The sequence below is a fragment of the Bos javanicus genome, chromosome 5, assembly GCF_032452875.1.
Source record: "Bos javanicus breed banteng chromosome 5, ARS-OSU_banteng_1.0, whole genome shotgun sequence".
Lineage (NCBI taxonomy): Eukaryota > Metazoa > Chordata > Mammalia > Artiodactyla > Bovidae > Bos > Bos javanicus.
This window is the reverse complement of record NC_083872.1, coordinates 95,168,284-95,436,434: the sequence shown is the minus strand read 5'-3', so window position 1 is coordinate 95,436,434 and position 268,151 is coordinate 95,168,284. Positions and strand designations below refer to the sequence as shown.

General features: G+C 40.0%; 2 protein-coding genes across 2 annotated transcripts; one reads left to right on the top strand and one right to left on the bottom strand.

Annotated features, from left to right (window-relative positions):
* The first annotated feature begins 7,208 nt into the window (after positions 1–7,208).
* PDE6H (phosphodiesterase 6H) lies at positions 7,209–18,717 on the top strand. The gene is made up of 4 exons (XM_061419203.1): positions 7,209–7,575; positions 13,297–13,470; positions 14,478–14,518; positions 17,327–18,717. The coding sequence occupies exons 2-4, from the start codon at positions 13,337–13,339 to the stop codon at positions 17,401–17,403; spliced, it is 252 nt and encodes an 83-aa protein (XP_061275187.1). The 5' UTR covers positions 7,209–7,575; positions 13,297–13,336; the 3' UTR covers positions 17,404–18,717.
* Positions 18,718–135,406: 116,689 nt separating this feature from the next.
* Positions 135,407–267,751, bottom strand: RERG (RAS like estrogen regulated growth inhibitor). Its single transcript, XM_061417747.1, has 5 exons — positions 267,663–267,751; positions 263,729–263,892; positions 152,116–152,172; positions 142,404–142,477; positions 135,407–140,657 (listed from the first exon to the last, which is right to left on the bottom strand). Exons 2-5 carry the CDS (start codon positions 263,787–263,789, stop codon positions 140,250–140,252), a joined length of 600 nt encoding a protein of 199 aa, XP_061273731.1. The 5' UTR covers positions 263,790–263,892; positions 267,663–267,751; the 3' UTR covers positions 135,407–140,249.
* Positions 267,752–268,151: the final 400 nt, after the last annotated feature.

Genomic DNA, 268,151 nt, shown 5'->3' with positions numbered 1-268,151 from the left:
AGGTGGGCAGGTGCAGGTACAGATCACAGTAGATGACTTATGTTGGTAAACAAGGAGCTTGGTTTTGATCCTGTCCATGGTTCAGAGCCATTGAAAGTGAAGAAAGAATATGTTTTCCTCTGTAGTTTACTCTGGTAGCTGTGTGGATAAATTTGACGGGAACAAAAACTGTTTGGTGACAGTTTGCTGCTAAGTCACTTCAGTCATGTCCGACTCTGTGTGACCCCATAGACGGCAGCCCACCAGGCTCCCCCGTCCCTGGGATTCTCCAGGCAAGAACACTGGAGTGGGTTGCCATTTCCTTCTCCAATGCATGAAAGTGAAAAGTGAAAGGGAAGTCGCTCAGTCATGTCCAACTCTTAGCAACCCCATGGACTGCAGCCCTCCAGGCTCCTCCATCCATGGAATTTTCCAGGCAAGAGTACTGGAGTGGGGTGCCATCGCCTTCTCCGTGACAGTTTAGGCCTGAACTACAGCGCTCATAGTAGAGACAGAGGCAGATTTGAGAAATATATAAGTGAAATTGGCCTGGCTTGTTGGTTAATGAGACGTGAAGGATGAGGGTGAAGAGGAGTGAGGAATCAAAGATGACTTATGGATTTCTTGCTAGAATGAATGGGTCCTTGGTAGGTGTAGTAGGTAAGGGAGTTAGAGAAGGCGAGGTGCGGAAAAAGAATGAGACCGGCACTTTACAGGAACTGATCAGCTTTAATGAGGCGAGAAGGGGCAGTAGTCAGATTAGTGAGCTGCTGCACTAACCCAAGAAAAGAGTGAGTATATTTAGGCATATATGTGGAAATCTACTGTATTAAGGGGACCTGTTCTTCTCCAGGGTTGTTTGGAGTAGGTATCTCTTAAATGGCTGGGGCAAGGAATTCTGGAGATCGGCCAGAGGCTGACTGGCTGGGAACTGGGCATAATCAAGGAGAGAGTTCTTTGTTTTGCATAGAATGGTGGGGGGAACCCAAAGGGGAGTTTTAACTCCAGGCTATTTGAGCCATGTAACTATCCTTCAGTAGGAAAACAAGTTGAGATAGAGAACACAGACGAAGGAACAGAGGTGTTGGGGGAGATAAAGACTTGAGTTTGAAGATGTTGAGCATCAGGTCTGAAAGACACTGGGTCATTTCTAGGAAGTGATTTCAGACTGTAAGTGAGATATAGAAAACTGAATTTCAACCCTAAATTGATGATTTATACTTCATCAAGTTATACTGCTATTGCCAAGTCACTTCAGTCGTGTCCGACTCTGTGTGACCCCATAGACGGCAGCCCACCAGGCTCCCCCATCCCTGGGATTCTCTAGGCAAGAACACTGGAGTGGGTTGCCATTTCCTTCTCCAATGCATGGAAAGTGAAAGTGAAGTTGCTCAGTCGTGTCCGACCCTCAGTTTCCCCATGGACTTCTATGACCCCTGCAGCCTTCCAGGCTCCTCCATCCATGGGATTTTCCAAGCAGGAGTACTGCAGTGGGGTGCCATTATATGCAGTAACTTAAACCAGGTTATCCAAAGTATGGTTTGAGGATCAGCAGATCAGCACCCAGGAATTTGTTAGAAATGGAAATCCTTAGGCCTGATTTCAGGCCTACTGTATCAGAATCTCAAGGGTTGGTGCCAGGAAGCTGTTAAAAAAAAAAAAAAAACCAAAAACTCTGAGGTAAATTGTAAAGTTTGAGAAACACTGGTTTAAACCATGAAAACGGATGAGATATTCCATTGCTGAACTCACTTATAAGCTTTAGGAGATTTTAAAATATAGATTTCTTAGGATTTTCTAATCATGTCATCTGTGACTAGAAACAGGCGCTTTTTTTTTTTTTTCCTCTTTGTCTCCAATCTTTGTGGTTTCTGTTATTTTATGCCTGGTTGCACTGGCCAGAGCTTTCAGTTCCATGTTGGTAAGAGTGATGAGAGCAGACATTCTTGACTTGTTCCTTATCTTAGAGAGACAGCATTCGGGCTTTCACAATTAAATGTGCTGTTTCTGTAGATGCTTTTTATTAGTTTCTCTCTATTTCTAGTTTGTTGAGAGTTTTTATCATTAATAGATGCTGGATTTTGTGAAATGCTTCCTGCATCAGTTAATATGATCATACAATTTTTCTTCTTTAGTTTGTTGATGTAGAGCCTTATGTTGACTGAGTTTTGGATATTGAACAAATCTTGCATATATAGAATAAACTCCACTAGGTCTTGATGTATTAGCATTTTTATATATTACTATATTAGATAACGGAGAAGGCAATGGCACCCCACTCCAGTACTCTTGCCTGGAAAATCCCATGGGCAGAGGAACCTGGTAGGCTGCAGTCCATGCGGTGGCTAAGAGGTGGACACGACTGAGCGACTTCACTTTCACTTTTCACTTTCATGCATTGGAGAAGGAAATGGCAACCCACTCCAGTGTTCTTGCCTGGAGAATCCCAGGGACGGGGGAGCCTGGTGGGCTGCCGTCTATGGGGTCACATAGAGTCGGACATGACTGAAGTGACTTAGCAGCAGTAGCAGTATTAGATAAAGTAATATTTTAAGGGTTTTTACATCTGAATTCACAGGAGATACTGGTCTGCATTTTTCCTTTTTGCTGTTTTTGTTTGATTTTGGTGTCAAAATGTTTCATGAAGATACGGGTAAAGGGGTCAACTATATGGTGATATATGATAACTGGACCTGTGGTGGTGATCACTTTGTAGTGTATACAGATGTTAAACTATAATTCTTCCACCTGAATCTTACATAAAAATAATTTTAAAAATCCATGAGGGTAAAACTGGTCTCATAAAATGAGTTGAGAAGTGTACTCTTCTATTTTCTGAAAGGGAATATTGTATTTTTAATGAGGTTATTTTTTCAAGATTAAGAGTGTTATTTTGCATGGATAGACCTACAGAGTGTCATACTGAGTGACGTAAGTCAGACAGAGAAGGAGAAATATTGTATGATATCCCTTACACGTGGAATATGAAAAGAAATAATGCAAATGAACTAAAGGGACTCATAGACTTAGAGAACGAACTTACGGTTGCCAGGGGGAAGGATGCAGGGAAGGGATTGTTAGGGAGTTTGGGAGGGACATGTACACACTGCTGTACTTGAAATGGATAACCAACAAGGACCTACTGTGTAGCACAGGGAACTCTGCTCAATGTTATGTGGCAGCCTGGATTGGAGAGGAGTTTGGGGGAGAATGACTACATGTATATGTATGACAGAATCCCTTCACTGTTCACCGGAAACTGTCACAACATTGTTTGTTAATTGGCTATACCCCATACAAAATAAAAAGTAAAAAAAAAAAAAAAAAGAATGTTGTTCTGAAGAATTCCTAAACATGGAAAGTGTTAAGAGAAGGAGGGACCAGCCTTGTACATTCCTCCTTCACATTTAGAATGTTCCTCTCTAGAGTCCACTGTGCATTAATAGAGGGGGAAGTTCAGTCTAGGAGGTTCAAAATGTGGAAGAGATGTGACTTTGATATGTGTCTTCCGACTCCCTGGTATTTTAAGAAACACTAAAGAAAGATTAGAGATTAGCATTCGTGTAAGCAGCTTATAGGATAGCTAAAATTTTAATCACATTCTAATGACTTAGTACCTGCCCTTTAACTTTTTTCCTGTATATAATTAATAACACTTCCCCATCCACTGGAAAAGATCAAGAACCAAGGATTATAGCACTAGGGAGCAAAGATTTTTTTTAAATAGGTATTTTATGATATTTAGGTTTAAACTGGCTTTAGGGAAACTCATGTGGTATACAATTCTATAGGTTTTGACAAGTGCACAGAGTTGTATATCTACCTCTAATATCATTTCATCACCCTCGAAAAATTCCTTTCATTTCCCTTTATAGTCAGCTCCTCCTCTCAGCTCCTGGGAATCACTGATTTGTTTGCCCATGCCATAGCTTTACCTTTCCAAGAATATCATAAATAAAATCAGACAGCATAGAGCCTTTGACTTTGATTCTTTCACTTGGAAAAATGTGCTTAATATTTATCTATTAAATAATGTCATGACATCTATGTCACTTCATCTATCCATAAGTTCTCTCTTTTTCTTCTCACTCAACAAGTTTCCTGCTGGCTTTGCTTCTTCTTTCTCTCTCTCTTTTAAACATTTTTAGTGTTTTTGCACTGGCTTTTTTCCTTTATTTCTTGGCTACAACGTGTTGCATGTAGAATCTTAGTTCCCCGACCAGGGATCGAACCAACATCTCCTTCACTTGAAGCAGGTTGTCTTAATCACTAGAGCACCAGGGAAGCCGCTGGCTTTGTTTCTTTTGCCTATGAAATCAAGACACACTCAAACTTCTTCCAGGAAATTACTTGGCCATTGATCATCTTAAACAAGATGAAACAGCTTTAAACAAGGCTGTGTGACCCTATTACCTGATAGGTAGGATCAGAGACAGATAACTGACCAAAAGTATGCCACACTAGGCAAGGCAATGACCGGTGAAGTGACATGGTAGGAGAACTCTGTCCAACAAAGGCAGAGCATGTTGACCGACTGACCAGTCTATTCCCATCCTCTAAGACTCAGCGGTAGCAGGAGTCATAGAGATAGTGGCAGGAAGAGCATCCACTTGGAGCAGGAAAACATGGGTGCACTTCCTGAAAGTACAAGGTGACCAGATCTTTAGAATGGCAGTGTTTTTCTTTTAATTAAACTTTTTTTTTTTTTTTGGTTGCACCATGCAGCACAGGGAACTTCCCTGACCAGGGATGGAACTTATGCCCTCTGCAGTAAAAGTGCAGAGTTTTAACCAGGGAAATCTAGAATGTCAGTGTTTTGAACAATGTTTCATTCTCCATATAACCTTCCTGACAGTGACTGAATTCCCTGTCTTTCACACTCCACCTCAAATCCCATAATTTTTTCATTGCTGTTTCTTTTTAGATGTTCAACATTTCCTTCTGTCATTTTTTTTTTTTCTGTTTCAATAGCTTCCTTTATTATTCTTATGGGGTATTTGGGTGACAGATTCTTCTAATCTTCCTTTTTCTGAGGATGTCTTTATTTCTCCTTCATTCCTGAAGGATCAGTTCACTTGATAATAGAATTCAAAAGTTGACATTTTTTTTTCTTTTGAGATGTGAAAAATGTGCCACTTCCTTCCAGCCCCCACTGTTTTTGATGAGAAATCCTCTGTCCTTCACCAAAAAATAAAAAAATAAAAAAAATGGAGATGGTGGGAGGGTTCAGCAGAGAAGTATCAAAACATCCATGGGTCTGATGGAGAGAAAGATGGGAGTAATAATGGAGACAGGGAAGGATGGGGAAGCCTGGTGTGCTGCAGTCCATGGGGTCCTGAAGAGTCGGACACAACTGAGCGACTGAACAATGATGGAGACAAAGAAGGGAGTGGAAGGACCCATCCAGAGACAAAACACCCTGCCACCTTTGTGAGGTGCTTGCTGCCGTCAAAACTCCTCTAATGTTGGGAGCTACCAAGGGAAAGCTTACTGAAAAGAACCCTTAAGCTGGTTAGCTGCCCATGTAATCTGCTTGGGTGGGCAGGTTAAGAATCTTTTCTTGCCTAGAAAGGATAAATTGACCTTCTTTCTGTATAATCTTACAGAGTACACGTTTCTTAAAAGTGACAATTTAGAGAAGCACATTGCAATTTTCCAGCAATGTGTAAGAGTGACCAGAACAAGGAATCTTGGTCCAGGTTCACTTTGTATTCATATAGTAGAAAGGTAGCTGAATATGCAAGATACTTGCAGGGTTGGGTCTTACTACTGGCTCCTTCTAACTTTATATGCAGCCTTTTAAAAATATTTTATTTTTTATTGATGTATAATTGACTTAAAATACCATATTGGTTTCAAGTATAGATCATCATTATTGTTCAGGTGCTCAGTCATGTCTGACTCTTTGCGACCCCATGGTCTTTACTGGTGGCTAAGTAGGTAAAGAATCTGCCTGCAATGCTGGAGACCTGGGTTCAATCCCTGGTTGGGAAGACCTCCTGAAGAAGGAAATGGCAACCCACTTCAGTATTTTTGCTTGGAGAATCCATGGACAGAGGATCCTAGTGGGCTACAGTCCATGGGTCACAAAGAGTCAGACTGCAGCACGCCAGCCTTCCCTATCCATCACTATCTCCCAGAGTTTGCACAAACTCATGTCACCCACTCCAGTACTCTTGCCTGGAAAATCCCATGGACAGAGGACTCTGATGGGCCACAGTCCATGGGGTCGCACAGAGTCGGACACTACTGAAACGACTTAGCAGCAGCAGCAGTGTGTCTATTAAGTCGGTGGTGCCATCCAACCATCTTGTCCTATGTTGTCCCCTTCTCCTCCTTCCTTCAATCTTTCCCAGCATCAGGGTCACTGGCCAAAGTATTGGAGCTTCAGCTTCAACAGCAGTCCTTCCAACGAATATTCAGAGTTAATTTCCTTTAGGATTGATTGGTTTGATCTTCTTGCAGTCCAAGAGACTCTCAAGAGTGTTCTTCAGCACCATAGTTTGGAAGCATTAATTCTTTGGTGCTCAGCCTTCTTTATGGTCCAGTTTTCAATATTTTTATTTTTTATATGTGCAGTCTTGAATAAATCTTTTGATTTCTGTATGATGAATTTGTCAAGAGAGCTTAATGGTACTGACATATGAGTTACTGTGTGTGTTAGTCACTCAGTTGTGTCCAACTCTTTGTGACCACATGGACTGGGACCTGCCGGTTTTCTCCATCCATGGGATTTTCCAGGCAAGAAGACTGGAGTGGGTTGCCATTTCCTTCTCCAGACCTTGGAGTTAAGATCCTTTCAAAACTGTATAAAGTGAGTATAAATTCATACTAGTGGCTCAATGCAATTGGAAGACTGAAGTCAAGTGTTACACTGAGTGGGATTATAGCCTGGACCCTTTGGGTGTAAAAGATCCAGTAATCAATTCTCAAATATAGAGTTATCTGTTAAGAGTCTCCAGCTATAGCTTGGGCTCCTTCTCAGTTACATATCCCTGGACCTTAGGTTATTCCTGATTTGTGGTTTCATCTTTCAGAGAAAAATTAATATAACATGATTTAGGGAGAGATGCTGGTATTTTTCATTGTCATGGTTCACACAATCAGTTCTCAGTGAGGCAGTTTGCAGCGTAAGAATTACGTGACAATGATGTGTGTGTGTATGTGTGTGAGAGAGAGGGAGAAGAGAGAGAGAAACAGTATGTGTGAGTGTGTGTGTTTGTCAAAGAAAGGGAAGGGTGGGGGGTAAAAACTAAAGGTAACAATGGAGAAGGGAAAAAGGTATTGAATTATAATCTGCAAATCTCCCCCTTGGAAATCAACACTTTGTGTATGTTTATGAATTCAATACCTGTTTGTGGATAGGAGAGAGCCCAGGTCAGTTTGTAAGAGCATCCGATTATCAGCAAAGCCTGCCCCAGTCTCACCCCACACTCTTCCAACTTCTTTGCACCTAGGCCGATGCTCTTAAGCCTATGACGATGCGATTAGGTAGCATGAGGGTATTACAGAGAGATAAATCAGGATGCAAAGATCCTTTATTCATCTACTGTGAAGAAGGCAGCTGGACAGCTTATAAGAGAAACATTTAACTCTGTGAGTATTTCTCAACTTCTGGACAGTTTAAACAGGATGTAATCAAAGGGGTTTTGTGGGAGTTTGGGGGTTCAATCTGGCTCTAAAACCAAGAAATAGAAGAAAATAACACACTGAACCTGTGGGTCTGGACCAGGGTTGGGGATGGAAATGGGCAAAAACATGGAGAAAACACATCAAAACTTCCTTATGTGACAAGCTAGTAAGTGAAACTTCATTTTTACAAGGTCACTGCAAACCTTGATTACTAACCCCAAACTGACCCTCCCTTTTTGGCGGCTCTGTAGCAAACAGCTTTCTGGAAAAGGAGGGATCTGGGGCACTCGATGACCACAGAACAAACAGTCCTTTACTCCCAGGATGTGCTTGGAAACTTGGTCCAGCCATCAAGAGGATGACAGGGGAGAGGGAGGATGAGGGTAAGGAGCCCAGAGTCAGCCGGGGAATGACCACAGTGCAAGGAGGGTGTGCCCAACCATCTCCCTCCAAGGTCAAAGTGTCTGTTTGTTCCTAGCTGAAGCAACGTACTTGCTGGACTTTTGTTTTTGTTTTTTAATGGCTTTGGTTTGGGTCTTGTTTGACTCTCTGAATTATTTGATTCTCTTTGCCTCAGCAGGACTCTGGGTGACATCTCTGGGTCCAAGGGCATCAGTGGAGGAGACAGGTCCTCTGCCTGTCTTCTCCCCATCCTTGGCCATCAACAACAGAATTGGTTATCTGCTCATATCTTTGCTAAGAAAGAGGGAAAAGAAATCTAGGATGATAATCATAGCATCCAAGAGCCTGACTCAAGAATCTTCAGAAACTGCCCTTATTTAGCTGGAGTTTATGAAGCATACCCTCTTGCTTCCTACAACTGAGCTCTGCTGCCTTGGGTCTAAGGCAATGCCAAGCTCAGTTCCCTGCAAAACTATGCCTTGAAATCTTACATTGCTGCATCCACTTCTCTCATCAGGAGAACACTTTGTAATCTTCAAAAGGGGAAGGGCTAACATTGTTTTAAAAACAGGAAAACATTCTGCCTCCCAAAGGAATGAATTACTTGACCCTTTGGAGGCAAAAATATGAAATGTCAGCTTGTAGCTAAAATCATGTCTGATACTGTATTCAGGTTTATTCAGCTCCATGGAGGTCCTTGGAGTTCCCAGGAAAACATGGTCAGGATAAGTTCAGCCATAGGTGATACCTGTGGCTGACAGGACTGACTTCCAAGGCAGGACAGGGTCATATTTGTTCTGCTCCTCCCAAGGGTTTTACAGGGAAAATTGGAGGGTAAATCTATGACAGAAACACCCTAGCAATTGGTGGACAGTCCTACACACTCAGAAATGAAATACTGTACCTGAAATGCGCAATGAATATGAAAGAGTTATTCATAGGGCAAATCTTGAGTGCCATGAGGATCCAGAGATTAGCCAGGCAACTGTTACATAACTTTCCGAGGAGAATTCTTTTACAGAATGCATTGCACTTAAAATTAGACATGAACTCGGTCCTGGCCTAGAGTTGTAACTTCAGAATTAGATAAACATACAAAAGAAACTTGCCAGAGAAAGGGGGAAGTGTAATCTGGGGGACACAGAAATCAATTTCAAATTCTTTGGGGTTACTGTTACAGGTATCAAAGAAATCCAAGGATAGCTTAAGAGGGAATTTTGAGACCAGAAGTGGGGAATAGTTGGAGTGTTAGAATGATGCAGAGGATTACCCAAGAAGTGGAGATAGCAATTACTTCTCTGGTGTTTGTCAAGGACTCTTCATGGTCCCAGGGGAATGGGTGTGGATCCAGATGAACCTGTGCTGCAACCATAAATTTGTTTTCAGGGTTCCCTTGACTGTCAGAAGGTCTACTACATAGTTACTACGTTTTGAGTACTTTTCACCAAAAGCTGTACATAGTTTCCTCTTATTTTCCCCATTACCCTAAAAAGAAAAAAATATTTGATTCATTTTTAGATAGAATGAGATCCAGAGAGGTTATACAACCTATCCAAGTTCATATTAAACAGTTTGGTGGAACAGGAATTTGAAATTATTTCTGTTTGATCCGAAGGCATCTACTCTTGACACTGTTTTGCCCCCAAAGGGTGATTTGGCTGATGAAGCAAATTTACCTTTGCTATTGTCGTTTAGTTGATAAACCCTGTCCGACTCTTACGCAACCTCATGGATGCAGCCCACCAGGCTCCTCTGTCCATGGGATTTCTGAGGAAGGAATACTGGAGTGGATTGCCGTTTCCTTCTCCAGGAGATCTTCCTGACCCAGGGACTGAACCTGTGTCCTCTGCATTGGCAGGCAGGTTCTTTACCACCGAGCCACATTATAGATTTGGGGTCTTACTTGGTTGGACCCCAGTTACAGTTGCCAGATATTATAGAAGATGCCCAGTTACATGTGAATTTCAGAAAAACAACAACAACAGTTTCTAAGTTGCTGCTGCTGCTGCTAAGTTGCTTCAGTCGTGTCCGACTCTGTGTGATCCCATAGATGGCAGCCCACCAGGCTCCTCTAGCCCTGGAATTCTCCAGGCAAGAACACTGGAGTGGGTTGCCATTTCCTTCTCCTAGTTTCTATGTATGTACCATGAAATCCATGAAATATTTAGGATATACTTATCCCAAATAAAATCGTTTGTTGTTTATCTGAAATTCAAACTTAACTGGATGTCTTGTATCTTGATTTGCTAAATCTGGCAATCCTAAGCTTAGTAGGCTCTCCAGATTGGAGAAAAGTTTGTAGTCTCTCATTGCTTTGAAAGAATCGGGAAGTATAGAAAGGTTGATCTGAGAGTAACTCTCCAGTTTTCCTTTGTGGCTTTGGCAGAGTTGGGGTGTATCAGTCACTGATGGCACAGGGTGAGAGTAATGTTGCCCTTGGCTGCCCTCCAGCCAGTCCCATGGTCCCAACCACACTTGGGAGAGGCACAGACTAGGCCTGTTTACCAGGGCAGGAGAGGACCTGCAGCACAGAACTGGATTCAGTGGGCAGAGGAGCTGGCAGAACATTTCCCCAAACCACTGAGGGCTTTATGAGGTGAGGGTCGGCTGATGTCTCCCCTATGGCTTGATGGAGAAGATCACACGGTTGGGATCTCAAGACCCAGGGTTCAAGGCATTTGTTCAGTCTCTTCGTTTATGTATTCACTCATTGGACAAATATATGTGGCACACCTACTCTGTACTGGGTACTCCTGTAGGTTCTGAGGGTACAGGAATTAATAAATACTGAAAAAAACAGTTTCATGGGGCATATTCCAGTGAAGGATTAAGACAAGATCCACTGGTGACTTCCCTTGCACTCCAGTGCTCAAGATATCACCCTCCAATGCAGAGGTGTGGGTTTAATCAGTGGTCAGGGAGCTAAGAATCCCTCGTGCCTCATGGCCAAAAAAGCCAAAACTTAAAAAAAAAGCAGCAATATTGTAACAAACTCCATAAAGACTTTAAAAATGGTCCACATCAAAAAAAATAAATAAATAAAAATAAATAAAGAAAAAAGACAAGATCAACTGCACGCACAGGTGATCCAGGGCCTTGGCCAGCTTCACCATCCTTCCTGGTTCTAGCTCACAGCGTCATCAGTGTGTTTCTATCAGACAAGTTGAGGAGTGGCAGGAGAGAATGAAAATAGTAATTGAGGAAAAGAAAATAGGAAAAACATCTTAGAGGCAAGGATTTATTAATAATTTAACCTGATTTTGAGAGTCATAAGAAAAAGTTGATAAATTTTACAATATAAGATTTGAGGGGTGTGACCTCAAACACCAAAACCTGTAAGATAAGACAGAGGAGCTGGCGTAAGAGAGCCAGTGTGCGTGTACTGACCCACAACAGGTGCCAGACATGGCCTGGGGCAGGCAGGAGGGTCTCCGACCTAGAGAACAGGAGGAGGGTCTCCCCAGGCCGGCCTCAGTGTCCGCACTTGCAGGGATGAGCACAGAGGTGATGGGGAGCGTGGGAAGCAGCTGGCCAGAAAGGCCAAGGCTTGGAGGCCATAGCCCACCAGCTGGAACTGCCACCAAATAAAAGTGCTAAGAGGCCAGCACGGTGTCCATCTGTTCAGACACAAGGAGGGCAGTCAGGCCCTCTCTGCTGAGGCCCCGACCCTGATGGAGGGACAAGGCTGGGGCTCCCACTCCGTCTCCTTGAGCAAGATTTGAGGGATGTATTCTGGGTTCCCCTTGTGGCTCAGCTGGTAAAGAATCTGCCTGCAATGCAGGAGACCTGGGTTCAATCCCTGGGTTGGGAAGATCCCCTGGAGAAGGGAAAGGCTACGCACTCCAGTATTCTGGCCTGGAGAATTTCAAGGACTGTGTAGTCTACGGGGTCACAAAGAGTCAGACACAACTGAGAGACTTTCGCTCGTCTTGAATATTAAATGCGTTGGCATGTTTATATTTAGAATATTACCTGAAATCTAGTAGCTATGTAAATGTTAGCATGTGTAAGGTAACACTGACAGCTACCATCCCAATAGACCATGGGATTGCAAAGAGTTGGACATGACTGAGTGATTTTCACTTTCACTGTTGTAGCAGAGAGAGAGAGAGAGAGACAGAGAGAGAGAGAACATGGTTACATGAGCCTAGCATCGTCAGGGAGAAGGAAGTTAAGGATACTAGCATAAATTTATAATGGATGAAATATGGAATTCTATGAAGACAGGCAGTAGGTCATGGAAGAGGTTGGTTCAAGGTAGGAGTTTAAGGTTTTGGAGCTTTTTCAGTGTCTCCCTTCCCAGATTAAGCACTATCAACCTTTGTGATAGAAAAGGAAGAAGAAAAAAAATCTTTTAGTTTAGCCTGTCATATTAATTTGTTATCACATGGTATTGTAACATGTAATAACAGTAACTTGTTACGTTCTTTGCACTTAAAGAATGACAATGTATCTTTTTGTAGCTAAAATGTGAGTCTGGGAAAACCATATTGGATAAGTTCTTGATTTGGATAGGAGAAAAAGTTGAAGATCCCCGAGAAATAAGTGGCTAAAGAATTTATCTGGTAGGGGATTTAAAGTACAAACTTATGACTTAATCATCTATTGTCTTCCGTGTGTGTGTGTGAGTGTGTGTGTGTGTTTGTGAGTGTGTATTGGGAATGTACTGAATGCTTTCGTAGTGTCAGTATACCTGGTTCAGAGTTACCCCTATCCAGACAGCTACACTGCCACCTCCCATAACTAGGAAAGAAGTCTTTGGATCACATGAGGATTAAATTAAATATGGACCATAAAGAACACAGGCCATAAGAATGGGTCAATAAACATTTAGAATCAGAATACTTTACAGTTAGATGGAAAAATATGTAAAGCTTACGGAACATTTCAGTGCTGCCAAGGCTAGATAGTCTTCAGCACATTTCTCTCCCTTTACAGATGGTGGAACTGGTGGTCAATGAAAAGGACATAATTATTATACATTCACACAGAAAGCTGGTGGCAGACTTACTGGAACAACAAATCTACCTAGATTTATCAGTTTTTGGCTTATAGCCCACTCTGCTGGCTGCCTCCATTGACGTATACCTTATTTTCTTAGATAGTAACTTCTTTAAAAGATGGTAACTTCTCCCTTTTGCTGTCAATAAAAAATGCCAAACTTCTTTATCAAGATGCTTTTCTCCCCGTCCCCCTGCCCCTGAAGATTATTGTAAAGGTCTAGTAAACAATGGTCTTCAAATATTGAATAATCTTTCTTTCTCTCTCTCCCACTGTCCAAAGAGCCGGAAAGAAAACCATCAGCCGTCGAAACATTAGCAGAATGAGCGACAATACTGTGTTGGCTCCTCCAACTTCAAACCAGGGTCCCACCACCCCACGCAAAGGGCCCCCCAAGTTCAAGCAGAGGCAGACTCGTCAGTTCAAGAGCAAGCCTCCTAAGAAAGGTGTGAAAGGGTAAGACCAAAATGAAAAAGGTTTCTTAGTTTTTTCAGAGATTAATGCTCACCATATTAAATAGATATAAACTTTTCCACCTCACCCTCTGTTTCCTAACACAATCTTTGCTGAATCATATTTTTTCAGTCCTGGAATCCTTTCTCTCTCAGCTCCCACATATACAGCCAAATTTAACGTGGAAAATGGACCCTTTCACAGTGACCTTTGGCTTGACCTTCCAGACTCTTCTTGACCACTCTCCTTTGCTGATGTAAACTGTGCTTTAATTGGAGCACAGAATCACTGGCTGCTTCTAGAACACAGTTTATTTTTCTGCCTTCAGATTTTCTCTCTTCAGTTCTTTGTTTTTCTCTTTTTCTCCCTGGCAAAATCTGACTTATTTTTCAACACACACTCATGTTAATTTCTTTTGGAAACCATTACGGACTCTCTTAGACAAACATTATCATTCCTTCCATGTTTGCATTTTGTACATTCAGCTATTGTAACTTGCACTTTTTTATAGTGCATCTATTTCTTTCATCTGTTGCCTAAGACTGAGGTCCCTGAGAGAAAATTTGTGTGTTTGTTTTTTCCTTAACTCTCAGTACCTAATACAATTTCAGGAACAAAGCAGATGCTTAATATGCACTCTTGGATAAACTAAACAAATGGATAAATTAATCATTTTAATGACTTTTCATATTGCTTTCTCATTCCAATTTTTAGTTTAAAAAGTAGAGCTTGACCACGTTGCCCCACTGATCTTTTTTTTTTTTTTCTTTCTGGGTCTCAATTGTCTTAGGTTACATTTTTACAGAGGGAAACTCTCTTCTGGGACACATTGTTTAAAACCTGCTTGAGTGACACTTCCTTTCCCCTAGTTCAATGCAAACAAAAGGGTTTTCTCAAATACAAGAACTGAAGCCTCTTCTTTCCCCTTGAATCAGGAAACTCTTCACATGACTCATTCCAGGATCTTTTGGCCCCGGTATCAGCTAACTTCTCTTGTGTTTTTTCCCTAGATTTGGAGATGACATTCCAGGCATGGAGGGACTAGGAACAGGTGAGCAATCTGAATATTTAATCTTACCCCTGGACTTTGACCATTTTTTCTGCTTCAGGCCTCAAGGAGCAGTTCAACGTTATTGGAAATACATAAAGCAGCAGATTTTTTTGAAGACCTAGGAATGTAGGGTTTTAATTTAACTTCCTAAATAAGTATGTGTGTGCCCAGAGGCAAAAACTCAGAGAAATCAGACTAGTCCCAAAGTTCAGTGAATCCTTGTGTTTCATTATATACTCTAGAAGGTGTAGGCTTCCTTGGTGGCACAGTGGTAAAGATCCGCCTGCTAATGCAGGAGATGGACGGGTAGTGGGAAGATCCCCTGGAGGAGGAAATGGCAATCCACTCCAGTGTTCTTGCCTGAGAACCCCATGGACAGGGAAGACTGGCAGGCTACAGTCTATGGGATCACAAAGGAATCAGACACAACTGAGTGTACACACACACACACACACACACACACACACACACACACTCTCTCTCTCTCTCTCTTTCTCAGGCATACAATGGTGAATTGTAGACATTCACAGTAGAACAACTCTCAGAATGAGTCTAGCCCAACTCCTTTATTTTTCAGGAGAGAAATCTGAAACATAGAGGAATTAAATGACAATCTTAGGCCACAGAGTGAGCTATTGGAAACAAGGGTGGGGCCTGGAGAGCCTTTCCTCTGCACTGGGCCAGCCACTTCCTCACAAGCTTCCTCTTTTTTACACATCCTCTGGCGCTCAGAACAGGGCCCTAGACACTAAAGTATCTGGAGTAATAAGTTTTAATTGGCTAGAATTTTTATTTGTTGGATGATGCATGCAAACTACTTCACATTCTCTTTAAAAAATTAATAGACTTTAAATTTTAAAGAAATTTTAGGTTTGTGGAAAAATTAGGCAGAATTTTTAAGGGATTCCTACAGATCCCTTCTGCCACCTTCTTCCCCCGTACATCAGTCATACCCCCTATTATTAACCTCTTGCATTAGTGTGGTACATTTGTTATACTTTATAAACCAATATTAACACATTTTTATTAGCTGAAATTGCTTGTTCATTCTTTGTGTTGTCCAGTTCTTAGGTATCCACCATTACAGGTTCATATGGAATCACTAGCCCCCACATTTCCTGTGCTCTATCTGTTCATTCCTTTCTCTCCATAAACTCCTGACAACCAGAAATCTTTCTACTGTCTCTATTGTTGCTGTTGTTCAGTCACTCAGTCATGTCTGACTCTTTGTGACCCCATGGGCTGCTACACTCCAGGCTTCCCTGTCCTTCTCTCTCTCCCAGAGCTTGCTCAAACTCATGTCCATTGAGTCAGTGATGCCATCCAACCATCTCATCCTCTATCACCCCCTTCTCCTCCTGCTCTATAGTTTTGCCTTTTCCAGATAGTCCTACAGTTAGAATCCTATAGTAAGAGCTCTTTCACTTAGTGATATTTATCTAAACTTCCTCCATGTCTTGACATGATTTGATAGCTCATTTCTTTTTTATCACTGGATATTTTATTGTATGGTTGTATCACAGTTTATTTATCCTGTTGATAGGCATCTTGATTGCTTCAGGTTTTGGCAATTATGAATAAAGCTACTATAAACTTCTTTGTGCAGATTTTGTGTGTGGACACAAGTTTTCAATCATCCAATACACTTTTGACAAATGATGGCATTCATAGCAATCAGTTTCCTTTCTGGGAAACTCTCAGTATATTTACTTTTTTAATTTATTTTTAATTGGAGGATAATTGCTTTACAATATTGTGTCTGTTTCTGCCATACATCCACATGGATCAGTCGTAAGCATACATATGATTTACTTTTTATTGTCTGATGCCACTCCTCAGATCTCAAATAGAATTTCTAGTTACTTTGATAAAGCTCATCTGCTATTCTTCTAAATCAAATGCTTCTCTATTTTGACCATGTGTATCTAAGACCGGCAAATTCACTTTGGACTTTGGAATATATTCTTAACTCTGCCAAACTATTTGGAATAGTGACAAGAGGTTTATTCTGAGGGAAATTCTGAAGTCTTTGACCTGGTTCTAGTTCAGTCTCTACAACCATGAGATTTTTTTTTTCTCCAGGTATTTAACCTCTTTGGGTATCAGCTAGCTTCTCTGTAACTTGGGAACAATATTATAACTTTTAACAATACATAAAGGAGCTTGAGAGCAGTCAGAGAAACCCAAGGAATGCATCTGGTTGGTAGGTAGTAGGGAAACCAGATTTCCAGACCATGCGAATTTAAAGCACTCCAAGATACAGGTTTGATCCCTGGATTGGGAAGATCTACTGGAGAAGGGAATGGCAACCCACTCCAGTATTCTGGCCTGGGAAATCCCATGGACAGGGCAGCCTGGAGGGCTACAGTCCATGGAGTCACAGACAGTTTTAAACATGACTTAGCGACTAAACAACCACAGCAACAACTTCTCACTGTAACCCATGGCCTAACTAGAATTCCACCTCTGTCCCCTCCTTAGTGTTTTGGTGAGTCTTCGAATGATCAGAGAACTACACTCCCACAGAATAGTCCCAGTCCAAAATCTTGGAGCATCTCCCCAGAAAGGATGCCAAATAAAACTAACACAGATCCTGGGGGAGCCTGGTTGAGGGGAATCAGAGCCCTGAGGAGGATTAATGAAACAATTGTTCTGATCCTTCCTGGGATGAGGGCCCATTCTTCCCCATCATCTGGGCAACAGATGGGAAACAGGGGCGAGGTGTCTCTGCCTGAACCATGTCCTTTTGTGCAGAAGAGGCTCTTCTGGGGGGTGAGGTTGGCTTATCAGTTCTTCTGTCTCTTGCAGATATAACTGTGATCTGTCCTTGGGAGGCATTCAGCCACTTGGAGTTGCATGAGCTGGCTCAGTTTGGGATCATCTGAGCCACTGGAGGTTCTGCCGCTCTCATTAGCATCTGCTGCAACTTTAATTACTTCTGCCCTATGGATCTGCCGGAATTTTGACATGCAGGTGTCGGAAGTGGTTTCACCACAAACTCACTTCCTTTAAGTGACTACTAAGAGTTGTCTTAGTGCCAGACTCTTTCATGCAGTATAGTTTAACTCAGAATAGTGAGTGAAATCAACTTGCAATGAGGCATTTCCAACATCACCCCTTTTTCCTATCAGCTGGTTAGAAGTCATCCATATTTCTCTAAAGTCCTTCATATCTGTTTTTGCTTAGGCACTCATTACTTTTGGTAGAAGGCTTTTAAGATATCATTTATGTCCCCCCTCTCCCCTTTTCTTTAATAAAGGATATATTTACCTTGAATATCATGATGAAGTTGTATTAAATGCTATAAGCAAATATCTGTGGCCTTGTTCTGAGACCCAATTAAACAAAGAAGGCACATTTACACAGGAAGTAAGCCCTGTGCGTGCAAAAAAGCGTGGGATTAATAGGCAAGTTCTGATTTGACTTTGTCATGATCTCTCAGGGTCTAAATTTTATTGTACCAGGTTATCCCTGAGACCTGATGCAGCTTTAAACTGTACAGTTTTGAGCTGGTGGCAAACTGGAGATGTAAACTCAAGACCCTGACAATGAGTCTTCTTTTCAGTACCTTGGTTCCATTGATTGAAAAGCTGTTTATCCTTTAAAGTTTAGACTTACATACAAAAGCTAGGTTATGGAATCCAAAAGATAAAATGATGGTTTGCTTCACCCCAGGCTTCCCTGTGGCTCAGATGGTAAAGCATCTGCCTGCAATGCCGGATACCCAGGTTCGATCCCTGGGTCAGGAAGATCCCCTGGAGAAGGAAATGGCAACCCACTTCAGTACTCTTGCCTGAAAAACTCCGTGGACTGTCGCCTGAGGAGCCTGGTAGGTGACAGTCCATGGAGTCCCAAAGAGTCGGACATGACTGAGCGACTTCACTTTGCTTCACTCCAAAGTTGTGTCAAATGTAATATGTGCACACAGCTATGTTTCCCCAATACTTTCAAGGCAGTTGTGCAATTCAGGGGCTTTCTATCTGACCTGGATGCTTTAGGGTACTAGCAGTATTCATTTCTTCATGTCAGTTTTGTAATTTGTGGTAAAAGAATGAAGTAAATTAACTGAAAAGAGAGGCAGAATGATAGAGGGGAAAGAGTTTTGGGTTCAAGGAGCAAGCGTCTTTTAATTTCATGGCTGCAGTCACCATCTGCAGTGATTTTGTCGCTCCCCAAAATAAAGTCTGTCACTCTTTCCATTGTTTCATCATCTATTTGCCATGAAGTGATGGGACCAGATGCCATGATCTTAGTTTTATGAATGTTGAGCTTTAAGCCAACTTTTTCATTCTCCTCTTTCACTCTCATCAAGAGGCTTTTTAGTTCTTCTTCACTTTCTGCCATAAGGATGGTGTCATCTGCATATCTGAGGGTATTGATTTTTCTTCCTGCAATTTTGATCCCAGTTTGTGCTTCATCCAGTTTGGCATTTTGCATGATGTATTCTGCATATAAGTTAAATAAGAGGGTGACAATATACAGCCTTGATGTACTCCTTTCCCAATTTGGAACCAGGCCATTGTTTCATGTCCGGTTCTAACTGTTGCTTCTTGACCTACATACAGATTTCTCAGGAGGCTGGTAAGGTGGTCTGGTATTTCCAAGTGTTTGAGAATTTTCCACAGTTTGTTGTGATCCACAAAATCAAAGGCTTTAGCATAGTCAACGGAATAGAAGTAGATGTTTTTCTGGGCTTCTCTTGCTTTTTCATGCAATGAATGTTGGCAATTTGTTCTCTGGTTTCTCTGCCTTTTCTAAATCCAGCTTGAACATCTGGAAGTTCTCAGTTCAAGTACTGTTGAAGTCTAGCTTGCCCAGATAGAATTCCATTTGTCTCTTCTTTATGTTGCTGAGACCAAGCTCATACTGCTTACTGCATGACAGGCCAATAAATCAAGAGATGAGTCATTTGGGAAAGAATGGTGACTTTGTTTGGAAAGCCAGCAGACCTAGAAGATGGTGGACTAGAGTCCTGAAGAACTGTGTTGCCTAGGTTTGGATGCTACTTTATTTTATAGAACAAAGTAGGAGAGATGTCAGGAGATAACGGAGAAGGCAATGACAACCTACTCCAGTACTCTTGCCTGGAAAATCCCATTTACAGAGGAGCCTGGTAGGCTGTAATCCATGGGGTTGAGAAGAGTCGGACACAACTGAGTGACTTCACTTTCACTTTTCACTTTCATGCGGAGAAGGAAATGGCTTGCCTGGAGAATCCCAGGGATGGGGGAGCCTGGTGGGCTGCCGTCTATGGGGTCCCACAGAGTTGGACACGACTGAAGTGACTTAGCAGCAGCAGCAGCAGGAGGTAAAATTTTAAAAGGTGATAAATTTTTTCAAGTATTTTCTGATTTTAGCCATAATCCAAAGGAAACTGTTAATTTCTTCTTTCCTGCATCCATTTATAAGTGGGCCTGGTCAGGATGTTTCCAGTGAGCTTAAACAAAGATATTTTGGCCCAACATTCAGACATGGGAGCCAGGGTTCCCAGAGATGGGCTGTCATGTATACTTTGCATGTGTGCGTGCTCTGGTGTGTCTGATTCTTTGTGACCCCATGGACTACAGCCCACCAGGCTCCTCTGTCCATGGAATTTTCTAGGCAAGAATACTGGAGTGGGTTGCCACTTCCTTTTCCAGGGGATCGTCCCCACCCAAGGAGAGAACCCAAGTCTCCTGCATGTCTTGCTTTGGCAGGTGGATTCTTTACCACTGAGCCACCTGGGAAGCCCTATGTATACTTCAAGTTATAGGTAACATCCCTTTAGTGATTAACTTATAGCAAAAGAACTAGAATAGAAAGGTTAAAGTAAAAGAAGCAGATTCAATATGGAGTCACATTTGTTCTTCCCTATGGCACCCCACCCCAGTACTCTTGCCTGGAAAATCCCATGGATGGAGGAGCCTGGTAGGTTACAGTCCATGGGGTCGCTAAGAGTCAGACACGACTGAGCGACTTCACTTTCACTTTTCCCTTTCATGCATTGGAGAAGGAAATGGCAGCTCACTCCAGTGTTCTTGCCTGGAGAATCCCAGGGACGGGGAGCCTAGTGGGCTGACGTCTATGGGGTCGCACAGAGTCGGACACGACTGAAGCGACTTAGCAGCAGCAGCAGTACACTTAGTGAAAGAAAGTGAAGTTGCTCAGTTGTGTCCAACTCTTTGCAACCCCATGGACTGTAACCTACCAGGCTCCCCTGTCCATGGGATTTTCCAGACAAGGGTACTGGAGTGCGTTGCCATTTCCTTCTCCAGGAGATCTTCCCAACCCAGGGATCAAACCCAGGTCTCCTCCATTGCAGGCAGACACTTTACCATAGGTCTAAATTTAAAAGTGAAACTATGACATGCAAGGTGACTAGTGGTAAGGATGCCTTACCACCCTCAGGAACTCCTGCCTCCACTAGTGTGCCTGTTTTCGAGGAGTTGCTTTGTTGGCAGCCAGAACCTTTGATCTGCACTTGCTCTTCCCAGTGGAATGGTGTGCCTTTCATTTAGGGATGCCTGTGCTCTTCTCCAGCTGGAAGCTTGTCCACATTCATCTTACTTTGCAAATGTTTTCTAAATGTGAAGCACTAACTTTGACACAACACAATTCACCCAAAGGAACACAGCCAAGGGCCCCGATGGAGAAGGATCTAGAAACCACCCTACATGAAGACCTGTTGAAGAATGTGTAACAGTTAGGCTGAAATAGAAAATGATCATTGCCAGCAAATTTTTTAAAAAGTTGTAGTGAACAGGATTTCCTGTAAAATTCTAGTAATTAATGGTAAGTTAGAATAGATATAATTTATTTAGTATTTCCAGTTTTATTGAGATATAATTGACATACAGCACTATATAAATTTAGGTGTAGTACATAATGATTTTGACTTAAGTTTGTCATGAAACAATTATCACAATAAGTTTAGTGAACATCCATCATCTTCTATAGATACAAAATTAAAGAAATAGGAAAAAATGTTTTTCATATGACAGAACTTTTAGAATTTACTCTCAACAGTTTTTACATATAACATATAACAGTATTAACTATATTTATCATCTTTCTGGGGCCTGTTATACAATTTTTGGACTTCCTTTTTAGCTCAGTGGGTAAAGAATCCACCTGCAATGCAGGAGATGCAGGAGGCCCGGGTTCTATCCCCAAGTTGGGAAGCTCCCCTGGGGCTTGGCAACCCACTCCAGTATTCTTTCCCGGAGAATCCCATGGACAGAGGGTCCTAGCAGACTATAGTCCATGGGGTCACAAAGAGTCAGAAATGACCAAAGCGACTGAGCACACAGCATGCAGGTTACACCAATAGTACTAATTTATCTTATAACTGTTAGTTTGTATCTTTTGACTGTCTTCATCTAATTCCCTCTCCTCCCAACACCCCACCCCTTGGTAACCACAAATCTGTTCTCTTTTTCTATGAATTTGTTTGCTTGTTTGTTTGACTTTGAAGTATATTTTACCTACAACACTACATTAGTTCCTGTTACAAAACATGGTGTGGAATAGACATAAAGCTCTTTCAAAGTCTAAAGTTTCATTCTTTCTATTCTTAAATTCTAAATCTATCTTTTCTAGTATTTTAATAAGAAACAAGAAAATCCTGATTGCACAAACAGCACATATGAAACAGATAAAGCTAAATTATTGTCCCTATCAAAGTCCCAGGAGTGGAGATGCCATATTAAGACAAAGTGAGGAGATTTTTAACAAAGGGACTTGCGGGGAGCGAGCTCCGCCCCTGGCAAAGGTCATGAGGAAGGAGGCTTGGCATACGCAAAGGCGGGATCAAGCCTCAGGAGTCTCCCTGGAAATTCTCCAGCAATCTACCCCCAGAACCAGAGTCTGCCTACTTTCTGCTTTGTGCTTTCACCTACACCTCTGACTTTACGGGGGGCTGTCCCCCACTACCTCTCTCTGAAAAAAGAGTTAGCTTAGAGCTCCGGTTAATAATTCCTGGGTGTGACAGGGTTTCAACCTACAAACTCCTTTGGAAATCCTCTAGCCTGCCTGAATAGGTTTTTCCAGCCACATGTGATTGCTCAGAGCCTCCCAACTGTGAGAGGCATGAGATGTTCTAAACTGTCTAAACACAGATTCCTTTGAGCAGTTAAAAGATTGATTAGAAATTGTATTGGTGAAGGATTTTCACTTTTTGGGCCAATGTTTGCTGCTAAGTTTCCATATCCCTTACCTGCTGTGTCCCTGGCAGTGTATTGATTAATATAATTGGTGTAAATAGTAGCTTTAATGTTTGTAACCTGGGACCCTTGAGTTAATTCTTTTTCTTGTTATAGCCCACCACACCTTTGCTCTGTAGGAATGCAACTTTATCTAATGCTTTTGGAGGGTGGCGCTTGACTTATCACCTTTAGAGAAAAATAAGTTTTCTGAAGAAAGTGTCTTAAAATGTTAACAGGCCTCTGGGCCAGAAGATGATGCAAATCACCTAAGCTTTTGCATATGATAAGTTTGCAGGAAGAAAGCCTGGCTTGCTGCATGACTCTACCCCTTCCCCCATTATCCTCTATGCATAACTTAAGGTATAAAAACTACTTTGGAAAATAAAGTGCGGGCCTTGTTCACCGAAACTTGGTCTCACCATGTCGTTCTTTCTCTTACCTTCTGGCTGAATTATTCAGCCTCTTTTCTCCACTGAATTTCCTCACTGAGCTATCCTTATTTCAGCCTCTTTTCTCCACTGAATTTCCTCACTGAGCTATCCTCATTCTATTAGTCTTTATATCCTTAATTAATGTTTAATTAAGCAATTGTTTCCTGATCTTCGCCTACGCCGTCTCTCCTTCGAATACCCTGGATCAGCCGGGGCTGGTCCCGGGCAGGGACTATTTGCAAAATTTGGGAAGTGTTAAGCAGAATCTACAAAAGGTAGTAGAGTACCTGGGGCTACATGACCAAATTAGACCTAGAGGAACCCTAAGGTCAGCTCTAATCATAAGAAACCACCACCATCCACCACCCACCTGGTGAAAGGGAGGTGGTCTTTAGTAGTGAGATACTGCCAACCCACCCTGATCACATGGGCAGTCAGGAGGGGAGGGAGGAGGCTAATTAATACCCCAACGTTGTTCTCCTGTGCTCTACTCTTGCCCTGATGCCTCCCGTTGGATAAATCTAACTTTGAAGCAAAGGAGCTTATCAATGTGATCAGTAGGGTCCACTTTCAACACCAAAGATCAGGTGGAGAAGGGTGGAAAGTGCAGACACTTTGTCAGCCAGTGATGTTCACTTCGAAGTGGGAGATAGCAGGGGTACTTGAAACCTCCAAATGTGATTCTAAAGATAAACCTCGGAAGTGGAGGAAGCACGGTGTCAAATATGAAGAACACAACAGATGAAAGAGAACAACTGCAGAAATTCTCATCAATTTTTAGGATTTGGAGGATTAATGAAAAATCTTTTATGTTTTGTTCATAAATAAGAGCTGTTGAGAATCTCTTGTTAAAATGCACAAAATTTGAGCCCCACTCCAGGTTTTCTGAATAAGAATCTTTAAGGAAGATATCTTAGAATCTGTATTTTTAATGAGTCCCCAATAATTCTTTTTTAAAACACCTTTATTTTATTTTGTATTTTTCACCATGGAGGATCTTAATTCCCCCATCAGTGATCAAACTTATGCCTCCTGCAGTGGGTGGGCAGAGTCTTAAACACTGGACCACCAGAGAAGTCCCTCCCCAATGATTCTTATATTTGTACCAGTTTGCACCCTGATGTGGTCCAAGACTACATTTTAAACATTAGGAATTAGCTAATGCCAAACATGTTGCCACCCAGTGACTGATTTAAGTGGTTCTCTGTGTTAGTCACTCAGTCGTGTCTGATGCTTTGAGACCCCATGACTGTATGTAGTCTGCCAGGCTTCACGGTCCATAGAATTCTCCAAGAATACTGGAGCGGGGAGCCATTCCCTTCTTCAGAGGATCTTCCCAACCCAGGGAATCAAACCTGTGTCTCCTGCATTGCAGGCAGATTCTTTACTGTCTGAGCCACCAGCTGCTGCTGCTGCTGCTGCTGCTGCCAAGTCGCTTCAGTCGTGTCCGACTCTGTGCAACCCCATAGATGGCCTCCCACCAGGCTCCCCCGTCCCTGGGATTCTCCAGGCAAGAACACTGGAGTGGGTTGCCATTTCCTTCTGGGAAGCCCTTATTTGTCTCTAGTAACATACGTAATGTGTGAGAATAGGGCCTAATAGCGTGAGTTCTGACTCAGACTGTTGTGTTGACTAATAGAATAGACAATGCCTCCCTCCTCCACACCTAACCCAGTTAAGTGCTTCTCCAGTTGCAGAGAATGTCAGAGAGTTCAGAATCTAAGTGTTGGACAAATTCCAAGAAGCTAGAGCCAAATAGGCACCATTATTCCTAGGGCTGACCTCTTGCCGTGGCCTTGAGTGGCCACTCTCCCTCTGTAGCCTCAGTCACTCCCTGTCCTTGTCTGCCTCCTCTGGCAGGAGTAGGTGGACCAGGGGCATAAAGAGCTTTTTCTGGACAGGTGGTGGCAGTGAACCCCACTTATCCTCCACCTCTTTCCTGTTTGTTGGTATCCTTGGGTAGAAGTTGGGGGTGATGGGGCTGGTGAGGTAGGCACCAACCCCCATTCCAGAGTTCCAAGAATCACAGTTAGAGCAGAAAATAGTATATAAGGAAAAAAAAATGCTCCTCTGGTATACATACCTGAGGCAGATAGACACAGCTGCTATTAAACAATTGCTATGGTGCTGTTGACCTTGATTGTGAAAAAAAATCAAGAAGCACTGTAAACTGAGGAAAGGAGAGCATTTTCTCAACAACTAGAGATGTGAAGGGAAAAGACACACAGACAAGAATAATCAGTAAGCCCAATATTCAGTGCAAGAAGGAAAATGATCACACAAGACTGAACAACATCAAAACAAATATTATGAGAACTAAGCAAATATGACACTGAATTATTTAAAACAGAGACACAGAGGAGGGCTTATGTTTTATAGAAGACTAGAGGGGAAGGGTTACACAGGCCACAAAAATAGCATGTTTGTGTAAACTCGCTTGTGCTTTTTGCAACTGGAAATGAGCTGCTTGATTTCTAACATCACTATGGCAGAGTCAGACTGCTGAAAACTGAAATTTACAAGTGAGAATCATGGGGAAGATTCTCCACATCAGTCACACCATCTCCTTGGGGCAAAACAGACAGGAAGCCAGGCCTCTGCCTGGCTGTGCTGCACAGAGCCTGCTAAGTAATCAGGAATTCACTCATCTTCTCTGGGCTCAGTGTGTGAGAATTAAAGCAAGGTTATTGCATTAAATAATTGACAAGTATAAAATGCTAAAAACCAGGTAATAAATCTAGACATATTTCAAACATGAACAAACCGTTTCTCTTTATGGCCAGAAGTCCTAAGGCACTGAGCCTGTTTCCAGCTTATTGCATTGAATGGTTAACTACTTTCACATTTCTCCAGGGTCCCCTAAACTAAATCATATGTAGTGCTGCCACCTGCTGTCATGAATGAGCACTTCATGAACACTGTGAAGACCTTATCTAACAGACTTTTGAATCCATTGGGCTGATTCTGAATTTGTTCCTTTCTATTGACCAGTTTGAACTGTTATGCCACTTGGCTATTCATATTTGAAGTGCAGTGAAGTGAAATCGCTCAGTTGTGTCCGACTCTTTGCGACCCCATCGACTGTAGCCTACCAGGCTCCTCTGTCCATGGGATTTTCCAGGCAAGAATACTGGAGTGGGTTGCCATTTCCTTCTCCAGGAGATCTTCCCGACCCCAGGATTGAACCCGGGTCTCCTGCATTGTAGGCAGACACGTTACCGTCTGAGCCACCAGGGAAGTCTTATTCATATTTATCATGTACATATTTGTCTACCCACAACATTAAAAGAGTATACAAGTGAACATAAACATTCAAAGAGTATACAAGTGAACATAAATTCAATGTAAGTCTTGTTTCCACTCAGTGCCCTATGTTCATATCCAATGTGACCGTTACCTTTAAGGAAAGGGGAATTTATGAATGAGTAATATTCCATTGTATATATGTACCACATCTTCTTTACCCATTTTTCTGTTGATGGATATTTAGGTTGCTTCCATGTTTTTGTTATTGTCCTGCAGCTAACATTGGGGTGCATGTATCTTTTTGAATTATAGTTTTCTCTGAATATGTGCCCAGGAGTGGCATTATAGGAATCATCTATTAACTCTATTTTTACTTTTTAAAGGAACCTCCACACTGTCCTCCATAGTGGCTGTACCAATTTACATTTCCACCGACAGTGTAGGAGGTTTCCTTTTTCTCCACTGCCCCTCAGTATTTATTAATATTATTTGTAGACTTTCTCATGATGGCCATTATGACCAGTGTGAGGTGATACTTCATTGTAGTTTTTTGTGCCTGGAAAATTCCATGTATGGAGGAGTCTGGTGGGCGACAGTCCATGGGATTGCAAAGAGTTGGACATGGCTGAGCGACTTCACAAAAATTAGCGATTTGGGCATCTTTTCCTGTGCCTGTTGGCCATCTGTATGTCTTCTTCTTCTAGAAATGTCTATTAGATCTTTTCATTTTTTGAATATTCCTCAGCCATAAAAAAGAATGAAATAATGCAATTTGCAGCAACATGGGGACCTACAGATTATCATACTAAGTGAAGTAAGCCAGACAAAGACAAATATCATATGATCTTGCTTATATGTGGACTCTAAAAAAAGATACAAATGAACTTATTTACAAAACAGAAAGAGACTTGCAGACATAGAAAACAAATTTATGATTATCAAAGGAGAAAGGGGAAGGGGAGGGATAAATTAGGTGGTTGAGATTAATAGATACTACTACTATATATAAAATAGATAATCAATAAGGACCTGTATAGCACATACATATATATATATATTCTTTTTGAATCTTTACCCATATGAGTTATTATAAAACATTGACTATATACACTATATTAATATTTCATTATGTATTATATTTATATTATATACATAATGTATACATTATATATTAATATGCATCAAAATTTTTACCCTTAGTATTAGAAAATATTGACTATTATATATTAGTATATCAATTAGCATTATATATTACTACATATCATTTTTTACTTTTATAAGTTATTACAAAATGTTGACTATATAATAATTAATTAACATATATTAAGATATTATATTGTGCTTCCCAGGTGGAGCTAATGGTAAAGAACTCACCTGCCAATGCAGGAGACATAAGAGACATGGGTTCAGTCCCTGGATCAGGAATATCCCCTGGAGGAGAGCATAGCAATCCACTCCAGTATTCTTGCCTGGAGAATCCCACGCACAGAGGAGCCTGGAAGGCTACAGTCCATGGAGTCTCACAGAGTTGGACATTACTGAAGTGACTTAGTACCCACACACAATATATTATACTAATCTTATTATATTAATATATATTATATACACATATACATATTATATTAATATATATTCAATAATTAATATATTACTATATATTCAATATTTTGTAATAACTTTTAAGGGTAAAAAATTCAAAAAAGAATATATATATATATATGAATCAATGTGCTATACATTTGAAACTAATGTCATACTGTAAATCAACTGTACTTTGATAAATAAGTAGATAAATAACAATAGAAAAGGAAAAAAGAGAAAGAGAATTTGGACACAGACACAGACATGAAGAGGGAAGATGGCCATGTGACAATAAAGGCCAAGATAGGAGTTGTGCTGTGACAGCCAAGAAACACCTGTACTCTCAGAAGCCGGGTGAAGCAGGGAAAGATGCTTCCTTAGAGACTTGAGGCTGACACAGAAGTGAAGGTGTAATAGGTTTGGCTGATAAAGCACCTGTCAGGCATCTCAGAAATACCTGGGTGGCTTGGGGGAATGGGCAGCAGACTCAACTTCCTTCAGTGATGGTGAGGTCCAAACCAGAGAATTTGGTTTTGTGATTGTTTCTTGGCCATGCTGCATGGCTCGCAGGATCTTAATTCCCTGACTAAGGACTGAGCCTGCTCCCTCAGCAGTGAAAGTGCTGAGTCCTAACCACTGGACCACCAGGGAATTCCCTATGATTATTATTTTGAAACCACGTTTACACTCAAGCTGTTACAACTTGTGTGTGTTTGTGTGGGTGTGTGTTGCTCAATTGAGTCTCTTTGTGACCCCATGGACTGTAGACAGCCAGGCCTCTCTGTCCATGGGATTCTCCAGGCAAGAATACGGGAGTGGGTTGCCATTTCCTTTTCCAGGGGATCTTCCCAACCCAGGGATTGAACCTGCGTCTTCAGGATCGGCAGGTGGATTCTTTACCATGGAACCACCTGGAAAGCACAACAACACAATTCACAAGCTGTTGGAGAGCGTTTATTTATCATAAATACTTGAAAGTTAGGGGAAGTAAGCCTGGTCTGTGGGTGGTGTTGATGGCTACAATGATTTTTCCTCAAAATATTTCTTAGTTCTTTATGGTGTGTAGTCCTACCAGCAAGACTAAGAGAGCTATAAAGCAAAACAAAGGCAGAATCTTCATAGAACTGGACTTAGACTGCCATCTTGTGGATGTTTGGATTTGCAATCTAGTGCTGACAAAACAAATACCTAAACAAATGTACACATTCATTTTTAAGGTATGTGAAAACTATTGGAAGAGATTCGATTATTCACTGAAGGCCCTCATATTGCAGAAGAAAAGCTTGAGGCCCAGAGGATGAAATGACCTCGTGACATTTTCATTTGGTCAGTCTGAAGGGCAATTTTGATATATCAACTATGCACTCCCAGCTCAGTAATGAAGACTAAGTCCCAGGTTGGACAGATACGAGATTTGGGGTGAGATTAAAGAACTGGACATCAAACAACAGACTGGTTCCAATAGGAAAAGGAGTACGTCAAGGCTGTATATTGTCACCCTGCTTAGTTAACTTATACGCAGAGTACATCATGAGAAATGCTGGGCTGGATGAAGCACAGGCTGGAATCAAGATTGCCGGGAGAAATGTCAATAACCTCAGATATGCAGATGACACCACCCTTATGGCAGAAAGTGAAGAGGAACTAAAGAGCCTCTTGATGAAAGTGAAAGAGGAGAGTGAAAAAGTTGGCTTAAAGCTCAACATTCAGAAAACCAAGATCATGGCATCTGGTCTCATCACTTCATGGCAAATAGACAGGGAAACAGTGGAAACAGTGGCTGATTTTATTTTTGGGGGGCTCCAAAATCACTGTAGATGGTGATTGCAGCCATGGAATTAAAAAACACTTGCTCCTTGGAAGGAAAGTTATGACCAACCTAGACAGCATATTAAAAAGCAGAGACATTACTTTGCCAACAAAATTCCGTCTAGTCAAAGCTATGGTTTTTCCAGTAGTCATGTATGGATGTGAGAGTTGGACTATAAAGAAAGCTGAGGGCTGAAGAATTGATGCTTTTGAACTGTGGTGTTGGAGAAGACTCTTGAGGGTCCCTTGGACTGCAAGGAGATCCAACCAGTCCATCCTAAAGGAGATCGGTCCTGGGAGTTCATTGGAAGGTTCAATTGGGTGTTCAGTCGGAGTTGAAGCTGAAACTCCAATACTTTGGCCACCTGGTGAGAAGAGCTGACTCATTTGAAAAGACCTTGATGCTGGGAAAGATTGAGGGCAGGGGGAGAAGGGGACAACAGAGGATGAAATGATTGGATGGCATCACTGACTCAATGGACATGAGTTTGGATAGGCTCTGGGAGTTGGTGATGGACAGGGAGGCCTGGCGTGCTGCAAATCATGGGGTTGCAAAGAGTCGGACACGACTGAGTGACTGAACAAAACTAAAAGATAGGATGAGGTTCAAGAATGAGAATGAGGCGAGAGATTGTTCTTAATATATTATTTTATCACAATCTTAGTGTTATAAAAACAGTATAAAAACATGTTTTGTAAAGCTAAAGAGCTTGTTCCACCAGCAAAGTACTCATTATATGTTTTCACTTCTCCGCTTCTTAGAGGTGACTCTTTCTATGCTTTTGCTTCTATTTTTTATCTTCTTGTAGTTACCACAACTTTAAGTAATAGGCTTATATCTTTATTTAATCACCATTTAGAGACTTCTTGCTATAAAAGATGAAATATTATCTTATACCATTGACTACTTGCCCCATCTATTCTTATTCCCTAAATTCAGTCCCTACCAGAGCCTCTGTCTTACTGGACCACTCTGGACTCGTTATCTTCCAACCTCATAGAATTACTGTGTCATCCCAGACACCCTCGTTTTTTAGATCACACTTGTGTTTTCCTTTCTAGAAATGTTTATGATTATCTTTTATCCTTGGTGATCTAAAAATGACAAAGATTTTTCACACATCCTTCTCAGCTATCAGGGAATCCTTCTCTGTTGAAAAGTTCTGTCTTTCCAAGTTTGAGGATTCTTTCTATTAAAACTGTCTTTGATAATATCCTCTCCACCATTTTCTCTGTCCCCTTTTCTCTGGAATTCTAAATCAAAAGATAGGTTCTCTTTTTTCTCTTGTATTATATTTCTTTCTCTTTATTGTTTTGCTTCCATTTTTTGACATTTCTCTTTTTTATTTTTCTATTATTTATTGGGTTTGTTGGCAATTCTATTTTTAACCTCTTTACTGTCCTTTGCTTGCTCCTTTTTCTTTGCATAGATTCATGGACACAAAGTCTTTTCGAATATCTTGAATTCTCATTTTTTTCCTTGTGATTTCATTTTTGTTTTTCTCTTCTTTTCTTCTCTTTTTGGTGCTCTCATGTCTGGCTATCTTTGATTATCTTCATATTTAAGAATGAGAGATGGCATCTGGTACAGGCATCCCCTCTGCTAAATTGATTTCCAATTGCTTTCCTGATAGGCTGCTCCATGGAGTGGAAATTCTGAGATGGAGTTGTTTACACAGATGGGAGCTTATGGAATGGCAGGTTTAGCTGTAAAATGAAATGATGCGGGGATGGCTGTCAGGTGGGGTTCCTTCAAAAGTGAGAGTGAGAAAACTTTACTGTGGGCACCAGCTAGAAGCCTCAGCTCCCCAGATGAAGGAGGTGTAGAGAGGAGAAATGAACTGTCATACCTCTTCTCTGTTTATATGTTCAATAAAGCCATCTTTTTCTAGGACTCAGACCAATCTTTCCTCCTGAGTCCAGAGCCCCACTGAGATTCTAGTTGGCAGATCATGGCAACCCCTCCCCATATTGGCCCCCTTATGGAACATTTCAGGCTTTGACTTCCTTTAGAGTGGTCCATCAATATAATCCCAATTGTTTTCTGTTTTCCAGGAATTTATTGAAACCTCTCATCTATTGGTTATTTTCGTCCCTTATACCTGCTGTTTTCTGGATTGTGTGTGTGTGTGTGTTTTGGAACTATTTCAGTGTGTTCTGGGAGGTACAGCATATAAATACACTTACCCAGTTCAGCAACTTGAACAATTTGTTAGAATCCTTTTGATGTTAAATTGTTGTATTTTATTAGTGCTAGTGTGGCTTTCTGATTCTCAATAAAATATTCTGCCTCTTATTTGTGTATTTGTGTTTTTAGGATGCTGGTTTAATGATATGGAAGTTGTTTCATACCTACTTTTTAGAGTAGGAATTCACAAAGGAACTTGGAGGCAGTTTCTGTCTCTTCCGGACTGAAGACCTTCATGTACTCCGGAACAAGATGTGCACTTTGGCACATAGAAAACATAGCATATTATTCCTGCCTTCTGGGAGTTTAGATACAGCAGGGACACGATTATTCAAGAAAAAGAGAAATCAATAAAAGACATTACATCATGAAATACTAAATTGTATAAAACAGGCTGATTGCCCTTTGAGCTTTTTTAGCTGGGTGAGAAACATAAGGCCTGGAGATTGCATGGATGACTTCTTAGGGGAGCTAGAATCTGAGCTGAAGAGGGGACCACAGTCAGAGAGAAGATGGGTGGGTGAGAATGATCAAGGTACATTCAGAGGTCCATTGAGGCCCATGAGGACTAGATGGAGGCCAGCCTTCTATTGTCTGATGAATGAAACAAAACCTAATCAAATGTGTGGAATCATGTCCTCAGTTAGTAAACATGAATTGAGCATCTTCTATGTGCAAAGTACTATGTCAGGCACTGGATGAATAAAACAGGAAAAAGGATGTGAGAAAGCAATCTTTGTCCCTCACTGAAAGTGAAGGTAAAAGGGTTAGTCATTCAGTCCTGTCCAACTCTGCAACCCCATGGTATGTAGCCTGCCAGGCTCCTCTGTCCATGGGATTCTCCAGGCAAGAATACTGGAGTAGGTTGCCATTCCCTTCTCCTGGGGATCTTCCCCACACAGGAATCAAACCCAGGTCTCCTGCATTGCCCGCTCACTCTTTACCATCTGAGCCACTTTCAAATGTCTCTCACCTTCAAATTGTCCTGATTAGATTACATAAATAAACACAGCTGATGGAAACACGAAAATATACATAAAGATGACTCCCATTTTAGGTCACTCAGTTTCCTCACTTGTAAAATCAGGTGATAGAATCTCCAAGTCTCCTTTTAAAGATTATTCAATAAATTTTTAGCCTATTTCATTTTTAATCCAGAAGCTATCAAGCTGCTGGAAATGAATGTCATGGACAGGCAGAGTTGAATTAATCAATATTCACTGGTTTTTCAATGATAAATATTAATGGTAGCAATATGATTAATCTTTTAACTATTGTAATTGGTTTTATAACATTGTAGTAGGGTACTTCCCTGGTGGCTCAGATGGTAAAGAATCTGTCTACAATGTGGAGATCTGGGTTCAGTCCCTGGGTTGGGAAGATCCTCTGGAGAAGGGAATAGCTACCCACTCCAGTATTCTTGCCTGGAGAATCCCATGGACAGAGAAGCCTGAAGAGCTACAGTCCATGTGATCACAAAGAGCTGGACATGACCGAGTGACTAACACACAGTAGGGCAATAAAGCACTTCTTATAAGAGTCTTATTGTGAAAATGTAGAAGGACTACAGTTTGGGCCAGGGCTAAACTTATTATTCTTAGTCAATAAAACAGGTGCAAAGGCCACTGGGGAAATGGGAAAGGAGAGAAATAATTATACCCAGAAGTTTAGGAACATTCTCAATGTGAGAATGAGCTTAACTAGAGGCTTGAGTGTCTCATTTCAGAAAAATGGAGTAATAAATTTTTAAGTTTATTTATTTTTTTCATTTTTCAGCAAGGTAGATTCATTCTTAGTGTGTGTAGGAAGGAAATTGTCTAAAGACTGTAGAGAAAATTCAGGAAACACACCTTGGCTTCCAACTTTTTTCCCACTCTTTCAAACCCTTCGATCTAAATGCATTTACATTCCCCACAGTGTGCTCACCAGAGACTATATTCCAGAACTGTATAACAACTGTCACTAGAATCTACATATGTCCACTCTACATTTTATGATTAAAGAAAGTGGAGGTTAAAAAATAAACACATGTCCTATTACTTGCAACTGGAAACAATACTAATTAACAAATTGCAAGTGTTAAAGTTATACAGTTAAAAGACTGTGGGTTTACATCCCAATGTGAGTTACATGGCTTCAAGAGAATATTGTTTCTGAGGCCCTGAACTTTGAGCTCTAACAGATGCTAGGAAACAACTAAGAGACTCCTGTCTTAAAATGAATAAGAAAAGCAGTGATTCCCTGGGCCTGCAGGCCTCATAATGGAAAAACTCGGGCAACAAGACCTCTATTAGATCCCTTATTCCACTTATCTTTCCCTTTCCACTGGACTGAGAATTTCTTTGGACTTTGTATTTTCCATACATAAGACAGAGCCTGGCACATGGTATATTTCTGCCCATACCCTTCCAATTTCAGCCTCCAAAAAGCACTGGACAAAGCTGCATTCCTATAGGGCAAAGGTGAGGTGGGCTCAATCAAGAAAAGAATTAACTCAAGGGTGCAAGGTTACAAACATTGAGGCTACTACTTACATTTCTATACACCCATTATATCAATCAATACACTGTCAAGGACACAGTAGGTAAGGGGTATGGAGACTTAGCAGCAAACATTGGCCCAATAAGTGAAAAACCCTTCACCAATACAATTTCTAATCAATCTTTTAACTACTCAAAGGAATCTGTGTTTAGACAGTTTAGAACATCTCCTGCCTCTCACAGTTGGGAGGCTTTGAACAATCACATGTGGCCGGAAAAACCTATTCAGGCAGGCTAGAGGATTTCCAAAGGAGTTTGTAGGTTGAAACACTGTCACACCGAGGAATTATTAACTGGAGCTGTAAGCTAACTCTTTTTTCAGAGAGAGGTAGTCTGGGACAGCCCCCGTAAAGTCAGAGGTGTAGGTGAAAGCACAAAGCAGAAAGTAGGCAGACTCTGGTTTTGGGGGTAGATGCTCGAGAATTTCCAGGGGGACTCCTGAGGCTCGATCCCACCTTTGCATATGCTGAGCCTCCTTCCTCATGACCTTTGCCATGGGCGGAGTTCCTCACACTGGCTCCAGGCAGTGATAGAATTCCAATTGAGCTATTCCAGATCCTGAAAGATGATGCTGTGGAAAGTGCTGCACTCAATATGCAATATGCACTCAATATGCAATATGCCGGTTCCCAGCACTAATGAGTAGGAGTATTCCAGCTATTTTGGGGAAGGGGTGGAGATTTCCAGGAATTGGGTCACTGCCTACTTTTTGACCTTTATAGTCAGCCTTGGAACTGTCTGTCATGGAGCCTGTGGGTGTGTGATTTAGCTTGCTGATAAGTTACAATGAGCATATACTGAGGCTCAAGGTCTCATGGAAGATGACTCATCTGTCATCTTGGACCTATTTGGTACTAATCAGTTTTTGTCATGCATGTCTTATGCTTATTTCATTCTCTTAAAGGTTGTGAGAAATCTGTATGCAGGTCAGGAAGCAACAGTTAGAACTGGACATGGAACAACAGACTGGTTCCAAATAGGAAAAGGAGTATGTCAAGACTGTATATTATCACCCTGCTTATTTAACTTATATGCAGAGTACATCATGAGAAATACTGGACTGGAAGAAGCACAAGCTGGAATCAAGATTGCTGGGAGAAATATCAATAACCTCAGATATGCAGATGGCATCACCCTTATGGCAGAAAGTGAAGAGGAACTCAAAAGCCTCTTGATGAAAGTGAAAGTGGAGAGTGAAAAAGTTGGCTTAAAGCTCAACATTCAGAAAACGAAGATATGGCATCCGGTCCCATCACTTCATGGCAAATAGATGGGGAAACAGTGGAAACAGGGTCAGACTTTAATTTTTTGGGCTCCAAAATCACTGCAGATGGTGACTGCAGCCATGAAATTAAAAAATGCTTACTCCTTGGAAGGAAAGTTATGACCAACCTAGATAGCATATTCAAAAATAGAGACATTACTTTGCCAACAAAGGTGTGTCTAGTCAAGTCTATAGTTTTTCCTGTGGTCATGTATGGATGTGAGAGTTGGACTGTGAAGAAAGCTGAGCGCCAAAGAATTGATGCCTTTGAACTGTGGTGTTGGAGAAGACTCTTGAGAGTCCCTTGGACTGCAAGGAGATCCAACCAGTCCATTCTGAAGGAGATCAGCCCTAGGATTTCTTTGGAGGGAATGATGCTGAAGCTGAAACTCCAGTATTTTGGCCACCTCATGAGAAGAGTTGACTCATTGGAAAAGACTCTGATGCTGGGAGGGATTGGGGGCAAGAGGAGAAGGGGACGACAGAGGATGAGATGGCTGGATGGCATCACTGACTCGATGGACGTGAGTCTGAGTGAACTCCGGGAGTTGGTGATGGACAGGGAGACCTGGCGTGCTGCGATTCATGGGGTCACAAAGAGTCGGACACGACTGAGCGACTGAACTGAACTGAACTGAAAGGTTGTGCCCTGCCCCCTTTTCTCCTGTTTCACTTTCTACTCTCTACAGGCTTTCCTTAGTTAGATTTTCTGGTATACACACACACATCCTCTTCTTTTATTCTCTAGATTTATTCAACTGAAGATCCCATATCTTCTTTCTTTACCCCATCTTTTCTTTCACTTCTATATCTTCTTTTCTCTCAATAGTCATCTTAAACTCGTGAAGAAGTTTCATAAGTCCTTTGCCTAAAGTGTTCACCTAGATCTGACATTCAATCAATATGATCATGTGGGTTGTTCAGATATTGATATTTTCACAACATAGGCAAGTAACTACCACCCTGAGCCCCCTAAGTTTTCCCTGCACCCCCACAACCTAGCCTCTTCTCCTCAGAATCAGAAACCAAGAGGTTAATACCTAACATTGCCTAAGACCTTTAGAATTTGGCCCTATTGCCCATGCCTTATTGGTTATTAAATATTGTTAATATCTCTTCTGAGCTGTTCAGTAGAATACAGAGTCTGAAAAGCTCAAATACCTCCAGGGCCAGTAGGTGACAGAACTGGGTAAAGCTGACTGAGCAGAACCAGAGATTGTGCTACATTTTAGATGACATCTACAAGCAGTAGCCACTAGGAATTTGGAGTAAGCTACAAATAGGTGATTTGTCACTGAAGCTTTAAAAGAAGCATCAGTCCCTGAAACATCTTCTCTAGGTTTTAATTTCTCCTACAAAATCTGCACCTGCAGCTCATCAGAAAAACTCTTTGAGATGGATCATTTCAGACACCCATGGAATATGTCTGGGACACTAGAACATCGTCAAAGAAAGTATGCAGCCCACCCAACTCAATGAGCTGGCCTTGAGCTGATGTGTCTGTCTTAAGGCTCTTCCCAGAAAGCAACAAATCTTAGGTGTTCTTTTATCAGGTACATGCTGTCAATCGGGCTGCTTATCCTGAGCCACTGACAGTTGAAACAATGGCTTATGGCAGAGAGAAAGTTAATGTAAAATGTCAATTCAGGTAAATTGGGGAAATTAATTATTTTTGTAAAATTTTCGTTCATCACATTAGGGAAAGGATGTGGATTGAATATACCATTTTTTCCCATGGACCTAACACTACTGGCCATTAAAAGCTATTGATCACTCAAAATTTCTCTTCTATTTAATTTTAGTATCATATTGGTCTTTGGAACTTCAGGTTTCACATTTCCTCCATAATCAGCTTTCCATTGGAAGATGAGGGCTTCCTATACTGTTTTTCTAAAATTATGTAATTTGGGGGTATTTTGGTTAGCCAACATTGATAGGACATTTATTATATGTTTGATGCATGCATGCTAAGCCACTTCAGTCATGTCTGACTCTGTGTGACCCTAAGGACTGTAGCCCCCGCTGGCTTCTCTGTCCATGGGGATTCTCCAGGCAAGAATACTGGAATCGGTTTCCATGCCCTCCTCCAGGGGATCTTCCCTACCCAGGGATTGAACCCAAGTTTCTTATGTTTCCTGCATTGGCAGGCAGGTTATTTACCACTAGCGCCACCTGGGAAGCCCATATATTTAGTACTGGTATGCAGCATTTACTGAAATATTAGCCTAAAATAAGTAAAAATAGCTTGATTTATAAATAAGAGAAATTGAGGCTTTCCAGTTACATTATGTGCCCTACATAGAAACCTTCAAGTTGCAAACTTCCAGGGATGTGAAGGTGCATTCACCTATCCAATCACGTACGTTATTAGGAGTTCACGTGTCTGGTGTACACTCTCATGTGCGTTCATCCTCTAAAGTGGCTGTGCGTTTGTGTGCTTCACTGCACAGGGCATAGAATACAGAAGTACAGTATCTTTATCTCAAGCCCAGGACATCCAGAAGCATTAAAGTAGCAGTGATGTAGCAGGTTGTTGCTGTTTAGTCACAAAGCTGTGGTGAACTCTTTTGCAACCCTGTGGACTATAGCCTGCCAGGCTCTTCTGTCCATAGGCTTTCCCAGGCAAAAATACTGCAGCAGGTTGCCATTTCCTTCTTCAGGAGATCTTTTTGACCTAGTGATGGAACGAACCCCCGTTTCCTGTGTCTCCTGCATTGGTGCGTTATTTACCACTACGCCACCTGGGCAGCCCGATGTAGCTGGTACTACTGTACTTTTCAAGGTACTGGGCTGCAAGATTAAAAATGTTTTATTTTTTTGTGTTTGTGTATTATTTGTATGAAGAGTATTATAAACCGATATCAGTACAGTGCTCTATATCCAATTGTGCTAGTTGGGTACCTAGGCTAACTTTGTAGGACTTACAAACAAATTAGACTTATGAATGCACTATCAGAATGGACACTTGTTCATATGGAAGGGACTTTCTGTAATTGCTAGATAAGAGGACAGCGGAGCCATGCCTCCAACCTATATCTATTCAAAGCCATAAATTTGTCCCCCCAAACACAAAAATCCATGTGTCTGTCACATCCACCGTGCTCTCACCTTCACCCAGAACTTATCTAAAAGCAATGGTTCACAGAACACATCCCTGGCTCCCTGGTGCTTTTGCTCACTCCAGAGCCAACGGTACTGTGTTGATGCTTGCAGAACACGGATCTAACTCTATCGGTAAAGGACTGCTTACTTCTGTCACCCCAACTTGACAGGAAGGGCTTTTTTCATTGTTTTCTTCCAGCAATTGGCCTAATGAAGAGCATGTAGCTGGGATTTAACAAATATTCATTGAATAAATGGATGAAAGATTCCAGGCTCACCAAACATATGCTCAACGTTGCCTTCAGTGCTTGATCTACCTTGGGGGAGTTTCCATCTGCTTCGACTACTGTCAGATTTCCATCATTAAACATGTGGTGGTTGTCACATTGATAACAGATATTTGTTGGTGACGAATCTGATAAACTGATGCAGAGAAATAACTTCTATGATTACTTTCAGGAGCAGTGAGAAATGCCTTTGAGTGGACATGGTAATAACTGTACATTTTACTGAGATTATACTGGCTGTGCTTCTTTCGCTGCATGTGGCATAAACCCAATTCACAATCACTTAGCAAAAAGGATATTGATAACTTTTAACCTATAACTGGGAAGCAGAGTATTGAAGTCGCCTTTAGACCCTCGTGGGTCCCAGAGCTGCACAATTTTGTTTCTGTTTCTATCTCTGTGCCTGCTTCCTTTCTCTTGATTTTCTGCTTCTCACTCTGGCTTCATTCTGCAGAAAAGCTCTTTCTATTTGAGCAAAACGGAAGGGCCAGGATAGGAAGAGCATAGGTCAATGGTTCTCAGAGTGCTCCCAGCAGAGTTAGCATTATCTGGATTCTGGCTGGAAATGCAAATTCTCGGGGCTTTTCCCAGACTTACTGCATGAGAAACTCTGAGAGTGGAGACCAGTAATCTGTGCTTTTTCAAGCCCTCCAGATGACCGCGATACACACTACAAGTTGAAAACCACTGGATTAAGGATGAGAATGAGGTGAAACGAATGGACTTCCCTCAGTGACCTTTCACGTACAGAAGTGCGGGAGCACGAATGTGGCCCCAAACGAGAGCTGTATGTCTGGAATTCATCTGAAGTACACAGCACTCATTTGAGGAGAGCCTAGTTCATTCATCTTGTTGTTGTTGTTTGTTGTTCAGTCACTCAGTAGTGTCCATCTCTTTGCCACCCCATGGGCTGCAGCACGCCAGGCCTCCCAGTTCCTCACCACTTTCAGAGTTTGCCCAAGTTCATGTCCATTGGGTTGGTGATGCCATCCATCATTCACCTTAATGATATATTTATGCTTATTTTATAGAGTCTTTAAAAAGTAAAGGATTTGAGAAAATTTAGCTCCACCTTTTAAGAGTGACAGAAAAATGGGAGGACACTGGGGTCTGTGTTCCATGCAAGAAAGGCATTCAGGGTCAAAATCCCAAAGTTTCCTAAGAATTTGGAGAGCTCTGCAGCTTCCCAAATTTTTTGAGAATTTTTTTTTAAATTTTTTAAAAATTTTAGTACTTTTTTTTTTTTGCTCTATAGTAATAGAATTCTTGGAATGAAAAGTGTTGTTTGGGGAGACAGCACAAAGGAAGAAAGTTAGGGGAGAATTGTGATCCACTCTGTAACCAGTCTTGAGGAAATAGATATCCCAGTAAAGGGACTTCCCTGGTGGTCCAGTGCTTAAGAATTCACCTTCCAAGGTAGGATGTGTGAGTTCAATCCCTGGTCAGGGAACTAAAATTCCACATGCCTCTGGACAACTAAGACCCAATACAGCCAAACAAATATTAAAAAAAAGAAAAAGAAAAAGAAATCCCAGTAGATGAAAACAGAAGTCACAGCTCAGAGGAGGGGAAAACTGCCTAAATTCCTTGTATTTCCTGAAATAGAGTCTCCCTCTCCACCCCCAGTCCCCCTCCTCCACCGGGGGTGACAAAAGCTCCTGAGGGACCTCAGTTCCCTTAGCAGTGGTAAAAAGTCACTTTGGAAGGCTGTGTTCTTCATTACCTTTCTTTTCAGATTTAACTGTTTTTGTTCTTGTTTGGTCTTTTAATTTAAAAAAAATGAGAGACTTTCAGGATAGTCAAGATGGTGGCAGCAGCTTGGCAGTAGCTTAGCTGAAATAAAAGTGGCAAGAACTAAGAGAGAACTCAATAATAACTATAAATAATAGAACTATTCAGAATGAAATAACCCTAAGAAGTTATTCTAAATAAAAATAACTCTAAATAATAATAATATGATAATAGCAAACACTCATTGATCTTTTATTATGTGTTAGGCCCTTTGGTGTCTAACTCAATGAAACTAAGAGCCATGCCATGTAGGGCCATCCAAGATGGACGGGTCAAGGTGGAGAGTTCTGACAAAATGTGGTCCACTGGAGAAGGGAATGGCAAACCACTTCAGTATTCTTGCCTTGAGAACCCCACGAACAGTATGAAAAGGCAAAAAGATAGGACACTGAAAGATGAACTCCCCAGGTCGGTAGGTGCCAAATATGCTACTGGAGATCAGTGGAGAAATAACTCCAGAAAGAATGAAGGGATGGAGCCAAAGCAAAAACAACACCCAGTTGTGGATGTGCCTGGTGATAGAAGCAAAGTCTGATGCCGTAAAGAGCAATATTGCATAGGAACCTGGAATGTTAGGTCCATGAATCAAGGCAAATTAGAAGTGATCAAACAGGAGATGGCAAGAGTGAACATTTTAGGAATCAGCGAACTAAGATGGACTGGAATGGGTGAATTTAACTCAGATGACCATTATATCTACTACTGTGGGCAGGAATCCCTTAGAAGAAATGGAGCAGCCATCATAGTCAACAAAGGGTCTGAAATGCAGTAGTTGGATGCAATCTCAAAAATGAAAGAATGATCTCTGTTCATTTCCAAGGCAAACCATTCCACATCATGGTAATCCAAGTCTATGCCCCGACCAGTACTGCTGAAAAAGATGAAGTTGAACGGTTCTATGAAGACCTACAAGATGTTATAGAACTAACACCCAAAAAAGATGTACTTTTCATTATAGGGGACTGGAATGCAAAAGTAGGAAGTCAAGAAACACTTGGAGTAACAGGCAAATTTGGCCTTGGAATATGGAATGAAGCAGGGCAAAGGCTAGTAGAGATTTGCCAAAAGAATGCACAGGTCATAGCAAACACCCTCTTCCAACAACACAAGAGAAGACTCTACACATGGACATCACCAGATGGTCAATACTGAAATCAGATTGATGATATTCTTTGCAGCCAAAGATGGAGAAGCTCTATACAGTCAGCAAAAACTAGACCAGGAGCTGACTATGGCTCAGATCATGGACTCCTTATTGCCAAATTCAGACTGAAATTGAAGAAAGTAGGGAAAACCACTAGACCATTCAGGTATGACCTAAATCAAATCCCTTACGATTATACAGTGGAGGTGAGAAATAGATTCAAGGGATTGGGTCTGATAGAGTGCTTGAAGAACTATGGATGGAGGTTCATGACACTGTACAGGAGACAGGGATCAAGACCATCCCCAAGGAAAAGAAATGCAAAAAGGCAAAATGGTTGTCTGAGGAGGGCTTACAAATAGCTGAGAGAAGAAGAGAAAGGCAAAGGAGAAAAGGGAAGATATACCCATTTGAATTCAGAGTTCCAAAGAATAGCAAGGAGCAATAAGAAAGCCTTCCTCAGCAATCAATGCAAAGAAATAGAGGAAAACAATAGAATGGGAAAGACTAGAGATCTCTTCAAGAAAATTAGAGATACCAAGGGAACATTTCTTGCAAAGATGGACACAAATAAAGGACAGAAATGGTATGGACCTAACACAAATAAAGGACAGAAATGGTATGAACCTAACAGAGGCAGAAGATATTAAGAAGTGGCAAGAATACACAGAAGAATTATACAGAAAAGCTCTTCATGACCCAGATAATCACAATGGTATGATCACTCACCTAAAGCCAGGCATCCTAGAATGTGAAGTCAAGTGGGCCTTAGGAAGTATAAATATTTACAAAGCTAGTGGAGGTGATGGAATTTCAGTTGAGCTATTTCAAATCCTAAAAGATGATGCTATGAAAGTGCTGCACTCAATATGCCAGCAAATTTGGAAAACTCAGCAGTGGCCACAAGACTGGAAAAGATCAGTCTTCATTGCAATACCAAAGAAAGGCAATGCCAAAGAATGCTCAAACTACTGCACAGTTGCACTCATCTCACAGACTAGTAAAGTAATGCTCAAAATTCTCCAAGCCAGGCTTCAACAGTACATTAACCATGAACTTCCATATGTTCAAGCTGGTTTTAGGAAAGGCAGAGGAACCAGAGGTCAAATTGCCAACATCTGCTGGATCATCGAAAAAGCAAGAGAGTTCCAGGAAAACATCTACTTCTTTTTTATTGACTATGCCAAAGCCTTTGACTGCGTGGATCACAATAAACTGTGGAAAATTCTTCAAGAGATGGGACTACCAGACCACCTGACCTGTCTCCTGAGAAACGTTTATGCAGGTCAGGAAGCAACAGTTAGAACTGTCCATGGAACAGCAGACTGGTTCCAAAGCGGGAAAGGAGTACGTCAAGGCTGTATATTGTCACCCTGCTTTTTTAACTTTTATGCAGAGTACATCATGAGAAACGCTGGGCTGCATGAAGCATAAGCTGGAATCAAGATTGCTGGGAGAAATATCAATAATCTCAGATATGCAGATGACACCACCCTTAGGGCAGAAAGAGAAGAACTAAAGAGCCTCTTGATGAAAGTGAAAGAGGAGAGTGAAAAAGTTGGCTTAAAACTCAACATTCAGAAAACTAAGATCATGGCATCCGGTCTCATCACTTCATGGCAAGTAGATGGGGAAACAGTGACAGATTTTATATTTTGGGGCTCCAAAATCACTGCAGATGGTGACTGCATCCATGAAATTAAAAGACATTTACTCCTTGGAAGAAAAGTTATGACCAGCCTAGACAGCATATTAAAAAGCAGAGACATTACTTTGCCAACAAAGGTTGGTCTAGTCAAAGCTATGGTTTTTCCAGTAGTCATGTATGGATGTGAGAGTTGGACTGTAAAGAAAGCTTAGGACTGAAGAATTGATGCTTTTGAGCTGTGGTGTTGGAGAAGACTCTTGAGAGTCCCTTGGACTACAAGGACATCCAACCAGTCCATCCTAAAGGAAATCACTCCTGAATATTCATTGGAAGGACTGGTGTTGAAGCTGAAACTCCAATACTTTGGACACCTGATGAGAAGAGCTGACTCATTTGAAAAGGCCCTGATGCTGGGAAAGATTGAAGGTGGGAGGAGAAGGAGACAACAGAGGATTAGATGGTTCGATGGCATCACCGACTCAATGGACATGAGTTTGAGTAAACTCTGGGAGTTGGTGATGGACAGGGAAGCCTGGCGTGCTGTAGTCCATGAGGTCACAAAGAGTCGGATATGACTGAGAGACTGAACTGAACTGAACTGAGGCCCTTCAGTTGTATTGACACATTTAGTGTTTGCAACTACTACCTATTTTACAAATGGAGAAAACCAACACAGCTTATCCAATTCACACAGTATTTTGATTATAAATCTGTTAAGCTTTGTCCTTAGTTCTTATGCAGTTTATCATCCCGTAAGGTTACCTCTTGAGAGAAAGTGAACCTTATCAAAGTATGCAGATGTTTGTTAACATTTAATACACCTTAGTGTTGGGAAGCCACGGCATGTAGTTTTCCTTAGGAGTCCCTCCGGACAAAAATGGAATCTAATCACCATCCTATCCTCATCCTGACCCTGTCATTACAGCTAAGACATCAGAGAGGACGTTAACTTCTTACTGAGAAGCATTTCCGTCTGCTGACCTTCCACAGGGGTCAGTAGCATTACCTGTGACTTAGATTCTTCTTCACAATTCCATGAAATTCTTTGCTGTGAAGGTTAAAGGCACTTTCTATCAGTATCTTTTTTTTTTTTTTTTTTAATGGGAAAAGCTAACTTGAACCTAACTTGTGAAAAAACACATGAACCTTTGAAGGCAAAGTAACCTGTAACCTGACTTCACAGAACAACTGACATTCACATGCTGAGTTTCACTGTTAATTCATCCTGATTCTTCAAGAGTGCTCAGAATGTTCATTGCATTTTTAATTTCACTGCTGGCTTAGCTGATGTGCTCTGTTTTTCTCATCTGAGCCATATTAAGAGTCAAGTAAAATCTTAAATCATTCTACAGGAATAAATTTATAAACTCTGTTTACTTCAAGTTTCTGGTTGACACATAAATTTAGCAGCTACAAATTTACAGATAGCATTACCAAAAAGCTATTAAGCTATTCTCTTAGAGATAATATTTATAAATGAAATATAATTACCACCTAAAGCATGCTCTTTCCAGAGCTAAAAGCAATAAAGCTAAAGTAATAAAGAATTTACAATTAGTTCTCCTGGGAGAAGGAGGCCTCCAGCAGAGTGAGAAGAAGCTGGGGTGATTCATGGCCCTGGGATGGGGAAAGTAGAAAGAAGAGAGGGGGATAAAGAGAGGAGCTTGGCTTTTCCAGACAGTGGGCATATCCCAGGCTGCGCTAAGAGAGCAGACTTTGGCGCCCAGAGAGACCAAAAGTTTCTTGCCCTCACTGGGGGAAGAATTTTTAAAGTACTTTTCCAACCTGATAGAAACTTTCTCATGGGAATACTTTGTTCACAGATGTTTTCCCCAAAGAGTTCTCTTATTTTCCCAGATAGCTGCATCTTGAAAAAAAATTAAATGAATACAACCCCAATAACCTACATAGTATGTGGCCATTGTCCTTGATGTTTAAATTCAGGTCAGTAAATAATTATCGAGCAGCTACTATATACAAGATACATTGTAGGTATTTTGAGAGTATCAAGATGGAGTAAGATATGATCCCTGTACTCAGGAAGTTTAACATTTTAAAGAGGAGGGACTTTCCTGGTGGTCCAGTGCTTGAGACACCATGCTTCCATTGCAGAGGATGCAGGTTCGATTCCTGGTTAGGGAACTAAGGTCCCACATGCCATATGGTACGGCCAAAAAACAGGAGGAAAAAAAAAAAAAAAAGCAAGATAATGAGATAGCTATTTAAAAAAAATTCAGTTATTTTTTTAAAAAAAATTTCAAAGGGGAGAGAAGACATGTGATTGCAATCACTAATATTAGCTATTCTGTGCCAGGCTTTGTTCTCAATGCTTTACACATGTTAACTCATTTAATCCTCATAGTAACCCTATAAGAGGATGGCGTTATTTAACTTAATAGATGAGGAAACTGAGTTTGAGCCTTATTATAGAACTTGTCAAACATTACACAGCAAAGCTGTGAAACTCGAGACAGCAAGAGGTGAAATATTTGCCTTTAATTCTTACACTAAATCATTATCCGAGCCTGGGCTATAATTCATTTGGAGCCCCCTGATTCTCTGCACAAGGCTCCTTTTATTAAAGTATGAAGTCTTTTTGTTTTCTCCTTAATAATGAATGGGGCTAGAAAGGATTTCCATGCTCCATCTGAGACTCCTGCTTGCTTATTCTGAGAAAGTAATTAACTTTAACTCAAACTTTGTTTTTCTAAAGAGCCCCCAAAAGTATTTACTAAGGGTTTTATGAAACCTTAAGCAAAGAACTGTTTGTACAAATACTGTCTTGAAAGAGTGTTCTGGCTAGAACTAATATAAACGTACATTTACTGTTGACTTTAGGAAGGCCTTCATATGAATATCAGTTTTTGAAGTTTATTTATTTAAAAAAAATCTCTCATTTATCTAAAAATGTATGTTTTGGTTCAGCATATTGGAATCAAAGTTTGTTAGATAATGTTTTTATTGGGAAAACTGGTTTTATTTACATAAAATATCTAAGGCACAACTTAAAAGAAATACAGTGATTTTAAAAATATCCTCTAAGAGATTTTTATGCTTAGTGAAATGTCAGACAAAAACAAATATTTTATGTTATCACTTAATGAGTATAACAACACAGAAATGGACTTAAAGAAATAGAGAACAAACTAGTGATTACCAGGCTGGTGGGTGGGGGTGAAATAGAGGTATGGGATTAAAAGACACAAATTGCCATGTATAGAATGAATAAGCAACAAGTATAAATTGTACAGAACAGAGAAGTTTAGTTATTTTTTAATAACTTTAAATAAAATATAATCTACAAAAAATATTGAATCACTATGCTGTGTACCTGAAATGAATGTATTGTAAATCAGCTATGCAAGCATGCATGCTCAGTGGCTTCAGTCATGTTCAACTCTTTGAGACCTATGGACTGTAGCCTGCCAGGCTCCTCTGTCCATGGGATTCTTCTGGCAAGAATACTGGAGTGGGTTGCCATTTCCTTCTCTAGTGTATCTTCCTAACCCTGGGATCAAACGCACCTCTCTTCTGTCTCCCACATTGGCAGGCGGGTTCTTTACCACTAGCACCACACGGGAAGCCCGAAAACCTATCATGGTGCAGTACTATATAATCGATCGCAGTATTACATATGGTACCCGGGCTAGCTTCTTCAGACCTACAAAAAAATTGACTTCTGAAAGCACTCTTGGAATGGAGTAGAACTCGTTCATATGTCGGGGGCTTACTGTACTGTTTTGTCACAATTTTAGTCTCTTTTTATGTCTGAATGGAAATATCCAACTATCTCCTTTAGTCCGCTGCTGCTGCTGCTGCTAAGTCGCTTCAGTCGTGTCTGACTCTGTGCGACTCCACTGACGGCAGCCCACCAGGCTCCCCCGACCCTGGGATTCTCCAGGCAAGAACACTGGAGTGGGTTGCCATTTCCTTCTCCAATGCATGAAAGTGAAGAGTGAAAGTGAAGACGCTCAGTCGTGTCCAACTCTTCGCAACCCCATGGACTGCAGCCCACCAGGCTCCTCCATCCATGGGATTTTCCAGGCAAGAGTAGTCGTGGTGACAAATGTCCTTATAACTCAGGAGAAGAGGGAGGGTTACTTTGTTCAGATTAATTCATTAGCTTTGCTAATTACCTTTCTGAAGAGCAAATAGAATTTTGTATGTCTTGAAAAGAAATGATTGTTAAAAAGGAGAGACGGCCGCTTGAGTATGGTGGAAAGACTTGAATTTTTAGTGTTAGACTAACAGTTTGAGTTTCAGTACTGCCGTGTACTAGCTTCCTAATCATGAGAAACTCTCTTGGCAGCAATCTTTGGGAAATTAAATTTACATCCAGGTTTGATTATTTTCAGGATTAAAGAAAGACACAGTAAGTATTCATAAATAATGGCTAGTATGTTTCCTACATTAGTAGTAGTAATAGTAGCAATAATAATTAATAATAATACAATATTAATAATGTTACCCCAAAGAGATAGAAATGGCATCTAAAATGCATTTCATCTTTTCACAATTTTGAGGAAGTTAATCCTATATTCCATACCCAAGAAGGGAAGAGTAGGCTATCTTAGAATGCTGAAACAAAAGATTCAGTATTTATTGTCGTGGTCAGACCTCCAAACTCCTCATCCTTTGTAAGCTGTGTTCAGCTCACCCATGTCTCACCTCTGGCAGAGTAGCTGTGTTGGACCTGCGAACTCCCAGGCCCAGACCTGCTCTTCACAATGTGGCAAAAATTCCACTCTGTAACCCTCCCTTGCTCACAATAATTTTGCTGTGCAAAGAGGGTAATGCATGGAAGTTGAAGAATTTCTGAAGAGCTGGCCATGTCTTTCAGATAGCATCTTTCAGGATTCTGACTATATGTGAATTTCAGATGGGTTAGTTTGAAACCACCTGAGAGATCAGCTTCTTGCTCACTGCCTCTCGACCCCTCCCGTTAGTCCCTGGTTTCCAAAATAGAGTGCTGGCTATATCACTGGAACTTGCTTAAATCTGGCTGGCTTAGTCCACACAGTCTTTTAATGCATCAGAGAAACTTCTGTAGTCATTCCACACCAGTTTTGGTCTCTGTAGTTCTGTCTCAGGCTCTTTGGTGGCTTTCCTGCCTCTCCTGATCTGCTCCCTGTATCAGCACTACAATCAGCACCAACCTGGCCCCACAGTCTGTGGCTCCTCTTCTGGCTCGTGGAATAAAACATTCAGGCAGAGATGTCTTTCTATAAAGTGCTCACTAGGGAGCAGCACACTGAAAGTTGTAAAGCCTTTGTGTATGCTTCCACTGGGTGGATCCGTTTAACCTTCTATACAGTATTTTTTTATGAAGGTAAAATGTATACTTTCACAAGAAGTTCTTTGACTATTTTAAAATTAGACTTTCAGAACAAAAACAAACTGGTGATAATACTGACCTGACACTGACTTGTTAGAGAAACTAGGTTTTGTGGGGTGGTAAAATAGGTCCGATGCTGGGAAAGATTGAAGGCAGGAGAAGAAGGGGATGACAGAGGATGAGATGATTGGATGGCATCACTGACTCAATGGACCTGAGTTTGAGCAAGTTCCAGGAAATGGTGAAGGACAGGGAAGCCTAGCGTGCTGCACATCGTGGGGTTGCAAGGACTCAGACACGAATGAGATACTGAATAACAGCAAGAAAAATAGATTCAGGGTTTACTTTGCAAAGGTCAGAGGACACCTTATTTTTCTTATCCTAAATGACCCCTATCCTTCCATTTTGAGGGGAAAAAATCAAGAAAAATGTTGTCACATAGTTCTCTCCACTTCCTTCATTCTATCTTTTTTTTGAAATATGTGCTACTGCCAACAGCAAAGAACTTTCTAAACAAAGCAAAAACTTGTCTTTGCCAAAGGATAAAAAACAGTCAAGCATTGGGATAGACTCCAATAGTGAATAGAAACTAATGCAGTCCTAAATCCCTCTTCTCAGCATGATCCTTAAGCTTGGAACCTTGACATGGAAGAGCAAAGGGTCATTGTATTATGTTGGATGTACTACAGCAGCCAGGCACACAGGTAGAAACTTATTTAAGAGAAATAATTTCTGTGACCTTTGTGTGAAAGTGTTAGTTGATCAGTTGTGTCTGACTCTTTGTGACCCCATGGACTGTAACCCACCAGACTCCTCTGTCCATGGAATTCTCCAGGCAGGAATACTGGAGTGGGTTGTTTTTCCCTTCCCCAGGGGATCTTCCCAACCCAGGGGTCCAACCTGGGTCTCCTGCATTGCAGGCAGATTCTTTATAGCTTGAGTCACCAGGGAAGCCCCATTCTATGACCTTTAAATATCTGAAAATAATATCCTTTTCTCTCTCTTTTTTATGATGGTCTCCTTTTCTCTCTCTCATACACATACAGTCACTTACACACACCCCATAGGTGTTAATTTTGCTAATTTTGTTAATTTTGCTCAAAACTGATCGTGGAAAAGAAAAATGTTAGGAGAGCTCAAGCCCCCTTATCTCAGTAGATGAATCAGACTGTGACAGGTGGGTTGTAGTTAGATGAGACGAAAGCGCAAAATAAACGCTGTTTTTCATGAGCAGCGACAAGTAGAACTTAAATACCCATACAGTTTCAATCCTATTGTACCAAGGGAAAAGAACTGATGTGTGCACATGTGATGTTCTGGTAACAGAAAGCTGCAGTAAGAGAGGGAAGATTAAAAACTAAATGCCTCTGCAGTTGAAACTGGAAAAATGTCAAGTAGAGAGCGTGGAAAAGTGTCAAATGTGAAACAAGGGTCCAGAGGGCAGATAACAAAGATTGGTCCCTGGATTTAAGCTATGTGGGAAGGGAGAAATTGCACTGGATTGGGTGAACTGGAATGGGAAAGAAAGAGGTTTAAGGAAAATGTTTTTGAATGCTTTTTGAACATCCATTTATTTTTGAACAAAAAATGTTTTTTGAAAAAAACATTAGACTTAAGTAATGATAGCACATTTATTATTTATTTATTTAAATTTATTTATTCTTAATTGGAAGATCATTGCTCACAATATTGTGTTGGTTTCTGTCATACATCAACATGAATTAGCCATAGGTATGCATATGTCCACTCCCTCTTGAACCTCCCACGTCCCACCCCTCTAGGTTGTCCCAGAGCACCTGATTTGAGCTCCCTGCTTCATACAGCAAATTTCCACTGGCAGTGATAATGCATTTAAAATACTGTGATACATGTCATGAATGCAAAAATGGAGGGACAGTGGTGTGAAAAGACATCCTTGTCCTTTGAGCTGGTCCCACGTGAGGGTAGACAGGAGGAACTCAGAACAGAATTGACAATGCCAGAGAGGGAAGAAAGGAAGCTTGTAACTCAGAGCAAATTGTTGTTTTGTCCTTGAGATGAAATGGAATTTTGCTCTGCTGTTTAGAAATTTACATGACATAGGTCTCAGAATGTTTTTATAAATATTTAATTCTCTAGATGGAATGGAATTAGGTGACCTCCAGCTCTGAAAGATTGAGCAAAGGCAGACCACGAATTTCACATTCAGGTTCTCACGTCTGCACTGTGCTCCTCACCATGGGATACTATTTTTTTTGTCTTTTAATTCTGAAGGCATAATCATTTCCTGTAGTTGCCTGGGACTCATTTTGCCCAGAACTCACCCCTGGAAGCAGGAGATCCATTGTGGAGCTCACACAACAAACCTTGAGTATGTCTGAGATGGAGAACCTCATGGTCACATTCACTTCTCTGTTTTCCTCACTTGGCTAGTCTGCTATGTCACCAGGAAGCAGTCCTGCAAAGCTAACATGGTTTTATGGTGTCAAGAATGACCAGGTCACACAGTCCAACTAGGCAATTACTTCAGTGACCTCACTGAAAACACCACCCCCTCTTGCCACTCTCCACTCCCCACTCCATTGAATCCTATTACTTTCTCCAATTTCCATGGTGACAGAAAGTCCTGATGTTAGTCATTCTTTGGGGGAAATGGTTGTAATAAATATTTCAGGGTAGATTATAGCTCTAAGTCAAGGTTTTTCAATCTTTACATTTGGGATGCTATTGACATTTGGGGCTAAGTAATCCTGATGCTGGGAAAGATTGAAGGCAAAAGAAGAGGGGCCAGCAGAGGATGAGTTGGTTAGTTTATATCACTGACTCAATGGACATGAATCTGAGCAAACTCCAGATAGTGGAGTGCAGAGGAAACTGGTGTGCTGCTGTCCATGGGGTCCCAGAGAGTAAGACATGACTTAGAAAATGAATAACACCAGTCGATCTCTACTCAGTATATGTTGTGCCCTAGGGCACTGGTTGTGCCCTAGACATTGCCAAAGGACACTTTGGGGATAAAATCACCTTCTCAATCACCCCGCAGTGATTGAGAAGCACTACCCCCAAAGCATTGTCTCCCATTAGTTACTTACGAATCAGTCCCAACAGTCTAGCAGGGCACCGAGAAAAATGAGAGGTTTCTGGAGCTCAGGGAAATCATTAGTTCAGGAAGCCTCAGGAAGTGGCTACAAAGGATAAATACACACTGGCTCTGATGGGGCAGAGATAACTTCCAGAACCACTATCAGAAGACTGATGAGGGGAAGACAGAGATAAGGGCACAAAGACAACTGAATAGAAAGAGAAGTATTAAGAACAATGTTGCTTTCACTTTATGACTTACACATGTGTGCTTCCATGCTAAGTCACTTCACTCGTGTCCAACTCTTTGTGACCCTATGGACCTTAGCCCACCAGGCTCCTCTCTCCATGGGTTTCTCCAGGTAAGAATATTGGAATGGGTAGCCATGCCCTCCTCCTGGGGATCTTCCTGACCCAGGATTGAAACCATGTCTCTTACATCTCCTGCATTGGCAGGCGTGTTCTTTCCAGAAGGAAAACCACAGTGAATAGTCAGGAAACCAAGGATCTGGTCTCCACTCTGCTCACCTCTTCGTTTTTAGACCACAGGTTTATCCTTGGTTTCCTGATCTATAAATTGTAGCAGTGTTTCCAGACCTGGTTATCTCAGATTGTTGTGTTAAGGTAACATATGAGAACATGTTTTGTAACTGTGTTCTCTATGAAAGTGTCAAGAATTACTGTTTTTGTACAGCTGTGCCTCATATATAAGTCAGAAGGCTGAGAGGATGTTTCTTAGATCTGTAGAGGGCCTGGGGCTGGAGTGAGTCAGGTTCATCCTAGAGTAGAATCATGTAGTTTGGTGAAAACCAGGTCATACTTCATATGGATTTTTTGGCATCTGGAGCAGTTATTAACAGTGTGTATATCTGGGACATCCCTGGTTGTCCAGTGGTTTAGACTCTGCTTTATTACTGCAGGAAGTGCGGGTTTGATCACTGGTCTGGGATCTGAGATCCTGCATGCTGTGTGGTATGGCCATTTTTTTTTTAAATTTAAAAAAGAGTGTATATATCTGAGTATATAGCACAGTAAAATTTAACTGTTAATATCTTCCATATAAAGGAATTTCTGTTAGTCTCAATGTATATTTATGCTTCTTCTGAAAGGGAAAACCGTAGTAAATATGAGTAATAAGCCCACGATACTTTTTGTATTGTTTTCTATAGTAGAAAGAAGATACTTGCCTGGCAAAAACTTAAAAAAAATTTAAGTAACTGTATACAGTTATCATTTCTATTTCATGATAAATCTCTTCTCTCTTCTGACCTTGCTAATTTTCTTTTATCTACCAGGACCATTGAAACCTGGGAAACATCTTGCAGCCGTGTGCCATAAAACCAGATGTTCTTTCCCATGAGAAACAATAGTGTAATGAATGTCTCCTTCCCTGCCCTGCTTAGTAGGGTCAATAAACGACACCTTGAAACACTATCATCTCACCACAAAATAGACGGGGCATAAGCAGAAGATCTTAAGAAGAGGTGGCAAGAATACACAGAACTATACAAAAAAGATCTTCATGACTAGGATAATCATGATGGTGTGATCATTCACCTAGAGCCAGACATCCTTGAATGCGAAGTCAAGTGGCCTTAGGAAGCATCATTATGAACAAAGCTAGTGGAGGTGATGGAATTTCAGTTGAGCTATTTCAAATCCCAAAGATGATGCTGTCAAAGTGCTGCACTCAATATGTCAGCAAATTTGGAAAACCCAGCAGTGGCCACAGAACTGGAAAAGGTCAGTTTTTGTTGCAATCCCAAAGAAAGGCAATGCCAAAGAATGCTCAAACTACCACACAATTGCTCTCATTTCACATGGTAGTAAAGTAATGCTCAAAATTCTCCAAGCCAGGCTTCAATAGTACATGAACCGTGAACTTCCAGATGTTCAAGGTGGATTTAGAAAAGGCTAAGGAACCAGGGATCAAATTGCCAACATCCTTTGGATTACCAAAAAAGCAAGAGAGTTCCAGAAAAACATCTACTCCTTTTTTATTGATTACACCAAAGCCTTTGACTGTGTGGATCACAACAAACTGTGGAAAATTCTTTAAGAGATGGGAATACCAGACCATCTGACCTGCCTCTTGAGAAATCTGTATGCAAGTCAAGAAGCAACAATTAGAACTGTATATGGAACGACAGACTGGTTCGAAATTGGGAAAGGAGTACGTCAAGGCTGTATATTGTCACCCTGCTTATTTAATTTGTATGCAGAGTACGTCATGTGAAATGCTGGGCTGGAGGAAGCACAAGCTGGAATCAAGATTGCTGGAAGAAATATCAATAACCTCAGGTACACAGATGACACCATACACAGTGGAACTGAACAGCCTCTTGATGAAAGTGAAAAAGGAGAGTGAAAAAGCTGGCTTAAAACTCAACATTCAAAAAATGAAGATCATGGCATCTGGTCCCATCACTCCATGGCAAATAGATGGAGAAACAATGGAAACAGTGAAAGACTTTATTTTCTTGGGCTCCAAAATCACTGCAGATGGTGACTGCAGCCATGAAATCAAAAGACACTTGCTCCTTGGAAGAAAAGCTATGACCAAGCTAGATAGCATATTAAAAAGCAGAGACATTATTTTGCCAACAGAAGTCTGTCTAATCAAAGCTATGGTTTTTCCAGTTGTCATGTATGGATGTGAGAGTTGGACCATAAAGAAAGCTGAGTGCTGAAGAATTGAAGCTTTTGAACTGTGGTGTTGGAGAAGACTCTTGAGAGTCCCTTGGACTGCAAGGAGATCCAACCAGTCCATCCTAAAGGAAATCAGTCTGAATATTCATTGAAAGGACTGATGCTGAAGCTCCAATACGTTGGCCACCTGATGCAAAGAACTGACTCGTTGGAAAAGATTCTGATGCTGGGAAAGATTGAAAGCAGGAGGAGAAGGGAATGATAGAGGATGAAACTGTTGGATGGCACCACCGACTTGATAGACATGAGTTTGAGCAAACTTTGGGAGTTGGTGATGAACAGGAAAGCCTGGCGTATTGCAGTTCATGGGGTTGCAGAGTCAGGCATGACAGAGCAACTGAACTGAACTGACTGAACTGTATTCAGAGTAATGGTGGATTTTTTTCTCATAATTTAGGAGAGCTGATAATATTTCTCAAGACTTTTTTTTTTTTTTTTTAAGATGAGGATTGGCTAGTGGAGAACAGTGAACAACAGGGAAGCAAGTGAAAACACCAGGTTGAAAACTTAAGACATCAAAACCTTTTGGAACTTCCTAAAAGATTACGTGGAGGATCAGCTCAAGTTTAAAAGAAAGATTCAGTGCTTATTTGTTTAACTCTAGTAAAAATAACTAAAACATGTTTGCCCTCAGGAATCTAGACTATTGTACCTGGCCAAAAGGAAGAACCATGTTAGCTAAGATTAACCCAGTTCTTTCTGGAACGTATGTGTGGTAGAATTGAGAAGTGTAGGTATAAGCACAAGAACTGGATTGTCCTTACTTTCTATTTATGTAGGAAGTTGAACATCACCTTTTCTCATTTTCAAATTTTCTGTTGCCCAAACTACAAATAGGGTTTCCCAGGTGCCACCAGTGTTAAAGATTCTGCCTGCCATCCACAAGAGACACAGGTTTGATCCCTGGGTTGGGAAGATCTCCTGGAGGAGGAAATGGCAACCCACTCCAGTATTCTTGCCAGGAGAATCCTGTGGACAGAGGAGCCTGGTGGGCTATAGTTCATGGGGCCACAGAGACTTGAACCTGACTGAGCAGCTAAGCAGCAGCAGCAACAGCAACAAACTACAAATAAAATCTGTGTGGAAAACATGTTTGGGTTTCTGCCTCTGAAATACTGTTCCAAGTTGCAGTTGTGCTAAATTAGATACTGAGAGCTTAATTATAGTAAAATTTGGTAGTGTAGGAGGTAGCCATTAGCTGCTGAGATAGAAGACTGCTTTTTGTTTCTGTCTGGTCTTTGTAGATAAATTCCAACTTTCCCCTTTTATACCTGTCTCAAATTTCATTCCTCCAAACCAGAAAGCTTAACCTATTTGCAAAACATTGTTATTGCAGTCATCTCCTGGGGTATAATTAATCAGTAACCCCCAGTTTAATTATACAATGAATAGAAGGGCTAGTTGCCCAAAAGGTAAAGGTGATTTGAAAGATGTTATAAGATTTTGAGGAAAATCCTTGCTTTAAATTGGCATTGGGTAGCTGCTTTATTTCTGTCAAATTCTGGGATTTCAATAAATGCATCTCCAGGACAGTATAGAGAGCAGTGTTAAATTTAAATAGTGAGGTTTATTAAAAAATGGGTAGGCACCCTCAAAGTTTGTGGGTTCCCTATCACCGAATGATTTCTGATAAGAAGAATGATTTCTTTCCCTGTTAAAGAAACACACAAAGCAGATAGACAGACCCTCATGTTTTCCACTTAACTTTAAATTGCATGATTTATACATGATATTGGCTTCTTAGAACTTTTGGGAGAGAAGTGCTGAAGCCATGTTTGAAAAGCAGGTCCATGGTATGTGATACAACATGTATGATGCTGGAGGACAGCAACGTGGTGGTGGTTTAGTCGCTAAGTGGTGTCTGACTCTTGCGACCGCTTGGACTGTAGCCTGCCGGGCTGCCCTGTCCATGGGTTTTCCCAGGTAAGAATACTAGAAAGAAAGTGAAGTCGCTCAGTCGTGTCCGACTCTTTGTGACTCCATGGACTATAGCCTCTTTGCAACCCCATGGACTGTAGCCTATCAGGCTCCTCCGTCCATGGGATTTTCCAGGCAAGAGTGCTGGAGTGGATTGCCATTTCCTTCTCCAAGGGATCTTCCCGACCCAGGAATTGAACTGGGGTCTCCCGCATTGCAGGCAGACGTTTTACCATCTGAGCCATCAGGTAGAGTGGGTCGCTATTTTCTTCTCCAGGGGATCTTCCTGAACCAGGGATTGTACTCAGGTTTCCTGCATCGTAGGCAGATTCTTTACTGACTGAGCCACCAAGGAAGCCCTGGAGGACAATGAGCCCATTACAAAATGACAAACACTGTATGAGTCCACTTATATGAAGTATTTGAAGAGGCCAAACTCATAGAAACAGCGAGTATAATTATGATAGTTGCTGGTGGCTGGGGGAGGGAGAAATAGTTGTTTAACTGCTGTAGAATTTCAAATTTGCAAGATGAAAAAGTTTTATATGTATACTTGGTACAACAGTGAAAACACTTACCATGAAGGAACCAAACACTTGGAAATGGTTAGGATGGTCATTTGAATGTCTTTAACACAGTTACATTTTTTAAAGTACTAAAAATTTATTTTAAACTTTTGGCAAAGAAAAATACTTTGTTTTAAAACTCTCACAAGAATAACTGAGTAGGAGCACAGGATGTCAAGGCGATAGCTGAGTGAGTGTGATGATACCAGTCTATCAGATAAGTTTTCAGATCAGAGAAGTGAAAGTGAAAGTCACTCAGTCAGTGTCCAACTCTTCGCAACTCCGTGGATATACCGTACATGGAATTCTCTGGGCCAGAATACTGGAGTGGGTAGCCTTTCCCTTCTCCAGGGGATCCTCCCAACCCAGGGATCAAACCCAGGTCTCCTGCATTGCAGGAGGATTCTCTAGCTGAGCCACAAGGGAAGCCCAAGAATACTGGAGTGGGTAGCCTATCCCTTCCCCAGCAGATCTTCCCCACCCAGGAATCAAACTGGGGTCTCCTGCATTGCAGGCAGATTCTTTACCAATTAAGCTATCAGGGAACCCTACCCCTCCAAAAAAAAAAATATATATATATATATATATATATGCAGGCATGCTAAATTGCTTCAGTCATGTCAGGCTCTGTGATACTCTATGGACTGTAGTCCACGAGGCTCTTCTGTCCATGGAATTCTTCAGGCAAGAATACTGGAGTAGGTTGCCATGCCCTCCTCCAGAGGATCTTCCCAACCCAGAGACTGAACCCACATCTCTTGTGTCTCCTGCTTTTCCAGGCAGGTTCTTTACCACTAGGGCCACCTGGGAAGCCTGGATCAGAGAAGGGGAATCACTAAATTTTGAGTACAACAAAAGAACACCAATTTTACTGCTCACTGTTGATTAAGTGACTTAGAAAAAGATGTACCATGCAGTCTTCCAAAAAATATTTACTGAACAAAGAGGAGGCCAATCATTGTGCCAGGTGATGGGGATTCAGTGATGAATAAGACTGATTTGCATTTTCATTCTTCAGTCTACTGCAAATTTCCTCTTGCTGAGGTTGTCAATGACCTTCTAGTGACTAACTACATTAAAGCTGATTTACAAGGCTTCCCTAGTGGCTCAGATGGTAAAGAATCCTCCTGCAATGCAGGAGACTTGAGTTTGATCCCTGGGTTGGTAAGATCCACTGGAGAATGGAATGGGTACTGATCCAGTATTCTTTTTTTTTTTTTTTTCTGGTACCGACTTTCTTTTTTATTATTATTATTTTTTTAAATTTTATTTTATTTTTAAACTTTACATAATTGTATTAGTTTTGCCAAATATAAAAATGAATCCATCACAGGTATACATGTGCTCCCCATCCTGAACCCTCCTCCCTCCTCCCTCCCCATACCATCCCTCTGGGTCGTCCCAGTGCACTAGCCCCAAGCATCCAGTATCGTGCATTGAACCTGGACTGGCATCTCGTTTCATACATGATATTTTACATGTTTCAATGCCATTCTCCCAAATCTTCCCACCCTCTCCCTCTCCCACAGAGTCCATAAGACTGTTCCATACATCAGTGTTTCTTTTGCTGTCTCGTACACAGGGTTATTGTTATCATCTTTCTAAATTCCATATATATGCATTAGTATACTGTATTGGTGCTTTTCCTTCTGGCTTACTTCACTCTGTATAATAGGCTCCAGTTTCATCCACCTCATTAGAACTGATTCAAATGATTTCTTTTTAATGGCTGAGTAATACTCCATTGTGTATATGTACCAAAGCTTTCTTATCCATTCATCTGCTGATGGACGTCTAGGTTGCTTCCATGTCCTGGCTATTATAAACAGTGCTGCGATGAACATTGGGGTACACGTGTCTCTTTCCCTTCTGGTTTCCTCAGTGTGTATGCCCAGCAGTGGGATTGCTGGATCATAAGGCAGTTCTATTTCCAGTTTTTTAAGGAATCTCCACACTGTTCTCCATAGTGGCTGTACTAGTTTGCATTCCCACCAGCAGTGTAAGAGGGTTCCCTTTTCTCCACACCCTCTCCAACATTTATTATTTGTAGACTTTTGGATCGCAGCCATTCTGACTGGTGTGAAATGGTACCTCATAGTGGTCTTGATTTGCATTTCTCTGATAATGAGTGATGTTGAGCATCTTTTCACGTGTTTGTTAGCCCTCTGTATGTCTTCTTTGGAGAAATGTCTATTTAGTTCTTTGGCCCATTTTTTGATTGGGTCATTTATTTTTCTGGAGTTGAGCTGTAGGAGTTGCTTGTATATTTTTGAGATTAGTTGTTTGTCAGTTGCTTCATTTGCTATTATTTTCTCCCATTCTGAAGGCTGTCTTTTCACCTTGATGATAGTTTCCTTTGATGTGCAGAAGCTTTTAAGGTTAATTAGGTCCCATTTGTTTATTTTTGCTTTTATTTCCGATATTCTGGGAGGTGGGTCATAGAGGATCCTGCTGTGATGTATGTCAGAGAGTGTTTTGCCTATGTTCTCCTCTAGTAGTTTTATAGTTTCTGGTCTTATGTTTAGATCTTTAATCCATTTTGAGTTTATTTTTGTGTATGGTGTTAGAAAGTGTTCTAGTTTCATTCTTTTACAAGTGGTTGACCAGATTTCCCAGCACTACTTGTTAAAGAGATTGTCTTTAATTCATTGTATATTCTTGCCTCCTTTGTCAAAGATAAGGTGTCCATAGGTGCGTGGATTTATCTCTGGGCTTTCTATTTTGTTCCATTGATTTATATTTCTGTCTCTGTGCCAGTACCATACTGTCTTGATAAGTGTGGCTTTGTAGTAGAGCCTGAAGTCAGGTAGGTTGATTCCTCCAGTTCCATTCTTCTTTCTCAAGATCGCTTTGGCTATTCAAGGTTTTTTGTATTTCCATACAAATTGTGAAATTATTTGTTCTAGCTCTGTGAAGAATACTGTTGGTAGCTTGATAGGGATTGCATTGAATCTATAAATTGCTTTGGGTAGTATACTCATTTTCACTATATTGATTCTTCCAATCCATGAACATGGTATATTTTTCCATCTATTAGTGTCCTCTTTGATTTCTTTCACCAGTGTTTTATAGTTTTCTATATATAGGTCTTTAGTTTCTTTAGGTAGATATATTCCTAAGTATTTTATTCTTTCCGTTGCAATGGTGAATGGAATTGTTTCCTTAATTTCTCTTTCTGTTTTCTCATTATTAGTGTATAGGAATGCAAGGGATCCAGTATTCTTGCCTGGAGAATCTCATGGACAGGAAAGCCTGGCAGGCTACAGTTCATGGGGTTGCAGAGAGTCGGCACTTTCACTTTTACAGAGCCTGACTATTTCCTTCTTGAAACTTTATTCTCTGTTGGCTTCCTTGACTTTACCTTCACCTGATTCTTTTTTAACTTCAGCAGCTTCTTCTAGCTACTCCATAAATATTGGTATTTTCTAAGGTTTTATCCTAGACCCCCCTTTCTTCCAAGTACATACACCCTAGGAAAAGTCATCAATTTACTGAAGTGAAAGTGGAAGTGTTAGTTGTTCAGTTGGGTCTGACTCTCTGTGACCCCATGGACTGTAGCCTGCCAGGCTCCTCTGTCCAAGGAATTCTCCAGGGAAGAATACTGGAGTGGGTGGCCATTCCCTTCTCCAGGGAGGTCTTCCCAACCCAAGGATCGAACATGAGTCTTGCACACTGTGGGCAGATTCTTTACCATCTGAGCCATCAATTAGCTGATGACCCTCAAATCTTACCTCCAGCTTAAACATCTTTATCTGGGCTCCAGAATGCTACAACTTATATACTATCAGAGAGCTCTACCTGAACGTCCCAAACTCAACAGATTTAAAACTCAACTTATTCTCTTTTCTGATATTCTTTTCTTCCTACATGCTTCTTTTTATCAGGAAAGGACAGCATCAGTAATTTAATTGCCCAAGCCAGAACTTGGGAGTCATTCTATATTTCTTCCTCTGTGTTGTCCTCACCAAGAAGGACCCAAAATAGTCTGTTAAATTCCTCTGTTTAATAATGCTTAAATATGATTCATCCTCTCTTTCATCCTGCTGTCGCTGCTTGAGTTCTCATTTGAATGATCGCATTTGGATTATTTCAATAGACAGATCAGTTTCCACCCTCCTTGGCTTGACTTTCCTTAATCCATCTGACGCATTGCTAGCAGACTGACCATGCCACACAAATCTGATTACGTTGTTTTCTCCGGGAAAAATTCTTTAATAGTTTCCCATTACCTCTAGGACAAAATCTTCACCCTTGTCAATGTCTTTTGAGATCTCTCTTTGCCCTCTTCTTAAAGCATTGTCTCTTACTTTTGTTACCTTTGCATCCAACTCTCAAGCAGGATTGAACTCTTTAGTTTGAGACTCTTTTATAAAAGAGATGCACTTTTCTTAGCCAGATGGAGTCCTATTTATAAGTGACTCATGGCTATTCTTTTATTATTTTATTGATTATTACTGATAACTCTGTTGTTGCTGCTCACTTTCCTCATAAACCTAAAAGTACTAAAAAAAAAATAGTTTATTACATATTTTAAAAATACACCCTAATTCCTGAAAACAGGCAAGTAATCAGTTTGTTTACCATTTATGCCTGCTTTGTTAAAACTGGTTCCCTGATAATACTGAACACAGGAGTGTTAACAAACTAAAGACGGTATCAGGGAAACACCAGCCGACACTTATTTCTTGGCCTTGTTATAGTGCCAAACATTATGGGGGAAAAACTGGTGATTCTCGGGACATTCATGAAAATTCTGTCTTTCTGTGAAGTGGAATAGACTCTCAAATGAGCCAGCACTGGCATACCATTGGCAGCGAATGGATAGTCTATCATTTAAAGCAAAGAAAAAGTATTTGGTTAATAGCTATATATCTTTCAAGAAGAGAATCTTAATGACCATATTACTGCATTTGAAAAAGTAAACTTGGGATTTCCCTGATGGTCCCTGCTGCTAGTGCAAGGGGTATGGGTTCAGTCCCTGGTTAGGGAACTAAGATCCCACATGCTGCACAGCAAGGGATCTGTGCTGTGATAAAAAAGATAAAATATAAATATAAAAAATATAAATATAAAAGATAAAAATAATAGTAATATTTAAAAAATTTTAATTCTCTTGATGATGATGGTAATTATAGCAGCAGTGAACATTTGTTGAAAAACTTATCCTGTGCCAGGAACTAAGCATTTTTACTCATGAAATAAATGTCATCATTAGGCCCATTTTCCAGATGAAGGTTCACAAAGCTTAAATCTCTTGCTGAAGGTCACTCAGCTATTAAACAGAAGTATAATGTGAAAACCTCTTTGGTATTATAGTTACTACTGCCTCTAAGAGAATGTAGAAAAAGGAAATTTGGAAGTGAGAGAAGGTTTGGAGACCTAACTTCTTAGGACCTGATATACTGAACATTTCTCATTTCTTTACTCCAAAAACTTTCCCTCATTTCAAGAGATCTGTGCCACTTCAGCCAAGACATGTGAGAAAGACCTTTGTCATAGTTGTTTTTTTAAAACCCAGATTAAATGAGAGCTGTAGCTTCATTATCTCTATATTAAGTCACAGCAGGGGGAAAACTACATGAAAAATGAATATCTGATAAGTATTCTCTGCCTTGGGCAACATCTTCCCTTTGAATTTAAAAGAGAGAGAAAATTGTATATCTCTGTTATGAATGTGGGGAAGGGAAAATTCATAAAACTCAGATCCCTTTGTTAGAGATTCACACAAAACAACAAAGGGAGCATGTGATTGCTTTTTGCAGAATGGAAGCTCCTTTGCTGGCTTAAGCTGAACATGAAACAATGTTGGAGCAGGGTTTCTGAAAAGGGAATTAGATATCTTGAAGTTTCCAACAAGATAGAACACAACCAGACTCACACTGCTTACAAAAGCCATTTGGCACTAAGTGGAATGCAGAGAAAGCCTTGAAGGGAAAGATTAAATGGGTAACTCAGAGCCTCTCCCCTCTCTGCAGCCAGTCACACCAGGGCAGTAAGCTTTCAGAGAGAATTTTCCCTGGAAAAACAAAGGTACGGATGCTCTACCTTCACATTTCATCGTGCTTTATTCTTTCCCAATCATGTTCACATTTTATCCTCATGACAAATTTGTGATTGCAATAAGGCAGGTACTAGTATTTCTATTTATTCAAGAAAAAAAAAAATCAAAGCCAGTGAGGTATTATCTGGGCTGTGTTCAGGGAGCTAATAAGCAGTGGGAAATGTACTAGAAACAGGGATGGTTCTGTACTCATTGCTCATTAGGTCAAATCAAATAGAAGGAAACACTGGACCTCAGATATTCTACTTCCAAGGTCTAGGCAAGGGTATATGAAGTGCAAAAACATGCAGCGGAAGAAAAGATCACGTAAAGCCCATCAAAATTCACTCTTAGATTTGTGGAGTGAATGTGTCTTATTTTGGGCACATAATGAACAGATCCAAGTGCAAGGATGTTAATGCAAGAAATTTGATTGAGAGGTGGTGATTCCAGGAAAAACCAGATGGATAGTGGGAAATCAAAAAAATGGAGGGAAATAAGTTAATAAAGGGTGCAAATCAATTCAGTTACCACTTTTTGTAACAGGAGTGTAATTCAGTATGTTGAAAATGCACCTCATAGTTTGCTCCTCCAAAGGGTGAGGGTTCAGAAATGTCACAGAGGTGGGTGTGAGGTGGAAACATTGATTCCTCAGCACTTCTAGCCAGATTTATGCAAGCTCTAGCCTGCAGAGAAAGTCCTCAGAAAGTTGAAAATTGGCTATTTTTCACTGCAGTGATAAGATCAAAAGGGGTGTGAGTGAGGACTTACAGGGCCTACATCATAGTATCTCCAACAGAGTTCAAAAGTGGAAGAGCAGACATAGATATTCTCATTCAGAGAAACATGGTATCATAATTGATTTTTCTCAGCATCAGAGGTAGTATCAGAAGTGTGTGTGTGTGTGTGTGTGTGTTAGGCACTCAGTCGTGTTTGACTCTTTGCGAGCCCATGGAATGTAACCCTCCAGGCTCCTTTGTCCATGGAATTCTCCAGGCAAGAATACTGGAGTGGCTTGTCATTCCCTTCTTCAGGGGATCTTCCCAACCCAGGGATCGAACCTGGGTCTCCTCCATTGCAGGCAGATTCTTTACCTTTTGAGCCACCGGGGAAGTCCCCACTTTGTATCAGAAGACCAATTTCTAAAAATTTTAATTAACATTTCATTGATCTTTTCATGTATCAATACTGTACTCTTTTGATTATTTCAGCTATATACTAAGACTGAATATTGGGAAGAGTGATTCCTCACAGTTTATTTTTAATTTTCAAAATTATTTTGAAAAATAGAAGTCTAGAGTCTCTTCCCTTCTGTACAAATTTTAAAGTAAGCTTATCCATTTTTGCATAAAATTTTCAGAGATTTTGATAGGAATTTTGATAAACATATAGATAAATTTAGGAAAAATATACATTTATTATGTGGAATTTTCCAATCCATGAACATGGCATGTTCTCTCCAAGTATTAAAGTCTTCTTTGATTGTTTTCCTTAGAATTTTCTTATTTCCACATACAGATCCCATACAAGTTTTGTTAAAAGACTCTTTTGCCCTCTGATGCTGTCCTTCTGTACCAGTGTAAATCCAATGATATTCCTGTTACCACAAGCAATGTTTTTGAAAGGGAGATTTTTGAGGATTTTATGGAGCTAAAGCTATAGTAATTGTCACTATATAAATATATGTAATATATATAACACCAAACCTGGAAGTGACAATACCAATATAAAAGTTCTTGTAGCATAGCGAGGTAATGGGATTTTATTTCCTCATGAATTCTGAAATAATATTCAAATTTAGAGTTTGGAACTTAATACATTGTATACCTTATAGCTTTGATAGGAAACAAAAGGTGTAACTGGGATTTTATTTGGTCCAATTTACCCACTTCTAGAGAGAAGGGAACACAGGACTTTTTATGGAAGTGTGGTCTTCTCACACTCCTCCCCATCCTGCAAGGAGCAATAAGGGAATTCTCATGATTGTGAAAAACAAAGAAGGAAAGGACAGCTCTGGCATGGTGGGGAAATTACTGTATTTTGAAGCAGTATGTTTATGTTCAATCCCTGGTCCTAGAATTACTAACAATGTAATTTAGAAAAAAATCACTTTATATCTCTTAGCTACAATTTTTTCTTCTATAGAGCAGAATGTTTATTTCCAAAAGGTACCTAGATTGGTTCTCCAAAGTTGCCTCCGTGTCTCATGTTAGAAGAGAGTCGTTTCCTCGGTGCAACTTAATAGTTGTTTCCACTAGGTGGGATTAATCTCTGGGCATTACTGATGAAAACATTTTATGCATTGGTTCCGAAATTTGACCAAGATTTAGAAGTTATAAAAGCTGAGATTTAGATCCATCTTAAACTAAGTGAATCAGAGTTTCCATGGGCAAGATACATGGCTCAAAATTTTCAAAATCTCTTCACGGTGATTTTGATGATTGGCCAGATTTGGGAAAACTAGTGCTTTTTAAACTTTAAACTGCACATAATTCACCCAGGGCTCTTATTAAAATGGAGTTTCCAATTTATGGACCTGGGTGGATGAGGGTAGTGGAGCTCAGGTGTTCTCAGGGGATATAGATGCTGTGGATTGAAATGAGGAGTACCATTTGTTAAGCAGCAAAAAGACTCTGCTTTGGGTCTTCTTCTCTTTAAAAGGTCAGGTCACATATTGTCAAGGAGGTTCTTTCTAGGAAAAAAGAAACATGATTTTAATTCAGAGATCCCTTAAGTTTTGAGTATTTCAAATAGTAAGGAATCATAAATTATTTCTGGCAAGACTAAAATATAAATGCTTGAATGTGTAATGAAAATGTCAACTTCAGTTCAGCTCAGTTCACTCAGTCATGTCCGACTATTTATGGCCCCATGGACTTCAGCCCATCAGGCCTCCCTGTCCATCACCAACTCCTAGAGTTTACTCAAACTCAAGTCCATTGAGTCAGTGATGCCATCCAACCGTCTCATCCTCTGTCATGCCCTTCTCCTCCCACTTTCAATCTTTCCCAGCATCAGAGTCTTTTCCAATGAGTCAGTTCTTCGCATCAGGGGGCCACAGTATTGGAGTTTCAGCTTCAACATCAGTACTTCCAATGAATATTCAGGACTAATTTCCTTTACAATTGACTGGTTGGATCTCCTTGCAGTCCAAGGGACTCTCAAGAGTCTTCTCTAACACCACAGTTCAAAAGCATCAGTTCTTCAGCACTCAGCTTTCTTTAGAGTCTAACTCTCACATCCATACATGACTACTGGAAAAACCATAGCTTTGACTAGACAGACCTTTGTTGGCAAAGTAATGTCTCTGCTTGTTAATATGTTATCTAGCTTAGTCAAAACTTTTCCTCCAAGGAGCAAGCATCTATTAATTTCATGGTGTAGTCACCATCTGCAGTGATTTTCAGTTCAGTTTAGTTCCGTTCAGTCGCTCAGTCGTGTCCGACTCTTTGCGACCCCATGAATCGCAGCACGCCAGGCCTCCCTGTCCATCACCAACTCCCAGAGTTCACTCAGACTCACGTCCATCGAGTCAGTGATGCCATCAAGCCATCTCATCCTCTGTCTTCCCCTTCTCCTCCCACTTTCAATCCCTCCCAGCATCAGAGTCTTTTCCAGTGAGTCAACTCTTCGCATCAGGTGGCCAAAGTATTGGAGTTTCAGCTTTAGCATCAGTCCTTCCAAAGAAATCCCAGGGCTGATCTCCTTCAGAATGGACTGGTTGGATCTCCTTGCAGTCCAAGGGACTCTCAAGAGTCTTCTCCAACACCACAGCTCAAAAGCATCAACTCTTCGGTGCTCAGCTTTCTTCACAGTCCAACTCTCACATCCAAACATGGCCACTGGAAAAACCATAGCCTTGAGTAGACGGACCTTTGTTGGCAAAGTAATGTCTCTGCTTTTCAATATGCTATCTAGGTTGGTCATAACTTTTCTTCCGAGGAGTAAGTGTCTTTTAATTTCATGGCTACAGTCACCATCTACAGTGATTTTGGACCCCCCAAAAATAAAGTCTGACACTGTTTCCCCATCTATTTCCCATGAAGTGATGGGACCAAATGCCATGATATTCGTTTTCTGAATGTTGAGTTTTAAGCCAACTTTTTCACTCTCCTCTTTCACCTTCATCAAGAGGCTTTTTAGTTTCTCTTCACTTTCTCCCAGAGCCCCCCAAAATAAAGTCTGTCACTGTTTTCATTGCTTCCCCATCTATTTGCCATGAAGTGATGGGACTGGATGCCATGATCTTAGTTTTCTGAATGTTGAGTTTTAAGCCAGCTTTTTCACTCTCCTCTTTCACTTTCATCAAGAGACTCTTTAGTTCTTCTCTTTCTGCCATAAGGGAGGTGTCATCTGCATATCTGAGGTTATTAACATTTCTCCCGGCAATCTTGATTCCAGCTTGTGTTTCATCCAGCCCAGAATTTCTCATGATGTACTCTGCATATAAGTTAAATAAGCAGGGTGACAATATACATCCTTGACATATTCCTTTCCTGATTTGGAACCAGACTATTGTTCCATGTACAGTTTTAACTGTTGCTTCTTGACTTGCATACAAATTTCTCAAGAGACAGGTCAGGTGTCTGGTAGTCCCATCTCTTGAAGAATTTTCCACAGTTTGTGGTGATCCACACAATCAAAGGCTTTGGCATAGTTAATAAAAAAGAAGCAGATATTTTTCTGGAAATCTCTCACTTTTTTGATAGTCCAGTGGATGCTGGCAATTTGATTTCTGGTTCCTTTACCTTTTCTAAATCCAGCTTGAACATCTGGAAGTTCACAGTTCATATACTGTTGAAGCCTGGCTTGGAGAATTTTGAGCATTACTTTGCTAGTGTGTGAGTTGATTGAATTTGTGTGGTAGTTTGACCATTGTTTGGCATTGCCTTTCTTTGGGATTGGAATGAAAACTGTCTTTTTCCAGTCCTGTGGCCACTGCTGAGTTTTCCAAATTTGCTAGCATATTGAGTGCAGCACTTTCACAGTATCATCTTTTTAGGATTTGAAATAGTTCAACTGGAATTCCATCACGTCTCCTAGCTTTGTTCATAATGGCGCTTTCTCAAGCTCACTTGACTTTGCATTCCAGGATGTCTGGCTCTAGGTGAGTGACCACATCATCGTGATTATCTGGATCATGAAGATCTTTTTTGTATAGTTCTTCTGTGTATTATTGCCCCCCTTTTTAATATCTTCTGCTTCTGTTAGGTCCATACCATTTCTGTCCTTTCTTGTGCCCATCTTTGAATGAAATGTTCCCTTGGTATTTCTAATTTTCATGAAGAGATCTCTAGTCTTTTCCATTCTATTGTTTTCCTCTATTTCTTTGCATTGATCTTGGAGGAAGCCTTTCTTATCCCTCCTTGCTATTCTTTGGAACTCTGCATTCAAATGGGTATATCTTTCCTTTTCTCCTTTGCCTTTCACTTCTCTTCTTTTCTCAGCTATTTGTAAGGCCTCCTCAGACAACCATTTTGCCTTTCTTTTCCTTGGGTATGGTCTTGATCCCTGTCTCCTGTACAGTGTCATGAACCTCCATCCATAGTTCATCAGGCACTCTATCAGATCTAATCCCTTGAATTTATTTGTCACTTCCACTGTATAATCGTAAGGGATTTGATTTAGGTCATACCCGATTGGTCTAGTGGTTTTCCCTACTTTCTTCAATTTCAGTCTGAATTTGGCAATAAGGAGTTCATGATCTGAGCCACAGTCAGCTCCTGGTCTTGTTTTTGCTGATTATATAGAGCTTCTCCATATTTGGCTGCAAAGAATATAATCAATCTGATTTCAGTATTGACCATCTGTTGATGTCCATGTGTAGAGTCTTCTCTGTGTTGTTGGAAGTGTGGGTTTGCTATGACCAGTGCATTCTCCCGGCAAAACTCTGTTAGCCTTTGCCCTGCTTCATTTTATACTCCAAGGCCAAATTGGCCTGTTGCTCCAGGTATTTCTTGACTTCCTACTTTTGCATTCCAGTCCTCTATAATGAAAAAGACATCTTTTGGGGGTGTTATTTCTAGAAGGTCTTGTAGGTCTTCATAGAACCATTCAACTTCAGCTTCTTCAGCATTACTGGTCACAGAATACACTTGGATTACTATGATGTTGAATGGTTTGCCTTGGAAACAAACAGAGGTCATTTGTCATTTTTGAGATTGCATCCAAATATTGCATTTCGGACTCTTGTTGACTATGATGGCTACTCATTCCTTGTAAGGGATTCTTGCCCACAGTAGTAGATGTAATAGTCATCTGAGTTAAATTCACCCATTCTAGTGAAATGAAAATGTCAACTTCAAGAAGACATTAAAAGAAAAAAGGCAGTTGATCAAAAATCATTGCTTGTTTTTGTGAGTTACTTCAGAAGACACAAGCAGGAGTCATGGGTTGTTTTGCAAGTTCATAGAGAAACTGATTATTATAACAATTTAGAATCACTTCAGACAATGGCCCAGGTAATAAAATTCCTTTTTTATTGGAAAATCTCCTCAACACTGGAAAGTAACTGGGAAATTCCATGTTTAATCATTTAAATTCAGATTTCTCATAAATACTGAAATGGGGTCAATAAGCACGTTTAATAATCAAAACAAGCTTTTAATGTTTAGATGAAGTAGACATTAAAAACAACAAACTGACTTGATGAATTTATTGGGATCCAAGATTTCATTTTCAGCTTTGTATGTTCAAGATACTGTGTTATAAAATTTAACTATGGTAGGAGGGTGATCCTAAGATGGTGGAGGAATAGGACAGGGAGACCACTTTCTCTCCCACAAATTCATCAAAAGAACATTTAAACGCTGAGAAAATTCCACAAAACAACTTCTGAATGCCGGCAGAGGACATCGGGCACCCAGAAAAGCAGCCCATTGTCTTCAAAAGGAGGTAGGAAAAAATATAAAAGACAAAAGAATAGAGACAAAAGAGGGAGGGGCGGAGCTCCTTCCCAGGAAGGGAGTCTTAAAAAGAGAGAAGTTTGCAAACACCAGGAAACACTCTCACTGCGGAGTCTGTGGCGAGCCTTGGAAGCACAGAGGGCAATGTAACAGGGAGGAAAAATAAATTAATTAAAACCGGCAGATTATGAGCCCAAGGGTAACTCCCCCAGCGGAGAAGCAGTGCAGATGCCTGCACTCGCCACTAGCAAGCGGGGGCTGGGCAGGGAGGTGCGGGCTGCATGGTTTAGAGTAAGAACCGGGCCTGGAATGCCCTGAGGGCAATCTGAGGGAACTAACTTGGGCTAGCAAACCAGACTGCAGGATAGCTACCGCGCGCAAAGCCAGCCCTAACCTAAGACACCTCCAGGCCCTCGTACAGAACAAAGGACTGAACAGAGATAGCCGGCTGCTGACCATCCCCTCTGGTGACAGGCAGCCAGAGCCAGAAGGGGGCAATCGCAGCCCAAAGAGACATTATCTACCACACTGCAAGCAGGCTTCTTTGCTATCTAAGACTTCTTGGGGTCCTAGATAGTCAACGTCTGCCTGAGAAGGTGCGCCGGTTGTACACCCAGAAAACCGAGTGGCAGGGACAGGGGAGGCGATAAGTCGCAGCGACCGTGCCCGCCAAACACCTCATTACCTGAGCTGCTTGGACCTGGGAAGGGCACAAAACGCAGGCCCAACCGAGTCTGCACCTCTGAGGACTACCCGAGTACCTGAATCTGAGCAGCTTAGACCTGGGAGGTGCATGCAGCCCAGGGCCAGCCTCGGACGGTTCCCGGAGGAGCAGCCTAGAGCCTGAGCAGTGTGGACAGGGAGGGCACACGCGCCGTGAGTGGGGGCAGGCCCAGTGTGGCTGAGGCACTGCGAGCACATGCCAGTGTTATTTGTTTGCATCGTCCCTCCCTCCCTGTAGTGCGACTGAACAAGTGAGCCTAAAAGAAAGTGTACACCACCGTCCCCTTTGTGTCAGGGCAGAAATCAGACACTGAAGAGACCAGCAAACAGAAGAAGCTAAAACAGAGGGCACCGCCTTGGAAGTGACAGATGCAATAAATTAAAACCCTGTCGTTAGTATCGACTACATGGGAAGGGGCCTATAGATCTTGAGAAATATAAGCCAGACCAAGGAACTATCTGAAAATGAACTGACCCCACAATACCCACAACACCAGAGAAAGTCCTAGATATATTTTTACTATTTCTATGATCATTCTTCTTTTTTTTAAGTTTTTTTAATTTTTAAGTCCTCTATTACTCCTTTAATTTTCACTCTTATAACTTATTACTTTGCAAAAAAAAAAACACCCTATTTTTAAAAGCAAACCTTATATATATATATATATATATATATATATATATATTATACTTTTTGTGACTTTGTTCTTTTTTTCTCTTTCTTTTTTCTTTAATATTGTATTTTTGAAATTCCAAACTCTACTCTAGATTTTTAATCTGTGCTTTTTGTATCTTTAGGAACCCAATCTTCAGTACCCATTTTTACTTGGGAGCGAGATTACTGGCTTGACTGCTCTCTCCCCCTTTGGACTCTCCTTTCTCTCCACCAGGTCGCCTCTGTCTCCTTCCTATCCCCTCTCTTCTCTACCCAACTCTGTGAATCTCTGTGTTCCAGATGGTGGACAACACTTAGGGAACTGATTACTAGCTGGATCTGTCTCTCTCCTTTTGATTCCCCCCCTTTGTCCTCCTGGCCACCTCTGTCTCCTTCCTCCCTCTTCTCTTCTCTGTATAACTCCATGAACATCTCTGAGTGGTCCAGTTGGGGAATGCACATAAGGAAGTGATTACTGGCTAGCTTGATCTGTCCTCTATTGATTCCACTTCATATCATTTGGGTCACCTTTAACTCCCTCCTCCCTCTTCTCTTCTCCATGTAACTCTGTGAACCTCTCTGGGTGTCCCTCACTGTGGAGAAACTTTTCATCTTTAACCTAGATGTTTTATCAATGGTGCTGTATAAAAGAAGAAGTCTCGAGACTACTGTAAAAATAAGACTAAAAACCAGAAGCAGGAGGCTTAAGTCCAAACCCTGAGAACACCAGAGAACTCCTGACTTCAGGGAACATTAATTGACAGGAGCTCATCAAATGCCTCCATACCTACACTGAAACCAAGCACCACCCAAGGGCCAACAAGCTCCAGAGCAAGACATACTATGCAAATTCTCCAGCAACACAGGAACACAGCCCTGAGCTCCAATATACAGTCTGCCCAAAGTTACTCCAAAACCATTGACATCTCATAACTCATTACTGGACACTTCATTGCACTCCAGAGAGAAGAAATACAGCTCCATCCACCAGAACACCAACACAAGCTTCCCTAACCAAGAAACCTTGACAAGCCACCTGTACAACCCCACCCACAGCAAGGAAACTCCACAATAAAGAGAACTCCACAAACTGCCAGAATACAGAAAGGACACCCCAAACTCAGCAATATAAACAAGATGAAGAGACAGAGGAATACCCAGGAGGTAAAGGAACAGGATAAATGCCCACCAAACCAAACAAAAGAGGAAGTGATAGGGAATCTACCTGATAAAGAATTCTGAATAATGATAGTGAAAATGATCCAAAATCTTGAAATCAAAATGGAATAACAGATAAATAGCCTGGAGACAAGGATTGAGAAGATGCAAGAAAGGTTTAACAAGGACCTAGAAGAAATAAAAGAGTCAATATATAATGAATAATGCAATAAATGAGATTAAAAAACACTCTGGAGGCAACAAATAGTAGAATAACAGAGGCAGAAGATAGGATTAGTGAATTAGAAGATAGAATGGTAGAAATAAATGAATCAGAGAGGAAAAAAGAAAAATGAATTAAAAGAAATGAGGACAATCTCAGAGACCTCCAGGACAGTGTTAAATGCCCCAACATTCGAATCATAGGAGTCCCAGAAGAAGAAGACAAAAAGAAAGACCATGAGAAAATACTTGAGGAGATAATTGTTGAAAACTTCCCTAAAATGGGGAAGGAAATAATTACCCAAGTCCAAGAAACCCAGAGAGTCCCAAACAGGATAAACCCAAGGCAAAACAACCCAAGACACATATTAATCAAACAAAGAACAAATATTAAAAGCAGCAAGGGAAAAACAACAAATAACACACAAGGGGATTCCCATAAGGATAACAGCTGATCTTTCAATAAAAACTCTTCAGGCCAGGAGGGAATGGCAAGACATACTTAAAGTGATGAAAAAAAAATAACCTACTGCCCAGATTACTGTACCCAGCAAGGATCTCATTCAAATATGGAGGAGAAATCAAAAGCTTTACAGACAAGCAAAAGCTGAGAGAATTCAGCACCACCAAACCAGCTTTCCAACAAATGCTAAAGGATCTTCTCTAGACAGGAAACACAGAAAGAGTGTATAAACTCGAACCCCAAACAATAAAGTAAATGGCAATGGGATCATACTTATCAATAATTACCTTAAAAGTAAATGGGTTGAATGCCCCAACCAAAAGACAAAGGCTGGCTGAATGGATACAAAAACAAGATCCCTATATATGTTGTCTACAAGAGACCCACCTCAAAACAGGGGACACATACAGACTGAAAGTGAAGGGCTGGAAAAAGATATTTCATGCAAATATAGACCAAAAGAAAGCAGGAGTAGCAATACTCATATCAGATAAAATAGACTTTAAAACAAAGGCTGTGAAAAGAGACAAAGGACACTACATAATGATCAAAGGATCAATCCAAGAAGAAGATATAACAATTATAAATATATATGCACCCAACACGGGAGCGCCGCAGTATGTAAGACAAATGCTGACAAGTATGAAAGGAGAAATTAACAATAACACAATAATAGTGGGAGACTTTAATACCCCACTCACACCTATGGATAGATCAACTAAACAGAAAATTAACAAGGAAACACAAACGTTAAACGATACAATAGACCAGTTAGACCTAATTGATATCTATAGGACATTTCATCCCAAAACAATGAATTTCACCTTTTTCTCAAGCGCACATGGAACCTCCTCCAGGATAGATCACATCCTGGGCCATAAATCTAGCCTTGGTAAATTCAAAAAAATTGAAATCATTCCAAGCATCTTTTCTGACCACAATGCAGTAAGATTAGATCTCAATTACAGGAGGAAAACTATTAAAAATTCCAACATATGGAGGCTGAACAACATGCTGCTGAATAACCAACAAATCACAGAAGAAATAAAAAAAGAAATAAAAATATGCATAGAAATGAATGAAAATGAAAATACAACAACCCAAAACCTGTGGGACACTGTAAAAGCAGTGCTAAGGGAAAAGTTCATAGCAATACAGGCATACCTCAAGATACAAGAAAAAAGTCAAATAAATAACCTAACTCTACACCTAAAGCAACTAGAAAAGGAAGAAATGAAGAACCCCAGGGTTAGTAGAAGGAAAGAAATCTTAAACATTAGGGCAGAAATAAATGCAAAAGAAACAAAAGAGACCATAGCAAAAATCAACAAAGCCAAAAGTTGGTTCTTTGAAAGGATAAATAAAATTGACAAACTATTAGCCAGACTCATCAAGAAACAAAGGGAGAAAAATCAAATCAATAAAATTAGAAATGAAAATGGAGAGATTACAACAGACACCACGGAAATACAAAGGATCATAAGAGACTGCTATCAGCAATTATATGCCAATAAAATGGACAACATGGAAGAAATGGACAAATTCTTAGAAAAGTACAACTTTCCAAAACTGAACCAGGAAGAAATAGAAAATCTTAACAGACCCATCACAAGCACAGAAATTGAAACTGTAATCAGAAATCTTCCAGCAAACAAAAGCCCAGGTCCACATGGCTTCACAGCTGAATTCTACCAAAAATTTAGAGAAGAGCTAACACCTATCCTACTCAAACTCTTCCAGAAAATTGCAGAGGAAGGTAAACTTCCAAACTCATTCTATGAGGCCACTATCACCCTAATCCCAAAACCTGACAAAGATGCCACAAAAAAAGAAAACTACAGGCCAATATCACTGATGAACATAGATGCAAAAATCCTTAACAAAATTCTAGCAATCAGAATCCAACAACACATTAAAAAGATCATACACCATGACCAAGTGGGCTTTATCCCAGGGATACAAGGATTCTTCAATATCCTCAAATCAATCAATATAATACACCACATTAACAAATTGAAAAATAAAAGCCATATGATTATCTCAATAGATACAGAGAAAGTCTTTGACAAAATTCAACATCCATTTATGATAAAAACTCTCCAGAAAGCAGGAACAGAAGGAACATACCTCAACATAATAAAAGCTATATATGACAAACCCACAGCAAACATTATCCTCAATGGTGAAAAATTGAAAGCATTTCCCCTAAAGTCAGGAACAAGACAAGGGTGCCCACTTTCACCACTATTATTCAACATAGTTTTGGAAGTTTTGGCCACAGCAATCAGAGCAGAAAAAGAAATAAAAGGAATCCAAACTGGAAAAGAAGTAAAACTCTCACTGTTCGCAGATGACATGATCCTCTACATAGAAAACCCTAAAGACTCCACCAGAAAATTACTAGAGCTGATCAATGAATATAGTAAAGTGGCAGGATATAAAATCAACACACAGAAATCCCTTGCATTCCTATACACTAATAATGAAAAAATAGAAAGAGAAATTAAGGAAACAATTCCATTCACCATTGCAATGAAAAGAATAAAATACTTAGGAATATATCTACCTAAAGAAACTAAAGACCTATATATAGAAAACTATAAAACACTGGTGAAAGATATCAAAGAGGACACTAATAGATGGAGAAATACACCATGTTCATGGATTGGAAGAATCAATATATTGAAAATGAGTATACTATGCAAAGCAAGCTATAGATTCAATGCAATCCCTATCAAGCTACCAATGGTATTTTTCACAGAGCTAGAACAAATAATTTCACAATTTGTATGGAAATACAAAAAACCTCGAATAGCCAAAGCAATCTTGAGAAAGAAGAATGGAACTGGAGGAATCAACCTGCCTGACTTCAGGCTCTACTACAAAGCCACAGTCATCAAGACAGTATGGTACTGGCACAGAGACAGAAATACAGATCAATGGAACAAAATAGAAAGCCCAGAGATAAATCCATGCACCTATGGACACCTTATCTTTGACAAAGGAGGCAAGAATATACAATGAATTAAAGACAATCTCTTTAACAAGTGGTGCTGGGAAATCTGGTCAACCACTTGTAAAAGAATGAAACTAGAACACTTTCTAACACCATACACAAAAATAAACTCAAAATAGATTAAAGATCTAAACGTAAGACCAGAAACTATAAAACTCCTAGCGGAGAACATAGGCAAAACACTCTCTGACATAAATCACAGCAGGATCCTTTATGACCCACCTCCCAGAATATTGGAAATAAAGGCAAAAATAAACAAATGGGACCTAATTTAACTTAAAAGCTTCTGCACAACAAAGGAAACTGTAAGCAAGGTGAAAAGACAGCCTTCAGAGTGGGAAAAAATAATAGCAAATGAAGCAACTGACAAACAACTAATCTCAAAAATATACAAGCAACTCCTGTAGCTCAATTCCAGAAAAATAAAAGACCCAATCAAAAAATGGGCCAAAGAACTAAATAGACATTTCTCCAAAGAAGACATACATATGGCTAACAAATACATGAAAAGATGCTCAACATCACTCATTATCAGAGAAATGCAAATCATAACCACAATGAGGTACCATTTCACGCCAGTCAGAATGGCTACAATCCAAAAGTCTACAAGCAATAAATGCTGGAGAGGGTGTGGAGAAAAGGGAACCCTCTTACACTGTTGGTGGGAATGCAAACTAGTACAGCCACTATGGAGAACAGTGTGGAGATTCCTTAAAAAACTGGAAGTAGAACTGCCTTGCTGCTACTGCTGCTAAGTTGCTTCAGTCGTCTCTGACTCAGTGCGACCCCATGGACTGCAGCCCACCAGGCTCCCCCATCCCTGGGATTCTCCAGGCAAGAATACTGGAGTAGGTTGCCATTTCCTTCTCCAATGGGTGAAAGTGAAAAGTGAAAGTGAAGTCGCTCAGTCGTGTCCAACTCTTAGCGACCCCATGGACTGAAGCCTACCAGGCTCCTCCATCTATGGGATTTTCCAGGCAAGAGTACGGAGTGGGGTGCCATTGCTTTCTCCATAGAACTGCCTTATGACCCAGCAATCCCACTACTGGGCATACACACTGAGGAAACCAGAATTGAAAAAGACACGTGTACCACAGTGTTCATCGCAGCACTGTTTATAATAGCCAGGACATGGAAGCAACCTAGATGTCCATCAGCAGATGAATGGATAAGAAAGCTGTGGTACATATACACAGTGGAGTATTACTCAGCCATTAAAAAGAATACATTTGAATCAGTTCTAATGAGGTGGATGAAACTGGAGCCTATTATACAGAGTGAAGTAAGCCAGAAGGAAAAGCACCAATACAGTAACTCTCCAGCTGGCACGTGTGTAAGGTCAATGGGGAAATTGATTCAAGGGATTAGATTTGATTGACAGAATGCCCAAAGAACTATGGATGGAGGTCATAATATTGTACAGGAGGCAGTGACCAAAACTATCCCAAAGAAAAAGAAATGCAAGAAGCCAAAGCAGGTGGTTGAGGCAGCCTTACGAATAGCTGAGGAAAGAAGAGTAGTGAAAGGCAAGGGAGAATGGGAAAGATACACCCAACTGAATGTAGAGTTCCAGAGAATAGCAAGGAGAGATAAAAAGCGTCTTAAATGAACTGTGTGGGCTACTGATCACAAAGAGGGCTAAGCCTGCCCATTGCCATTAGGGAGAGCATGAAGGGAACCAGCTGGCTGTGAGGCAGTGCAATACAGGGAAATAGCAACATCCCAGGCAGATGTGATCTCTGGAAACACAGCCAGAGCTGGTCTCAACAGACCACATTGTTGGAGGCAGAAAGAGAATGTGCCAGGCTTAATATGAAGTTTGCTCCTTGTTTGATTATTTCAGGATAAAATAAAACCAACAAGTAATTATGTATTCAATCCATAATTGAAGTAAGCTACAACTGTTTCTGGCATTTATTCAATGAAACAGAAAAAATTCATGAACACTATTCCCTGATAGCAATTTCTTAAGTACCTTGAAATACATGATGAATGGACATCTCAACCTTAGACTCAGATTCAAAAATCAGAATTCAGTTAGCTTTTCCTAGGTTCCTTTTGCAATCCCTTCATTATTTTTCTTCCCATCTTCAGGCCTCACAATCTACATTTTAATTACACAGGACAAAATACCATATACATATCAGTAAATCTGACAGGATAACAACAGGGGCTCAATAAAACACAAGAATTCTGCACATTAAATGGGAATCACATGAACTGATGGGATATGAAATTGACCTGCAACTAAAGATAATGGTTCAAATTACACTGGCATTTTCAACAGAGCAAAGCTGTCAATAAAGAAGTTCTAAAGCTATGTACTGCATCCAGAAAGGGAAAGTAATCTTTTTTTTTTTTTTTTAATGGGAACACGGTGAGAGGTCTAAAAAAGAAACATTTTTGCTTGTGTAAAGTCCTCGTCAGGCTCAGCAGGCTTGTCAGTTGGATTTGCATGTGAGAAGAACTCTTTCCAAATGTGCAGGCTTCATTGCCATCTGCAAGACAGGACTTTGTAATCCTTCCATTGGCTTAAATTCAGAAATGTCTTCCTCTATAGAGTGTTCACTTACCCATCTTGATCTCTTTTCCTTGACTTTATTTTTTTAATTCAAGGCACTAGAAAGCCCAAGCAAGTAAAGCTTCCTTGAAGTGTTTAGGCTGGGAGACAGGGTTTTCAGATGGTTCTTATTTTTTGCTTCATGAAAATGGAAAATTGCACATAGCTTTTCTGTGCTTAAGGCTGAGAAATTACTTATACATGAGAAAGAAAAATAAGGGAGGGGAACCCGAGTAATTAGTCTGTTTCTATTGTGTTTAGAATTAAGATATGGGCTCTGTTAAATATTTGGAGATGTGTTCTTAGCCATTAAACTCTCAGCACTGCATTTCTGGTATATGGAAGTGGCTTGACAAAGACAAAAATTAGAAAGACAGACTCTCTCAACTTGCTATGTGTCATATTATACATTAATTTAAAATTTTTATTTTGGTACCTGAATATGGTTTGGAAATTTCTGTAACGTTACAGGCTCATTCTAAATACACATACACACAAACATGCAAGGAGTAATCACATGACCCATCTCTTATCCCTTCTTAGGGAGAAGGGTTGATCAACATATTTGGATACTGCTTCTAGCATTTACATCCATGTTGTATGTTTATTGGCTATTTCTTGATTTTTTTTCAACTTAAATGATGGCTTCCTACTCTGGAAGATGAAGATTACTTCTTCTTTATATACAGCTCCTATGCACTTCAATTTCTAATCCTTTCAACACATTTGGTTAAATCAGCATTAGGTTTAGATTGCTAGAACCATGTACCTGTTGTCCACGGAGGCATTTGGTATACTGCCATTACATTTTGTCTTGTGTAACTTTTCATTTCTCTTGAAGTTAACAATGGATTTTTTTTTTTTTCATTTGCTTAGTTTTCTAGGTACTATCTAGAAGGTGGGGGAAAGCCTTGAACCTCCTGGTGTTTCTGAGGGCATGGGTTTTGGTAGGATCCAAAGCAGCTTCATATCTGAGATCCACTGAGAGTAACTCTCCAGCTGGCACGTGTGTAAGGTCAATGGGGAAATTGGTCCCAGGAGACAGGATTCACAGGCAGCATATGGCTGCAAAGTCTTGAGATCTTATTGGGAGGCAGAAAGGGATAAAAAAGGCTGCAAAGAAAGAAGGGCAGTAAATTGCTTGGAGAAGTTGTGTGTTAAAAATTAGAGAAGCTTTACTTATAAACAAGCACCAGTGGTTACATGAGAAATAATTTACACCAAATTCTTGCCTGGGCTACTAAGTCGATTTTCTAAGGGAAAATGGAAATTAAGACTTTTTAAATATGTGGGATCAAGGGTGCAAAAAGAAGGCTTATGGATACTCAAATGTCTCAAATGCTCTGAGAGATAAAGCAGTGCATATAGACGGATTTTACCTCCAGGATGGAGCAAGCATATTATGACAATTAACCTCTCAGTGGAAGGTTTCTTAGCAATGAGTTTCAACTTACAGATCGTGAGCTTCAGACTACTGTTCACGGACAGAATGGCATCCCTATCTAGGCATCCCTATCTAGTCCTGAAGGCTAGACACTTCTCCCTTTATCTCTTATACTTCCTGTCTACTATTCTTTCCAAGATAATACTGACACTTCTGTAGGTATGCATAGCCTTAAATTCTGGAATATATATATATATATATATATAGTTTCCCCTAGGAATATACCCACAGGGGCCAAAGATTTGTTTCACACGTCTTATGGGTATGAAGACAGTGATATGATAGACTGCATAGCCTATTGAGTGTGACTGGAAAAGAGGTACACACAAGTTTTAAAGTTGAAATAGCAACAGTTTGGGAGTTGCCAGTGGAAGACAGGACAGGATGCACCAAGCTGCTGAAGAAACCCAGATGAAGTGAGTATCCTCTGAGCTGGGCTAACGATAAAACTGATTTTGAACTTACATTTTTTTAGTGCATGAGAAGGGTATTCCATTTAGGGATTTAATCTCTCTGGCAACCTCATATGTAGATAATTTATGTCATTAATTTTTAGGGCATTGTATTATTTGGGGTATTATTTATATCGTCACATGCTTCCCTGGTAGAGACTCAGGTTCAATCCCTGGGTCGTGAAAATCCCCTGGAGAAGGAAATGGCAATGGCAACCCACTCTAGTTTTCTTGACTGGAGAATCCCATGGGCAGAGGAACCTGGCAGGCTACAGTCCATGGGGTCTCAAAGAGTTGGACACGTCTGAGCAACTAACACTTCCACTTTCACTTCAGGATAAAAAAAGTAAAAGAAAAATAAGTGAAATGTCACTCAGTCATGTCTGACTCTTTGCGACCCCATGGATTGAACCCACCAGACTCCTCAGTCCATGGGATTTCCCAGGCAAGAATACTGGAGTGGGTTGCCATTCCCTTTTCCAGAGGATACCCTTGACCCAGGAGTCAAACCTGGGCCCCCTGCTTTGCAGGCAGATTCTTTCCCATCTAAGCCTCCAGGATACTTTGCTCTAATATGAGGAAAATGGCAACACTCTTGTCAAAAAAGGCAGTTGATGTCCCTTGTTCTTCTAGTCTCCTTGATGAAAGAGAAAGATCCAGCTATTTCTGCTCTCTTTGTTCCAACTTCTTTAGCCTGCAATTGGGTGACTACCCCAGATTAGCCCTGCCTATTTTTGATGTCTGCAGTTTGGGGTTAGGGAAAAAATGGCCTATGGTTGTGCTAAAATCAATATTGCCAAAGAACACTGTGCTTTAGGAGAGAAATGAGCAATGTGACTGACCATCAAAAAATCTGACATCTTGAGTCTCATTAACTATACTGTCTTTGTACCTATACTCTATTAACTATGGGATGGTGAGTCTTGCCATTCCCTCCTTCACAAGGCTTCCCAACTCACTGAATGACTGTGCAGTAAGTTGAGATATGTGCAGTATATGAGATATGAGCTACCTGTAGCTGCCAACCATGACCACATTGATATGCTATTTGGTAGGCCAAGCTGACAAGCACATGGCAGAGTGTGTCTCAAGTCTGGACTAGAATTCCCTGGAGGTATTTAAAAAATTATAATGTCCAGTCCTACTCCCCACAGATTTGCTTTAACTGGACTGAGTTCGAGTCTTAGCATTAATGGTTTCATAAAAATCCAAGAGTTTCTAAACATGCAGAGTTGAGACCTAAATCAAATCAGAAGCTGAACAACAAATCTTCTTCCCCTGAAACAGACAGGGAACAGGTTTCCCAGTACTAAGAATGCTCCTTTTATTAAGACTTCTGTTTTCTTCTCCCATTCCTTCACTCTAGTGTCCTCAACAGGGGAAGAGCTATCATTAATAATTTATAGACATTATGTGTTCCCAAGAGCCATAACCAGTATAGTTTCAGGTATTTAATACTCACCACAATAGTTATATTTTCATCTAATTGTAGAATCAAAAGCTAAATGGAGGAGCTTCCCTGATGGCTCAATGGTAAAGAATTCTTGCCAGTGCAAGAGACACTGGTTTGAGCCCTGGTTCAGAAAGATCCCACATGCCTTTGGTCAAGTAAGCCGGTGCACCACAACTATTGAGTCTGTGCTCCAAAGCCCAGGAGCCTCAACTATTGAGCCCACACACTGCAACTACTGAAGCCTGTGTGTCTAGAGTCCATGCTCAGCGATGAGAGAAGCCATTGCAATGGGAAGCCTGCATACCACAACTAAGGAGTGGTCCTTGCTTGCTGCAACTAGGAAAAAGCCCTGTGCAGCTATGAGAACCCAGTGTAGCCAAAATTAAATAAATAAATAAATACAATTATTTTTTTAAAAAGCTAAAGGTGGAATAACTTTTCTGAAACCACACTTCATAAGTGAAAAAATAAGATCAGAACATGCATCAGTTTGAATTACTCCATTATTTTATTGCAAACTTATGTAGTAAATAGTTTTTAAAGTTTATATTTTTGGGTGGTGGTATCTTTATTTAATGGAGAAGGCAATGGCTCCCCTGTCCAGTACTCTTACCTGGAAAATCCCATGAATGGAAGAGCCTGGTAGGCTGCAGTCCATGGGGTCACTAAGAGTTGGACACAACTGAGCTACTTCACTTTAACTTTTCACTTTCATGCATTGGAGAAAGAAATGGCAACCCACTCCAGTGTTCTTGCCTGTAAATTAAGCTTATTTGCAACTGTTTTAGGAGAGTGAAATAGAATAAAAATGCCTTTGCTCTACTATTATAGTTGTAAGTCAAGGGTGCAATTTCACCATGATTATTATCTCTAATTCCCCAAATGCCAGAGGTGGTATAATTTAGTAGCTAAAAGGGCATGGGTTTTGGAGTATGACTGCATCAGTTCAAATCTCAGCTCTGCCTATATCTGTAACCTGAGAAGTCTACTTAATGCCTTTTGACCTCAATTTTCCCATCTGAAAAGTGGGGATAATTTCTTTTTTTCTGCTTTGTTCTGAGGCTTACATATGCTAGTTTAAGTTAAGTGTTGAGAACAATGACATAATTAATCAAAAGCAGGCTATTAATATTATCTTGGTGTTGATGAGTAGCATTTGATCTAGTGAAAGTACACTGTTGCTACAATAGTTCTTCACTAACATACTTTTCATCAGAGAAGAAGATACTTTAAGATAGGTTGATTCAAGATCCCCATTAAAAGAATTTGTTCACCAAAAGACTTACAAGGAATTTTGACTTTCTTGAGTATTTGCTTTATGTCTGGCACTGTATTAAGCATTAATATCATTTTGTTTATTCCCTACAATTGTAAGATACATTATTTCCTAATTGTGTACTGGAGAAAATATTTTTGCACAGTGCACTATTTAAAAGACTTAGAGAAGAATCAGTTATGTATTTTCTTTCTTGTGTATTTCACATTTGTTTAACCACTAATGTTAATAGTTGTATTATTGGAGTATTGGCTTTAGGTGTTAGAATATTGGTTTTAGGTATTGCAGAGTAAGGTTTTCTTACTAATCCATCAATGTTCCCATTTTTGCCTCATCCCAATCCTCATTTTTAACCCTTCAGGAAACAGCTGTAATAGCCTAGTAGTCTAAATAAAGTTTCCTAGGCTTAGTGTGTTGCAAGCTACCCAAATATTTTTTCTTGAGGGTAGTATGCAAACCAAACCTATTTTGACTGCAGGTGTTAAAACTTGTGGGTCTTGGCAGATTTAACAAATTCTTGATGCTGACAGAATAAGCAAAATGCTTAGGACTCTACCCCTTGGGTAGGATTGTGGCTTGGGAAACTCAAAACCTGTAAAGATGGCTGCATGCCAGCCCTTTGAGGTAGAGGCTTTGAATGTTTCTATAGAACCTCTGTTGGCCAGTTTCATGACTCCAGTGGCTGCCTACAAAATAAATAAATGAGGGGCTGATGTGCCGTACAAGTTACAAGTACTGTAACTTCCTTGTTGTGCTGGTTTAGAAAGCAAATGTATCTGTTCAAAACTTGTCACATTGAAAGCTGTGAATTCCTTTTGAGTCTGGACTTTTGTGAGGCAGAATAATTCAAATTTATCTTGGCAAGTGTACAATGTACAATGTGATTTATAAAATTATTCTTCTCATCTGCTTTGCTGCAACAATGTCATTACCTGTGTTCTTAGCAATTATTAATAATTTATAGTCAATTTTCATATTTTGTGTCACTCTTTTCAATATTCAGTTCAGTTCAGTCACTCAGTTGTGGCTGACTCTTTGCAACCCCATGGACTGTAGCACGCCAGGCCTCCCTATCCATCACCAACTCTCGGAGTTTACTCAAACTCATATCCATTGAGTTGGTGATGCCATCCAACCATCTCATCCTCTGTTGTCCTCTCCTCCTCCAGCCTTCAATCCTTCCCAGCATCAGGGTCTTTTCAAATGAGTCAGTTCTTTGCATCTGGTGGCCAAAATATTGGAGTTTCAGCTTCAGCATCAGTCCTTCCAATGAACACCCAGGACTGATCTCCTTCAGGATGGACAGGTTGGATCTCCTTGCAGTCCAAGGGACTCTCAAGAGTCTTCTCCAACACCACAGTTCAAAAGCATCAATTCTTCAGTGCTCAGCTTTGTTTATAGTCCAACTCTCACATCCATACATGACTACTGGAAAAACCATAGCCTTGACTAGACTTACCTTTGTTGGCAAAGTAATGTCTCTGCTTTTTAATATGCTGTCTAGGTTGGTCATACCTTTTCCTCCAAGGAGCAAGCATCTTTTAATTTCATAGCTGCAGTCACCTTCTGCAGTGATCTTGAAGCCCCCCAAAATAAATTCTGCCACTGCTTCTACTGTTTCCCCATCTATTTTCCATGAAGTGATGGGACTGGATGCCATGATCTTAGTTTTCTGAATGTTGAGTTTTAAGCCAGCTTTTTCACTCTCCTCTTTCACTTTCATCAAGAGGCTCTTTAGTTCTTCTTCACTTTCTGCCATAAGGGTGGTGTCATCTGCATATCTGAGGTTATTGACATTTCTCCCGGCAATCTTGATTCCAGCTTGTGCTTCTTCCAGCCCAGTGTTTCTCATGATGTACTCTGCATATAAGTTAAATAAGCAGGGTGACTATATACAGCCTTGATGTACTTACTCCTTTTCCTATTTGGAACCAGATTTTCAAGATTACATGGTAATTATAGAAATGTGAAACCATTCAAGTATGCTGAGTGTCTCTAATTTGTACATTTATAACATCACTGAGCAGACAAAAATATCTGACCGACATGAGTTTAAGTTTAGATAACAAGATAACATAAAATATGGACAACATACAGGACAGTATGCAAGTATTCAATGTCACAAATTTCAAAGACAAGACATATGATCATATAAGGTTTCATAGAAAAGGAATGGCTTGATGGAAAAGCCCTAAAGAATGTTTCATGTACTTGGCAAGATTTTTGTTATACGGTTATGACTGGGAAATAGATGGGGAAACAGTGGAAACAGTGTCAGACTTTATTTTTCTGGGCTCCAAAATCACTGCAGATGGTATCTGCAGCCATGAAATTAAAAAATGCTTACTCCTTGGAAGGAAAGTTATGTCCAACCTAGATAGCATATTCAAAAGCAGAGACATCACTTTGCCAACAAAGGTCCGTCTAGTCAAGGCTATGGTTTTTCCTGTGGTCATGTATGGATGTGAGAGTTGGACTGTGAAGAAGGCTGAGTGCCGAAGAATTGATGCTTTTGAACTGTGGTGTTGGAGAAGACTCTTGAGAGTCCCTTGGACTGCAAGGAGATCCAACCAGTCCATTCTGAAGGAGATCAGCCCTGGGATTTCTTTGGAAGGAATGATGCTAAAGCTGAAACTCCAGTACTTTGGCCACCTCATGTGAAGAATTGACTCATTGGAAAAGACTGTGATGCTGGGAGGGATTGGGGGCAGGAGGAGAAGGGGACGACAGAGGATGAGATGGCTGGATGGCATCACTGACTCGATGGACGTGAGTCTCAGTGAACTCCAGGAGTTGGTGATGGACAGGGAGGCCTGATGTGCTGCGATTCATGGGGTCGCAAAGAGTTGGACACAACTGAGCAACTGAACTGAACTGAATGACTTGAATTATGGTATTGCCACAGGAATAAGTTAGGAATGATCACTAATGATAAATTATCAATAGATACATCTGCTGGAGGAAAGATTTGTGTTCAATTAAGATCCTTTTTGAGAAAAACACACTTATCTAAAAAAAACAAAACATTAATTGTAAAAGATACATGCATCCTAATGTTCATAGCAGCAGCATTTACAACTGCCAAGTTATGGAAGCAACTTAAGTGTCCATCAGCAGATGAAAGGATAAAGAATTTGTGGTCCATATATACAATGGAACGCTACTCAATCATAATAAAAATGAATTTTGCCATTTGCAGCAACATGGATGGACTTGGAGGCCATCATGCTAAGTGAAATAACTCACACAAAGATGAATACCGTGTGATATCACTTGTATGTAGAATAAAAAAAACAACAACTGGTGAATATAACAAAAAAGAGACAGATTCTTGGATGGATATAGAGAACAAGGTAATGGTTATCAGTGCAGAGAGGGAAAGGGGGAGAGGCAATGTAGGGTTAGGAGAACAAGAGGTACAAACAATCAAGTATAAAATAAGCTATGAGGATATGTTGTATAACAAGGAATTACAGACAATATTTTATAATAACTACAAATGGAGTATAGCCTTTAAAATTTGTGAATTACTTTAAAAAGGGCTTTCCCTGGTGGCTTAGATGGTAAAGAATCCACCTGCAATGCAGGAGACCTGGGTTTGATCGGTTGGTTGGGAAGATCCCCTGGAGGAGGGCATGGCAACCCATTCCACTATTCTTGCCTGGAGAATCCCCATGGACAAAGGAGCCTGGTGGGCTACAGTACATGAGGTTGCAAACAGTCGGACATGACTGAGTGACTAAGCACAGCACAGTATTTTTAAAAAGACACATTTATACATTTACTTTCCTTTTTGATGAAATTCTATTCACTAATACAGAAGTCATGTTGAAGTTGCTCCTTTTATGTATTTTAAGAGCATATCTCTTATTTTAACATGTTCACTGAATGTTTATAGTGCTAATTAGTACTGATCTCTGAGATCATTCTTTTCTAGTCATGATAGAAGGCAGAAGGCTGAAGACTACATTTGCACTAGTTGCTGTTTATCATCAACCTACTTTTTTGTGTTTGTCACATTAATGATGCTGTGTGTGTGTGTTTGTGTGTGTGTGTATTAGTTGCTCAGTTGACTCTTTGCAACCCCCTGGACTGTAGCCTGCCAAGCTCCTTTATCCATGGATTTCTCTAGGCAAGAATATTAGAGTGGGTGGCCATTCCCTTCTCCAGGGGATCTTCCTGACCCAGGGATTGAATCAGGGTCTCCTGCTTTGCAGGCAGAGTCTGCTGGAGAACTTATTTTCAATCCCACATAGGGATTCCTTCCGTTCCCTTTGCTGATAAACTAAAGTTCTCTTGTAGAAAGTCATATTGGCATCTCTTTTTGTTTATTTTTTAGTTTTTTAAAGAATTTAAGAAACATGGATTTAATCTTTCAAAAATAACATATTCATAATGACCTTTTATTGATGCCACGTCAATGATATTCTAGTAATAGTAATGATTTATGGTAAATAGTTTACAACAAATTTTGTAGTTTAACAAGTAAGAAATTAAGTTGAATTAGATGTAGACTCATAGACATAGAAAATAAACTCATGGTTACCAAAAGGGAAACGCAGAGAAGGGATAAACCAGGAATCTGAGGTTAACACATGCACAGTACCATATACAAAATAGATAACCAGCAAGGACCTGCTATACAGCACAATGATTGTTTGTTTTAGCTCTTCTTACTACTAAGTGATTGGAGGAGGATGGATATATGGGTATAAGAAGTACTGAAATAATTCTCAGATTTCTGAGAATGGGCTATACTTCCTCTCTCCTCAAAGTAACAGTAACAGAGATTTGATTCAGTTCAGCATTTCTATGACACTGTGGTTTAGATTATGAATTATGGGAACAAATTGCCTGAGTTTAAATCCTGGCTCCACTATTTTCTAGCACTGATAACTTGGTCAAAATATATAGTTTCTCAGTCCATCTGTACTTTTATCTGTAAAATGGAGATAATAAATAAATATCTACCATTTTGGATTGTTCTGAGATTTAAATAATTAATACATGCATTTTTAAAAGTGCTAGGCACAGAGAACACAAGCTGTTATATAATTATGGTAAAACATTTCCTATTTTATTTACCACTGAATATCTTTTTTTAGCACTGAAAATTTACTACCATACAGGCTTTAAAAAAACCTACTTGGTGATTCAGTCGGTAAAGAATATGCCTGAAACGCAGGAACTTGTGTTCAATCCCTGAGTCGGGAAGATCTCTTAGAGAAGGGAATGGCAACCCACTTCAGGATTCTTGCCTGGAGAATTCCATGGACGGGGGGAGCCTGGTGGGCTGCTGTCCACAGGGTCACAAAGTGATTAACATTCTCACTTTATACTTTTTATCTTTAACTATCATCTAAAATGTGTATTCTACTGGATACAAAGTCTTGTTCTGCTACAAGACTCTCAGTATTCTACCTTGATTTTCCAGAGAGGGAAAAGGAAAAACAAAGAAGGATTTTCTACTTGCTCTCTAATCCTCCTTCATTGCCTCCCCGCCCCAAACCTGCCACACACTCAGACATATTGGCACTGATTTATCTTTAGGAGAATATAATAAGAAAACATGAATAAGGACTTTTAGTCTTCCACTTTTGAACTTTTGGACACAACTTGATACAAGTTTGGCATATGTTAGCCATATGTTTAAACGTCAGCCAAGCACTCAGATGTCTAATATTTGAACATAAACTGCAAAGTGTAGAATTGCAGTAGAAAACTCCCTTTTTGTTCAGAGCTAGATTTACAGTGGAGTTTCATGTTGCATGATTTGAAGGGCACCAAACAGCCTTTTTCCTCTGTCCCAAGAATATCCCCTTTCCCCATGTTGTTCTCAAAGTCTCTTCCTTTACTAATTATCTTTGGGGAAAATGACAAAGACTTGCATGCTAAAGCAAACTGGATTATTTTCTGTCCAGGGAGTACTAGGAAGCATGGAAACAGCCAATGTATAGGAACACTTAAGTTGAGTAAGAAGAAAGATGGGGAAAAAAAGAAATATGGCTCTAAATTAAATCTTTGCTCATATTATTTTCTTGCTTAAAGGGTTTCTGTTTTCACTTATATAGAATTCTTTGAAGGCAGATTGGTTCAATATAAGTCCCCCTATGTTATCTGGGCAAGACATAGTTACCTTTTAAAAAATGAAACCACCAAGACTGCTAAGAACTGAACAATATTAGCTAGATCCAAGGACTATGCCAATATAAACAAAGACAGGGACATTTCCCTTTGACAAATGATCTAACACAATGTTTGTGATATTGAATGAAAAATATATTCACTTAATGGAAAACAAGAGTAGAGTATCCACTCTTTAAGCATAAATTATCCCTTTGTTTCTTCAAAAGCGTTGCTGCTTATTTCTCTCTCTTGTTGCCGAATAAGTGCTAGTATAGAAGGAAACTCACAAAGTATCTGCAAGCCCCTTGAGCTGTTCAGTTGCTAAATCATATCCAACTTTTTGTGACCCTATGGACTGCAGCACACCAGGCTTCCTTCACCATCCCCCGGAGTTTGCTCAAACGCATGTCCAATGAGTCAGTGATGCCATCCAACCATCTCACCCTCTGTTGCCGCCCCCCCTTTTCTTCCTAGGAGGGTCTTTGCCCATCATCAGGGTTTTTTGCCAATGAGTTGGCTTTTCACAGCAGGTGGCCCAAGTATTGGAACTTCTGCAGTCCTTCTAATGAATATTCTGGGTTGATTTCCTTTAGGATTGACTGTGGCCACCACTGAGTTTTTCAAATTTCCTGGCATATTGAGTGCCACACTTTCTTTCCTTCCAAGGAGCAAGCCTCTTTTAATTTCACGGCTGCAGGCACCATTTGTAGTCATATGAGAAAAAATTTTAATGGATAAAGATAGGGCTGATCTATTCAAATTTTGATTTTACCTCCATTTCCTTATTTGGAGTCTGTCCTTTTGACACTGTGTGTCAAAACTTCTACTTCACAGATTTAAATTCTTGATCTTTAGACTTTTGGTATTAAAGGTTTGTACGTTTGCTATTTCCCTTGGCAACCAGCTTTAATTACACAAATAAGAGTACTTTCTGTGATCATAAACTAGAAGGGCTATTTGTAGTTTACCTTTTAAAATATTCCCTCTCATCTAAGATCTCTCATGTTCTTTCATGTTATAAAAAAAAGCAGAAATTACTCATTGCTGCACAGTATTTCAAGTCCAGAGTGTATCTTTCTTTTCCCCCAGGAGGTAGTTTCCCTTACTTTACTTTGTAGTGAATCACAGTATTTGTACACTGTCTCATCACATAAATCATTTTCATATTCTCATCTGAACTTTATAATAAGGCTATGAAATAGTAGAATTGCTTAGTGAACTCTTGGATTTTAATAGGTCCTTAAACAATGACTGAAGGAAATGTAGATTTTAATGTTGTTGTTGTTGTTCAGTCGCCCAGTCATGTCCGACTCTTGTGGCCCCATGGACCGCAGCACCCCAGGCCTCTCTGTCCCTCACCATCTCTCAAAGTTTGCCCAAGTTCATCATGTCCATTTTGCATTGGTGAATGCCATCCAGCCATCTCATCCTCGACGCAGATATTCATGACTTATTTTTTAAAGTAAGTATCTGAAGTATGCATAGTGAAAATGATTTTCTAAGGTCACTAGGTAGAGTCTGAACTCATGTTCAGCTTTTTTAGATCACAGGGCAAGTTTCTTTCTATAGTTTATGGCTTTAGTTTTTGTAATTTTTGTTTAAGGTAAAATTTAGAGTGAAATGTTCAGATACTAAGTGCACAATTTGAGTTTTGAGAAACACATTCACCTGTAAAGCCAACACATCAGGCAAGATATTGAATATTTCTGTTTCTGCAACATTTCCTGGGGACATTTTCTGTAACTCCCAGGCCAGGTAATCACTGTTGTGACTTTTTTTAACCACCATAGCTCAGTATTGCCTGATCTAAACCTTCTGAAAAATGGAATCTTATAGTAAATACTCTTTTGTATTTTGCTTCTTTCACTCAGCATAAATTTAAGATTTACCCACATTTTGCATGCACAAGAACTTCATTCTTTTTAATTGCTAGGCAATAGTCCATCACATGAATGTACCACAGTTTCTTCATCTGTTTTCTTGCCAATGAATCAAACTGCTATAAACATTTGTGTACCAGTTTCTTTACGGATATAAATTTTCATGTATTTTTTTCAGAAATTGCTGGGTTTACATGCTAGATGACAGGACATATAAGAAACTGCCAAAATTTTCCCGAAGTGGTTGTACTATTTCATATCCCCACCAAAACTGCATGAATATTTCAGGTGTTTCACATCCTTGTTGACATTTAGTATTGTCCGTATTTTAAATTGTAACCATTGTGGTGAGTTGTGTTGCAGTTTGCATTCTCTTGGTTAACTTGCAGAGCTTTTTTGACATGCTTATATGCCATTTGTGAATCTTAGTGAGGTGTCAAAACTTTTCCTTCATTTTTAAATAAGATTGTCTTTTGTCATTGAGTTGTTGGCATTCTTTCTGTATTCTGTATTCAGATCTTTTGCTAGATATATTATGAATGTATTCTCTGCATTGGTGGCTTATCTGTTCATTTTCTAATGCAGTCTTGACTGACAGAATTGTAACACTTTTTCTTTTGTTGCTGTTGCTTTCTGCACTCTAAGAAACGTTTGCCTTACCCCAGACTGCAAAGATATGTTTTCTTCCAGATGTTTTATGGACTTAAATTTACATTTTGGTCTATAACTTTAACATTTATATTATGTCCATTTTGTGTTAAATTTTCAGTATGGTGTAAGGTAAGTGTTGAGGTTAGCTTTTTCCATGTGGATAGCCAGTTGTTTCAGCAATTTTCATTGAAAAGATGTTTATTATCTTATTGAACACTTTTGTCTTCTTTCAAGTCGATTGTGTAAATAGGTTTACATCTGTACTATCTCTTCTGTTTGATCCTTATGCCAGTACAATATCTTAATTACTCTACCTTAATGTGCCTTCCAATCATTTTGTCAAAATCTCTTTGACTAATATAGTCTCTTTGCATTTCCATTTGAATTTTAGAAATAGATTGATAATTTTGATAAAAATCCTTCTGGGATTGTAATTAGAGTATATTCCAATCTATTTTGGAGAGAATTAGTAGCTTAACAGTAATGAGTGTTTCAATCCATGAATTTAATATTCCCTTCAATTACCTAGGTCCTTAATTTCTTAAGGCACTGCTTTGTAGTTTTCAGTGTATAAGCTTTCAGATATTTTGTTAAATTTATTCCTAAATATTTTGTTTAGATGTTATTGTAAGTAGAAGTTTTGAATTTTATTTTTTACCTGTATAATGCAAATATAGAGTTTCCCTGGTGGCTCAGACAATAAAGAATCCACTTACCAATGCAGGAGACCCGGGTTCAGTCCCTGGGTCAGGAAGAGTCCCCTGGAGGAGTGCACAGCAATCCACTCCAGTATTCCCACCTGGACAGTTCCATGGAGAGAGGAACTTGCTGGGCTATAGTCCATAGGGTTGCAAACAGTCAGACATGACTGAGTGACTAACACACACATACACATACACACATGCACACACGGTGCACATATGTAGAAACAAATTGTTTGTGCATATTGCCTTGTGTAGAGAACTTGCTAAATTCACTTGGTAGTTGTTTCATAGATTACCTCTGGTACTTTTACATAAAAAATCACATCTGAAAATAGAGACAATTTTACTTTTTAATGCACTTTATATTTTTCTTGTCTTATATAGTTGCACTGACAGAATGTGGTCCACTGGAGAAGGGAATGGCAAACCACTTCAGTATTCTTGACTTGAGAACCCCATGAACAGTACAAAAAGGCAAAATGATAGGATACTGAAAGAGGAACTCCCCAGGTCAGTAGGTGTCCAATATGCTACTGGAGATCAATGGAGAAATATCTCCAGAAAGAATGAAGGGATGGAGCCAAAGCAAAAACAATACCCAGCTGTGGATGCGACTGGTGATAGAAGCAAGGTCCAATGCTGTAAAGACCAATATTGCATAGGAACCTGGAATGTCAGGTCCATGAATCAAGTCAAATTGGAAGTGGCCAAACAAGAGATTACAAGAGTGAATGTCCACATTCTAGGAATCAGCAAACTGAAATGGACTGGAATGGGTGAATTTAACTCAGATGACCATTATATCTACTACTGCGGGCAGGAATCCCTCAGAAGAAATGGAGTAGACATCATGGTCAACAAAAGAGTCCAAAATGCAGTACTTGGATGCAATCTCAAAAACGACAGAATGATCTCTGTTCGTTTCCAAGGCAAACCATTCAGTATCACAGTAATCCAAGTCTATGCCCCAACCAGTAACACTGAAGAAGCTGAAGTTGAACGATTCTATGAAGACCTATAAGACCTTTTAGAACTAACACACACACACAAAATGTCCTTTTCACTATAGGGGACTGGAATGCAAAAGTAGGAAGTCAAGAAACACCTGGAGTAACAGGCAAATTTGGCCTTGGAATACGGAATGAAGCAGGGCAAAGACAGAGTTTTGCCAAGAAAATGCACTGGTCATAACAAACACCCTCTTCCAACAACACAAGAGAAGACTCTATACATGGACATCACCAGATAGTCAACACCGAAATCAGACTGATTATATTCTTTGCAGCCAAAGATGGAGAAGCTCTATACAGTCAGCAGAAACAAGACTGGGAGCTGACTGTGGCTCAGATCATGAACTCCTTATTGCCAAATTCAGACTGAAATTGAAGAAAGTAGAGAAAACCACTAGACCATTCAGGTATGACCTAAATCAATTCCCTTATGATTATACAGTGGAAGTGAGAAATAGATTTAAGGGCCTAGATCTGATAGATAGAGTACCTGATGAACTATGGAATGAGGTTTGTGACATTGTACAGGAGACAGGGATCAAGACCATCCCTGTGGAAAAGAAATCCAAAAAAGCAAAATGGCTGTCTGGGAAGGCCTTACAAATAGCTGTGAAAAGAAGAGAAGCAAAAAGCAAAGGAGGAAAGGAAAGATATAAGCATCTGAATGCAGACTTCCAAAGAATAGCAAGAAAAGATAAGAAAGCCTTCCTCAGCAATCAATGCGAAGAAATAGAGGAAAACAACAGAATGGGAAAGACTAGAGATCTCTTCAAGAAAATTAGAGATACCAAGGGAACATTTCATGCAAAGATGGGCTCAATAAAGGACAGAAATGGTATGGACCTAACAGAAGCAGAAGATATTAAGAAAAGATGGCAAGAATACACAGAAGAACTGTACAAAAAAGATCTTCACAACCCAGATAATCACCATGGTGTGATCACTGACCTAGAGCCAGACAGCCTAGAATGTGAAGTCAAGTGGGCCTTAGAAAGCATCACTACGAACAAAGCTAGTGGAAATGATAGAATTCCAGTTGAGCTATTTCAAATCCTGAAAAATGATGCTGTGAAAGTGCTGCACTCAATATGCCAGCAAATTTGGAAAACTCAGCAGTGGCCACAGGACTGGAAAAGGTCAGTTTTCATTCCAATCCCAAAGAAAGGCAATGCCAAAGAATGCTTAAACTACCGCACAATTGCACTAATCTCACAAACTAGTAAAGTAATACTCAAAATTCTCCAAGCCAGGCTTCAGCAATATGTAAACCATGAAATTCCTAATGTTCAAGCTGGTTTTAGAAAAGGAAGAGGAACCAGAAATCAAATTGCCAACATCCGCTGGATCATGGAAAAAGCAAGAGAGTTCCAGAAAAACATCTATTTCTGCTTTATTGACTATGCCAAAGCCTTTGACTGTGTGGATCATAGTAAACTGTGGGAAATTCTGAAAGAGATGGGAATACCAGACCACCTGACCTGCCTCTTGAGAAATCTGTATGCAGGTCAGGAAGCAACAGTTAGAACTGGACATGGAACAACAGACTGGTTCCAAATAGGAAAAAGAGTATGTCAAGGTTGTACTTGTCACCCTGTTTATTTAACTTCTATGCAGAGTACATCATGAGAAACGCTGGACTGGAAGAAACACAAGCTGGAATCAAGATTGCCAGGAGAAATATCAATAACCTCAGATATGCAGATGACACCACCCTTATGGCAGAAAGTGAAGAGGAACTAAAAATCCTCTTGATGAAAGTGAAAGTGGAGAGTGAAAAAATTGGCTCAAATACAGTAATTAGCCTTGCTAAGCCTTAGTTTCCTCATCTATAATATGGGGATGATAAAATTTAACTGATAGAAAATTTTGCAATATTACATTAAATTCCATATTTAAAGTATTTAAAAAACTGTGCCTAAAATATTTTTATTTTTCAAAATGAAAGTTGTCTCCATTGAATTTCAGGATCTGATTTTAGGCTCTAATACAAAATATAAAGTATTTGTTGTATTTTGACTGTGTGGATCACAATAAACTGTGGAAAATTCTGAAAGAGATGGGAATACCAGACCACTTGACCTTCCTCTTGAGAAATCTGTATGCAGGTCAGGAAGCAACAGTGAGAACTGAATATGGAACAACAGACAGAACCTATATGGTTCCAAATAGGAAAAGGAGTATGTCAAGGCTGTATATTGTCACACTGCTTATTTAACTTCTATGCAGAGTACATCATGAGAAACGCTGGACTGGAAGAAACACAAGCTGGAATCAAGGTTGCCGGGAGAAATATCAATCACCTCAGATATGCAGATGACACCACCCTTATGGCAGAAAGTGAAGAGGAGCTCAAAAGTCTCTTGATGAAAGTGAAAGTGGAGAGTGAAAAAGTTGGCTTAAAGCTCAACATTCAGAAAACGAAGATCATGGCATCCGGTCCCATCACTTCATGGAAAATAGATGGGGAAACAGTGGAAACAATGTCAGACTTTATTTTTGGGGGCTCCAAAATCACTGCAGATGGTGACTGCAGCCATGAAATTAAAAGATGCTTACTCCTTGGAAGGAAAGTTATGACCAACCTAGATAGCATATTCAAAAGCAGAGACATTACTTTGCCAACAAAGGTTTGTCTAGTCAAGGCTACGGTTTTTCCTGTGGTCATGTATGGATGTGAGAGTTGGACTGTGAAGAAAGCTGAGTGCCGAAGAATTGATGCTTTTGAACTGTGGTGTTGGAGAAGACTCTTGAGAGTCCCTTGGACTGCAAGGAGATCCAACTAGTCCATTCTGAAGGAGATCAGCCCTGGGATTTCTTTGGAGAGAATGATGCTAAAGCTGAAAGTCTAGTACTTTGGCCACCTCACGCGAAGAGTTGACTCATTGGAAAAGAGTCTGATGCTGGGAGGGATTGGGGGCAGGAGGAAAAGGGGACGACAGAGGATGAGATGGCTGGATGGCATCACCGACTCAATGGACATGAGTCTGAGTGAACTCTGGGAGTTGGTGATGGACAGCGAGGCCTGGCGTGCTGCGATTCATGGGGTCGCAAAGAGCTGGACACGACTGAGCAAATGAACTGAACTGAACTGATATAGTTGCACTATATAAGACTGTGTAAGGTGTTGAATAGAAATGATGAAAGTAGATATCCTCTTTATTCCTAATGTTAATATGAAAAGTGTTCAGTGTTGCACCATTAAGTAAGATGTAGGTTTTTTAATATGTGCAGTTAATCAGACTGAGGAAATTCTGTGTTATTCCTAATTTGCTGTGAATTTTTAGTAAGCCTGGTGAATAATTTTGTCAGGTCCTTTCTGTATCTGACGAGATGACCGTGTGACTTTTCCCTTTAACCTGTTATTGTGCTGACATACTGATTTTCAAATGTGAGGCCAACTTTACATTCCTAAAATAAACACCACTTGCAAAATTAATATGCTAAAATTGTTAAGGATTTTTACATATCCTTATTGCATGCCTGCAATGCAGCAGACTAGAATTCAATCCCTGGGTCGGGACGATCTCCTGGAGAAGGAAATGGCAAATAATTCCAGTATTATTGCTTGGAAAATCCCATAAACAGAGGAGCTTGGTCCATGGGGTCACAAAAGAGTTGGATAAAACTTAGTGACTAAACAACAGCAATATTGCATTGTATATGTATATAGACACACCACATCAAGTTATCTGTTGATGGACATTTAGGTTGTTTCTATGTCTTGGATATTGTAAATAGTGCTGTTATGTACATAGGGGTGCAGGTATCTTTTGGAATTGTAGTTTTATCTGGGTATATGCTCCAGAGTGGGCATGCTGGATCATATGGCAACTCAGTTTTTTGAGGAATCTCTATACCCTTTTCCATAATGGCTGTACCAATTTACAAGGGAGTTCCCTTTTCTCCACACCCTCTACAGCATTTATTATTTATAGAATTTTTAATGGTGACCATTCTGATCTGTGTGAGGTGGTACCTCACTGTAGTTTTGATCTGCATTTCTCTAATAATTACCAATGATGAGCATCTTTTCATTGCTTGTTGGTCATCTGGATGTCTTCCTTCAGGAAACGTCTACTTAGGTCTTCTGTCCATTTTTTGATTGGATTGTTTATTTGTTGTTGAGTTATATGAGCTGCCTGTATGCTTTGGAAATTAAGCCCTTGTTAGTCTCATTACTTGCAAATATTTTCTCCCAGATCTAGGCTGTTGTTGTTGTGTTTTGCTTTATTTGTGGTTTCCTTTGCTGTGCATACAGTGGCTGTGGTCTAACTACTGGATGGCTTGTTTAGCTTCTGCCTAAGTTCTGTGAAAACAGACAATGTGTCTCAAATTTACCTGATTCCATAATTTTTATTTTATAAATAATTTTAACACAATTGTTATAGTCAGGTCACTTGCTTTGGCTCCATTTCTTAAAATGATTCTTCTCTTTCCTCATTTTCCAAAGGCCCATGTGTCTTCTCCCAAGGTTTTTTGGAGCATGAAAATATTATTTTTTTAATGTGTCTAATTGGTTTTGTTTTGTGGAATTATCATACTTTATTCTTTGGGGAGAAAAATTTTGACTAAGAAATCTGATATATTTACTTATGGAGTAAACTTGTTTAAAGGAACATTATCTTTGTAGTTTCAAAGTTGATTACCCTTTTCAGGTTGAAGTAGACCAGAGGAAAGTTTCTTCTCAAAGGAATTCTACCTTTAGGAACCTTATCAGTTGAGTTTTGTAGCTATACCAGGCCCTAGTGGAGAAATGAATGCCTTAGGATATAGTGGTTTGTTTTCCTGCCTCAGAAGTCAGATCATATCACACTAGTATCTCAGGAACTCAGAAAGTTAACAAAGCAAAACAAAAAACTGTTGCTCAGTATAACTAAAAGCACATTCAAACAAAGATTGTGTGGTGAGGGTTCTAGAATTATTCCTGACTCTAAGTTAAATTTCTATGGGAAAGTTACAGAACTTTTAAAAATTCAGGTTCATTTTCTGTAAACTAAACATGATGTACAATGTACCTCCTTATGAAATCTGTTTATTCTTAGTTGTCTTACAGTTTCATTCTCTTTTGCATCACAAATTTCTTCTTCTTGACTGGAATATTCCTGTGAATATACATATTTTTCAATATTTAAAATTTTTTTCATCTCTTTTTTGACCTCTTATTTCTACAACCACTGAAGGAAATATTTCATTTTTCAGTCAGAAAATCTTTATTCTACAAAGCATTCCATGAGAACTTACTTAAAAGAGGAAGGGATGGGGTCTTTGAATGCATAGCATGAATTTTATCATAAATCCTTATCACAAATCCTAATAAACCCTGAATTTGTTCTAAATTGTAGTATTTATTATCCTTCTACTAACACCATAGCCTCAGAATTCTATGTATAGTTATGGCTTTCCCAGTGGCTCAGTGGTAAAAAAATCAACCTGCTAATACAGGAGATGGGCTTTTGATCCCTGGGTTGGGAAGATGCCCTAGAGGAGGAAATGGCAAATCAGTCCTGTATTCTTGCATGGAAAATTCCATGGACAGAGGAGCTTGGCGGGCTACAGTCCATAGGGTCGCAAAGAATCGGACACAACTTAGCAACTAAACAACAAGTGGCATTTATCAGTTCTCTCCTTTACAAGTAAGAATACATGAGTCAGACACAACTGAGTGACTGAAATGAACTGAACCGATATATGTATATTCAATTCAGTTCAGTTCAGTTGTTCAGTCGTGTCCAACTCTTTGCCAACCCTCTGTGTCCATCACCAACTCCCAGAGCTTACTCAAACTCATGTCCATTGAGTCGGTGATGCCATCTAACCATCTCATTCTCTGTCATCCCCTTCTCCTCCAGCCTTCAATCTTTCCCAGCATCAGGGTCTTCTTCAATGAGTCAGTATTCGCATTAGGTGGCCAAAGTTTTGGAGTTTCAGCTTCGGCATCAGTCCTTCCAATATTCAGGACTGATTTCCTTTAGGATTGATGGGTTTGATCTCCTTGCAGTCCAAGGGACTCACAAGAGTCTTCTCCAACACCACAGCTCAAAAGCATCAGTTCTTCGGCACTCAGCTTTCTTGATAGTCCAACTCTCACATCCATACATGACTACTGGAAAAACCATAGCTTTGACTAGACGGACCTTTGTAGGCAAAGTAATGTCTCTGCTTTTTAATATACTATCTAGACTGATCATAGCTTTTCTTCCAAGGAGCATGCGTCTCTTAATTTCACGGCCGTAGTCACCATCTGCAGTGATTTTGGAGCCCCCAAAAGTAAAGTCTTTCACTGTTTCCATTGTTTCCCCATCTATTTGCCATGAAGTGGTGGGACTGGATGCCATGATCTTAGTTTTCAGAATGCTGAATTTTAAGCCAACTTTTTCACTCTCCTCTTTCACTTTCATCAAGAGGCTCTTTAGTTCTTCTTCATTTTCTGCCATAAGGGTGGTGTCATCTGCATGAGGTTATTGATATTTCTCCCAGCAATCTTGTTTCCAGCTTCTGCTTCATCCAGCCTGGCATTTTGCATAATGTCCTCTGCATATAAGTTAAATAAACAGAGTGACAATATACATTCTTGACGTACTTCTTTCCCAATTTGGAACCAGTCTGTTGTTCCATATGCAGTTCTACCTGTTGCTTCCTGACCTGCATACAGGTTTCTCAGGAGGCAGGTCAGGTGGTCTGGTATTCCTATCTCTTGAAGAATTTTCCACACTATGTTGTGATCCACACAGTCAAAAGCTTTGGCACAGCTAATAAAAAAGTAGATGTTTTTCTGGAATTCTCTTGCTTTTTTGATGATCCAATAGTTGTTTGCAATTTTATCTCCGGTTCGTCTACCTTTTCTAAATCCAGCTTGAACATCTGGAAGTTCACGGTTCACATACTCTTGAAGCCTGGCTTGGAGAATTTTGAGCATTACTTTGCTTGCATGTGAGATGAGGGCAATAGTTTGAACATTCTTTGGCATTGCCTTTCTTTGAGATTGGAATGAAAACTGACCTTTTCCAGTCCTGTGGCTACTGCTGAGTCTTTCAAATTTGCTGGCATATTGAGTGCAGCACTTTGACAGCATCATCTTTTAGGATTTGAAATAGCTCAACTGAAATTCCATCACCTCCACTAGCTTTGTTTGTAGTGATGCTTTCTAAGGCCCACTTGACTTCACATTCCAGGATGTCTGGCTCTAGGTGAGTGGTCATACCATTGTGATTATCTGGGTCATGAAGATCTTTTTTGTATAATTCTTCTGTGTATTCTTGCCACCTCTTCTTAATATCTTCTGCCTCTGTTCGGTCCATACGATTTCTGCCCTTTATTGTGTCCATCTTTGCAAGAAATATTCCCTTGGTATCTCTGATTTTCTTGAAGAGATCTCTAGTCTTTCCCATGCTATTGTTTTCCTCTATTTCTTTGCATTGATTGCCAAGGAAGGCTATCTTATCTCTCCTTGCTATTCTTTGGAACTCTGCATTCAAATGGGTATATCTTTCATTTTCTCCTTTGCCTTTTACTTCTTTTCTCAGCTATTTGTAAGGCCTCCTCAGACGACCATTTTGCCTTTTTGCATTTCTTTTCCTTGGGGTTAGTCTTGATCCCTGTCTCCTGTACAATGTCATGAACCTCATTCCATAGTTCTTCAGGCACTCTGTCTGTCAGATCTAATCTCTTGAATGTATTTGTTGCTTCCACTGTATAATCGTAAGGGATTTGATTTAGGTCATACCTGAATGGTCTAGTGGTTTTCTCTACTTTCTTCAATTTCAGTCTGAATTTGGCAATAAAGAGTTCATGATCTGAGCCACAGTCAGCTCCCAGTCTTGTTTTTGCTGACTGTATAGAGCTTCTCCATCTTTGGCTGCAAAGAATATAATCAATCTGATTTCGGTATTGACCATCTGGTGATGTCCATGTGTAGAGTGTTCTCTTGTGTTGTTGGAAGAGGGTGTTTGCTATGACCAGTGCATTCTCTCGGCAAAACTCTATTAGCCTTTGCCCTGTTTCTTTCTGTACTCCAAGGCCAAATTTGCCTGTTACTCCAAGTGTTTCTTGACTTCCTAATTTTGCATTCCAGTTCCCTATAATGAAAAGGACATCTTTTTTGGGTGTTAGAAGGTCTTGTAGGTCTTCATAGACTCATTCAACTTCAGCATTACTGATCATGGCATAGACTTGGATTACTGTGATATTGAACGGTTTGCCTTGGAAATGAACAGAGGTCATTCTGTTGTTTTTGAGACTGCATCCAAGTACTGCATTTTGGAGTCTTTTGTTGAGTCTGATGGCTACACCATTTCTTCTAAGGGATTCTTGCCCACAGTAGTAGATATAATGGTCATCTGAGTTAAATTCACCCATTCCAGTCTAAAATGTCGACGTTCACTCTTGCCATCTCCTGTTTGACCACTCCCAGTTTGCCCTGAATCATGGACATAACATTCCAGGTTCCTATGCAATATTTCTCTCTACAACATTGGACTTTGCTTCTATCACCAGGCACATCCACAGCTGGGTGTTGTTTTTGCTTTGGCTCCATCTTTTCATTCTTTCTGAAGTTAGTTCTCCACTGATCTCCGTAGCATACTGGGCACCTAACACCCGGGGAGTCCATCTTTCAATATCCTATCTTTTTGCCTTTTCATGCTGTTCATGGGGTTTCAAGGAAAATTATGTATTACCATATACATATATATATGTGTATATACATATGTATTTAATTTATAGATATTTAATTTAAGGGTGTATATAAGTGGTTCAGAGGGTAAAGAATCTGTGTGCAATGTGGGAGACCTGTGTTTGATCCCTGGGTTGGGAAGATTCCCTGGAGAAGAGAATAGCTATTCTGGCCTGGAGACTTCGATGGACAGAGAAGACTGGCAGGCTACTGTCTATGGGGTTGCAAAGAGTCGGACATGACTGGATCACTTTCACTTCACATATAAATTGTATATGCATACTGGAAAGAGTTGACTCATTGGAAAAGACCCTGATGCTGGGAGGGATTGAGGGCAGGAGGAGAAGGGGACGACAGAGGATGAAATGGCTGGATGGCATCACCGACTCGATGGACATGAGTTTGAGTAAACTCCGGGAGTTGGTAATGGACAGGGAGGCCTGGCATGCTGTGATTCATGGCATCACAAAGAGCTGGACACAACTGAGCAACTGAACTGAACTGAACTGAACTAAACCTAATGTAGTAATTGTTTATATGACATTATAATGTGAGAAGTGTGATTCTTTCTCTATGTGGCCTATTCGAATGTTCAAATCTATGAATACCTTTCATCATTGTCTTTTCTAAAATCTAATCAAAAGCCTTTGTTTTATAGGTAAGCTCACTGTCCCATAGATTTGCTTCTAGTATCAGCAGATTCATAAATCTAGCTTGGGATTCATGTTTGAAAATTTTATGCTTTTTTAGTTTAATATATGCCTATTTACTGCTTTGGAAAAGTAATCAGAGAGAACAATGGTTAATCAAGTGTGCATCATTGCTTCAGACATCCTAAGTATCATTTTTTCAACAGCATATATTGTAAATGTTAGCAGCAAATGCCTGTTTATCTCCTAATGTTTTGTCTTATGTGAAATCTAGACTGCGTAAATAGAATGAGAGCTTTTACTTTCTCTGGCAAATCTGTTTTCAGTATAGTCACAGAGAAATCAGTTACCATGACTGCAAGATCATCTGGCCATTTATTCACTTATTAAATTACACTTTAACAACAGTCATTCCTACTTCCTGGCCCAGGGATATGGTTTGACCTTTCATTTTGAATTGCTAAGTAAAATTATAAATTCATGTATTCAATTTACTATTTAAAAACACTGATTTTTATGTTTCCTTGGTTATCAAAGTTAATTTTTTTCAGATTGATTATACTCAGTGTTGTTACATGAGCTCTTGGGGGTGGAATCAGAGGTTATATTGGTGTCACAAGAACTCATAAAAGTTAATTGACTGCCCACAATGAAAACTGAAGTTTCTTTTCTTGGAAAATTATGGCATACTGATGAGTGTCTGATACTGATGTTGCTACTGCTCACATATGGGATTTCTTGAAATAAATTCAATCATATCTGCTAGCAATGACCAGAAGTATTCTACATATTGCTAGAAGAAACCTTCCCAAATTAAGTTTCAGATAGAATTGTGGTGGTGATTCTTTTCTGCTCTGATGGTCAAATTTATTTACGTTAAAAACAGTATACTTTGGAAATAGAAGGCATATACAAGACTTGCACATTATTTCTATCAATGAAAAAATGTTACCTGCTGTATCAGTAAACAAAGGATGTTGCCGCTATCAAGCCATCATAGTATAGCTGCCTCGATGGTGAGCCCCGAGGGAATTCAAGGTAGAAACAGGATGCCTACCATCAAGCCTTCAGCCACTGCAGCAACCTGCCAATGTTTCTGAGGAGACTCAGGATGGGAAAATACAGAATATTGGCCCAGATAGCTGAGGTGTATGTCAAAGGAATGATTTCAGTGAGCCCAGAATTTGCATCTTCCCATACATACAAAAAGGCTAAATTCATTAACTTGAAATGTCTGGGGGAAAAAAGTGTGTTTTAGTTGTTCAGTTGTGTCTGACTCTTTGAGACCCCATGGACTGTAGCCCTCCAGGCTCCTCTGTTCATGGAATTTTCCAGGCAAGAATACTGGAGTTGGTTGCCATGCCCTCCTCCAGGGGATCTTCCTGACTGAAGAATCAAACCCGGGTCTCCTACATTACAGGATAAGGGAATGTCTACCCACTCTGGTATTCATGCCTGGAGAATTCCATGCAGAGAGGAGCCTGGAGGGCTACAGTGCATGGGGTCACAAAGAGTAGACGTGACTGAGCAACTAACATGGAGATCTGGTTGGGAGGGGGGCAAAATTTTTGCATTTCTAACAAGTTCCCCAGAGACGCTGATGCACACTTTGTGAATCAACGGTCAACATGATATGTTAAAACATATTGTGTGCTCTTTACCAAAAACATTGTGGTAACACTTTGTTCTTGAAATGCCTAAAATATCCTTCACTTCCCAGTAGTCTAACAAAACAGAGGGTACTTGTATTTTGCATCCTTAGCTCTGCCACCCACTCAGGGTGATCTTAGGTAAACCACAAAATCTATTTGTATTTAAGCTTCTTCTTACAAAGGAGAGCACGGTAATACTCTTACTCTGCAAATTCTGATTTTTCTAGGTTGAAAACTCTCTGACTACAGAATTGAAAGTGTGTAAGCCTTTTGTGGGGGCTTGCAAGGTGGTACTAGTGGTAAAGAACCTGCCTGCCAATGCAGGAGACATAAGAGACACAGGTTCGATCCCTGGGTTGGGAAGATGCCCTGGAGGAGGGCATGACAACCCATTCCAATATTCTTGCCTGGAGAATCCCTATGGACAGAGGAGCCTGGTGGGCTACAGTCCATGGGGTAGCAGAGAGTCAGACACAACTTCAGTTTAGTTCAGTTCAGTTCAGTCGCTCAGTCGTGTCCGACTTTTGCGACCCCATGGACTGCAGCACACCAGGCCTCCCTGTCCATTACCAACTCCCGGAGTCTACTCAAACTCATGTCCATTGAGTCAGTGATGCCATCCAACCACCTCATCCTCTGTTGTCCCCTTCTCCTCCCACCTTCAGTCTTTCCCAGCATCAAGGTCTTTCCAAAGGAGTCAGTTCTTTGCATCAGGTGGCCACACAAGCCTTTTGTGAAGAACATTAACTAAGCTCTAGTGATTCAGTTACATTTTCCCCAGAAGTTATTTTTATAATATTCTATCATCAGCCAGACCCTGGAATAGTAACAACAGATATTGAGTATAATTCAAACCAAAGATTGACCTTGACCAGTCTTTTATGCCTTCTCTAATACAAAGATACTGGAAGTGCCTGGTTTAGATGGGGATATTGTCTCTCTTCTTCCCCATCACAGAAGGGCAGGCTACCCAGAAGAAAGTAGCCTTTGCCTTCTTTTATCTGTGTCCCAGGAGCACCTTAGTTCTTAAGACCTATACACATTCATTTGAACAGAAGTGTCATCTGAAATGAATGAAATAATTTCCTGTTTCCCTGAGGTCTCGAGGCAAAAGCATCTCACACTCAATGTATTTTTTCTTTTCTATTACAGAACAAGGTTCTTGTTCTAAATTCAGTTATGTGGAATAAATTTTTTACTCTTTTTTCCCTAAAGTTTCAAATTCTAGAATCAGAACAGTTTTTAGGGGCTCTGTCTAGGCAAGGCTTATGGATTTATAATAGCCATATATTTTTGAGCTTCTCTGTATGGTGATACATGCAATGAGTTAATTGTGAGCACTTCAAGATAACTTTCTCACTATTAGTTTCCATGTTTGTTCATTTTTTTGAGGGATGACATTGATTGATACTGTCTAGACAAAACCATTGATTCTATTTCTCACTCTGTTGTTTGGGGTGGGATTGACAGAGCATTGAAAGAGGTCAAGTTCTGATGTTGGACAGGTCAGATTTTGAGTTTTCTGTTTTGCATAGTTGTGAGTTCTATTCATTGGATTGACGTTTAGATTCCAGCAGGCAGGAGAAAATGCTGCAGATAGTAAAAGACTGCAGAATTTTGATGAAAACCATGGTACTCTTAGAGGAATAATATACTTCACAGCACAAATTACCTTTCCTTGGTATTGTGGCAAAAGTGTATTTATGAGTAGGGTGAACGTAGAAGCCATTTTTCCTGGGACAGTCTTAGTTTATGCCTATTTTTTCGGCAAACTTATAAATAATCCTCTCTTAGGCTCCAAAGTGCTTCAGTTTGGATGGTAAACATGGTCACCTTGTTTTTAGCAGGTGTAAACCATATTCATTTAAAATCACATTTTGGTGTGATTTTAAAAAGTAAGCTGGAAATATTTTCCGATTCCTTGAATGCTACTAGTCTCTAAAATATTGGGACAAACAACAAGCATTTACTTCAGCAAATAATTAGCCTCTGATTCCAAGAAGGTCTCCCATAGACACACTGATGGTATAATGGTCTCAAAAATTGAGCTGTGGCACCAGTGTGGCACACCAGTCCTTTCATCAGTGATAACTGGAAATTTATCACCAATTTCTTCTATATCTGGAAGAAATGACTTGACATCATACTAAATACACTTTGGATTATAATTATTCCTGTCTTCAGTGCAGATAAATTCTAGCAAATAATTCTGAATTATTCAGGAAAAAGAAAGCAAGTGTTATGGGTTATATTTATAAGTAAAGAGGTCCTTTATGTAGGGAAGAGCAGAAAGTTTTTGAGTACAAGGAGTCTTCCCTCTGCTGTTCATTATCTATTATGCTTATTATTATCTACTTATGTTCATTATCTATTTAAGTCATAGGTACTCTTTCACAATATCAATAAACATGTTTGTCATAAAAGTTATATTTTGACAAGCTCTTTTCTGGTTTTAAATAAAAGAAATAGTTGGCACCAACTTTCTTCTTAGTTCTGTCTTAGGTTCAAGAGTATATAGAGACATAAAGTTCAGTGAAGAAGCATGAGATCATTATATAAATGTAGATTCACAATAAATAGGATATAAGATTATGTGACAGAATGTATGACTTGAAAAATTTAAAGGCATTTTAGAGGAGGCAACTAAAATTTGCCTGCTATTTGGGCCTTCGAATGATGCCAAAAATACCTGTGCTTGGCATTTATATGCCAAACACTAATGTTTTATCATCACTCATGCCAAGTGCTTGAACAAACTGCTGCCCAATACGAAGCCTGAGGAAACAAATGGCATAATAAAGAACTGCCTTTTTATGTCTGAATCAGTTACTCAGACTTAGGGGCCATTTTCCTCTGCATGGAATAAAGCTGCTCCCTGGAAATTCTGGGCATAGAAACAGAGCTGGAGGAGGATATTGAAGTAATTAATGCTCTGAGAACATTAGAAGAAATTGGATTGATATGAACTGGCATTAAATAACACCAATTTGAAAAATTCAAATAGCTACCACATTTAGAATTGCTTTTCTTAAAGCTGCAGATTCAATTGGAGAGCAAGTGAGTACATGCTGAGAATTTACTAAAAACCCTTCTCCTCTCAGGAAGATACTAAAACAGAAAGGAGCTTGGAACTATTTCAGTCTTTGCATTCCAGGATGAAGGTAGCTGACCTTGACCATGTAAAGAACTTGGCATCAGCTGAGTGGCAGCCTCTAGTTCCTTACCCTCTCTTTCTAGAACTATAATACTAATTTTTCTCTTTCAATTTACCCAGACCAGAGTAGTAAGCAGCACTTTTCATACATGCAGTTGTCATAAATAGCTACTAAAATAATGATTTTTCTTAAAGCCTTCAGGAGATACTGAGAAAAAAGGTTGCTATTTGCAACATTTCAGGTAAGAAGAGGAACTAAAAAAGTGTCCTTATTAAAGGAAGCAAGTTTTTCTTATTGTGAAGCTCAAGCTAGGATATTTTGAAATTGTGTTCAATGGTTTTAGCACGGTCATTTCTATCACTAACATCCCTTTTGTCTGTACTCTCAAGAAAAGGTGAGGGTATAAGACTGTAGGAAATGTAGAGGCAGGAAAGTGAGGTAGACTAAAGCTACCCCCAGAGGGGAGCAGAGTCAGAACTTAAACTGTTCTCTCAACATTTAAGCTATAATAGCAAATTTTCCTTTAGGTAAGTACCTTCCATAGCTTAGATTCAGAAAAATTCTCAGTAAAAATGCTTGTACAAAAACTAGGTAAAGCTAATTTCCTACTGTTTCAAAAGCTAATATTGCCGTATATAATATTCAGGCATTCAATTTCCTAAAGAAAATCGTTGGAAGGACTGATGCTGAAGCTGAAGCTCCAATACTTTGCCCACCTGATGCGAAGGGCTGACTCATTGGAAAAGACCAGGATGCTGGGAAAGATTGAGGGCAGGAGGAAAAGGGGGCAACAGAAGTTTGGATGGCATCATTGACTCAATGGGCATGAATTTGAGCAAACTCCGGGAGGTTGTGAAGGACAGGGAAGCCTGAAGTGCTGCAGTTAGTTCATGGGGTCAGAGAGAGTCAGACACGACTTCACGACTGAACAACAATATTGAAAGAAACATTTTGTAAATACATCTGAATTATTGGATATTATTCTTCTCCATCTATTAAAAGATTGTATTTATCTAAAAGGACCAGAATTGATCTGAGACTTCCCTGGTGGTCCAGTGACTAAGACTCCACGCTCCCAATGCAGGGGGCCCAGGTTCAACTGATAGTTGGGGAACTAGATCCCACATGTGGCAACAGTGCAACTAAAATCCAGCACGCTGCAACAAAAGATCCTTTATGCTACAACTAGGACCCTGTGCAGCCAAATAAACAAACAAGATAAATAAATAAATATTTTTAAAAAGATGCTGTAAGAGTAAATCTTAAAATTAAAAAAAAAAAATCACCAGAAAATTGATCTAAATTGAAATAAACAAAAGCCTGGTACATAAGCAGCACTCTTTACCTTTTCATTTGGCTGGATATCAAACCAATCAGTCCTAAAGAAAATCAACCCTAAATATTCATTGGAAGACTGATGCTGAAGCTGAAGCTGCAGTACTTTGGCCACCTGATGCCAAGAGCCAACTCATTAGAAAAGACCCTGATGCTGGGAAAGTTTGAAGGTAGGGGGAGAAGGGGGCAACAGAGGATGAGATGGTTGGATGGTATCACCAACTCGATGGACATGAGTTGGTGATGGACAGGGAAGCCTAGTGTGCTACAGTCCATGGGGCGTGCCGCAGCCCATGGGGTCACAAAGAGTCAGACATGACTGAGCGACTGAACTGAAGTGAAGTGAAGAGCACTCAGACCAATTAAATCTATCTCTGGGAAACAGGAACGAGACCTTATTCTTGGAAGGGCATGTGTATTCGTTTGTTACAGCTGCCACAACAAAGCACCATAGGCTGAGTGGCAAACAACAAAAATTGTTTGTCACAGTTCTGGAGGTTAGAAGTTCAAGATCAAGGTGTGTTCATGTTCTTCTGAGGCCTCTCTCCTTGCCTTGAGGTGGCCTCTTTCTTGTGCTGTGTCCTCACATGATCATGTTTCTATCTGTGTTGTCTGTGCCCCTGTCTCCTCTTATAAGGACACTGGTCACAGTGGATGAGAGCTCATTTTCATGCCCTCATTTTACCGTAATTTCCTCTTTTAAGGCCCCACTTCCAAATATAGCCACAATCTGAGGTACTCTGGTTAAGACTTCTAAAGATGGATTTGGGTGGGGGCTGGTGACAGGGAACAGCACAATTCAGCTCAGAATGGCACACATTGGTTAGAAGTCCTACTTTAGGGGGTCTCGAGCTACTTAAATGTACTGCTTAAACATACACCAAGGAATGTTTGGAAAAAAATTCCATGTAGTTCAACATTTTGCTAACAATAGGCTGAATCATGAAGGCAGTCTGTTAGAAGGCAAAAGCCCTGAGCTGCAAAACAGTATGGGATGGTAGAAACCTACAGCATTGTCAATGGCAAAGACAGCTCTTTGACTAATATCATATGAACATGAAAGTGAAAGGAAAAGTACCTCACTCATGTCCAACTCTTTGTGACCCTATGGACTACACAGTCCATAGAATTCTCCAGGCCAGAATATTGGAGTGGATAGCCTTTCCCTTCTCGAGGGGGTCTTCCCAACCCAGGGATCAAACCCAGGTCTCCCACATTGCAGGCAGATTCTTTACCAGCTGAGCCATCATATGCACATAGGTGTGTAATTAACTACTTTCTTTATCTGAAAAACGGGAAGAACATCCCTCTTGCAAGTTATTTTGTAGGCTGTAATATGTGAAGTGAGAATATAGTGCTGACAGATGGCAGTACTCAAATATCAGTAGAAATAGGGTAATTCTGCTGCTGCTACTAAGTCGCTTCAGTTGTGTCCGACTCTGTGTGACCCCAGAAATGGCAGCCCACCAGGCTCCCCCGTCCCTGGGATTCTCCAGGCAAGAACACTGGAGTGGGTTGCCATTTCCTTCTCCAATGCATGAAAGTGAAAAGTGAAAGTGAAGTCGCTCAGTCGTGTCTGACTCTTAGCGATCCCACGGACTGCAGCCCACCAGGCTCCTCTGTCCATGGGATTTTCCAGGCAAGAGTACTGGAGTGGGGTGCCATTGCCTTCTCCAAGGGTAATTCTACCATATGTTAACTTGTGTACTTGCACTCATTTTCCGTTGAAAAAATGACCACAAATGTATTGGCTTAAAACAATGTTGATTTTTTATCTAACAACCCCAGAGGTCAGAAGTCTGACACTGGCTTAAAATCAAGGAGCCAGCAGGGCTAGTTTCCTTTCTAGGGGGTGTTGGTAGGGGGAGAATATATTTACTTGTCCTTTGCAGCTTCTAGAGGCTGCCTGCTATTCTTGGCTCATGGCTCCCTTCCTTCATCCTCTAAGCCAACAATGGTGGGTTGAATCAATAGCTCTCTGACCCTGCTTCTGTCATTGGTACATCTCTCTCTCTGACTCTAGGCAATGAAGGACCCGAGTGATTAGACTGGATACACCCATCTAATCTAAGATACACCTACTTAGATACATCTAATCTTAGATACACCCATCTAAGTTAGATTGGCTAACTTCCCATCTCAAGGTTCTCTACTAATTCACATCTGCCAAGTCCCTTCTGCTGAGTAAGATGACATATTCAATGATTCACAATAATAAGGGCCATTATCCTGTCTGCCACACTGGGGGCTTAGACGGTAAAGAATCTGCCCACATGCGGGAGACCTGGGTTTGATCCCTGTGTTGGGAAGATCCCTGGAGGAGAGCATGGCGACTCACTGCAGTCTTCTTGCCTCGAGAATCCCCATGGACAGAGAACCCTGGCGGACCCTCTGGGTCTCCATGGGGTCACAGAGAGTCGGACATGACTGAGCAACTAAGTACAGCACAACACAGTGTCCTTGAACACATTTTTCTCATGAGCCAATTCTTTAACAATAAAATGAACATATGGTCCCTGACTTTACCTTTAGAGGTTTGTAAAATTTAATACATGATTTTCTATTTGAGAAACAATACTTCAATAAGATTCCTTATCTTTTTTTCTAGAGCCATACGAGAAGCCAAGACTGATTATCAAAACCATAAACAGAAATTCTATTGTTTCTCCTCACATTCTGATAAAATTCGTACCTTAATTTCTCCCCTGTACCTGACCTGACTTTTACCTCACTGATTCTCTTTTACTTTTGTGCTTTAGTAATAATATTGTCTTATATTCCAAGTTCAAGTTCCTATTACTATGGATTGGTCAAAAAGTTTGTTTGGGTTTTTCTATAAGTTATTACAGAAAAATCCAAATGAACCTTTTGGTCAACCCAATGCTTCAGAAATGGACCACAATAACTACCACATTTTAAAATTAATTAAAATACCTCATTTTCCAAGTGTTCTACACCAAAAATTTTTTTTGAAACTTAGCCATGGTTTTTATATGTTAGATACTGAACTCAAAGCTGAGGTTAAAGCCATATTCTAAGATTCCTGAAAGCCACAATTTATTGACCTAGTCCTAAAATAAACTAAAGATATAATTTGGGAGTACATGTGAATATTTTTCTTGGTATGTTATTCTTTTCCAGTAGGCATGTAGAAACGAGTCCCATACAATGTATGAGAAATAAGGGATAATCAATATATACTATATTTTAATTTGTTATATTCATAGAGTATAAAGCAATACTTCATAATTTGGCTATTTACAGTCAAAGATATAGAGGTTTAACCCTTGGTCTGCTGTTATGTACTAGATGAATGGCCTTGGGAAAGTACCACCTTATATAAAATTTCATGTCCTCATCTGCTAAAATGTGGTAATATTCTAACTTACAAGTTTGATTTGAGGATTAAATAATGCATGAAATTTATTGATCACAGTGTCTAGCACACAGGAAGCACTCAATATTTACATTGTTGCTGTATTTGTTTTCAGGTTTTCTAATGACTGATATGAAGAAAGTGGGAAAGGAGAGTAACATAGACTGAGGGTAATAAGTGAAAATGAGTTTTTCTTTCCTATGTGAAGACTGACAGGTATTTATAGAAAGCAGGCATAGTCAGTAAATTGAAAAATATAAACCATTTCCAGGTGTTTCCCCTCTCCCTTGTCACCAAAACTGGTTTCAGCTTTACTCTCTGTTTTTTTCCTCTTTATTGTCCACCCAAAGAAAAGCCTGTCACTTTTAGGTTTGTCCTTTGAGCTTCTATAACGCAAAATCTGGAGAAATATGCAAACAGGAGAAGAAAGAAGGGGAGGAGTTTTAGCTTTTTTTTTTTTTTTAGGATTTGAGCAGAAATGTGCCAAAAGAGCTCTACTAGGAGTAAAAAGAAGAAAGGGGATTTAAAAGCATATTATTGTGGATTATCTATTCACTTCAAGATATTAAGGAATATAATTAAGACGTTATTTTCTGAGATTAGGTCTTAGTTATAAACATTCATTTGCTATACAGCAAACTGTGATAAGCAGACATTGAGAGAGAAAGAGAGAAAGGAAGGGAAACAGACTGACAGAAAGAGCAGAGACGAATAAGGAAAAAGGAGGAGACTTAAGGCAAATTGCTTATTTCCAAATTCTGACTGAGGCTGGTCCAATCCTGCAATCTGAGTTGGTTGGGTCCATATTTAACTATACAGAATTCACATTTAAGGTCATATTTTTGGCAAACCAAGACCACAGATCAATTTACTAACCCCAGATTAAAAAAAAAAAAATCTTAACAACTCTGGTTTATTCTGGGTCCCCTGGAAACAAATGACTGACTTGACTAAGCAGACATTTTTAAGCTAGTGGTTTTGGCTCGGTAGTCACAGCTAGGATCAAGGATCAAAACCAAGCCTTGATGGTGACTGTGTGGACACAGACATATCAAATCAAAAGTGACATTCCTATCTCAGACAGAGATTAAGAGTATAGGCTCCCAAGGTTTAAATTTTGGTTTTGTCATTGGGCTATAATTCTAGTTCTGGTATGTTGTCCCTTTAATTTCACTCTTTTCTGGGAGCAATATCAATTTTCACCCAGAGACTGGTCTTGTATTCAGGTCCTGATATCTGATGGCTCTTGTGATCAGATGCTATTTTAATTTTTTTTTTAAAGTGCTTTGCCACATCCTCAGAAGCTCATCATATAGAAGATAGAAGCTGTCGCAACAAAAAACTGAGAGAACAGCAATTTTTATGCTTTCAATTTAATACAACACATTGCAAATGAGTACTAAGCTTTTAGAAGACCCTGGCCTCAGGGTTATGGAAATCAAAAGCAAATAAGGCACAACTTTTACAGTTAACTGAACGGTTATCTGATTCATGAGACTGAAAAAACTATGAATCACCACAGTTCAGTTTAGTTGCTCAGTCGTTTCTGACTATTTGTGACCCCATGGACTGCAACACGCCAGGCTTCCCTGTCCATCACCAACTCTTGGACTTGCTCAAACTCATGTCCATTGAGTCAGTGATGCCATCCAATCATCTCATCCTCTGTTGTCCCCTTTTCCTCCTGCCTTCAATCTTTCCCAGTATCAGGATGTTTTCCAATGAATCAGTTCTTTGCCTCAGGTGGCCAAAGTATTGGAGCTTCAGCATCAGCCCTTCCAATGAATATTCAGGACTAATTTCCTTTAGGATTGACTGGTTGGATCTCCTTGCAGTCCAAGGGACTCTCAAGAGTCTTCTCCAACACCACAGTTCAGAAGCATCAATTCTTCAGTGCTCAGCTTTCTTTATGGTCCAACTCTCATGTCCATACACGACTACTGGTAAAACCATAGCTTTGACTAGACAGATCTTTGTCAGCAAAGTAATGTCTCTGCTTTTTAATCACCACAATGGAAGTTAAAAAGGGCTCATCATAAGCCAAGTAATCTGTGAATACAAAGAAGGAAAAGGAGAAAGGTCAGTGGAAGTTTCACTGAAAAGATGTTTTTAAGTTTAATCCTTAAGATCAGGTTGTATTTATTTTTAGTACTGCCAATAACTTATTTTTCTTCTGAAAGTTATGCATATGCAGATTATTTGACAAACACCAAAACTAGTAAAAGATAATCTTATTTAAAGATTGCATTTTTCTTCTTTTTATGCATAGTTTTTATGTGGTTGAGATTTACATGAATTATTTATATCCCATTTATCTTTTTAAAAATTGTCATAAGCACTTTCTTATATTTTTTTAAAACTTGTAAATAATATGCAATGTCTATAAAATGTATTTGCCTTTACTATAATTTTAAATACATCTCATTACTGGATATGTAAATGACTTCCTCTGTCTTTTTTTTTTTTTTTTTTGCTTTCATTATTTGTTGTTGTTGTTATGAGACAGTGTGATTGTCTCAATACCTTTGGTATTGTCTTTGCTGCATTTTTTTCTTTCTTTAAAATAGTTTTCTAGAAGTAGACTCTTGAGTGTAAATATTTGGAGGTATAAAGGCGTAAAGACAAAAATAATATTCTAGGTACAGGAAGCAGCATAATCACAGGCAGATTATTTCCCTGGCTTAAAAATGACTATGGAAATGTAAATTTCATCTAGAAAGATGACCGTGAAATGCAGAGATGATTTTTCCACATAGTCTTACATAACATGTGAATATAGAGTCCTCTGTACATGAAAACAGAAACAGAGCAGAAATCTGCAGGCATGTTTTACATGATAAAGACCTCATAATAGCTGAATATACTAACAGAGATAAGATACCTCCCAATGAGAGAAAGAGAAACTTACAGCTAGTCCAGTGGTCAGAGGTTTGGAAGTTAAAAGTAAAAAGTGATCTTAAGGGCTTCCCCTGTGGCTCAGTCATAAAGAATTCACCTGCCAATGCAGGAGACTCGGGTTCAATTCCTGATCCAGGAAGATCCCACACACCCCAGAGCAACTAAGCCCTCCTGAGCTACAACTATTGAGCCTGTGCTCTAGAGCCTAGGAGCTGCAACTACTGAAGCCCAAGTGCCCTAGAGCCTGTGCTCCACACACAGCAGGAGAAGCCACTGCAAGAAGAGGCCTGAGCACCACAGCTAGAGAGTAGCCCATGCTTGCTGCAACTAGAGAAAGTTGATGCAGCAATGAAGACCCAGCAGGGCCAAAAATAAGTAAATAAAGTTAAAAAATATTTTAAAAGTGATTTTAAGATGATGGAGCCTGTCAGTTACACGACTTGCTAATGGAGGGGCTCCAGATCGCTAAATGCATAGTATCCAGAATCCTTAATTCAAAAATCATGAAAAGAAGAGCTAATGGTGAGCTGCTGGACAAACAAAATTCATACAGAAAATCTAAAGATGATCTTAGTTTTCTAGGGATGAAACAGTGAGGCTGAAAGAGGAGATGTGGACTGGAACCACCCAGGCATGGGTCCGTGAGATGATTTCTTTTTTTAAAATAAATATTTGTTTATTTTGTTTATGGCTGCACTGGGTCTTCGTTGCTTTGCATGGCCCTTCTCCAGGTGAAGCAAGGGGAGCTACTTTCTATTTGCGGTGCATGGGCTTCTCATCGTGGTGGTTTCTCTTGCTGTGGAGCACAGGCTCTAGGCATGTGTAGGCTTCAGTAGCTTTGGCTCCCCGGCTCTAGATACAGGCTCAGTAGCTGTGGTACAAGGACTTAGTTGCCCTGCAGCATGTGGAATCTCCCTGGATCAAGGGTCAAACGCGTGTTCCCTGCAGTGGCAGGTAGATTGTTTGCCACCAGGGAAGCCCGAGCCCATTTCTTTTGGTTAGAACAGAGGGATCATGGAAAGAACCTTGGGAGGAATTTTTGGATGTTTTTTGGGGGAGCCTAGCTGTTGAGTGACATGAAACCACTTCAGATCTAACTGGAAGATCTTTTTTTTTTACCAGGTCAGGAAACACCAGTGTGCCCAACTCAACTACAAAGACTGAAGAGTTGAGAGTCCTTTCCTACTAGCTGTGATGGTTGTAATAGAAGAAAACATCAGGCCAGGGGATGTTCTTTAACCAGCAATGGCCCCTTTTGGGGCTCCCTGGTGGCTCAGATGATAAAAAAAATCTGCCTGCAATGTAGGAGATGTAGGTTGATCCCTGAGATGGGAAGATTCCCCCGGAGAAGGAAATGGCTACCCACTTCAGTATCCTTGCCTGGAGAATTCCCCCATGGACAGAGGAGACTGGTGGACTACATACAGTCAGTGGGGTCACAAAGAGTAGGACATGACTGAGTGACTAACACTTTTTGCCATTGAGCGATAGCAACAAAGAGAAATACATGTACTAGCACACTGGCTGTTTCACACGGAGCTCCATTTTGTTTGCTTCTGTGCTTTAGAAACAGAAATACCCACTGCTAGATTCCCATTCTCCTAGAACTAGAACCTCTCTTTCTTATAGGGAAGTCAGTGCCTGTTATCTGGATGCAGCTGAGCTTTTCTCCAGCTAGAGGGGCTGGCAGCAAACATGATCGTGGGTAATTAGAGTACTCAACCCACTGAATACAATGAATGGTTTAAGGATGAGTTTAACACATGTGTCAGGAAAAGCAAGGTATGTGAAATTTTTTCCTAGCAGAAAATATCATCAAAAACTCTCTCTCTCGAGCTGGCCAGTAACTGTTTGTTTGTTTTCTTTCTATTTTTATGCTGTAATTGCATATTTATTTGCATGAAAACAGAAATATGAGTAAAATAATCAGGATACAGGACAATCACATACAGTACTTTAAATATATATTCTCATTAAAGTTGAAGATGTCTATTTAAGTCTTTTAGTCCCTTTTTAATCATTTTCTTTTTTGTTGTTGATGGAGTGAGATTTTAAGAGTTGGTGTGTTCATGTTTGTGTGTGCACACCAGTGTTTTAAGTAAAATTTAATGTTATGTGTTTATACTAAAATTTTAGATACAGGAAAGATTTAAACTGCTTCAAATTTTTTGCAGTGCCAGTCATTACAACACTGATTCAGAAGGAGCTGAGAAAAGCGGTTGGAGATGACTCAGGTTCAGTAACTGTTTTTTCCTGTCTTGTGCACAGAGAATGAAGAGAGACAGAATCCTTTTGTATTCTAATCCCCTGGATCCATCAATGCCTGAAGCCCTTATCCCTAACCTTCACAATCATACTTAAGCTAGATTGCAGTTTCTGTCAGCTATGACTGAACATGTACTGATAAAAATATTTCTAATGCTTGCGTGTATGATAAGTTGCTTCAGTTGTGTCTGACTCTTGGCGACCCCATGGACTGTAGCCCACCAGGTTCCTCCATCCATGGGATTTTCCAGGCTAGAATACAGGAGTGGATTACCATTTCCTTTTCCCCATGATAGAAGAACTTTTCCTGGAAAAGTTCAAGGAATTTGTAATAAATTCCTTGTAATAAAAACAAGACTAGATGGTCAAAGACTCTTACAAATGCTTATTACATTTAAAAAAGTCAAACAAATTCAACATCGAATGAACATCTTATTAATTTTTTTCCTTTTTAATCTCAATGCCTTTTATTTTATTGAGTTGGACTATAACTGCTTTACAGTGTTGTGTTAATTTCTGCTGTACAATGAAGTGAGTCAGCTATATGTCTACATACATCATCTCCCTCTTGGACCTCCCTTTACTTTTCTATAATAGATATCAGCGAATTTCTATATATTAATCTTTGCTTGCTGGAAAGTTTTATGCTTATCTCTCCTCTACAATTCCAATAAAGTATCTGTAAATTTGTTTTGCTTTATTGTATGCTAAGAAGTATTAATATTCTTTAGCCAGAAATGGTCCCTTTTTGGGCTTCCCTGGTGGCTCAGATCATAAAAAATCTGCCTGCAATGCAGGAGATCTAGGTTGATCCCTGGGATGGGAAGATCCCCCTGGAGAAGGAAATGGCTACCCACTTCCTTCTACATTTCCTTCCAAGTAGTCAATTCTTTCTAGATTTTATAACTTATAATTATTGGTGTCTAGATACAAGATCTTTGTTATATGCAGAATAATCTGGATGTTTGATATAAAAAGAGCTTCAGATGACAGTTGTAGTTATCTCTCCATGACTCTCCCAATACCTGGGTTAAACAATATTCCCTTTTCCCTTTACATGTTAGTCGCTCAGTCTTGTCCGACTCTTTGTGACCCCATGGACTGTAGCTTGCCAGGCTCCTCAATCCATGGAATTCTCCAGGCAAGAATACTGAAGTGGATTGCCATTCTCTTCTCCAGGAGATCTTCCTAACCCAGGGACTGAACGTGTATCTCCTGAATTGCAGGCAAGTTTTTTTTACCATCTGAGCCACCAGGGATAATTTGGCTTTGGTATCTCCTCACAAGCTTGAAAATGCTTCTATTTTTCCCTCTGCAGAGTTAAGTGAAGAGGTCCCTATCCTTGTACTAATGTCACTAAAGATGTTTAACAGTTTAACTATTTACAGCCTGCTGGGAGATGCTGACCTTATGGCATACTGCCCTGTGGAGGTGAGACAGGCTGGTACCTGGACCCCTTTACTGCAGTGCTGCAAAGCTTGCACCTGGACACACCTCAACTTGAGCAACAAAATAAGAAGAAGCTGTATGGCAGTAAAGATAACTGTGTGCATGTGCAGTTGGGGCAAATGCTGAAAAAAAGACACAGTGACTAAAAAATTCCAACTGCCATTTCTGAAGAGTTGGGAGCAAAAAACTGTGTGTCAGGAGCAAAAACAGGGTACTATGCATGTCCCCCTGCACTTAGCACCACATAGGGGTGGACAAACCACCTAAGCCACCCTTCCATCCCAATCCCTGGACATACCCCTGCCTTCAACCGATATGAAGAATCAGTTCACCCCCCAGGGAGCAAGCAAGGGAATCTGTTACTTGTTTTCTCTCCCTCCTATAGCAGGCACAGGAACCCCAATAAAGCTTTGCCTGAATTTCTTGTTTGACATCTAGTTAATTTCTATTGATTGGGGAAGGCCAAGAACCCTGGTTGGTATCAGAAGAATCAGAAATTAATCTGTCTCCTTCCTTCCATACCTTAGAACCATTTCTGCCCAGTTTAAGTAAGAATTTCCCATTAAAGAAACCTGATAAATTGATGCCAAAGCTATTTTGAGACAAGGTCTATTCTGGATACAAAAAAATATGGATAGAGAGACTTTGGTATTCAGGTGCTGGACTGTGGCCTTATTCTTTATACCATTTTAATTAAACAAGTATTACTGTAAAGTTGGAAGTGAGAGACTTCATTAGCATCTCAGTTTCATCCTGTCTCCAGGAGCTATACAAATTATCCAGGTGCTTTTGTCAAAGCTCTTATCATTCAGAGGACATTGGAGAACTCTGTCTCCTTCACAGAAATGTGAAGATAGGGCATACTGTTTTGTAGGGTAGCAAGAAATGGTAACAATTTAGAGATACTTTCTCACCCCCATGAGATTCACAGATTTTTCAGAAAATAGTTACTCGATATATGTGATATGGGTTTCTTGCTCTGTCTCATTGGCACTCCAGAAAAGACTGTCATTCTGAGAGAGTCATTTCCTAGGCAGGTTGATAAGGAATCTAGGGGTCCCCAAGGAGAGAGGGGTCTGGAATTCTCAAGGAGGAAGAAAGGACAAACTTTTTTCCTTCTCTACATTCCTTAGGATTATAAAACAATAATGTATCCTGCCTGAGGACAGTCTCTGGATTAAGGACAGTCTCTGGATTAAACCTTCTGGCTAATTCTGTTATCTTAAAATGTAAATTATGGGAGTAGACCTGGTCTTTACAAGGATTATATAACAATAATGTACCCTGCCTGAAGACCATCTCTGGATTAAACCTTCTGGCTAATTCTGTTATCTTAAAATGTAAATTGTGGGAGTAGGTCTGGTGAGGTCTTTACAACCTCCAGACATTCTTCTGATTCATTGGAGAGTATATAACTTCATTGCTAACAGTAGCAAGGGGGTATTCTTTCTGCCCCCTTCTGAAGCCTATGTCAGAAACGTTCTCTATCTCCTTTATACTTTAATAAAGCTTTATTACACAAAAGCTCTGAGCGATCAAGCCTCGTCTCTGGCCCCGGATTGAATTCTTCTCCTCCAGGGGCCAAGAATCCTGGTGTCTTCCTGTGATTCAGTAACAACCTTTCAATTCTACCCAGTATACATAGATGTACACCATCCTCATTTAGATCAGATCAGATCAGATCAGTTGCTCAGTCGTGTCCGACTCTTTGCGACCCCATGAATCGCAGCACGCCAGGCCTCCCTGTCCGTCACCAACTCCCGGAGTTCACTGAGACTCATGTCCATCGAGTCAGTGATGCCATCCAGCCATCTCATCCTCTGTCGTCCCCTTCTCCTCTTGCCCCCAATCCCTCCCAGCATCACAGTCTTTTCCAATGAGTCAACTCTTTGCATGAGGTGGCCAAAGTACTGGAGTTTCAGCTTTAGCATCATTCCTTCCAAAGAAATCCCAGGCTGATCTCCTTTAGAATGGACTGCTTGGATCTCCTTGCAGTCCAAGGGACTCTCAAGAGTCTTCTCCAACACCACAGTTCAAAAGCATCAATTCTTCAGTGCTCAGCCTTCTTCACAGTCCAACTCTCACATCCATACATGACCACAGGAAAAACCATAGCCTTGACTAGACAAACTTTTGTTGGCAAAGTAATGTCTCTGCTTTTGAATATGCTATCTAGGTTGGTCATAACTTTCCTTCCAAGGAGTAAGCGTCTTTGAATTTCATGGCTGCAGTCACCATCTGCAGTGATTTTGGAGCCCAGAAAAATAAAGTCTGACACTGTTTCCACTGTTTCCCCATCTATTTCCCATGAAGTGATGGGACCGGATGCCATGATCTTCGTTTTCTGAATGTTGAGCTTTAAGCCAACTTTTTCACTCTCCACTTTCACTTTCATCAACAGGCTTTTTAGTTTCTCTTCACTTTCTGCCATAAGGTTGGTGTCATCTGCATATCTGAGGTTATTGATATTTCTCCCGGCAATCTTGATTCCAGCTTGTGTTTCTTCCAGTCCAGCCTTTCTCATGATGTACTCTTCATATAAGTTAAATAAACAGGGTGACAATATACAGCCTTGATGTACTCCTTTTCCTATTTGGAACCAGTCTGTTGTTTCATGTCCAGTTCTAACTGTTGCTTCCTGACCTGCATACAAATTTCTCAAGAGGCAGATCAGGTGGTCTGGTATGCCCATCTCTTTCAGAATTTCCCACAGTTTATTGTAATCCACACAGTCAAAGGCTTTAGAATAGTCAATAAAGCAGAAATAGATGTTTTTCTGGAACTCTCTTGCTTTTTCCATGATCCAGCGGATGTTGGCAATTTGATCTCTGGTTCCTCTTCCTTTTCTAAAACCAGCTTGAACATCAGGAAGTTCATGGTTCAGGTATTGCTGAAGCCTGGCTTGGAGAATTTTGAGCATTACTTTACTAGTTTGTGAGATGAGTGCAATTGTGTGGTAGTTTGAGCATTCTTTGGCATTGCCTTTCTTTGGGATCGGAATGAAAACTGACTTTTTCCAGTCCTGTGGCCACTGCTGAGTTTTCCAAATTTGCTGGTATATTGAGTGCAGCACTTTCACAGCATCATCTTTCAGGATTTGGAATAGCTCAACTGGAATTCTATCACCTCCACTAGCTTTGTTTGTAGTGATGCTTTCTAAGGCCCATTTGGCTTCACATTCCAGGATGTCTGGCTCTAGGTCTGTGATCACACCATCATGATTATCTGGGTCGTGAAGATCTTTTTTGTACAGTTCTTCTCTGTATTCTTGCCATCTCTTAATATCTTCTGCTTCTGTCAGGTCTACACCATTTCTGTCCTTTATCGAGCCCATCTTTGCATGAAATGTTCCCTTGGTATCTCTAATTTTCTTGAAGAGATCTCTAGTCTTTCCCATTCTGTTGTTTTACTCTATTTCTTTGCATTGATCACCGAAGAAGGCTTTCTTATCTCTTTGTGCTATTCTTTGGAACTCTGCATTCAGATGCTTATATCTTTCCTTTGCTCCTTTGCTTTTTGCTTCTCTTCTTTTCACAGCTATTTGTAAGGCCTCCCCAGACAGCAATTTTGCTTTTTTGCATTTCTTTTCCATGGGGATGGTCTTGATCCCTGTCTCCTGTACAATGTCATGAACTTCATTCCATAGCTCTTCAGGCACTCTATCAGATCTAGGCCCTTAAATCTATTTCTCAGTTCCACTGTATAATCATAAGGGAATTGATTTAGGTCATACCTGAATGGTCTAGTGGTTTTCCCTACTTTCTTCAATTTCAGTCTGAATTTGGCAATAAGGAGTTCATGGTCTGAGCCACAGTCAGCTCCTGGTCTTGTTTTTGCTGACTGTATAGAGCTTCTCCATCTTTGGCTGCAAAGAATATAATCAGTCTGATTTCGGTGTTGACTATCTGGTGATGTCCATGTATAGAGTCTTCTCTTGTGTTGTTGGAAGAGGGTGATTGTTATGACCAGTGCATTTTCTTGGCAAAACTCTATTAGTCTTTGCCCTGCTTCATTCCGTATTCCAAGGCCAAATTTGCCTGTTACTCCAGGTGTTTCTTGACTTCCTACTTTTGCATTCCAGTCCCCTATAATGAAAAGGACATTTTTTGTGTGTGTGTTAGTTCTAAAAGGTCTTGTAGGTCTTCATAGAGCCATTCAACTTCAGCTTCTTCAGTGTTACTGGTTGGGGCATAGACTTGGATTACTGTGATATTGAATGGTTTGCCTTGGAAACGAACAGAGATCATTCTGTCGTTTTTGAGATTGCATCCAAGTACTGCATTTTGGACTCTTTTGTTGACCATGATGGCTACTCCATTTCTTCTGAGGGATTCTTGCCTGCAGTAGTAGATATAATGGTCATCTGAGTGAAATTCACCCATTCCAGTCCATTTCAGTTCGCTGATTCCTAGAATGTTGACATTCACTCTTGCCATCTCCTTTTTGACCACTTCCAATTTGCCTTGATTCATGGACCTGACATTCCAGGTTCCTATGCAATATTGCTGGACTGGAAGAAACACAAGCTGGAATCAAGATTGCCGGGAGAAATATCAATAACCTGAGATATACAGATGACACCACCCTTATGGCAGAAAGTGAAGAGGAACTAAAAAGCCTGTTGATGAAAGTGAAAGTGGAGAGTGAAAATTTGGCTTAAAGCTCAACATTCAGAAAACGAAGATCATGGCATCTGGTCCCATCACTTCATGGGAAATAGATGGGGAAACAGTGGAAACAGTGTCAGACTTTATTTTTCTGGGCTCCAAAACACTGCAGATAGTAACTGCAGCCATGAATTAAAAGACACTTACTCCTTGGAAGGAAAGTTATGACCAACCTAGATAGCATATTCAAAAGCAGAGACATTACTTTGCCAACAAAAGTTCGTCTAGTCAAGGCTATGGTTTTTCCCGTGGTCATGTATGGATGTGAGAGTTGGACTGTGAAGAAGGCTGAGCGCTGAAGAATTGATGCTTTTGAACTGTGGTGTTGGAGAAGACTCTTGAGAGTCCCTTGGACTGCAAAGAGATCCAACTTGTCCATTCTGAAGGAGATCAGCCCTGGGATTTCTTTGAAAGGAATGATGTTAAAGCTGAAACTCCAGTACTTTGGCCACCTCATGCGAAGAGTTGACTCACTGGAAAAGACTCTGATGCTGGGAGGGATTGGGGGCAAGAGGAGAAGGGGACGACAGAGGATGAGATGGCTGGATGGCATCACTGACTCAATGGACATGAGTCTGAGTGAACTCCAGGAGTTGGTGATGGACAGGGAGGCCTGGCGTGCTGCGATTCATGGGGTCGCAAAGAGTCGGACACGACTGAGCGACTGATCTGATCTGATGCAATATTGCTTTTTACAGCATTGGACCTTGCTTCTATCACCAGTCACATCCACAGCTGGTTATTCTTTTTGCTTTGGCTCCATCCCTTCATTCTTTCTGGAGTTATTTCTCCACTGATCTCCAGTAGCATATTGGGCACCTACTGACCTGGGGAGTTTCTCTTTCAGCATCCTATCATTTTGCCTTTTCATACTATTCATGGGGTTTTCAAGGCAAGAATACTGAAGTGGTTGGCCATTCCCTTCTCCAGTGGACCACATTCTGCCAGATCTCTCCACCATGACCTGCCCATCTTGGGTTGCCCCACAGGCATGGCTTAGTTTCATTGAGTTAGACAAGGCTGTGGTCCTAGTGTGATTAGATTGACTAGTTTTCTGTGAGTATGGTTTCAGTGTGTCTGCCCTCTGATGCCCTCTTGCAACACCTACTGTCTTACTTGGGTTTCTCTTACCTTGGACGAGGGTTATCTCCTCAACGCCGGCCTTCCTGACTTTCAACGTGGGATAGCTCCTCTAGGTCCTCCTGCGCCTGCGCAGACATAGCTCCGTGGACATGGGGTTGGTCCTCCTGGCCACCGCCCCTGGCCTCGGGCGTGGCATTGCTCCTCCGTGGCCCCTGGCCTGGGGCTTAGGGGCATGGGGTAGCTCCTCCCACCTGCTGCCCCTGACCTCGGACCCTGGGTATCTGCTCTCGGCCACCCCCCCGACCTCAGACGTGGGTTAGCTCCTCTCTGCCGTTCCTGCACCATCGCAGTCTGGCACTCTCAGCTGCTGCCCCTGATCTTGGACGTGGGGGAACTCCTCTTGGCCGCGCTCAGTGCGCTGGTCGCAGCCGCCTGAGCTCAGCGCGCGGGTCATAGCCGCCTAGAGAGTTGGTTAAAATGCAGATTTCTGGGCTCTGCTCCTATATATTCTGGCTTAGTTGGACTGGAGTGGGCCCAGAATTTAAATTTTAAACATGCTTCCCAGATGACTCTATTAAAAGTATTCCATGGGCTGTATTTGGAGAAACATTGCTATCAGTTCAGTCACTCAGTCATGTCCAACTCTTTGCGACTCCATGAATTGCAGCACGCCAGGCCTCCCTGTCCCTCACCAACTCCCGGAGTTCACCCAAACTCACATCCCTCCAGTCGGTCATGCCATCCAGCCATCTCATCCTCTGTCGTAATCCCTCCCAGCCTCAGAGTCTTTTCCAATGAGGCAATTCTTCACATGAGGTGGCCCAAGTACTGGAGTTTCAGCTTTAGCATCATTCCTTCCAAAGAATACCCAGGACTGATCTCCTTTAGAATGGACTGGTTGGATCTCCTTGCAGTCCAAGGGACTCTCAAGAGTCTTCTCCAACACCACAGTTCAAAAGCATCAATTCTTCAGTGCTCAGCCTTCTTCACAGTCCAACCCTCACATCCATACATGACCACAGGAAAAACCATAGCCTTGACTAGACGGACCTTTGTTGGCAAAGTAATGTCTCTGCTTTTCAATATGCTATCTAGATTGGTCATAACTTTTCTTCCAAGGAGTAAGTGTTTTTTAATTTCATGGCTGCAATCACCATCTGCAGTGATTTTGGAACCCCCCAAAATAAAGTCTGACACTGTTTCCCCATCTATTTCCCATGACATGATGGGACCAGATGCCATGATCTTCGTTTTCTGAATGTTGAGCTTTAAGCCAATTTTTTCACTCTCCACTTTCACTTTAATCAAGAGGCTTCACTTTCTGCCATAGGGAGTAATGTACTCAGCTGCATCATGGAAGCCCAGGTATTCTAACAAGCTCTATTGAAATGGGACGTGATGCTCAGCTGTGGTATGCAGCCAGTAGGGTTTGACCAAGTGGTTCCAGGAGAAACAGTTATCTACTTATGGGTTCAGATTTTTGCACTCATGATTCACCCTTGACTCTTTTGAAAGGACATGATTTGCAACATGGAGGTAACATCTGGTGGGTTGGCAATCCAGAGTGCAGTTTAGGTCTAGTCTGTGCAGAAATCAGATACACATTATGGTTTGTGGACAGGTGCCCAGTCATTAGAGTTAGTGAGAAGAGTTCAAATCTGCTTTAATTGGTCATGAAATTTTATGGTCAAGATCTGGTCATTTATCAGCATCATTTGTCCAGCAGAAATTTTGTGCCCCACTCTGAGCTGTGACTTTAATGGATTGTTTCTAGCCAAGGTGGTAGCTGGAGACAGGATGTTGATTCACTGTTAATAATTTCAGCTGGAAAGATGATCACAATAGCACCTCTCTTATTTGTTTTTTGGGGCATTATTCCTAAGATAATATCAGGAATATTATTATCAGCACTCTATATTCTTAAGATACCTGGGTGGGTAGGGCTTTGTCTGCTTTGTTCTCACATATCCTAGGATCATATTCCTTTATTCCCATAAAAGCTTTTGTTTGACACACTGGTTGGTTTGAGTGCTTCATATTTACCTTTTATTATTATTATTATTTTTACTTCTAGAATTGGAGTATAATTGTTTTACAATGTTGTGTTAGTTTCTGCTGTACAACAACACAAATCAGCCTATTGTGTATATATATCCTCTCCCTCTTAAGTCTCCCTCCCACCACCCCATCCCATCCCTTTAGGTCATCACAGAGCACCAAGTTGAGCTCCCTGTCCTATAGAGCAGCTTCCCTTTACCTAGCTCTTTTACACATGGTGTATATATGTCAATGCTACTTTCTCAACTCATCCTACCCTCCCTCTCCTTCCCTCTCTGTGTCCACATATCCATTCTCTATGCCTGTGCCTCTATTCCTGCCCTGCAAACAGATTCATCAGCACCATTTTTCTAGATTCCATATATATGTGTTAATATTTGATATTTGTTTTTCTCTTTCAGACTTAACTACAGTCTGTAAGACAAACTCTAGGTTCATCCACATCACTACAAATGACCCAGTTTCGTTCCTTTTCATTCCTGAGTAATATTTCATTGTATGTATAACCACGTCTTCTTTATCCATTCATCTGTTAGTGGACATTTAGGTTGCTTCCATGTTCTGGCTATTGTAAATAGTGCTGCAATGAACATTGGGGTACATATGCCCTTTTGAATTTTGGTTTTCTCAGGGGTACATGTTCAGTATGTATTGACAGTTAACTAGCGATTAGGTCAATAATGCTACGCTAGAAAAACTAGAACTGAGAAGGCAATGGCACCCCACTCCAGTACTCTTGCCCGGAAAATTCCATGGACAGAGGAGCCTGGTAGGCTGCAGTCCATGGGGTCGCTAAGAGTCAGACACGACTGAGTGACTTCACTTTCACTTTTCACTTTCATGCATTGGAGAAGGAAATAGCAACCCACTCCAGTGTTCTTGCCTGGAGAATCCCAGAGACGGGGGAGCCTGGTAGGCTGCCGTCTATGGGGTCACACAGAGTCAAACACGACTGATGTAACTTAGTAGTAGTAGTAATAGAAAAACTAGAAACCCACTTATTACAGAAAATCAGTATGGATGTGAAATGTTATAATATTTTATTGAAGAATAGTTTGGTAAAGATCGCATAGATAAATAAATCTCAATTTGCCTAGTACATGTCTTATTTTTTTTTTCCTATTTCTATTTTTTCCCCAAAGCCAATAGAATGAGTTGGCTAGAGAAGCTAACAAAGTAAATTCTAAAATTCAAGCTCTAAGTGACATCATTTGGCTTAAGGACAGAAGCTGAGCACATGAATGGAAGCTAGTTGCCTCTTCTCCTGAGAGAAATGGAGAAAGACCAGCATATTACTGACTTGGCTGTGGTTGCTGAGTTTGTTATATGTTTGTACAGCTGACTTTGGGGCCTCATACAATGAAAATATAGCAACAGACAAGGATTGCTCTTTAATCTACAAACTATGCCCCATTTTTAGCCCCGTAGCAAAAATGAGCAGGTGGCATCACTTTATGTAGTAGATGAAGTCTGGAAAATGTGTTTGCAAATTGAATTTTTATTTTAAAGAATCATGTATTAAATTTTCTGGAGGTGGACCATTTTCAAGGGGAATTCTGTAGTGATTGTTTTTTAAGGTAAAGTCAGCGATTCTTTTTATAAATTCAAATCTTCACCATTTCCATTTTAAAACCATACAGTATATCAGGGACCAAGAGAATGTAACCTGCCTACCAACCTCAAGAACACATTCATGTCTAAAATTTTACGATTCTAATTTCAATTTTTTATGACTGGACTTCTTCAGAATAAAGGAGGATTAAGGCAATAGATGTTACACTATTTTAAAGCTGCACCATCCAATACAGTAGCCACTAGCCACATGTGGCTATTAAACTCTTAAATATAATTGGTGCAAACTGAAATGTGCTGTAAGTGTAAAAGTACACAGTGGATTTCAAAGATGTAGTACCAAAAATTGTGAAATATTGTGTGAATTCATTTTATATTGATTGTAGGCTTCAATGATCATATATCAGACGTGTTGGCTGAAACAAAATACATTAAAAAAATTTCATGTGTTTCTTTTTACCTTAAATATAAATCATTTTACATACTTTATTTTTTTCCACTTTATTTTTTTTTTAATTGAAGGATAATTGCTTTACAGAACTTTGTGGTTTTCTGTCATACATCAACAAGAATCAGCCATAGATACACCCATGTCCCCTCCCCCACAAACCTCCCTCCCATCTCCCTCCCCATCCCACCCTTCTGGATTGTCAAAGAGCCCTTGTTTAAGTTCCCTGAGTCATACTGCAAATTCCCATTGGCTATCTATTTTACACATGGTATTGTACATTTCCATGTTACTCTCTCCATACGTCTTACTCTCTCCCTCCTCCCCTCCCCCTGTGTTCATAGGTCTGTTTTCTAAGTCTGTTTCTCCACTGCTGCCCTGAAAGTAAGTTCGTCAGTACCATATTTCTAGATCCTAAATATATGCATCAGTATATGATATTTATATTTCCTCTTTCTGGCTTACTTCACTCTGTATACTAGGCTCTAGGTTTGTCCACGTCATTAGAACTGACTCAAATGTGTTCTCTTTTATGGCTGACTAATATTCCATTGTATATATGTACCACAGCTTCTTGATCCATTCATCTGTCAATGGACATCTAGGTTGCTTCCATGTTCTAGCTATTGTAAATAGTGCTGCAATGAACATTGGGGTACATGTGTCTTTTTCAGTTTTGGTTTCCTCAGAGTATATGTCTAGTAGTGGGATTGCTGGATCATTTAGACAATTACTAATGATCTGATAAATTGAAAATAGAAAATTGTGACCTTCATGTATGGCTCACATTATATTTTCATTGACAGGACTACTTCAAAAGGACAGTACAACCTAAAAGAGATCCTCCATTATTAATGGGAAACCATGATGATGTAGAAGACACATTTTCATGGGATGAAAACATTATTTCCTAAAGTATATTTCACAGAATCCAGTGAGGTGCACCCCATAGCCAAGTGAGTTTAGGCAACACTTACTAATTCACAGCATTCGTTAGCATAATATTGACGCTTGAATGAATGAATGCTTGTCCTATATTAACATGTTGTTTTCCAATCATTTGAAACATAATCCTCTTTTAAAAATGATAACCAGTAGCAGTCTGCAGGCTCAAGAAAGGTGTTACTGCAGCAAATGCTGTTGAATTAAGTGATAACCAAATTCCTTTTGTTTCTGTTTATATAAACGGTACTTCTTTTGGTATATGCATCCTTCTTTTCTAAAAAATCATTCCCCTATTTTGCATAAAATATTTCCTTTCACTTTTCTAGGCTACTTGAAATATCACCCATTAGATTTGTTTGTGTAATCAATTTTACTCTTAAAAAAATCCCTGATTTGCCCCATTTTCCAAAGAACATATATATGGTGAAGGGTTCAAGGGACAGGTGGTGTTGGTTTAGTAGCTAAGTCATGGTCGACTCTTGTGACCCTATGTACTGCAGCCTGCCAGATTCCTCTGTCCATGGGATTTCCCCTGGCACTAATACTGGAGTGGGTTGCCTTTCCCTTCTCCAGGATCTCCTGCATTGCAGGTGGATTCTTTACTGACTGAGCCACCTGGGAAGCAGAGGGGGAATACCAAAATGTGTGGGAAAGATGAGAGGATGCTGGAAAGATGTTTATCCTTTTTGAAATGTTATTTTAAAAGTATTTCTCATCAAGAAAAGTGCAATGTTATGGGTTAACAGGCTGCCATCGATAGGTTGGGGAACCTAAATATGATTTATAGCTTTGTTTTCCAGGGAAATTGCATTCAACATCCCAAGAAGCCAATTTACAACCAAATGCTAGGAGCATAAATTGTAGTTGGACACTTCCTGTGTATAGATTGATTGACTCAGAGGCTCAGGGAATAGAAGCAATCAATATCCTGTATTTGTTTCAATACCTACCTTGTTTTTCTCAATAAGCCCTTTGGTTCCCATAACAAGGAGAAGATGAAGAGGATGATGGAACAAAAGTTTTCTATGACAAAGTTTATAGGCTCTCATAAATCATTAAGGAGCATCAAGAAGGCATCAACAAGCGCTTCCCTAGATTGCTGAACAATGAGATTTTATTCTTAAAAATACTCTGCCAGGGAATAAACCAAATTATTTTCTTCTATCATAAAATAGATAAAGAAAGCCTAGACAGACACATGTACACATGCACAGTCCAAAATTCCATAAGTTCAGGTGCTCATTCATGCTTCCAAAGGAAAAGTAAAAAGGTCTTTGGGCCCACAAAAGAACAGAATGACATTCACTTGCAATGGGGCTCTAGTGACGAGAGGTAATTCAGGCCAGGGAGCCCGAAATTACATAGGAGCATGGACAATTCAAATGAAACTATTATTTTAAAATACAACATTGATACTTTATTAAGAGTGGGAAAAGTACAAATTAGAAACCTATTCTGAGATATTGAACATTTGTTTTACATAGATTTCAGGATGGTTTTCTTTGACATGTCCCCCTTGCTGAATTGCCAACTGAAAGCTCAGCATTCTTGAGATAGAATTCACATACAATAAATAAGCCAGTTTTAAGCTTACAAATTGATGAGCTTTAGAAATGTATGTAGTCATATGACTATCAGAGTAATCATAATATAGGATAGTTTCTTCACCCTGGAAGGTTCACATGAGCCCTTCTATGGTCTATTCCACTTGTTACAATTAACATAGTTAAAGATATGATTAAATTTAAAGCTACCATCTTGCTCATGTTTTCTATTTAGCTCATCTGCTATTTTTTCCTATTTCCTTTTACTGTCTTTTTTTGAATTTAGTATTTCTTCCATTTTATAAACACTATTGACCTATTAGCTACATCTATGTTTTTGTTCTTGCTTTCATTTTTGTTTTAAATGGTTGTTAGGTTTACATGATACTCATTGAACTTATCATTGCACATCTTCAAATAATATAATTACATTTATCATCTTTTGTTTCACTGTACTCATGTTTCTACCTACTATCCTTACCCTTGGCTGCTTTTTAAATGTTCTTTTTTTCATTGTTTTTCAGGAATTTGATTTTGATGTTCCTTGGTGTTGTTTCCTCTGCTTTTCATTACTTGATGTCTAGTGAGCTTCTTCGAGCTGTGGAGCTTATAATTTGAGAAAATTGCAGCCATTATTTGTTCAAATAGTTCTTTATTCCACCATCCTTTTCCTTTATTTCTGGGAATCTAATTATATGTATGTTAGATTGTTTGAGTTTGTTTCAGCTGCCATTGATTCTTTGTTTATTATTGTCTTGTTTCCTCTCTTTATTTTGGATTATTTCTAGTACTATGTCATTAAATTCCCCTGTGATTTTTTTAGGACCTTATCTAGTGTTAATCCTACTGTTTTGTTATTTCAGATACTGTATCTTCAATCTCTGGAAGTTACAATTAAGCCTTGTTTATATCTTTCATTTCTGTCCTCATACTGTTAATGTCTCTATCTTCTTAAGCATATGTGTCATATTTAGAAGAGCTAAATTACTTGTTTCTTAATGCTATCTTCTGGCATATCTTGGTCTGCTCCTGTCGACTGAATTTTCTCCTATTTATGAGTCATATTTTCCTATTTCCCAGCATAAATGGTAATTTTTGACTAGATGCCGGGCATTGCAATTTTTATCTTGAGTGCAGGATTCATTGTATACCTTTGTATAGTGAGTTAGGTATTATTCCAGCACAAAATCAAGTTACCTGGACTCAGATTGAAAAAAAAAAAAATTCAGACATCTTTTTAAGCTTTCTTACGGCAGCTGGGTCTAGGGCTAATTTAGACTCATAATTAACACAATATGCTTTTTAAGTCCTGCATATTACCTGATGCCCTGTGTATTACAAGGTGTTTTCACCCTGGCCAGTGGGAATATGAATAGTACTGTCAGCCCTCTGTATGCACCTCCCAGTTTTTGGCCTATTTCTTTCCAGGGCTTTTTTCTCCAAACTTGAGGAATTGTTTCTCACCATGCAAAGACCCACACTCAGCCAAAGACTATAAGGAACCCTTCTGAAGGTCTCTCCACGTGTGTGCTTGTACTAAGTTGCTTCAGTCGTGTCAGAGCATTCTGTCCAACACGGTCTTATCAACTTGGTCTCCCCAAACTCCGATTTTTGTCTCCTCAACTCAGTACAACTGCCAGCTCTGTTTTGATATATATTGCTTCTTGGAACCTGCCATTTGGCAGGAAACTGGAACAGCTATAGGGTTTACCTCATTCTTTCCCTTCTCTCAGGGATTATCATACTGCACTGCTTGTCATTCAAAGACTGAAAACCATTGTTTCAAATATTTTGTCTGGTTCTTTCTAGTTGTTTAATATGTAAAAACATCTGGTCTGGTCCCTGTAACGCCATCATGGCCAGATAAATGATATAATTTTAACACTGAAAATAAGACTGTGCCTACTGAAGCAAAGTGAATCTTGCTTCATTGCCATTCATACATCCAGTAATATTAACTTATTTAGAAGTGACATCAGCAGAATGACTGAATAAGCTGTCCCTCGCATATATCCTCCCCTTGGCAATAATAATTTGACATGGCTTCCCAGGTGGCTCAGTGGTAAAGAATCTGCCTGCCAGTGCAGAAGATGCAAGAGATATGTGTTTGATCCCTGGGTCAGAAAGATTCCCTGGAGAAGGAAATGGCACCCTACTCCAGTATTCTTGCCTGGAAAATCCCATGGATGGAGGAGCCTGGCAGGCAACAGTCCATGGGCTCACAAAGAGTCAGACAGGACTGAACACACAGCACTAGCATGGACAAAAGTGTCTTCGTGGGGCTTTGGGATCCAGATTGGAGGCTGTGAAACTGAAGTGTAGTTGAAGACTGAGGGCCATTTTAAGAAGGCAGGTTCATCACCAAATGGCTAACTTGTGAACTGTGGTCTCCTACAGACAAACAGTTCCATACCCATAACAACTCAGCTACAGTCCCTTTGGGTTTGGGTCTGTTACTAGCACCAGATGAGGAAGCCTGGAGGAGTCACGCCCACCTGTGTACTGGATAACAGAAGAGGCTCATGAACACACTCCAGCCCCTCTTGACCACAGTCTGAGAACCCCTAAAGGTAAGCCTCTGAAACTTAGTCTGAATGCAAACTCTGAAAGAGTCTTGTACCTGGGCTCCAGTCCATTCCAGCCAGAGTCCATAAACAATCCTGATGGCTCAGGAACCCTGCAGAAAACACTCCTGTCTGCACCCCTGGAGATCTTGAAGGGGCCTTACATTGGGGATCTAAGGACCTAAGCGTCCCCATTGACAGATGAGTGAACAAAGAAAAGGAGATGCACACATACACTACTGAATATTATTTCACCAGGCAAAAGAAGAAATCTTGCCATTTTCAGCAACGTGGATGGACCTTAAGGGTAGTAGGCTAAGTGAAATAGGTCTGAGAAAGACAGTATCATGTGATTTCACTTACATTAGAATCTTTAAAAAAGCCAAACCAAAGTGGAATGGTGGTTTCCAAGGATGGGAAGTAGGGGAAATGGGGAGATTTTGGTCAATGTGTACAAAGTTCCAGTCACTCATCCAGTTATAAAGGAATAAGTTCAGGGAATCTAATATTCAGTATGATGACTACAGTTAAAAATACTGTATTTGACAGTTGCCGAGATAGTAAACCTTAAGTAGTCTCACCACAAAAAAGAAAAGGTATCGATACAGGATGCTTGGGGCTGGTGCACTGGGATGACCCGGAGGGCTGGTACGGGGAGTGAGGGGGCAGGGGGGTTCAGAATGGGGAACACGTGTATGCCCGTGGCAGATTCATGTTGATGTGTGGCAGAACCTATACACTATTGTAAAGTAATTAGCCTCCAATTAAAATAAATAAATTTAAATTAAAAAAAAGGAAAAGGTAATTATGTGAGGTGATAAACATGATAAGAAATATTATTGTGGTCGCAATACACACATGCATTAAATCATCAGGTTGTACACCTTAAACTTGCACAATGTTTTGTCAATTATATCTTAGTAAGGCTTGGTAAAAATAGACACTACCTTCTAAGCACAAACAGAAAATCTTCCTTCTGATTCTATTTTTAGACCAAATAGTTACATAGTCCCAGAGTACAGTAATGCCCAAATAAAAAAATTTATTCTTAATTTTGATCACCTCTGGGAGTATCACTACTCCAGTCACAAAGAAGCAAGCTTACCACTCTTATTGTACATAATTCAGGGTGAACACAAAATTTTACATGAAAATAAAGAGCAAATGTTCTCTGAAAAAAAAAATCATGTTATAATAGGAGTAATTGTTACATATTACTAGGCTACAATTTTAACATACCATGGTTCTAGAGAATGAACAAACAGACCAATGAAACAGAACAGTCTTCAAATAGACCCATATATATGGGAATACAGATTTCACTAAATGTAAAATGCCAAACCTATGGAGAAAAAAAATTATTTGTCCTTTTTCTTCTCAGACTCTCCCAATAAGTGATTAGCTCAACAACTTTACCCTTAATTCAACTTTACTTTGATTACATTTGGCCAAATGAACTGACTACTTTTCTTATCCTCAAAGTGGACAGAGGCTGTTTTAATAAGAAAGCTTGAATGTTACCACACTTAGAATGCAAGATGTTGTATTTATCTATGGTTATGTACCACAAGTATTACTAAAAGAAAGATCCTGACTTCTCTCAGTGCTGTGAGGCATATGAGTACAAACACAATATACGGAAAAAAGTCTTTTGACTGTTGAAAGAAAAACAATTACAAGAAAGCAAATATCGGTAGTGGTAGTGTGGTAGTAACAACCCATCATTACTGTTCAAGAACACACAGGTTTCTGTCATGAAAATACTGTGTAAAAGAACCAATGTGTGTTTATAATCTTTTGTGGAGAAGCCTGAGGCATGAGAGGAATAACTAATTTATATTTGTGCAATCTCAAGTTCTTCTGTAATTACCAGTTGGGACTTCTGCCAGTAGTTCTATGTTTTAACAGGTCTGGATATGTATACATCTGGCTAAGGAAGACGCTGGTATTGGGGACTGTTAAGTTCACTTCGTTAGTGTTTGACCTAAGAGAGCATCGAGATATTACATACAGTAGGCCTCCTTAGCAGCATATTCTTAACGGGCACTGGCTGAGTTTCATCCCCAAGTATAGCATGAGAGAATGAAAGAGATTGTATTTCTAGAAGATGCCATTTTAAAAACAAATTTTCTCTGCTTTCATTTTCCCTGCCCTGTCTAAATGGACATTACTGAAAATGAATTACAGCTAAGTTACCTACTTGGTCCTTTAACATGTAGTTACCTAAACCTGTAGTTTTATGAATAGATGTGACATGTTTTCTTTACTTCTGAATCCCTTATCTTTTTTTCTTTCTCATAATCCCTTCTCTCTCCCCACCTTCTTTTTTTCCTCTTGAAGAATGATATATGTGGCTCTCTAAATTCGTAATTACTACATTACCATCACCTTTCATGTCTCCATATTTTGGTTCCGTGCTATTACTTTTGATTAGATACTTTTACCATCTTTCTTTCCTAGATAACTTGTATGTACAGGTGACCCTTGCACAACACAGGGTTAAACTGCAAGGGTCCACATATGTGTAGATTTTTTTTTTTTTAACAGATACATTGGAAAGCTTTTTGGAGGTTTGTGACAATTTGAAAAAACTTGCAGATAAAAGACATAGCCTAGAAATAATTAAGAAAAAGATATGTCATGAATACACTAAAAATATGTAGATATGGAGATCATATAGGTATAAGGTGAGTGATATTTACTATAAAATTAATAATGTGTTAGTTTTCTTGTCATTTATAACTTTGTTTTAAAAGAATCATATTACAGTACAGTATACCACTCTCCCAAAATTGAGGGAACTATGTATCAGTTTATTGTCATGGGTAAGAAGTTTTTGAAAAATGTAAATTTTCCAATACTGTGTTATGAATTTGACTGTAATACTGTATACCATACAAATTTTATGATGGAGTCATTCATTGTGTATAGGCTAGGCCAACATGAAGCAATCATACTGATTACACTAGGCTACTATAAAGGAATCATATTGCTGCTTCTTCGTTATCAATGCATGAAATAAATATAAATTTCTTTTTCACAGATTTTTCCATTGTTGACATCAAATATAATACGTATAACATCTACAGTGCTTCGTAATACATAAGACTATATTTCTGTATGTACTGATAGATGATTCATTTTATGAACAGATGACACAAACTTATAGTACTGATAAACAGAGTGCATGTATATGTGTTCCGTTGCTCAGTCATGTCTGACTCTTTGTGACTCCGTGGACTGTAGCCCACCACAGTATAGTGTTGTAACTGTGTTTTCTCTTCCTTATGATTTTCTTAATGACATTTTCTCTAGCTTAATTTATGTAAGAATACAATATATAATACATAAAGCATACAAAATATGTGTCAGTCGACAGTTTATATTATTGGTAAGGCTTCTGGTCAACAGTAGGCTATTAGTAGTTATGTTCTGGAGAAGTCAAAAGTTACATATGGGTATTAACTGTGTGAAGAGTTGGCACCCCTAACCCCCTCCACTGTTCAAAGGTTAACTGCGTTCTTCAAGGTTCAGCTCAGAAACCATCAGATGGACTAATGTGTCAAGTTACATGCCCAGTTTATCTGTAAATGTTTGTTCATGAACAAATGAAAGCATAACTGAAACAGTTGTTATTGTTGTTTACTTGTTAAGTTGTGTCTGACTCTTTCATGATCCCATGGACTGTAGCCTGCCAGGCTCCTCTCTCCATGGGATTTCTCAGGCAAGTATACTGGAGTGGGTTGCCATTTCCTTCTCCAGCAGATTTCCTGACCCAGGAATGGAACCCTCTTTCTTGCATTGGCAGGTGGATTATTTACCACTGAGCCACCAGGGAAGCCCCATGAATAAAACAAGTCTTCCCTAAATTTTCTCCCTTCTGTTTCTTCATACCGATGACTCAAGAATAAGTCTACTAAGACACTATGGTGGATCACAGTATAGGCTTACAGTCTGATTTTGCCTCTCTGAGTTCAAATCCTGGCTTTACCCACTAAATAGCTGTGCAAACTTGTTTTCCCTTTTGGCTCAGTATCTTCATCCTTACAACTGTGACCATAATACTATCTCTTGCATAGGGGTATTATGAGAATATGATGAGATAAGACATGAAGGGCCTACACTAGCATGTAAGGACTCTAAAAATAGTAGCTATTATTATGAACAGGTGCTTATTTCTTTGCATCACATTCAATAAGTCATCAACTCTGCAATCCAATAGTCTTTCAAAATCTCTCCTAAAATGGCAAACTTCTCATGTTACCACAAGAAAGACTGCCTGAATGTGACAGAATGTGAAAATTATGCTTTTTATTATATTCACATAAAATAGTCAATTACACCGAGTTGTCCAAATGCATTGGTGAATTAAAGCCTCCAACTCTTATAAAGTTTTATACATATATCTATGCATTTATAAATACACACATATGTAAAAGATATATATTTTCTTCTAAAATAAAGTGCCCAAATCTTAATATATGGGGGCATAATAGGGGAAAAAAGAATCATAAAGCTTTATCAGTTATAGACTGTTTCACAATATAAGAATCTGTTTTATACACATTTATTCAGGCATAGTGAACTCTAACCACTCACTCTTTTCTGAATTCTAAGTGAATTAATTTATCCAAAATATTAGAAGCCATGTAGCCAGTTTAAATGAATCAGAGGCTAATTCTTCTTACTGTGCCTGGCACAGAACCTGGGGTCCTCAACAGAAGAGTAGTTAAGCTTCATTTTTAATTCCCCTGTTTATTTGAATGTTGTCTTTCTGCTAAGATGATAAACATAGAAAGAAATGTAAATGAATAAACTTCCAATTCTAAATCCTCTATTAGCATTCAATAAAGTCAGGGTTTGGTGAAAAAATTCCTTTTGTCTTTATTTCACCTGGGCTTGATGAGAAATGGCCTGGCAGATTTGAAATGAGGGGTCCTGCTGTCTCTGTTATAGTTAAGTCTTGTTGGAATCACAGAAGAATAATTAGGATGCAATGATCAATAAACAGATCAAGGAGACAGTCAACTCAAGTTGAAATGAAACTCTCTGTGATAATGGAAAACTTCGTGAGTGCATGTTTGAATTTAAGAACAGAACAAAGGTTAAAGAAAAACTAGATGGTTTAAGATCATTCAGAAAAGCCTCACTTCAAATAGAAACTAAGGCTCTATTCTTCAGTACAATGTCTCAGCTACTCTTACTGTGTTTTCATCGTGTTTTCTATTGCATGCCTGCATGCTAAGTCGCTTCAATAGTATCCGACTCTTTGTGACCCTATGGACTGTAGCCTACCCGGCTCCTCTGCCCATGGGATTCTCTCAGGCAAGAATATTGGAGGGTTGCCATGCCCTCCTCTAGGGGATCTTCCTGATCCAGGGATAGAACCAATGTGTCTCTTGCATTGGCAGACAGGTTCTTTACCACTAGCGCCACCTGGGAAGCCCTGTATTTTCTGTTATCTTAGATTTTTAGGATGATCATTTGTAGGTTTTGACAAGGAATAGAATTTAAAATGCTTTTGAAAAGACTTCAACCTATGGAAGCAAGGTGAAGATGCCTAAAAATAGCTTAATACGAACCCAGCCATTTTAGAATCTGGTGATTACATGTTCAAACTGCAATAGAGCATGTTTTATTCAAGCAGGCAAAAGAGAGATTGTCAAATGAAATTGCATTAGAACACTCTGCAACTTCCCAACATACAGAAGGCTGGGACCAGTGGGAAGCCCAAACTTTTCCCAGAGTCAGAACAAGGAATGTAGTATCTTCTTTTCTTTGGAGGAAGAAAAACGGCAAGAAAACGTTTCCAATTACCCAAACCCACCTGAGCAGGGTCTTCCCAAGGACGACCAGTTGCCTAACTGCTGATTTTGGTGAGCATCTTATTAATGGCTTGCTTGACGTGCGTGGTGGAGCTGCGTCGCCTCGTCTTGCCCTGGACCATCCTCCGGCGACGTACCTCCCGACACAGCTCGTAGAATATCTCGGTGATGTTCCCTTCTCCAGTGCAGGCAGAACACTCATAAAAAGCACATGCCAGTTCTGTGGCCAGCTTCTCCCCTTCTTCTGTAGTGACCTGTCTGGAGTGGTCCAAGTCAGCTTTGTTTCCAACCAAGATGAGAGTCACATTCTTGGGCTTTTTGATCTCATCCAGAATGTTCTTAAGTGGCAGCACTTCCTCAAAACTTCCTCGGTCAGTAATGTCATAGACCAGCACAAAGCCTTCCCCCCATCGCATGTGTCCTTCCCTCTGAATGGTATCTTCCTGTTGGCAGGGAAAAAACAGCAGTCGGGAGACCTGGAAGTAATTGCAGTGTATAGACGCTGCAATTGCTAACAGTGATCCTTTAACAACCATTCCTTACATTCAGCAGTGTTTGAAATTCTTGGTAAACTGCCTGAACAAGCTGACCCTCTCAGTTTGGAACAGAAGCATAACTTAGGGTACTAAACATTTTCTAACTGCACGGAACCTAACTTTGTGCTTCTAACTTTTTCTTGCCACATCATTAAATGTGTAATTGCAAGGACTATAAAGAAATTATCCTCCTAGTTGAGCACACTGCCTCTGAGATTTTTCATTACAATTAAACAATTGGCCAATAGGTAACAAACAAGTAGACCTTACCCCATCCTCTGAGATCAGAATTAGAGGCATGGCTTAGTGAAGCGGTTTTGATTTTGTTTTGTTTTTTAATTGTTTCTTCAGATTAGAGACAATTAGCCACCAAATTAAAAAAAAGTGAAAAATTGGATAGAGTCAAAGTAAAAGCTAAGGGATTTGGGCTTCATTTTCTATCTCAGCACCTTTGATATATTATGCAGTCTCAATAATGATAGAAACTCAATTGCAGTGATTCTCAAAAGGGGTGATCCCTCCTTCTTAGGAAGGTAGCATTTGAAAGCGTTCTTAAGCAGGTGTGATTTGAAAATGTATTGCCATTGCCATTATAGGCTCAGATGACTTCTCCAGGCATGTATTTTCCTGCTGTCTCTCTCTTTAGAATCAGTACTGGAAGGTGAGAGCATATATAGGGAGCAGGTAGTGATGAGAAGGAAAACTGTATAACTATCTGCAAATATATTTCTTGGATTAAATAGTTTTATCAAGTAGTAACTAAAAAGCACCATGATATCCTTCAGCTTCCTAACTCTCATTCTTAGTGGTCACCCCTATTCCTGGGAGGACTTCCCTTGTGGCTCAGCTGGTAAAGAATCTGCCCACAATGCAGGAGACCTGGGTTCAATCCCTGAGTTGGGAAGAATCTCTGGAGAAAGGAAAGGCTACCCTCTCTGGTATTCTGGCCTGGAGAATTCCATGAACTGTATAGTCCATGGAGATGCAAAGAGTCGGACACAACTGAGCAACTTTCACTCACTTCTTTGTATTCTTGGGAACCAAGCCTTCCTATAAACTGTTTATAATTTCAGAACTGACTGGCTGCAAAGCAAATGTATGTTAGTTTCATTTTAAAATCAGTTGTTAGCGTTCAATGATGTGGCTCAAATTTTTAATCTGATGTGATGAGGTTTAGAAAAAATATTACAGAAAAGATTCTTAAAGTATTCTGAAAAAAGATTCTAAGGTTATATAAGTCGAGAATATAAATATTGTAGATTTCTTTAAGATTCAACTTATATATAAGCATAATAAAGGTGCTGAGAACTTCTCCAGTAAAGATATATATTTAACTTGATCAGAGTATTTCAAAACACATTTAACCATGAAAACCTAATATTAATATCTTGTGATCTCCCCATAATAGAGGTGAGCAATTCTACTTTAGATGATAGCATATGAATGTTAGGGTATTTTCAAAACCCTTGGAGCACTGAGTAATTTATATAAGGACATATATATAAGCTATTGCAAATAAACTAATATAAAGCATAACTAGATAAATCTTTCGGCATCATTAGTTAACTATAGAAAAGTGTCTTAATTCTGTTCATATTATGCACATTTCATTTTTATTTATCCAGAAATATTATAGCTGAATTCCTTTTTCACCTGCCCAGCAGTATCTAGTATCTCCATGGTGACAACTTCATCATCAATGGTTGCTTGGTGTCGGTAGGTTGATTCTGAGGGAATGAGCAAAACGAAGGTAAAATGGTAAATAAATGCATAATTAGATTTGATCCTTGAAATTATAAATTAGTCTCCAATGTATACCTGTTTCCAAAGCATTAAAAAAAACGTGCAGCCTAAGGGGTGGAAGAAGGTGCCATTTTTATACTCTTAAGTTCTTGGGAGTAACAGATTCTAATATGGGATCCACAGATGCTCAGGATATAGCGTGGGAGATTCCCTTTTTCTATTATTTTATTCTCCTGTGAGGCAAGCTTTCTAACACTCTTTTCTCTCTAAAATGAGACTTCCACATCCTAAAAAGAGAAAGTGATTCCCACAATGGCATTCTACCTTGAGACTCCTAAAAATACAGTTTATGGAATCATGTTAATTCCTGTTCCTGACACGATAGCAGACAGACAGGAGCTGCTCATTTCCATCTAGACCTCCATTCTAGGAATGTATTAAACATTAGAGGAAGGCAGATCGCTATTCATTTAAAAAGTGACTGTAGAAAGCTAGGAGGAACCCTTGGGGTGGTAGAAGGTGGTTGGACCTGGGTGTTCAGGGGTTGGTAAGGAACAGTCACCCACAGTAGAGGACCGAGGGAGAGAGAGAACAAAGCTGAGATAGAAGAGGCTGCTTAGTACCAGTTGGAAGCTGGTGGCTCAGACAGTAAAGAATCTGCCTGCAATGCAGGATAGATTGCCTGCAGTTTAATCTGTGTTCCATCCCTGGGTTGGGAAGATCACCTGGAGAAGGGAAGGGCTCCACACTCCAGTATTCTTGCCTGGAGAATCCCATGGACAGAGAAGCCTGGAGGGCTATTGAGTCTATAGAGGTTGCAGGACTGAGACTAACACTTTCACTTCAAGATAATAACAGAGTAATCTTCAAGCTCTGCTGGGGTCAGGAGAAGTCAGGAAGAATACAACCACTAGGTGGCTCTGAGGGTTCTGACATGAAACGAAAACCAGGCATTAAAATGGTGTTGCTCTACATGAAAATGAAACAAATGACATAAAGCACTCAACACATGATTGACCGAGTTGATGAAGTTCAGGGTGAAACATTCTCCCAGAAAGTACTAGTAAGTGATCAAAAGAAGGAAAATATGAAAGCAAAATATGAGGTGTGGATAATAGAAATAGACATGTTATTTTCTCCTATAAAATGAGCCTCAAAGAGAGAATAAAATACACAGAAGAGCGGAAAATAGTTGAAGCTGAGGCTGTAGTCACTGAGAATTTCCCAGGACTAGAGCCATTGAACGACTTCACATTAAAAGGACTATTAGGATAGACTAGATAAGCAACAGGGCTCTACTGTATAGCACAGGGAACTATAGTCGATATTCTGTGAATAATTTCCCATTATGGTTTTCCCATAATTTCCCATTATGGTTTACATAATGGGAAAAGAATATGAAAAAGAATGTTTACATATGTATAACTGAATCACTTTGCCAGACAGCAGAAATTAACACAACATTGCAAATTGACTATACTTCAATAAATAAAAGTTTTAAAAAAGGACTGACTGGACACACAAGGGGAAAAGCCCCAGTTTCAACCTATTATGACAAAATGTAAAGATATTAATGACAAAGAGGGAAATTTTAAAAGATCTAGAGAAAAAAAAGTCCATCACCTACAAAAGCATGTGACTCAGATTGACACTGGACTTCTCATCAGCAAAACAGAATTCAAGGTCCTAATGGAGTCAAGCAAAGTGATAAAACTATACCAGAAGCAATTCAGAACCACAATTCTAGATAATACCAAAATACCAGGGTGGAGATGAGGGAAGACACCAGAGGCAGGTTTGAAGGAGTTAATGTACTTGTATTATTCCAAATGATGATATAATAAAAAGGTATTTAGAACAGAAAAAAAGTGAACAAATTATTCAACTCAACAATTAGAAGAGGAAAACAAAGCAAATCCAAGAAGATATGAGAAAAATAAAAGAAAAAATAGCAGAAAAAATTAGATAAGGTTAACAAAAGCAAAGCATGGCACTTGAAAAATTTTAAAGAAGTAGGTGGGGGAAGAGGTAAAGATCAGAGAAAACTAACTGGTAAATTAAGAGAGAAGGTGCAATCAAACAAAAATGAGCATAAAAATAGGAAGTAATTACACTTTCTGGTGAAATAGACATAAAATAACATTATGAACTGTATACCAAACAAATTTCAAAGCCTGATTAATTCTTTGAGGAAAAAATGCACAGATTGGTACAATGAGAAATAAGACACTTAACTAAGTCAATAGCCTGTGAAATTTAAATGCTAACTGTAGATTTCTTATGAGAAAAAATGACTACCCAATTGGCTTTATAGATTTCTATTAAATATTAAACAAGTTGTTCTAGGGGAAAAAGAAAGGGATAGCTACCCACTATGAATTCCAACAAGAAATGTTAGAAAAGTAATAAGAAGAGAAGAGAAAAAAAAATGTAGGTTCATTTTATTTTTGAACATAGATTCAAAAATTCTAAAAAAGTAATATCCAGTTGAATCCAACAGTATAATAAGAAAATACATTATAAAATAGTAGAGTTTATTTCAGGAATACAAAGTGTTTATAACTATCAGTGCAATTAACACATTAAAGAACTAAAAAAAAAAATCACATGAGTACCTCTACAGGTAGATCTATAGCATGATAAAATGTATACAAATTTAAAATATGTGCATATATAGAATTTTTTTCAAAAAATATGTAATAACTAACACATACTGCTTACCCTTTGAACACAAATTGTTCTAAATGCCTTACTCATGTTAACTTATTTATTCCTTACAAATATTTCATGAAGTATGTAATACTATCAGATCTATTTTATGTGAAGAAACTGAGGCACAGCAACATTTAATAAGTTGCCAAAGGTCACACAGATATTAAGCGGTAAATGGTACAGTTAAGACTGGAGCTCAGAAGACCGGCTTTGGGAATGTAGACTTTGAACCACTGTGCTAAGTATCAACTGTATTAGATTATATGCCTTTGGGAACAGAGGAAGGCAATGGTGTCAGAATAGGGGATGCAGGGAAAATAAAGTGAAGAAATAGAAAGCCTTCACATACACATGACATGGTGCTGGGAACAGAGCAGCATGATTGACTTAAGTATTAACTCAATTATTTGCCCCTGAAGTACTCAAGTTACTAACCAATCAACCAACTAAATAAACCTAGAAATTTCTTTCCTAAAGGGGTAACCGGTAAGCCATTGCTTTTATTTTTTCCTATAATCTATCTACCTACCTATTATCTATTATATGTCTCATGTTTCTTTCATTTTTTCAACTCATCAACTATCTTATAGTTCTTTCTTGACCACAGTTTTGTGTTACTTTGCTGTAAATCTAATCTCCTACTCAAAATACAAATCACAGAAAGGAAGCTTAGCTAAGCAGTGTAACCTAGCCATCAGTCCTATGTGGTCATCATTCACAAAGGCACGACACACTGCAGATGTATTTTCTGAAAAATAAAAGTTTAAAATGAGGTTATGTTTGTTTTATTTTTTTTTAGACTCCACATTTAAGTGATAAGATATAGTATTTGTCTCTATCTAACTTATTTCACTAAGCAGGTCTATCGATGTTGTGGCAAATGGCAAGATTCAATTCTTTTTTCACGGCCGAGCAATATTCCATTGCCTGCATGTGTATGTGTATATATCTCACCTCTTCTTTATCCATTCATCTGTCAGTGGACATTTAGGTTGCTTCTTTATTTTGGCTATTGTAAATAACTGTACAGCACAGAGAATATAACCAATATTTTATAATAACTTTATATAGTGTGTAATCTATAAAATATCAAATCACTATGTTGTACACCTGAAACTAATATAATTTTGTAAGTGACTATTTGTCAATTAAAAAAAATGAAAATGAGATTATGTTCAATATATTTTAATAAGTGTATTTTATATTATCATCATTCTCCTGTAATATGTAATCCTTACAGGGTATGTATGATTCTCAATTCTAAATCATTCCACTCCCCTCTGTTACGTTAAATGGGAGATTATTGTTTTGTATAATTGAATGCTCTAAAATACCACTGACAGCCACTACTCATTTCTAAGCGTTCTCTCAATTATTTCCTTTTCATCTTCTGGGCTCCATTCTGAGAGGAGAAGCCCAGAGGGCAGTGCACATGCCAGGATCCAGGCCCTTTCTGTTTCTCTCTCCACTGTTCTGCTGTGACCTTTGTGCTGCTTTCCCTTTTAAAGGACTGGCATCAGCCCTGGAGCCTGTAAAACAGAGTTCTGGGCTTTAGTCCATCTCTTTGCACCACAAGTTGTCTGACAGACAGGGACATTTTTCTCAGTTGCCTCCATGCTAAATAGGATATGTATTTCAACCACAGAAGGCCACAGTAGGGGGGAAATAAAATATAAAGAAAATGGTATGAAGTTGTGTGATTCTTTGGCTGTTTGTTAACTGAAATGAAACGATGAAAGGCAGGAAATGAGGGAATGTCGGCCACAGACAGCAGCGGGAGGCAGCAGTGATTTCATCTAAGCTGAACGCTGGTTTCACGCCATTGGAAGAATATTTTCTTTAAGTCCCTTCTCTCTCTCATTAGGAACTCATGGCTTCATGCAAAACAGTGGAAATATTGCTTACAGAGGCAAAATGTACATCGGTGTGCTAGCTTTTCTGAAGATAATTCTAAAAAATGCACTAAGTACTGTTAGAATGGAATGAAACTCTACTATTCATTCTGGAAGTTAAGAAAAAATGTGTAAGTTTTTGTGAAGAAAGTTAAGAAAAAATGGAGAATGGAAATACTTTTCGTTCATACTCACAAAAAAATGATTATTTTAGTCTTTTTTTCTTGAAGGGTAAGGGGATGATTGTTTAAGAGATACTTCAAAATGAACCAAATATTGGATACTGTAAGATCAACAGTTGGCATCATCGATTCAATGGACATGAACTTGGGCAAACTCCAGGAGATGGTGAGGGACAGGGAAGACTGGTGTGCTGCAGTCCATGGGGTTGCAGAGTTGGACACAACTTGGTGACTGAACAACAACATCAACATTAGTTTCAAGATGGATTTGTGGTGCTGGTGGTGGTAGTGATTTAGTTGTGATCAATTTTTTGTGACCCCTGGACTGTAGCCTGCCAGGCTCCTCTCTCCATGGGATTCTCCAGGCAAGAATACTGGAGTAGGTTGCCATTTTCTCCTCCAGGGGATCTTCCTGACACAGGGATTGAATCTGGGTCTCCTGCTTTGCAGGCAGTCTCCTGCATTGCAGGTGGATTCTTTACTGACTGAGCCACCAGCGAAGTCCAAGATGGAATTAGGCATATTAAATATATATCTCAAGTTCAGTGTATATGAGAGATACATGATTGAAAACCTGCATTCCATATAATTTTATAAGATGAAGTATATTTTGCACACTAAGAGAAACTGATGCTCAGAGGGATGTTTCATACCACTAATCCTTTTATAATTTAGCTCTTTTGCAGATTTCAATGTATTAATATGGACATTTGGCTAGTGCAACAACAACAACAGTTAGTAATGATTTGTGCTAGAGTAGGAATTGTACTAACTGAAGTTCTATTGCTGATCTAACCACAAAATAGCCACGTAATCTTGGATAAACTGACTTCATTGGACTTGTTTTATTATTTGCCAAGTGACGATCTCAAAGTTCCTTGCTGTGCCAATATTAACCAGTTCTGCAAGTTGGCTAAGCACCTCTGCTTTAGTATCCAGTTGAGACAATTTGTTCTGAGTGTGTCTCTTTCTTAGTACAAGTTTTTCCAATCAAATGGAACTGTAGTTCAGGTAGGGAGAACCAGTCACAAAATCAGAGCACCAGTGGGTCCAATATGTCTCCCACTTCCCACTCTCATTTGTGTCTGAGCCTTAATCCATTCAAACAGAGTACAATGCCTCCTAAGTAGTGATAGTTTCCCTCTCTCTCTCTCCAACTGCCCTCAACACACATAGGTGTGCACACACACACAAGCACACAAACACACCACAACTGTACATGATCTAAGTCTTTGTATTCTCTACCACGATCAGCATTTTCTGAAGGTAATATGACTGGGAGGTAGAGACTCAGCTCTTTTGGAATCTAAACAGGACACGGAAGCTGTTCCGCACCCAGAAAACTGCTGCCACTTCCATCATGCAGGGAGTTTTCTTGGTTAGATGGTCCAGTCCCCAATTCTATAGGCTTCAGTGTATGTGTGTCTGTGTGTCTGTGTGTCTGCATGTCTGTGTGTGTGTGTGTATGTGCTCAGTCATGTCTGACTCTTCTCCTCTATCCATGGGATTTCCCAGGTTAGAATACTGGAGTGAGTTGACATTTCCTTCTCCAGGGGATCTTCCCAATGTAGGGATCAAATCGGAGTCTCTTGTGTCTCCTGTACTGGCAGGCAGATTCTTTAGCACCACCTGAGAATGGGTAGTTTTTAAATGCAATTCACAGACCACTTCTGACCTCTGACAAAGATTTTACTGGTCCATGGTGAAATGAGAAAAATTTAAGAAAAAATAACATTGTCCAATGTCAAGGACTGATTTTTTTCTTAGTTTATATCCTTCAAAACACGTGGATGTTAACAATAGTTCCTTCTTATACGAAAATGGAAGTGCCACTAGAATTTTTAATTCTCCCTCACCCTCTGAGCCCTCCATCTGTAACTGGAATTCTTATGAGAGTTCCTCTCCTTAAAAAAAAAATCTAAAAGTTTGAAAATCACTTGTGCTTCTACTAGCAAACAATGTCTTTACAGAATTATCTCAGAGCAATAGATATTCCAGGGCTGTTAATATGCTGAAGGACATTCACAGTCTTCAGTTTCTCATGGAGCAAAAATTCTGTTACAGGTTGAAAAACAGCACTGTATTTTCGAGGACGGCTCTGGATTCAGAATTCAAAACGGTTTTGTTTTTTTTTTTTTACAAACAAGCTACTTTGCTTTCAAAGGTAGCTTTCCTTTTGGGTGGTGGTCTTGAAACTCTCTAATAGTATGAAGTTATGCCCAGGAAGGGCTTCCCAGCTGGCACTAATGGTAGAGAACCTGCCTGCCTATGCAGGAGATACAAGAGACTCAGGTTTGATCCCTTGGTCCGTAAGATCCTCTGGAGGAGAGCATGGCAACCCACTCCAGTAGTCTTCCCTGGGAAATCCCATGAACAGAGGAACCTGGCAGGCTACAGTCCATAGAGCAGAAAAGAGTAGGACATGACAGATTCGAATTAGCACACATGCACGCTTGCCCAGGAAATGCTTGGTTCATCTTGAATCAAATGGATTGGAACTCCTCTAGGCTAGAACATTAGTGACTTCTTGTATATGAGTGTACACACACACACACACACACACACACACACATCCAGTTTCCAGGGTGACTGAATGAAAGCCTCACCTGGGAGTGAGTCATCTATCTGATACGCCTGAAGTCAGATGAGCCCCCTTGTTGCCTAGCAGCTGCAATTCTTGTGGAGCAGAACAGTACAAGGTCACTCAATAAAGTTTCATTATTCATAGTGAAGGAAGCCCATGGTACAAATAACTGGTGCAGGAGATTTCTATTAATAGCATTTGTTTTTCAGAAGGAATAAAACCAAAGGGAAAATGGTTGACCTAAGACTAATTAAAAAGCAACATTAGTTACCGAAACAAATCTCAGACAGCATTCAAAAAATTTTAAGATCATCTTTTAGAAGCTTCATCTTTTGTTGAGTTGTACTGATATCAATAAATAAAATTAGTATTTTTCTATTAAACTCCCATAAATCATTAAGGTTCTCAGGGGCTATAATCTTTTTAAAGCTTATATAAGTAATAAAATTATAAGAGGAGAGTAAGCATTTACATAGATGGGGTAAACAATAGATAATGATTTTTTTTCAAACCAAGTTCAATGTTTTAGATACAAATATATCATCTTAAGATTAAATTGTGTCTATACTAAAACCATGTCAAAAATTATTGATGTTGAAAAACGTTTTATTTAAAAGCAAAACCAGAGAAGACTAATAAATGTAGAGACATGCTATTCTCTTAGATTAAAAGAATGGATATCATAAAGCTGTGAATCTTCTCAAAGGAATGTATAATTTTAATGCAATTCCAATCAAAATTATTTCATGCTATGGTATAGTTTTAAAAATTGACCTGGAAGAATAAACTAGAGATAGGAGACAAGATAATTCTGTTAAAAAGTAAAGAAGAAAGGCTTTCTGTACTGAGTATCAACATGTCCTAAGGAACCTACAGTTATCAAGAGTGTGGTACTGGCATTGGTGTGAAAAGCAAATCTAGAATTGTATCCTTGGGTACATGATTCCATGTATTTTTAAAAGGTAGCATTGAAAGTAGTGGGGAAAGGTGGAGATAATTTAGTAAGTCATAGGAGGACAGTTGGTCAACTCTTTGGGAAAAATGTTGCATCTTTACCTTGTACTTCTCACTACAATCAATTCTATAGATTAAAAAGTTAAGAAGTTAGATAAAATACAAGATCGCTCTCTATCCCCTTTCCTGTTCAGTTTCCCTTCATGGCGCTTATCACTATTTGACATATATTTGTTTACTGACTCTTCTCTCTTCACTAAACTGTAAGTTTAACAAAGCCCATGCTTTCCCCTTCTGCCTATTGGTTTATCCTCAGCATCGAGAATCATTTAACTCATAGGAGGCATTTAATACATATTTGTGGGATGAATGAGTGAAAGCAATGAGAGGAGCTCACAAGGGCAAAGAAAGCCCCCTTTTAAGCTGGATGGTGTAAACCTGTAGTAACAAACACAAAAGCAGAAAAGAACCTGGGACTCATCTTTACCCATTTCATCATTCTGAGTGAGGCCAGCTTGGTCTGGGACTCTGTGCTTGGTAATAAAATGATGTATGCCTTTCCTTCTTCCTCTGGATTTCAACGATGTTGACCTTTACAAAACCAACTAGGGTCCCAAATCATAACAAACAAAAACTCAAAGGCTTAATTCAGAGTCAAACTTAAGCTCAATTTGAAACCCATGGATTTTCAGTGTTATTTTGAAGATGAGAACTAAATAGCTTACCAATAAGGACTCTGCTCTGACTACAAAAAATACAGTTGATGAATACTTCATCCATCAATATTATTTCTACTTTCAAGATCTACAGATATCAACTTTTGCTTCTTTTTTTATATTTTAAATAGGCTTAAATCAGATTCATTGGAGAGAAGAGGGGGGAAAAACATAGTTTATTTATACATTTCCCCAAAATGAGCATTCACAAGCTTTATATTACTATTATTCTCTTCTCCCCATGCCCTTCTCTCCCATACCCAATTAGCCACACCCATTGCATCCTCTTTCTCCCACTAGAATGATGCTCATTTCCTGATGGAAGAGCATCACGTTGTACCCATTTCCTTCTTGTCTCAGGTTTGACCTGATTTCTTCACCTATGCATTAAAATCCTGCAGAGTTCTAAGCACAGACAGCATACAACACACATCCATCTTCTTACAGGGCTCTTTGCGTGATTTGATAAAGCACTTCTCAAACAGCTGCAAGATGCTTAAAAATGTTGCAGCAGAAAATGTCATTCTTTCTTTCAGGTCAAAACTTTGATTGGAGAGGAGGATGAAACAAAATTTGACCTACCGAGGGTGGGATCATATTCCCAGATGAACCGTTTGGTCAAAAATCTCACTACAAGAGCTGTGGGAAAAAAGAACAACATTTCAATCAAATTTGTTAATTTTCTTCATAGCTTTTAACCCTCTTCCATAAAGAGGAATAGCCCATAAAACTATATGTGTTTTATGGTTCTTTGGCAAATAAACTCAATATATCTATATGTTTATTCAAATATTTTAAAATTTCATATTGTGGCCTAAAAATTGGCATAATGTTTTAACGGTTTGTTGTACCTTAATGAACAGCTTAGATTTTTTCCCTTTAATCCTGGAGCTGAAAATATCACAATGTGAAAATGCACACATACTCAATTTTTAGCAAAACAATGAATTCAACCATAAAGCATCACAATACTGGTGTCTAAAGTTTGAATACTGATAATGATTGATACAGGTCAGTTAAAATGTGATTATTTTTACTGTAATGAAAAGATATTTGTGTCACGCTGCTGCTTCTGCTTAATCGCTTCAGTCATATCCGACTCTTTATGCGACCCTGTGGACTGTCCCATGCCAGGCTCCTCTGTCCATGGGATTCTCTAGGCAACAGTATTAGACTGGGTTGCCATGCCTTCCTCCAGGGGATCTTCCTGACCCAGGGATTGAACCTGGATCTCCTGCATTGCAGGCAGATTCTTTACCACTGAGTCACCAGGGAAGCCCCATTTGTATTATAAAAATATTCAAAATTAAGGATTTTATTAGTGAATCATTAAAGCCCATCAAAAGTAAAGCTGATGAGGTAGTTATAGAAAGAATCAGGATCTGGACTTATGCTAAGCACCTCACTTCCATGATCTCCTCGACCAATACTTCATCCCTGTGGGGCAGGTACTAGGCTTGATCCCGTTTTTCAGATAAGGAAACTGAGGCTCTGAGAGGTTAACTCATTTAACTAAGCTCATCTAGCCAGTTAGTGGCTGAGCCAGGATGTGACTCCAAAAAGGCTATTTCCAAAACCTGTAATTTCTCCATTGTCTAATACTGATTTTAAGGCTGAGGCCATCTGGCTAATACTTAACTAGAAGATGAGTCAGACAAAGAGTGATGCTGAGAGAGGTGGATTCTATTATTCTTAAAAAACTGATGGGACAAATGCTGGACATTTTCTTAGACTTGTATTATAGGTGAAAACAATGGTTTTTAATCTACAAAAAAAAAGTATTTTTGGAGGACAGCATCACTGATACTTTAGAATGAAAGCTTTGGGTTCTTTCCCTGGAGAAATGTATATACACACAGTCTAGTATATAATTTCAGCAGGCTCACTAGCCCTTTGAATACCCTCATGGTCTTCCTGGGATCTCATTGACCCTAACTAAAGAATCAGTGTTTACTGAAATTACATTATTTATTTTTACTGAAATGCCCTGTATGTAGTATTCTAAAGATACTCCTTGGAGAAACAAGACTATTTAATTGAAAGGCACTGTCAGTCTTTCCTCTTCCTACTGCCTCTGTTAAGATCAACAGAGGTATATACTCCCTGCCATGGTGGCCTATATGAGAGATTGCAGTGCAAATAGCAATGAAAAGTTCATGAGACAGACCACAAGGATACGTGGCTTGGCTGTAGACCGAAAGCTGCAATGTTCTTTCTAATTACAGAGTGTGAGGCTGGATTTGAGCCAAAATATTTGCAGTGCCAAAAGTAGCAAGGCCACTGACCCTGTGGAACTTCCCACAGTGCATGTACTTGTGGTTTTATCTTCAATTTGCAGAGTCTGTCACCATTCACTCTCTTGAGACTGAGTCATTTAAAATTTTTTTTTTGCATGTAAGAAGTAGAAAGCTCTAGACAGAATTTTTCTGCTTTTCAGTTGTCAGTGTTAGTAAACATAACTGCCTGCAGTATTCAAAGCATTTCACATTTTTGTTGTAATATGGAGTTTTAGCTTGAAAGTTTGTGACCTAGCAAAATTCATTTTTCTGGCATCTTTAAGCCATGAGCTATTAAAATTAACAAAATTTCTCATACAACTGAAGTTTGAAGTTCCCTGGTTCCTAGACCATTTAAACTTTAATAATTTTTCAAAGAAATCTTTCTAAAATATTTTAGACATGCCACTACTTTTCAAAACCTAGTATACTGAATAGAACTAAATCACTATTAAATGTCCAGATCTTAGTTAAGAATCTATTAGTGCCCTGCGTAGTTGTGGAAATACTTCTAGAAGCTGCAGAGTGGTAGAGGCAGAACAATTCTAAAGTGCTATGGCTCTTGAATGATTTTAGTTTTTAGTTCTATATATTTTTCATATTGTGTGTGTTCTCAGTTAGTCATGTCTGACTCTGCAACCCTATGGACTGTGACCCACCAGGCTCCTCTGTCCATGGAATTTTTCAGGCAAGAATACTGGAGTGGTTTGCCATTTCCTTCTCTGGGGAGTCTTCTTGACCCAGGGATTGAACCCGTGTCTCCTGGGTCTCCTGAATTGCCAGGTGGATTCTTTCCACTGAGCCACCTAGGAAGCCTGCATAACACGTGATAAGCATTTGACACACAGGAGGCAAAAGGAGAAGAGGGCAGCAGAGGACGAGATTGTTAGATAGCATCACTGACTCAATGGCTATGAATCTGAGCAAACTCCATGAGATAGTGAAGGACTGGGGAGCCTGGTGTGCTGCAGTCCAAGGAGGGGGGGTGGTCCCAAGAAGCTGGACATGACTTAGGGATCGAACAACAACAACAAATAATCCAGTAAACAATTGAGACAAAGATTTTTGAACATACCAAGCTTATATTCTACTAGGAGACAGATTAAAAAAATAAATAAATTATATAGTCTGTTAGAGGTGGTAAGTGCTAAGGGATAAAAGAGGGAGAGTAAGGTAAGGGGGATTCCACATTGGGAGATGAAGGTGTGAGAGTTGCTATTTAAGATTGGGTAACCAGGGTAATTCTTGCTGAGAAGCTGATAGAAGAAAGAGATGAGGGAATATATGTGGGGGGAATAGTATTTCAAAAAGAGGGAACAGCCATTGCAAAGGTCCTAAAACAGGAATATGCACTTGATATGCTCAAGGAACATTAAGCAAGCCAGTATGGCTAAAGTAGAATGAACAATAGTGAGCAAAGCTGATTAGATTATTTCCTTCAGTCATGCCTTCCCCTTCCATAAATCTACCATCAACATCACCACCCTCACCACTACTACTAATAATTAAAACAACTAAAATGCTTCTTTGTTATTATCATTATTGTTATCATTTTACTTGATTCCTTCTCTAGAATGTATATTCATGAAGGCATGGGATCTGCTTTGTTCATCACTAGTTTCTAGTGTCTGGCACATGTAGGCTTAAACATACTAATACTTGCTGAATAGAAGAAAAAAGATGTATCAATCTACCATTCACTCCTCTTAATAGTTAAGTAATAACCAGTCATCGAGAGAATAAGCAGAAAAATTAACCCAAGAGAATTTATAGCAGAATCATGCTATAATGTTTTCCTAAAATGTCATGTAAATATACAAGCTGAAATGTTTATTTTATGATGCTTATACAAATTACATTTCTTAAAGTTTATTAAAACTGTAAAATTGATCTAATTATCTTTTAAATATTCTGTGGTTTCCATCCCAACAATCCTGAGCAAAGGTCTTCTTTTGATGTAAAATGTTGGTATTGATAATAATTACTTCCACTAAGAGTCTGACATATGGTTTTGTTTTTTCCTAAGTTTTAAGGTTTGACATTTTTTATTAGTTACAAGTAAGTCTCTATATTATAAAATATCTTATTTTCTCCCCATTGCCTTGAAAACCCATAACTTTCCATTAAATAAGTAAAAAATCTCTAATTTAGAGAGTAACATTTTCCTCATTTTGCCTAAATTATAACCTACTTGAGTAATTCTTCTTTACATGTGGTTTATTTTTGGTATTCCTGGCACTAAATTTCATAATTATCAATGAAAGCTAGTTTCCAGTGAAATGGAAAATTCACTAAGTAGAATTTGATCCAAAGAAATTTATTAAAATTATTAAAAGTGACATCAAGGTAATAAATGAATAGGATAAAAATTCTGTTTAAAAGCAAGAGTTAGCAGGTAAAATTTCTACATTAAAATAGTCAAACTATTTCTAAAGGTTAACAAGGCTGGGCCAGTTATTCAGAATAATTCCTGATGTCATTATCACAATGAAGCAGACATTAGAAGTATAAGCTTTAAGGACTAGAATAATATTTTTAAATGAAAAATGACCAGATATAATCTGCGCAGTAAACTAGCTTTTAAAAAAAAAAGAACTTTTCAAGGTAAATGAAAACTAACACCCATGATTTTCTTCCACTTTAAAAATAGTTAAGAGATATCCTCAAAAGACATTCAGAAAGAACTTTCAAAGGTTACTTTTTGAGCTCATATTCTTTAAAAAAAAAAGTCCTGTTATATCATTATTTTTCACTTATGTAATCATGAAATAGCCTAATTAACAAGGTATCTGATACAATTGTTTCATAAGACACTTAGGCGTACTCAACTCCCTAAATATTTGTGATCATTGTCATTTCTATATTCTCTTAAGGATGTATTCTTATTATTAAAAATAAAGTCTTTTTGTCTGAAAGGAACTTTTATCTCTTTATGGATGTGTATTGAATGTGTTCTCAGTTAAAGCAGTTGCCAATTACTTGTCCTCTCCAAACTCTGGCTTTCTCATGAATAATGTAAGGATAAGAGCATCACCCTGTAGTTTGTGGATCCTCACTCTCATCTCCTCTGCAACATGAATTTCAGTCACTTTTCACAGCACTCCTTACATCACCTCAGGACACTCACTGTACTAAACGAACATACAGATTCATCTCTTAATGCTTCTAATCACATTGTTACTGCTGCTTTGAAAGTCTTTATCCAACTAGTGAAATCCTAATCATCCTTCAAAATTTAACCCAAATATAACCTCCTGTATGAAAGCTTTCCTTTCTGTATCAATTAGGAATTGCCATGTAACAAATATATTTCAAAGCTCAGCAGCATATAAGAATAAGCATTTATTATAGGAAAGTTACCATGTGCTTATAGAATTTTGGGCAATTGATTGAAGAAAAGAATTCAGCTGAAAAGTGTTTTAAATGGCTAGGTCAGAATTTTTAGGATAAGAAAAGAATTTCTGCTTCAATTGAGAGTACTTCAAGGAATACTAATTTTCACCTGCCATTTTGGATAACTTTTGAACTTGCCATTGATCCTGGTAACACACTGAGTGAAAATCCTTGATGTCATATATGCTAAGATGGTGCTTATTATCTTGTCTATTCACATCATAATGAAAACTTATCATGAATAATATGTGTTAAGTGATGTATGTGGTTTTTGTTTGTAACCTGTAGGACTTTCATTAAAAAATATATTTACTTCCAAGTTGTAAAACCAGGTAACTTTTAAATAATTTTAAATGACTTTCTACAAGAGTCTACTAAATTTAGGACAATTTCTTCACAAAAAATTTTAATCATTCTGTGAAAAACTAAAAATTTTATTATAGGAAAAGAAAGGAAATATGGGCGATATTAGCACAATAAAAGTCCATTCTGGGTTGTAAGTATATTTACCACTTGTTATCTGAATTATTTTTTTAATTTTTTTGCAACCAATTTTTTCAGTGTTTAAATGAATAGAAAAGATTAAAAACCATGAAAAGACATTATAATAAACTTACACAGTATCTTAAATGTGAAACTTCTCAATATTGTAACACATAGAAGATAGAATATCTCTTTTCTTCCTCCTCCTCTGCACTTCATCACACTACTTACAACGTAACCACTTGGCCAGCAAAAATGAGAAGAAATGGTGATTACCAAGATTAAATGGGTGGCAAAAATCAATACTAAATTGCTTTCAGCTTGAATTTTATGGTATATAGGGAAGATACCACAATAAGTAAAGTATTTGAAAAATAATGGAAAAGGATGAAAGAATTCAATACCACTTGGGAATTGTTTTCTCACTCTACTAAGCACAACATCAATCTAAACAATATCATAAAGATTATAACGGGAAAAGAGTCAAAAAGCAGTGCAGTTTTTGTCCATATTGTTATCAAGTTTTATTTATTGAGTGTGTGCTCTCAGGTCGGTGCTGTGCTATATCTTTATATGTTTATCTTTACTCTTCATTGCTCCACAGCATGGGACGCATACAGTATAGGATGTGACTATGCATAGAGATACACCTATATACAGGTATGTGTGTACCTCACAGAAGAAACTGAAGCTCAGATTAGTTACATTCCTTCCTGAAATGTGTGCCAACTCCTGTCTGACACCAGGAGCCACATTCTTTCAGTGTGTCACCCTCATTCATTCAGTGTATGATGATGCTTCTTTTTCTTTTTTAAATACAGATGAGGAATTTGCCACTGGAAACTCTTATTGGCGTCCACCTCTTCTGTTACTAAACTCTTAATTTGAAAAATTTCTGGGAGAAAGTTGTATGTATTTTACATATAGTTTCCATTTTGAAGAAAATACATTCTTTTGTTACCTAACACTGCTTTTGTGACAAAAAAGGGATCAAAACTGTGGTGAAAATAAAGGCTTGAAATGTCTCTAGAAAAAAGTGAGTTTCTAGACACATGCTTCTGAACATTCCTGGGCTTCTTTTATCACTTCCGTATGAAGCAGTGACCCACTCTTCTCATTCTAACACACAGACAATGCAATCATCTTCATGGTATATTTCGCTTCATCTGAATGTAGTTGGTGGTTGTTTTTGTTGTTCAGTCACTCAGTTGGGTCCGACTCTTTGTAGCATGGACTGCAGCATGCCAGGCTTCCCTGTCCTTCACTGTCTCCTGGAGTTTGCTGAAATTCATGTCCACTGAGTCAGCGATGCCGTCCAATCATCTCATCCTCTGTCACCCCCTTTGCCACCTATTTATTACAATTTTACATACAATGCGGAGATCCTCACTTGAGTGTTATGTAAATGATTTCAGGGCTTCCCTGGTAGCTCAGCTTATAAAGAATGCTCCAACAATGCAGCATACCCCAGTTTGATTCCTGGGTTGCGAAGATCCCCTGGAGAAGGGATAGGCTACCCAGTCCAGTTTTCTTGGGCTTCCCTGGTGGGTCTGATGGTAAAGAATCTGCCTGAAATGTGGGAGACTTGGGTTTGATCCCTGGGTTGGGAAGATCATCTGGAAAAGGGCATGGCAACCCACTGCAGTATTCTGGCCTGGAGAATCCCCACAGAGGAGCCTGGTGGGCTACAGTCCACGGGGCCACAAGAGAGTCAGACATGACTGAGCAACTCAGCACAGCACATAAATGATTCCAGGCTGGTCCTTTTTTAAAATTTTTCACCCTGCCCAAAGAAGCTAAAACCTAGTAAGCATATTATGTAGGTAACCCAGAATGGAACTAAATCAAAGAAAGGGATATTGAAATATGTATTTAGAAAGCAATGAACTCATAAATAGTTACTGCTCACCAGAGCATTTCTATTTATAGTAACTAGTGAAATATCACTTCCTTTTCCTTGACTTTCCCAAGCCATAATCACTGCCCATGGCGATACGAAATTGTCATTTGTTTCTTCTCTATTATAGAATGTGCACAACTGCCATACAAAATATTCACTTATATTCCTGTATGTCTTACAAATTGTGAATAATCTGAGGTCAGAGATTAAGCCTTGTTCCCCTTTGTCTCCTGGGGCTGGAATACTGCCTGATACATAATATGTGCTCAATAAATATTTAAACAGATGAATGAGGAAACAATTAAAATCTGGATAAACTATTTGACCCCCATATTACTACTGTACTCAAGTCAGTACTCTAGTGTGCTTTTATTATTTGCAAAAATCTTCTTTACGGTGGAACTTCCATTGACTATAAGGCATCACTTCTCAGGTTCAATGCCTAGTTCCGATGCCTATTGAAAATCTGATTGGTCAACCTCAAGACCCACCAGGTCCCTTCTTTTGGGCCAGAGGGAACCACTGTCCTAGACCTCTTATTACCATCACCCCTAACACCAAACCTTCAGTGGTCATAAGCTTCAGAGAAATAAAAATGAGCTTATTTACAAAAGCAGGTTGAGTTCTACTCTAGATCTGGGTAGACAGCTTATTGCTGAATAAATTAATTTTGTAGAACTCAGTACCCAGTTAATAACTATATGAGCTGTTGGATTAAAATGTATATACTTTTAGGAACACCATTAAGTAGATTTTAGCTATTATTTAAATAAAGACATTAATGGGATTTCTGGAATGGTAACTACCAAAAGGGAGTTTATATTGAATATTGACTACAAGCTTATTTATTTCTCATAAGCACTCTCAAAAGTAGGAATTAATGTTCCTATTTTACACATAAGAGACCTGAACTGAAAAGTAATAAACATGTCTGTTTTGCAGAGCAGGCAAGTGACAGAACTGGATTGAACTGGGTTCATTTACTCTAAAATGCATGCTTTTTCTAGTGTCCAATATTTACCACTATATTTTAATATTTCTATGAATATGATTTAATTCTGAATGGTTTAAATTTTTTTCCCTATGAGCTTACATCTGACAAAGAAGCATGCTTTGAAAAGTGCATTTTTTGACTAGATTTCTTCATCCAGAGTGGAGGGAATATCCATGAGCAGAAACCATGGCAACATAGAAAGAGAGTATCAATTTCAAGATGCAAGACGGAAACTTTTACATAAATAAGATTTTTGTTTTTCTCTTGAAAAGATCTTTAAAAGATGCAGCAAAGGGGGAAAAAAAACAGGTATGTAATGATACAGACATAAATTAGTATGTGATAAACAACTGTTTTCTTACTCATTTCCTCTGTCATTAACAAGTTCCTTCTTTCAGTGATGCAAATGGGGTGTCAGGGAACATGGTAGGCAGCAAAGGGGACAGCACAGAAAATAAGATGCAGTTCCTATTTTTGAGAAGCTTAGAATTTGTACTTTTGCATATTCCAGGAAAAATCAAAAGACATGCGGCTAATTTAGAGTATTATCTAATTTGAGTCCTGTTATGATGCCCAGGTAAATGAAAGGAGGCCAGACTGAGGTGAGTTTAACCAACTTAAGTGCCTCAAAGTGAGAAAGCCTTGTGTTTTCCAGAAAGGAAAGTGTAAGAGACAAAATCAGAGTAATATGTATAAATTGTCAATCCTGTGACTGCTTCTGTTCCATCTTCAAGATGGATGGGGTTTGGCTAAAAGGTAAGAGGAAGTTCAGTTTTATCTTCTTCCTCCCTCACCTGGACCTCTATCATCCTCCTGTCAAATTAAGCTTCCAAATCAAATTCCCTTATTCTCCCCACCTCCATCCCACCTGGATCTGACACTTCTGTACCTTACTCCTGGGTCTCTCTTGAACCACCAACCCAAGGTTCTGTTCTTCCTTTTAGCAGTCTTCTCTTTCTGTGACTACACTAACCTCCCCCAAGAAACATGGGCCACTGTGCCTCAAATCAAGGAGAAAACTATGCAAATCTCAGCACAGAGAATTGATCTAGAAAGACCTGTGGAGGCCAGCACACTTCTTTGAAATCGGGGCTTAACAGTTGTAAGTGATGGCTGAAACCAAGAATATGGCACTGTGGAATCTTAGGACCCCTATTCAAAGGGGCTAAAAGCGCTTTCTGAACTGAGAAATTTAACCGAAAAGGGATAGAGATAGGCTGGACTGGAAATGAGATGTCAAAAAAGCACCAGGAAATTGTGCGACTTGAAATGTCAGGGGTTTTTTTTTTGTAATTTTTGAAAATTTTATTGAAGTATAGTTGATTTACAACGTTGTGTTAATTTTTGCTGCCCAGCAAAGTGATTTTGTTATACACATTTATATATTCTGTTTTATCTTCTGAGATGTCAGATCTTACAGAGGGGTTCAGAGCAAGAAATGTATACACAGAATTCAGATTTCAGATAGAATTACTAATATCTAAATTCAGTAATTTTCAAATGCTTCTCCATCTGGTTCTCTCATTAAGTCTTTCTCTCCTCCCCACAGATATGAGTTTTAAACACATTTATTTAATCATTAAATATTTATTGACCACTGTGCTAGACATGAAAGAAAGCAAGATTGAGAGGATTCCCTAAGCAAGATCTTTGCAATGACTTCATATTAGACCTAAATTGAGAGCTGAGTCTTGGATAATTGAAAGTTTGCTAACTTAGGGAGAGCACTGTGAGCAAAGAGCATCATGTTCAAAGGCCTAGACATGAGAGACTCTGGTTGGTTTAGGAGTGCAAGTGGCTCAGGGTAGGTTGAGTGGTATGTGGATGGAACTATGTAGGGGGTAGTTTGTGAGGAGCTTATACATCACGTTGAAGAGCTTGAATTTTACTCTGAAGTCTATGGGCACACAGATTCTGAGTAGAAAGGTGGCCTAATTTGAGCTGGTTACCTATAGAAACTGTTCACTGACTAGCTGTAGAGAGTGATAGAGGGACTGGTCCATATGGAATAAACGTATAGGAGTAGCACTATTCTCTGAGGCAGAATATAATGAAAAAATCAGTTAGGAGCAGGTGAGATTGGACTTGAATGTGAGACATTAATGACAGTATCCAGGTAGAGAAATACTATCTCTCCTTCCATCCATCCATCCATCCATCTATCTTATATCCTTTCATTCATTCACTCATCTATCATACATTAATGTATGTCTATTAAATACCTGTCATATCCCAGTTATAGGTAAGCATTGTCTCACAGGCAGCTGACATCACAGCATGAAGCTGAACAGAACTGATCACTGCTAGAATGATCTAGGGATTTGCAAATGCAAAGGACATGGTTAAGATGCCCCATGTAGAAAGTTTAAAATAAGAACAGAGGACTGAGCACAGAACTCTATCTTCAGTCTCATCTTAATGCTGAATTGGTTCTCTCATTCTTTCACTTCCTATTTTCTTCTCCATGTCAACTCCTCAAATTTCTAGCCGAACTAAAAAACTGAACAGATCAAATCAGAGGACAAAAATTTGTTCATATAGTTTCTGAAGCAGTACCACCCCCAATCCTTTACTCCCTGCTCCATTTCCTGTGATGGTCAAAATAAACTGAAATTAAAAAATTGAAGCCCCATAAAAACATGGAAATTGAGCAATTTAATGGAAATTTAAAATTAATGCAATATAAAAGTGGGTGCTTTACAATGCCAGAAGTTCAGATGAGAAGTAAATTGGTTCCAGATGGGGGTCTAAGTATTGCTTTTAAATTATTATTTGTTTAAGCCTGAAAATTTTGACTTGTCCTGTATTCTGACAAAAATATCACTTTGAGAAAGAGTTACAAAATTAATGTCAGTTCTCTATACAGGGAAATTCTTAAAGATAAATGGTGTAATCTTCAAGAATTATTAGAGATGCTTTTGTATCTGGAAACCTAGCCACGGAGTCTAGCTTCAGTGCATTTCAAGTCTTGAAAATTGACTTATTTTGCTATGGAATGGTAAGGGAAGGATTTGGTACTGACGATAGAGCTTTAGGATAACAAATCAGAATGGGGAAAATGGCAGGACCATGACTTGTAATACTTAATGTTTGATAGACAGTAGAGGTTTGAGGATGCTTATAAAGAATTCAAAATCAAAAAAAACCTTAATTTTAAATTAAAAATTAGCTTGTATGATTGACTAACAATAAATTCTTCCTGAATTTAACTTGAAAATAGAAACAAGAGAAGTTAACTTTGAAATATGGTAATCAACTGATTTGGTTTTGTTTCCTAGTTTGTATTTGAAAGTTAATAAGTGAAAAGCTTTGGATTCTGTGCCAAGGAATTCAAACCAGCTTTATATAAGTTGGAAATTATTATTCATTTCAACTATAATGTAATTGTAAGTGATGCTTAAGAAATAAGTCACTAAATTTCCTAGGCTATAGTTTTTAATTTAATAATTTATAATTATTTTCATTAGAATAATATTTCATACCAAGGCACTATATTGAAATAGAATTATATATCTTATATTAAGGATTTTTCTAAATTTATCAAAGGATTTGGTCATAAACTTTGAATTTTTAATTTTTACTCATTTTTGGAAGAGGAACACATTTGGTGTTAATTTCTGAGTTTCTTTTCCTGTGCTTGTATTACTAGAACACCCAAGAAATTGGCAACTGTAATGTATAGAATTTGTGGGAGCATTAAAGTGATTCAGAGTGACTCAGTATCCCAGACAAGCAGAAGAATATCTCATATGATCCCCACCGAATGCCTTCTTTTATAAAGAACCAAGTATCTTGCAATTTATTCTGCTTTCACATGGCCTCTGCTCCAGACTCATTTTGCCTCCTGCCTATATGGGCTAAGATCATGGCATCCGGTCCCATCACTTCATGGCAAATAGATGGGGAAACAGAGGAAACAGTGGCTGACTTTATTTTTCTGGGCTCCAAAATCACTGCAGATGGTGACTGCAGCCATGAAATTAAAAGACACTTACTCCTTGGAAGGAAAGTTACGACCAACCTAGACAGCATATTAAAAAGCAGAGACATTACTTGGCCAACAAAGGTCCATCTAGTCAAGGCTATGGTTTTTCCACTAGTCATGTATGGATGTGAGAGTTGGACTATAAAGAAAGCTGAGTGCTGAAGAATTGATGCTTTTGAACTGTGGTATTGGAGAAGACTCGAGAGTCTCTTGGATTGCAAGGAGATTCAACCAGTCCATCCTCAAGGAGATCAGTCCTGGGTGTTCATTGAGGGACTGATGTTGAAGCTGAAACTCCAATACTTTGGCCACCTGATATGAAGAGCTGACTCATTTGAAAAGACCCTGATGCTGGGAGAGATTGAGGGCAGGAGGAGAAGGGGATGACAGAGGATGAGATGGTTAGATGGCATCACCGACTCAATGGATATGAGTTTGGGCAGGCTCCGGGAGTTGGTGATGGACATGGAAGCCTGGAGTGCTGCAGTTCATGGGGTCACAAAGAGTTGGACATGACTGAGCAACTGAACTGAACTGAAATTAATAGCCTTAAATAAGAGGCTGTGCCTATGACTCTAGTCTAGGGGTCTCACCTCTAGCAGTTAGGTGTCTCCATTTGTAGCCCCATCATCACTCCTACAGGTACCTGCATAACCTCATAAGATAAAACCAAAACATGGGGCCTTAAAAAGTCACAATGTACATGGAGAACTAGAGCCTGGCAAAATAAGAGTGTAACTAATAGGAGCTGTGAGTGATTGGGCTGGAAAAGGACCCACATTATAAAGAGCTAAGACATTTCCAATTAGGTTTAAAATGATACCAAGCTAAGACAGTGTAAGATGATGAGAAGCCATTAGCATAGTATAAACACAAAGATGACATGATGGCTTTTTGTTTTACAAAGGTCACTGCTGTTTCAGTGCCAAGATGAACTAGGGGGATGTAGGTAAAGCTGGAGATAGGAGGACTGGTGAAGGAGCTATTTTAGTACTACAGAAGAAAAAATAAAAAGACAGAATGACTGCTCCTTCACTCCTATCCACTAGTAAACGTGTCAAGTCATAATTGGAATTCTATGTGACCTTTTCAGTCTGAGGTCTTTCCCTAGCAATGTGCATTTTAACTTCTTCAGTGTCAGGCCCTGGCTTGTGAGCTTATTCCATTGTATGGGTATACTATAGTTTATCCAGTCACCAACTGAAGAACATCTAGGATGCTTCCAATTTTTGGCAATTATGTTTTGATCATGAATATTCACATGAAGGTGTTTATGTAACAGAAGTTACCAGACAGTTTGGGTGAATATTTAGGAGTACAATTGCTGGATCATAGTAGGATTCTGTTGTGTTTGGTTGCTAAGTTGTTTCTGACTTTTTTGCGATGCCATGGATGGTAGCCCGCCAGGCTCCTTTGTTCATGGAAATTTCCAGGCAAGAATACTTGAGTGGGTTGCCATTTCCTTCTCCAGGGGAACTTCCCAGCCCAGAGATCGAACCCACATCTGCGTCTCTGCATTGGCAGATGGATTCTTTGCCACTGAGCCATCTGGGAAGCCTCCTCCATTGTTTCAGGTTATAGTAAATCTTGAAGTCGGGTGCTATCAGTTCAGTTTGGTTCTCCTTCAGTACTGGGTTGGCTATTCTGGGTCTTTTCCCTTGCCACATAAACTTTAGGATTAGTTTGTTTATGTTCACAAAATAGCCTTGAGACTTTGAATGGTACTGTAGTGAATCTTTAGGTTGAGTTGAGGAAAACTGTCATCTTGACAATATTGAGTCTTCCTATCCATAAACATGGAGTTTTTTAGTTTTGGGGTTTTTAAAATCAGAGTTTAGTAGTTTTCTCCTATACGTCATAAACATATTTATTATGTATCTACTCAATTGTTTCATTTTTGGGGTGCTAATAAAAATTATATTATGCTTTTAGTTTCAAATCCCACTTGTTCTTTGCTAGTATAAGGGCTTCCCTGGTGGCTTAGATGGTAAAGAATCTGCCTGCAATGCAGAAGACCCTGGTTCAATTCCTGGGTTGAGAAGATCCTCTGGAGGAGGATATGGAAACCCACTTCAGTATTCTTGCCCGGAGAATCCCCATGGACAGAAGAGCCTGACAGGCTATAGTCCATGGGGTTGCAGAGAGTAGGACATGACTGAGCAACTAAGCACATTGCTGGTATAAAGGAAGACAATGGACTTTTGTATTTTAATCTCATATGCTGCAACCTTGCTATAATCATTTATTATATCCAAGAGGTTTCTTTCTTTTTGTCTACTTTTGGAGATTTTCTACATATATGATGATGTCATTGTGAACAAAGACAGTTTATTTCTTTCTTTCCAATCTATCTCTACTCTTTTTTTGCCTTATTGCATTTTCTAGAACATTCTACACCGTGGAAAAGGAGTGGTGAAAAGAATCATTTTTTCCCTTGTTTTTGATTTTAGCAAGAAAACTTCTAGTGTCTCATCATTAATTATAATGTTTGCTGTTGGTTTTTTGTGGATATTCTTCTTTAAGTTGAGGAAGTTCCTCTCTATTCCTAGGTTGCTGAGAGTTTTCAGCATGAATGAGTGTTGGATTTTGTCAAGTGTGTTTTTGTACCTCTAATTATGATTCTGTGACTTCTCTTCTCTTGCCTGTTCATGAGATAGTTCCATTAGTTTATGTCCAGGTAAGCTAATCTTAGATATCATTTTCTGTACTCATCTTTCTAGATTTCAGAATATGGTATATTGCTTACCAACTTCACTTTTTTGGTTGGACCAGAAAAAGTAATTAACTTTGTGTGTTCAGCTTTTTGTTGTTGTTGTTGTAAGGATAAAAGTGATGATTTAGAAGCTCTTTACATTTCAGGACTGAAATCAGATTGCAGTTTAGATTTTTTTACAGGATAAGTAGATTCCAGGGCTTCTTGATCTTATTGTTATTTCTGCCTCTTCAGTACTCTCTTACTATTCTTTTAGCTCAGCCGTATGTTATATATATTCCAGCATTTTTCATGTGGGCGATGCAAAATGGATTTCCCTGACCAATAGTGGCATCTTAGGACTAGAAACAGTTCAATTAACAAGTATTTAATAATTCATTTTTAGTTTTACTTAGCTTTTTATGACTCAAGTTTCTCATATTACCTAATTTCACAGATTATGTGAAAAAATATTTTTGGGACATATATATATATATATATGAATATATATTTATATGTGAATGTGAATATATATAACATATACATATATATATATATATATATATATATATATATATATATTAGTGTTAGTCATTCAGTCGTGTCCTACTCTTTGTGACCCCATGGACTGTAGCTTGTCAGGTTCCTCTGTCCATGGAATTCTCCAGGCAAGAATACTAAAGTGGGTTTCCATGCCCTCCTCCAGGGGATCTTCCCAACCCGAGGACTGAACCTGAGTCTCCTGCATTACAAGCAAATTCTTTACCATCTGAGCCACTAGGGAAGCCCATATGTATATATATAAACTACGTACTTTTTGTTTTGTTGTTCAGTCTCTCCATTGTGTCTGACTCTTTGTGACCCCATGGACTGCAGCACGCTAGGCTTCCCTGTCCTTCACCATCTCCCAGAGTTTCCTCAAATTCATGTCCACTGAGTTGGTGATGCTATCCCTCTGTGCTCTCTAACCAGAGGATGAGATGGTTAGAGAGCCCAGAGGGATGAACCTGCCTGAATATCAATGCCAGCAGACACCTATAGGGACAATGGTGAAGAACTTCCAGTGCTTGATGGAAATCCATGCATTAATATCTTCCACATCACAACAAAACCCCACAGTGGACTCTAAGTCCACTGCAAAAAATCTGAAGTTTCAGACTAAATGCATAAAAATTGGCTATTTTAAGTTTATGTCAGAAAACAGAATACGATTGGAGATTGAAATTAGGTGGTCTTAGAAAAAATTATACCAGCCACATGAGCCCAAAATTACACAGAAAGTGTGTTTACAAGCTCTTTGGGAGAAATTGTGGTATAGGGAAATACAATACTCTACACTTGAAATGGTAAGAATTAGATTTGAGTCCTACCTCTGCAACTTTCCAAAGAATTTAAAGCAAGGAAATTATGCTCTCTGAGCTCCAGTGGTTTTATTTGTAAAAGCAGAACAAGTAAATATACCTTACAAGACTGCTGTGATTATAAAATCCCATGCTATATATAAAAGTGTTTTAAAAACTATAAATGTTCCAAATAAAAGGTAAAGAAATTGACACCATATGCTACAATGTACCAGGCTCCTTGTATTATGATAAATATCATATATATTATGTTATATTTAATATATATAGTAATTACATTATAGGGTTTCCCAGGTGGCACTAGTGGTAAAGAACCCACCTGCCAGTAAGAGACGTGGGGTTCAACCCTTGGATTAGGAAGATCCCCTTGAGGAGGGCATGGCAACCCACTCCCATATGCTTGCCTGGAGAATTCCATGGACAGAGGATCCTGGTGGGCTATAGTCCATAATGTTGCAAAGAGTAGACACGACTGAAGCAACTTAGCATGCACATAATTATATTTTATTATATTACCAAAGTGACTTAGCATGCACATAATTATATTGCATTACATTATATTATGTTATATTATATTTTTGTTTTGCCAGGAGAGCCTTATTTTACTGCTATTGCCTTGGCATAATTTTTAAAAATGCCACTTTTACTCTCAAATGTATTTTTGATTTAGATGATAAATTACATGGTCACCCTGTATATATGTTTCATGCAATATCCTTGCAAGATAAAGTAGATATTTTTATTTTCTTTTCATAGATGAGGCACCTAAAGTTCAAATGGCCTGAGCAATTTACCTGTGCTCTCTCAGTGGGTTACACTGCCTTATCAGAAATCAAATCTAAGCCCACCAACTTGAAAGGCCAGGCTGTTCTATCTACTGTGCCATCATGGAAAGTACAAAGTTACTCTTCTGATTTGCCTTAGAACTGCCTGCAAGCATCTCAGTTGCTAAGTCATGTCCAACTCTTTGCGACCCCATGAACTGTAGCCTGCCAGGCTCCTCTATCCATGGGATTATCCAGTCAAGAATACTGGAGTGGGTTACTATTTCCTCCTCCAGGGAATCTTCCTGACCCAGGGATCAAACCCAGGTCTCCTGCATTGGTAGGCGGATTCTTTACCACTAAGCCACCTGAGAAGCCCTGGGTGTATATAAACTGAAACCAATTTTTTTGAGGCACAGAAGATGGGACCCACCTAGACTGAAAGTAGCAAGTCAAGAACACAGTGAAGGTTAATCCTTGAATTTCTGAGCAGGCAGCCTCCCAAATCCTGTTTATCTTTAGGGATTTGGCCTTTACATTGGACTGGCAAGCCATACAAAAGCATGCAGATTAGCTATAAGAAAATCAACTTAGAAAAAAATTACATTAACAACCCTTCTCTTCAGTTTTCTTTTTATTTTGGTTTCAGTCAAACATTCTTAAAAGAAAATCTCCATCTCCCTCAAATCTGCCTTTTCCTTGGTATTCTAAAGCTTTTAATTATGTCCAGTTTGTAAATCTAATTTAGTGAAACCTCAAAAAAGGAGGGGAGCTATGTTTGCTTAGTGAAGCCTGGAGTAAGGTTCATGCCAGATCTCATCTTAACAAAATGAATTCACTATCCCCTGGTAAACAGAGGATGAAAGTTATAATTATACGGTGACCAGAAAGACTCTGGTTCACAGAATTCTGTGACCTTAAGTTAATACTATAAATCAAAAAGACAAAAATCTGGGTCTGAAAATGAACATTATTCATACTGTAAAATTTGCTGTAAGCAAAAGAGTGTTTTGTAACATTCTTGAACTAATACTGTGTCTTTAGGAGCCAAATGAGATGACTATTTGGGGGGATAGTCTTTAGTTAATTTAGGCTGAAATAATCTGAATAAAGATGGAATAAAATGAAATTATTTTGTAACTGTAATTTTGCATATATATTTATTTTTTAGAACAGTGCATAAATTAGCATCCTCTTCTATAAGATGAGGGGAGACTGAAACTTTGAAAAAATAATACATGTATGTGTAGAACTTGTATCTGAAATTATACCCACCGATCCAGAATACCTCCATCAAAACGTGATGAACTATTTAGCAACATTCAACAGTAAACAAAACATTGCTCTAGAATGATTAACTGAAGACAAGATCCAAATGCATTAGAAGGTAGATTGTGAGAATTTCATGTACTAAGATGCCAAACCAGAAAAGAGAGACCACTGAATTATTTTGTACTTTGAAAAAGGTATGTTCATAAAATTGGGGCTAATCCTACCACTTCTATAAAAATATGTCTCTGGAGTCAGGCAACATGTCTATGAGTCTTGATGAATAATAGTAGTCTGTGTACATGAAACATGTCAAACATATATGTAAAGTACAATAGGTTCCCTCAAAATAACATTGGAGGCATATAAAATCTGAGATATCTCAAAGAGAAAGTGGTTAGGTAGATCTAAGAAAGCACTGCAAAAATTGAAAGGAGAGACACAACACAGCCAATGAGAGCAGTATCTTCTTAAACAACAGAACAGAGAGAAAAAAGCCAGAGGGAGAAACTTTCCAGAAGACAAGGTTACAGGTGCATTCAAAACAAACTATAAGTGAATTGTAGGTAATAAAATCAAAGGACACAGAAGACTAGGTAGACTGGCCATCATGGGGACTTTTTGTATTTTCCAAAAGGAAAATACAGAATATTTTCCAGCTTTTTACTGGAAAAAAAACAAGAAGGGATGAATAAAATATGTAGAGACCAGTGGAGCCTGTAATTGATCAAGCCTTGTTCTTATAAGTTTCCATTACACTCTGCTCTTATGTAACACATATTCTTCTTTATCACTTCTGGTATTTTCAAACAGTTTTACAAGAATCATGTTATTAATGTATGCTCAGTTATGTTAAGTTTCTGAAATAAAGTTCAACTCAAATGATAAATATTTTTTTCCAAGAAACAGTGAACATCAGGCGTAATGGGGGAAATGATTATCAGGTGACTGAGCACACAAGATATACCATCACTGCTGTAGTATTCTAGGTGAAAACACATAATAAAATCATAATGTAAAACTAAAAAAAAAAAAGGAAAAGAAAGTAGATACCAAACCCAAACTGGCCTAAAAAACAAAACAAAAACAAAACAAATAGTAAGTGATGAACAACGCCAGTAATGGTCTGCTTTAGTGAACCTTCCTGTTTCTGAAAGAATGTGGAGCTGAGTCCTGCTATCGTAAACACTTAAACACCCTGGAAAAATGTCTTTATGATGTCAGTACAAGAAACTTCATATAAAATAATCTAAACATATTACTTATCAGGGGAAAAGCTTTATGTGAGATGGCTTGATAAATCAGTCATTGATGCCAAGGGCAGAGGCCTGAGGGGGGGTTGCATGAAGTGAACTAGACAAGGTCACTTTTGTTAAAACCAGTGATTTTGTAGGCATTTAGAGATTTTTTTTTTTAATATTCATATATTCCCGCTCTGATATTAAGCTCTGAAATTTTGGTCTCTACAATGAATATCAATGATCAGGACAACAGTTCCATTAAATTCATTAGTGGTCCTTTAACCGTTAATGTTGTCCATAATCGTAACTGAGAAGAACAAGACAGTGTTTGTTTCTTTGTTCTATACTAAAACATAGAAAATGTTCTCCTAGTTTTTATTAATTCACCTCAGGCTTTCCTTACATAAGCTGAATTATGACACAATTCTTAGCATGTCTTTAAAATGTATCATTATTATTTAAAGCAAAAAATATGCATCCACATTTATTATGGAAAAAGGAAACACTGTGCTAGGCTCAGTTGGTGGGAGAGAGGGATGAAATATAGATAAACAAGGCATAACTTAAACCCCGGGGCTTTGCAGTTCTGATGCAGAAATAGATATTCACCATAACAATAGCATACGGAAAAATGCGACTTGAGTTACACATCAGTGAGGCAGAGTTCAGTTCTATAGAAGAGCATGGGAGATTTAATGCTAATGGACGAAATGCCACTTTTAGTAACTTATCCCCAAAGCTATTCTGGACAAATACAAAAAGATAATATGTGATTCCTATGTTACAATTTAGCCTATCTTTACCAAACAGTTAGCTGTCTGCTTAACTATGCCAACATATCAACCACTCTGTTACTGAGTTTGGAGTTACTAGGAAATAAAATACATAAAAGAAAGTGTGTCTATATCAATATATATCATATATATGAATGATATTTAAGGGCAGCCTACAGACACTCACTATCCCTTTCCATGCCTGTGACAGGCATTACTAATTGATCATGGCATACTTTGCCCTGTGCGCTCACTGTGGCCTTATGATCCTTCCTTGACATACTGTTCCTGAGAGTTGCTACCTGCTGACTGAGGTCATGCAACACAAGTGCATTTTATCATGCAGGATATAGGCCTTCATTCTCATGTCCTGCTCCTTGGATCTATCATTGTCTTTGGGGCTTGCCAGGAGCAATGAAGGGAAGCAGTACAGGTGGAGATGAGAGGCTTCTCACATTTGTTTTAACATAGCAGCTCCTCTGGTTAACATTTTGCAATTCAAAATAAGATTTCTTTTGAGCAGTGGATTTTCTACTAAGAATTTGCAAACTATTAGGACTTTCTAATGTGATCCCTTTCTATCTTTCCACAATCTTCACAAGTGATAAAGACAAGACCCCTGATATTAAACAGCTAGTTCTGTGTGGACGCACAGAGTTTATGGATGACTATGTAATATGCTTCCAAGCACATCAGCAAGCAAGCTATTCTGTCCATGAGTTAATTTTCCATAAATACCACAGCTTTGCTTACTTTTTTTATTCCTTTAAATTTCTTGATGGTTTATTCACATGATAGTATTTAACTACATCAAAAAGGAGTCATTTCTATTGTGTAAGTAAATTTAAACTCATGTGCTTTTACAGGAGCAGCTAATTATTAACTGATTTTCTTTTTTAAATCCAAAAATTATTTAGAACAAATTATCTTTGTCCTAATGGTTTTAAAAATAAAAAGTAGCCTCTAATTATCTTAAGTAGGTTAAAAGTGAACTCCCTAAGGAGTATAAATTGCTACAATTATTTTGGAAAAGAATATGGCAATAAATACTAAAGCTAAAAATATGCTTGCTCAAAAACCCAACAGTTCCGCTACTAGATTTTTTTTTTTTTTTTGACTGCACCACTCAGCATCCAGGATCTTAGTTGTCCTTTCAGAAATCAAACCCACACCCCTTACACTGGAAGCCCAGAGTCTTAACCACTGGACTACCAGGGAAGTCCTCTCCCGCACCCGCTACTCCTGTCTTATATGTATATGTATAGTCACCAAAAGTCATGTACAAACATTATTATAGCAGCAATATTCATAACAATATTCATATTTTGGGGCTTCCCTTCACAGCTCAGTCAGTAAAGAATCTGCCTTGCAATGCAGGAGACCTGGATTTGATCCCTGGGTCAGGAAGACTCCCTGGAGAAGGAAATGGCAACCTACTCCAGTATTCTTGCCTAGAGAATCCCTTGGACAGAGGAGCCTGGCGGGCTACCATCCATGGGGTTGCAGAGAGTTGGACACAACTTAGCACAATAGCACATAGCACAATATTCATATTAGTCCCAAACTGGAAATCTTCCAACTATCCAAGGGTAGAATGGATACACTGGGATTTGTCAATGGATATAAACTATATAGTAATGAAAATGAACAGTAAAGATGAATCTTGCAAACATAAAACTGAGTGAATGGTCAGACACGAAAAGGGTTAAAACAGGGAAACCCATCTATGTCTTGGAAATGAGCTTAGTGGTGACTGTTGGAAGCATTAGTGACTGGATGCAGCCATAAGGACATGTCCAAAAGATCTGTCAAAGTTGTGATGCTCACTTCTCAGTTGACTTCATTTGTGAAAATTCACATAGCTTTAAACTTGTGATCTGTGCATTTATATATATATATATATATATATATATATACACATATCTTATACTTCAAGAAAAATTAAAGAAACAAAGTGATAGTTAACCCACTCCATCCAAAAAGGATGGCAAGCTCAGGCTTTATGATAGTCAAATCCAGGCTAGGATTTAGGTCTACTAGTAACTTGCTGTGTGATTTGGACAAGTCACTGAGGTTCTGCTTTATTTTTGTTAGCTGAAACAGGGTAGAGCACATCTAACTCACAGGATTGCTACGAGGGTTCAGTGGCATAATTACTAAAAAGAATGTAGTATAATGTCTGGGGCTTCCCTGGTGGCTCAGCAGTAAAGAATCAGCCTGCAGTGTAGGAGATGTGGGTTTGAACCCTGGGTTGAGAAGATCCCCTGGAGAAGGAAATGGAAACCTACTCCAATATTCTTGCCTGGAAAGTGCCATGGACAGAGGAGCCTGGCAGGTCACAGTCCATAGGGTAGCAAGAATTGGACACGACTTAGCAACTAAACATACACCCACAGCATAATGTCAAATATGTCATTACAATATAGTAATAATACCTAACAATTACAGAGTGCTTCCCAGGTACCGAGGTCTGTTCTAAGGACTTAGTTTTCTCTTAAAAATCCTGTGGGGCAGGGCCTTTATTGACAAACCAGGAAACTGTAGAACAGACTTTAGGCTCGTGCATGATCACACAGCTATGAGGGGGAAAAGCCTGAATTAAAATTCAAGGCCACATACTCAACCACTGTATTATCTTCTATAATAAGAACTTAATCAATGGCAGTTATTATTATTACAAGAACAAATCCTGGCAGAGATGTGGAAGATTATAGGGATGAATCAAGCTTGGGCTGAATTGTTATTCTCTAGGAGGCAAATGGCAACTCTAAGGTTAGACTTTGAAATTCTGTGCTAAATAAATAAACGGCTGCTATTATTATGCGATTACTGGACCTAATTTGAGACAGAAAATGAAAGTAAACAAATTCCATATTATCATTGCACTTTATAAATTGAGAAAACAGCTGCAAGGGAGGTTAATGACACGTTCACTCTCAGTCCCTTAGAGCCTGTTCCCTGAGGACACACAGGGGACAGGCTCTAACGTTCCCTGGTTCAGGGAAGCAGGCTATCTTGTCAGGCTACATCTAAAATCTGCCTTGGCTTTGGTGGAATTCTGGGTGATTTTTTTTTTTCCTCTGTCTTTTCAACATTTTCTATAATGAACACACTTTATTTCACCGTGGAAAACTCACTTTAAAAAAATAAAATGAAGTACAAACAAGAACCAATCTCTGTAAGGCAATAAGAACCACATGTGTTGTAAATGGAAAACATGCTGATTTTTCTTCTGTGTCTTGCAAGCAGCATGCCAGACACATAGTCCACAGCTTTGAACTGTTTACATAAACACACCCAAGCCAAGGGTTTGCACGCAACAGTTAAATTGCACACGCGCAGGCATCTGAATGACTTGGAAGGGTAAAAACTGGTATTCACTTCAGTTGAATTCGGAAAGGGCACACTAGCAACATTTGTGGTAGACTGTAGCATCCCAAGTCCCTTTGAAAGAGAAATCTGCTGAAATGGAGTGGGATTGGGAGAGTGCCAACTGGTAGTTGAAGGTGGAATGGATTGGAGTGACCCAAGAAGTTCATTCTCAGAGAAGGCAACGGCAATCCACTCCAGTACTCTTGCCCGGAAAATCCCATGGACGGAGGAGCCTGGTAGGCTGCAGTCCATGAGGTCGGTAAGAGTCGGGGACACGACTGAGCGACTTCACTTTGACTTTTCACTTTCATGCATTGGAGAAGGAAATGGCACCCACTCCACTGTTCTTGCCTGGAGAATCCCAGGGACAGAGGAGCCTGGTAGGAGGCCGTCTCTGGGGTCGCACAGAGTCGGACACGACTGAAGCGACTTAGCAGCAGCAGCAGCAGCAAGAAGTTCATTATCAGCCGCTAGAGGGCACTACCAGTATAAACAACACTTCCTCAGGAAAGGTATGAACCTCCTTGAGGAAAAAAAAAAAGTCAATATGTTAGTTGTGTCTGACTCTTGGAGACCCCATGGGCTGTAGCCCGCCAGGCTTCTCTGTCCATGGGGTTTCCCAAGCAAGAATACTGGAGTGGGTTGCCATTCCCTACTCTAGGGGATCTTCCCAACCTGGGTCTCCTGCATTACAGGCAGATTCTATACCGTCTGAGCCCTCAAGACAGACATGAACATCCTTCTCACCCGCTAGTTCTAAGCAGAGAAAGCTGACGGGATTAGGTCAACAGAATTCCACTTTTATTTTGCTTGCTCTTTCTGCATAAATTAGATGAGGTTTTTCTTCCTTGTGAAAGGTTTGATGGACAGAGGGTCCCCTTACTCTTAGGACTCTTAAACTGCCATAATCATTTGACTGTAAATATGTCATTTTACAACAAATGTTGAGTGTTTCTCATGGGCTAAGTCCTGAGCTTGTCACCACCATGGTATAAATTAACTCCAAGACCACCCTCTTGCCTGTACGTTGGAGACAAAGAGCTTCTGAGATAACCAAGAGGCACATGAGATAACCTAGGAACTATAAAATATAGAAGGTTGATGCTATTTTGTTGTGCACTGCAAAATACTGTGGTTGACCGATGGGAATATCAGCCAGGGTCATTTTGGAAAGCCATCTGAGAAAAGCAGAGAACCATGTACTACTAAAACAGGCAGAAAAGAAAGCAGAAACCAGCATTAGCAAAGTTACAGAAGTAGAAATTTCATGACTAAGGAAAACCAAAGCCCTTCATTTAATATTTGTGACAGTCTACATGGACTTAGAAAACTTTTAAATGCACCAATTTACCTGCTTTAGAGATCAAGTGATATTCCTGTCCCACCTACTGTAATACGTGGTTTTTTTTTTTTTCTTTTTTCTTTTCTGAAGCTGTTTTCTATAGTGTTCAATTTTTCTTAACAGAGTAGACTACGAAGCAAGCCACCTTTTGGAGACTGAGGTCCTCGGTGTGTCCTGCCTGATCCTGGACACTGTAGAGCTTTATTCCAAGAACAGAGAACACATGACACCATCCCATTTCTGCCTCTGAAACTCAAGTTATGTAGCAGTGCCCTAGGAGTGAAGTTTAACATGGATAACTTGACTTGAGAAAATTCAGTGCAGCTGGAACACCTCCTTGGGGTTTTCCATGTACTAGGAATAAAAATTTGCAATGAACAAAATATATATATATTTTAAATTTAATTTTCCCATAGGATTGGAAACTTAATAGAACTTTTTTTGATTGGAACCAGATCTACACACGTATTCTTAGGTTCTAAAGACTAATACAATTGCATTATTATTTGGGGGTGAAAAAAAGGATTCTTTTGCCATCATAGCTTTACAAAAATAACACTGCTTTCCACTTACATTGACTTCTCTACTGTTTATGTTATGCTACTTAGGAAAGTGCTATTTTCTTGTTAAATTAATATGTGCCGACAAGCATTTACTCACCACACGTCAACATGACCTCCCTTATAAGTCATCACTCCTAATATTTATGGTCTAGGAATGAGGTAGTTTGGGTGAGTCACAGATTTATACTTAGCCCAGAGATTAAGAAAAAAATTAACACCACAATTTCCCTTAAGTAATGGAAAAAAATGTGACTTGTTACACATTTCTTTTCTGGGTCAGTGTTTTTCCAGGCAATTCACAGGGTCTTAGGATTACCCACGGTTTCTTTAGTTTTCTTGAATGGAAGAACGGGGAAGGATTTCCCTAGGGGTCCAGTGATTAAGACTGCACTGCCACTGCAGGGGGCAGGGGTTCATCCCTGACTGGAGAAATAGATGCCACATGCTGCACAGAGTACAGCCGAAAATGAACAATGGCTGGGGGGAGTTGTGATGGGTGCTCAATTTTAAATTTTATTACAATTCTATGCTACTTTAAAAGAACATAGATAACCACTGTGAAGGTTATTGTTGTGGACAATGAAAAATATTAAGCAGTGGTACAGACTCTGAGTGTTTCAAATGAATGAAATTGAATCAAGTTTCCCAAATAGCAGGATCTCAGATGTGTATTTTACTTACAAAAGCAATCCTTTACCCATTATTTAAACATGTGCTTATCTGGCATTAAAGAGGGAGAGTCTAGGGTTTATGAAATGTAGGGGGAGCAATGAAATTCAGAAAAATGCCAACAAGGTCTATGAGAAAACAATAGAGAACCACAGTTCCTGGAAAATGTAGGAATAATTGAATAGCTTTGATAATTTATAGAACAAGAACATTCATGATACTTTTGGCATTCTATCATCTAAATAAGATGTCTAGGATTAAAAAAATTAACAGAAGCTAAACTGTAGGATTCACATAAATTTTACTTATAGTTACAAATTATTCTCTCTGGTGGTTTTTCATAAAAGATATTGTTATGAGTTGAATTGATATTAGGGTCTAGAGTGGTTCAGATGGTAAAGAATCTTCCTGCAATGCAGGAGACCCAGGTTCAATCCCTGGATCAGGAAGATCCTCTGGAGAAGGGAAGGGCTACTCACTCCAGTATCCTAGCCTGGAGAATTCCATGGACTGAGTTGAAATTGATATTGAAGTCTTAACTCCCACTGCCTTTGAACATGAAATTAGAACTTATTTGGAAATAGAGTCTTTGTAGATGATCAAGTTTAGATGAGATCATTAGGGTGGGTCCTCATCCAATGTGACCACATTCTTATAAACAGGAGAAATCTGGCCACACAGACAGACACGTGCAGAGGGGAGATAGTGTGAAGACACAGAGAGAATGCCGTCTACAACACAAGGAATGCCTGAAGCTACAGGAAGCTGGGAGAATGGCAGAAACAGATTTCCCCTACAGCCTCCATAGGTACACAGTTGGGACTTCCCTGGTGGTCCGGTGGCTAAGACTCCAGGTTCCCAATGCAGGGGTCCTGGGTTTGACCCCTGGTCAGGGAACTAGGTCCCACATGCCACAACTAAAGAGTTCATAGGCCATAACTAAAGATCCCACATGTCACAAGGAAGACCCGCGCAGCCAAATAAATAAACAAATATTTAGAAAGGAAGGAATGAACCATGCTGCTGACACCTTAACTTGACTCCTCGCCTCCAGAACCATAACACATTTCTGTGGTTTGAGACACCCAGTTTATGGTACTTTGTTATGCAGCCCCCAGAAATAAATCCAGATATCTATTCCTGATGTCTGTCTTGTAGTTTGCCATTTACCACCAAGTCTCCTGCAATTAACAGAGCACAGAAGTTGTATCCAGATTGCCCTCAGAGCCAACCATCCGGTCCAGTGCTGGACCATCTCACTCTACCATTCACATTAGGCAAGTTCCTTTTAGAATTGGCCAGAGCAAAGCAATTGGGAGGGTGAATCTGCTGCAGAAACTCATACATTGCCTTATGAAGCCAAATACCTTCGATTTTGATTATTGTTCAAATAATTAGAAAAGAATATGAGGTTTACTGCATTTCATGATCTTCAAGGAAAATTTGGCCAAATGGCTAGTGTAGGTCTGATTCGTGGAATAGTTTGTAGAATGTAAAAAATACTGGGATTACAAGAAGCGATCATGGACATCCATTGATACATCTGGTACTTCCATAATGTGGCAGTTCATTGGTCCCCTGCCTAATGGAGCAATAATGCAGATTAGAACTTGCCTCAGTCATACTCAAAAATCATGTTTATGAACATTATCTCTGATATCATCTGGGTCAGATGAAGACTTAAAACTTGCATGCAAGTGGAATTTTTAAGTGATAATTTTTAATATATATAAAACCCCAGAAGGGACTTGTCGTAGTATTTGATGAAGGAGCTTCAAAGAAGCTAGTTTAAATGTGATGATAGTATCACACATTTTCCATTTTTGAAATGTGAGTTACATGTGCTGTTGTGCTAAGTCGCTTTAGTCGTGTCTGACTCTTTGTGACCTAATAAACTGTAGCACACCAGGCTCCTCTGTCCATGGGATTCTCCAGGCAAGAGCACTGGGATGGGCTGCCACTTCTTCCTCCAGGGGATCTTCCCGACTCAGAGATCAGACCTACGTCTCTTAAGTCTCCTGCACTGGCAGGCGGGTTCTTTCCCACTAGTATCACCTGGGAAGTCCCATGAGTTACATGTACTTAGGCATTTAGACATTGATGCCACACTGTCTTGATCCTTGCTCCACAGAGACTTGGGAAAGAAACTGAATAGTTTACATATAAAATGAACAGTTCTGATGAGCAGCTCAGCCAAGAACTATTCAGACTGCATAAATAAATAAAGTAAAATAAAAAGATCAAATAAGGAAACCTAGATGAAGAATATATGAAGCAATAAGAAAACAAACAGACAAAAAAACAAAAAGGAAAGGAAGCAGGCATTTTATTTGGAACATATAAAGAAATCTAACCCTACTAACTTTTCCATCTTTCATTTTCTAGCAAGTGCCTGTGATATATTGTAAGTATCTGGAGAATATGCACACACCTGGTGCCCTTGTGTAGGTGTGACCAGAATTCCACTTGTTGCAAAAGAAAGGATTAAAACACATGAAATTAGAGAAAATGACACATAAAAGAACAACTGAAGTTTTCAACAAAGTAAATATATAGCTAAAATTGATCAACCCTCCAGCAGAGTCCTCCTGGGCTGTGTTTTCTCGGGAAAATGAGGGTGGAGAGAGTCACAAAAGTCTTGGCTCTGATCCACCCCCATGGCCTGCTGACACAGGCCCGGCTCCCCAGAGCACTGGGGTTGCACTTGAGCTGCTGCCAGGAGAGCTGCTTTCATTAAAATTGAGTAGGAAGGAGTACAGCAGTGGGGCTGACCAGAATAACTAACTGCCCAGACTTCTGGATTCTGGAAGGGGTTGGGGCTGAGCAGGGAGAAGGTTGCTGCAGCACTGGGTAGGATATACTTGGTAGAACCTAACAATTATCTTGTTCTAGCATTTAGAACTTTTATTCATTCCTGGGGTCACTGCAATTTTCCAGGGTACCCTGAAAGCAGCCAGCTGTTAAGCCAGGCTATTCCCTACTCAGTCTATGTTGGGGTTTGTGCTAGAGAACAGAACTCCTATCCATTTGCATGCCATGCACCATTTTGGGATAGCTAGTAAATCAATTAACAGGATAACATTTTAAAATATAAAAATATAAATACAAATAAAACCTGGGTTGAAATACCACTATTAAAATATTGATGTACTGTTTTAAAGAAACAAACTTGTGATATAGCAATTACACATGCTTCTTGAACATTTTACATAAGCTCTAGTCATGAGTTTAATAATAATCTAATAATTATCATAATTTCAAGTTAATTATGAGTACAAGTGACATTTTGAAATAGGAGCAGCAACTGATATGACTGAAAACATCTGTGATTTCTAGTGTTGACAGGCATGGTATTGCTAACAACACTTTGATCTGTATCAACGTCATAATGGAAGATTCACTTATATGAAATTTAAATGTTAGTGAAAATGAAGATGAAATATATTTCCATCCAAGCTGACAGACCCTCTGAAGACTGTTTGGTGGGTCTGGACCTCAGGTTAGAAACACTGCTATAGAGGTTTACCCATCCTGATACAGAAGTTTGCCACAAACACCTCATCAGTTTTAGAGCAATCATATTATGACTACCCACTTCATAAAAGTGTTAACTTGGGACTTCCCTGATGGTCCAGTGGTTAAGACTTTGCCTTCCAATGGAGCAGACACGGGTTCGACCCCTAGTCCGGGAGCTAAGATACCCCATGCCTCACAGTCAAAAAAACAAAACATAAGACAGAAGCAATATTTTAACAATTCAATAAAGACTTTAAAAGTGGCCCACATCAAAGAAGTGTTAATCTCTATCTCTCTAAGGATTCAGAAGTCACTTAAAAATCTTATATAAATAGTATGCCAAGAGGTAACACCATAAGGATCAAATACTATCAGCCTGTAGATTGGAGGAATGTTTGTTGATGAAATCACTGGGTTCAGAAAACAGATAATAGTTTCTAAACCAAGATGTGCTACATATTCTGCAAGAGTGATTGGCATTATCATTGCACCGTGAGTCCTCAGGGGAAAAAATGTAGAGCAGGGGATCCATTATAGTTAATAAAACAGGGTACATGGGCTTCCCAAGTGGTTCTAGTGGTAAACAAATGCAAAAGTGAAAGTTGCTCAGTTCTGTGGACTCTGCAACCCTATGGACTATAACCCGATAAGCTCCTCTGTCCATAGGATTCTCCAGGCAAGAATACTGGAGTGGGTTGCCATGCCCTCCTCCAGGGGATCTTCCCAACCCAGGGATAGAATCCAGGTCTCCCACATTGCAGGAACATTCTTCACCATCTGAGCCACCAGGGAAGTCTCAGCCTGCCAATGTGGGAGACATAAGAGATGGGTCAGGAAGATCCCCTAGAGGAGGGCAAGGAAACCCACTCCAGGATTCTGGCCTGGAGAACCCTATGGACAGAGGAGCCTGGCGGTTCACAGTCCATAGAGTCACAAAGAGTCAGACATGACTGAAGAGACTGAGCATGCACGAAAAGCCTAGTAAAGCCTACTCTGAAGTCAGGCAACATTTCATTCAAATTGTTCAAATCACAACCCTTCAGCTCACATTTGTCAAACATTTTATTACTCTAAACTTAAGTTATCTGAGTTACCAAGTGGAAATAAAAGTAGTGCCCATCTCAGAAATATTAACGGACCAAATGAGACAATGTACCCAAATGTACTAAACCAGTGCCTGCCATAAAGTATCCCTCACCTGTCATGAAATGAAAAAAGGAGGACCAGCTACAGATTGGAGAAGGCAATGGCACCCCACTCCAGTACTCTTGCCTGGCAAATCCCATGGACAGAGGAGCCTGGTAGGCTGCAGTCCATGGGGTCACTAGGAGTCGGATACGACTGAGCGACTTCACTTTGACTTTTCACTTTCATGCATTGGAGAAGGAAATGGCAACCCACTCCAGTGTTCTTGCCTGGAGAATCCCAGGGATGGGGGAGCCTGGTGGGCTGCCGTCTATGGGGCTGCACAGAGTCGGACACGACTGAAGCGACTTAGCAGCAGCAGTAGCAGCAGCTACAGATTAACAGACATCTCTCAGCCTGTCTTCCTATTCAGCTCCTTTTCTTGGACCTGCTCTAGGATCTTCCCTTTAGCGGATGAGCTCTGTTTTTTGTTCTGACCTCTGGACCTCTTGGTTCAAGAGGGCTAAAGAAAAGAAAAGAGGCCACTTAGATTGCATTTGAGGCAGATGTGCAGGACATACCAGAATAGTTTAAAACTATGTGCAGTCAGCAGATAAGAGCATAGGTCTGGTATCAGCTCCAAAATATTTTGTAATTTTGGGAAATAGTTTACAATCCAGCCACCCCTACTTTTGCTTTGCCAAAATGTCATGAGGGACATGCAGGAAGCTAGAGAACTAGCAAGTAATTTTTCATATGAATTCCCACTAGTTGGGGCTGAGTTGAAGGATGTAATTTATGGCCATTCTTGGGAAACAACCATACTCCCGTTTCATAAAAATATGGTCCTAAAACTGATCAACTGCTTCCTGTCTTAAAGTGGTAGGGCTAAATTTAATAGGAATGTCCCTTTTTCACTCTTTTTGGTTTCCACTTTATACTTAAGGATGCAAAGAATAAAAACGAAACAAATCAAACAAACAAACAAAACTAAATCAGAACTCATACACAAAGATAACTGATGACTAGGAAATGACAGCTTTGGCTGCTTATTTTTGGAGACTGGGTTTTATTTTCTTTCGCTGCATTTCATCACAGTGAAATACAAATGATGGTGTCGCTGAAGAGGAAATTTTGCTATCCAATATTTTGGTCACTTTTTGGGGGACACTTAGAAAAACTTAGAAAAATCTACAAGAATAGAATAAATAATTCTTATATATTCTTTATTGAGATCCACCCATTGTTTACAATTTGCCTCATTGGTTCTATCATTCTCTCTCTCTCTCTCTTTATGTAATATATACTATATACAATCTGCATTTTTTTTTTACTGTTAGAGAGTAAGTTGGAGATATTGTGCATCCTTCCCTCTAAATATTTCAATATGTGTACCTAACAAGGATATTTTGTATTATAACAATTACCAGTATCAGAAGATTTAACATTGACATACTAATATTATCTAATCCACAGTCAATATCACATTTCTTCAATTGTCCTCATAATACTCTTTATATAGTTACTTTTTTCTTCCTGTCCAGCATCTAATCCAGGAACAAACATTGAAATTAGCTATTATCATTTCAACTTGCTCTAAAATTGGAATATTTCTTTACTCATATATACATATATATATATTTCAAGGTTTTGACATTTTTGGAGAGTACAAGGCAATTGACTAGATACAGCTTACACATCTGGGGAGAGAAACACAACAAAAGTTACGGTGCGTCCTTCTCAGTCAATTATATTAGAAGGCACAGGTTGGTTTGTGCCTCCATTGGTGAAGTTAACTTTAATCACCTGATGAAGGTGGCATTGTTCAGATTTCTCCACTGTAAAGTTGCAATTTTTCTGTTTCCAGTGAATAAATAATAGGTGAGAGATCCTCTAAGACTATGTAATTATTAACACCCTGATCCTCATCAAACTTTCACCCATTGGAACTTTCAGCATCCACATACAACTCTTACTTTAATCAATTAGTACTACAGTGCTTCTCAAATGGTACTTGCCTAAATCTGCTGTTCATTTCACAACTGATATTCCTAAGTAAGTCATTTGTATCAACCTGGACTCATAGGGACTTCCCTGGTGGTCCAATGGTTAATAATCTGCCTTCCAATGTAGGGGATGTGAGTTTGATCCCTGGTCAGGGAACTAAGATCCCACATGCTCTGGAGCAAGTAAACTCATGTGCTGAAACTACTGAGCCTATGAGCCACAACTAGAGAGTCTGTGGGCCACAACGATAGACCCCATGTGATGCAACTAAGACCCTATGCAGCCAAATAATAAAACAGATACTTTTAAAAGACATGGACTCATATATTATTTTTTCAAGGTTGAAATCCATTATTATCAATATTTATTTTGTCCCAGAATTGTCTAGCAAGTACCCTTTCAAGATGAATCCTATGTCCTTTTGACAGGCTCCCATTATTTATTTGTCGAACACAACAATAATAGTATTTCATTCTTCTGCAAAATTTGTTGCCTTGCTAATACAGAAATAAATCTTTGATTCTTTGATAAAGATGATTCATTTTGCTTTAACAGGAAGGAGAATAATGATTAATGATTGATTTAACTATATATGTGTATTTTTTAAACTATGTGTTTTGCTTTTCATGATTTGTGGTTTTCTTTATATCAGTTGTTGATTTTAAGCACTTCTTTATACTTACGGATATGAGCATCAATCAGGCCAAAGACAAAACCAATGACAAAAATATTTTAACCAAGCTTATCTTCCTGAGAATAGAAAAACAGAGACTTAGGGGCTTAGAGACTCAACAGATGGTTTAGACAAGGAAGGAAAATTGTGATATTCTATCATTCATAGAAGAAGGAAGAGAGCAGTAGAGATTGCCTTAAATGTTGGAAAAGAGAAAAATAATCATAGCTAGTTCACATCTATGACAAATTTGTTTTGTATAAAACTGGAAATATGTTTCATTATAATGGCTGATATACTTTCTCTGTAGTTGAGCATATATATATATATATATAGTATAGTATATATATAGTATGTATCATCTATATATATATACACATATAGATGCATATATAGATATGTTTATATACATATATGTATAGTATATATTATTTACATATATATATATAGTAGCACATTTATGTCATTTTTCTTTTAAATCCTTTCCTTGATACTGAACTTAAAGAATTAGTGTTAGATTGTGTTGATTTCACTGGTTCTCAGTCTGAAGCACTATGACCCTCGTTGTGTAGTATAGTAACCCTGCTGTTCCCAGGCCACTTCATGAGCTAGAATGCAGCACACAAGGATTGAAGCAGATGTAAGAGACATGCAGATACAACTGAAATGTGGCTCCTTAAAACCCACATATTTGGAAAATTCTGAAAATGTTCCATCCATAAAGAAAACCTAAAAGAACCGCACAGTAGAAGGTATGTAGAATTTGGGATGTGACCTTAAAAATGTCTTTTAAGCTTTTAATCATAATTCCATCATCTCTAAAAAAGGGATGATAATAATACTTACCTTACCTGTCCCACACGTTATTATAGTAAAAGAAAATCTGCACAATAAAATACTCTGCATGTGACAGAGTCACATTAATTATGATCACACACATTGTTCAAAGACATTTGAGGACATTACACTGATTATTGGATTAAGAATTTAATTGCTCCCATCACATGGGAGAGATGGAAATTTCAGAACTGAGTTGGGAAAATACATTTGGGATGCTCCACAATCATTAAAACCTTAGGGAATAATGCTTCTCAATAGCAGGGGCATCACTGAATGTTCCAGTTTATCTAGTATAAATAAAGTATGCCACTGCATCACACTATCCTGGTGGCTCAGCAGTAAAGAATCCATCTGCAATACAGGAGACATGGGTTTGAGTCTTGAGTCAGGAAGATACCCTGGAGAAGAAAATGACAACCCACTCCACTATTCTTTCCTGGAAAATCCCATGGACAGAGGAGCCTGGTGGGCTACAGTTCATGGGGTTGCAAAAGAACTGGACACGGCTTAACGACTGAACACCAATAAAAATGGGCTATCGTAAGGAAAACCTCAGAGTCAACAGAAGTATATCGCTTGGAGCCTCTTTATCTCCCCTGGAAGCCTCTCTTATCTCAGGAGTGAGCTGCTGCTGCTGTTTCAGTTGTGTCCGACTCTGTGCGACCCCATAGACAGCAGCCCACCAGGCTCCTCTGTCCCTGGGATTCTCCAGGCAAGAATACTGGAGTGGGTTGCCATTTCCTTCTTCAAGGAGTGAGCTAGTCACTGAAGACCCTGGTGCAGTGCACAGACCTGCTCTCCACATGCTTTGGACCCCACTTCTGCCCTCTTCTCATTTGTATTTTGCCTCTTCAGGATCTAGCCAGATTCCCTTCACTCAGTCTGAATGGCTGAGTTACTCAATTAATTCTCCCAGAGATACATTCATTTTAGAAGAGATTTGAGACATTCATTCACTCACTGTATATTTATCAAGCACCAGTTCTGTGTTAGCAGTTCAGGCTCTGATCATGCAGAAGAAACATACAATCTCTGCTCTCAGGTAGTTACAGTTTGGTGGTGGAGAGGTGATCAAACAATCAATAATGTCAACAACAATCATAATAATAACAACTAGGGCTTCCCTCAGAGAAGGCAATGGCACCCACTCCGGTACTCCTGCCTGGAGAATCCTGTGGGTGGAGGAGCCTGTAAGGCTGCGGTCCATGGGGTCGCTGAGGGTCGGACACGACTGAGCGACTTTACTTTCACTTTTCACTTTCATGCATTGGAGAAGGAAATGGCAACCCACTCCAGTGTTCTTGCCTGGAGAATCCCAGGGACGGGGGAGCCTGGTGGGCTGCCGTCTATGGGGTCACACAGAGTCGGACACGACTGAAGTGACTTAGCAGCAGTAGCAGCAGGGCTTCCCTGGTGGCTCAGTGATAAATAATCCGCCTGACAATGGTGGGGACACAGGTTTGATTCTTGGTCTGGGAAGATCCCACATGCTGTGGAGCAACTAAGCCCATTAGCCACAACTGAGCCCATGCACCCTAGAGCCTATGCTTTGCAACAAGAGAAGCCACTGCAATGAAACCAATTACAATGAAGACCCAGTACAGTCAAAATAAAATTTTTTTAATTAAAAAAATGATAATATTAACAAGAACAGGTAATATTGCTGAGCACTGACTAATTGCCAGGCACTGTTCTAAGTGTTTCATGTGAAAAATTCTCCCCAAAACATGGGTACATACATATATATATACACACACACACACATATATATGCATTCTCAGTTGTTCAGTCATGTCTGACTCTTTGCAACCCCCTATGGACTATAGCCCACCAGGCTCCTCTGTCCATGGGATTCTCTAAGCAAGAATACTGCCATGCCCTCCTTCAGGGGATCTTCCCAACCCAAGGATCGAACCTGGGTCTTGTGTATTGCAGTGTAATTCTTTACCACTGAGCCACCAGGGAAAGCCACACATATATATATGTGGCTTTCCGTGGTGGCTCAGTGGTAAAGAATTACACTGCAATACACACACACACATACATACATACAGTTATTATTCTCACTTCACAATTTTAAAAATTAAGTCTTGTGAAGCTGAAGTAACTTTCACACAGTTACTACCTGGCAGAGGAAGAATTTAAAACTTGGCTCCAGTACCTGCACTCTTTGGTAAAGAAATATAGGGCAGTAAGGAAATATACTCTAACACACGCTAGGGATAGAAATGAAAAGGTTTCCTGAGAAAGTGTTGTATAAACTGAGACTTGAAAAATGAGACACTATCTTTGTCAAAATGAATCTCTTACCCAATGTCCTCATGCAGGACAACAGGAGGGGACTGAAAAGAGGGAAGTTTGAGGGCAGAAGAATTGAAATCTCATCACTGAAATGGCTGCCCACTCTAATTATGCCCAAAATGGAACAAAGCCCATACATCACCCTGACAGAGCACTGCCACCAGGAGAAAGAATGGGTGGGTCAATCAAGATAAAGAAAAAAAAAAAAAAATCAGGGAATCAAGTCCTCCACTATACCAAAGTTAAGATATTCCAAGCTAAGAAGTGTGGGAGAGCTTCAGGATATGAAAACTAACTACGCAAACTGAAAATGCAGAACCAAAAACCCCACTAGGCTTTTGTCTCACCCTTAGCACTGCTTCTAGGGCAGGATATTAAGTATGCGTGATACATTAAAGGAAAAGGGGGGTAATATAGGTAAGAGTATTGAAGAAGGAAAAGCCAGAAGAGACAGGTTTTTCTTTCTTTGTTCATAATAATCTCTTTTGCTCTCAAGGAGGAAAAATAAAGCATGATGAGTGCATAATATACATCTATATTGTGAAAAATTTAAATTCTACCATTAGTAGTAGCTTTATGGGATGATTCGTGGTATGCATAAATTTTTGCTAAGAATTTGACAAACTTTGCTGAAGCAGTACAAGCAATAACCAAACTTACTGTACAGCTATAACTTTATATTTATGGGCTCTTAGAGATTTGTTGTTGTTGTTCAGCCACTAAGTCGTATCAGACTCTTTGCAACCCCGTGGACGGCAGCATGCCAGGCTCCTCTATCGTTTACTGTCTCCCAGAGTTTGCTCAAATTCATGTCCATTGAGTTCAATTACCTTATTTTGTAAATGTGAAAATAAACTCAGAAATGAAAGTCTTGCTTCTGGTCACACAGCTAATTATTGACATCATGAATAAGTACCAGATCTTGGAATCCTATAATATACATCTATGTTGTGAAAAATTTAAATTCTACCATTAGCAATTGCTTTATGGAATGATATTCATGATAAGTATAAATTTTTGTTAAAAATTCTAACAGACTTTGCTGAAGCAATGCAAGTTATTGTTTTCTCTGGAGCCCCCGGCTGTGTTAATGAGGATCCCTAGCTCCAGTGGTGACATGGCATTTCCGCCTTTTGTTGAAACATGACAGATGTAGGTGGAGATCATGAGTGCTTTCCTTTCACGATGAGCCAGCAACGCCAGAAGCACTGCACAAACTTGGGCAGATGCTACCCCTGCCAGGTGGCCTGATATTCAGATAGGAGAAAGGAATAACATAGTAGGAAAAGTAGATGACTCAGGCTGCAGAGAAGAAGGGATGGGAATTAACATCTATAATTTCATTTTGTGACTCATAGAGCCATTTTTCCTAGGTTGTATTTCAAGCGGTGCCAGCTAATTTTAAGATGAATATACAGATTTGAGATGAAAAGGACACAATGACACCAAGAAACTAAAATTAAACATGGATGTGAAGGATAAGGCTAGAAAGGGGAAACGTGGGACCTCCCTGGTGGTCCAGTGGTTGTGATTCTGAGCTTCCACTGTGGGTTCAATTCCTGGCTGGGGAACTAGGATCTCACATGCTACAGCACAGCAAATAATAATAATAAATAAAATAATCTTGAAACACATCAGAAATAACTCAATTTAAAAAAAAAGGAAAGAGGAAATGTTTCCAGTAGAGGATAGGACATAAATGTGAAACAGGGGAAAGGAAGTAATTTAATAGTTAGATGGTCTCTGATGCAATTCCACACCTGCTCAGCAGGAGTGTACCCTAGGGTCTTGCCAGGAGTACAGGAAACCACCATGGGTCTTTCAAAGAGAAGACTTTTAATAGAGGGGAATTGCTGTTGAAAACAATGAAAGAATGGAAAAGCGAGATGGAGATGGACAGGCAGAAGCGGAAAGCTGTAACCACAAGAAGAGGTGATGAAATAACAGGAGGAAATAGGTAACCAGGGCGAAGCATCTGGAGCCTTCCAGAAGGAAGTGTGTTTCATGGAAGGAGGGACTCTTTTGAAGTGATGAGAGTTTAAGAAGAAATGTTGTTACTACAGGAGACAACAAGGAGCAGACACAGAAAGACGGAGACATTCGGTGGTTTTTCCCTCCTCTAGCCCTTCAATCTTCTGTCATTGCTTCATACTGGCCAAACATAAAAGGAGGGCAAAGGACTGCTGCTGCTAAGTCGCTTCAGTTGTGTCTGACTCTGTGCGACCCCATAGACGGCAGCCCACCAAGCTCCCCCATCCCTGGGATTTTCCAGGCAAGAGTACTGGAGTGGGGTGCCATTGCCTTCTCCGGGCAAAGGACATGGGAGCCTAAACAATGTAGTCCATTTGCAATGTAGTCCATTTCCAAGGCAGAAATAGGGCAGAAATGAATCTGAAATTACTGTTTGTTGACCAGAACACATAGCAGAGTTAATAAAGTCTGACTCCAGCAGATCCCCATTGCATTGATCTCTGAGCCAGTCCCAAGTGAAGCAAGTTTTCCATTAGGACTTCTGTTACCAACGGGTCTGTATTTGTCCATCCTCCTCTTCAGTACTTTTGAAGTAAGCTCCAAACTCATTGTCTATTTGCCAAACTTTAGAGTTTCCCTAAACAACCAAAGTGTCTGGGCTATTATAAAGTCAACCTCCAGCTCACCACAAGAATCCATTCTGATCCTGAAGCATTTTTCTGAGACTCTGAAAGCCTGTTAGTAAGCAGCTCTTATTAACTCCCTCCTCTAAGGGATATAAGGCCTAAACCCTTAATTTTGGATGAAGATATTGATCCACAGTGAGTAGATCATCAGCCACCTATGAGACATCCTGGATCATCACCATTATGACCCCAGGATCTGTGTCTCCACCCACCAGATTGGACCTCCTGGATATAGCCAATATAAGAATTTCCCAAGAAGCACCATGCTTTCTTTCTGAGACTACCAGCCTTGGGGTCAACAGAGCCGCCATTCAGTTCTCTGCACTCAGATTGCCCCTGGTCCATAAGCAGTCAAATTGAGCTTTCCTTCTCTATCTGTCCTTCAGTTATTTGCTATCCATGAGAGAGGTTAATCAACACAAAAGATTCAAAGGGGTCTGAGAATAAGATGGAAACACAACTAAATTTACTTTGGAGTCTTGACCTTTTCTCTCTGGAGAGAATCACATGTGAGCTAAGTCACTTCAGTCATGTCTGACTCTTTGAGACCCCATGGACTGTAGCCCACCAGGCTCCTCTGTCCATGGGATACTCCAGGCAAGAATACTGGAGTGGGTTGCCACTTCCTTCTCCAGGGGATCTTCCCCATGGAGGGACTGGATCCACGTCTCTTGTGTCTCCTGCATTGGCAAGAAAGTTCTTTATCACTAGTGCCACCTGGGAAGCCCCAAGGAGAATCAAAAAGGGTGTTACTGAAGTTTTCCACTGAAGTGCTCTCTCCATGAAGTCAGTGCGTCACTCTGAAAATGTAAATAGAAGAGCAGATGGCACATAATCCTCTTAGCACTGAGGATTCTGCTCTTTCTTCAAGGTTTCAATCTACTCCTTCAGAGCAGACTCTGAGTTAAATAAAGATGGGAAACAGGGTGTCCTGAAACCCCAGTGGATCTGAGGACACAATCAGCTGTCAACCCCGTTCCTTCTCCCTATGGCACTTGAGAGCTGAAGATAAGAGGAAGGGTCCTTGCTTTGCTGCTAAGCCCTAGTGGCATTAGTCCTGACAGAGCAGCGGCCACTGGCAGACTGCAAATTACAGCCCTCTGCCTCTGCATGTAAACTGTCCCAGTACCACTCAAGAGACCAGGATTGGAAGCTCACATACCAACCCCTTCTTCTAGCCAACAATCTTTTAACTTCTGCCAAGGCTTTTCTCACTAAAACAAAGTTGCTCGGCCTCCAAAAATAACATCTGTTGCTCAGAGTAACATTTTCAAACAACATAATAAACTGTACTTCCAGAAAATATACACTCTGTGCTTCCCTGAGGGTCCTCACAGAATGGATGATGTGGGATTCTGGGCTCCCTCCTTCCACACACGCACTGTCTACCCTTGGACAACTGGTTTTGTTGTCACGGGTGGTGCTACGAGTTACCATGGGAAGGTGTCTCCATCTGCAGCATGCAAGGACCAGAGACGCTTTAAATAACAGTCCTACCCAGATTTGTGATGTAGGCTTTCACAAGTAGAACCTTTTTTTTCCCCCCAAACCCAGGTTATGGTGCCCTGGAGTTAGTATCAGGGAGACCCAAGAAGTTTAAACAAATAGCAATAACCATAACACTCCCAGCTTGTACATTTTTAGATTCCTTGCAAATTAACTCTGGTTTCAGGGATCAGCTAACCCCATCACTCCAACCCCACAGGATTCATCTGCAATTTGCTCATCTTAGACTATTATCCTCTCCATCTCTCCCTGTCAGTCTTTTTGAGATAGAAGGACGTGCTTGGATCACAGTCTGCTCCATGACTATACTGAGCTGCCCTGATCATCTCCTCAGTGTAATTACAGGAGCTCTGAGGGAGGATGTGTAAGTGGTAGACAGTCAGCACCACTGGAGATCATGCAAGACACTCATTTCCGTATGCACAGGGTGGAGAAGGACTTAGATCCATGAGGACCCTATCATTTGTAGTCTGTCAAATGTAGACTATCATTTGTAGTCTGGGCAAAAATTCCAAAGACACTTCTATTATTATCAACCTCTTCTGCCTTGGAAGAACCCTACTCCACCTCCCCACGACAAAGCCTGACTCTTTTGAAGCAGTTGTTTTCAAAGTTCAGAATCACTAGGATCACCTGCTGGGGTTGTCATCTAGATTCCTGGACCTCCAGTTTTAGAGTTTCTGATTTAGTAGGTCTGGGGTGGTACCTGAGAACTTGTGTTTCCAAGACAATGCTGACATTTGTGTTCCAAGGACCACACATTGAGAATCACATTCTTCAGGGCCAGCATCTGTCAGCTCAGTTCAGGTCAGTCACTCAGTCATGTCCGACTCTGCGACCCCAGGGACTGCAGCACACCAGGCTTCCCTGTCCATCACCAACTCCCAGAGCTTACTCAAACTCACGTGCTGGTATCCAAAATCACTTTTTAAATGTGCCTCAAAAATAAGCAGTCTCGTGAGTTGATTCTGATGGCACCTAGCGTAGAAGAAAGCACATTTAAAAATGTAGAAGATGAGGCTTCCCTGGTGGCTCAGTGGTGAAGACTCTGCCCGCCAATGGAGGAGACATGGGTTCTGTCCCTGCACCGCAACTATTGAGCCTGTGCTCTTGAGCCTGGAAATCTCAACTATTGAGCCCACGTGCCTTAGAGCCCATTCTCCACAATAGAAACCATTGCTTTCAAATGGTCAAAGGCTTTCAGATGGGCAACACAGATTTACAATTTGTCCTTTGAAAGTCTTATAAGAGTTAGGCCTTGAGAGAAGGTAAGGTCCCTTTTAGATCTGTTTTCCCCTTCATTATACTTGCAAGTTTGGCTTATGATTGCTTCCCATCCATTAAAGTGAAAGTGAAAGTGAAGTCGTTCAGTTGTGTCTGACTCTTTGTGACCCCATGGACTGTAGCCTACCATGCTCCTCCATCCATGGGATTTTCCAGGCAAGAGTACTGGATTGGGTGGCCATTTCCTTCTCCAGAGGATCTTCCCCACCCAGGGATCAAACCTGGGTCTCCTGCACTGTAGGCAGACACTTTACTGTCTGAGCCACCAGGGAAGCCCATCCATTAATAATTAACCAATTAAGCTCTTAGCCTTTCTTGTTGTCACACTCAGAGCTCCAAGGCTCCACTGTACACAACAAAATGTGTACAGTTCCTAATTTCCTAAAAAGGCTACATTTCCTGAAATCTACGTGCTCTTTTTCATTCTCAGTATTAATGACATGGCTGTGTCCCTCTAGCTTCAATCACCCACTATTAACCAGAGTAAAGTGTAAGCACAGTCCAACCTCTGCCTCACTTGGTCCGCCTGCCTGACTATCCAGTGAGCAGCCCAGCAGAATACATGTCCTCTTCTGAATCTAAAGACAGCCTCTATCCAGCTTTAATGCCCATTGGTTCCAAAACCCAGAGAAGCCCTTGACCTCCCAGACATTTTTCCACTGTAAAGTGGAGCCAATAATCAGTGCCTGGACTACTTCACTGTGCGGCTTTGATGATCAAAATAAGAATGAGATAACAGGAGTGACTGCATTTTGGAAACTTGTGTTAGAAAACAGCAAGGTTTCCTTCTTCTTGGTGTTGTGTTACAGGTGCCCTGTATTCACAGTGATGGATTGTTAGTTCGCCCTGGTCCCTGTTCATAGTGAGCAGTTTTTCAAATGTATGCCTGGATTCTGATGAGAGAGGATGATGGCTCCACACTCACTGACCATCACAGCAGTGCTGACATTTCTTTGCTGTGGTATGAGTAATAAAGTCACATTCAGATACATGGTCCCTCTCAGCTCTTAAATCCCTGTACAGTTATAATATGATTTCCTCCACTTTACAGATGGATAAACAAACATACAGATTCTTATTGTCTTCCCAAGCATACAGTAAGGAGCAGAACCCAGTCCTCTCAAAAAGCCCATGGTCTTTCTGTCACTAAGATGCTTTTCTTATGGGAAACCACATTTAAATAATTAAAGAACAGGTAGGTAGGTAGATAGATAGACAGGTGATAGGTAGATAGATAAATAATGGATGGGCAGATAGACAGATAGCCAACCAAAGGGTGTGATTCATCCATATACTAAAGTTTTCTCCTTTGTTTGTGAAGAAAATTACTTTAATGACTTTTGGGATGAAATAGTTTGACTTAGTTTCTAGCATTTTTTAAGGTACACTTTCTGGAGTTGTAGGCTTTAGGATCATGGTTATTAAGTACATTTCACAAACATGGAGGGGCCAGTGCCTCCAATCTCTGAGTGCAATAGATCGGTCTGAAGGCTAGATTCTAGTGTAACTTTTGGTCACCGACCCTTGTTCTGAATGAACGTGTTTTGTAGAAGAGACAACGAACAGCCACAAGGGATCCCAAAGCAGGAAAGTAAGACAAGAGAATGGGAGTTACCTCTGATTTGCCAGAGAAATGAGCCATAAGCCCAAATTTTGATCTATAATGCCCAAAGCAGTGTGGTTTAAATGGTTTCAGCTCATGACAGGTTCAATGTGTGCCAGCCTATAAAGACAGATCTGTAACATTTCTCTCAGCTAGAAAGTGCTCCCTTGTAAATGTGTGCAGAATTTTATTTTTATGAGTTCCTAGCCAGGCATTCATGTAACAGCAATTCTTTACCTGTACTAAACTTCCTCTTTTAATGACTAATCCACACTCCTTTTAGATAGCAGGAGGTGGGAACATTAACAGAATGTAGACATAAGCAATGAAACAAGGAGGGCACACACCAACACATCATCCATCTAAATGTGTGGTAGAGAGAGCGAGAGAGGGGGATCTCAATGCAGGAATTCTGAGACCAGATATTAAGACTCAGATTGCACAGTGTTTTGTATTTTTAATCTTTGTAAACCCCACCAAATATAAAGTAAGACATAAATATACAAAAATGGCCATTATGACTGAATTCAACAACTCTAATGATAATCAAGACTTTGGACCACTTTAACACAAAAACACAATTTTATTTAAATAAAATTTATGTTCTAAATCATTTAAAAATAAATATTAAAAGAGTGAACCCGAACATAAACTTGGGTGACTTGATATGTCACTGTAGGCTCACTGATTATAACAAATACACCCTCTGGTGTGGAATGTTGAAACTGGGGAGGCAGGAGGGACAGTAGAAATTAACATGGGAACTCTCCATACTGTCCATTCAGTTTAGCTATGAATGTAAAACTGCTCTAAAACACAGTCTATTGTAAAAAAGAAATAGTCTTCATTTTTAAGGTGCACTTTCTGGAGTCATAAGTTTTAGGACCATAGTACATTTCTTAAACATGCAGGGGCCAATGCTTCTGATCTCTGAGTGCAATATGTCTGAAGGCTAGATTCTAGTGTAACTTTTGGTCACAGACCTTTGTTCTGAATGAACGTGTTTTGTAGAGCAGACTATGAGCAGCCACAAACTAAGGAAACCTGCAGAATTCTGCAGTGTTAAGGCACTCTAGGTCAAAATGACATTACCAGCTCTCGCTGAAGATAACATAGCTTTCCCATACATGGTGCCTCCTAAATACTTTAGCTCCGCAAAGAGAAAATGACCCTAAACAATCACATTTTTTTTTTTTTTTTTGGCTGCACACTGCATGCAGAAATCTTAGTTCGCCGATCAGGGATTGAGCCTGTGCGCCCTGCACTGGAAGTGCAGTTTGGGAAGTCCCAACAGTCACCTTTTAAAAATATAAATCACTTCCCTAACAACCAGGGGAAACAGAAATCACCTTTTTCTTTTACTATATTTGTGCATATTGTCTGCTCTGCAGACAACTTAAGGGAGCTTTAGAAAAACTCACCTATATGCATAGGTTATTATTGTCTTTGATTTACCAACACAAAGGCTTTAATTGATGTATTTATTGGCACTCTGCATAGCACAAATGACGATTTTCAGGTCTCTTTGGCTTATGAGGATCACTGCAGCATGATGTTATTATCTTGCTTTGGGATGTGTGCATCCCTCTGTTTGGGAAGCTGTAATCACAGCTGGGAAGCTGTGTGGATTACAACAAACTGTGGAAAATTCTTAAAGAGATGGGAATACCAGACCACCTTACCTGCCTCCTGAGAAACCTGTATGCAGGTCAAGAAGCAACAGTTAGAAATGGACATGAAACAACGGACTGGTTCCAAATTGGGAAAGGAGTATGTCAAGGCTGTATTGTTACCCTGCTTATTTAACTTATACACAGAGTACATCACGCAAAATGCTAGACTGGATGAAGCACAAGCTGGAATCAAGATTGCTGGAAGAAATATCAACCACCTCAGATATGCAGATGACACCACCCTTATGGTAGAAAGTGAAGAGGAACTAAAGAGCCTCTTGATGAAGATGAAAGAGGAGAGTAAAAAAGCTGGCTTAAAATCCAACAATCAAAAAACTAAGATCATGGCATCCAGTCCCATCACTTCAAAACAGATAGATAGGGAAGCAATGACAGTGACAGACTATTTTCTTGGACTCCAAGATCAATGTGGATGGTGACTGCAGCCATGAAATTAAAAGACACTTGCTCCTTGGAAGAAAAGCTATGATGAACCGAGACAGCATATTAAAAAGCAGAGATATCACTCTGCCGACAAAGATCTGTAGAGACAAGTGAAGTGAAGTGAAGTCGCTCAGTCGTGTCTGACTGTTTGCGACCCCATGGACTGTAGCCCACCAGGCTCCTCCATCCATGGAATTTTCTAGGCAAGAGTACTGGAGTGGGTTGCTATTTCCTTCTCCATAGACAATGTTGTGGCTTTTCCAGTAGTCATGTACGGATGTGAGAGTTGGACCGTAAAGAAGGCTGAGTGCTGAAGAATTGAAGCTTTCAAACTGTGGTGCTGGAGAAGACCCTTGAGAATCCCTTGGACTGCAAGGAGATTGAACCAGGCAACCCTAAAGGAAATCAACCCTAAATATTCATTGGAAGGACTGATGCTGAAGCTAAAGCTCCAATGCTTTGGCTATCTGAGGTGAGCAGCCAACTCATTGGAAAAGATCCTGATGCCAGGAAAGTTTGAGGGCAAGAGGAGAAAGAGGCGACAGAGGACAAGATGATTGGATAGCATTATTGACTCAACAGACACGAGTTTAAGCAAACTCCAAGAGATAGTGAAGATCAGGGAAGCCTGGTGTGCTTCAGTCCATGGAGTCACAAAGAATCAGACTTGACTGAGTGACTGAACAACAACAACAATCAGAGCTGGTGACTAGAGCTGATTTTTGGCCTTCTTGCTGCATATGTGTGAATTAATACCATTATTTTTTACTCCGCCTTGTGGTCTTCTGTTTTTTCCCCACATATCTAGACCTTGAGCTTATAGTACTTATATAAGAGATATTTAACAAATATTTTAATTAAAAGACTAATGAAATAAATGATGAATAAATGCCAGATGAGTTCAGAGACCAAATTTGCATGATTTACAGGGTTTATGTAAGAATGGCAAATAAGGCTGGCCATTGGAACTGAGAAAGGGCTCTCAGTGGGGCACGAACACTGAGAAACAGTGAAAGCAAGAAAGCACACTTCAGTAAAACTGTGACTAGGAGTGATGATGAGTCAAAATAAGTATTTAATAGACACACTGACAACACTTGCACCTTGGAAGAAAAACTATGACCAACCTAGACAGCATATTAAAAAGCAGATACATTACTTTGCCAACAAAAGTCCGTCTAGTCAAAGCTATGGTTTTTCCAGTGGTCATGCATGGATGAGAGTTGGACTATAAGGACAGCTGAGCACCAAAGAATTGATGGCTTTGAACTGTGGTGTTGGAGAAGACTCTTGAGAGTCCCTTGGACTGCAAGGAGATCCAACCAGTCCACCCTAAAGGACATCAGTCTGAATATTCATTGGAAGGACTGATGCTGAAGCTGAAATTCCAATACTTTGGCCACCTGATGGGAAGGACTGACTCACTGGAAAAGACCCTGATGCTGGGAAACATTGAGAGCAGGAGGAGAAGTGGACTACAGAGGATGAGATGGTTGGATGGCATCACTGACTCCATGGACATGAGTTTGAGCAAGCTCTGGGAGTTGGTGATAGACAGGGAAGCCTGGCATGCTGCAGTCCATGGGGTCATAAAGAGATGGACAAGACTGAATGACTGAACTGATAACTAATACTGTTATAAACATTCACTTGTATGATTCTATGTAAACATATGTTTTATTTTTATTTATTGGGTGGGTATATAGCTGGAAGAGAAGGAGAAGGAAATGGCAACCCACTCCAATATTCTTGCCTAGAGAATCCTGTGGACAGAGAAGCCTGGTGGGCTGTTGTCTATGGGGTCATGCAGAGACAGACACAACTGAAGCAACTTGGCATAGCTAGAAGACTTGCTTGACCATAATAGTAACTCTTTGTTTAACATTTTGAGGAATTGTCATTTTTTTCCCCAAAGGGCTACACCATTTTACACACCTATCAGCACTTTTTGAGAATCCCAACTTAAAGTTGGGATTGATATCCTTGTCAATATTTATCATTGTCTGTTTTTCATCACAGCCATTTTAGTGAGTACAAAGTGATATCTCATTGTTGGTTTTGATTTTCATTTCCTTAATGGCTAATGACATTGAGCATCTCTTTGTGTACTTATTGTTCATTGTATATCTTCCAGGGAGAAATGTCTATTCAAACCCTCTATTCATTTTTAATTTGGGTTATTCATCTTTTTTATCATTTAGTATAAAGCTTGTTTATAAAATTCTGGATATAAGTCCCTTATCAGATATTTGACTTGGATGTACTTTCTCACACACTGTGAGTTGTTTTTTCACTTTCTTTGTAATGTCCTTTGATGCATGAAAAATAGTTAATTTTGGTAAAGTCAAACATATCTATTTTTTCCTTTTGTAGCTTGTGTTTACATCTCACAAACCCAAAGTCATAAATACTATTATTCTTTTTTCTTCTAAAAATTTATAGGTTCAGCTCTTATGTTTAGATTTATGATCCATTTTGAGTTAGAAATGTTATATGGTGTGGTACATGGCCACATTGATTCTTTTACATGTGTATATTAACTTGTCACAAAACCATTGTTGGTAAGACTATCCTTTCATCATTCAATTGTCTTGATCCTTCAGTCAAATATTAATTGGTCATAAATATGGATTTACTTCTGGGCTGTCAATTCTGTTCTATATTTCTATGCTTATGCCAGTGGCATACTTTCTTGATTATTGTAGTTTTGTAATCTGGGGATATGAGTCGCCAATTTTGTTCCTCTTTATCAAGATTGTTTAGCTACTCTAGATTCATTAAATTTCCATATGAATTTTAGGACCAAGTTACAAATTTCAGCAAAAATAAGCCTTCCAACCTTTTCTATCAGGCTGTCTCTGTGTTTTGGGACACAACTTCAAGGTCTGGGCAGTCAGCTTATGACTCTGCCTCAGACTTCATTTTCTGCTTGCACAGAGCTTTAGGATCAGCCACACATGAGAGACTGAGGCCCTCTCAGGTCTTTTCTGAGCATGCATATAGTTGTACACGAGTCCGGCCTTCCAGATCCCCAGGAACACTACAGACTTTTCAAAACCTCCTGTGAATGTCACATTTCCCTTATCTTCTTCCTTTTTATGTTCCTAGTCAAGCTCATTTGTCTGTGATGTTAAACAATCACTACTGATTTTTTTTTTTTTTTTCTGACAAATGCCCTGGAGATAGGGTTTTTTTTTCTCCAGCAGGTGTCCTGAGTCTGATCAAATAACAACATCCTGAATTGGGCTTTTCCCCAGACTGTGAGAAAAGTCAAACAGGGACAATGCTCTCTAGGTAGAACTTTCTGTGGGGCTCCAAACCTGACCTGCCTGTCTCTCCAGTGACTCTGAGCCTGCCGTTTTTCACAGTTACACGGTTGTGACACTGCTGTCCAAGGTCACTGTGCAGAGCTGGGAAAAGAGTGATAAAAGAGTAGATCGACCAAGTTAAAATGCCACAAACCCTATAGTTCTTAAGGTTCAGCATTTTCTTCCTGAATAAACTATTCTCAGATTGTTACAAGACTTTAGCTAATTTCTTGTGGTCTAAAATCGTTAATTTTGATGGTTTTGCCAGTGTTTTCATTGCTTGTTTGGGAAGGTGAATTTACAGAGGTCTTCATCTGGCCACTCCATAAGTCTCCTACCATTATTCATATTTAAAGACAAATGTAATTCAATTGAAACTTTTCATACAGTATAAGTAGTTTTTGATCTTTGTTTTCATATAATTTAGGAGATTACATGTAGTTCAAAGTTCACGAATTTATGACATATGGCATAAACATAAATTTTCCAACTTTTTCCAGTCCCTTCTTCATATCACATGGTTCCTCATATTACAAATAACATTAAATCTCCTATGTAGCCCTCCTTTCTTTTCCCTTATTTTGATTGTGCCTTTGTTGCTGTTGGTACTCAGAACAGAACACAGTATTTCTATGCTGTGTTCAGATCTTTGCAGAACATAGGAGAACTTTTTTGTCTTCCTGTAACAGGTATTATAATTATATTGCTGTTGTTTTTCAGTGTACACACCTGTTTGAGTACATGAACCTGCATAGATTCTTATCAGCTTGAAATAGGACACTGAAAAATGAAAATTGTAAAACATATGCTGAAAAAGTTAGTTTTTCACTATTGAAGGTCAGGAACATTGCAGTTTGAAAATGGTCAGAAGGCTAATGGTCAGAATGCTGACACATATCTTTCAAACATGATGCATAACTACTTTAGGAAATAATGGAAAGAAAAAATTCCACCCATCTTTCATGATTATAAGGATATAATTTAAAATACCAGCACACACAAAATTTTACTTGGTACTTTCTTTTGTGTTCTTTAAAGATATTTTAATTGTTTTATTTTAAATCCTAGATTAATCTAGTTTCTTCTTCCATTGGGAAATGCATTGCCTTAGAACACTTTTCTAATAATATTTGATCTTTCAAAAAAATAACTCACTCCCATTAACTAACTGGGCTTCCTAGGTGGCTTAGTGGTAAAGAATCTGCCTGCCAATGCAGGAGATGCAGGAGACATGGGTTCGATCCCTGGATCAGGAAGATCCTCTGGAGAAGGAAATGGCAACCGACTCCAGTATTCTTGCCTGCAAAATCCCATGGACATAGGAGCCTGGTGGGCTACAGTCCATGAAGTCACAAAGAGTTGGACACGACTAAGCACACACACATTAACTAATTACCCCTTACACCCCTTAAGTACGAACAATACAAACAAAAAGGGTAAACATATTTACTTGACTACTATCTTTCTGATATCTTACTAAAATGTTATCATAATGTATGAAAATGATTTTCCTTAAAATGTCATCACTCAATTTTTCTACATCTAAATGCTATACAGGTGTGTATAATCTTTTCATTTACTTTCAAATCAATTTAAGAGTATGTTTTGACATGATCACTTCTAATTTCTTAAAAACTTTAACATTCATATAGAAAAACTCTCCCTCTATAATTTAGCCAATTTGTTTATGAATTTCTTCTGTAATTCATACCACTGCTTATTGTGCATGCTAAGTTGCTTCAGTCGTGTCCGACTCTTTATGGCCCCATGGACTGTAGCCCACCAGGCTCCTCTGCCCACAGGATTCTCCAGGCAGGAATACTGGAGTGGGTTGCCATTTCCTCCTCCAGGGGATCATCCTGACCCAGGGATCGAACTCACATCTCCAGCATGTCCTGCACAGGCAGGAGGGTTCTTTACCACTAGAGCCACCTGCGAAGAGAGCACCTCGAAGTGCATGTCTTTCTAGTAAGTCCAAAGTCTCCATGTTTGACCATTAAAGGCAGCAAAAATAATCACAGTACTTCAGAATTAAAGGCAACTGTCCGCTTAAAGGAGCATTTTTATCAGTCTCACAGCCTACAAACACATTGACTACAGCTGAAAATCTAGGGAGGCCAAATACACACACACACACACACACACACACACAAAGTCCCTTACACACAAACTTCAATTTATGGACTTTCAAAGATGTCAACATAGGTTTGCATGTCCAATCACATAAGTTAGTTCACGTGTCTCGTGTCCACACACTGTCCTGTGTGTGCATCTTCAAGTGGTTGTGCTTTTGTGTACTTTACTGACTGTACTGTATAGAGGACAGTGGTACAGGATCTCTATTTCAAGCCCAAAATGTCCGGAAACAAGCCTAAAAGCAGCGGTGAGGTGGCTGGTACAGTACTACCTCAACTCACTGGGTTGTTTTTTCAAGAGGGTAGATAGAATTGAAACCATCAAGGAACCAGAACCTGTGCCATCAACGTCAGGTGTGAGTGAAATCGCAGCTGTGAAATCTGTCTCATATCACTGATGATCCTTCAGCTCTGCCGTCTCCCACCTCCTCCCACCTCCGTCAGTAACTCTTCCTGCCTGTTCACTCGCTGCCAGCCCTTGTGTGCCAGTTGCTGTCCTGTACTATTGTACTTTTCAAAGTACTATAAGGTTAAAAATGTTTTTTTTTTTTAATTTTTTGTGCTTGTTTACGTATTTGTGTGAAAAGTATTATAAACCTACACAGTACAGGCTATATAGCCAATTGTGTTAGTTGGGTACCTAGGCTAATTTTGGTTGGATTTACAAACAAACTGGACTTATGATTGTGCTCTCGGAATGGAACTCATTTTTATATAAGGGACTTACTATATATATTATTATATTATATATATTATTATATATAATTATTACATGTATTATAATATATTATATATATTATTATATTATAAAGACAGAACCTATATGAAGGACATGAGGAATAAAGATGCAAAAGACATAGGAGGCTAAAATTGTGATGTCTCTTGATTCCACCTCTTTTCTATTTTTATCATCTATTATTTTTGCTGCTTAAAAACATGATATCACACTTTACTGTTTGTTGTATTAACCAGAAACTCAGAGCCCAAAGAACAAAGGGAGCTGGAAGCATATATTTAGACATTTGCATGCTATCATTTCCAGATTTGCCTTTTTCAGTATTTTTCCCAAAATATTTAAAAGCCCTTCCCTGGATGACTGAGGAAACAGAGTTCACATTTTTAATGCTAAATTAGAGCAAGGAAGGGGAAAGCCTAATGGTATAAAGGACAGATACTCTGCAGTATCTTGTATTTTGACTATGTGTTAAGAACTTGATTCTACAATATAAAAGATTTAAGAGTAGCTTTAAGCTCTTTAGAAATTTACTGATGACATTCTTCCTATTATTTCAACCATTCTTCTGACTGAAGTTTGTATTTTCCCACTCCATTTAAAATGACATTCTTGGGTTTTCTACAATATTTATTGTTACATATTTGAAGGATTATAGTAAAAATATGAAGACTGGGACCTTGGCAGTAGTGAATAGGCTTGATCTATACTCTGAAAAGAATATCAGAAATGATTGATATAGTATCAAGGAAAGTACCCAAAACAATATCCATCTATTTCTTTTCTTTTTTTTTCATCAATTTTACAGACTGTTTTATTTGGGGAGAGAATATGCTTTGGATTCATATTTGAGTTCCAAGTTCTCTTGCCATGTGATCTTATACAAGTTATGTATTATATTTGAGCATTAATTTTCTCATCTGTAAAATATGGATAACAAAACCTGATGTGAGGGCCAAATCATAAACATAAATTAAATGATTGCATTGAAACAAAAGTTTGACTCCTACAAACCCCAGGACATTCATCCAGGACATGTACACTGCAACATTCTCCAGATTCCTCTGTGTTTTAGAGATTAGGTATAGGGATCAACCCTTGTTGTTCAGTTGCTCAGTCGTATCTGAGTCTTCGAAACTCCATGGATTGTAGCATGCCAGGCTTCCATGTCCTTCACCATCTCCCGGAGTTTGCTCAAACTTATGTCCATTGAGCTGGTGATGACATCCAACCATCTCATCTTCTGCCGTCTCCTCCTGCCCTCAATCTTTCCAAGCATCAGTGAGTTGGCTTTTCCAGTGAGTTGGCTCTTTGCATCAGGTGGCCAGAGTATTGAAGCTTCAGCATCAGTCCTTCCAATGAATATTCAGAGCTGGTTTCCTTTAGGATTAACTAGCTTGATCTCCTTGCTGTCCAATGGACTCTCAAGAGTCTTCTCCACCACCAGTTTGAAAGCATTAATTCTTTGGGGCTCAGCCTTCTTTATGGTCCATCTCTCACATCCATACATGAGTACTGGAAAAACCATAGCTTTTACTATAAGGACTTTTGTTGACCAAGTGATGTCTCTGCTTTTAAAGATGTGAAAAAAAAAATAGCCTTTATTGAAGAGGCTCTGTAAATAACTGTGTGCTTTTCTAGAGTTACAGAAATCAGGTCAACTCTTTTATCTCAGTTATAAGACGTGAATACCTACAGTAAAAGTTTCTTAACTATTTACTAAAAGTTCATGTTGTAATTATAACTTTAATTTCTTTAGTTGGTGTGTTGCCTAAAACATAATAATTTCCCCATGTCCCAGTTAAATGAAGATTTTGGACATCAGAGATATAAAAGGAAAAGAAATAACAGGAAGGGAAGAGAGAGAGCAAGCGAGAATGTGTAATTATATGGGGTGAGGGGATGAGGAAGAAAGTAAGCATGAGTGTGTGTGTGTGTGTGTGTGTGTGTGTGTGTAGGGAGGAGTGGCTGAGGGTGGCTGCTGTTGTTGTCTTGTCACTAAAGAGTGTCCAACTCTTTGCAACCCCATGGACTGTAGCCCACCAGCCTCCTAGTTCCATGAGATTTCCCAGGCAAGAATACTGGAGTGGGTTGCCATTCCTTCTCCAGGGAATCTTCCTGACCCAGGGATCCAATCCTCGGCTCTTGCATTGACAGGTGGATTCTTTACCACTGAGCCACCACAGAAGCTCATGAGGGTGGCTACTACTTAGCTATCCTGGGACCAAATTAAACTCTTCTATTGTCAGAGTTAAATTTGTATTATATTAATTAAATTCAATTGCTTCTAAAGACAGCAGTGATTTTCTCTTACCTGATCAGCCATAACTTTTTTGCAATCTCAAAGGCAGTTTAGAAGGGAAGGATCTTCAAAACCAGTGTAATCTGGAGCAAGGCTGAAAGCTAGGGCTAGGCACTATTTTTATCTAACTATTAATAAATTGAACTGTAGAACTGCATTAAGGTCTCTGCTAGCAATCCCTGTTCAAGCCAGGATGAGAGTTCTGTACCTGGTTGAAAGCAACCTTCTGTCCCACCATATTTCAGTTCAATGTATAGATTTTGTGAATTTCCATTAAAAAAAATTGAAGTGTCTGGCTGATTCCCCTGAATGCATTAGCTTCCAAATTTAGGTTGCCTCTTTCTCCAAAAATTTGTTAGGAAACATTTGCTTGCTGCCATGTAACATCCCCAAATATCAAGACATTAAGAGATGTGTGAGAAAATGCCTACGAGTTTTCTTATTCCAATTGCCATCTCTGAAAGTCACAACAGAGTGACTCATGGCTTTTCATGGAGAAAATTACCGATCAACAGAGAAAGCTAAATGAGGCACTGAGGGATACAGTGTGGGCAGCTGCAATTCTGGTCATGCTTTCTTGCAGCTTCTCCACCACACAGCGGGAGCTTCGAAAGATCGTGTCTGGAAGCACATAGAACAGCACTTCCCAAGCTTGGACCAGATCATCAGGGTCAGTGGCCAGGCCAAAGTTGTAATGAAAAGCAGATGGGTTGAGTTTAGTAGTTGGGGAAGAAGAAAGAAGAGACAAGAAATTCACCCATATGAACATAGCTGGGGAGGTTTCCAGTGCAAGAAAATAATTTAAAAAAACAAACAAACAGTATTTCTTGGCTAGAATTGAACTTTTTCTAGACTGAAAAGTCAAAAAAAATCTCATCAAACAGAGAAGAATGTCATTTCACAGGAGATCTTGGAATTTTACCGTAAAAGACTGCTATAGGAAGCGAACAATGGTTTTTAAATTATAAAATTACAAAGATGTATTAAAATGTGTCCAACACTTTGGCACCCCATGGAGTGTACCCCACCAGGCTCCTCTGTCCATGGAATTCTCCAGGAAAGACTACTGGAATGGGTAGCCATTTTCTTCTCCAGGGGACCTTCCTGACCCAGGGATTGAACCCCAGTCTCCAGCATTGAACCCGGGTAGCCTGATTCTTTACCGTCTGAGCCACCAGGAAAGTCCAAAGATATTAGGAGTGATAAATTAGGAGTTTGGGATTAACATGTACACACTGCTATATATATATAATTGATAAAAAACAAGGGCTTATTGCATGGCACAGGAAACTATACTCAATATTTTGTAGTAAACTATAATGGGTTTCCCAGGTGGTGGTGGTATGGTAGTAAAGAACCCGCTTGCCAATGCAGGAGACATAAGAAATATGGGTTCAATCTCTGGGTTGGGAAGATCCCCTGCAGGAGGGCATGGCAACCTCCCTCCATGAACAGAGAAGCCTGGCGGGTTACAGTCCATGGGGCTTTAAGAGTCAGACACAACTGAGGTGAGTTAGCACAGCACAGCCCATCAGGGAAAATAATCTGCAAAAGAATATCTATCTATAACTGAATCACTTTGCTGTGCACCAAATTAATACGACAGTGTAAATCAAATATACTTCAATGAAAAATTATAAAAAAAGCTGCAGCCCGATTTTCCAATGAAATGAACCCATAAGTCACATCCACTGTGGATCCTAAGAGCCCCTTCCTAGGGCCATTCAGGCCCTCAGGAGCCCTCTTCAAACCACCCCTTCCAGTCCTGGAGTGCGGAGGGGAGACCTGGGGCCCTGAGTGGGGGAGGCCTGAGGCCCCAGCTCTGACTCTGGCAGGAGAAAGAACCCTGCCTCTCCGCAGTCCCAACAGCCAAGCTTCCTGTGAGCAGTAGCTGCCCAGGCTGTGGCCAAGAATGTTCAAACGCAAAACTCTACACCCTTAAGGCAAATCTAATAAATCATCCCCAACAGCCTCCAACTGGAGGCACAGGCTTGGAGACTGAAGTCATACTGGCTGAAGGCAACAGGGAAAATGTGGAGCCCTCCTGTCTGCTAGAAGCTGGGTGACTCAAGCTTGTTCACAGCACTGCTGATAAACCCGAGATGGCTGTCAGCCTCACTCAGTGGTAAAAGCCTCACTGAAGACTCCATGGGGACATATTTTCCCCTTTAGATTTGGCGAGGCATGGAACTGGGGGTGGGGGGCCCTAGCTTTCAAAGAGGAAAGCAGAATTATCGAGTATTCTTTTTTTTTCCAGGCAAGGCTTTCTTGGGGCCCCTGCTGCAGCAGTAGGGAGTCAGAACAAACAAGTTTCCCTTGCTTGCTCCCCAAAGTGGGGGTGAGTTTGTTCCTTATATAGGGTAGGGATGTGTGCAGGGGTCAAGTGAGAGGGGTGGATTATGTAGTCGGCCCACTCCTTAGGTGGTATTGTGTGCAAGGGGCATGAGTAGTACCCGCTTTTGTTCAGGCTCTTCAGAAGTGGCAGTTGGTTTTTTTAGTCTCGGTATCTTTTGTCCAGAATTTGCCCTAACTGCTATATACCCAGGCAGAGCAGCTTCATAAATTTGGCAGGGAAGTATCACCTCCCTTGTCTGGTTAACAGTTAAGAAAGCCCAAAGTTCACCTGGTTTCTTCCCCTCTTAGGCCCTTCAGTGGCTATTGTTGTTCTTTTCCTTATTTTTGTTTGTTTAACTTTTTGGTTAAGTTTGTGTCTTCTAGGTTCCAACAATTTGAAGTAAGGCTCATAGCTCAAGGAATTCAGCCCATTCCAGCAGAAAGTGGCCCAGGTCCTTGTAACAGTCAGCAAGGGACTTCTATACCTCTAGGGTAGGCCAGAGTCTGAGGCCCCTGTCCAGCAGGAAGAAGTTTCAGAAGAGGCCTGTGGCTCTTTAGTCCTTAACAATAAGGGTGTAGAGTGTCTTGTGGAGAATGAGACAGGCTGGGATATGGGACCCTTTGCAATGCTGCAATGCTTGCACTTGGACACACCTCTCCTAGAGCAACAAAATACAAAGAAACTACAAGGGACTAAAAATAACTTCATGCATGCACAGTTAGGTTCAGTATTCTTTGTGTAAACTGGGGAATAAGACCACACAGCCACGTTGCTCCTAGTTTCTTAGGCAGACCATGAATTATAAAGATAACTCATGCATTCTCAGTCTCAATTCTTCTCACATGTACAAATGATGAAGAATGACTATTCTATTGCATCCAGACATTTGTTTTTTAAACTTATTTATTTTTTTCTCTTGAGAAGAAACCAAGCACAGACATCAATAGCTTCGAAAAATCTGTTTTTGGTTCATCTTCTGCCTCCGACACTCTGATTTCATTTAGAACCAGCATATACGTAGCAATCCAAAGAAAGCCCTCAACCCCCCCAGTGGAGGCCCAGAGCTATTCCCATAATGACTGAGTCATGTGGAGTTAACCCAGGAACCCAATCGCCGGTAAAGGAGTCCTCTCTGTCATGAAGAATTTTAACAATTGGAACAATATGTGAAATAGTAAGCTAGGACACTTTTATGAAATTCCACACCCAATTCAAAAGCTGGCATGGGGTTTGTTTTCTTGTTTGTATTCACAGATATGCCATTTATCAAGTTGGCTAATAGTTGGGGTTTGAAGACTTAAAGACAGAACAGTAAATAATTACAGGGAGAGAGCATCACCAACTCAAGTGAATTTGAGCAAACTCTGGGAGATAGTGAAGGACAGGGAAGCCATGTGCCCATGGGGCCACCAAGAGTTGGACACTGAACAACAGGGACATAACACAGGGTGCTGGTGCCCGTGTTGCTAGGTTTGAAATCTTGGTTGTGCCACTTCCTTAAAATTAACCTCCTCTCCTCAATTTCCCCATCAATAAGCAAGGGGTAATGCTAACTTTCCGAGAGCTGTTATAGCATAAATTTACATATATATATATATGTATATAATGTTCAGAACAATTCCTGGAACCTTAGAATAGCTCTGTAAATGTTAGATTTTATTATTATATCTGTATGAACATACTCTCCATCCCATATAGGAAGAAAGGAAAAGACAAAAGCCTGCTGAGATGGCCCTCTAAATTTACATCAATGAGAAGAGAGTGGAGAATAGGAAAAAGAAGGTGAGAAGGGAGGTCATACTTACAGCCAGGTGAAAAATGCCCAGGGAGGTTGTTACAAAGGTACGGCCAAACGGTTCTGGTATTCATGCACTAAAGCTTGGAAGAGTGTCGCTGTGACCCCTGGCAGGAGCCACCAGGAAATTCAGTCACTTTTTTTATATATATATATTTTTAAATTACCATATTGTTAAAAAATTATTATGAGAAGGCATTTAAAAAATATTATTTTTAGTTTATGTATTTGGCTGTGCCAGGTCTCAGTTGTGGCATGTGGGATCTTCCATATGCAGCATGTGAGATCTAATTCCCCAACCAGGGACGGAACCTGAACCCCTTGCACTGGGAGTGCAGCGTCTTAGCCACTGGACCACCAGGGAAGTCCCTCTCTTTCACACTTTGAAGAATTAAATTATAGTTCGTGAGACAACTTTATCTCAGAAGAAGAACTAACTGGCAGATTAAGCTTGAAAAAGGCCTCCTGGCTTCTTGCTAAAAGAACAATCCATCCATACAAAGAAAGTCCTGCCAAGGGTTAAACATACTGGAACCAAAGGAAGGCTGTTCGCTAGTAAGAATCTCAGAAGTTAAAAAAAAAAATCAAATGTTGACTCAAAGATGTAAGATCACATCCTAAATTATGTATCTTTTTTCTTCTCTCCTCCTCTAAAGCCATTAAACTATATATAATTCTAGGAAAGATGAGTCAACTGCCAAACTGCAAAACTGCAAAACATGTGCTTTCTACATAGACATGTTGATTTCAGAATGACATCAACAATAAGTGATATAAACAGTTCATCTTTATGTTCTGAGTTAACAACAATGATCTTTCACTTCCTGATGACCTCAAAATATTTAACAGACATTATCTCATTAAGAGGGTATTAAAGGGAGATTTGTGTCCAAACATTATGAAAAAGTATGATGGAAAATATGTGGGTTGAAAGACATAAATTGCAGTGAAGGTAATAATAACTTGAAATGTAATAATAATGTATGTAATAATATATAATGTAATAATAAGTCATATCATATCATTTTTTATGGTTTAAAACATCTTTTCAGTCACATTGCTATTTAAATTTTAACATAAACCTGTGGCACAAACAGAACATATACTAATCTGTGATGGCACCCCACTCTAGTATTCTTGCCTGGAAAATCACATGGACAGAAGAGCCTGGTAGGCTGTAGTCCATGGGGTCGCTAAGAGTCAGACACGACTGAGCGACTTCACTTTCACTTTTCACTTTCATGCATTGGAGAAGGAAATGGCAACCTACTCCAGTATTCTTGCCTGGAGAATCCCAGGGACAGGGGAGCCTGGTGGGCTGCCATCTAAGGGGTCGCACAGAGTCGGACACGACTGAAGTGACTTAGCAGCAGCAGCAGAGTACTAACACTGACTAAGCAATTTAGTTTAGAATTTTAAAAAGTAAATGCTAAATAAAAATAATTTTGTTTACAAATTTAAATGTGTAATGTATACTCATTATTTGTCTTGTTTGCAACTCAAAAATTTCTGCCATCTTCCTGAAATATATACTGATACACAAAAGCCTTTCTTTTTGGCAGCCAAAACATGTAAGCGTCTATCGAAATTGTTTGGAGAAGGAAATGGCAACCCACTTCAGTATTCTTGGGCTTCCCTTGTGGCTCAGCTAGTAAAGAATCCACCTGCAATGGGGGACACCCGGGTTTGATCCCTGGGTTGGGAAGATCTGGAGAAGGGAACCCCTACCCACTCCAGTATTCTTGCCAGCAGAATTCCATGGACAAAGGAGCCCAGCAGGCTACAGTCCATGGGGTCGCAGAGTTGGACACTACTTGAGCGACTTTCAGGTCACGTTAAACCTTGGAAGGTGGTACACTGGCAAAGAATCTGCCAGCCAATGCAGGAGACACCAGAGATGCAAGTTCGATCTTTTGAAGATCCCTTGGCACAGGGAACAGCTACCCACTCCTGTATTCTTGCCTGAAAAATTCCATGGACAGAGGAGCCTGGCGGGTTACAGTCCATCATGTTGCAAGGAGTCGGACACAGCTAAGCATAACAACAAAGAAGGAAAAAACAGAACAAAACCTTGGAAAGGACTCTCTCAGCTGCCATTGGTCTCACAAGGGGTAAGGAAGGTCACCAATGAGCATCTCTTCATGTGCTAGGAACAAAAGCAACTCAACAACATCTCTATTGTTAAAGAAAACCAATGAAGGCAGGAAATACGGCATTCAATCCAAACTTCTAGTTCAGGTGTACAGTTTCTAACACAGGAAGGGTATTTTCCCTGATGTTATGTAAAGTTTTATGCCTTAGAGTATGTTTATTTTACAATTTGTCATTATGAGATGTCAAAAAGAAATTAGAAAGCTATTAAGATATTTTCTTTTCTTTAGATAACTGACCTGCATATATCATTTTAGAAAAATTATTTTATTACAGTTCAGATCAGGTCAGTTGCTCAGTCATGTCCTGAACACTCAGGATTGATCTCCTTTAGGATGGACTGGTTGGATCTCCTTGCAGTCCAAGGGACTCTCAAGAGTCTTCTCTAACACCACAGTTCAAAACCATCAATTCTTCGGCACTCAGCTTTCTTCACAGTCCAACTCTCACATCCATACATGACCACTGGAAAAACCATAGCCTTGACTAGATGGACCTTTGTTGGCAAAGTAATGTCTCTGCTTTTTAAATGCTGTCTAGGTTGGTCATAATTTTCCTTCCAAGGAGTAAGTGTCCTTTAATTTCATGGCTGCAGTCACCATCCACAGTGATTTTGGAGCTCCCAAAAACAAAGTCAGCCACTGTTTCCACTGTTTCCCCATCTATTTGCCATGAAATATTGGGAACAAAGCTAGTGGAGGTGATGGAATTCCAGCTGAGCTATTTCAAATCCTAAAGATGATGCTTTGAAAGTGCTGCACTCAATATGCCAGCAAATTTGGAAGACTCAGCAGTGGCCACAGGACTGGAAAAGGTCAGTTTTCATTCCAATCCCAAAGAAAGGCAATGCCAAAGAATACTCAAACTACCACGCAATTGCATTCATCTCACACGCTAGTAAAGTAATGCTTAAAATTCTCTAAGCCAGGCTTCAGCAAAACGTGAACCATGAACTTCCAGATGTTCAAGCTAGTTTCAGAAAAGGCCGAGGAACCAGAGATCAAATTGCCAACATCTGCTGGATCATTGAAAAAGTAAGAGAGTTCCAGAAAAACATCTATTTCTGCTTTATTGACTATGCCAAAGTCTTTGTGTGGATCACAATAAACTGTAGAAAATTCTTCAAGAGATGGGCATACCAGACCACCTGATCTGCCTCTTGAGAAACCTGTATGCGGGTCAGGAAGCAACAGTTAGAACTGGACATGAAACAACAGACTGGTTCCAAATAGGAAAAGAAGTACATCAAGGCTGTATATTGTCACCCTGCTTATTTAACTTATATGCAGAGTACATCATGAGAAATGCTGGGCTGGAGGATGCACAAGCTGGAATCAAGATTGCTGGGAGAAATATCAATAACCTCAGATATGCAGATGACACCACCCTTATGGCAGAAAGTGAAGAAGAACTAAAGAGCCTCTTGATGAAAGTGAAAGAGGACAGTGAAAAAGTTGGCTTAAAGCTCAACATTCAGAAAACTAAGATCATGGCATCTGGTCCCATCACTTCATGGCAAATAGATGGGGAAATAGTATCAGACTTTATTTTTCTGGGCTCCCAAATCATTGCAGATGGTGATTGTAGCAATGAAATTAAAAGACACTTACTCCTTGGAAGGAAAGTTATGACCAACCTAGACAGCATATTAAAAAGCAGAGACATTACTTTGCCAACAAAGGTCCATCCAGTCAAGGCTATGGTTTTTCCAGTAGTCATGTATGGATGTGAGAGTTGGACTATAAAGAAAGCTGAGTGCCGAAGAATTGATGCTTTTGAACTGTGGTGTTAGAGAAGACTCTTGAGAGTCCCTTGGACTGCAAGAAGACCCAACCAGTCCATCCTAAAGGAGATCAGTCCTGGGTGTTCATTGGAAGGACTGATGTTGAAGCTGAAACTCCAATACTTTGGCCACCTGATGTGAAGAACTGACTCATTTGAAAAGACCCTGATTTTAGGAAAGATTGAGGGCAGGAGGAGAAGGGGATGACAGAGGATGAGATGGTTGGATGGCATCGCCAACTCGATGGACATGAGTTTGGGTGGACTCCAGGAGTTGGTGATGGACAGGGAGGCCTGGTGTGCTGCAGTTCATGGGGTTACAAAGAGTCGGACAGGACTGAGCAACTGAACTGAACTGAACTGAACTCAATGGGACCAGATGCCATCATCTTAGTTTTCTGACTGTTGAACTTTAGGCTAACTTTTTCACTCTCCTCTTTCATTTTCATCAAGAGGCTATTCTTAGCTTTCTGCCATAAGGGTGGTGTCACCTGTATATCTGAGGTTATTGATATTTCTCCCGGCAATCTTGATTCCAGCTTGTGCTTCTTCCAACCCAGCATTTCTCATGATGTACTCTGTATATAAGTTAAATATACAGCCTTGACGCACTCCTTTCCCAATTTGGAACCAGTCTGTTGTTCCATGCCAAGTTTTAACTGTTGCTTCTTGACCTGCATACAGGTTTCTCAGGAGGCAGGTCAGGTGGTCTGGTATTCCCATCTCTTGAAGAATTTTCCACAGTTTGTTGTGATCCACACAGTCAGAAGCTTTGGCATAGTCAATAAAGCAGATGTTTTTCTCGAACTCTCTTGCTTTTTCAATGATCCAAGAGATGTTGGCAATTTGATCTCTGGTTCCTCTGCCTTTTCTAAAACCAGTTTGAACATCTGGAAGTTCACAGTTCACATACTGTTGAAGACTGGCTTGGAGAATTTTGAGCATTACTTTGCTAGCATGTGAGATGAGTGCAGTTGTGTGGTAGCTTGAACATTCTTTGGCATTGTCTTTCTTTGGAATTGGAATGAAAACTGACCTTCTCCAGTTCTGTGGCCACTGCTAAGTTTTCCAAATTTGCTGACATATTGAGTGCAATACTTTCACAGCAGCATCTCTTAGGATCTGAAATAGCTCAACTGGAATTCTGTCACCTCCACTAGCTTTGTTTGTCAGAGAAGGCAATGGCAACCCACTCCAGTACTCTTGCCTGGAAAATCCCATGGACGGAGGGGCCTGGTGGGCTGCCGTCTATGGGGTCGCTAGGAGTCAGACACGACTGAGCAACTTCACTTTATTTATTCACTTTCATGCATTGGAGAAGGAAATGGCATCCCACTCCATTGTTCTTGCCTGGAGAATCCCAGGGATGGGGGAGCCTGGTGGGCTGCTGTCTATGGGGTCGCACAGAGTCGGACACGACTAAAGCGACTCAGCAGCAGCAGCTTTGTTTGTAGTGATGCTTCCTAAGGCCCACTTGACTTTGCATTCCAGGATGTCCGGCTCTAGGTGAGTGATCACACCGTCATGACTAGCTGGGTTTTGAAGGTCTTTTTTCTATAATTCTTCTGTGTATTCTTGCCAACTCTTCTTAATTTCTGCTGCTTCTGTTAGGTCCATACCATTTCTGTCCTTTTTTGAGCCCATCTTTGCATGAAATGTTCCCTTGGTATCTCTAATTTTTTTGAAGAGATCTCTAGTCTTTCCGATTCTATTGTTTTATTATAGTTTATCCTAAATCCATAAAAAGCAAAGTTATTACACAGGCCCATGAATAGGGTAGAAGAAAAAGCTCATCCTGATTAAGCATAAACTCACACATTTTAGGATTAGCCTGCCATGAACCCAGCTGGGAATAATGCTCAGGTTTGTGTGTGTGTGTGTTTGTTTTTTTAATGTATTTATTTATTTCAACTGGATGATACAATACTGTGATGATTTTTTCCATACATCAGTATGAATCAGCCATACGTATACATGAGTCTCCTCCATCCTGAACACCCCTCCTGTCTCCCTCCCCACCACATCCCTCCAGGTTGTCTGTAGTATAGTTGCTTTACAATGTTATATTAGTTTCTGCTGAACAGCAAAGTGAATCAGTTATACATATACATATCTCTCCTCTGTTTTAGATTTCCTTCCCATTTATGTCACCTGATAGCTCAAGTTGGTAAAGAATCTGCCTGCAATGCAGGAGACCCCAGTTCGATCCCTGGGTCGGGAAGACCCACTGGAGAAGGAAAAGGCTACCTGCTCCAGGTTTCTTGGGCTTCCCTGTGGCTCAGTGGGCAAAGAATCCACCTGCAATGCAAGAGACCTGGGTTCTAATCCTGGGTTGGCAAGATTTCCCTGGAGAAGGGAAAGGCTACCCACTCCAGTATTTTGGCCTGGAGAATCCCATGGACTGTAAAGTCAATGGGGTCACTAAGAGTCAGACATGACTGAGTGACTTTCACTCACTTCATTTAGGTCACCACAGAGTTCTGAGTAGAGTTCTCTGTGATCTACAGTAGGTTCTCATTAGTTATTTCAACTATGTATCCCTTCATCTTCTCCGAAGAGTCTAATGAAGAGCCCTAATATCTCTGCCATCACTTCTCCGTCCTACTATCAAATTTTTGTAGGAAGCCAACTGACTTTTCTAAAAATTAAGCATATGATGTGAATTTATGGAAATGTACTCTACAGCGCTGTCACTCCTTATCTCCTGTAACCAAGACACCCACCTCAAACCCAGTGACACTCACTTGTCAGAATGTGATGGGGAGCACCAATCAGAGAACGGAAGAAAGCCGTGAATCACCACACCTTTTATCCCGTTTCCTCACCCACACCAATAGTCTTCCAAGGGACGCAGGAAAAAAAAAAAATTCAAACTGCTCTTTCTATTAATTTTAATCTCATCTTTTAAAAATGTGTACATTTTATACTTTTCTATGATGAAAATAATATATCAGTAACATAGTGACAGGTACTTTGCCAACAAAGGTTCGTCTAGTCAAGGCTATGGTTTTTCCAGTGGTCATGTATGGATGTGAGAGCTGGACTGTGAAGAAGGCTGAGCACCGAAGAATTGATGCTTTTGAACTGTAGTGTTGGAGAAGACTCTTGAGAGTCCCTTGGACTGGAAGGAGATCCAACCAGCCCATTCTAAAGGAGATCAGCCCTGGGTGTTCTTTGGAGAGAATGATGCTAAAGCTGAAACTCCAGTACTTTGGCCACCTCATGCGAAGAGTTGACTCATTGGAAAAGATTCTGATGCTGGGAGGGATTGGGGGCAAAAGGAGAAGGGGACGACAGAGGATGAGATGGCTGGATGGCATCACTGACTCGATGGACGTGAGTCTCAATGAACTCCAGGAGCTGGTGATGGACAGGGAGGCCTGGCGTTCTGCGATTCATGGGGTCGCAAAGAGTCAGACACAACTGAGTGACTGATCTGATCTGATCTGATAGTGCCAGGTAATGAAACTAAATGGGCCTAGTTCAAACATAAAGAGAAGATGCTCCTTTGTATATAGGACTAGTTTTGCAGGAAAGCAGGTCTTATTTCTCCTCAAATGGATCTTGTTGGTTTTTCTAAAATTTTGGCTTGCTTCTTCAAAAAAAAAAAAGAAAGAAAGAAATCTGACCTATGATTTTTTTTTTTTTTAGAGAAGACGCAATAAGTCATAATGACCGAGCTTTTAAACCCAGTTAACTTTCCTTATGCATGCTACGTGGTCATACCAGCCTAATGCATCAGAAATGCACACAGATCCAGATCATTATTACAAGCTGTAAACCTGGGAAGAGAGTGTGTTTGAACTGACGAATTTAATAGCATCCAATGACACCAAATCACAATGACAGAGTGTGTGTTATCAAAGCCGTCAGAGGCGAATTATGAAAAATGCATAGTACTGAATCAGTTTTGGGGCAACTATACTTCTTAAGTGGGCTAACCCTCAGGAGTTCTTTCAGAGTATGAACTGAGATACTCATAATGTCTTCCTTACGTGACAAAATTTGAAATACCACAGAGAAGAGTGGTGGCAGGCATAAAGGATAGTCTGTCTTACATATAATTTTATTTTCTCTTAACCCAACTCTAATGGAAAGTGACAGAAAAGCAGCTCCAGTAATTTGTCAAACACAGACATGTGTGTTTCTTATGCATGGCACAAAAAGCCTCCCTGTAATTTCCCCAATATTTACTTTATTCCTAAGCAGGCAACATCTTAGGGAAGGGTGCATGTCCATGGTATTTTTTTTTCCTTGTGGCTGTATTTATATAATATCCATTCCCCCTAAAACACTTAGATCCGATGTTGATTGCCACAGTTGCCAGAATACACATACTTTGAATCCAAATCATGCAATGTTTCAACAACTAGAATATAGAACACAAAATATTTAGTTTCTTTGCTCTGAAGATATGTTCTATATTCTTAAAATACTATCTGTTAACAAGCTAAACCTCAAATGCATTCCTTAAAAAGGAGTAGTATGGACTGGGATAGAATTCCGTGAGTTAAAGCTTGATATTCTAAGACTTTCATTATAAACTTCATGTTAAAAAAAATGTGCTTCTTTCACCCTTTTTGTAGGGAGGGAAAAGTCGTGGGTAATTAAATTACCTCAATTTGTCTGATTATTTTTCCCTCTACATAAGTTAGCCCTGGAGGATTCAACAGAAAGCTTCCCCTCCATATGGGAATTAATACTATCTAGAGAAAATAAGTTATATTGTTGCCAGATAGGCTGTTAAATTCCAGATATTGAGTTAAAGAAGAATTTAATCTTGTTGACTTAATTTTGGGATTAAAGAATGCAGACATACTAAAATAATCTCTACTGATCATGCTTTTTAATGAAAACTAAGATTGATTGGACAACATACAGGAATTTCCAAATGCACGTGTAATTTTATCTTTACAGCTCTATAGAGCAGATGTTAGTTGTTCCCACTTTACTGAAAATAAAACTGAGTCTCAGAATTTAAGTAACTAGTCAAAGGCCATGGAGATACGTGATTGCAAAGCACATTAATCCCAAGGCTCTCTCTTCTACTCCACACAATGCCAACTTTACTGAGTTGGTTCTAATAAATCAACAACTTCAGTAAAATGCCTGTTCAGAATATTGTGGTCAACACACACAATACAGTCACAGCACTGAGTCACAACATGTGTAAGCCACTCCGCCACCCATCTTCTTGAGTGTAAAGCCTGTGTTTGGCTTCGAGTCAATGAAATATGGCAAAGGTGTTGGAATGTCCATCCCATAATCATATGTTACACAAGACTGGGATGAGAGAGAGTCCCTGGCTGGGTTTGAAGAAGTAAGCTGCCATGTTGCAGGAAGGTTGTGTGGCAAGGACCTATGGGCACATCTAGAGCTGACAGAGGACCCTGGCTGATAGTCAGCATGGAAATGGGGACCTCAGACACACAGTTGCAAGGCAATATATTCTATGAAAACCCTAAATGAGCTTAGAAGCAGATTTTATCCCTAGTCAAGCCTCTTGATGAAACTGTATGCCAGTGATTCCTGGATTGAGATCCTGAAAAGAGAACCCATCTAAGATGACCCCTTAGGGTCAGAGGACCCATCTGAGATGATCCCAGACACCTGTCCCATGAAAACTGAGATCATAATTAGGAATTGTGTGCAGCCACTAAATGTGCAGAAATGTATTATACAGCAATAGAAAGCTAGTACAAATATTACATATCTTCATAACACACAAGGCCTCAGACATGCAAGGTCTGTGAAGATGAAAGAGTTAAACTGCTTCTTCTATGGTAATGCACTTCTGAACAATGCAAAGTCAGTCTCCTTAATGATATTCATCTGTGCCAATCTATAAGGCACATCCTATCCACCCCCTCAAGGAATGCTAACGAAGGATGAGCTTTTAAGAGTTTCCCTCCATGGCATGCAAGTGTTGCAGAAGCCATCAGCAGCACACTGGCACTGCGTGCTTCAACATGAATCCATTGGCTCTGAGGTTTGGTTTGGGGGTCAGAATTCCTTGATTTCTGAGATGGTAAGGAAACCAGAGTGGAAAAGTGATATTCATTTTAAATCTCTTCTCTTCCTTCACCTGCTGTCTCCAAATTTACAATAAACATTCTCTGACTTCTGGGAGTGAATGCTACCTTGAGCCCCATGGATTTTTTTTTTTTTAATAACAATTATGCTTTCATTTTTTAAAAGCCTTAATTGAATTTGTTACAATTTTGCTTCTGTTGTTTCATGTTCTGTTCTTTTGGCCAGGAGGCATGTGGGATCTTGGCTACCTAAGCAGGGATCAAACTCGCACCCCCTGCATTGGAAGGTGAAGTCTTAACCACTGGACCAAGCAGGGAAGTCCCGATCCTTGGGGATTTTTCCCTTTACCTTATGTTGCTGGGAAATCCTTCACTGACACTAATAATTAATTCCAGAGCAGCAGTTTTGGGAAATTCCTACCAAGCTTTATGTGTTGAACGGTCAATGGCCTCTTGAGAGGCAAATCATCTGTTTGCTCTGGTAAGGGTAACAATACCTGAATGATCAACTGGCAGAAACAGAGGCTCCCATTGCTCTATTTCCCTTCCTGAATCACCATCTTCTGCCACAGTAGTTCTAGAGTTGTCTGACTACTCTAAGAACATAATATATTAATTTGACAGCAGAGATGAGCACATGCAAAAAAGAAAACAATAGTAATAACAAACATTCATTCCCCAAAGCTACAAATTAGTTGTTCCTGTCTGTTTTGAAGACTTGTAGGGTTGATTAATTCACTATTTGGAAAACACTGCTATTTGCTCTCATTGTCAGCTATGATAAGCTAGGAAGGAGTTAGGTAACGAGTGAGAGATTCAGTTATGCAATTAGAAAACAGACTATGAACCTCCACTGTGGGCAACAAACTAAGCTGGATTCTGTGCTAGGTGATAGCTCTCAATATTGGCTTCTCACTGAAGTTAGAGGGGGACTTTAAAAAATACTGATGCTGGGTCTAGGATGTGGTCAAAGAATTTTTTTAAAGCTCCCAGATAATTCCAGTATACACTGACAGCGTGAGAGTCAGTGGATAAGGGGGCCAAAGTGGATATGAAATCCCTCAGGAAGTTTGCAATTCAGTTCAATTTGTTGTTCTTGTTCAGTACCTAAATGGGATCCAACTCTTTGTGAACCCATGGACTGCAGCATGCCAGGCTCCCCTATCCTTAACTATCTTCCAGGCTCAAATTTAATGAAATAAAATTTGAACCCTCAAAGAACAATCAAAATATTTTTTCCTGGAACTTCCCTGTTGATCCAGTGGTTAAGACTCTGTGCTTCCATTGCAGTGGGTATGGGTTTGATCCCTGGTTGGGGATCTAGATCTGACATGCCACATGGCAAAAGAAACAAACAAAAAACAAAAACCAGTTTTCCTTAAGAGGTCAGCAGTTTTTGACCACCTCTTTTCAACTTTCGAGTTTCTTTTCTCTACCTACCGGATAACCTCCACCTTTGGAACTCTATGTCTTCTCCTTCCTGACTCATGACAGCATTCTGGGCAACTCCAGCCTTTTGGGTGTGTGTGTGTGTGTGAAAACTGTATTAAAGGAATTCATTCGTTCTCATTCAAAAAAATATTTATTGAACAGTTACTCTGTTCTGGGTATTATACTTGGCAGTGGGATATTAAGCAAAATCACTTAGTTCTTGCCTTAGTAACTAGAATCTAGTGGGAATATAGCATGCATGCATGCTTAGTCGCTCAGTCATGTCTGACTCTACAACCCCATGGACTGTAGCCTGCCAGGTTCCTCTGTCTAAGAGATTTTCCAGGAGTGGAGTGGGTTGCCATTTCCTCCTCCAGGGGACCTTCCCGACCCTGGGATCGAACTGGCGTCTCCTGCATTGCAGGTGGATGCTTTATTGCTGAGCCACTGGAGAAGCCTCAGTGGAAAGATAGATGAATCTTTTAATAAATAGCATACTTTTTACACTTTTCAAGGAAGATATAAAGTGCAGGAGAAAAATTACCAAAAGAAAATTTAAGTCTGATTGCTTGTGGGCTCAGTTGCTTCTTGTGTCTGACTCTTTGCGACCCTAAGGATGGCAGCTGACCAGACTCCTCTGTCCACGGGATTCTCCAGGCAAGATTATGGAGTGGGTGGCCATGCCCTCCTCCAGATTAGAGAAGTGGAAGAATGCTTCACACACAGAAAGCAAGCTAAGCCTGGAAGGATATATATTACTTTGCCTAGTAAACAAGGAGATGGCTTCTTATGGTTAGAATGAAAAACAAAAATAAAACTATGGAGGCACAAAAGAGAAGAGTGAGCACTGGATCATCCATATGAGTTTGTAGGAACAGAAACAAGGTGCTAAACAAGGCCTTCATCATTTACCAGGTTCTTGGGAAGTGTCACAGATCAGGTGTGTGCTTTTAAAATGTATTTTTGCTGAAACTTCATGGGACATATATGCATTAGGTAAATTATTCCATTTACAGATGACAGGATTGAGGGCCAGAGAGGCCAGGAGCATCGCTCCAGGATTGTAGGCAGCAGTGGTAGTTCTTATCTGGGTCTGATTCCAGAGTCTAATCATCACTTGATCCACTATACTGTCTCCATGTAAGGAGAAGGTGATACAGCTAGGCAGGTGCCACATTTATAAGCATGTAATCACTGGGCCTCCCAGGAGAGTTCTTAGTCATTTCTCACCACCCATGTCTCCTTTGGAGTTATGAAATTAGTAACCTCTCCCTGTAACAGTCCCCTCTAGCATTGGTCTTGGCTGTGATCTAGACATCAAGATTTTGAAAGCTCCCCCACCTAATTCTAATGTGCCCCCAAAGACTGAGAATCACTTGACAGGGGAAACAAAGATGGGAAGGAACATTCCATAGGGAGCTTGCAGATCAAATCAGTGAAAATTTGCCCTTAGAATCCCTCATTCCCCTGGATCTCCTGGGAAGCCACTACTTTTCACTGGAGGAAAATATTTCATTTACTGTCAAGAAACCTCTTCAACATGTGTGAAAGCAATGGCATCACTTTTGAGCAATAATAGGGTATCTTGGGCTTCCGGGGGGCTGTGGTAAAGAATCTGCCTTCGAAGGCAGGAGGTGCAGGTTCAATCCCTGGGTCAGGAAGATCCCCTGGAGAAGTAAATGGCAACCCACTCCAGTATTCTTGCCTGGGAAATCCCATGGACAGAGGAGCTTGGTGGGCTATATAGTGCATGAGGTCGCACAAGAGTCAGACATGACTTAGTGACTGAAAAACAACAACAAAAGGTATCTTAGGCAAAAATTCTGAGGTTGGACTCTGGGGAAAATAATGATTTTAAGAGATCTTCCTGTATTATTATCAAAGTATAGTCCTTGTTACTGCAATTAAGAAATGCTAGTGCATGATGATGTGTAAAATAGACAGCTAATGGGAAGTTGATAGCACAGGGAACTCCATCTGGTGCTCTGTGACAACCTAGAGGGGTGGGATGGGGTGGGATGGGGTGGGAGATGGGAGGGAGGTTCAAGAGAGAGGAGACATGTGTACACCTATGGCTGATTCATGTTGATGTATGGCAGAAACCAACACAGCATTGTAAAGCAATTATCCTCCAATTAAAAATAAATAAAATTTTCAAAAAGAAATTATTAGCATGATGACAACATTAAGAAGTGAAATTGCTGATTCTTTCTCCTATGCTGCTTTCATAGCCATCCATGGTGTCTGGATGTTTGCTGAGTCCTTCTTTGCTCAAGATAAAGATTAACCCCCTGTGGGGGGGGGGGATAAAAAAGCAATGCAAAATAAATTCTAAAGCTTTAGATCTTCTGGGGAGGAAAATGTTAACAGGAAAAGAAAATGGTGAATATCAATCTGATATCCTACTTAGAGAATTTGTCTTGGTGTCAAAGAGATGAAGGAGAAGAGAAGAGCATGGAGAAGAAGGAGAGGAAGAGAAGGAAAGGTCGGAAGAGGGGAAAGGAAAGTGGTTGGAGAAGGAGGAGGAAGGGGAAGGAGGGGGAGAGAAAGTGGCTGGAGGAGGAGGAAGAAGGGGGAGGAGGGGGAGAGAAAGTGGTTGGAGGAGGAGGAGGAAGGGGGAGAAGGGGAAGGGAGAGTGGTTGGAGGAGGAGGAAGGAGAGGGAGGGGGAGGGGGAGGGGGGAAGTGGTGGGAAGGGGGAAGAGAGAAGGGATGGAGGAGGAGAAAGGGTGGGGAGGAGGGTGATAGAGGAGGAGGGAAGTGAACTGCTTGATTCATAAGGAAAAGAGGAAGAAATAAAAAAGAGGAGAGATTTAGAGGCTACTTTTTCACAGCCATATGGGGTAAGTGACAAAGAACAGGCCCTGCTATTAATGAAAATAAGCTGCTAAAGTACAGGACCATGCAGAAAATAACAAAGCATTTAATTATACAGTGACAGTTGCAGCCCTGGGGATTTCCCGGAGATTAATGGAGCAGCTGGGAAGAGTCGATGGCCCTGGGGACAGCCAAAATGATCCCAGTCAATGAATAATACCCAGGAAAAGCCTCTTGTTAACTTCGCTATGAAGCGGAAAATGGAGGAGGACTTGGGTGCTTGGTTTTTTGCCTTCTTCTTTCTCTCCTCCTGTTTAAAAAATAAAATTAACAAAGGGGACAATTTGGTTTCAATTAAGATTCCTCCAGAGATAATCAGACTGCCTATTTCATCTCTCACTCTTCGAGTCTCTGAACTAGGGGTAAAACTTTTCCGTTACCCCAGGCTAAACTGGGAGTCACGATCAAGATCATTCTTGAGAAGGTGGGAAGAGGGACGAATAGACATTATGAAAATTGAGATTTCAAGAGGTGGGAGAATCAGAGTTTGAGTTAAGGCATCATGATGAATCCTAAGTAAAAGACACTACTCTTTTTGGAAAGCAAAGCTTACAATGCACCTGAGAGTAAATGTAGTATTTAGCACAACCAAATGCTAAGTATGAATATATTAATGCAAAATTTAAATATCATTTGACTGGCAGTCTGAAAGGTTTTAGGTTTGGAGTTTTAGCACTGTAACTAATTTGCTCACACGTCAACAACCAGATATAACATTTTCAGCTCTTAAGTTTGACAATGTTAGGTACAAACGGGAATTAAGGTAGTACATATATACTGCTGTATATACTGCTGCTTCTTGGTATTTTGCTTATTTTTCTTTTTTTGGCCACAGTGCACTACATGTGGGGTCTTAGTTGCCTGACCAGGGACTAAACCCATGCCCCCTGTATTGGAAGTACAGAGTAATGACTGGATCGCCAGCAAAGTCCCATTTTCAATAGCAAAATGAAATACTCTGAGATCCTGTTTGACATTATACTAGGGGAATTATAGTGAAGCAAAACTTTATGATAATTTTATAAGACTGCATATTGCTATCCTCTACATTATCAGGAAATAAATACCGAAGATACAGGACCTAGAAAATTTCTTCCTGTCAGAGTAAATAAGACTAAATAAATAAATAATAAGTAAATAAATAATAAATAATAAGTAAATAAGACTAAAGAATACCAAACTGAATTCTAGAGTGCCAGAGCTAGAAAGGTTCTTAGACAGGCAGTAGTCATAGTTTAAGGATGAGCTATGGATATCCAGAGAGATGGATGACTTACTTGCTCAAAGTCACAAGGCTAATTAGTGTCAAAGTCAAGACCATAACTTATGTCCCCCTCCTTCACCCAATCCAATGTGCATGTACTGCCACCAGTGTTTTCTTTTGCTCACATGGCCAGCCTTAATGCCTTCTCAGTGAAGAGATGTTTTTCTCTCACGCTCTAACAGAACAGGCTTTCAACAAAGGATAAGAAAGCACAGTCTGCTCAAAGATCCAAGGTTGAGTAACCACTATTACTTGAAGAAGGTCACAGTGTTTCTACCTCTATATTGAGGAAGTTACACAGATATACAGAGAATTCAAATCTACTAACATTCTTCTTTGATCATCATGCATGAAGAAATGCTCAGAAAGGAGGCAGTACAAAGTACGGCGACGAACAAGGAATGGTCTTTGGGATCAGTTCTTGTTCCAACACTAGCTCCTATTCTGAACATGTCATTAATTTTTTTCTGAACTGTGACTTTACCAAGAAATGAAGATATCCTTTATATACTTAGTGTGGAACTAAAAATGAGATACCACCACAATATTGTAAAGTAGTTAGCCTCCAATTAAAATAAATAAATTAATCTAATAAAAATAAAATTTAAAAAATGAGATACCATTTTGACTGTATTTCATATATAATGGGCACATATAATGTGTTCTTATACCAATGTGATACTTAAACTGTATTTAGCATGTAATGAATGCTCAATAGCTAGATTTTATTTGCTATTCCTTCAAATGGCTTTTCTAGCCCAAATTAAAATTCTTAGAGAGAAATAAGGGGGCTTCCCTGGTGGCTCAGACGGTAGAGAATCTGCCTGCAATGCAGGAGACCCAGATTCGATTCCTGGCTTGGAAATAACCCCTGGAGGTGGAAATGGCAATTCACTCTAGTATTCTTGCCTTTCTACCCAAATTAAAATTCTTAGAGAGAATTAAATGTTCTACTTAATAGAAGGAGGAATTCCTTCCACAGCTCTCTGTTCTCCACTGGCATGAGTTAAGAGAACACCCTAGCCCCTCACATCATTTCAGAGTAAAGAGATCAAGGAATTTCTTGACATCAGTCCCTAGAAGCAGCCAAGGTATTGCAGACTGTCCCTCTTCTTGATAAATCAAATAGAACTTTCTGTGATGATGGAGTTGCTCTGTATTTGCACTGTGTTACCTGAATTATTAAATAGTCTCCTGACTAGCCTCTCTCTTCCAACCTTTGGTTTCAATCTCTTTTCCCCAACACACACCATACTGCATACTTGGTGTAGAAATTAGAGTAGTTGTATTAAAACATAAGCTACATCATGTCATCCCTCTGCTTAAAATATTCAAATGGCTTTTTGTGTCATTCCAGTAAGAGTCAAAGTCTCTACAGTGACCCAGAACCAGCATGATTTCATCAGCCTCAAGAATCACTTTGATGTCTTTCTCTTCCTTCTCTCCTCTCCAACTAAACTGGCTTCCTTCTCGATGTCCTTGCTGACATCAGACCTTTGTACTCACTGTTCCCTTTGCTGGGAATGTTCTCTATTCAGATAACCACATGACTCACTCCCTTATTTTCTTCAAATCTTTGCTTTAATGCAGTCTTACTGAAATCTTCTCTGATTAGTCTATTTAGAATTGCAATCCTCAACACACTGTTTAGATTCCCAAATTTGTGTTTTTGTTCCCATTACAGCCATCATCATCTGATGTAACACACGTTACAAATATTCACTTTTATCTCTGACCCTTTAGAATGCAAATTCCATTGTTTTTAATAGTTTGTTCATTGCTATATTCCCAGAGCCTCAGACAGGTGGCTGGTATATGCTGCTGCTGCTTCTAAGTCGCTTCAGTCATGTCCAACTCTGTGCGACCCCATAGACGGCAGCCCACCAGGCTACCCTGTCCCTGGGATTCTCCAGGCAAGAATCTGAAGTGGGTTGCCATTTGCTTCTCCAATGCATGAAAATGAAAAGTGAAAGTGAAGTCGCTCAGTCATGTCTGACTCTTTGTGACCCCATGGACTGCAGCTCCTCTGTCCATGGGGTTTTCTAGGCAAGAGTACTGGAGTGGGCTGCCATTGCCTTAGTAGATGGTAAATAAATATTGGTTGAGTAAATGGTTCTATAGCTACAGTGTTAGGAAGAAAGCACTTCTGGGAGAGAAATTTACATGACCTTCTCTATAAGTGAGAAGTAGAGAGCAGGACTTCCCTGGTGGTTCAGTGGTTAAGACTTCATCTTCCAACACAAGGGGTACAGATTCAATCCCTCACTGGGGAGCAAATTTCCCACATGTCTGGCAGCCAAAAACCCAGAACATAAAACAGAAGCAATACTGTAACAAATTCAATAAAGACTTTTAAAAAAATGGTCCACATCAAAAAAATCTTTTAAAAAGGGGGAGAACTTGGTATGAATAAATCCCATCCTCAAAAATTCATGAATAAGACAGAAAGCCACAGTCTCCCAATTATCACCTACTTCAGTCAGGATACAAGCCAGACATTAAGGAATCTGTATGATTTCTTAGACGCTGTACATTTCTGCTGCTGCTGCTAAGTCTCTTCAGTCATGTCCGACTCTGTGCGACCCCATGGACTGCAGCCTACCAGGCTTCTCCGTCCATGGGATTCTCCAGGCAAGAACACTGGAGTGGGTTGCCATTTCCTTCTCCAATGCATGAAAGTGAAAAGTGAAAGTGAAGTCACTCAGTCATGTCTGACTCTTAGCGACCCCATGGACTGCAGCCTACCAGGCTCCTCCATCCATGGGATTTTCCTGGCAACAGTACTGGAGTGGGGTGCCATTGCCTTCTCCCATACATTTCTAATTATGCTCTTTTCATAATCATCTATCCATTTCCTAATATTAACTTAAAATGTTACTTTTCTTTGTAATAGTAAGACAGAGAGGAGTTGAGGCTGCCCTATATAGAGTCCAGCTGAGCGATTAGATTAGGAGGTTTAAGAAGTGCAAAAATTAAGGCAGATGTTGACAGCCTAAATCCCAAAAACATCTTCCATCAGATGTTTTTGACAGGGCCTATGGTAAGGGATGCAGGAGAGCATGCAAGGCAGCTTGAGTCTATGACAGGCCCTCAGAGATTGAACAATGGGAAGACCTTTGGGTTGCTCCAAAATCTAGAAGCAGATGACACTGATCATGGGTTATGTACACATCAAGCTCTAGAGTTGTCCAAAGGTGGTAAGATGTTCCTTAATTTTTAAGTTAACCCAGATTCTGGTACTAGAGCCAAAAAGATTTTCTGATTTTTGGATCATAAGATTTTCTGATTTTTGGAACATTCAGGTTAAATTGCTGAAAATTTAAGTATGGATAAAAACAAGAAGATGTCTGGTGAAGATACTGAGAAAACGAACAGAGCTTAAGATAGGAAATACGAAAGAGGGAATAAAGGCACCTGAAAAAGTGTATTCATTTTTTGTGGCTGCATAACAAATTGCAACAAACATAGGGGCTCAAAGCCTCCTAAAGGTAGCTCATAGTTTCTTGTCTCACTACACTGCTCAAGGTCTCACCAGCTGCAATTAAGGGATCAGTTGGGGACTGTGGTCTCCTCAGAAGCTTGACTTGGGAAAGATTCATTTTCAAGTCTTTTCAGGTTGTTGGTAGAATTCAATTTCTCGTGGCTGTGGGTTCTTCATTTTGTGCTGGCTGTTGGTGGTGGGGGGCTCTCAACTCATAGAAGTTACCCCCTAATTCCTTGCCACTTAGCCTTCTCAAAACAAAGCATCTTACTCCTTCAAAGCCAGCATCAGGGTCTCTCTCACTCTAGTCTGCTAAGAAATAGTCTTTTATAATGTAACTTGATCACAGGAGGTGACACTCATTACCTTTGCCATTTTCCGTTGGTTAGAAGCAAGTTACAAGTTCTATCTGAACTCAAGGGGAAAGGGACCTAACTCATTAGGGATCATCTTAGGGTGTGTCTGTCACACTCACACTAGCATCATCCTAAATCTCCAAATACTCATATTTGAGTCCCAGGCCACTGCCATACAAGATAGCATCAATCTACCTGTAGCCTAAGAAATGATTCATAGATTCTAGATGTGGAATTGAACATCTAGAACTGAACAAAAGTAAATCCTCTCTCTGCCTCACCATCCTCTTACAGTCTAGCATTGATTTCTGTTGCTTATACCTTCCTGAAACTTCTTAAATCTCTCCACTTTCTCTTTAAAGTTTCTGTGGTGGCTCAGACAATAAAGAATCTGCCTGCAATGCAGGAGACCTGCCCTCACCATGGCGTCAAGGCCATTGCTTTCCCTTGCTTGGACTGTTGCAGTAGTCTCCTACGTGGTCTCCCTGCCTCTCTAACTGTCCCACCCTCCTGTTTAACCTGGTCCTCACAAGGATGCCAGAGTGTTTTCTAAAATACAAAACTAATAACAAGTTAGCTATTTCTTTGTTTTTCAAAAGTTCTATGCTTTTTTTTTCTTTTGCTCTAATTTTTTTTTCAAGAATTATTTTTTTGACATGGACCATTTTTAAAGTCTTTATCGGATTTGTTACAATATTGCTTCTGTTTGATGTTTTGGTTTTTTGGCCTTGAGGCATGTGGGATCTTAGCTCCCCAACCAGGGATTGAACCTGCACCCCCTGTACTGGAAGGTGAAGTCTTAACCACTGGACCATCAAGGAAGTCATCTCTTGCTTCCACCTTGATATACTGTTTCTAGTGTCTTTTACCCACCCCCCTCAACCCTATATCCCCCCTCCAGTCAACCAACTTGGCTTGTTTGTACTCTTCTTCAGTTTCGTGACGTCTGATTCTCCAAGCCTAAGTTAAGCATTGCTTCTGTGTTTTCATATAGAACTATGTACTTCCTTTATCCTGGCACTTACTGCTTTGTTAGGATCTATCTGGCCAGCTAGCTGCTAAATCTCTGAGTAACTGTTAAATGAACAAATGCCAAGTTTTCTTGAAAGCTGCTATCTTGCCACCATCCTTGATGTCTTACACTCATGTATTTTCCAGTGTTGAAAAATACAAAGTGAGAGCTCAGTTGGTAAAGAATCCACCTGCAATGCAGGAGACCCCGGTTCAATTCCTGGGTCAGAAAGATCCACTGGAGAAGGGATAGGCTACCTACTCCAGTATTCTTGGGCTTCCCTCGTGGCTCAGCTGGTAAAGAATCTGCCAGCAATGAGGAAGACTTGGGTTTGATTTCTGGGTTGGGAAGATCCCCTGAAGAAGGGAAAGGCTACCCACTTCTGTATTCTGGCCTGGAGAATTCCATGGACTGTATAGTCCATGGGGTTGCAAAAAGTTGGATATGACTGAGCAACTTTCACTAAATAAAAATCACAGATGCAGTAATTTTTCATTTTGAGGTAAATTGAGACTTACAGAAGAGTTATAAAAATAGAGAGCTCCGTATACCTTTCACCCACATCCATGTAATGATAATACCTCATGTAACCATGATCAAATGATCAAAACTAATATATTAACAGTGATATTATACTATTAACCAAACTACAGATTTTATCTGGAATTTACCAGGTTTTCCAATAACGCCCCTTTTTCCCTCTTCCAGGATACCATCAGAATGCTATGCTGCATTCTGTATCATGTCTCCTTAGTTTCCCTATATTCTGTGACAGTTCCTCAGACTTTCCTTTTCTCAACTTTCCTGACACTTTTAAAGAGTACTAGCCAGCTGGTTTGCAGACTATCCTTCAATGTGGGTTTGTCTGGCATTAATCCATGATTAGAGTAGGATTATACATTATTGGAAAGAATGACACTGAGGTGAATAGTACCATTTCGATATGCCTTATACCTAGTGATTATTTAATTGATTAACTTATTTACTTATTGATTTAATTTCCCCTTTAGTGCTTGTTTAAAGTGGTGCTTGTCAAGTTTTTTCATTGTAACTTTACTATTTTTTTCTTTTGCAATTAGCAAATGTTTATTTTAGGGGAGATCTCTTGAAACTATGCAGATATCCCATTTGGGCTTAAACTTTCACCCATGAAATCCATCCATGGTTGCCTGCAGAAATAATGCTGCCTGTAATTATTTCTGGTGTTCTATTCCCTTCATTCAGTCTGTACTTATTCACTGGAATTGTTTTGTAAAGAAGGCTTGCTATTTCTTCCTCTTTTACTTATTTACTTGGTTATTTGTTTCCATCAGTGTGGACTCAAGGATACCCATGTTATCCATTGGGTTATAATCAATACTGTTATTGGATTTATGTTGTTATTTACTTTGCTTGAATTCTTCCAGCTCTGGCCAGTGGGAGCCCTTGCAAGTTGGTAAATATGCCTCTCTCCTCTCCTATTTCTCAGCACTTCCTCACTTTCTGGTGCCATAAGACGCTCACCTTTCATTCACCTGGCTCTGCCTTGGGACCCCTTCTCCAAGGAATTCCAGTTCCTTTCAGTACAGAATTATACCTGTTCCTCTGACACTGTGACAGTCTTATCTGTGCACTCATTCCCACATTCCCCACAATGGGGTCCTCTCTTCTGTTTTCTTCAAAGAAAGACACACTTACAATGAGTTTTAGAAATTCTGTGGGTCCAGGACACAATAACGGAGACATGGCAGTACAGTGTAGTAGAAAGAGCACTGAACCTAGAGCTGAGAGATATTTTGAATAATCTGGCATTTTGACTCGGGGTCTGGATTGGAATGAAAAGATATTGTAAGTAAAAGAAATGATGAATATTATTTCAAGTGAGAAAAATCTGCCTGTAAACACTTGGCTATTATTTCACCATTCATTCTCACATTCTCACATTTCAGAGGCAGGCAAAAGATTCCAGTTATTGTTGTTGTTTAGTCGCTAGGTCATGTCCAACTCTTTGTGAGCCCACGGATTGCAGCAAGCCAGGCTTCCCTGTCCTTCACTATCCAGGCTTCCCTGTCCTTCACTATCTCCCAGAGTTTGCTCAAACTCATGTCCCTTGAGTCGGTGATGACATCCAACCATCATCCTCTGCCACTCCCTTCTCCTTTTGCTTTCAGTCTTTCCCAGGATCAAGGTCTTTTCCAATGAGTCCACTCTTCGAGTCAGGTGGCCAAAGTATTGGAGCTTCAGCTTCCACATCAGTCCTTCCTATGAATATTCAGGGTTGATTTCTTTAGGATTGACTGGTTTGATCTCCCTGCAGTCCAAGGGACTCTCAAGAGTCTTCTCCAGCACTACAATTCAAAATCATCAGTTCTTCAGCACTCAGCCTTCTTTATGGTCCAACTCTTACATCCATACTATTGGATGTAAGACTATTGGAAAAACCATAGCTTTGACTATATTAACCTTTTTGGCAAAGTGATATCTCTGCTTTTTAGTACTCTGTCTGGGTTTGTCAGCTTTCCTTCCAAGGAGCAAGTGTCTTTAAATTTCATATTTTTATACTATAAAATGGCGTGAATGGGGAAAAGAGGCTTGCTTCTTTTTCTTCTCGACTTTCCCACCCTTCTTTCAAGAGAATTTGAATATGAGATTTTCTATTTGCCAGCAGGAAAAATAGGTAAGTACCCTTACAAGAACAATCAAAACAATGACTCACAAACTCAGGGCAGGGATTTAAGATTATTTCCCTGGTTTGAGAACTTCGGGGATTATGTTATATTATTTGCTGAAGGATGAAAAAGAAACCGTGTGGAGCTGGACAGCCACACTTGCCTGACATGCATTTACAGGATCCAGGCTGGACTCTAGACAACAAACCCTGACTTCCTTCAGCAACACATTCCAGGCCTGCTGTGCAGGGAGCAAAGGCAGAAGGCATTCCAGGAGGATCGTAAATGATCCTCTCCAGGTCCCTAGAAACAGATCTCTTTAAACACCCTTTTCCTATCCCTTCTCACATATGGTCTGCTGCTCCTCAGTTCTCCACATTCTCCTTCCAGAACCTATGCTTTTGACAACAGGCTTTATTAGACTGAATGTTTTTAATTAAAAGAGAAAAAAAGAAGTTTTCTGATCTGGAAAAAATAAAACTGGTGTTCAAGTGAAATCTGTAAGAGGAATGCTTTACTCTTTTACTGGCATTTCATTAGCTCAGACTCTTGCACTGTATATACAGTCGTGCTGCTAAGTTGCTTCAGTCGTGTCCGACTCTGTGCGATCCCATAGATGGCAGCCCGCCAGGCTCCCCGTCCCTGGGATTCTCCAGGCAAGAACACTGGAGTGGGTTGCCATCTCCTTCTCCAATGCATGAAAGTGAAAAGTGAAAGTGAAGTTGCTCAGTCGTGTCCGACTTCTAGCGACCCCATGGACTGCAGCCCACCAGGCTCCTCCATCCATGGGATTTTCCAGGCAAGAGTACTTGAGTGGGGTGCCATTGCCTTCTCCGATATACAGTCGTGGTGAGGTTTAAAAGCCTGGATCTCATTTTTTCCAGGCATGCTTCGCATGATGTCCAGTTAGCAGTTACCAAGAAAGAAGTCCTCATTTGCTTTATTGGCTAGAGCAATGCTGCTGACAACAGTAGGATCCCTTGCTCTGTCAATTTTTCAACTTCTGGTTGCTGCAGGATACTGGGTCGATGGTCTGACCACTGAGAACTTGATGAAATCCACAGAAAAAATCATACCGTTGATGTTATGCTCTCCAGCCATGATTTTCATGCATGAATGCATGCATACATGCTCAGTCATGTCCAATTCTTTGTGACTCCATGGACTGTAGCCCACCAGGCTCCTCTGTCCATGGGATTCTCCAGGCAAGAATACTGGAGTGGGCTGCCATTTCCTCCTCCAGGGAATCTTCCCAACCCAAGTCTCCTGCATCTCCTGCATTGGCAGGCAGATTCTTTCCCCCTGAGCCACCTAGGAAGCCCATGATTTCCATAACCAACTCAAAATGCACTATATCAGCAAAACCAATTTCCAGTTGCCAGATGGTATGTGGTAACTTATGTCAAGGAGTCATCCCTTTACATCCATCAGAAATGGAGTTTTGAGGATTGCTTTGGTTTTTGAAATATCCTATCTATATTATCTTCCATAATACACTGCATGGAAAAGTTTAATGCATCAACCAGAAAGCTAGAGAGCTTCTCAAATGAATGCTTGCAAAGTGACTTGGGTCTAGCCCTTGTGAACATCATTAGAGTCATGGCTAATGAACAAACGTGTTGAAATGGAAAGATTCTAATTAGCCACCTGGAGATGCTGGCAGAATTGAGATTCCCATACTGCCTTCAGGAATAAGGTCCTGCTTTGGGTAAGGTCCCATACAGCTGAGAATGAATCTAAAGTGGCAGTAAAGGAATGAGGTGTCAATGCTATAGGACCATCTCATGCGCCCCCCACTTCCCACCTCACACACAAAGGGTGCTGCCCTGAATGCCAAGCGTGCCTAATTAGGAAATGAACAATTGGATCAACAGGGGTCATTGTTAATCTCTCAGTAGTTTCTGCCCACTCATTTTTTTTTTTTTCTGCTAAGTAGGTGGCCTTCATTCTGCCTTGTGAATGATTATGCATCCTGGTTCTGTAGCCATCCATGGAAAAATCTCCATTTACCTTGTTAATGCACAGAAAACTTGGCTGTGGATTATTAATTTTTTTTTCTCTTGTTGGTTTAGTTAATTACCCACATCCATCAGCATTTATTTGTCTCAAATTGAACCGAAGTCAAAAGAAAATCAGTTCAGGAAGGTGGGAGGAAACCAACATGGGTTGCCACAGGGCACCACACTGAGGGAAGCAGATGCCGGAAATTATATCACTGATAATGGATACACTGCTCATATGTCATCCTCCTGTCCAGAAGGCTCACAGCTTCTGTTCTGTCCCATGCTCCTGTCCCCTGATCATGGCTTAAATTGGACAACAGAAGACAAAGAGCCGCTCAGTCAGATGATTTTAGATTTTGCATATCATGAGACACATTACAGGCTAAACAGACAAGCATGTGGATGGGATATAGCCATATCCACCCATGAAACTCAGTGGGCTGCAAACATGCCCCATGAAAGCTGAGTGTGTGAGCCCTAACCACCTGAAGAATATGATCCCATCACTTCCTGCCTCCTTTTAGGACATTTAAAAATCCAAGAAAGAGGTTGCTACTCCTTCACAAGTTTGCGTAAGTGAGACCTCTCTAGTCAATGATTTGGTGAACAGGAATCATCTTGAGTTGAATGAGAAAGCAGCCCAGGAGGAGAGATGCTGTGAGAAGGAGCATACCACCTTTTACAATAAAAGGATGTGGAGGCAGAGTTTTTATTTATTTACAAGAAAAAAAGAACATTTTGTTCTGCCCAGGCAGAGCATTTCTGATGGAAGAGTCAACCCTGGCTTCTGGGAAAAAGATAATTAACATTATCAGCTTGTTACAAGGTTGGCAGAAACATGCAAGAAAAATGACACCTTGTCTGCATCATCATTTTCCCCTGAACATGGGTTTCTCAAACAGATGCAACCCCATGCTTGGGCTTCATATTAAAGTGAAGCCATGCTCAAGTTCAAAGCCCTGGCAGAAAGGTCAATCAGGTCTTTTCTGCTACAGAGGCTGTGAATCTTATGCAAAAATATATGCTAAGAATCAACTCAAGTAAACACATTTGAAGGGAAAGCTATCTGATGTCTTGTGAGCTCTTGGTTTAAAGTGAAAGCAAAATCCACCTCTCTGGGCTGAGAAATGATTTTGAAAGACCTTTAGAAGTGGTGATTTGCCAATTACTGTCAGTAATTCATTCGGAGAAAGGTATTTTATATATAACAATACTGCAGAGGAGAGATTATTCTTCAGAATTCATAGCACAGTTTATATTTTAGAAATACTGCGTAATCTTTAATTGCTGCCACTGAAACAAAACAGTCCTAGGTGAGACTGAGAAGAGAAATATGAAAGGTCAGGAATCGTATAATAACCATACCTCCTCAAGGGATCACAGACCTTCTGGACCACAGACCAGCCACGTCAGTTTCATATACAATAACAATTGCTCACAATGGCAGAGTACCGTTGTCAGTCGCCATTCTAAGTATGTTCATGGATTCTTCCACTTAGTAGTTACAGTGACAACTGAAGCAGTCATTTATTTTCCAAATATTTATTTAGCACCTACAAAGTGTCAAGACTTCCCAGGTGGTTCAGTGGTAAAGAATCCTCCTGCCAGGGAAGGAGACCTGAGTTTGATCTCTGGGTCGGGAAGATCCCCTGGAGGAGAAAATGGCAATCCACTCCAGTATTCTTGCCTGGAAAGTCCCATGGACAGAGGAGCCTGGTCAGTTACAGTCCAGGGGGTGGGAAAGAGCTGGACATGCCTTAGTGACTAAACAACAACAACAATGTATCAAACCTAGTCTGGGGGCTGGGGCTACTGTGCAGATCAACACACACAAAGGCCTGCATTCTATAATTTAGCATAGCCACGATTTGAATCCAAAGAGCCTGGCTGCTGGGCTGTAAAATCATAGTTATTAGCAGGTGTCACGAAACGAAGCATCTTTTGGGGACCAGTGAGAATCTCCTAGATTGCAAAGAGTTAAATGTGAAGCAACTGGGAGAGATGTGTATTCTGTGACTGGTGTGGCTGGATTACTGAGACTGAGCTCATCTCCATGGAAATAGTTGGAGCAGGGCCTGAAACTGATGAGAGCTGGTGTTTGGAGTCAGCCAACTTGGGTTCAAGTCCTGGCTCTGCCATTTATACCATGGATGCTTAGGGGCAAGTTGTTAAACCTCTCCAAGCATCATAGGGAAGACAGAAATTATAAGACCTGCATTTCCTGTGTTGTGGTGAGCTATTAAATGAGATACAGCTGGAATTATAGAAAGTAAACTATTCTGGGACTCCCCTGGTGGTCCAGCAGTTAAGACTCTGAGCTTCCACTGCAGGGGGCACAGGTATGATCCCTGGTTGGGGAACTAAGATCCCATATACCTTCTAATGCAGACAAAAAGGTGTGTTTTTTTTTTTTTTCTTTTTTAAAGTAAACTATTCTTCTTTTTTCATTTAAAACAAACTCACATTTTTTGTAAAAGTCACTGTTTTGAGCACATTTCTTTGAAAAAATGTTGATGGTTTTGTAATTATCTTCTTCGATTTCTTTTGCACTACAATTTTTAGGATTCTTTTGGAAATAGTGTGACTACTGCATTTTGCAGCATGAATGGTAGTAAATGGTCTTAAGTTCTTAACAACAAATGGATTTCTCTAAAGAGACCCAAATGGTGACTTATCAGTTTTTCTTACGCCCCCTAAAAAGCGGCTCTGCTTCAGCAGATACTTGCCAGTTTTTAATTTATCCATGACTTCTCACCCTACCCCACTTCCATATACCTCCTAACATCAGCTGTCTTGTTTCATCACTTCTCTGGGGTTCAGTGTGCAGTGAGCAATTTTTGTGTCAGAAATCCCGTCATAACAAATAGATTTAACAAACTCAACTTACGTAAAGCTACCTGTGTTCTCTTCATATATCTGTAAAAAGATGTTCCTAATTGATTATGTAGTGTAAGAATAGTTGAAGATAGACCAGAAAGACCATCCGTGAATTAATTATCCTGCCTATGTAGAACAGTAAGCACTGAAGAAAACTGATTAGTTGTTACTAGCCAGTTTAACTTATTCGAAGCCTCTGTTATTTTATTGCATAATAAACTAGTGAATTAGTTGGAGAAGGCAATGGCACCCTACTGCAGTACTCTTGCCTGGAAAATCCCATGGACGGAGGAGCCTGGTAGGCTGCAGTCCATGGGGTCGCTAAGAGTCGGACACGACTGAGCGACTTCACTTTAACTTTTCACTTTCATGCATTGGAGGAGGAAATGGCAACCCACTCCAGTGTTCTTGCCTGGACAGGGGAGCCTGGCGGGCTGCCGTCTATGGGGTCGCACAGAGTCGGACACGACTGAAGCAATTTAGCAGTAGCAGCAGCAGCATTCTTCTTCTTTGTTGTTTAGGTGTCCGCAAACCCAGGCAAGAGAATATCAGAAACTGAAAGAAGGCATCTTGGAATGTCGGCCCTGTACTAGATAAATGCCTGACTGCACAGGCTGAGGGGAGTGGAGGTCTCCGCCCCATCTGTCTTCAGTGTGCGTGTGCATGGATGTAGGCAATAGAGAGAGAAAGAAGGCACAGCGCCCTGCATTACCCAGGGGCACTGAAAGGGAGCTCCTGTGTCAAGGAGCCTGAGTCTTTCATCTCCTATCATCAGCTGTTTAGGTCTCTGTCTTCAACATGACCTGATCACCCAGGGCCCACTGAAAGCAGAGATGCTTGAAGCTCTATTTCAGATAAACTAGGATGGCTGAGGCTCTAGGTGGCAACATAAGGTAGCCTTTTTTCCAATATGAGTGTTTTAAAATAACTCAATTGCTGTCTCTAAAGTTTACACATTTTATCAAGGTTTCCACTTGGTGATGAAACTATATTTGGAAGTGTTTTTGTATTGAAAGTGTTTTTTTTCTTGTATGTTCCACCATGCCCACTTTAGGCCATTATTATCTTCCCATTCTGACTACAACTCTCTGCTCCCAGGGTAGAGCTAGTTACATGTTTTTTTCTGATATTCCTATATTCTAGGTTCGTGCTTGCCACATATGGAGGGAAATGCTAAGTATGAGACTAAGTAGAGACTAAATATTAAACCCACTAGTATCTTAAAATTTTTCATGGGTTTAAAATGTAGAAAATAGAGCCATTCATAATTGGTTGAGGTTCAGATTTTCTGAACTAGCACTCTTAGCTAACACACAGACACACACATATAGCCACACATAGTCACATATACACACTCATCAGATAACAGTGGAGATTTGAAAATTATCTAATTTGATCTAATGGCTAGTCCAGTATCTTTAAAATGTGGGACTTGAAGAATTCAGTTTTGTTTCTAACTTTATCAATACATCTTTATAGAAACAGCATTCCAAGATTAAAATGAACTGGATATTTCCTGGAAAATTCTTTTTGCTTGCATGTGTCTCTCAATAAAACAAAATCCTTTCACTCCAATAAAATTACTCTACAGTAATTTTTGAGCCATTCGAACTAGAACACGTTAGAAATAAAACCTATTACAGTGTGAATGCTACTGGCACTGGGCACAAGGTATGTTAGACTTGACTGAGCAGACAGACAAAGGTATTTGGGAGATTATAATGAACATACTGGGGGTTTCCCTGGTGGCTCAGTGGTAAAAGAATCCTCCTGCCAATGCAGGAGATGAGGGTTTGATCCCTGGTCCAGGAAGGTCCCTAGAGAAGGAAAGGGCAACTCACTCCAGTATTCTTGCCTGGGAAATTCCATGGACAGAGGAGCCTGGAGGGCTGCAGTCCATGGGGTCATAAAAGAGTCAGACATGACACAGCAACTGAACAACAACAATGAATAAACCAGAGGTGACCAAGTTAAATAAAAGTGTTCACTAACTAACTATGAAAAAGCTACACTGCATAAATAAAAGATAGTCAGTTCAGTTCAGTCACTCAGTCGTGTCTGACTCTTTGCGACCCCATGAATCGCAGCACGCCAGGCCTCCCTGTTCATCACCAACTCCCAGAGTTCACTGAGACTCACATCCATCGAGTCAGTGATGCCATCCAGCCATCTCATCCTCTGTCGGCCCCTTCTCCTGCCCCCAATCCCTCCCAGCATCAGAGTCTTTTCCAATGAGTCAACTCTTCACATGAGGTAGCCAAATACTGGAGTTTCAGCTTTAGCATCATTCCTTCCAAAGAAATCCCGGGGCTGATCTCCTTTAGGATGGACTGGTTGAGTCTCCTTGCAGTCCAAGGGACTCTCAAGAGTCTTCTCCAACACCACAGTTCAAAAGCATCAATTCTTTGGTGCCCAGCCTTCTGCACAGTTCAACTCCCACATCCATACATGACCACAGGAAAAACCATAGCCTTGACTAGATGGACCTTTGTTGGCCAAGTAATGTCTCTGCTTTTGAATATGCTATCTAGGTTGGTCATAACTTTCCTTCCAAGGAGTAAGCGTCTTGCAATTTCACACCCCTCCTCAAAATCTTGTTTCATTACACCTTAAATAAAACACAATTAACAAAAGCTCATGTTTCCTTGTGATGGTTGGTTTGAGAAATTTCTGAATTCATATGGAACAAAATCTCCTTTTCACTGAATCTGAAAAAAATGACTTAAGAAAATTGTATGTAAAGTTTCCACTTCACCATCAAGGCTATTTACAGCAATTATTCACCCAAAACACACCACCATAACATAATTTTGAATAACGAATTACAGAATCAAAAACAATCATCAACAATGATGACAGTGGTCCCTTTGCCTTTATAAGTATCCTAGTCTTCAATATTTATTGACCTATAATTCTCCAGCAATAATTAATTATGAATTATTCATAGCAGATAAAAGATCTCCAGTTATCTGATGGGATCCAATCCTACCCAATCTGCCCTCATAAAATGTTTGAAGACTTCTGGCATTTTGCCCTGTGTAGGAGCCTGAGTCTTTCAGCTATTTGGTTCACAAGAACATCTTGTATTTCAGTGGAGGAAAAAAACAACCTCCTATTGTGATAAATAATGAAGAAACTCTGCAATCCAATATTTTTAACACATCCCATCAGTTAAAATTTTGACTTGACTCTCTATTTTCCTTAATCTTGACATCCCAGGACTTGCACATTTTAAAATAGCTTCTGAGTTTTGCTTTTGGTGCCCTTCCAGGTCAAATTATTAATGTATCCTCCCTTCCCACTGAGGATATTTAACACACTTCACATTTCTCACATATTCAATGTTAAGCTCTCCCATCTTTCTTTACAACTTCCACTCTCCTCCAGTAACACCTCCTTCACATATAGTTGCGCCTCCAAGTCCAATAAGAGGTTTTAGCATGAAATCATAGGCAGTATTTGGAATAGAAATATTATTTTAAAAACTGAGCTGAAGAAAACTGTAATATAAAGCCAGAATATCTCTTGGTAGTTTAATCACAGTTTCCTCTGTCCTGATTCATTTTTCCTTAGTAGTGGTTCCAGTGAAGGGAAGCACTTCTCTTTTCTTTAAGAAATGCATTCATTTTATTTTTTTTAAATTGTTTTATTCATTTTTAAATTTTTGGCCACACCCTGTGGCATGTGGGACCTTAGGTCCCTAACCAGGAATTGAACCCATGTTCCCCACATTGGAAACTGGAGTCTTAATCACTGGCCACCACGGAAGTACCCTAAAGTACTTTTCAGGCATGTATGCATGTGCGATCATTGTCATGTCCCGCTCATTGCAACCCCGTGGACTGTAGCCTGCCAGGCTCCTCTGTCCCTGGGATTCTCCAAGCAAGAATACTGGAGTTGGCTGCCATTTCCTCCTTCTGGGGACCTTCCTGACCCAGGGATCCCACCCACATCTCCTGTGGCTTCTGTACTGGCAGGCAGATTTTTTACCACTGAGCCACCTGGGAAGCCCAGAGTACTTTTCATAGATACTGATTAATCTAAATGAAAGTTCCCAAGTAACAGGGAAGAGAAGACAAGAGAAGGAGAAAGAAAGAAGGCATTCTCTGAGCATCTACAACTCTGGCCTGGCGTTTTGTTAGACATTTTTCAATTACTGAAGGTAAAAGCACAGACACAGGAGACAAACTGCCTGGGTTTGAATCTTGTCTGCTGGAGTCCCGTCTCTACCTGTAAGACCCTGGGCAACTTATTTATATCCTCCTCAATCTCCTCATCTGTTAAGAAGGGATAATAATAGGGCCAGTTCATAGAAGAGTGGCGATGATTGTATGAATTCATATGTGTCAAGCCCTCCAACAGTGGTTGGTTTATAGTCAATGCTATAAGCATTAGCTAATTATTATGATTGCTGGTTATCATCAGATTTCACATGGGTTTGGTGCACAATAGCCCTAATAAAAGATGCTTATTATCCTCTGCATTTTACTGAAGACAAAACTGAAGTGCACCAAAGTTAAGCAAGCTGACCACACACACAGTTAACATATGGCCTGTCAGGCTCCAAACCTGTGTTCTTGCCACTGAAGGGAAATGAGGGCTGAAGAGCTGGCACTGGGGAGCTTTAAAAGGGCCTTTCCTGCAACTGAATCAGCAGGATTCCCAAAGCTCTTCACTCTCCCTAAGCATTATCCAGTTCCTATCCCGTTCGTTTATCACTTGGTTATCCGTTTTCCCCTCATAACTCCAATATTAATGACATATGTGAATTGGTATGAAGAAAACATCATAATTTTGAAAGATAAGAAATGAGAGAGAATCATAAAAACCCCAATGAATGTACAGTATTTCAGTCTCAGTGCCTCCCCCAAAACCTCCCCAAGTATTTCCCACTGATTTTTCTCTCTCTTCTTAATCCCTATAGCACATATGGCCTGAACTCAACTGCTAGAATGCCATCTTATGTACAATTTAAGACACTAACTTGCACAGATCTCAACAAATATAATTTCTGATAGTAAATAGCTTATAGAATTTCACCTTTTAAAAACTCATGATGAGATCTGAGTAAACCCCTTCCAGCCAAGGATGGACAAATTTGAACCTCAACAAGAATGACTACAGTAAAATAAAATACACATTGTCACTATATGACAACAGCAAAAACCACAGAAGAGTGAAGATGTATCACTTTTTGAGAAAGAAAAGGAAACAACTTATTATTCTGACAGCTGATAATAGTAAGAAGTAAGCAATTTTTTTTCTATCTTTTCTGTATAAACTGAACTTAATAGTAGCAAAGTAGTTGTTAAGAGGAAGTTTCTCTTTATAAAAAATACTACAACTAATAAGTAAAAATAGATATGGACCTCTTCCATCACCAGATAAATTTCTATTGGAAAGTGCTATTCTAGAAAGCATAACTCTAGACAATGAATGTCAATTTCTACCAGACACTGATTGACAGAGATACATAATAGCACCTTACAAAACACACAAATAAATTTAAAAAACTGAAAAAAATGAATCCTCTGGATCTAACTACCAATTCCTGTGTTTACAGGAAATACAGGGGATAGAGGACTGTTACCCAACATTATGAGGATCCAGTCAGCAAAGTCCAAAGATTGTGGATCCATTTTCCTTAACAAAAATAAACCTCAAAAACTGATGGAGGAGAAAACTTAAATCTCATAATTTTTTTATGAAATGAAAGAAACATATGAAACAAAATTACAATCCACAGCCCTTATTAAAAGCCTGTTTCAAACAAACTACAAAATAAATAATTACAAATTTTAAAACAATTGAAGTCTCTCCTTCTGTATTTCTCTCCCTTTGTCTTTTCAAATGGACCCTGAGAATGAATGGTGTCAAAAACCAATCATTCTAAGAGTTGCAGCTTAGTTGTATCCATATTATACAACTGATACCCTGTCCATGTGAGTTTCCTGGTTTTGATAATAAGCTGTAGTTATGTGAGGTGTAATCATTGTGGGGAAGCTAGGTGAAGGGTATACAAGTGCTCTCTGTTTCTGCAACTCTGACAATTTTCTAAAAATATTTTGAGACATAAATTGATGAGAGGGTTGGATGGTCTCACCAACTCAATGGACATGGGTTTGGATGGACTCCAGGAGTTGGTGATGGACAGGGAGGCCTGGCATGCTGCAGTTCATGGGGTCACAAAGAGTCGGACAAAAGTGAGCAACTGAACTGAACTGAAATTTGTCAAAGTCCATCAATGGGCTAGAAACCATCACCAGCTGAATTCTAGTCAGACAGGTCCAACAAAACATTAAGGTCCTTGGAGACAAGGACAATCATAGAGTTCTCTGGACTTCTCCCACAAACACTGGCATTTTATTGGGAATATGATGGGAAGGTGGAGAGTTGGGAACATAGAAGGAATTTCACAAATCTTTGTAAAGTGTTAAATGGGAGACTTTAAGAAATCATGGGTTAAATTCTGGGACTCAAGTACTTAAATGCATGGTTACTGTCCTCCTGATTTCACCTCGTTTTGGAACACTGCTAGAAAAATAAATTCAAGATATAAAACATTTGAATGGAAAAATAGTCCCAGGCATTGGAACAGACAACCATTACTCATACTACCAAGTGTGGCTGAGTCTTCCTTTAAAACATCTAACTCAACACATGTTGCCAAATGACTAGGAAGCTGGCTCAGTTATTAGGTTCAGTTGTAATTTATGAGATTCTTAATGCAAAAAGAAGTCAAATGCTTTTCAGACAGATACATAGTCCCAACTTTTTATTCTAACTTTAAAATTTTTGGCTTCACCTCTTAAATAACTACCCAATGGCATAAAACAAAAGAGGACTTTTGAAAAATATTTTGAAAAAAAAAAAAACAGGAAATGCATCATTGAGAAAAAGATGTTATCTTTCAATCCAAAACAGTGGAAACTCATGAACTTTTCTCAATATTGCAGTTCTGTCTATACGACCATTGCATAAGTTTTATAAATGCCACTGTCAGCAAATGATTGAAAATTATTTTTTCCAAATGTTGGAGAAAGAATAACTATTGTATATTAATTAAAGCTAATCTACAGTAGTGGGCTTTCTCTAGCTGCGGTACATGGGCTTCTCTTGTGGAGCGCAGGCGCTAGAGCATGAAGGCTTAGTAGCTGTGGCATGCTGACCTTCTCTAGTTGTGGCTAGCAGGCTTAGTTGCCCTGTGGCAGGTGGGATCTTGGTTCCCCAACCAGGGATTGAACCCACATGCCCTGCATTGGAAGGCAGATTCTTAACCACTGGACCACTAGGGAAGTCCTCAGCATGGTTTAATAAACTCAAGCTTATCAGTTTCAATTCCTATGTGGTCTATTTAGCTTTTCTCAGTATAATATTTGGTACCATGGTCTTAGACCTTATTTAATTCCCGGACTCCAGTAATATAGCCCAACCTACCCCTGTGGTGGTGGTGGTTTAGTCGCTAAGTTGTATCCAACTCTTGTGACCCTATGTAGCCCGCCAGGCTCCTCTGTCCATGGGATTTCCCAGGCAAAAATACGGGAATGGGTTGTCATTTCCTTCTCCAGGGGAATTTTCCCGATCCAGGGATCAAATCTGGGTCTCCTGCATTGCAGGCAGATTCTTTTATCAACTGAGCTACCAGGGAAGCCCTAACATACCCCTACTATTGCCAAATAGCTCAAGGTATCATCTTAAAAACAAAGCTCAGTGTGTCACAGTTTTTGAGGCTTACACTGTTTTATGTTTTAAACAAAACTTATCTTGCTACGAAGTGAATAAAAAGTCTACTCTTAAGAAACTACAGAAAAGTCTCACATTCGCTCTGCCCCAGCGGAGTATTTTTGGCTCACCAGGTCTACTCCCACTAGAATATTAGCTTCAGGAGGGCAGAAAGATTGTCTGTTTTATTTACCTTTGTATCATTGGTTACTCATGACAGTCCTGGCACTCAGTGTTTATTACACGCAGCTCACAAAAAGCTTTATGCCTTTTCAAAGCTGAAAACACCTATTTCAAATGGAAACTGAACACTCGACAAACTTAAACAATGGTTCGCAAAATGCGGTCCCCAGACTAGCAGCACCAGCATCCTCTTGGAATTTGTTAGCAATACAAATGCTCGGGCCCTACTGAATCAGAACCTCAGGGATGGAGACCTGAATCCTATATTTTAACAAGTCTTCCATGTGATTCTAGGAGGCCTCCCAGGTGGCTCAATGATAAAGAATCTGCCTGCCAATGCAGGAGACACTGGTTCGATCCGTGAGTCAGGAAGATCCCCTGGAGGAGGAAATGGGAACCCACTCCAGTGTTCTTGCCTGGAGAATCCCGTGGACAAAGGAGCCTGATGGGCTACAATCCGTGGGGTCGCAAAGAGTCAGATATACCTGAGCATGCGTGCATGTGCGCATACACACACACACACACACATCTTAGCTTATCCTGAGGCAGATTGAAGTTTGTTATCTCTACCCATATAACCCAATGGAGAAAACTCTTTCCCAAAGTCATCTCTGATTTGCATCACATAAGTGAAAGAAGAGAGTGAAAAAGTTGGCTTAAAGCTCAACATTCAGAAAACTAAGATCATGGATCCGGTCCCATCACTTCATGGCAAATAGATGGGGAAACAGTGGCTGATTTTATTTTTTGAGCTCTAAAATCACTGCAGATGGTGATTACAGCCATGAAATTAAAAGACGCTTACTCCTTGGAAGGAGAGTTATGACTAACCTAGACAGCATATTTAAAAGCAGAGACATTACTTTGTCAATAAAGGGCCATCTAGTCAAGGCTATGGTTTTTCCACTAGTCATGTACAGATGTGAGAGTTGGAGTATAAAGAAAGCTAAGAGCCGAAGAATTGATGCTTTTGAATTGTGGTGTTGGAGAAGACTCTTGAGAGTCCCTTGGACTGCAAGGAGATCCAACCAGTCCATCCTAAAGGAGATCAGTCCTGGGTGTTCATTGGAAGGACTGATGTTGAAGCTGAAACTCCAATACTTTGGCCACCTGATGTGAAGAGCTGACTCATTTGAAAAGACCCTGATGCTGGGAAAGATTGAGGGCAGGAGGAGAAGGGGACGACAGAGGATGAGATGGTTGGATGGCATACAAACTCAATGGACATGGGTTTGGGTAGACTCCAGCAGTTGGTGATGGATGGGGAGACCTGGAATGCTGCGGTTCATGGGGTTGCAAAGAATAGGACACGACTGAGCAACTGAACTGAACTGAACTGAAGTTCAATTATTTTAGTACAGAACATACATACATATCCTGGAACGTGACTAGAAAATGACTTTCTGTATGGAATAGATATTTGGACCAATAAGAGTATATCACTGTTATGCCCTTTATATATAACAAGATAACTTGAATCCTAAGACAAGAATGTGTGAGACAAAAAATGTTAAATAAAATGGCAAACAAGAGATTATAACTGCAAGGCTTTCTCCCAGACAACCTATTTTATGGCACATCTAAACAGAACTTAGTTAATGAACATAGAAGTAATGTGATATGGTGTTAAAGTCCTCACACCAAGAACCAAAGAGCTTTGTTTTTCTTTACTAGCTGAAAATAATCCAAAAAAACTCACTGGGATCCTTCATCATTTCTATGAGCTAAATAATACCAAAGTGGAAAATTCTACGATTCAGTAAGAGCATCCAGGGCCTAAAATGTTCCAAAACCAACATATTTCTAGATGACAGAAAGGAGTGAAGGATGATACACATGCTGGATCCAAAAGGCTCCTGACAGGCTGGAAGAATGAATTAAATTTAACAAAACAGTATTTAAGGGGACAAAATTAACTTCTATTCCTAAATGAAATATACATACCCTCAGATATAGGCTTGGGAAGACTTGACTCAGCAGAAGTATATATATATATAAACACACATACATATACATATATATATAGCAATATACATACATACATATATATATAGCAAAATGTATATAAAAGAACATATATACTTCATTTGCAGTATACATTCCATGAGTCAACACTGTGCCCATCGTCACTGTAAAAGCAACAGTGACCTTAGAATGTCTAAGCAGAAGCAAAGGATCTAGTATCAAAACCACAGCTGTGCTCTGATCTGGATTGGGCATCCCACATCTGAAACACCTGCACTCATTTCTAAGCCCCACACTTCATGGTATGCACAGCTGGGATAGGACAGAAAGGATGATGCTGTGGCCAGAAACTGTGATCTCTGCAGAGCAAATGAAATACCCTCTGAGTACTAGACGATAGAAGAGAAAACTCAGGCATGGGTGGAGGCAGGCTATGCATGCGTTTGTGCTCAGTCGTGTCTGACTTGACCCTATGGATTGTAGCCCAGTGGGCTCCTCTGTTCGTGGAATTTTCCAGGCAAGAACACTAGAGTGGGTTGCCATTTCCTCCACCAGGGGTTCTTCCCAACCCAGGGATCGAACCCAGGTCTCCTGCATTGCATGCAGATACTTTACCATCTGAGCCACCAGGGAAGCCCCAGAATACTGGAATGGGTAGCCTATCCCTTTGCCAGGGGATCTTCCCAACCCAGGAATCAAACCAGGGTTTTCTGCATTGCAGGCAGATTCTTTATCAGCTGAGCTACCAGAGAAGCCCCCAGAGGCATGATAGCTGTCTTCAAATATGTTCAGGGCTATCTTAAGGAAGAGGGATTTAAAGTGCTCTATTGAACTCTCCACTCCAGCATTTCTTGCCTGGGAAATCCCATGAACAGAGGGGCCTGGAGGTCTACAGTCCATGGAGATGCAGAGTCAGACACAACTTAGCGACTAAACAATAACAGTGGAACTTTAAGGAAGTTAAGCTAATGAGTAAAAGCTGATGAACGGCCTTTGGTTCCAAAGAAGGTAAAATAACAAACTGGAAGACTTGTGATCACTTCATGAGACAGTTTGGCTGGGCTCTAGGACCCAGTTATTCAATCAAATCTTGTAGGAGTTGCAGTAAAGCTATTGTGTAGAGATGGTTAACATTTACAATCAGTTGACCTTAAACAAGGAAGATTATTCTTAATAATGTGGGTGGGCCTCATCCAATTATTGGAAGGCTTACAGTGCAAAAACTGAGGTTTCCCAGAGTCAAAGAAATTCTGCTTTGAGATTGCAATATTCACTCCTCCCTGAGTTTTTAGTCTGCCACCTTCCTTTACAGATTTCAGTCTTGCTGCTGCTGCTGCTGCTAAGTCGCTTCAGTTGTGTCCAACTCTGTGCAACCCCATAGACGGCAGCCCACCAGGCTCCGCCATCCCTGGGATTCTCCAGGCAAGTCAGTCTTGCTAGCCCAGATAAATACAGACATACATAATTTGTGCAAGTGAGTGTATGTCCTATTGGTTCTGTTTCTCTGGAAGACTATAATTGATACAGTTGCCCAAGAATGGAATGGTCTATTTCCCATCATACTGAGTTCCCTTCACCCAAGATATTCAAAGGCAGGCGAGGAAACCACTTTGATTATGATAAAGAGACCATTTAAAATATGTGATTTTAAAAATCACATTTAAAATATGTGATTCTTGGATTTCCCTGGCAATCCAATGATTGAGATTCCATGCTTTCACTTCACAGGGGCAAGGGTTTGATCCCTGGTTGGGGGACTGAGATCCCATTTGCCTCACAGAGTGGGTTCCCAGGTGCCACTAGTGTTAAAGAACCCACCTGCCAATGCAGGAGACTTGGGATTCAATCCCTGGGTTGGGAAGATCTCCTGGAATAGGAAATGGCAACCTGCTGCAGTATTCTTGCCTGGAGAATTCCATGGACAGAGGAACCTGGCAGGCTACAGTCCATGGGGTCACAAAGAGTTAGACATGACTGAGCACGAATGCACACACACACTTATATATATATATATATATATATATATGATTCTTGATGAAATTATGTAGCATGTATAGACCACATGGTGTTTTTAGTATTAGTTGCTCAGTCGTGTCCGACTTTTTGCGGCCCCATGGACTGTAGCCCATCAGGCTCCTCTGTCCATGGGATTCTCTAGGCAAAAATACTGGAGTGGGTTGCCATTTCCTCCTCCAGGGGACCTTCCCAACTGTATATAAAGGAGACTTCATTAATGTGCATTAGAGGATACCCCAGGTTAACCTGTTATAGAAAACTGTCTCTTGAGTCTTTAAATTTTATACCAATTCTACACCTCTGGTTGGCCAATTGTTTCTTTATTTAGCTTTTAAGGTGAACGACCTGGGGCTATTTGTTTCCATCAACCTGACTGCAAATCTAAAGGCACAGTTGAAATGTCTATTTTTCTTGCTATCCTCAGAACAGACTGCTGCAAATCTACTCTATGCTTCTCATTCTTTTCAGCTTACAATACAAATAGCTTATTATTTTTTACAACCTATGTCTTATAATAAAGCAGTGCTGAAAAATTAAATAGAAGAAAGTTCAGTTGCCATATAGGCTACAAAAATGATTTGCTGGTGGTGATTTTTAAGTTTGATTCTAAATAGATTTTTGAAGAAAGGCACTTGGGAGACATGGTTCACATTTTGCTATTTAAGGTATCTTGAAATTATAGGCTCACTCTTCCTAAAATTTCAAAAAGCGTAGAGCTTAGGCTCTTAAGGGTATAGCAGTGATAAAAGCTTTCATAATTTCTAAAAAGCAACACTTCATAGTTTTCTCTCTCCAGTGGTTCTCTAATATACTTGTAGAAGGAAGGCAATGGAAAACCAAGAATAAAAATAGCTGAGCTCTCCACAATTGGGCTTCCTGCTTACTTTCCTGTTTCAAAGAAGAGAGGAGATACCATCTTGCAATAGAGGCTTCATAGACAACTGGGCTTCTCCAGTGACAGTTGGCATTTGCTGACCACATAAGTCCAACTCAGTTTATTCAGTGTATTGAGGATGCTGTCTTCATCTGCTCTGGGGACATAATAAAGAGCAGAAATAGCTACTCTGCCTTTTTAGAATGTATATGAATCCTGTACCATGAGCAAGCTATTCTAGAACACAGAGTTGGTATTAAACACATACTTGTTGAATGAATAATTGAATGAACAAAAGCATAGTTTAAGATTATAAGGAAACATATAGATACATATGGGCTTCCCTGGTGGCTCAGATGGTAAAAGAATCTGCCTACATTGCAGGAGACCTGGGTTCAATCCCTGGGTTGGGAAGATTCCCCAGAGAAGGAAATGGCAACCCACTCCACTGTTGCTGCCTCCAGAATTCCATGACTGAGGAGCCTGTCAGTCTATAGTCCATGGAGTCACAAAGAATCAGACACAACTGAGTAACTAACACTTTATAGATACATATATTTATATATACTTTTGAGAAATCTTTCTATCAAAAATGTGTAAATGTTTAAAACTTTAATTTTTTAATAAGGATAAAATTTGACTATCAAAAAATTCTATAATATGCCATACTTCCTTCTCCAATAAGGCATAAGTTCAAATTATTTTCCCAAACCCACCTCCCTTTTTGACTCTCTTACATAATGATCCTAAAAAAATACCCCAACTCAACGTGCATTCATTTCACTCATTTGAAAGTGCAAATCCCTTCAGAAGAAAATCTATAACCTTCCGACAGTCTGTAACGGTATACATTCAGTGGAAGAACACTCACAGATGACTACTGGCCTGAGCGTATCCATCCAGCCCCCTGTGATGGACAGCCAGGAAACTGACCATACTGCTTTTCCAAACACAAATGTTAAGGAACACAGGGGAAGAACTGCACAGATATCAATAACAAGAGCATGATGACTTCCCTGGTGGTACAGTGCATAAGAATCTGCCTGCCAGTGCAGAGGACACAGGTTCCATTCCTGGTCCAGGAAGATTTCACATGCTGTAGAGCAATTAAGCCTGTGCTATGCACCACAACTGCTGAAGCCTGCGTGCCCTCGATCCCAGGCTCTGCAACAAGACAAGTCACCACAGTGAGATGCTTGTGCACCGCACCTAGAGAGTAGCCCCTGCTCTGCGAAACTAGAGAAAGCCTGTATGCAGCAACAAAGACCCAGGGCAGCCAAAAATAAAATTAAATAAATAAATAATTAATTAATTTTTAAAAGAATATGATAATATTAGGAGCATATTTTATATCACACTTGTACTTTTTCAAAGCACCTTCACAACCTGACTGGCATCACAGGAAAAAAAGCAAATAGATGTATCATTTGACAGATGAATGAAAAGACAGAGTGATGGATGGTTTGAAGTTTAAACTGCAATCCTGATAGTCAGTTCGGTTGGGCACTGTTTTAAAAAATTAGATCATATTGACAGAATATGGTACATCATATTCTTCTTTGATAACAGCAAAAAACTGTATCCTTTCATAGGAGATGATTCAACAGCCTTCTTATGTTCAATCCAAAGCTGTGAGAAATGGAATATTGCATTTTAGGGGAACGTCCATATACACAAGGTTGCTGAGAATGTTAACTGAATTGACTGGCAACTTATCTGGGACTCCCAGGGCCCTTTGTCATGCATTGGTAATTCATTGATTACTGGAAATTGGATTCATTTTGATATTTGGCAAAACTAATACAATTTTGTAAAGTTTAAAAATAAAATAAAATTAAAAAAATAAACTCTAGTTTTTTTTAAATAAAATTCATATTACAAAATTCTAATGATCATTTAATTTTCTAACATGGTGTTTGAAAGGAATAGGGTATTACAAAATGAAAACATTTAGTAGCAAAGTTGCAAAAGCTTTGCACAGTCATAAACTGGGTTTCGTGACTTGGCTGTGGCTCTATGGAGCCAGAGGATCTAGGTAATAATCTTTTACATATATATATATTTTGTGACCCCCATGGACTGTCGCCCACCAGGCTCCTTGGTCCATGGAATTCTCAGGCAAGAATACTGGAGTGGTAGCCATTCCCTTCTACAGGGGATCTTCCCAAACCAGGGATCAAACCCAGGTCTCCTGCATTACAGGCAGCTTCTTTACTGTCTAAGCCACCAGGGAAGTCCTTTCTCTCACATGTATGTATAGGAGTTTTAGGTATTTTCTTATTCCAGGCTGAAATTAGCTATTTCAGGCTGCCTTGTTTTCATAATATAACTACTTTCATTTTTAATGGGATGGAGGATATTATGGCTGTTTTTCTGAAACCACATCAATTTTCAAAGGCAGCACAAGCAATAAGGACGCGTTTGCACTGGAATTTTGGCTTCAAGGCCAGTACCACCTTGAAAATTTGGCTGATTTCCCCAAACCCATAAGTTGGAGAAATACCAGTAATAAAAAGGGGAATTACAAGGATGATTTACAATTTTCTCCCCTCCCTTTCCTCAAAGTTCGTCTTTGTCAGTTGCCAAGAAAACAAGATCAAAATGGAACCAGCTAGCAACTGATAATTAACTACAGGGAAGTATTTCAACGAGTAAATTAGCTATCAGATAAAAATAAAGGACAACTGAATTCTAATAATATATTTCAACAGAAAAAATCTAGAACAGAGATATGCCCTTTTGACTTTGAAAAACAGTTCTTGATTTTGTTTGTTTTGTTTTCCAGTATCATTTCTTCCTAATTATATATATTTTTAAGAGAAAAGTTTAAGAATTGGTCACTGCCAGTCTACAAAAATGTTTAGCCACCAATAAGCAACTGATTTTGATGATTTTAATTTTTTCTTTCCTCTTCTTTCTTTCCTTTCCATTTTCTAAACCCTTATAAGCATGATCCCTCATTTTTGCTTGACTTCCTGGGCATGCAATAAAGGTCATCGTGACTTACGCCTTGCATAGAAGTCTGAGTTTTTGTACATTTCCCTAGGTATAGCCTTCCCCATTGACTCAGCAGTAAAAGAATCCATCTGCAATTCAGGAGCTTCAGGAGACGTGGGTTCAATCCCTGGGTCTGGAAGATCCCCTAGAGGACAGCATAATAAACCATTTCAGCATTCTTGCCTGGAGAACTCCGGGTGGGCTATAGTCCATAGGGTTGCAAAGAGTCAGACACGACTAAAGTGACTTAGCACTCACACATAGGTAGACACCTGCAATTTGAAAACACCCTTTTATTCCTCTTGGGGTAGAACAACTGAAAGAAAATCAACTTGTTTTGGCTGTTTACCTCTTTCTGGTTTTCTATCTTTGCAGGTAAAGGAAGGTATAAAACCTCCAAGGCCACATTACCATATTTTATGACAAAAGAACAACTATTTTTCCAGCCCCATTGAAACATCTCAATGCCACTTTCCTCTCTGTGATCCAATCCACACAAAAAAAGAAACAACTACTTCTCTAACCATCAACTAACTGCACAATAACCAATGGAGCTCATTGCTGGTAATCTTTAAATTTCAACAACTACTTAGGAAAGGCATCTTCATATGCACACACACATACACACACATAAACTTCTTCCAGGAGCCATGGAAGTTCTGCACCCACCTGAAACACAATCTGTCCTTCTTTTTACCTAAACAAATAGCTAAAGAAAATTTACCATTAAGATTATACTGTGTAGTCTTAGGGCAAGAATAAACAAGAATTTGAAGAGCTGATTGGCTCTTAAGTAGGTAAAGTACAGGAGTCAATGCTCACATCATGTGATGCACACAGCTGAACCTGCTTGTTCCTGGAACTGCACCCGATGCCTAGGTGTATGGAAGCCACAGATCAACTTGCTATATCTTCATGAAGAGTCCCTTTGGGTCGCTGATTTTTAGAGAAAATAATTTTTTTATTCAAACAGCATGGTATGTTAATATTCACACATTACTATTAATAATTTAATGATAATATTATATACACTATTTTAGTTAATATTATATATTCAGTTCAGTTCAGTCACTCAGTCATGTCTGACTCTTTGCAACCCCATGAATTGCAGCACGCCAGGCCTCCCTGTCCATCACCAACTCCCGGAGTTCACTCAGACCTCACGTCCATCGAGTCAGTGATGCCATCCAGCCATCTCATCCTCTGTCGTCCCCTTCTCCTCCTGCCCCCAATCTCTCCCAGCATCAGAGTCTTTTCCAATGAGTCAGCTCTTTGCATGAGGTGGCCAAAGTACTGGAGTTTCAGCTTTAGCATCATTCCTTCCAAAGAAAACCCAGGACTGATCTTTAGAATGGACTGGTTGGATCTCCTTGCAGTCCAAGGGACTCTCAAGAGTCTTCTCCAACACCACAGTTCAAAAGCATCAATTCTTCGGCACTCAGCCTTCTTCACAGTCCAACTCTCACATCCATACATGACCACAGGAAAAACCATAGCCTTGACTAGACGAACCTTTGTTGGCAAAGTAATATCTCTGCTTTTGAATATGCTATCTAGGTTACTATTGATATTAAATTTTGCCTATATTTATGTAATCAATAAAACATGCAATAGAATTACGTGACTGTAATGAGATGCTTATATGACCCAATCCCCTAGATCTTTCTCCTACCTTTATTTATTTATTTTTTTAAGATTTTTTTGATGTGGCCTGTTTTTAAAGTTTTTATTGAATTTGTGACAATATTATTTCTGTTTCATGTTTTGGTTTTTCAGCCTCAAGGCATATGAGACCTTAGTTTACATATAAGAGGTCAAACCCACACCCCCTGCATTGGAAAGCAAAGTCTTAACCACTGGATCACCAGGAAAGTCCCCTTCTCCTTCTTTTGTAAAGTACCTTGGAGACAATGTTTAAGAAGCATCATACTACACTGTTCAGTATAAATGAAGGATATAGACTGGTGTAACTACTTGGAGAAGGAAATGGCAACCCACTCCAGGGTTCTTGCCTGGAGAATCCCAGGGACGGGGAAGACTGGTGGGCTGCCGTCTGTGGGGTCGCACAGAGTCGGACACGACTGAAGCAACTTAGCAGCAGCAGCAGCAACTACTTGGGTAAAGAAAAAGTTCTAAAACATAAAGCTTAGTTCTATAGTATTAAGGAAATTGACCTACCCAAGACACCACTAATATTGTTCTTATTTAATACATTAATTATATGTGATCTCATGAACATAACTCAGCCATAAAGGACACATACATATTAAAGCAGTGTCCGATACATATTGGAAGAGTTACATTTAAAATCAGCATTGTCCTTGCCTGTCCTACTTGAAGAAAAAATGAAAAGAACTTTTCAAAACTTTTTGTAATTGAGAGAGAGGGAAAATCAAACAAGAGCAAGAGACGGGAAGAGAAAAAAGAAATCTCTTTGTGCCAAGGGAAACGGTATCACATGCTTGTTTGCATTTGGCACCCCAATTTACAGCCCAGCAATCTGAATCTATGCACTTAGGCCTTCACGGATGAGTGAATCAACTGGCTTTTGAATTAGAGAACAAGCGTTACTCCATTAACTTTGAGACTAGCCCTTTCAAGAAATATATTTAGGTAAGGCACACAATATTTCAGTCCTAAAATGAGAATGTCAACTGTGAAACGGAGCTGAAAATTTCAGTTGTTACTGTTCCAGCTCCTCCCACACATACTACCTATTTGAATACTGTGAATCCAGGAAGCATTTACATAATAAATATGGTGTGCATTCTAGGTTTTACAACAGGTCTTTTTGCTTTCATTACTTGTCACATTAGAGGCTGCTGCAAACATGTAAGGAAAATCTATGTCCTACATGCAATGTTATTACTGGCTGCCTTATCCTTAGCCAGAGAAGAAAAACATTTGCTCTGCTGGGGCAACAGAAAAAGGAAAGGGTTGGGAAAACTCGGGGCTTCCCTTGACTCTACACTTTGAAGCATCCACACAGTGCTCCCCATGCTGAACCAGTGAGCTTGCTAAGCCAGAAAGATCACTTGAAGACAGGACTGCAAGAACTGCCAAGACTAGACAGAAGGAAGAAGAATCTTCCTGATCCAGAAGACCCTGTAAATACTGCAATACACAGACACACACAGACATACCCCATGTGTTTGGTAATTAACACATTATTAAATTTCGTCCGTGCTGACGCGTCTAATGTCAACCTGTCAACCAAAGAGTTCTGGTTACCGTTAAAGTCTGTTTTAAACATGGAGGGCTTATCTGTTACCTGGGCTTAGGAAGCCATCAACTACATACCAGAAGCGCTTTCAAATTTAAGAGGTTTAATTTATTAAGGACACCAAAATATTTCTGGCTGTTTTTCCCCAAGATTTCCAAGATATTAGCCAGGAGAAGTATTGTTATGATCATCAGTGGTCAAGCTGTAATTGACATAAACCAGACTGTGGATTTAAGAAGAGAGAGACAGAAAGTGTGTGTGTGTGTGTGTGTGTGTGCTGAGCAGTGATACAGAATTTTGTTATTATAAGTTTTCTGACTTTTAATGAAAACCCAAACACTCACTTGAGTAGAAACATATCTTTGGATGTTTTCATTAGACAACAAACTAACAAACTTAAAGGGCACACCTTGAAAACTGTAATATACTTGAGCATGTACTCTGTGCCGGATACCAATCTAAAAAACTTGTGTATAATATTTCACTCAGTTCTAACAACAACTCTTTGAGATAGGCACTATTATAATCTTTGTATAATTGCAGAAATTGAGGATTTAAGTGCCGTGTCAAAGTTGCCAAGTTCACACAGCTAATAAAGTGTAGAACTGGGAGTCAGACCTAACAGTAGGACTCAGGGGCTTTTGCACTTGACTCCAGGCCACCCAAGCCACTGTTAGCAAATAGACAATTGGTCTTATTTACCCTAAATGCCTGGGCTTCCCTGGAGATTCAGACAGTACAGAATCCGCTTGCAATGCAGGAGACTTGGGTTCGATCCCTGGGTCAGGAAGACTCCCTAGAAAAGGAAATGGCTACCCACTCCAGAATTCTTGCATGGAGAATCCCATGAACAGAGGCGCCTGGTGGGCTACAGTCCAAGGGGTCTCAAAGAGTTGGACATGACTGAGTAACTAAGCACACTAAATTCCAAATTGGTATTGACTGTGGGGGAAAGCAGATAGGCCATGTCAGGCTTGGAGCCTCTGAAGCAATTCACACAGCTGTTGTTCAGTTGCCAAGTCGTGTCTGACACTTAGACCCAGGTTCAAAGCAGAGACACCCAGTTTCTACCACTCCAAGGTCACCTGCTGGCCCGCCCTTCCTAGGAATACTTTTTCCGCTGGGTGTTTGGTAAGAAATGGATTGTTTGAGCCCACAGGTAGATCATGGTCATTTGGGGAGGCATTTGAGTAGGTGAGGAGCCAAATACATTCCAGAAGGTATAATTTCTTGCAGACTTAAAAAAACACAAAAGTTACTTACAAAACAGATACAATCTGTACAATAGGAAGGTGAAGGTAAAGTACAATGACAAGGCAGAGATGAGCAATCCATATTAATAAAGAACTAGAATAAACATGAATTCACCATGGCTAGAGTCTGGTTTCAAAGCTGATAGGTTATCAAGTCCTCTGTGGTTGTTTTCACTGAACTCTGGGAAAAGGTCTCAGAACTGACTCCCATACATAAGTTAAACCAGCACTTCTTTTTAAATGGGAGGTGTGGTTACAAGGTCTCGGGAAAACAGTCTCATGTTGAAATAGGAAAACACTGCCTGTTTATAGATGACAGACAAAAAGGCAATTGTTTAAAGGCATGTGGTCTATCACTGTCATCTTCACCTAAATGAAAATAAACACCCATGGCAGAATGTATATAAGGTGGAATGAGAAAGCAGTCCAAAGAAGAGTTATTAATCAAGAATCATAGGATTTAAGACTTGGGAAGGACCTTGACAAACAAGTTCCACTTCTGCACTTTCCATAAATTAAAACCAAGGTCGGCAGAATGTGGACTTCTTGTGCAGGTATTATCTTCAAGCTCTGGGCATTGAGGGCTCATTCCCTGAGGGTATGGAACGTGAGGACCAGAGAATAGTATGTGGAACCTGGAAGCCCCGATCTTTGAGAGGTGGGCCAGTAAACAGCAGCCCTGAAACAGCTGCTTAGGGTCAAAAAAGAAGTGGCAGGAAAGCCAAGCAGGGTGATGTAATGGGAGCCTGGGAAGGCAGGAGTTTTAGGAAAGAGTAAGCAGTAGTGTTAAATGGTAACAAGAGTTCTAAGAACTGGGAAAGATTCATTAGACTGGTTGGTTATTGATCAGTGGTGTGTGTGTGGTCAGTCATATCCAACTCTTTGAAACCCCATGGACTGTAGGCCAACAGGTTCCTCTGTCCACAGGATTTTTCAGGCAAGAATACTGGAGTGGGTTGCCATTTCCTCCTCCAGGGGATCTTCCCGACCCAGAAATCAAACCCTCATCTCTTGCGTCTCCTGCACTGGCAGGCGGATTCTTTACCACTGGGTCACTTGGGAAGCCCTGACTTTTGTAAAATCAGTTTTAGCAGTATGATCACAGTGAAAGATATTTAAGCAATGAACAGGAAGTCAAAAAAAAGTTAAGACACTGAGGCCAGAGCCCATGTTCAATAACCTTGGAGAAAAGAAAAAGATGGAGTGGTGGACAAAGAAATGCTCAGGCGAAAAGGTCGGTAGAGAATGAGAGGAATCCTTGAGACAAGGATTGAAACTACTTTGGGGAAGACAAAGCCAGCTGAGGTCTATGCTCTGACTGATGGATCAGTCTTGACAGAAGGAGACACCCAGTTTGTTAAGAGATAATACAGATGAAAAAGGGATGGTTATAGGGTACACGGGTTTCCCAGGTGATGACAGTGGTAAAGAACCTGCCTGCCAATGCAGGAGATGTCAGAGATGTAGGTTCAATCCCTGGGTCAGAAAGATACCCTGGAGGAGCGCACAGCAACCCACTCCAGTATCCTTACCTGGAGAATTCCATGGACAGAGGAGCCTGGTGGGCTACAGTCCATACTATCGCACAGAGTCAGACATGACTGAAGCAACTCAGCACGCAGCATGCATACGGAACAGAAAGTAAGTGGTTCTCTCAACTGTATTTTTATTTTCATGATTCACTTTCCAAAGCATGTAGACTTTCTTTTGGTGATGACATAAGGTTTAAAAATTCCCCTTCCCTTATTGCCTGTGTTAAATTGTGAATGAATGGATGTTAAACAGTGAGCTCTAACCCTTGATCCCTCACTGGTGAAAATTCAGGCCAGCTCTTGTGGGCAGAACGGATCTTCCCACACACTGCCTCACCCTCATCCTTCACTCAATGAAACACTCTCCTCATTCTTCAGATCATTCCACCAGCTACAAAAGTTAGGTTCTCACACCATCAGGAAGGCTTCCCAGGTGGCGCTAGTGATAAAGAACACCCCTGACAATGCAGGCAGCATAAGATACACCGGCTCGATCCCTGGGTCAGGAAGTTCCTCTGGAGGAGCGCATGGCAACCCACTCCAGTATTCTTGCCTGGAGAATCTCAATGACAGAGGAGCCTGGCAGGCTACAGTCCACAGGGTCACAAAGAGTCGGACACGACTGAGGCAACTTAGCATGCACGGAAGCAAGCATGCATGCTTGCCATCAGGAAACTAAGATGAATAGGGAGGAGTTTAACAATCTTAGAGCTTGTGAAGGCTGGAAGTTTCTTAACCTTGCCAACTGTCTATTACTTTCTTTACCTGGTTTCTGCCAAAGGCCAAAGCAAATAGCAAGTGGGAGGAAACAGTGATGGCAAAGAGCCCTCTCAAGAAAATTAAGAGAAAAAGAGAGAGAAAGACTTACAGCAGGCAGTATTTACTGCTGAAATGAAACCAGAGAGCCGATTTGGAAAGAGAGGTTGGTCACAGAATTAATGACTGCTCATATATGTTTGGGATATGAATTTGAGCAAACTTCGAGAGATAGTGGAGGACAGGGATGCCTAGTGGGCTACAGTCTATGGTGTTGCGAAGAGTCAGACATGACTTAATGACTGAACAACAACAACGACGTAAGTGTTTAAGACTATATGGATGACCTGTTGTATTGGATGATCTGAACAGGCTTCTGTCTATGAACACACACATGCTATATCTGTTAGAGCCCTTTCTTGAGAACCAAAAGCTCAGTTGCTGCTGCTGCTGCTAAGTTGCTTCAGTCGTGTCCGACTCTGTGGGACCCCATAGACGGCAGCCTACCAGGCTCCCCCATCCCTTGGATTCCCCAGGCAAGAACACTGGAGTGGGTTGCCATTTCCTTCTACAATGCATGAAAGTGAAAAGTGAAAGTGAAGTCGCTCAGTCATGTCCGACTCTTAGCGACCTCATGGACTGCAGCCCACCAGGCTCCTCCATCCATGGGATTTTCCAGGCAAGAGTACTGGAGTGGGGTGCCATTGCCTTCTCCGAAGAGGTCAGTGGACAAAGTCAATTATGAGTCTTTCTTCCGGTAAGAGACTAAAGCAACGTTCTCTGAAAAAGCACATTACCCTGGCATTTTAGCAACACCTGCTTAGCACTCTTTAATTATAAAATCTGAGATCTGTTTTTCAAGTTGGACTAGACACATTTTTCACTTCCACCATTTTGCCCTTTACCTGAAAGGTCTGCAAACCTTTCCTCAGGTGTGGAACACTAAAGGTTCTCAGTTACTGAGGAGCACCACAATCTGGTCATTTAAATTCACCCTAGAGGTGCTGGCAATATCTGTCTCACTTGAGCTCAGACACATCCCAGCCTTCACAGTCCTCCCTGATTTTAGATGTGTCGAGTGACAACGAAATGAAGCAGAACCCTATGGCCCTTCCCCCCATGTCCTCTGCCTGCCTTTCGTCTGTGGAAAAACTTTAGCCAAAGAATACATTTAATCAGAGAAGTGAGAACATGCAGAAACAAAGGAAAACAGTCAGAGGAGACCAAATAATAATAATGTCGTCATTAAGCAAAGTCAAGGACCCTTAGTTCCTTCTCAAGGGTTGTAGATAAGATTCTGAGCCATATCCTGTGAGCTGTCTTATAGATACTGAAAGCCCTACCAGGTGGAGTGACTAACTACAGGATGACCAGACTGTAGCTGTGACATGCTGCCGCTGCTGCTGCTGCTGCTAAGTCGCTTCAGTCGTGTCCGATTCTGTGCGACCCCATAGACGGCAGCCCACTAGGCTCCTCTGTCCCTGGGATTCTCCAGGCAAGAATACTGGAGTGGGTTGCCATTTCCTTCTCCAATGCATGAGAGTGAAAAGTAAAAGTGAAGTTGCTCAGTCGTACTCGACTTTTAGCGACCCCATGGACTGCAGTCTACCAGGCTCCTCCATCCATGGGATTTTCCAGGCAAGAGTACTGGAATTCTGAGAATTGGCCTCAAGGACATGGAAACAAACTGACGCAGGGAACTGAAAATTAACTGTACTAAAAACAATCAAGATGATGCTGGTCAGACCACTGATGACCAATTTCAAGATGACTGTTAGAGCTGACTGTGTGGTCCCTGCATGTAGCCCCCTCCCTCTGTCTATAAAAATTCATGTGCCCTGATTGGGGTGCAGGGGAGTCAGCCTTTAGACAGATGTCCTCTCTCCCTGCCTGGTTGCCAGAATCCAAAATAAAGCAAACTTTCCTTTGGACCAATCTGTCCTCTTTATTGACTTTTGAGCAACAAGCAGTCGAACCCTGCTTTGGATAACAATAATAGAATTCTTCTCCTTGTAAAGACGCATTTATTCAGCACTCAACACATGCTTGACATTGAGCCGGTTGCTGAGCATATCGAGATTGATGAGATATTACATTGGCCCCTCAGGATTTCATATAGACAAAAAAAAAAAAAGAGCAAATGTATTTTTTAATTTATCCAATCTTATTTCTCTGGAAGTCGGACATCGTTCCTTGGAATATCAAGACCTCTGACGTATCCATTGCCTTGTGTATTATCAACAGCGCTGCTTTACCATAAAGAAGCAAAAGAGGACATAAAACCTGATTATGCAAAATGAAAATCTGAGTTAAAGAGAATTCTAATAGAGCCACATAGGAGAATAGGAGATATGCCAACCGCCCCTTCCCCTCCCCCCGCCCGCTGAGTCAGTAACAAAGACACACAAAGACACACACACACTACTACCGCCACAACAAACACCTTACCTGACTTGCCCACGCCTGCTCTCCCAAATATTGCCAGTTTGACCTCTGCACTTTTAGCCATGCTGGGTGCTGGTAGACAATTCCCTGTGGTTCAAACTAAAGAGCTGAGAAGATCTTTGTGGTTCCAGCCCTGGGATTCACCATATCATGGTAAATCTGCAATCCTTAAACAAAAGAGATTTGCGAATTCACAAATGACTGGAGAAAGAATTTCATATTTATTAAGCATCTTCTATGTACCAGAATCATTGACTTGATCAGTATCTTTGATCTTGTGATCGCCACCACAATCCTGCAAGAGGGCTCGAGGAATTTACTGTAAACCATTCAACTAAAAAATGATAGTTCCAGGACTTGCTCTTCAATCTGTCTGGTTCTAAAACATACCTTTTTTCTTTTTTTTTTTTACATAAGATAGCATTTTCAAAAGCACTTCCTCAAAGAATGTTTTATGTCAGTAATTGATAACAAATCCTTGTCTGTAAATATAAGTATTTATCATGTGCCTGTAAATACCCAATATACAAACACACACGATGGGGACAGTCACATTTGGAATTCTATTTCCCTTTGGGCTGACTAATACACATTTCTACTAGCTAACCCCACTGTAATATGATTGAATTTGCCTTTCAAGGTTTAAGTTTTATCTCCATTCACTAGATCACAAGGTCAAGTCATATGACAGATACCCACATTCCTAAAACTGATACATAACATCTAGATATTTTTACATTTTCCTAGGCACAATGCCCTGGAACACAAAAGATAAATGCTATTATAACAACCTCAAGTACATTAGTTTATAGCATTGTCCTAATACTTGGGTGCTCAGTCATGTCTCTCCTTGTGACCCCATGAACTGTAGCCTGCCAGGCTCCTCTGTCCATGGGATTCTCCAGGCAAGACTATTGGAGTTGGTTGCCATTTTCTCCTCCAGGGGATCTTCCTGACCCAGAGATCAGAACCCCTGTCTCCTGCATGTCTCCTGCACTGGCAGGCAGATTCTTCACCACTAGTACCACCTGGTAAGTGATATTATGTAAACGTAAGCTTCCCAGGTGGCACTAGTGGGAAAGAATCTGCCTGCCAATGCAGGAGACGTTAAGAGATGCAGGTTCAGTCCCTGAAGACCCCCTGGAGGAGAGCACTGCAACTCCTCCAGTATTCTTGCCTGAAGAATACCCTGGACAGAAGAGCCTGGAAGGCTACAGTCCATAGGGTCACACAAAGTCAGACACAACTGAAGCAACTTAGCACGGATGCAAGCCCACTTTATATTATGGGTGCTTTAGGAATGACGCCAAGGTCCTTGGTACCATGGAAATGTAAAATTGGAAAGTCTTGGAGTTAATGAAAAAAAAAAGTCCTCCAGCCATCACAGGAGCCCTTTCATATGACCAGGCAACCATCTAATAACCACTCAGGGTCGAATTTACCACTTCCAGGAGTGAGGGGAGGAGCAGCATAACATCAACTTTTTATTTTCTTTCACTCAGAGCCCTTCAAGTACCTAGCAATTACTAGGAGCCTTTGTCCCATTCTAGACTTCTACCTTCTAGGAAAGTGAGACCAGTCCTCTTCCTTGGTTCTACACAGAGACGTCTGTTCTTGTTTATGCTTTTTGACCCTCACCTTCCCTCTTGACCATATGCAGCTCCCTTCTCTGGCATTTGCCATTTTAATCACTCTAAAAACATGGCATCCTTTGCATTCAACCCCTTGAAATGTGACCTGACAAATGACCCAGCACAAGTTTCATGGGATTCTTCCTCTTCATCAAGGCATGGTGGTTATATTCATATTAAGGCTCACATTTTTCACATGAACTGCAGGCTTCCCCATTCTGAACTTCTGCAATCGATGTTTTCATCTTAAATACAAGACTTCACTTTCAAGTCTGTTATCTAAACATATGAACCGCTCCTGCCAGGGTTTTGGCATTTACAAATTTTCTAAAAGAGCTTTTCCAGAGAAAGAAAAAAAGGAAAAGTTCTCCTGAAAAAGTATTTCTACAAAGACATTAACATGTAATTGTTTCCTTCCCTATGCATCTAAACCACTGACCTCTGCCTCACAAATTATGTATTTGCTGACTTCCACAGTGTCAGAGCTTCCTCCGAAGGACAGAAAGGTCAACATTAGCATTGGCTGCTGTTTACTTCATCAAAATAATGAAAAAACTCCTTCATGATCATTAGTAGCACAAAACACAGAAGTTGTAACATCTGTAATGTGTCCAGTCCGACACTTTCAGCTAAAGATAAAAGAACTTTGTTGTCATTTTATGTGCATTCATTAAGAAAAGGCCTCTGTGTTTAAGGTTCAGTGCTTCATCACAGAAGCATCACAGAAGCATAATCTATTGAGATATATTAACTAAATGAATTCCAAATAAGAATGGCAAGCATTTCTTTGAAACATAGAACATGCAAGTGTCTGGAGCTTGTATAAACAGCAATTTGCTATCTCATGCAGGACTGCTCATTCCCATGCCCCTAAAAATCCAAATAATTTACTATTTGATTTATGCTTCAAGAGAGTAGCCATCAAATGTAATTTGAAAAAAATAAACAAACACTTGTTAAGTCAAGTTTTTCAGTAATTCCCAAATGGCCTCAGAGGCATAGGAACTTCACATAAGAAAGAGAAATTGTGTGGGTTGAATGTTTCATATATAACGTAATAAAGATACAGCTACTTAGCATCAATTTTAGGTTATGTTAAGAAAAACCCCCTAAAGGGAGACACAAAACTGACATACATCTTTGAACATTTTCTCACATGAATATGTGAAAAAGTTACATTTGATAAAGACAGGAAACAAAGATAAATGTGTCAGTTGTATTAATGAGGGACCTGTTGCCAAGTCTCTGATGTTCAAAATAATTCAAGATCCAAGACCTTCCATAACATGGATGGAAGAAAACATTCGTTTTCATGTTGTTGGGCAGAAGTCTTCTGTCTGTGTCTCGAAGCTGCCGTTCAGTTTTTAGGTGGACAGTGTTTTAATAGAACAAAAAATTCTCAGTTTCTGTCACTACTAAAGCTAAAATCACAGGTAAGAGGTTCAGTTGAGGGATTAAAGGTGTATTGATCTTTTTCCGAAACAGAAAGGTACCAAAAGAAAGCTTAGGAAGACTCCAAATTCTGTTACTGTTAATGCATGCATTGATTCATCCCACATACATGCTAATCACAAATGGTCATCTTCAAAGAGCTTACAATCCAATAGGCCTATGACATTTAGTTCACTAATAAGCTGATCTTATTTATTTTTTAAAAAAAATTTATTCACAGTAAATCCCTAAACTATTATACTTACCACAGTCCTTGCTTTCTACATCTTCTTGGGGGGGAGGGGGGAGGTGGGAAACACAAGCATCTTTATAAGGTAATAGTTGTTTCAACTTCTGTGTTTATGGTCTCATCAAAATAAAGTGCAGGTATTTAGGGAAACAAAGACTCTAATCTGACGGTGGGATGAGATTCTCTTTGGGCCACTCCTTCTCTAGCTCTGAAACCAAGTTTTGCCAGTCTCATTACCAGGAATTGTCCCTCATCTTATCACAACGCAGCACGCACGGGGACGAGGAAGATTGTAGGAGACCCCTGGCTATAGCGTTGCTCAGAAAGCAACAGGTATCCTGGAATGATAAACAATTCCATGGTGGACTGCAGGTCACTTGCTCTCAATCTAGGCGGCGGATGGAACCTGAGTCAAAAAGGCATTTCTGATCTTAGCCCCGAACGGAGGGTGCTGTTAAGCCCCTGGCGTTGGCGCTCACATCACCCTCTCGGCGACCCCCAACCCCTGCCTGGGAGGACCCAGGGACCAAGAGGACCGCCCCCAGAGGCCGAGCGTTCAGGGGCTCCGAAGGGTTTGCAGGAAGTCATCCCGAAAGGGCCACCTGGGCACGTGCATTACACTCACCTGTTCACACTCTCCAGGCCCCGGAGAGCTGCGGTCCCCTGGCAAGTTCGGAAGCCGGTCCCCGGGACCGCTAACCCTCCCACGTTGCGCAGCGCAGTCTGCGGGGGGCGTTTCCCAGCCGCTGGGCTGAGATCGTGGGTGGGAGCGGCGGCAAGCGCTGGCGGAGCGGCCGGGGTCTCCTCGCTGCCGCTCGCTCCGACTAGCGGCCGAGGGACTGCGGCAGGACGCGAGCTCAGCCCGGGAGGCCGCCGGGATGCTGCAGTGCGGCGCTCCGGCGCCCCCTACCGGCGCCAGCGCCAGGTTCCCCCCTCGAGGCTGCCTCCAGCTGCAGAGTGTGAGCATCCATATACTCGCCTTCGCCGCACCCGAGACACTCTTCGCTTGGCCCCCCCTCAGTTCCCGGCTTCTGGGTTCTCACAGAAGGACCTCGTCCCTTGGTTAAAACCTCGCGTGTGAATGCACCACTGCGTGATGTTTTCTATTCCCTAC

Coding starts and splice junctions, on each gene's coding strand:
- RERG (XM_061417747.1), bottom strand. CDS start 263,789: ATGGCTAAAAGTGCAGAGGTCAAACTGGCAATATTTGGGAGAGCAGGC. Junction 152,173..263,728: donor AGCAGGCGTGGGCAAGTCAG/GTAAGGTGTTTG, acceptor TTTTTCCCACAG/CTCTTGTAGTGAGATTTTTG. Junction 142,478..152,115: donor GGAATATGATCCCACCCTCG/GTAGGTCAAATT, acceptor TCATTCCCTCAG/AATCAACCTACCGACACCAA.
- PDE6H (XM_061419203.1), top strand. CDS start 13,337: ATGAGCGACAATACTGTGTTGGCTCCTCCAACTTCAAACCAGGGTCCC. Junction 13,471..14,477: donor CCTAAGAAAGGTGTGAAAGG/GTAAGACCAAAA, acceptor TTTTTTCCCTAG/ATTTGGAGATGACATTCCAG. Junction 14,519..17,326: donor CATGGAGGGACTAGGAACAG/GTGAGCAATCTG, acceptor TGTCTCTTGCAG/ATATAACTGTGATCTGTCCT.